Source organism: Bos indicus, chromosome 19 (genome assembly GCF_029378745.1).
Source record: "Bos indicus isolate NIAB-ARS_2022 breed Sahiwal x Tharparkar chromosome 19, NIAB-ARS_B.indTharparkar_mat_pri_1.0, whole genome shotgun sequence".
NCBI classification, from domain to species: Eukaryota; Metazoa; Chordata; class Mammalia; order Artiodactyla; family Bovidae; genus Bos; species Bos indicus.
In genome coordinates this window covers 59,736,414-60,024,771 of record NC_091778.1, presented here as the reverse complement: position 1 = coordinate 60,024,771, position 288,358 = coordinate 59,736,414, and the positions used below count along the sequence as shown (strand labels likewise).

Genomic DNA, 288,358 nt, shown 5'->3' with positions numbered 1-288,358 from the left:
GTGAAGTGTCGACGGGCACGTATCGGAATGAATGAATGAAATGGAGTGGGCGCCCTCCCCCGCTTCCCTTGTCATGTCCTGTGGTTACTGCTCGGTGGGGCAGGCATCTCAGCCCCGGCTGTACCAGGGAACAGGACTCGACAGGTTGGCTGGGCATCAGATTTCAAACTCCACTTTTTCACTTCTCTTCTCAGCACGTAGGTTTGAGAACTGACACCAAGACAGGAAGAGAGAAAGTGGCAGAGGCAGAAGGGGAGATTAAAAGCTGATGGACAGCTCAGAGAAGCTCGAGGGGAGAGGCAGAGTGTGGGCAAGTACAGACCCCAAGAGACTGGATGCAGCTGAGCACACAGGCCGACGGGGTTGCCATGTCAGCGCTTGACCTGGGTGTATCTGCAGCCTTCCACAGGGGAGGGGACATGGGACTCAAAGACACAGACAGAAAGTATCTATCTATGAGAAAAATAAGAAAGAGATAAAAATATAAGTATATAATAATAATATAATTATTAATTAATAACATAATATTAGGATAATAATAAGATAAATATCTATGAGAAAAATGAGAAAGAGATAAAAATATAAGTATATAATAATATAATAATTATTAATAATATAATATTACTATAATAAGATAAATATCTATCTATGAGAAAAATAAGTCTTATCAAAGATGGAAGAATCAATGTTGTTATTGCTGCTGTTTAGTCGTGTCTGACTCTTTGTGACCCCATGTCCTTTGTAGTGCGCCAAAGCTCCCCTGTCCTTCACCACCTCACGGAGTTTGCTCAAACTCATGTCCATTGTGCCAATGATGCCATCCAACCCTCTCATCCTCTGTTACCCCTTTCGTCTATGCATCCAGTCCTTGATGAAAAGTCAGTAGCATTTCCTAAGGTGATGATCTGTATAAACAAGCACCATTATGGAAGTGGGGGGAGTAATTTAAAAAATTAAAAATTGTCTTAAGCTGTGGCAGGAAAGAATAAAGAAAAGGTGCCTTATCAATAATGAGTCTGCTTTTACAAGAGGCCAAATAGTCCAGGAGAGCATCAGAAGAGGGAACTCCATTTACTACCTGGATGAGAGGCTGAGCTGACCCCCAGTGGGGCTCTCTTGAATTCTACATTCCAGGTGCCACGTGTAGGAGACAGCCTCCCAGGAGGCCCTCAATCCTACGGCAAGGTGATGTGAAAAGCCAAAAAGACCTGCTTATCGTCAAGTTCAAGTTGATGATCAAGAAGAGTACACAATTTGGAGTCAGAGACTTAGGTTTCGTTCCTGAATCTCTCACTCACCGTATGACTCTGGGTGAATCCCTGGAATTCTCTCTGAGCCCAGTGTTTCCGTTGTGTATGGCACAAATGTTCATACTCATCACACAATTCTGTTGTCAGCATCATACTTGGAGAACATGAGTAAAAAGCGCTCAGGGCCAGACGTTATTTAAGTGTTGGTATCATTCATCTCAGAGCATCAAGAACCAAGAGGTAAATTAGGGTGTGTGCTCTGACACTCAGTCATGTCTGACTCTTTGCGACCCCCTGGACTGTAGCCCACCAGGCTCCTCTGTCCATGGGATTCTCCAGGCAAGAACACTGGAGTGGGTTGCCATTCCTCCTCCAGGGGATCTTTCTGACTCAGGGATCGAACCCATATCTCCTTGCATTGGCAGGCAGATTCTTTACCACTGAGCCACCTGGGAAGCCTCAGAGGTAAATCCACTAATACTCAAATGGCTAGTTAATAAAATAGCCAAGACCATAACTTAGCTAATGCTTCTTGTTAGTTGAGAACCAATGATGCAAGGGGGTTTATAAATATTATGGTGTGGCGATTTTTTGAGAAGCTTCCTTTTGCCATCTAGATTGTGCTAAGTCACTTCAGTCGTGTCCGACCAACTCTTTGCAACACTACGGGCTGTAGCCATAGGCTGCAGGAGCCAGGCTCCTTCGTCCAGGGGATTTTCCAGGCATGAGTACTGGAGCGGGCTGCCTATGCCCTCCTCTGGGGGATTACCCGACCCAAGGATGGAATTCACATCTCTTACGGACTGAGCCGTGAAAAAACCAACCCCAATGCAATTGCCAAGCCATTTTTTTTCTTCTCATTCATCCTGAGGGTACAGAAAAGGAGTTCTTCCCCCAGAGATCCAGCTACTCAAGGGCCGTGGGAACTTTCAGCTCGGCTGTGAGGACGGGGCACTGGGCAGCCAGGGGAAGGCATGCCAGCATGCTCACAGAAAGTCTATCAAGGACATACAGAACACTTCGGGGCTGCAGGCAAGCTCTGTGGGGTCTAGAAGTGGGGACCACCTCAGAAAGGAAAATGGAACCAGTCATGAGCAAAAGTGCTGTCCTGCAGCTCCTTGTGAGACCGTCTCGTGTGGCCCGCCCGGAACGCCTGGTAAGCTATAAATCCACCCATCGGGTGAGTCTCTGCCACGGGTCCAACCCTGCTGGGAAGCAACACATCCGGCCCTTGACGGCACTCTCATGATTTCTTGGCTGAGAAGTGTTATTTTCAATCAAGAGAGAAAAAAAACACCCTATTATTTTACTCTGGTAATTGACAACAAGTTTCTCATGAGTAATTTTATAGCGCTCAGGGTGTGCCGGGGTTTGACTTCTCTTTACGAGAGCCTCAGACTTGCAGGACAAACACTATTTTGAATGGAATGAAACATACTTCAACCACCCATAGGAATATTGTCAGGCTTTGGTTGAAATACTCTGATTCTCTGCACCACGAAAGGCCCGTTTCAGAGTTTCTTCTCTTAGATTTTACTTTGGGGAAAAGAAAACATCTGAAATTGGGGGTCCTGAAAGATTTTAACTAATGTAACAACTCAAGTTGTTATATCTCAAATCTAGTATGCATATTTTTTTTCTTATGACTCTATATCATGGAAACCAGTGAGTGGTTTCCAAAGTGGAATAGACAGGAAATAGTTCCTCAAAATAGTCTTTGCAAAAGGATGGGGAGTGGTTTCTGTAGTCCAAGATAGTCTCCCACATAAACGCTGCCTATTCAATACACTGCCCTACTCAAACGGTGCAATTCACAATATACATTAATGCAATAAAGTCACTGAGAAGTCCTGCAGGAAGGGAGCCTTGCCCATCACTGTTTTGAACACAGAATTTCCCAAAGTAACTACAATACAGTCTCTCCCTACAGGAAATTACACACACACACACACACACAAACACACATTCTAGCACTTAAAAAAAAAAAACAAAAAAAACTTCTATTTCATATTGGAATACAGCCAATTAACAGTCTTGTGATGGTTTCAGGTGGACAGTGAGGCGACTCAGCCATGCACAAATATGTGTTCATTCTCCCCCAAACTCCCCTCCCATCCAGGCTGCCCCATAACATTGAGCAGAGTTCCCTGTGCTACACAGTAGGACCTTGCTGGTTATCCATTTTAAACATAGCAGTGTGTACATGTCCATCCCAAACTCTCTAATCATCACTTCCCCCTAACCTTTTCCCCACCCAGCAACCATAATCTACCACTGTTTAATTAAACAGATTTGGGGAAACCCTGAGGAAAAAGAGAAGGGAAGAGGTATAGTTGGGGCTCAGGAGTAAACCATATTCTACTTTACTCTGACTTTTGTAATTCAATGACCCAGTTATTCACTAAGCAAGCTCTGTTGAGTAGTCAGTATGGATAATGGGTATGGGTGATGAAAAGATAAATAATATGTGAAGAAACACATAATAAATACAACACTGTCAAAAGAGAAAGTGATCGACTAAAAAAAATCTAATCTAATCTCTTTTATACCTAGACGAGGAAACAGGGATGAAGAGAAATTGAATGACTGGTCTCTAGATACAGAACACCTATGTGTCTTCAGTTAGAAGAGGAACATGGTTCTACAGACAAGTGCTGTGAGCTGAAGGCATCTGCAAATACACTCAGTGAGAGGGTTTCAAACCCTGTGATTTTTGGAGGGGAGGCAGAAATTAGGATTGCATATTTCCAGGAAAGACATCAAGGAAGAAATCTGAGAAGCCAGATGTCCTTCAGCGAGGAGGATGTTAGACACTCAAAACCGGTCTCTGCATCAAGAGGAAGCAGGCCTGCGGGGACCACAGTCAAGGTCACCTGGTACCTCCCAGAACTAGGCTTCGGGAGACACTGCCTTTGTCCTTACACACTGAGGACCCGGTGGATTCACTGTGTGAATTCACAAAAAGGGCTCTTCTTGTTTGGTTTCATTTCCTTTCCCTCCATTGCTTTTAATTGCTTATGACTCAAGTACTGAGTCTCAGTCCAGGGATGTGATTTTTCTTCTCTCCAGCCCTGGGAGAGCTCATTCATTCTTAGAGCGTTAATGATGACCCAAGAACAGATGGCTTTCATGTTTAGAAGTCAAGTTCTGAACTTCTATCCAAGCTCATGCCTCCCTGTACCCTAGATTCCTGTTGGGTATTTGCATTAGTCTCTAGACCTTCCTTCATATTAATACACCCAGACTGTCTTCCCTCAAACTCTGTCCCCCTCCCGGTCTCCCTGTATCCATCAGTAAAATCACTCCTCTGATTCCCTACCCCCTTTCCGTTCTCCTGGGTACTCCATTTGTTGTTGTCGTTTTTAAGTCTTCATTGACTTTGTTACAATATCGTTTCTGTTATATGTTCTGGGTTTTTTTTTCCCCCAAATAAGTAACTGCCTGTTAGGACATGGGTACTGCACACTCTGTACTGGGACCTGGAGTCAGTGTCAACCTCAATGTCAAGCAAGTAGCCTGGCCTTGTTTGACATTGTATAGAAAAGCCTTAAAAGGCTGGCCCCCTAACCCAAGCTGTTCCAGCGGGCAGTTGTCTCAAGCCCCCCGGCCATGGAGTCAAGTCCTCAAACCCCTCTTCAGTTTGCTCCAGTAAGTGTTGTGGTGGCTCGGTGGTCCTTGGGGTCGATAAGAGTCGGCACGACTGAGCGACTTCACTTTCATTTTTCACTTTCATGAGTTGGAGAAGGAAATGGCAACCCACTCCAGTGTTCTTGCCTGGAGAATCCCAGGGACAGGGTAGCCTGGTGGGCTGCCGTCTATGCGGTCGCACGGAGTCGGACACGACTGAAGCGACTTAGCAGCAGCAGCAGCAGCATTGGTAAAGAACCCGCCTGCCGATACAGGAGACTCGGGTTCCATCCCTGGGTCGAGAAGATCCCCTGGAGGAGGAAATGGCAACCCACTCCAGTATTCTTGCCTAGAGAATCCCACAGACAGGGGAGCCTGGTGGGCTACAGTCCATGGGGCTGCAAGAGTCAGACACAACCGAGCGACTGAGCAACAACAGCACCTTCATGTCACCCCTTTGGAGCCCCTGCTGATCCCCGAAGAGTCCTCGCCCGGCACCTGCCTCCCCTGCTCCCCAACCCCGGCCCCAAGGAAGCAAAACCAGGCAAGAGGGCGGTGGGATTACCGCAAATGAAGTCAGGCTAATCCCGGGCAAGGGCCTTTTATCCAGGAAAAGTCTCCATCGAGCCATCATCAGAGCCCTCACAATCTCCTCTTAATAACTCGCATGCCAGAACGCTGCAGAGATTAAACCTTGGAGGAATGCAATGCTCTGCAGCCCAACATGGAGCGCCGGCCGATGCCAGGGGAGGGGGTTGGGTGGAGCGCGAGGCCATGAGGGAGTGAGACAAAAGCCAACACGCTCTGCGATCTTTCCACCGGGAGCCTTTGTTCCGCCAGCACCACGTTATTTGGTGACCTAGACGGGGCATAATAATGCACTTTATCTGTTCCGTTTATGACGTGTGTGTGTGTCATAGGTGTACACGCACATTACTGGCTATAAAATATGTATCGTATGTGTCAGACAGAGAAGAGAGAGTGCAAAGGCCTCTGACTCAGTGAGAATTTGCTTTCTCTTAGGCAAGCTGCACCCTAAATGCAATGAGCATCCCAAGCAGAGAGTTTCTGAGAAGTCACTTCAAGAAGTAGAAATAACTATTTAAAAACTTTTTTTCGGTTTCTTTATGTCCTCAGCATTTTCTTTTTTTATATATTTGGCTGCGCCAGGTGCCAGGTCTTGGCCGCATCATGCGGCATCTTTCTAGTTGCAATGTTTACACTCTCAGTTAAGCCATGTGGGGTCTAGTTCCCTGACCAGCGATCGAACCCAGGCCCCCTGCACTGGGAGCTTGGAGTTTTGGCCACCAGGGAAGTCCCAGAAATAACTTTTTAAAACTAAAAGGAAAAAAACTGTATTAATTCTCAAGCTCCAGAGCCTGGACAAAGAACAAGCAACATGACCTTCCTTGATATTAGTTTATTTTCTGGAAGTTGTGGACAAGAGAAAAATGGGATGAGAAAACAGCTAGATATTGAAGATATTGCAATTTCTTCAATAATATTGAGTCTTACTGAAGAAATTACATGACTGCATGTTCACTTCCTGCTTGCAGACCTACGACACCAAGTCTGCGGATTTTTATATTTTTTGGAAGCTCTTCTTGATTAATGAAATTTTAATGGAGAGGCTTCCATAGTGGAGTCAAAAAAGAAAAAAATTGGGAGGCTTAAAGAAATCTGATTCAAATCTTGCCTTTACCCCTTGGGAGCTGTGTGATCTGGTGTAACTCTCTTTGGCTCTTGGTGAGCTCATTTTTTAAATGGAATAGCAATACCTACCTTGCAAGTTTTGCATAAAGTAAAGGTCCTTTATGACCCAATATGTTACATAGAGCTTTATCATTTCATATTTACAAAGATGAACTAGGGAGTGATTTTGCCTCTAAGATTGTCCTTCCTACCTTCTGCAAAATAGATGGGACAATAGCCACCCCAAGGGAAAAAGAGCTGAAGGAGATTAACTCTCTCTGACTACCTTTGGGAGGCCATCTTAACCCCCTGCAGTGTCCAAGAAGGAAAGACAGTGAATTCTAATTCATCAAGCTGCCCCAGAGGTTCAGAATACATGCTGTATCTTAGTAATATAATTCTCTAAGGAGACAAGATCGACATCAAAATTGGTTAATTTGGACTTCCCTACAGACAGACAGAAAACTAACATCATGGCATCTGGTCCCATCACTTCATGGCAAATAGATGGGGAAACAGTGGAAACAGTGTCAGACTTTATTTTTTGGGGCTTCAAAATCACTGCAGATGGTGATTGCAGCCATGAAATGAAAAGACGCTTACTCTTTGGAAGGAAAGTTATGACCAACCTAGATAGCATATTCAAAAGCAGAGACATTACTTTGCCAACAAAGGTTCGTCTAGTCGAGGCTATGGTTTTTCCAGTGGTCATGTATGGATGTGAGAGTTGGACTATAAAGAAAGCTAAGTGCCAAATAATTGATGCTTTTGAACTGTGGTGTTGGAGAAGACTCTTGAGAGTCCCTTGGACTGCAAGGAGATCCAACCAGTCCATCCTAAAAAAGATCAGTCTTGAATATTCATTGGAAGGACTGATGCTGAAGCTGAAGCTCCAATACTTTGGCCACCTGATTCGAAGAGCCAACTTATTGGAAAAGACCCTGATGTTGGGAAAGATTGAAGGCCGGAGGAGAAGGAGACAGATGGGTGGATGGTTGGATGGCATCACTGACTCAATGGACATGAATTTGAGCAAATTCCAGGAGATAGTGAAGGACAGGGAAGCCTGGCATGCTGCAGTCCGTGGGGTCCCAAAGAGTTGGACACGATTGAATGACTGAACAAGAACAGCAAGAATGACTGGCTATTCCTACTTCTTGCTTTCATATGAAAACTCTGAATCTTAAGCCTGGCACGAACAAGAACCTGCCCTCTTCCCAATGGTAAATACACATTTCCCAGTCTCCTTTGCGCCTGCATGTGGTCACATAACTTAACTGTGGCCCGTGAGATTTAAGTGGAAACTATCCGTCCAATATTCAAATAATGTCCTCAAAGGAAAAACCTGTATCCTTTGCTCCTTCCTCCTTTCTGGCTGGACTGCAGGTTGGAGAGTTTGATGTGGAATGGCTAATCGTTATCTAGGGTGACCGTGGCACTGGAGGTCACACAAGGAAGAAACAGGACAGAGGCAGGCTGGGTCTCCGGGCACCTGGACGAAGAACACCATCCCTGTCCCGGGCTGCCCAGACCAGGTCTTTGAAATAAGAGAGAAGCAAGCCTCTAAGTAGTTTACATCTCTGTTATTTGGGGCTATCCTGTTACTGGCAATGGAACTTGGTTCTAATTAGAACGCAGTCTAATTTGACTTGAGCCAAGTGTTTCTGTGGGTGATCAGTGGCGGAGCAGTTTGGAAAGAAATAGAGATCACGGAGAACTTCTCAAGTCAAGTCAAGGCTTGTGGCACTGGTTCTGTAGGCTTTCCAGGCAGACAAATATAATAAAGTAGGCATTTCCAGAAGAAGAAATACTTTGGCTGGGTGGCATAGAGTGCCCCAGTCTGGAGAGTGGATGAAAGAATTTAAAGCATTTGGGAAATCGTGCCAGTAAGCCAGATGTGAGGCGTTCAGGGCCTCACAGAGGGATGGGCTGTGTGGTCAGGAACCGGGGCTGTAGGTCTAGGGTACAAAGCTGAACATGAGGGTCAGACTACGGAGTGGTCAAAGGTAACGGATCTCTCCTTGGTATGGGCGGTGGGGAGGGCCTGTGGTACCTTGGCAAAAGCAGAGACACCAGAAAGTGAAGGGAGAGTCACAGAGGGACAGAGAGTGTATCTTAGGCTTGTGGGGGTCCTGCCAAGACATCTCAAGGGGTTCAGCTGTCCATGCCTGTAGCTCATTAGAGGAAAAGTCTGAAGATGCAAGTTTAGACAACGGTTGGCATAAAAGATAGAGCTGAAACTGTGACCGCAGATAAAGTTCTTCAAGGAATGTGACATGGAAATGGGACCAAAATCCTAAGTATGAGGATGGAAAAAGGCAGCAGAGAGAGATGGGGTGAGGCAAGGGGGAGGAGATGAACTGGAAAGACTGCCTTAGAGTCGAGGGAAAATGCTTCCATCGACAATGGAATGTAGAAAAGAAAGATGACCCAAGGAGAAAAGATGATGGAATGGAACAACAGAGAGGTGTTATTGACCTTTCAGTGATGGTCAGCAGACAGCTGGGAGCAGAAGCCTCATTTCAGGGGAATTGAAGGGTGAACGTCTTATACGGGAAGGGAGGCACATTTGAGAAACTTGTCTATGAATTGAAAAAAGAAAAAAAATAGCCAAGACATCAGGCTTAAAAGAACAGTGGTGTCAAAGCTCTTTATTGGGAGCAGGCTCCCTGTGTGGGTGAGTTAACTGTAATACAAACTGGGAGGAGTTGCCTCTCTAAGCCTTGAAAGTAGGCCAGTGAAAGAAGAGGAGAAATTAACATCTGTGAAAAATACACAGTGCGGAGCATGGCAGGTAGCAGTTACCCATCAAAGGTCTACTTACCCCTGAATGCCTTTGGATGATTTCCTTTATTTTATCATGTATGTTTAGACCCAGCTAATTGGCCCCTACATGAGACCCTGCACGTGTGGAGATCAGACGAGAGTTTGCTGTAACCCCCTTTCCAACCATTTAAAGAAGCACTCCGCTGCCCCTGTCCCGTGGGGTTCAACAGCTTTTGAGGATCTGTTAGGGAGGAAGGAACCCTCAAAGCGGTGACTCAAACAATTCCTGTCGGTCCACAGCAGCCAAGGAGCAAACAAAAGTATTTGTTGTTGTTGTTCCGACGCTCAGTCATTTCCGACTCTTTGTGATTCCATGAACTGTAGCCCACCAGGCTCCTCTGTCCATGGCATTCTCCAGGCAAGAAAACTGGAGTGGGTTGCCATGGTCTCCTCCAGGCGATCTTTCCAACCCAGGTACTGAACCTGGGTCTCCTGCATCGTCAGGCCGGTTCCTTGTCTCTAGTACCACCTGGGAAGCCCCTCCCTGTCCCGCACTATCTCTATATCGCTCCACTATGCACAGGTATAGGAATGCCAAAGCATAGCCAGACCATGTGCTAAGCCAAAGCAGACTTCCGCTCACCAAATCCATCCCTTGACGTTGATGCCTCAGTGTCCGTCTCACACCTGAGAAACCGGGACTCAGAGGAGTTGAGCCTGTAGTCATCTGCTGCAGAGGTGATCTGTGGCTTCCCAGGTAATCCAGTGGTAAAGAGTCCTCCTGCCAATGCAAGAGATGTGGGTTCAATCCCTGGGTCGGGAGGATGCCCTGGAGGAGGAAGTGGCACCCCACTCCAGTATTCTTGTCTGGGAAATTCCATGGACGGAGGATCCTGGCAGGCTACAGTCCACGGGGTCCCAAAGAGTCAGGTATGACTTGGTGACCGAGCACGCCCCTGCTGCAGAGCTCATGGTGGGGGGTGGGTAGAGCTCATTTGGTGTCTGAAACAGGGGAATTCCACCCTCACTCGATGGGTCTCTTTTGGTTCAGGTGTTCTGAGACCTGGAAATCTACCCAGCACTCCCTCTGCTTCCACGAACATCTTCCCAGGAGATGAGAAGTCAGGTGACCCAGATCCCGGTGAGACAGTCACAGGCCAGCAGTGATACCAGCCTAACTAGGGCCAAGGACGGCCAGACAAAATCCGAGCCTGTCCTCAAGCAGCGAGGGGGTCGGGGGAGGTCAGCGACCCAGGCGCCAGAGCGAGCAGAGCCCCATCTGCCCTTTCATATACAAGCAGAGCAGGGCCAGATCTGTGGGCCAGAGTTTGAATGTCCAAACAGCCTGGCATATCCTGAGCAGTGTTACACCTTCCCCAAGGCCCCCGCAGCCACCAAAGCCACGACTCCATGGAGACAGACACAACTCTGACCTTCGCAGTTCACAGTCATCGTGGGGCCGGCCGGCCCCTGGAAGGGCTCCACCCAACTCAGACACCTCCAAATAGCTATTCTCTAAAGCACGCCCGGGACGGTTACCTCTCTGCGTGAAGTAAGCTCAGAGATGAAAGACCAAGGTGATCATTTGAGTCCGGCTTATGCGTAATTATGCATTCATCAGTCAGAGCTTTAATTACCCGGAGATAAAGGTGCCTTTAACGTTTTGGGGAAAACTGGCTCCAGCAAAATGCACTTCTTTTGTCTACCAGCCAGGGACAACTAACTGTTATCCTGGGAAGGGCTTAGTGGGGAGACTCCAGCCTAAACCATAAAAGGCTCTTGGCCATTAAAGGTGATCCCGCTGAGATGGGCACAGCATTCGTGGGAGATCCTGCATGACCAGGAAGCCCAGAAGAGCTTCCTAGGCAAGGGCACTCCTTGAAAGATGGAAAGCGAGAAACCTCAGGGCCAGAGAGGGAGGCGCAGAAGGAAGAGGGCAGGGAAAACTTAGATCCTTAGGTAAAGCATCATCTCGTGACTTCCTGGCATGAAATGTGGAATCTCAGACTCAAGACCTACTGAATCAGAATTGGTATCTTCTGTGAGCCCCAGTGGTTTCTATGTGCATTCAAGTGTGAGATGCATTGATTTAGGGACTTCATACCCCAAGACAAGGGCTTTTCAGGTGGCTCAGGGGTAAGGAATCCCACTGTAATGCAGGAGATGCAGGAGACATGGGTTTGGCCCCTGGGTCGAGGAGGAAATGGCAACCCACTCCAGCATTCTTGCCAGGAAAATCCCAGGGACAGAGGAGCCTGGTGGGCTGCAGTCGATGGGATCGCAGAGTTGTACACGACTGAGCACGCATACGCACGCATACCCCAGAACAACATGCCTTCTGCTCATTGTTAAAAACAAGTAACTGGTCTTTGCTCTCTATTTATCCATGTGTGTTAAAGAAGAAGGGACTTCCCTAGAGGTCCAGTGGTTAAGACTCCCCCCACCAATGCAGGCAGGGGGTGCGAGTTCAAACCCCGGTCAGGGAGTTAAGATTCCACATGCCTTGGGGCCAAAAAACCAGAACCTAAAACAGAAGCGATATTGTAACATATTCAATAAAGACTTTCAAAATGGTCCACACCAAAAAAAAAAATCTTAAATAAAATAAAGAGAAAAATTGGAGGCAGAAATGTGCAAATGTGTGTGTCTAAGGAGCGCTTTTCTTGTTTAACATCTGGCAGAAGGCAGAGATTTTTCCCTTCCAGTGTTGCTTTCAAAGGTAAACATAATTGAACGGGGGCACACTGAGGGCGGAAGTAAAGACCATAAAACACACACAATGCCAAATTGAAGTGATTAATAAAGCCGAGAGGAGAAGCCTCCCCGGTGCGGTGTGAGATGCGACAGACAGGTCAGGGCAAACCTAGGGAATTGACTTCAGCGCCTCTCGCCTAAGGGCTGGGACAGGCAGCAACAGAGACAAAACCATTTCACAACGTGGAGAAGAGGAAGCTGGCGAGAAAGAAACCTCAAAAGAGGGGGGACGGGGTGAGAAGGGATCATGTAGGGAGAGAGATGCCTTGGGTGGTGAGGTTATCGGTGCGGTGGGATGTTACTGCAGCCTCCAAACTGTGCCCACAGGTCAGATTAACAGACCACAGACGCCAGGCATCCAAGGCTGAGGTTTAAATAATCCGCCCAAGTCCTAAGGTCTGAGGACAGACTTGCCTTCCCACCTGAACACTGCTACTTACTAGAAATGCAAATCGGGAGGAAGTGTAAATTTTCTCATGGATGGATCCTCAACTTCCTCATCTGTGAAATCGGGGTAATTCTACCAACCTCGAAGTAGTAACGATGAAATGGGATAGGGCATGTTAAACATTAAAGACAACATTTGAGAACAGACATTGCAGTGCTCTGTGGTGACCTAAATGGAAAAGAAATACAAAAATCCCCGAGGTCCCCGTCGAAACTCGAGAGGAACCCCAAGCTTCCCGCCGCAACTCGAGAAAAACCAGGAGATTCTCCCCTTAACGTGAGATGAGACCCTTTTCCACTGCAGCGTCTCGAGAGAAATCCCATGTTCCCTCTTGAAACTCCAAAGGGTACTTGACACACTTCATGCAACTCAAGAAGTTTCCCGTGGAGCTGATTCACTTTCCTGCGCAGCAGAAACTAACACAGCTTGCAAAGCATCTGTACTCCAATTAAAAAACAAAACAAAACACATTAACCCAAGACGCAAAGCCACACCCAGTTTCAAGGGTTGGAAAAATAGTACTTCTTGATGGGAGAAGCCATTCTTTTTCTGATTCATGCAAGATATAAATGCATTTATAAACAAAGCCAATCTCTTAGTACAATGCCTGGTACATATCACACTCTCAAAATGATAGCTATTAAACTTTTCATTTTCCCAGCAATATTCCAAGCATTACCAATTTCCCAGAAAATGTCTTCTCTTGGCCCTGACCTTAAACTGTGCTATGAAAGAGTGAGGAGAAATGATTCGATTGCTTTTATTTTTTTTAAGTTTTTTTTTGATGTGGACAATTTTTAAAAGTCTTTATTGGATTTGTTACAATATTGCTTCTGTTTTATATTTTGTGTGTGTGTGTGTGTGTGTGTGTGTTTGGCTGTGAGGCTTGTGGGATCTTGACTCCCCAGCCAGGGACGGAACCCACAGACCCCCCCCCCACTTCACCATTGGAAGGTGAAGTCCTAACCAATGGACTGCAAGGCAAGTCCCTCAGTTGCTTTTATAAGCTCTGTCCTCTGCTCCCTTAGTGCTCTCATTTATTCCATTCATTCCCTCAATAATTGCAATAGCTTATTGTATTAACCAACTCAATGACACTTTGGGCATCAAAGCATCCATCAAGGACTTGCCTGGTGGCTCCGTGGTTAAGAATCCACCTGCCAATGCAGGAGACACAAGTTCGATTCCTAGTCCGGGAAGATCCCACATGCCTTAGAGCGACTAAGCCCTTGCTCCACAACTACTGAGCCTGTGCTCTGGAGCCCAGGAACTGCAACCACTTAGCCCACAGGCCACAAACACTGAAGCCTGTGCAGCTGGGGCCTGTGCTCCGCACCAAGAGAAGCCACTGCAGGGAGAAACCCGAGCTCCGCAATAGAGAAAAGCCTTCTCAGCAATGAAGACCCAGCACAGCCAAAAATAAATAAATTCAAGAAAAGCATCTGTGGAAGGAAAACGAAAATGCACAAAAAACTGGGCAAATGCCTGATATCTTCTCGAACACGTGCACCCGTATTTTCTAGGGCCTGGCTCTCAAGAAGTGCAGGAAGGGATTTGAGCCAACTTCCTGGAGCTTCTGGAAGTAAACCTACATTCTTGTGAATGACTCCGGTAGGCGGCGAGCAGCTCTGCACTCCCTGGGTCCCTGGACCGTTCCTTCCATACTGGGTCCCTCAGACAAGGGGATGAGGTGCTGAGGAAGCCAGACTTGGTCACCCTTGGAGTGGCTTCTTTGCACTACCGTGCAGTCTGCATCCTAGACCAGATCATCTGCTGTACGCATCTGTGTCTTTGGTCCCCTTGATGAGGGCCTGGAAAGGACGCTGAGTGGGAGGTGGGGAGGCTTCGAGAGTGACGCTCAACAGCTGATGAGTCACGGGTGCCTTTGTCAGACACTGTCAACTGACAAAGGACCTTCCAGACGTGCCAGGGTGCAGTCATCAACCTGAGGGTCTGCCTCGCTTAGACTCCTGAGTTCAGCCCAGTGACGCACACACCTTTTTGCTTCGAAGGGCTATTTCAGAAATGGTCTCCTAGAATCGACCCCATGGGCACCACAACTCCTGCCAGGTCATGATTATCTATTACTCCTTTGGAAAACAAGAAATCATCCCCGCTCCCTACTATCTGACTTGTTCCTCTGTTAAAATCCCACTGAATAGTGTCGTTGCTGTTGTTCAGTCACCAAGTCGTGTCTGACTCTTTGCATTCCCTTGGTCCGCAGCCCTCCAATCCCCTCTGTCCTCTGCTACCTCCCAGAACTTGCTCAAATTCATGTTCACTGAGTCGGTGATACTATCTCACCATCTCATCCTCTACCGCCCCCTTCTCCTTCTGCCCTCAATCTTTCCCAGCATCAGGGCCTTTTCCAATGAGTCAGCTCTTCACATCAGGTGGCCAAAGTATTAGAGCTTCAGCTTCAGCGCTACCCAGTGCTAACTCAGGACCTAGCAATGTGACTGACTCATCTCCTGACGATAAATCTCTTCTAGATCCAGAGTGATTTATATGGAAACTTGACTTAAATATTCTACTTCAACTTTCTCAGGGGCATCCATGAGCCATCCATGAAATGCCCCCAACTTTTTGGACCCCAAGGACTGGTTCCATGGAAGACAATTTTTCCATGGACCACAGGTGGGGGATGGTTTGGGGATGATCACATTGCTCATGCTCTTTATTTCTATTATTATTACATCAGTTCCCCCTCAGATGATCAGGCATTAGATCCCAGAGGTTGGGGTTCCTGGCCCTGGAGGATATGGTATTTGCCATCGGCTCCCTCTACTCTGGCTTCTCCTTCCACTAACAGTCTATAAACAACTCTGCACCTGGCCATAAACCACAATCCACTGTTAGCCCCAAAGAAAAAAACAGCAACCAATTGCAAAAATCTTGGCTTCATTTGCAAACCCCTATAGCACTTACTCATATCCAGATTGTTTCATCCTGAGCTTCTCTAATGGGCAAACGGAGGGGGTGGGGGTGAAACAATTCCTCATCAGAGCCACCCGCAGGGAGTACCAGGACTAGTAATCTCCCGGAGGGTCACCAACACGTGTGCCATCTTGGATCCACTGGGTGAGATTATCCCACCTTCGGATAGCTTGCTCAACAAGCCAACCAGCTACTCCATCCCTGGATGCACGGCGCTGAGATTATCCCAAGACAACTTGGTTTTCCAATGGTCTTTTCCAACGTGAAGATAAGAGAGTTCCAGTTTGGTCTCAGAAGCAAAAATAAAACATAAGCGTGCATCCTTAAATGGATGCTTTCAACTTCAAGATGCTTGACGTGTCAGCCACTAATTATAAACATTTCTGCAAACCAGAGTTTTAATTCAGTTCCCGAAAACTCGTCCATCGATTTTTGATATTTTAGAACGTCAGGCTCGGACCAAAGTTCAGAAGCACAGGACGCAGGACGCCGAGTGGTTCATCCGGGGACTTGATGAGAGATGAACGTGGACTTCCCGGCTCAGGGAGCCCCTGTAGTTTTCCCAGCCTCTTTCCACATTCGTCAAATGGGGCCAATAACAGGGGCCTGTCTCGTAAGGAGGTTCGAGGAGTGAGCTAGATAATTCATAGCACATTGAGTCCGACAGACAGTAGCGCTCAATAAATATTAAAAGCAAATAGGAAAAGAGAATGTCTGCCATCCCAAACCTTTTCTCTTCTCTTTCAAGTTAAAATGCCATGGTAATCACCGGGATGGTGTGTTTCCAGGCAGTAATAGAAAACCATCCATCCTAGAGTCATTTTAAATGAAATAGACACTTCATCTCGTTGATACAGATGCAGAAAGAGGTGGGGTGGGCGTGAGAGCAAGGAGCAGGCCGACTTGACCTGGGGGCTGGGAGGAGAGCGAGGGGGGTACCATTTTGGTGGCTATATGGCGATCCCATGAGATTTTCTCAGCGTCTTTTAACTAGTGAGATGCTGATGTTGATGAAAAATGGAAAAAGCGAAGAGGAAAGCATGAATCCCACTAGGCCGCCTCCTCCTTCTGCGTGTTGGCTGCTGAGCCAAATGCATCACAGGCTTCCAATAACTCTGAAATAATAATCAAATTTAAAAGTGAGGAAATCATTGCAACCTGGCTGCCCGCCCAGCTGCTGCTCGGAGGGTGATGAGCTGATTTTTATCTGCGAGTAGATCTCCCCTTTGCCCGGAGAAACGTAGGAACCCCATCCAACTGGAAGACTTTTCTCAGCAGCCTTTGCTTGGACCATGTGCCTTCTTTCCCAGCACAATCCTCCCCACACCCCAGGGAAACTCACCCTTGCCTTTTTTTTTTTTTTTTAATAAACAACGAGATTTGTTCCAGTTTCTTTAAGGATCAAAGTATAAAGAGTCTACTTTTGGCTTCCAAGCCTACGCTGCCAAGATCAGAGTTCTGTGAAAACTGGTTGGAGCCCAGGCAAGGCCAGGGAGAGATAGCACTAGTTCTCCAAGCTAGGAGGGCCCTGGAGGTTCCACACTGACACAGACCTGGAGATGGAAGATGCTCTCCAGACTGCAGTGGGTTTACGCCCTCCCTGCCCATTCTCCTCAAGGTCTCCCACTGTTGGCCTCGGTTACTTCTTCCTGGAAAGTTGCTGACTAAAGACTGAGTAGTCAAAGGGGGTTTGTTATCAGAGATGGCCAAAAAAATGAAAAAAAAAATTGAATGTCTCAAACAAGTAGGGGTCAACATATGTTAAAAGTGGTTATAGAAAATCTTGGGTTCTTAGGAGTCTCTGTGCTACTTGTTGTTCAGTCTCTCAGTTGTGTCTGACTCTTTGCAACCCCACAGACTGCAGCACACCAGGCTCCTCTATCCATAGGGTTCTCCAGGCCAGAACACTGGAGTGGGTTGTCATGCCCTCCTTCAGGGGATCTGCCACTCGTCCTCCTCCTAATGCTTCTTGATCTTGCTTGAGCTCCAAGGCCCCACGATGAGTTTCTCCTCTTGTATCAATTCAGTCGCTCAGTTGTGTCCAATTCTTTGTGACCCCATGGACTGCAGCACGCCAGGCTTCCCTGTCCTTCACCATCTCTCGGAGCTTGCTCAAACTCATGCCCATTGAGTCGGTGATGCCATTCAACAATCTTGTCCTCTGACATCCCCTTCCCGTCCTGTCTTCAGTCTTTCCCAGCATCAGTTCAGTTCAGTTCAGTCTCTCAGTTGTGTCTGACTCTTTGTGACCCCATGGAGAGCAGCACACCAGGCCTTCCTGTCCATCACCAACTCCCAGAGTTCACTCAAACTCATCTCCATTGAGTCGGTGATGCCATCCAACCATCTCATCCTCTGTTGTCCCCTTCTCCTCCTGCCTTCAATCTTTCCCAGCATCAGGGTTTTTTCCAATGAGTCAACTCTTCGCATGAGGTGGTCAAAGTACTGGAGTTTCAGCTTCATCATCAGTCCTTCCAATCAACACCCAGAACTGATCTCCTTTAGGATGGACTGGTTGGATCTCCTTGCAGTCCAAGGGACTCTCAAGAGTCTTCTCCAACATCACAGTTCAAAAGCATCAATTCTTCAGTGCTCAGCTTTCTTTATAGTCCAACTCTCACATCCACATGTGACCACTGGAAAAACCATAGCCTTGACTAGATGGACCTTTGGTGACAAAGTAATGTCTCTGCTTTTGAATATGCTATCTAGGTTCGTCATAACTTTCCTTCCAAGGAGTAAGCATCTTTTAATTTCATGGCTGCAGTCACCATCTGCAGTGATTTTGGAGCCCCAAAAAATAAAGTCTGACACTGTTTCCACTGTTTCCCCATCTATTTGCCATGAAGTGATGGGACCAGATGCCATGATCTTAGTTTTCTGAATGTTGATTTTTAAGCCAACTTTTTCACTCTCCTCTTTCACTTTCATCAAGAGGCTGTTTAGTTCTTCTTCACTTTCTGCCATAAGGGTGGTGTCATCTGCATATCTGAGGTGATTGATATTTCTCCTGGCAATCTTGATTCCAGCTTGTGCTTCTTCCAGTCCAGCGGTTCTCATGATGTACTCTGCATATAAGTTAAATAAGCAGGGTGACAATATACAGCCTTGACGAACTCCTTTTCCTATTTGGAAGCAGTCTGTTGTTCCATGTCCAGTTCTAACTGTTGCTTCCTGACCTACATACAGATTTCTCAAGAGTGTCTCTTATAATGAGTTGGCTCTTTGCATCAGGTGGCCAAAGTATTGGCAATTCAGCTTCAACCTCAGTCCAGTGAATATTCAGGATTGATTTCCTTTAGAATTGACTGGTTTGCTCTCCTTGCAGTCCAAGGGTCTCTTAAGAGTCTTCTCCTACACCACAGTACAAAAGCATCAATTCTTCAGTGCTCAGCCTTCTTTATGGTCCAACTCTCACATCCATACTTTACTACTGGAAAAACCCTAGCTTTGAGTATACTGTGCTCTTTGCTATAGAACCTTCTAAAATACAGGAAAAAAAAAATCTGACAAGGGCATTTGATTCATAAAGAAGAAATGACTTAAGTAACTTTAGAGTCCAAAACAAAGGATGTCCGCACATCCCCAAAATGCTAAGCAGATCTCAAAAGGAGAGGTATGGAAGTGCCAAAGACCTTTGAGTTCTGAATTTTACCCAGACTAAGCCCACTTTTTGTTTGTCTAAGCTATGCGTGTTCAGTTGTTCAGTCATGTTTGACTCTTTGTAACTCTGTGAACTGTAGCCCACCAGATTCCTCTGTCCATGGAATTGTACAGGCAAGAATACTGGGGTGGGTTTCCATTCCTCCTCCAGGAGATCTTCCTGACCCAGGGATTGAACCTCATCTCCTTCATCTCCTGCATTTGCAGGCAGATTCTTTACCACTGACCTGGGATGCCTGTTCTAAGCTATAGGACACAGTATTCTAAGATAACCCAAGGCAGAGAAATCTGGGTAACAGAAAGAAGAAAAGAAGCAATGAACTTTAGAGAGGAATCACCAAGGATTTCCTCCCATGAGCTCCTTGAATGTCTTTAAAAACGTCCCACTGGAAGTGTTCCACACCTACACACTAGGATGTCTAGGTACCTGTCTGTTGCAAAGGTAAGGCTCATATCCACAGAGGCTGTAGTTTTTCAGATGTTTTATCTTTGGAAAAGAATATCCTATAGTTGTCCCAATCAGTGAAAGAGTTTAAATTCTATTACCCATACATTGGGAGGAAGTGCAGAGTGAAGCCTTTGCCCCACCAGTTCCAACTGCAGCTGTGGACCCCTCACCACATGGAAACTGTAGTGCTCAGGGAATCGAGAAAATGAGATTCTCACATTGTGTAGAGACTGCCCACCCATCTTTAGAAGCTGAGCTCCAGAAAGCCCTAAGCTGTGTTTGTGTGTGTATATGCATGTTCACTCACTCGCTCATGTCTAGCTCTTTGCAACCCCATGGACTGTAACCCGCCAGGATCCTCTGTCCATGGGCTTTTCCAGGCCAGAATATTGGAGCGAGTTGCCCTTTCCTTCTCCAGGGGATCTTCCCAACACAGGGGTCGAACCTGTGTTGCATCTCCCACATTGGCAGGCAGAACACCTGGGACACCCTTATCTCTGTATTTACTGGATGAATTTTTTGGCCCGCAGGTAAGCTTGATGCTTCAAGCATGCAACCTCAAGGTCCAAGTCAGAAAAGCAAGAAAATAAAACAGCCAGGGGAGTCCAAGAGACTCGATGCTTTATAAATAAGTTCTTGGAGTTTCTAGTGTCAACCTCTGGAGGGGATGGGGGTGTGAGATTGCTTCCTGCATCAGCTCTGGGCCCCTCTGGGGGAAGCCCATTTTGAGGTTCCAGCGTCCTGGTGGTGTGGGATCCTGGGGCCCTAGGTAGGCAATGGCTCAGATCCTGGCTACATCGTCGAAAGGCCACTTAGGTGTCCCCGGATCCAACCGAGTCATCAGCTCCACCCTCCAGTTATCAGTAAAAGTTGAAGACCCCAGAATGCCTTGGGCTGACGTCTTAGATGAATTTTCACCGGCAATTTCAGAGCCAAATATATCCCTAGGTAAGAGATCTTTTTCAAAAGGAGGGAGTTAATCCAGCTCAACCGCTCTTTACCTTAGGCTAGTGTTAAGAGAGGAAAGAAAAAAGGAAGGAAGGAACCTGTCCCGTATATTCTGGCCTCTGAGCGGGTTTACCCAAACGTTGCCAAGGCGATGTATATGTGAGTCGGTCTTCGCTCTGAGCCACAGTCGCTGACTTGACAGAGAACACCCGTCCAGACTGCACCATCGGGTGGCGGCCAGGGAGCACGGACACTGCAGCGCTCAAGTTCAAACCTGGCGGCTCAGCTCCCTGCAGGAAGTCACGAGCTTTCTGCATTTTGTCTGTTTTTCTCTTGGTGTCCCTCATCCCCCTTTCGTCTGTTCCTCACCCTTGATGGGGAGACAGGAAGACTAGGTTTGTCCAGACACATGAATCCAGTCCTCCCCGCCATTAGAACAGAAAGGGGGCATCGGAGATGCCAGGACGCTCGGGGGAGAAACGTACCTTCTTAGGATGGAAGAGACGCTCATGGTCACCTGGAGAAGGCAGATTTTGTCTCCTGACTCCCATCCAGAGCTTTGCTACCGAAATGACAGTGACCTCACCCAGGATCGCCCAGGAAGCCAACATACTTCATGGAGGAAGCATGGAGCCTGCCCCCCACACAGGGAAGGACAACAGACGTTTGATGAATCAATGAGTGACTGTAAGATGGAGAATATGGATGCATTAATAAGACAGGGAATATAGAGAATACAGATGAATTGATGAGTGACTGTAAGATGGAGAATATGGATGCATTAATAAGACAGGGAATATAGAGAATACAGATGAATCGATGAGTGACTGTAAGATAAGATAGAGAATGGGGAACTCTTTTCTTTATGAGCTTTTCTTTCATCTTTCATTGCTGTGGTTTAGTCACTAAGCCATGTCCAACTCTTTGTGACCCCATGGACTGTGGTCTGCCAGGCTCTTCTGTCCATAGGATTTCCCAGACAAGAACACTGGAGTGGGTTGTCATTTCCTTCTCCAGGCAATCTTCCTGACCCAGGAATTGAACCCAAGTCTCCTGTACTGGCAGGTGGATTCTTGACTCCTGAGCCACCAAGGAAGCCCCTTTACTTTTTATTACCCATATTTTATGACTTCATGTAGAAGCAAAAATATATTGTACAACACTTGATATGAATACAAAGCCTATCCATATTTCATTTCAAAATGATATAATAGATTTTTAAATAAATATGAAAAAGAGCTTGTGTTTTTATATTCTGTGTTTCAGAAAACATAGGAAGATGTAATTCACGAAGAAAAAAAAAAGAGTATGGCAAAATGTATTCTGAATTGAGCCCTTGATGTCCATCTGAATCTTCTGGGAAATGAAGCCCTATAATTATACTTTGTCTAAAAAAATGAAGGTTCATGGATTGCTTCATAATTCCTCTATAATCACAAGCTTTCTTCTTTTTTTAAAGAATGTTTATTTTAAAAAATTTTTATTTTATTGACGTATAGTTGATTTACAAGGTTGTGTTGATTTCTACTGTACAGTAAAGTGATTCAGTTACACATATATACACACATATACCATTTTTCATGTTCTTTTACATTATGGTTTATCACAGGTCTTTGGATATAGTTCCCCGTGCTCTCCAGTAGGACCTTGTTGTTTATCCATCCTATATTATATAATACTTTGCAACTGATGCAGAAAATAGGCAACTCTTCCCAAGGTTTCTGGATTTCAGTGTCTACTCACATCTACAAAATAGCCAACAGCAAGAACTCCTGCATCTCTAAGTGCGCAGCTCACAACCCAGAGCCCAGCTGCTCCCAGGACCCCAGACATAGCTTCCTCTGCTGAGAAGAGGTGCCAGCGCTCCCCTCCACAAGTCGCCCCCATGCCTGTCACAGGAACATCAAGCAGCTGCCGCCCCGAGTGTGTGCTGAGGGTTGAGGCCAGACGGTGATGAAGAGGGCAGCTGTCCGCACAGCTGGGAGTAGACGAGCCGGTGATCCTTACCCATCCTGCCTCGCAGGACCATTTTGGACCAAGGCTATTCATTTATAAAAGTAGCATCTCACCTAAAGACTGTCATACTGGGTGAAGAAACTCAGAAAAAGACGGAGAAATATTGTATTAAATATGACATCCTTTATATGTGAAATCTAAAGACATGATACAAATGAACTCACAAAACAGAAGAGACTCACAGACTTAGGGGACGAACAAGGGGGAAGGGATAGTAGGGAGTTTGGGATGGACATGCGCACACAGCTGTATTTAAAATGGATAACAAAGAAGGACCTGCTGTATAGCCCAGGGAACTCCACTCAGTGTTACATAGCAGCCTGGATGGGAGGGGAGTTTGGGGGAGAATGGATACTAGTGTATGTATGACAGATGGTAAAGAATCTGCCTACAATGCAGGTGACCTGGGTTCGATCCCTGGGTCAAGAAGATCCCCTGGAGAAGAGCATGGCAACCCACTCCAGTGTTCTTGCCTAGAGAATCCCATGGATGGAAGAACCTGCTGGGCTACAATCCATGGGGTTGCAAAGAGTTGGACATGACTGAGTGACTGAGCATGCGCACACACACCCCAAATCCAAATAAAAAGTTTTAAAAAATAAATACATAAATAAAAGTATTATCTCAACTAACCAGTGCCTTCTGTGGCTCCAGGAGAGAACCAGGCTAGTTAAACTTAATGAAGACCAAACCAATGGTGGTGCCCTTATCTTAAATGAAGCCAGTGAGATTAGCCAGTTGCATGCAACTTACAGCTTCACAGAAGACATCGCCAACAACAGCGCTCATCTACGCGTATAAAAGCACTTGAAGAAACACGTAGCATCTGCAGGGAGAGAGGCTGCATGTAGAAACAAACACCCCAAATCACCTTCTCGGGATAAGTTTGCAGCTTCATGGGCTTTTGTAGCCAAGCCCTGCTGGCTGGCAGCTTGGTTTATCTCCTTAGCGGGAACCATGATGCATTTGGCTGGCTCTTGGCTTCCAATCCTACTTGTAATTTGAATCGAGGGTAGATGGTTGGGGTCAGACAGCGAGGAGCCTACAGGCTTAGAGGGGAGCCTCTTTGCTCGGTGTGGCTCCGCAGGGCGCTGAGGTATCTGCAGAGCTCTGCATCCTGTGCTGGGTCCTCTCAAAAGTCAAGGAGAGGACTGGATTCAACTCTGGCTTCAGGAGCTCCCTGGGGCTGAGCACAGCACACACCTAGACCCCCGGGGACGTGCCATTACCAGGGCACCATAAGCTGTCTTATTTAGGCATCAAGGCTAAGATGGACACAGCTGTCACTTGTCCAGAATCCCCAGCGAAAAGTGACTCTGGTGCTCAGCACATAAATATTTGTTGGTTTAAACCAACTTCTACTTCTGGGCTTCCCTGATAGCTCAGTTGGTAAAGAATCTGCCTACAAGCAGGACAGCCCAGTTCAATTCCTGGGTCGGAAGATCTGCTGGGGAACAGATAGGCTACCCACTCCAGTATTCTTGGGCTTCCCCTGTGGCTCAGCTGGTGAAGAATCCGCCTGAAATGCGGGAGACCTGGGTTCGATCCCAGGGTTGGGAAGACCCCCAGGAGAAGGGAAAGGCTACACACTCCAGTATTCTGGCCTGGAGAATTCCATGGACTGTATAGTCCACGGGGTCACAAAGAGTCAGACACGACTGAGCGACTTTCATTTCTACTTCTGCCCCCTTCTCTGGGCTTATCCTGTTGCCAGACCGAAGAGGAAATAAATAGTGGTAAAGGATGAATTAAAAAAAAATGTGATTGACTTTGGCATCTAGAATATAGGGATTTTTAAAGCTGTTTTATGGATTTACCCTGAAATGAGCTAATCCAACCGTCCCCCCACCATGCATGCATCTGGTCTACCCTCCCGCAGCCCTGACCTCAGACCGTGTTGTAATTGCTCAAACAAGTGCCTTCATGACCCTCCCTCTTGCTCCATGCACCCAAATCCTGCTGCGTCTACCTTCTAGGCTTGCCCCAAATCACTTCCCCCTCCCTCTTCCCACTGGCACTGCCGCAACTGAGGTCACCTGGCAGGTCTTCTTGCGCCAATCTCTTCCCAGTGCTGCCGTCCGTGTAACTGCGAGGCGCCCTCCTCATTGCGCCCCTGTCCTGGGCCAAGGGCCTCCCTGGTACTCATCCTGCCTTTAGAATAAATTAAAACCCCTTCGTGTCAGCCCCTGCCTGTTGCAACCCCAATCCAACATTCCATTCTCGCTCCATCTGCCGTCTCACAGCCTACTCACTGATGACGCCAAACTTCTCACTGTTCCCGAAATACATCCATTTTTTTTCCCAGTCGACCAACTTTACCAAATATCCCTTTTATTTGCCAAGCCCCATGTTGGGCACAGGGGTACAGGGCAGGGTTCTCAAAGGTAGCACTGTTGATGTTCGGGGGACACATGTCTTTGTCGTGGGGCCTAGCTCGTGCGTTAGAGGATGGTTAGCTCCATCCTTAGCTTTTACCCACTAGTTGCTGGTAGCAACTTTCCCCAAAGTTGTGACAACCAAAATTGCCTCTGGACACGGCCAAAGGTCCCTGAGGGCAACCTCATCCCCTTTGTGAACCACTGCTCTAGAATAAAACATGCCCCCTGCCCTCCGGGAGCCTGCCCGTGGTTTGTTAGGAGCGATGGGTACCTACAGCGGGTTACATCAGTAAAACCCTGTCAATGCTTGGTGTTCTGAGACCCTCAAGAGGCCATCTTTTCCCACCTTCACCCTGCCCCTTCCACATCCCCTTTAAAGCCCAGCTCTCATGGAGGCTCCCTGCAACTGGTACTCAGAAGTCGCATTGGGGCTCCCTGCGTTTCGATCCCCATGCACTTGACTTACATCTTGCTTAATGCATCATTGATTAGCTCTTCCTCTAGGTCAAGAGTCAGCATACTTTTCCTTGTAAAAGTTAAAAGTAAATATTTTATTTTGGAATGTAGTCTATTACCACCACTCAGTGAGCCATGGTAGGTGAAAGCAGCCACTAACAATAGTAAAGTCATTGGGTGAGTCTGTATTCCAGAAAAGTTTTATTCATAAACAAGATGGTGGTGTGGCTGTGTTCCAATAAAGTTTTATTTATAATAGGAGATGGTGGTATGTCTGTGTTCCAATAAAGTTTTATTTCTAAAACAAGACAGCAGGCTGGATTTGGCCATGCCTAGGACCCCTGCTCTGAGCAGTGAACTCCTTGAGGTCAAAGCCCATGTCTCCTTGACTCTTGTGTCTAGCACCTCACATAGCATCTGGTGCATCTTAGACACTCTTTGAATGATTAATAGATCAATGGATTGATGATAGACATCAAAAGAGTATTCATACAACACATCACTGTAAGATTTCTAGTGCATGCATTAAGGAACTGACCAAAACAATAAAAACAACCTCCATTGTGAATTCAGTAATTAAAGAGCCAAGATGGGTTGAAAGAAGAGATGACCTCCCTTCTCTGGAGCCGGGAGCCGACGTAGGTGTAAGATGGCCAGAGTAAGTACAGGGTGCCCCACCACGTTTGAAATCCACGGGAATAACAAATGAAGTTTGGGCATCAGTATGTCCCATGCAATGTTTGGGATATACTCACATGTAGCCGCTGTTAACGGAGAAGGCAATGGCACCCCACTCCAGTACTCTTGCCTGGAAAATCCCATGGACGGAGGGCCTGGTGGGCTGTAGTCCATGGGGTCGCTAAGAGTCGGACACGACTGAACGACTTCACTTTCACTTTTTTTCACTTTCACACGAAAAAATTATTGATCATACATCTGAAATTCCAACTTAGCTGTTGTTGTTCAGTCACTCAGTCGTGTCCGACTCTTTGCGACCCCATGGACTGCAGCACACCAGGCTTCCCTGTCCTTCACCGTCCCCTGGAGCTTGCTCAAACTCATGTCCATTGAGTCCGTGACGCCATCCAACCATCTCATCCTCTGTCGTCTCCTCCTCCTCCCCGCAATCATTTCTAGTATCAAGGCCTTTTCCAATGAGTCAGCCCTTCTCATCAGGTGGCCAAAGTATTGCAGTTTCAGCTTCAGCATCAGTCCTTCCAGTGAATATTCAGGACTGATTTCCTTTAGGATGGACTGGTTTGGTCTCCTTGCAGTCCAAGGAACTGAACTGAGCGCCCCTTATTTTTCTTTGCACCTTATGTAGGCATCGACTCTTGATGCTGTCTCCTGTTTCCTCCTCGAAGCCTTCCAGTCAGAGAGACGGAAACCTGTCCGACCTGCTGGTCCACCCTCCCACCCACCAGGAAGACGGCCCCCTGTACAACTCATAGCAGCAGCAAGCAGTTCTGTTGGGACTGGAAATTTAATTAACAAAATGCTAACGTGTAATTTGGAGGAGGAGGGAGGGAGGAAAAAAGCGTTATCACAAAGTTAATAAGAGAACTATTTTAATTATGGTATTTAACAAGTTATGACCATGCCGCTGTGTTCTCTGGGGAAGGATTCACATCGTTCAAGAATCTCGGAGCCCAGAAGGGATGGGATGGCGAGTGAGGTGGGAACATCACCATGCTGTGCTTCTCTGTGGCGTATCTTTCAGGGGTCCGGCTCTGGCCTTTAGAAGCCCCCAAGGAGTCGTGTTCTTCTGTCTCATGACTCAGAGAAGAGAGCTAGCTCTCCCCATCCTCCAGGTCACGTTCCAACCCAACAGGGCCTGGGGAGGCACAGAAAGCCCAGCCTTGGTGTGCAAAGCTGCCCTCTGTGCCCACGTGTGCTGGGGAAGAGAGAACTGGGTTTTGTTCAGCACTGGCTCCTCCTCTGTGTCCCCCCGCCTGCTCATCAGCCCAAGTGTGCACCTCTCCGTCCCCTCCCCTAAATACCCCAGACAGAAGCAGAAGCCATGGGCCTGGATGCAGGGAAGAGGGGTGAAGGGGGTGTCTCAGAGCGACGGGGGCCACTGTGACCTGAGCTGTCACAAAGCAGAAAGAGCAGTGGTGGCAGGGTCACAAGACCTTTGCTCACACAGGCTAATCCCCAATCCACCAGCGTCAGGAGAGGGCCCGTCCTCAGTGTGCCGAACAGGGGACCCCACTCCTGCCAGACCTCTGCAGGATGACGCTGGCCCCAGGGACTATAAAGGACATGTGGCCCCCTGGCATGAGACCAGCCAGCCGGGGACGGGACCGGCCTTGGCTCCCCCATCACTGATCCTGTGCCCCATGACTCCCAGGCATTTGTCACAGCAGCTGGAGGGGCCTCTGCGGGGGGAGGGATGGGTGAACAGCTGGGCACTCAGCCTGCGAGGGTGGTGGCAGGGAGCGGAAAGATCAAGCAGGGGCGGGCAGAAGGCACTGCTCCCCAGGAGGTGTGTGCACTTCATGTCACCGAAGGAGGCTCTGAAGTCCCAGACCTGGGAAGTCTGGATCACGGCCCCTGAGCATCCACAGTGTCATCAAGGCAGAGAAGCAGAGATGAGAGAGAGAAAAGACACGTGTGATCTTAGCGGGATGTAACCACACCCCCACAGATAACCCTCCTGAGACAGACTGAATAGATCAAACTGCTGACAGAGTTGTATCCACCCTGACCGCTGAGATCGCCCCTGCCAAGGCTGGTTACGACTTTCCCAACGTTTTCTTTTCCTTCTTCCAGTTCTCATCCTGAATTGCACAAGCCATTGGGGGAGTTGTCCACACTGAGGACAGGGGTGAGCAGTGATGACCCAGGGCCTGAGAGAGGTTGAGGGTGTCTATACAGGAGGACATCGTGACATTGTACGGGAGGCAGGGATCAAGACCATCCCCAAGAAAAAGAAAGGCAAAAAGGCAAAATGGTTGTCTGACAAGACCTTACAAATAGCTGAGAAAAAAGAGAAGCGAAAAGCAAAGCAGAAAAGGAAAGATATACCCATTTGAACACAAAGTTCCAAAGAATAGCAAGGGGAGATGAGAAAACCTTCCTCAGCAATCAGTGCAAAGAAGTAGAAGAAAACAACAGAATGGGAAAGACTAGAGATCTCATCAAGAAAATTAGAGACACCAAGGGAATATTTCATGCAAAGACGAGCACAATAAAGGACAGAAATGGTATGGCCTTAACAGAAGCAGAAGATATTAAGAAGAGGTGGAAAGACTACACAGAAGAACTGTACCAAAAAGATATTCATGACCCAGATAACCAGGATGGTGTGACCCCTCACTTAGAGCCAGACATCCTAGAGTGTGAAGTTAAGTGGACCTTAGGAAGCATCACTACGAACAAAGCTAGTGGACATGATAGAATTCCAGTTGAGCTATTTCAAATCCTAAAAGATGATGCTGTGAAGGTGCTGCACTCAATGTGCCACAAATTTGGAAAACTCAGCAGTGGCCACAGGACTGGAAAAGGTCAGTTTTCATTCCAACCCCTAAGAAAGGCAATGCTAAAGAATGTTCAAACTAGTGCACAATTGCACTCATCTCACACTCTAGCAAAGTAATGCTCAAAATTCTCCAAGCCAGGCTTCAACAGTACATGAGCCGTGAACTTCCAGATGTTCAAGCTGGATTTAGAAAAGGCAGAGGAACCAGAGATCAAATTGCCAACATCCGTTGGATCATCAAAAAAGCAAGAGAGTTCCAGAAAAACATCTATTTCTGCTTTATTGACTATGCCAAAGCCTTTGACTGTGTGGATCACAACAAACTATGGAAAACTCTTAAAGAGATGGGAATATTAGACCACCTGAACTGCCTCCTGAGAAATCTGTATGCAGGCCAGGAAGCAACAGTTAGAACTGGACATGGAACAACAGACTGGTTCCAAATAGGAAAAGGACTATGTCAAGGCTGTATATTGTCACCCTGCTTATTTAACTTATATGCAGAGTACATCATGAGAAACGCTGGGCTGGATGAAACACAAGCTGGAATCAAGATTGCTGGGAGAAATATCAATCACCTCAGATATGCAGATGACACCACCCTTATGGCAGAAAGCAAAGAAGAACTAAAGAACTTCTTGATGAAAGTGAAAGAGGAGAGTGAAAAAATTGGCTTAAAGTTTAACATTCAGAAAACTAAGATCATGGCATCCAGTCCCATCAATTCATGGCAAACAGATGCAGAAACAAGGGAAACAGTGAGAGACTTTATTATGGGGGGCTCCAAAATCACTGCAGATGGTGACTGCAGCCATGGAATTAAAAGACGCTTACTCCTTGGAAGAAAAGCTATGACCAACGTAGGCAGCATATTAAAAAGCAGAGACATTACTTTACCAACAAAGGCCCATCTAGTCAAGGCTATGGTTTATCCAATAGTCATGAATGGATGTGAGAGCTGGACTATAAAGAAAGCTGAATGCTGAAGAATTGATGCTTTTGAACTGTGGTGTTGGAGAAGACTCTTGAGAGTCACTTGGACTTCAAGGAGATCCAACCAGTCCATCCCAAAGGAAATCAACCCTGAATATTCATTGGAAAGACTGATGCTGAAGCTGAAGCTCCAATACTTTGGCCACCTGATGCCAAGAACCAACTCATTGGAAATGACCCTGATGCTGGGAAAGATTGAAGGCAGGAGGAGAAGGGGACGGCAGAGAGTGAGATGGTTGGATGGCATCACCGACTTGATGGGCGCAAGTTTGAGTAGGCTCCGGGAGTTGGTGATAGGGAGGCCTGGGGTGCTGCAGTCCATGGGGTCACAAAGAATTGGACACAACTGAGCGACTGAACTGACACAAGAGGAGAAACTCATCTCATCGTGGGGGCCTTGGAGCTGAAGCAAGATCAAGAAGCATTAGGAGGAGGACGAGTGGCAGTCGCGATAAGATCTGGGTTGTACATGAAGGGATTGATCAAATGGTTAACTGTCATCAAGACAACAGAAGCCAAATTTCTCCCTGTTGGCAAAGAGAGCTACAAGTGCAGAATGGGAGAAAACAAGAATGAACCCTGTGGTGTTGGACTGAAAGTGGAGATGATGAAACGTGTGGTTTTCACTAGATGGAGAGGGATGCAGAAATAAAGAGGGATGTAGATTTGAGTACATACTCTCACGAGTGCTGTGAACTCTTGCACGTGTGTGTGTGTGCACACATCTCCCACTGAGATGGTCTGGGAGAAGCAACACCCTAGAAGTGACGAGGACATTCCCAGACCCGCACACTATTTTCCAATAAAGGGACCCAGGATCCTTGAAGGAATCACCGATTTCAGAGCTGGGCAGGGAAAGTAGGAGGCGAGCGTGGACCACTCTGTTCTGCCATAAATAAAGAAAGTACTCAAAACATAAGGAGGACATCTCAAAAGGGCCTCAAGTCAGCTTGAAGGCGGTCCCACTTGCCAAATCTGAGATCATTTGAGAGACAAAAATTAATGACGGAATGAGCTGTGGGTGCTAAGTCGATTCAGTCATGTCCGACTCTTTGCAACCCCATGGATGTAGCCCGTCAGGCTCCTCTGTCCTTGGGATTCTCCAGCAAGAATACTGGAGTGGGTTGCCATGCCCTTCTCCAGGGGATCTCCCCGATCATCCCCCTCCAGGGGATCTTCCCAGGTGCCACCTGGGAAGCCCATGACAGAACAGCTCATGACTAGGAAAAATGAGAATCCATGAGTCCACCTGACCTACATAAATAATTCCAAAGTGTGGTGGGAAATGGAATGAATAGTTGCTGAGTCTCAAAGTGCCTTCCCACATGAGAAAACATGTTGATTCACCACACAGGGGAAAAAGAGTCACTACGGGATAGGGAGGGCTTCCCAGGTGCTGCACTGGCAAAGAATCCACCTGCCAACGCAGGAGACGCAGATTCAACCCCTGGGTCGGGAAGATCCCCCCGGAGGAGGGCACAGCAACCTGCTCCAGTACTCCTGCCTGGAGAATCCCATGGACAGAGGAGCCTGGCAGGCTACAGTCCATGGGGTCGCAAAGAGTCGGATACAACTGAATTGACTTAGAGGAGATTCAGTGGTTCCTGGAAAGAGATGGTTCTTCCCAGACAACCAGCCCCATATGAGGGTGACACGTTTGAGGAATTGAAATTGAACTCCTTTTTTAAATATTTATTTTTATGTATTCACTTATTTGGCTGTGCTGGGTCTTCGGTGCAGAATGCAGGGTCTTTGATCTTCACCACAGCCTGCGGGTCTAGTGACCTGAGCAGGAGTGGAACCCAGGCCCCTGTATTGGAAGCTCAGAGTCTCAGCTACTGGAGCACCAGGGAAGCCCCAGAACTGAACTTCTTGATCTCCAGGCAACACAGATGTCCTCACATCAAAGTCACAAATGCTCCCCCAACTCTGACCTGAATGCTTATGGAAATCCACGGTCTTGTCTGATGATTGGCTAATAAAACCTCAGAACACACTGATGCTCTCCTGCCCGCCACCACGGCCCCCTCCCTCCCCTACCCCAAGCCCAGCTTAGGTTTCAGAGATGGCAGATCCAGCAGAAAAAGGAACGAGGAAATGCCCAGAGGACCGGGGCAGGTGTCTTTCTGCGTAGAATTCTCCAGGAGAGGAAGAATGTCAGCTATGCTCCTCACTCATGAGCCATAGCAACAGGCAGGTCAGCTAGATGGCTCAGATCACATAACATGGCCCTGGCACCCAGCGCCACGTGGCACCCTGACAAACCAAACACAAAACTGCCAGGCTCATTCTCTGCCACCCGCACTGTGGGGAACTCGGCTCTCACATGCAAAGAGAGAGTTTCAAAGTGGGAGAGGTCAGCCTAGGGGTCCCGGCAGATTTCACAGCATAGCCTTGAGAAACAGGCGGCTGCCATTATTCTCATGAAGTGCTGTTCCATCAAGAGTGTGGTTGTGATCACCCAGCCGAGACGGTGACCTCTCCAAGCTCACATTTAGAGACTGGGTCAACTAGGATCTCTCTGGCCATGCGTTTAGAAAAACAGCCATAGGGGAAAGATGACTGCGAACTGAAGACATTTATGCATAAAGCAAGAGGGATGAAGACAGATGGTCACTTAGTGGGTTAATTTGGCAGTTCAGATGTGTTAGGGCTCTGGGTCACCTCCCTTGAAATTTTCTTCCCTTGTCCTCATGGTCACCAAACGGCTGCTGCAGCTCTGGACATCAAATCCCGTATAGATCACCAATCATCTGCTAAGCACTGTGCAAGGATGAGCCAAACAGTTGGAGATCCCTGATTTCTTCAGACTTATGGTCTATTGTGGGTCCAGAGATGGCCCTGGGTCACGCCCCCCTATGGTGATCCCTGTTCCTTTCATTCTGTTTGCAGAAAACAACTCTGAAAAAACCAATCTGTACTGATATTTTAAAACTCAAAGGTAGTTTAAAAGCTGGAATATCTGGAATTCCTTTTCTCCAGGATTCCCACTTCCCCAATTCCTTAAAGGAATGTTATTAAATACCTTTAAAATGTTAAAACTAGAAAGCAGCTAGCACAGTGCCTAGAACACGGTGAGTGCTTGAAGTAAGTTCCAGTCCTGGTTCTTTTCTTCATATTTGAGGCTCCTGGCCACCGCCTCCCCTGCCCTACTGTCAGGAAAGAGGATCTTCTTGTCGAGCTCTTAACCAAATGGTTTTCTAGTGACGTGATGGACTACGCTCTATAGAAAACCTTCTCTCCAAAAACCCACATGGGCATCTGAACTAATCACTGTTTTCAGAGCATGGGTCCTGGTCATGAAACCCATTCCAGATTAATTTGTACCGAGCAAAAAAGCTGATCCACAGCTTTGGGAAGCATGTCTTAACTAGTTCAACATCTCAGAAGCACATGCCCTGAGAGCAGAAGATGGGTGGATGGACGTCTACGCGGATGGGAATTGAGGATCTTCCCTTAATTGATGTGTTTCTACATTTCAGTTACCTGGCTGCATGCAATCAAACCTAATCTTCCTGACAACTGAATAAAGGAGTTGTGATTTCCTTTTATTTTCATGTAAAGAAACTGGGATTCAGAGGGTTTCGAAGATTTACCTGAGGCCGTACAGCTAATGGTAAAGCCAACATGAAATCCAGGGATCTCAGGACCTGATCCTTTTTCTTTTTTTAAACTAACTTTTAATTTTGTTGTTGCTCAATCACTAAGTTGTATCCGACTTTTTGTGACTCCATAGACTGCTACACAACAGTCTTCCCTGTCCTTCACCATCTCCCGGAGTTTGCTTGAATTCATGTCCAGTGAGTCAGTGATGCCATCCAACTATCTCATTTTCCGTTGCCCCCTTCTCCTCCTGCCCTCAGTCTCTCCCAGCATCAGGATCTTTTCCAATGAGTCACACCTAGGAAGGTGGGACATATATGCATTGATATATCACTTTTTTCTAAGTGGAAGTGGAAAGAGATCCAAGCATATCTATTACTATAATTAAAAATATAGCGATTTGGGATGCTTTGGGTTAAGAGATGGCTTTTTCTGAGCAAAAGGTATTTTTATGGAACCATTACATCTACATAAATAGCAAGAGAGTTGGACGAGAGAAAGAAGAAGTCAATTTGATTCCTCTTGTTGCTGTGCAGGAAAAACACTCCCTCCTGATTTTTATACCTCTCTGCCAAGGTGGAAAATTTCCCTCTAGGTCCCTGTATCAAATCTAAATGCCAAATCTCCGGAGGGCGTGTGAGGAGGAGGCCCATGTTGACCCAGCTTTGCTGCAATAGGTTAAACGCAAAAGTGGGAGCCAAGTGGGGAGGACGGGAGAGATGAAGTGACTGACTGAGGTCAGCACCACAGGGGTGTCATTTTGGGCAAAGCCTTGATGCTCTGGTCGAAGTTTCCACTTCTCTGTACGCTGGAAATAGCCAGCTGTGCCCCTTTGCTGTTAAAAACCAGCACTGGTCCCCCGGCCAGTGGCCGGGCAGAAGTGGGCAAGGAGACGGAACAGAATGAGGACCCTCCCTGCTGGCCCAGGAGACCGTGTTATCAAGAACCCTGACTTCAGAGTCAGGGTGTTATCTTCGCTCAGATGAGGTTGGTTGCTTTGAGTTCTCGGGTCCTTCACTCTCATGCCCTATAGGTCTTTCTCGGACAAACCCTTCAGCCATCCCAGAGGGGGTCCTTGCCCAGTGGACACTAGAGCTTTCTGGCTCCTGGAGCTCCATTTCAGTGTCTTTTCACTATCTTTGCTCTTCACCACCCAACCCACTCTTCTGGCCGCATCCTGGACTTGCCATCGCCCAGAGCAGTCCCCCATCTGTCTGACATTCTAAAGCCTGAGGTCTCTGGCACTACGCCCTATCTTTCCAGCTCTTTGCTCTCTGCCCACTCTCTCACCTCATCATGTTCTCCAAAGCCGGGGCACCTCCCTCTTCTCCCAGTTTTTCACCTCCCTCCTGGTGTCATTTGCTTCCCCGTTAAGCCCATTTGGCTATGGCCACTCTCTGCCAGTAACAAAAGCAACGCTGCTCGTCTTTCCACTTCCAACCCCACTCGTGGACCTGGCCAACCAAAGGTCTGCTTTGGTCCCACTTCCTGACGGCTGGGCAAGGCCAGAGAACTGCTCACAGACCCCGCACGTGGGCAGGAGGACAAAGCCGAGAGCCCATCCTGGCTGAGTCCTTCACGGTGCTCAGCAATTAGCCCATCCCTCATTTTCAGATCAGTCCCATCCCTCGTTCTCCTAGCAACACTGTCAACATTTCAGCCCCTGCTGCCATCTTTCCCAAAAGCGATGACCCCGCTTCTTATTTCATTGGAAAAAAAAAAAATTAACAATCAGCTCTTAACTTCCTCACTCAGAACCTAACCTACCTGTACTGCTACTTGCTTCCTCGCATCTCGAATACAAACCAGACCTTCCTTCCATCGCAGGTGAGTCCACAACTTCACGTACATTTCTTCCATAACCTCCCTCAATGTTTCCCACATTCTTTATTTCTCTCTCTCTCTACTGACTTCACCTCGTAGCCTGTTAACCTACTCAGGTGTTTTCTATCTTAAGAAAGCGCCTATATACACACTATTGATATTATGTACTGACACCATGTAGAAAAAAGAGATAACTAATGAGAACCTATTATTTTGCACACCTGAGCCTAACAGCCAACTAGTTTTTATTAGTAGCAATTATTTATTAATAAAACATAACCCTGAAAGCTAATGTATTGAATATTGATAATGTATCAGGCACTGTATTGGGAACTTCCCATGCGCCATGTCATTTAGCCCTCTGCCTCCCTTTATAAGGAAACAAGGGAGACGAGGACTTGCCCACCTTCCCTCTGACCCCTTCACCCATCCGCAAATACAATCGTGAAGGAAAGCCCGGCCTCCGTGAGCTTTCCCCCACGGCTGCCCCAGGCACCCTTGGCTTCGTCCTAAACGAGGTGCCATCTCAACCATTACGGCATCCCGAACCTTTCCGAAGTGTCCTACCTCTGGCTCTCTGGATGCCACCTCCCAGTATTTGACCTCCGACCCTTGTTAACAGGCGTCCTCTGCTTTGACCTCACCCAGGGCCCTTTCCACCCAGCCCGGGGCCCCCCAACCCTAGCCCCTCACTCAGGCAGAAGCATTGCTTTGACCACGGCAACAAAGGGCTCCTGGGAAGAATCTCAACATGCCTGGACCGTCACCATCAGCTCCCTCCAGTCAGCACCAAAAACGCACGAACGGTGCCAAGCGGGGAAGGAAGGAGAGAGAAGATGCTCGGAGATGGATGGAGACACGTCATGGCCTCTGAGCAGGGCAGTGTGTTTGTTGCCTGGCTATGATGCATCAAACCTGACTCCGGCCCTTCTTCAAAACCAGTCCTCCAAAGATCCAGACGCTGCCCTGGCAGGAAAGGCGGGCCCTCCTTCCGAGTTCCTGGGAACATTAGCTCATCAGCGCCTGCTTGCTCCCCACCATGAGATGAATCCGCTCACAGGAAGCTAAGGGGAGCAGCGGCGCAAACAGAAACTCCAGGCATCTCGGCGGTTAGAACACATCTCCCTCCTGCTGCTCGGATGGTCCCTCTTAGGAAAAACAACCTCAACTGGTTCGGCCTCAGCTTCCCTCCGAGCTTGATTTCAGCTCCCGGTCCTTTCCCCATCCTTCCCACGCCCCCTTCTCCGTTCTCCACGCTGTCCCCCGTCTCCCATTCCTGTGTGCTAGCCCTTGTCCTGGGTTCAACATTCCCAGGGTTGGAAACGCCAGGCAGCGATGCAGGCGCCAACAGGGAAAGTGTGGGCTGGAATCGAGAATGATCTGACCACAGGCCAAGAGCTCCTTTTGGGGAGGAGCGACCCAGATTTCACTAGACGTCTTTGGGTGAAAATTCCACGAAGAGTTTGTGGAAGCATACATTTCAACATTGAAGCTGCCTATATATTCCAGAATCCTTGAAAATGGGTACCTGAACCTGTATTTGTACATTCTACATCTCTGCTGTCACCAGTCTAAGGCGCCTTTGCATACATGACTAAAGGTCTCCATCTCTTGTTCTCGCCTCCCCTCCTTAGTCTCAAATCCAGTAAAAACCCTTGATTTCCCTAAACCTCGTGTTGGTGTCTTTCCTATCGCCTTGGCAGCAAACACCCTGGCTTCATAATAATAACCATTTAGCGCTTTAGCATTGAGCTGTAATTACAGGAATGCACTGGAAGGCTGATGTCAAGTAAGCTTTCCTCCCCCAAGCACATTGGCAAGGGCTCTGGTTGGGTTTTGAGCGAAGACCCTCTCCGGAAGCCTCGCAGGAAAAGGGTCAGCCCCCGCGGAGGGAGGCGAGACGCCGGTGGTCTGCATTTCAAGGCCAGCGCTGAGCCTGCCCGTTCGTGCTGCACACTGCCAGCGAAAAACACAGACCTCTTCCCTCCGAAGCAAAGAATCCTCAGCGTCCTTCAGAATCATGTCTCAAAGAGGACAGAGGCAAAAGAAGCGAGAAAGGCTTCCTTCCTCTTTGGAAGGCTTCGAGCAGGAAGGGCGGAACGGGGCTGGGAAGCAGGAAAGGTCCAGGACTCGGCTGGAAGCAGACCGCCCAGCTTCATGAATTGCTCAGGGGTGGTTCCTGGTGCCGGCTGCTCTGGGTTCCAGCTCAGATTCTGCCCAAGGCCCTTCCAGCCTCAGGGAGAAGGAGGTGACAGGCGCCTCTCTTCTGAGACGTGATGAAAGGTATGAGTCACGAGAAGTGGGCGGGAAGTTAGCCCCAGGGTCAGGGGCCCTGAGCATCGGCAGCTGGATGAAGACGCAGGAAGAGGAGGGGGGAATCCCCACGGGAAAAAAAAAAGTTGTCTCCAGTTGCCTTCCTTCCAGCCCACTCAGATATTTCAGAAGTGTGCCAGACGCAGAGCGGGCAAGCCTGAGAACCAAGGAGCTGTCTGCCGATAAGCACCGAGTAGGGTTACCCTGTGTCTCATGCCAGTCTCCATGAGGGGCTAGCAAAGGAGCCGAGGCAGCCTGGATGGGGATAAGGAGGCTACGGCAATAAGCTGGCTTTGATGTGGCCACACCGCGTCACGTCAGAGTTAGAGGAGATCTTGGAAACCACTGATTTGTGGATAAGCAAACCAAGGCCCAGAGAGGGCATGGGGTTTGTCCAAGACCCACAGCTCCTTAAGTTTCGGCAAGACTTTGCTTGGTCCCCAAGCCAAACACAGAAACGCTGGTACGTGAGCCCAAAGACCAGCTCAAGTGGGGACACTCCCCTCGGAGCAGACCTCCTCCACTTCACCTGGCGGTCACAGGCTGGACACAGGGGACCCTATGACCTTCTCATCCACCTGCCTGTTGTCTTGTCCCAGCTGAGACTCAGCACCTGTTAGTCCTAAGAAATTCAAGTGTGATGGACAGTGTTTCAATCAAATAGCATGAGACATGTGAATCTTCTACTTTTTATTGAAAGAGAAATGGAACCCAGAGCTGATGTAAACATGGTACCTTCTACCTCGAGGTCTTTAAAAACAAGCAATAGGAAAACCATCTGTGATCCATGTAAGCGATAGAACATTATTCTGTGCTAAACGGAAGTGAAGTGCCAAGCCATGGAAAAGATGTGGAGCAACACCCGTTACTAATTGAAAGAAGCCAATCTGAAAAGGCTACACACTGTAGGGTTCTAACTGTACGGCATTCAGGAAAAGGCCCAAGTAGAGACAGTAAAGGATCAGGGGTTGCCAGGGGTTAGGGAGGGGGAAGGAGGGATAGGCAGAGCTCAGAGGATTTTTAGGGCACGGAAAGGCTGAAGGCAGGAGGAGGAGGGGACGGCAGAGGATGAGACGGTCGGATGGCGTCACCAACTCAATGGACATGAGTCTGAGCAAACTCCAGGAGTTGGTGATGGACAGAGAAGCCCAGCATGCTGCAGTCCCTGGGGTCACAAAGAGTCGGACGCGACTGAGCGACTGAACTGAACTGAAATTGTTCTGCATGACACTATAATGGTAGATACACATCATTATACATTTGTCTGAACGCATACGATGTACGTCACCAAGAGCAAACCCTGTTGTGAACGACGACTTTAGGTGATGGCTATGTGTCGATGTAGGTTCATCAGATCAGATCAGTCGCTCAGTCGTGTCCGACTCTTTGCAACCCCATGAATCGCAGCACGCCAGGCCTCCCTGTCCATCACCAACTCCCGGAGTTCACTGAGACTCACGTCCATCGAGTCAGTGATGCCATCCAGCCATCTCATCCTCTGTCGTCCCCTTCTCCTCTTGCCCCCAATCCCTCCCAGCATCAGGGTCTTTTCCAATGAGTCAACTCTTCCCATGAGGTGGCCAAAGTACTGGAGTTTCAGCTTTAGCATCATTCCTTCCAAAGAAATCCCAGAGCTGATCTCCTTTAGAATGGACTGGTTGGATCTCCTTGCAGTCCAAGGGACTCTCAAGAGTCTTCTCCAACACCACAGTTCAAAAGCATCAATTCTTCACTGCTCAGCCTTCTTTACAGTCCAACTCTCACATCCATACATGACCACAGGAAAAACCATAGCCTTGACTAGACGAACCTTTGTTGGCAAAGTAATGTCTCTGCTTTTGAATATGCTATCTAGGTTGGTCATAACTTTCCTTCCAAGGAGTAAGCATCTTTTAATTTCATGGCTGCAGTCACCATCTGCAGTGATTTTGGAGACTCCCAAAATAAAGTCTGACACTGTTTCCACTGTTTTCCCGTCTATTTCCCATGAAGTCATGGGACCGGATGCCATGATCTTCGTTTTCTGAATGTTGAGCTTTAAGCCAACTTTTTCGCTCTCCACTTTCACCTTCATCAAGAGGCTTTTTAGTTCCTTTTCACTTTCTGCCATAAGGGTGGTGTCATCTGCATATCTGAGGTTATTGATATTTCTCCCGGCAATCTTGATTCCAGCTTGTGTTTCTTCCAGTCCAGCACTTCTCATGATGTACTCTGCATATAAGTTAAATAAACAGGGTGACAATATACAGCCTTGACAAACTCCTTTTCCTATTTGGAACCAGTCTGTTGTTCCACGTCCAGTTCTAACTGTTGCTTCCTGACCTGCATACAAATTTCTCAAGAGGCAGATCAGGTGGTCTGGTATTCCCATCTCTTTCAGAATTTTCCATAGTTTATTGTGATCCACACAGTTAAAGGCTTTGGCATAGTCAATAAAGCAGAAATAGATGTTTTTCTGGAACTCTCTTGCTTTTTCCATGATTCAGCAGATGTTGGCAATTTGATCTTTGGTTCCTCTGCCTTTTCTAAAACCAGCTTGAACATCAGAAAGTTCACAGTTCACATGTTGCTGAAGCCTGGCTTGGAGGATTTTGAGCATTACTTTACTAGCGGATGAGATGAGTGCAATTGTGTGGTAGTTTGAGCATTCTTTGGCATTGCCTTTCTTTGGGATTGGAATGAAAACTGACCTTTTCCAGTCCTGTGGCCACTGCTGAGTTTTCCAAATTTGCTGGCATATTGAGTGTAGCACTTTCACAGCATCACCTTTCAGGATTTGGAATAGCTCCACTGGAATTCCATCACCTCCACTAGCTTTGTTCGTAGTGATGCTTCCTAAGGCCCACTTGACTTCACATTCCAGGATGTCTGGCTCTAGGTCAGTGATCACACCATCGTGATTATCTGGGTCGTGAAGATCTTTTTGTACAGTTCTTCTGTGTATTCTTGTCACCTCTTCTTAATATCTTCTGCTTCTGTTAGGTCCATACCATTTCTGTCCTTTATCGAGCCCATCTTTGCATGAAATGTTCCTTTGGTATCTCTGATTTTCTTGAAGAGATCTCTAGTCTTTCCCATTCTGTTGTTTTCCTCTATTTCTTTGCATTGATCACTGAAGAAGGCTTTCTTATCTCTTCTTGCTGTTCTTTGGAACTCTGCATTCAGATGCTTATATCTTTCCTTTTCTCCTTTGCTTTCTGCTTCTCTTCTTTTCACAGCTATTTGTAAGGCCTCCCCAGACAGCCATTTTGCTTTTTTGCATTTCTTTTCCATGGGGATGGTCTTGATCCCTGTCTCCTGTACAATGTCACGAACCTCATTCCACAGCTCATCAGGCACTCTATCTATCAGATCTAGGCCTTTAAATCTATTTCTCACTTCCACTGTATAATCATAAGGGATTTGATTTAGGTCATACCTGAATGGTCTAGTGGTTTTCCCTACTTTCTTCAATTTAATTCTGAATTTGGCAATAAGGAGTTCATGGTCTGAGCCACAGTCAGCTCCTGGTCTTGTTTTTGCTGACTGCATAGAGCTTCTCCATCTTTGGCTGCAAAGAATATAATCAATCTGATTTCGGTGTTGACCATCTGGTGATGTCCATGTGTAGAGCCTTCTTTTGTGTTGTTGGAAGAGGGTGTTTGTTATGACCAGTGCACTTTCTTGGCAAACTCTATTAGTCTTTGCCCTGCTTCATTCTGTATTCCAAAGCCAAATTTGCCTGTTACTTCAGGTGTTTCTTGACTTCCTACTTTTGCATTCCAGTCCCCTATAATGAAAAGGACACCTTTTTGGGGTGTTAGTTCTAAAAGGTCTTGTAGGTCTTCATAGAACTGTTCAACTTCAGCTTCTTCAGCGTTACAGGTTGGGGCATAGACTTGGATTACTGTGATATTGAATGGTTTGCCTTGGAAACAAACAGAGATCATTCTGTCGTTTTTGAGATTGCATCCAAGTACTGCATTTCGGACTCTTTTGTTGACCATGATGGCCACTCCATTGCTTCTGAGGGATTCCTGCCCGCAGTAGTAGATATAATGGTCATCTGAGTTAAATTCACCCATTCCAGTCCATTTGAGTTCGCTGATTCCTAGAATGTCGACGTTCACTCTTGCCATCTCTTGTTTGACCACTTCCAATTTGCCTTGATTCACAGACCTGACATTCCAGATTCCTATGCAATATTGCTCTTTACAGCATCGGACATTACTTCTATCACCAGTCACATCCACAGCTGGGTATTGTTTTTGCTTTGGCTCCATCCCTTAATTCTTTCTGGAGTTATTTCTCCATTGATCTCCACTAGCATATTGGGCACCTACTGACCTGGGGAGTTTCTCTTTCAGTATCCTATCATTTTGCCTTTTCATACTGTTCACAGGGTTCTCAAGGCAAGAATACTGAAGTGGTTTGCCATTCCCTTCTCCAGTGGACCACATTCTGTCAGATCTGTCCACCATGATCCGCCCATCTTGGGTCGCCCCACGAGCATCGCTTAGTTTCATTGAGTTAGACAAGGCTGTGGTGCTAGTGTGATTAGATTGACAAGTTTTCTGTGAGTATGGTTTCAGTGTGTCTGCCCTCTGATGCCCTCTTGCAACACCTACCGTCTTACTTGGGTTTATCTTACCTTGGGCATGGGGTATCTCTTCACGGCTACTCCAGCAAAGTGCAGCCAATGCTCCTTACCTTGGACGAGGGGTATCTCCTCACTGCCGCCCTTCCTGACCTTCAACGTGGGATAGCTCCTCTAGGCCTGCCTGTGCCCGTGCAGCCAAGGCGTGGGGTTGGTCCTCCCGGCCACCGTCCCTGGGGTCGGGCATGGGGTATCTCCTCCCCACCACCGCCCCTGACCTCGGACATGGGGTAACTCCTCTCGTCGCCGCCCCTGACCTCGGACACGGGGTATCTCCTCTCGGCTGCCTCCCCTGACCTCGGACGCGGGGTAACTCCTCTTGGCCGCCGCCCTTCGGGCATGGGGTCCTCCCAGCTTCTGCCCCTGACCTCGGACATGGGGTAGGTTCTTCAGTTTCAACAAAAGTACCACTCTGGCAGGAGATGTGGATACTGCGGGCGGCTATGCATCTGTGGAGGTACAAGGGGTCTTGGGGAAATCTCTGGACCTTCCTCTCAGTTTTGCTATGAACCTAAAATTACTCACAAAAAAATAGTCTTAAAAAAAAAAACTACAGTAGCAAGAATCCAATTCCATTCAACCAACATTTAATTGAGTTGCTAATTTCACAAAAAGAATTTTTTTCTCCCCACTGTTTGCTATTTTCAGGTTTCATGATTTTCTGCTTCCTATTGTATTTTGTGGGAATACCAGGGAAAAGAGCAAGAGGCCTCTGGCTCTAGGAGAGTGTTCTCAAACCGTAGTGCACACGTTTCCACACTCCTCCGGCATTCTCGTTTAAAAAGCAGATTTTTAAACCCTACCTCTGGCCCTCTAACTCAGAACCCCTAAGGGTCAAGCCAGGCTTCCCAGGTGGCTCAGTGTAAAGAATCTATCTGCCAATGCAGGAGACACGGGTTCAATCCCTGGGTCAGAAGATCCCCTGGGGGAGGGCAGGGCAACCCACACTCCAGCATTCTTACTGGAGGATCCCAAGGACAGAGGAGCCTGGTGGGCTACAGTCCAGGAGGCCACAAAAGAGTCAGACACCACTTAGAGACTAAATAACAACACAAAAGGCCGGGGAATGTGCATTTTCACAACTTCTCCAGGTGATCATCATGGATGCTAACCTTCAAAAAGAACTGCCTGCCTGGTACCTGGAGCAGGAAGAAGCCTCTGGGAAGAAGTCTGCCAGCTGGACCTCTGTGGCCTCAGGTTATAATTGAAGATTGATGGGGAAAGACAGGTGAAGAACCACAGACAACAGGCGAAGAGCAGGAGGCGTGGAGCTGACGCTCCCCTCTCGGGAGAGTCTTCAGACCCGACAACACGGCTTCCCTGTGGCTTCCCCCTCCTGCATGTGAGCTTCTGCGTCAGGTTCGTTCATGACCGCCTCCCCAGCCCCTGGCCCAGGATAAATGCTCAACATCGTGGTTGGTGTTTGGTCGCTCAGTAGTGTCCAACTCTTTCATTAAAGGAAAAGAGATCAGATTTGTGACCCCATGGACTGTAGCCCGCCAGGGACCTTGGTCCATGGGCTTCTCCAGGCAAGAATACTGGAGTGGGTTGCCATTTCCTCCTCCAGGGGATCTTCCCAATGTAGGGATTGAACGTGCATCTCCTGCATCGCAGGTAGATTCTTTACCTCTGAGACACCTGGGGAAGCCCAGATCCTCAATACATTAATGCTGAACAGATGAATCAGTCTTGTCCAGGAGAAGAAGCGGTAAAGACACAAGCAAAAGTCTCCCCAAATGATTGAATCTTCCCCTCCATTTAAAGGTGCAGCTCTCCCCGGAGGCCCCACTATGAGGGAGAATGAAGCTTGGACACGATACATCAGCTGCTCCGGAGAATGTGACCCCTTCTGGAAACCAGGACTATTCTGTATCCAGAAGTCTCAGCTTGCTCAGGGTGGTGGTGTGAGCACTGCTCAGTTTCCAGGATACTGAAACTAAAGCTGCTAAACACATAGCGAGGTCTCAGAGGGGAAGAATGGTGGAGGAAAATGTGTCTGATGGGGGCTGAGCCCGGTGAGGCTGCCACACTGGCTTCCCCAACCCCTGCAGCGAGTGGCAGAAATCAAGTGATGCCTGGGGCACATTGGCTCAGTGGGAAAGAATCCACCTGCCAAGAAAGAGCCAGGGGTTCAGTCCCTGGGTGGGGAAGATCCCCTGGAGGAAGACATGACAACCCACTCCAGTGTTCTTGCCTGGAGAATCCCTTGGACAGAGGAGCCTGGAGGGCTACGGTCCATGGGGTCATGGGGTCACAAAGGGTCAGACACGACTGAAAGACTGAGCGTACATGCATGGGGCCTGCAGAAATCTGCTGCTCTCCCCCTAATACCTGCCACTTCCCCACATTTCAGAGTGTTTTTGCCTGCTATCCTCTAAAATAATGCATCTTTGACTTTTTCCTGCTCTTTGAAATCGCAAATGCTCCTGGAATTGCTGTAACCAGATTCACGCTAGGATGCATATTACTTTAGTTTGTTAGGGCTGCTGTGATAAATACCACAGGCTCAGTGGCTGCGCGGCAGGTGGATTCTTTACAGTCTGAGCCACCAGGGAAGCCCTTCCACCACATTCATGTCACTGCGGTGTTTGGAGATGCTGCTTTTTCCCGCTGCGTGTGGCCCTCAGGGAAGATGGGCAGGCTGGCCCCCTCACCCCTGCATAATGCGACTCTGCAGAATTTGGAGGCTGGTCTGCTAACTCCATCTTCCAAAGCCCTCAGTTGCCCTGATAACTTGCTGCCAGATTGAACCTCCTCCGAGCCTAGTGCGCAATGCTGCTTTTGCTCTTGGGGCGCCTTGGAGATATTTCCCAGTGGCGACAAGGGTAAGCGTCCTGTCACCTTTAACACACTCTGACCTCCCACGGCATCAGGCCAACCTGGGCTCTGTTACCTGTTGCGTCACCTACCACCTGCACAGCCTTGGGCGGATGACTTGACCTGTGCCTCAGTTTCCTCCTCTTCAGGGAGGTAGTGGTGACTGTCCGTGTTATCTAACGATTAGACAACGTATGTAAAACATGTGCCTGCGTGAGGAAGGCTGGGCGCTACCCACTGTGCATATGCGTGGCTCCTGCAGCCCTCTGCGTGTACAGATAGCAACAGCTCCCTCACATCTATGCTGTGCCATTATTTGGAGATATTAAAAAGTGTGCGCCTGATGGTGGTCCTGTGATTGAGGGTCCACCTGCCAATACAGGAGACACAGGTTCAATCCCTGCTCCGGTAAGATCCCACATGCCCCGGAGCAACTAACCTGTGAGCCACAACTATTGACGCCCACACGTCAGAGCCTGTGCTCTGCGACAAGGCACTGCAGCGAGAGGCCCCGACACCCCACAAGGAGAGAACACCCCCACGCAGCAACCACGACCCAGAGCGGCCAAAAGCACACACACACAGATGTGCCCAACTGAGCTGCACGCTCGTGGCCGTGATCTGGGTCAGCCTCCTTCCTTGTGCCCTTCTCCATGAAAGCCCCAGATGTTAAGGTTTTATGGTTAAGAATTAAAAGGGAAACATTTCCGTATGCAAGGAAAGTATGATGTGTATTTTCAATTTAAAAACCAGGTATAAGGAATGAAAATTCAGGCTTCCCAGCTGCTCAGTGGTGGAGAGCCTGCCTGCCAATGCAGGAGATGCAGGGGGTGAGGGTTTGATCCCTCAGTCGGGAAGATTCCCCTGGAGGAGGGCATGGCAACCCACTCCAGTATTCTTGCCTGCAGAATTCCATGGACAGAGGAGCCTGCCAGGCTACTGTCCATGGCGTCTCGGGGAGTCGGACATGGCTGAGCAACTGAACCCAGCACACCATGAAAGTCAGGGACCGACCCCACCTCCGTAGTCCGTACTCTCCCTTCAAGCCCCAAACATTCTATTCTGGATAAATCCGTACTGTGAGTCGCTTTAGGGGAAAATCCTCCAGTAAAGATTAGGGGGTCACTGTCCACTGGGGTCATGCGGGATCGTGCCTCAGGACACAAGGACCTAGGGCATCACAGCTTGAAGCCCAGGGCGTGCTGATTTCCACAGCCCCATGCAACCCCGAGCTCCACGTCTTCAGCAAGCAAAGCCAGGCCCTCTGCCCCTGACCAGTGGGGACTTTGGAAACGCTGCACTCAAGAGTGAAGAGTTAGCGCAGCCTCGTGCAGAGGGATTTCTCTGTAATCCACACACGTGTCCCGGGGATCAGGCCCTGGGAGGTGCCGCCGTTCCCCGGGGATGGCTCAGACCCCTGGCCCACAGCCCGCCGAACTCCCCAAGCCCTCTCGCTCAAGTCGACTTCAAATTTAATTAAGAAGAAGAGAGATGTTGTTAATTAAGATGGTCCTCTGCAGGGCCATCACCCGGGAGCAGGGAGAAGAGCGAGGAGATAAACATCTCGTCGTGATGCAGAAGCTGGAAGAGCCTCCCTGAGCCTCACCTGTGAAAACAAGCCTGGATGCCGCAAGCACGCAGGCGCAAAGCGTGGGCTTCGCGGGAGCCGGAGCCCCGCCTGTGGGTAGCGGGGCCACAGAAGCTGCACAGATTGCTCCCCAAACAGTCTCCAGGAGAGGCAGGCCCCCACGGTCCCCAGGACACCAAGAAGGCCCTGCCGGCCGCTCCGTCTCCTCCCCATCTTCTCGGCCAAAAGGCCTGCCAGCAACTCCCCACAAGCTGGTGTGAGTTAGTAACTAAAGTCTGAGAAGGATTTAAAGAGACGATAAGAGAATACAGAGGGACAGATGTCCCGGGCGGTCCAATGGTTAAGACTCTGCGCTTCCACTGCAGGGGGCACAGGTTCGATCCCTGCTTGGGGAACTAAGATCCCACATGCCACGTGGTGTGGCCAAAAAGGAGAGAGAGAGGATAGGAAGAGCTGAGAGAGGAAGATGAAAGGGACCAGCTGCTGCTGCTGCTGCTGCTGCTAAGTCGCACCAGTTGTGTCTGACTCTGTGTGACCCCATAGACAGCAGCCCACCAGGCTCCGCTGTCCCTAGCATTCTTCAGACAAGAACACTGGAGTGGGTTGCCATTTCCTTCTCCAATGCGTGAAAGTGAAAAGTGAAAGTGAAGTCTCTCAGTCGTGTCCTACTCTTAGCGACCCCATGGACTGCAGCCCACCAGGCTCCTCTGTCCATGGGATTTTCCAGGCAAGAGTACTGGAGTGGGGTGCCATTGCCTTCTCTGAAAGGGACCAGACAGTCTGGCAAATCTCTGGAGCTGGAGCCCCTGGGGAAGGCTTACGGTCTTGGTGGATGAGCCAGGTGACTGTTGGGTGTTCCTAAATGTGTGGCTCTCTGGTTCCCAACATCAGAATAGCCCCCCATTCTGGGATGCTTGGGGAAAAAAAATTCATGGGCGCTCGCCTGGATTTAGGAAAAGACCTCCTATGGGGGCCAGGAAATTAGCATTTTAAAACATCCTACAGGAGATTTGGGGGCCACCATGGTGCTTCAGGTCTAAAGAATCCATCTGCCAATGCAGGACACATGGGTTTGATCCCTAGGCCGGGAATATCCCCGGAGAAGGAAATGGTACCACACACACAGGTATTCTATCCTGGGGAATCCCATGGACAGGGGAACCTGGCGGGCTACAGTCCACGGGAATCACAAAACAGTTGGACATGACTTAGCGACTAACCTACAACAACAGGAAATTCTGAGTCCATGCTTTAGAAGGCTGCTGCTGCTGCTGCTAAGTCACTTCAGTCGTGTCCGACTCTGTGTGACCCCATAGACGGCAGCCCACCAGGCTTCCCCGTCCCTGGGATTCTCCAGGCAAGAACACTGGAGTGGGTTGCCATTTCCTCCTCCAATGCATGAAAGTGAAAAGTGAAAGTGAAGTGGCTCAGTTGTGTCTGACTCTTAGAGACCCCATGGACTACAGCCTACCGGGCTCCTCCGTCCATGGGATTTTCCAGGCAAGAGTACTGAAGTGGGGTGCCATTGCTAGGGTAGTCTCAAATAGGGATTAGTAAACTACAGCCCAGGAGCCAAACCTGGCCCTCAGCCCGGATATTAGCTAATGCTCATTTGTTCATCTTTTCACAAAATAACATGATAAGAACTTGCTCTAGACAGGTCCTGTTATAGGTACTGCTGCTGCTGCTAAGTCGCTTCAGTCGTGTCCGACTCTGTGTGACCCCATAGACAGCAGCCCACCAGGCTCCCCCGTCCCTGGGATTCTCCAAGCAAGAACACTGGAGTGGGTTGCCATTTCCTTCTCCAATGCATGAAACTGAAAAGTGAAAGTGAAGTCACTCAGTCGTGTCCAACTCTTAGTGACCCCATGGACTGCAGCCCACCAGGCTCCTCCGTCCATGGGGTTTTCCTAGAAATAAAACATTAAAAAAGAGTTGTAATCTCTGTCTTCATGGAAAATGTGTTCTAAAGAGGGATAGGGAGGAAAACAGTCCCCCCACCAAAAAAAAAAAACAAACAAAACAAGTAAACATATAATATCTTCAGATGATAATACAAGCTATCAAAGAGCAATAAACAGTGCCAGACATCACCCTAACACAAGGACGTGAAGATTGGGTATAACTCAAAAAAGCATGCAGGCGATGGCAATGACCCCTCTAGGGGATGGTGAGGCTGCTTCAAGCCAAGATTCTCTAACTTCCTGGGACTCCAATATAGTTATTTGTGGTTAAAAAAATTGAGCATTCTATCAAGGAAGTTATGCAACACAAAACAAAAATAAAATAAAAACATAAAAACAAACAAACAAACAAAACCCCACATTCTGCCAGAGGTCTGTTTTTTTTTTTTTTCTGGCTTCTCTGCTGAGATGAATATTTATCTGCATGCTCTACAGGGAGGCGGGGGCTTCCGGCACCAGCAGAAGAGGCAGCCAGCTCTCAGCTACAGGGGTGGCGGCCGGGACCCCAAGCCCACCCCTCCAGAGCCCACAGCCTCATCTTCCACATGTAACTCGAGATGCAAGAAAGAGAAACCGAGATCGCGGCAGCTCCGGCCAACCACTATCCCAGGGGGCGTTTTGTAACAGAGGAAGAAGATTTTGAAACAGTTCTCTCTTGTAGCCAGCGAGACATAAATCTCAGTTTCTGGTCAGAGGCTGAGACTCGCTGGCTCTCGGAGTCACTCAGGAGAGACATCCACCGTCTGTGGCCTGAGCCTCCATCTCCACCCTGCCCCGCCAGGGAAATGGTCATCTCCATGCTCCATCCGCCCGGCGCTCAGAGGGCCTTCAAGGAATCAAGAAGCAAATGCTTTACGCTGACTGTGGTTTCTCAGTCGTCACCCTGGGGTGGGGTGTGGGGTTCCTCCACATTACAGTCTTCGTGCAAGTTTCTTTCCTGTGTTTCAATTCTGCTCATCCCCTTGCTGCAACTTGAAAGTATCAGTTCTTTGGCACTCAGTCTTCTTCATGGTCCAACTCTTCAGAGTCCCTTGGGCTGCAAGGAGATCAAACCAGTCAATCCTAAAGGAAATCAACCCTGAATACTCACTGGAAGGACTGATGTTGAAATTCAAATACTGTGACCACCTGATGTGAAGAACTGACTCATTGGAAAAGACCCTGATGCTGGGAAAGATTGAGGGCAGGAGGAGAAGGGGGTGACAGAGGATGAGATGGTTGGATGGCATCACTGACTCAACGGACATGAGTTTGAGCAAACTCTGGGAGATGGTGGAAGACAGGGCAGCCTGGTGTGCTGCAGTCCATGGGGTCATAAATAGCTGGACACAACTCAGGGACTGAACAACAGCAACAACATCCCCTTACAAGCACACACAAACACACACTAGCCATTGGGATCCACTGAGTTGGTGAGAGTTCCTTTAAAACCTTTTGACCTATGCAAAATGGGACTGTTATAATTCCCCTTCGAATCAACCAGACTCCCTCCCCCGAGTCCCCAGACACACACCCAGAGCAACAGAGCATGTTGAGGATACTCAGGAAGCTGTTTGCATTTATTGCTGGAGTTCTAAGGAAACGATAGTGAAAGGGTGGCATCTGTGATATGGGATTCTGCTGTACAAACCGCACCCTGAAGACTTTCTGGAGTCTTCTGTTAACAGCCACCCCACCCTTCCTCAGAGCTCACAGGCCAATAGGAGCAGATGGAGGAGAGGAGTCCTTCCCACGTTGCGCTTGTCGTTCAGTCACTCAGTCGTGTCTGACTTTGTGCAACCCCATGGACGGCTTCCCTGTCCTTCACTATCTCCCAGAGCTTGCTCAAACTCACGTCCATTGAGTCAATGATGCCATCCAACCATCTCATCCTCTATCATCCCCTTCTCCTTCTGCCCTCAATCTTTCCCAGCATCAGGGTCTTTTCCAGTGAGTCGGCTCTTCACATCAGGTAGCCAAAGTATTGGAGCTTCAGCTTCAGCATCAGTCCTTCCAATGAGTATTCAGGGTTGTTTTCCTTTAGGACTGACTGGTTTGATCTCCTTACTGTCCAAGGGACTCTCAAGAGTCTTCTCTAGCACCACAGTTCAAAAGCATTGCTAAGAAGCAATGAAGCAGAAGAGGTCACTCAATACATAATATTCCAAGTACCCACTCTGTCCCCAGATGATGCTAGATACCCAAAATGCAAAAACAAAGAAGCCGTGTTATCTTCATCCTAGAAATTCAGAGTCCATAAGGACAACAGATAAAAGGTATATTTTTTAATGACAATAAAAATCAAACTCCTTTTTTGGACTGTTAAGGCCTTCTATCATCTGACAGCCACTGATTTTTCTGAACACATCATATTGCTTTTGCCTCATTTACTCTACGCCAGCTACACTGGCCTTCTCGATGTTTCATGAACACGCTAAGCATGTTTCTGCTTCAGAGACCTGGCATTTTCTGTTCCCTTTGTCTGGAAGGTTCTTCCTGCAGACGTGTCAATGGCTTGCTCCTGTATTTCTTTCTATTTGCTCTCCTGTGACCCTCCAGGGAGGCTCCTCTGGCCATTCTACCTGAAACAGTCCTGTGGCTTCTCCACCTACTCTCTTCCCTGCTTTCGTTTTCTTCTATGGCACGTATCATGTATGCCTTGAATAGTACAAATTCATTTATTATCCGTCTCCCTCACTAAAAGCAGATCTCAGGTTTCTTTCGTTCCCTGCTAAATGTTCCATGCCTAGCATATAATAAGCATGCAACAGATATTTATTGAATAAGTGAATAAATAAATGCTATCATAAAATCAGAATCTAGCATCATCTATCCAAACCACTCCCAGTCTACCATAGGGATATTCCACTTGAAGCATCACCCTTTCCTGGAAAGTTTCCTCTATGCAGTTTTAAGCATCAAATCTTATTTCCTGGATGACATTTATTGCAAGAACTGGAGATGCCTTTCCCTGGAAAAGAGAAGTTTACAGCAACACACAATGAAATCTCAGACAACTGTTCCAAATCATGTAAACATACAATATGGTGATTTTCTGAAATATTGGCTGCAGAGTTTCAGAAAACTCTTATGCGAGTGCTTTAGCAATAAAGCAAAAGAGAAAATAAAAAGTCAAGATGATGCAGTGGAAGTGGGAGCAGGAACCAGAGCTTCATAGACAGGACCTGGCTGTCTTTATTTTTTTATGTTTAATCTGCATGGTGGGCTTCCTTGGTGGTTCAGATGGTAAAGAATCTGCCTGCAATGCGGGAGATCTGGGTTTGATCCCTGATTCGGGAAGATCCCCTGGAGGAGGAAATGGCAGCCCACTCTAGTATTCTTGCCTGGAGAATCCCATGAACAGAGGGACGTGGTGGGCTACAGTCCATGGGGCCACAAGGAGTCAGACACGACTGAGCGACTAACACACTATCTGTATACCAACTGCTGAGCCCAGAGACCAGAAGAGGGGAAGTTTGCCGAGATGTCACCATCTGTCACCAGGTTACCCCTCCCCCAGCGCCCCCCCCCACTTATTTGCATGAGATAACAGCGGTCATTCAGAAGCCAGGAGGTACCACAGCCAAGGCGTCCCAAAGCAGGAAGTGATACGGGTTAGAGGCAAGCCAGGAGAGCAAAAGGGAACTAATCTGGACCAAGAAGAGACTTAACCAAATGCGAACACTCAATGCAAAACTATTTGCATGCTGCCACTGCACGTGGCGAGCACACAACTCAAAGGCAAAGCTGTTCGCGGGACCAGCCTCGAACCAAAAGCCAGAGTTCCCTGCGTGAGGTTCAAAGGCGGCGGTGAGTATAGATCCACGTGGTTCTGGTTTCTGCGCTCGAGGTTTCTCTCCTGGAAGGGTCTCCTTTCCACGGTGACAGCCAGCAATGCTGTTTTGCTCGGGTCTCTGTGCTTGGCCACAGATGGGCCAGATTTGAGGCTGGGCAGTACTGGCCTTCCCTGTGGACCTTCAGCGAGTGTCTCAGCCCAAGGAGCTGGGTTGGCAGAGAAGGGTGGTGAGTTCTGATCTGCTGGCCTCGGGAGGAGACAACCCCGTGGGCACCTCCGCTTCAGTTTCCAGCCTCTGGAGCCCTGGGACAGTGCGTTTCTCTTATTTAAACCGGGGTCCCCAACCTCTGGGATCATTGCCTGATGGTCTTGGGTGGAGCCGATGCCATAATAACAGAAACAAAGTGCCCAATGAATGTAAGGAGCTTGAATCATCCCCTTTCCCCAGGTCCAAGGAAAAATGGTCTTCCATGAAACAAGTCCCTAGTGCCAAAAAGGTTTGGGGACCACTGCTTTAAGCCCCCAGTGGGTGGTTTGTGGTGATAGCCCCAGGGAGCTAACACCAACATCAGTAGCTTTTACTCCATGACAGGTCTCTGGGAATTGATAGGTGTCCTTGGGCCCGAGCCCTCCCTGACGCCCCGTGGAGGATGTTCATGGAATAACCACTGTGTGGTTTTGAAGGATACTGGGTTCGGCTCATATTCTGCATCCAGGCCTGTGGACACACCCTCCCCCAACCTGGATTTTCACTGCTCACCTTGTCTTAGGTAACATACAAAGGCTCTACATGGATCATCTCATTTTATCCCCACAGGGATGATGGATGGTCCTGTCCTCCCACCCCATTTAATAGAAGAGGAAAGAAGGGTTTCCATTGCTATATGACACTTGTGATAGACGGCTGAGAAAATATGGAATTATATTTAATGTGGCAGCTCCTTCACCACTCCCAGGACCCCCATCCCCATCACCCGCCGGGAACACAGCAGCCAAACCAACAGAGCTTACATGAGCTGATGGACTTACTTGGACATAAGATATGTGGTATTCATTTCATTACTTTCTTTCATTCAGACAGTTCAATATCATATCTGATCTCGGTATTTTATTATGACTTCATATCAACGTCCTTGATCTTGACTTTCATCTCAAGGGCGAGAATCTTCTCTGGTCTCTTTTAATGACTTTTTATTTTCAAAGAATTTTCAATTTACAGAAACGTTGTGACATTGGTATCACGAGTTCCCATACACCCCACTCCAGTTTCCCCTCTTGGGAGCTTCTTATACCCCCATGAACACTTGCCACAATTTATGAACCAGCACCAAGACCTTGCTATTAAATGGGACTGTAGCCCAGACACGACTGGGTGACTTCACTTTCACTTTTCACTTTCATGCATTGGAGAAGGAAATGGCACCCCACTCCAGTGTTCTTGCCTGGAAAATCCCAGGGACGGGGGAGCCTGGTAGGCTGCAGTTCATGAGGTCGCTAAGAGTCGGACACGACTGAGCGACTTCACTTTCACGTTTCACTTTCATGCATTGGAGAAGGAAATGGCACCCCACTCCAGTGTTCTTGCCTGGAAAATCCCAGAGACGGGGGAGCCTGGTAGGCTGCAGTTCATGAGGTCGCTAAGAGTCGGACACGACTGGGTGACTTCACTTTCACGTTTCACTTTCATGCATTGGAGAAGGAAATGGCAACCCACTCAGTGTTCTTGCCTGGAGAGCCCCAGGGATGGCAGAGCCTGGTGGGCTGCCGTCTATGGGGTTGCACAGAGTCGGACACGACTGTAGCGACGCAGCAGCAGCAGCAGCAGTAGCGGTCTGAGACACAGAGGCTTGGGCATCAGGCGTGCACGTTGGACTGGGGCGCTTCCTTCCAAGCCGGCTCAGCTGACAGACAAGGAAATCTGTACCCATGTGCTAGTCCCCGATACACACACGTGCACACATTTATAAATGCTCCTATATGTAGCCATTCACATCCAGATTAAGCTGAACATGAGTTCCCACTATTTCCAGCTCGAATCCACTACCCCATGGACGATTCTATTGCTTATCTGTAAACGTCCTTCCAACAGTGAGAACCCAGTCACCCCCCACCACCCCCTCATCCATGTACTCAACTGCTCATTTCCAGTGGCCGAGTCCTGAAGCATCAGGACCGCTAACCCATCCCCCCACGGGAAACGGAGTACAATTATGTCTACTTTCCCACTGCGTTTAGTCTCAGAGACTCGTTTCCAAGTTACTCGGGGGCACACCTTTTCCTCCCGGGCCCTCCAGGACGTTGTTTCCTATGTTTGTAATCCAGTTAGATTCTTCGGTCACATCCTGCATTCCATCCTGGGATTCCCCCAGTTTCCTAAATAGCTTTTTAAAAAGTGCCTACGTGAAGGTTTGCCTTTGTGCTGTAAAGTTCTATGCTTCTGGCACATGTCTACACCACTACAGTATCAGACACAACCCTTTCCTCGCCCTCAGACGTTCCCTGGGCTTCACACATTCAACTCTCCTCTCTTTCTGAGAAGAACCTCTGATTCTTCTGTGCCACCCATATTTTTGCCTTTTCCAGAATATCATAAAATGAGATCACGCAGTTTTCGTTTTCCAGAATAATCCCTTTTGCTCAGCAAACTTCATTTAAGATTCATCTGCATCTTCGTGTAGCTCGCTAGTTCATTCCCTTTTTGTCATGGGATAGTATTCCACTCTATACTAGAAGGCAATGGCACCCCACTGGAGAAGGCAATGGCACCCCACTCCAGTACTCCTGCCTGGAAAATCTCATGGATGGAGGAGCCTAGTAGGCTGCAGTCCATGGGGTCGCTAAGAGTCGGATACGACTGAGCGAGTTCACTTTCACTTTCATGCATTGGAGAAGGAAATGGCAACCCACTCCAGTGTTCTTGCCTGGAGAATCCCAGGGACGGGGGAGCCTGGTGGGCTGCCATCTATGGGGTCGCACAGAGTCAGACACGACTGAAGTGACTTAGCAGTATTCCACTCTGGGGCTTCCCAGGTGGCTCAGTGCTAAAGCACCTGCCTGCCAATGCAGGAAACTCGGGACTAATCCCTGGGTCAGGAAGATCCCCGAGAGAAGGAAATGGCAACCCGCTCCAGTACTCTTGCCTGGGAAATGCCATGGACAGAGGAGCCTGGTGGGCTGCAGCCCACGGGGTCACAAACGATTGAGCATATGCACACCCATGCAATTTCGCATCGTCTATGGTATCAAATTTTCCTGATCCATTCACCTCTGAAGGCCATCAAAGCTGCTTTCAGTTTGAGGGGATCATAACTAAAGCTACCATTAACATTCATGTGCAGGGCGGAAGTTTTCACATCAGTTTGGTCAATATCCAGGCATGTGACCGCTGGGTTACAGGGAAAGATGGCTTCCCAGCCGGTGCTAGTGCTAAAGATCCCACCTGCTAATGCAGGCAGATGTAAGAGACCTGGGTTCGATCCCTGGGTCAGGAAGATCTCCTGGAGGAGGGCACGGCAACCCACTACAGTATTCCTGCCTGGTTAATCGAATGGACAGAGGCGTCTGGCTGGCTACAATCCATAGTCACATAGAATCAGTCAGGACTGAAGCAACTTAGCAGGCATGCAGGGTCAGACTACGTTTAGCTTTATGAGCATTACTCTGACATTTTTTCTTTGTTGTATTTTTAGCAGTGCTCAGTACTAAGATGGCTGCAGACAAACATCTGATAAATAACTGCACCGTCTTAAGGGTCAGGCTTCACTGCGAATGAAGGAAGAGATGTGCCCAGCACCTCTCCCTTGACTGCCGGAAAACAGCAGTCGGAACACCTCCACACTGAGCCTGACCCCGGGGTCATAGACTGTGCCTTTTCTCTGCACCTAAATTCCTTTCAACTCAGCCATGCCTTGTGGTTTCTGAGATAATACATGTCAGAGGAATAATAATTACTATTAACTGTCCCTTACTGGTTAATTGTGTGGCTCAACTGAAAACCTCCATCTGGTGATTTAATTGCATTCTCACTCACAGGCAGCCATTTCCCTGAATCCAAATAATCCTGCTGCCACATCCCAGAACAGAGAGAAGCCCATTTTTCCAGAAAAAAAAAAATACTATTAAAGAGCCTAGGTTTATTTAGAGACTCTCAGCCTGAGAGTCCCCCTGGTCTGCAAGGAGATCATATCAGGAAATCAAGCCTCCGCTCAGTCTCAGAGGTTAGCAAGGGACACACCTGAGTCCCCTTCGGTTTCATCACCTGCAGGAAAAGCTGGGGGACGGCATCCTCTGTCCTCCTGTGGCTGGAGGGGATTCAGGCCCTGCTGGAGCGGTCTTGCTGTTATTCAGTCACTCAGCTGGGTCCGACTCTTGGCGGCCCCGAGGACTGCAGCTCTCCAGGCTTCCCTGTCCTACAGTCTCTCCCAGAGTTTGCTCAAGCTCAAAGCCATTGAGTGGTTGATGCTATCTAACCATCTCATCCTCTGCCACCTCCTTCTCCTTTGCCTTCAATCTTTCCCAACATCAGAGTCTTTTCCAATGAGTCAGCTCTTCCCATCAGGTGGCCCAAATATCAGAGCTTCAGCTTTAGCATCAGTCCTTCCTATGATGAACATTCAGAGTTGATTTCCTTTAGCACTGACTGCTTTCATCAAACCTTCTGGATCTTCCATAATAGCAAATCTAGTCTTTCTTGTTCAAGACAGCATAGACCCCTCCGTTCAGAGGTGATAAGGGCAAAATCAAGCCCATCATGGGAGTGACAGTATTTGAATTGTTATCTCAAAAGGAAATGAACAGAGCAACATTTGATCTCGTCCGCCAGCTCTGGACACACACGCCCAGGACTTCACAGGAGCCAGCACCCCAGAGAGACAGAGGGCAGAAAATGGAAAGGTGGGCAGGATGAAAGAGCATGGTTTTTACAGCAACGCTTGTCAGAGCAATCCTTTGTGTTTGACCATTCAGGATCAAGACCATCAAGCACCTAGAAGATGAGACTGCTGAAATTCTCGACTGAAAAGCTGAGGGACAGGAGAACTAGAGTGGATGCCTTTGCTTCGTCCTCACAAACAAAAAGCTCCAGCCACCTTGTCTTCCTAACCCTGGAGATTGCTCACCTGAACAACTCCTTGTATTCTTTAAGAGGGGCACATCCCCAATACAGAGTTTGGAACTCAGATCTAAAAATGCGGGAAGGTATGAGACTGATGCAGAAGGGGAGGTGGGGGGACAGAAGGCTTTGTCTGCTTTTCCTTCGCTTTTAAATATTATTGGATGATTTCCTTGAATTTCTAATAAGCAGGTTGGAGTTTAAATTACAAGATCTCTAACAGAGTCAGAATCCAAATGGCTCAGGAGCCAGCGGACAACAATGGCTGTGGCCCACGGGTTTCAGGTTTGCTCTTTGCAGAGACAAAGCTCCCATTGACCGAGCGGCAGAGAGGCGATCTGGGCAAGGAGAGCGAGAGTGCGGAGAGGATTTCCATTACCCCGGTCATCATCCCCAAGGCCAGGGGAGGACGCTGGGGGAAGAAAGCCTAGCCTTACCTGGCCAACGTGTTGCTGAGAAGGACAATTTGGAGAGAGGCATGCAGTTGATATCTGTGGTTCCTCCCGAGCAGGGTGGAGACAGAAGACCAAAATGAGGGGAAAAGGAAACAAGCCCATCTATGCAAGCTCAGGCATTCAGCAAGAATTAAAAAGCACAAACATCAGAGTAGAGAATGGGTTCTTGACAGCAAACTATGCCTGGTTCGTTCTAGAGAAAATAGGTCTTACTGACGGATTCCAGGAGCTGAGGTCCACCCTGCCTTCATTTTGCTCAGGAAGAATTTGCAAAACCCTTTAAGCCATAAAAATTCATTGACTCTGTTCTCTTAGAGGCGGTGTAGCAGAGTGGGTATGAAACCAGGATTTTTAGGGTGAGGGTTTCAATCCTACTGGGAAAATTAATAGTAAATTACATTTAAGCCCCGTGGTTCTCACAGAGCTTTTGTGAACATCTAAACGCAAACATCTGCCAACATCAGCAGTGTTTTCAGCACTTATAAACACCCAACAACTTGTAGCCATTTTCCTTTTTAAATTTTAAAAAAATTTTTAATTGGAATATAATTACTTTACAATACTGTGTTAGTTTCTGCCATATACCAACACAAATCAGCCACAGACATACATGAGTCCTGTCCCTCTCGAACCTCCCTCCCACCTTCCTTCCCATCCCACCCCTCTAGTTTATCACAGAGCACAGGGTTTGAGCTCCCCGCATCATACAGCAAATCCCCACTGGCTATTTATTTTACGTATGGCGATGTATATTTCTCCATGCTCCTCTCTCCATTAGCGCCACCCTCTCCTTCCCCCACCGAGTCCACTGAGTCTGTTCTCTGTGTCCCTGTCTCCCTCACTGCCCTGGTCTCCTTGCACCCTGAGGACAGGGGCTCCGAGCGGCCTCTGACCACTCTTAGGATCATTCTCCATCTGAAGACCTTCAACCGAGTGCTTTCCTGCTGAAGTTTCAACATTTCTCATTTCTTCCCTAGAACAGCTGGTCCCAATCTACTAAATAACCCCTTTGCACACTTGAAGACCATTATTAAGATTCCCCTTGGCCATAAACATATGAAGAAGTGTTTAACATATGAAAAAAATGTTTAACCTCACCAGTAATCAAAGGGATCCAAATCAAAACAACAAAATGCAATTTTTGCCTATCAATTTGGTAACTCTTTTTAATGATAGTACTCAATGCTGGTGAGAGGAGGGTAAGGGGGCAATTTCGTACTTTGCTGGTGGGAGCATAAATTGGTACAATCTTTCTGGAAAGCAATTTGGCAATATGTTATCAAGACCCTGAAAATTGTCCTTACCCTTTAACCCAGCAATTCCACTTCTGGGAATCTATCTCAAGGAAATCATCAAGACCCAGACAAAGCTTTCTGCTCAGTGGAATTTGCTCCAGGGCACAATATTTTGATTTATGAACAACTAGAAACTGCCTAGAAGTTAGTTCATTGGTGCTGAGACACCTACTAAAAAGCTAAGCAAGGTCATGTTCATGAGAACCATTCAAGAACAAGCAAGGTGGTCACCATAAAACAGGAAACGCAAGCACATACAACCGGATAGAAAACCTAAAAACAGTGGGCTTTTAATGACAAAATTACATATATTTTTATATGTAAATAGAAAAAGACCAGATGCAAACGCAGCAAAATATTAACAGTTCTTATTAGAAGGTGATAGAATTATGGGTGCCTTTTATTTTCTTCTTTATAATTTTACAATCAAAAAAAGTTGGGTAAGAACTCTCATGGCCTCATACTTGTTTGCTAAGGAGTTCAGTTCAGCGTGGTCCCAGCCTGCCGTGGCATATTGTCTGGAATCCAAACAATAAACTGTCAAGGGCTGCAGAGTTCTCCTTAAAAGGGCCAGATAGTGAACACATACACTTCACGGGCCGTACAGTCTCTGCCGGCACACACTCACCTCTGCCCTTACACAGCAGAAGCAGCCATAGACCATAGGACAATGAGTGAGCACGCCTGTGTTCCAGTAAATCTTTATTTATAAATTAGGCCGGGTGTCCATTTTAGCCCTTGGCCTTACTGTGATGACGCTCAGACGAGATGGCCTAATTTTCTACCAGACTCCAAAAATCTATAGTTTCAAGCAAACGTGGCTGGGGAGACTTCTAGAAGGGTGTACACGTGCTAAGTCTCTTCAGTCTTGTCCAACCTGATGGACTGTAGCCTGCCAGGCTTTTTTGTCCACGGGATTTCCCAGGCCAAAATACTGGACTGGGCTGCCATTTCCTCCTCCGGGAGATCTTCCTGATCCAGGGATCAAACCCGAGTCTCCTGCAGGTCCTGCGCTGCCGGTGGATTCCTTACAGCTGAGCCACCTGGAGGACCAGGGAAAGTGTTTCTGCATCCCCATCCCACATTAGCCGATCAAGTGGTCCTGAAACTTTTATTCAGAAGCATTCAGCTAGGGGTCACACTTCAGGGGCCTGTTTATCCACTGCGGACGGGCGACCCCTCTTCTGCATCACTTGGTCCCCTCCCATGCTGGTCTTTCTGCACCATTCACTTTAGCCCTTCATGCAGAGGGCAGGAGGAGAAGGGGGCAACAGAGCATGAGATGGTTGGATGGCATCACCGACCCAACGGACTTGAGTCTGACCAAACTCCGGGAGATAGTGAAGGACAGGGAAGTCTGGTTTGCCGCAGTCCATGGGGCTGACTAAGCAACTGAACGACAAGCAGAGGTTAGGGCGGGGTGTAAAGAAAGTGAGAAGTCCTCGAGATGGCAGGAAATGGACTGGGGACTTGACGGAGCTGGAAACGAGTTTGAGATTCCATTCCTCTCCCCTCCTTGTGGCTGCAAGGACGAGAGAGACAGAAGATTCACTGAGTTTGCTGTATCCCAGACAATGCTCAATGGGTGGCAAAGAGATGCTGTTTAATGGGCTCAATTTTACAGAGAGGCCAATCTGACCCTGAGCTGGGCACCCGTACGTAAATGCAGAATGGTAATAGGAAGCTTTGAAGAGTCCCCTCCTCTCTTGGGATCGGAGCCCTCCATCACTCACCTGTATGCACACAGTCCTCACGAGGTGCAGTCAGCATTCCTTCCTACTCCCAGCTCTCTGAAAAGAAAGGGTGGGGGTGGGAGCCGTAATCGTATCCCTCAACAGAGGTGTAAAGTCAGAACAAGGGGCCACATGGGAACGCCTGGCACAGCACAGGTGCTCAGGACACCTCATTCCCTCTTCACTCTTTAGACGAGAAACGGTGCTACCAGCTCTGAGGACGCAGGGAAGGATATGGTTTCCTGGCCCGCCCCCCACCAGGTGCCCAGTCTTCAGGTTATGGACACAGATGACTGCAGCCTTGGGCATCTGTGAATGATCACGCGACATGCTGTTGGAACAGAGAAGAGGGGGAAATTCTTTCTAACCACTAGCGTTAGTGAGGGCTTCCGGGAGGATGTGACATTTGAGCCTTATGGACAGGATGGTGGTGCAGGAGAGGAGTCTGGGAGGGAGAAACATTAGAGCTCAGGCAACAGACAGGGAGGGACAGAACTCCTCGGGAAACGATGAAGCGTTCCCGATGGCTCAACACTCAGGCGCCTAAGAACCCAGAGCAAAGTCAAGACTAAAATACCAAGGAGGCTGGCTCATGGTGATCCGCCATCCGCTGCGCTGAGAAGGGTACCCGTGATTACCATCGGCGGCCCTGAGATTCTGAAACCGGGAACTGACATCCTCAGAAAGTCATCTTCACAGCGTGACCCTGCGTCTCAGTCTGCCCGGGACAGTCCTGTCCTGCAATTATTCCTAGAGCGCCTTTTCATGCCCTAGAGTGTTCCCGTTTGGACACTAAATTACATGGCCACCCCACGTTTCTATCATCTTGCTGTCAGTGGGAGACAGAAAGTGGAACAAAAACAGGCTAGACCCAGACAGACCAGTTCAAAAGCCACCACTCCAAGTATCTGAGTAGTTAATAAGAATTTCCGAAGACAGAGAGCTTGTGGGAATGGATAGAAAGAAACGGATCAAAGACCCACTTTGAAGGCAGATTCAGTAAGACATGGTTTGATGGAGCAGAGAAGGAATGAGAAATAAGGAGAATTCGGTATTCTCCAGGGATATCCCTAGGCACGGGGTCTCTGGATCGTACGGTAGCTCTATTTTAGCTAAGAAGCTCTGTGCTGATGGCCATACTGGCAGTTGCAATTTACAGTCCCATCAGCAGTGCATGAAGGCCCCATTTTCCCCACACTCTCTGCAGCATTGATTGATTGTAGAGTTTTTGATGATGGCCGTTCTGACTGGTGTGAGGTGACACCCCAGTGTTCAATGCAAGGTCATCTACAACAGCCAGAACGTGGAAGCAACCTGAGTGTTCGTAGACAGATGAATGGATGAAGAAGGTGTGCTGCATACATACACAATGGAGTACTACTCAGCCCTACAGAGGATGGGAATTGGTCATCTGTAGAGATGTGGGTGGATCTAGAGTCTATCATACAGAGTGAAGTAAGTCAAAAGAGAAAAACAAATATCATATATTAATGCATATATGTGGAATCCAGGAAAATGATAAAGATGAACCTAGTTCCAGGGCAGGACTAGAGATGCAGACGTAGAGAACTGATGGAGGGGGGAAGAGGAGAGTGGGATCAACTGGGGGATTAGGACTGACATAGACACACTGTCACGTGTAAATAAACAGCTAGTGGGAAGCCGCTGTTTAGCAGGGGGAGCTCAGCTCGGTGCTCTGAGATGACCTAGGGGGTGGGATGGGAGGGTGTGAGGGAGCTCCTAGAGGGAGGGGGTATATGTGTACATATGGCTGATTCACTTTGTTATACAGCAGAAGCTAGCAACATCGTAAAGTAATTATACTCCAATGAAAAGAAAATACATGTAAATAAAGAAGCAATATTTTTTTTTAAAAAAGGCATACAGAATGACTGATATCTGAGTACTAGATATGCTAAATGGGTGGGGTAAAGGAAGAACAGGGGCCGAATGTGAGGATCTGGGGCTGAGGAGAGGTCAGAGGTGGAGACGGGGACTTGGCAGACTCCGGGGAAAATCCTGGCTGCGGAGAGCACGTGTGAGACCACCCAGGGGGAGGGCAGAGCTGACGTCCCTGAGGGCACACGAGGCCCTGCGGCCTAAAGATCGTGACTCAGGAGCAAAAGATGTGAACTGGGGCAGGAGCAGACTCAGGAATGCCCGGGAAGAAGGGAGTGGAGGATGAACCTTTGGACCAACAGCACCAGACGCTTCCGAAGGACTGAGTTGCATGGAGGAGGGCAATTAGGAAGACTTCTGAAGGCTCCACTTCAGCAGAGCACTGGGGGCAGAAGACAAATTGCAGTGGTCTGGGAGGGAGGGGCGAGTCAGAAAGCGGGGTCAGGAAGCGTCGATGAGTCTTGGGACAGTTCCGTCCATGAAAAGACTGTGGTTTGAGGGCAGAGTCCAGAGAAGGAAGCACGTGGGGGAGTTAAGTGGAACCTGAACGTGTGTGAATATCAAGAAGAAGATGCTGGAGAGAAAGGAGTTGGGAGAGTCCAGGGGTGATCGTTTGGAATAAGTCGGGAGCAGATGGCGTGCACGTGAGTGGAGGGGCCAGCCATAGACCAGAGGCAGGACTGCCCACCTTTGCGGAGGCTGGAAGGAAGTGGGGCTGGACCACAGGAAGCTCTTGATGTGGGTGGATGATAAGAGGACAGAGGGAATGACCCTGATGGTGCTGGCGGTCGTGGGGCTGGACCACAGGAAGCTCTTGATGTGAGTGGATGATAAGAGGACAGAGGGAATGACCCTGATGGTGTTGGCGGTCGTGGGGCTGGACCACAGGAAGCTCTTGATGTGGGTGGATGATAAGAGGACAGAGGGAATGACCCTGATGGTGCTGGCGGTCGTGGGGCTGGACCACAGGAAGCTCTTGATGTGGGTGGATGATAAGAGGACAGAGGGAATGACCCTGATGGTGCTGGCGGTCGTGGTAGAAATTGTTGTGCTGGTTTCATTATTCCCAACTGTTAGTCATGATCATTACTCTTCTGTCAACACGGAAGTTCCCTGCCTTTGTTTACGTAACTCCAGCGACAACCCCGTTTTACACGGGAGGTAACAGAGCCAGAAAGGGGTTCAGTAAATGGCCCACCATCCACCATAATAGTGGCAGAGTTCAGATTTAAACTCAGGTCCTCCCGGATGGCATTAGTGGTGAAGAACCCACCTGCCAATGCAGGAGATGCAAGAGATGTAGGTTCTGCCTTTCAGTCGGGAAGATCCCCTGGAGAAGGAAACGGCAACCCACTCCAGTATTCTTGCCTGGAGAATGCCGTGGATGGAGGAGCCTGGCGGGCTACAGTCCATAGGGTCACAAAGAATAGGACACGACGGAGTGTGCATGCACATACATACACACACACACACACACACGCGCGTGATTCCTGATGCATGCACATACACACACACGCGCGTGATTCCTGATGGCGCAGCCAGGCTCCCAGGCCACTTGGAGTCAGTGTAGACCAGTGGCTTGGTCCTCGCAGCAGAGCGGGAGGTGAAGTCATCTTCTACGAATGATGGGGGGTGGACTTGGAGGCCTGAGCGGGGAGGAGAGTTGAAACAGCTGCTGTGAAGAATGCGTAGGGATGGGCCAGGGAAGAGAGAGGGCACAGCCGCCTCCCAGGGGTGCTGACAGCTTCCGGGAGATTCCATCCGGCTCTGACCGCCTGAATTCCCAAGCCCATTTCCTGCCAAGAAGCACCCCCCACCTCGCACACTCTGCTCACTCCTCTTGTTGTTCCGGTCCTCCAGTCCCTGCCTCAAGAGCCATGAGTCACACGGCTCGAGGAGAAAGGGGCGAGGACACTTCCCACTGCTGGAAGACTGGGGGTGATGGCCATGGAATGGCGCTGGGAAGGGAGCTCTCAGAGGTTTCGTGTTAACAGAAACTCCCAGTCTGAAAGGTCTAAGGAAGCAGTGCATACAGTGGGCGATAATGGTTGCACATGGAAGGTTTGGGTGGCGTGGTCCGGTCGCTTAGATCCAGCCCGTGGAGCTGAGTCACAGACCAACTGGCCCAACCACCCTCCTGGTGGGCCAGCAGCTTCTATTCCATTTGTTGGCGCATTCAGCCCATACCACGTCTCTCTACCAGAGACCTACTACGTTTATTTAGCAATCAGGTTTTTGTTGTGTTGTTTTGTTTTTGAAGGGGGAGAGTTCCTGGTGGCTCAGATGGTAAAGAATCTGCCTGCCAATGCAGGAGATGCAAGTTCGATCCCTGGGTCAGAAAAATCCCCCAGAGAAGGGAAGAGCTACCCACTCCAGTACTCTTGCCTGGAAAATCTCATGGACAGAGAAGTCTGACGGGCTACAGTCCACTGGGTCACAGAGTCAGACACCACTGAGCAACTAACACACAACAAGGCAAGCTCCTTCACTGGAGCCCAGAACCTAAATCTTGACCTTTGATTCACCGATCCGACCGCTTTGAAAATAGCAGCAGACCGAAACTCACTGGCCTCCCTATTTGGGGGATGGCCATCGAATTATTAACCAAAAGTGTTGGCCTCAGGGACGCGCCTGAGGACACGGGCTTACTCCTTGCTGGATGTGACCCACAATCTCCAACAGAGCTATTAAGCCATTGGTTGAATTAATAAAATCCATACGGGACCAGAGTCTAGAAGAAGCTGGGCTCCGTTCAAATTTCCATAAAAGCTGCCCGCAAAACCAGAGAGTTGGCGTCCCGTTTTAGGAGCGCACTGGCCTCCTGCCTCTGAATGTCATTTTCAACACATCGGGACTCGGGATAGCAGAGCTGTGGACCGCGAGACTCCAGGGGCTGTAATGAGAACCTTCTCAAGGCTCTCTCTTCCGCGGGGCCAGAAACTCGCCTAGCAAGAGTCATGGCATTTGATGCTTAAACATAGAGAAAAAGCACAGGGAAAATGACCGTTTTCCTTTTCTGTTGGTTTTTAGCTTCATTTTCATGGGAGTATAGTTGCTTTACAATGCTGCGTTAGTTTCTGCTGTACAGCAAATTGGATCAGTCACACATAGACATATAGCCCCTCCCTTTTTCTATATTTTTTAATTGGAGTATGATTGTTTTACAATGTCGTGTTAGTTTCTGCTGTACAACAAAGTAAATGGGGCACAAAAGCATATATCCCCTGCCTCTTGGCCCTCCCACCTATCCCAGCCCCGTGTCTTATGTTCAGGCCAAAAATGAATCATTTGAGGGGCTGCAAACCAGGGAGGGGCTTCCCAGGTGGCTCAGTGGTAAAGGACCTGCCTGCCAATGCAGGAGACTCACGTTCAATCCCTGGGTCGGGAAGATCCCCTGGAGGAGGGCATGGCAGCCCACTCTAGTATTCTTGCCTGGAGAATCCCCTGGACGGAGGGGCCTGCTGGGCACGGTCCATGGAGTCACAAAAGATTTGGGTACGACTGAGCGACTGAAGGACAACAATAAGCCACCGATGCTCTAATTCCTACGTGAGTGGGACCAGTTGTGAGGCTGGGGGTGAGGGAGCGAGAGGGGCAATGCAGTTCTTTCTGGAGAGTTCTGCTGAGTTTGCGAGCATTCAGAATCCGTGGGCGAATGTTTGAGAAGCAGTGGCATGAGTATGCGTACACACACAGGCTCCCGGCTTCTGAAGAGGTGTGTCCCATTCTCCAGCCCAAGTTAACATCAAGCCCGAGCCTCCCCGCAACCCCTGATTTAAAGTGGTTTCTCCTCCCACAGGCAACAGAGTCTCCTGAAAACCCTGGACACGGCCAGCTCTCCAACAGATTACCATCTTTCCCTTAAGTCGCCCTGAAAAGAAGCCCAGGGGCAACAAATCCCTCCCTCTCCCGACCGTTCCAACATTTCTCTAATTAATGCAGGAGAAAATTAATTACAGAGGGATTTTCAAGACCTTGGCATCTAATGACCAGCCGGGCCTCCCCGCCTCCCCGCTGGCTCCCTGCAGCTCCTCATTGGTCCTGCCTCCCTCCCGCCGCCTCGCCCCCTCCCCACCCTTCCCAGAACCCCCGAACAATACTGCAGGCTAATTAGGCAGGGAAAGAGTTTCTTGGCAAAGAGCGCTGAGTGCTAGGTCAGTACCTTGAACAACCCAGAAGAGAAACAAAACAGCATTAAAAGAAAAAAAAAAGAAAGAAAGAAAGAAAAAAGAAAAAAACCTGCTAATCCCAAAGCGCATTTCCGCCAAATATTCTCCTTTTCAAGTGCTTTCTTCCTGGTAAACAAAGTTCTGTCGCTGGCTCCGGAGATTTTAGGACACGGTTGCTTAGTAATATCGGAGAAAACACAGCGTCCCCACCTCAGCTGCATCTTGTTTCTCTTCTCTCTTGCTCACTTCACCGAGAGGCCCTGACATTCCCACATTGCGAGGGACGGCCTGTTTGTAAAGAAGAGCTGGGTTTTCTTTATTTCTTTTTCTTTTTTTTGTGAGGGGGGGGATCTAAATGCTTTCCCAAGCCAAGCTAGGAACAGAGATCGTGTCCTCTAGGTCAGTCTGGCCCGGTAGGACTTTCTGCAACAAAGGGGTGGTTCTACATCTGTGCCATCCAGCATGGTTTGCCATGGATCACGTGGAGACTTTGGGCACTTGAAATGGTGCTCGTGACATCGGGCAACTGGAAGTTAAATGTTGCTGCTGTTGTCATTCAGTCGCTCAGTCGTGTCCGACTCTGCAACCCTGTGGACTGCAGCCCGCCAGGCTTCCCTGTCCTTCACAATCTCCTGGAGTTTGCTCAAACTCATGTCCATTGAGTCGGTGATGCCATCCAACCATCTCATCCTCTGTCATCCCCTTCTCCTCCTGCCTTCAATTCTTCCCAGTATCAGGGTCTTTTCCAGTGAGTCGGGTCTTTGCATCAGGTGGCCAAAATGTGGGAGCTTCATCTTCAGTATCAGTCCTTCCAGTGAATATTCTAAAGAGCCTCTTTGTGAAGGTGAAAGAGGAGAGTAGCAAGTTAAATGTCACTGGACATTATTCGCCGCAGCTTGAAATGGCCCCATGTGGCTCAGGGCCTGGGGCACCACCGGTCCTGACATAGCCCCAGCAGACCCACTGGAGGGACAGCCGTGGCATCTGGGTGGCTCCGTGTCATTAGTGACAAACAGGATGCTTTGGGGTCATGAACACACCTGCTTGCATTTGAATGGAGGCCCATCTTCTCTGTCTGTGGCCTTGGACATCACGGAACTCTCCCGTAATGATGCACGCACACTGCGTGCGCCTCAGGCCGTGTTTGGTCCCGGACCCCAAGTCCCTGGCACATGGGTGGGCCCCTTGGTGAGCCCTTCCACCAGGAGTCCAGAAGGCATGGCCTGCTCTGCGACTGCTCTACTTGGCTTGCATGGCTGCTCTTGGAACCCACGCTCTTCCCCGCCTCCACGTCCCTGCCCACATTTCCCCTCACCCTGCTCTCTCTGCTCCCCTGCGTCAGCTTCAGCCATAAGGCCCTACAGACTCAGCCTGGCCGTCCTCTGCACTGGAAGGTTTTCCCCTCTCCCCTCTTGCCCCTGCCTGTCCTCTCCCTCCGCCTCTCTGCAATATGGCGGCCACGAGCTGCAGGTGGCCGTTCACTGTCTTGGAACTGCGGCTAGGACAAATGAGCAATGGAATCTGTAGTTTTAAACTTTAATTATCAACTAATTTTGTTGTTTAATTGCATGTAACTTTAATTGGTTGAAATGGAAAATGAATTGGCATTTCATTAATTGAAGCTGAAATGGTCACATATGGCATGCTCTCTCTCTCCTTTGCATTTGCATGCGCGCGCGCACACACACATCCTCCAGACATCCCGTAGCTGGTCTGAATGCCATTTGCAACTGTCTCTGTGAACGTCTGCTCCTCTGCACTTACCCAGGATCTTCTCTTCCAGTGGTCTTTTTATAAATCTATCATCCCCACTGGAAAGTGAATCCCTAACGACATAGTCTGGTTTTAGGCTTTTTTTCTTTTTTGATGTGGACCATTTTTAGTCTTTATTGAATTTGTTACAATAATGCTTCTGTTGTTTTTTTTTTTGTATTCTGGTTTTCTTAGCCAAGAGGCATGTGGGATCTTAGTTCCTCGACCAGGGTTCAAACTCATATCCCCTGCATTGGAAGGTGAAGTCTTAACCACTAGACTACCAGGGAAGTACCACAATCTGTGTTTGACTTTGTTTTGTTTGCTTGACAGTGGTGCCCCAACCATCTAGGATGGTGTCAGGCACACAATCCCGTCTCTGTAAGTATTTGTCAGGCAGGAAACAGCAATTATTTATCACAGTTTACATACTGCATCAGGGGTCAGCAAACTACAGCCTTGAGGGCAATTTCAGCCTATTACCTGCATGAATTGACGCTTTTGAACTGTGGTGTTGGAGAAGACTCTTAAGAGTCCCTTGAACTGCAAGGAGATCCAACCAGTCCATCCTAAAGGAAATCAACCCTGAATATTCACTGAAGGACTGATGCTGAAGCTGAAGCTCCAATACTTTGGCCACCTAATGTGAAGAGCTGGAAAAGACCCTGATGCTGGGAAAGACTGAAGGCAGGAGGTGAAGGGGGCGACAGAGGATGAGTTGGTTGGATGGCATCACCAACTCAATGGACACGAATTTGAACAAACTCCAAGATACAGCGGAGGACAGAGGGGCCTGGAGTGCTGCAGTCCGTGAGGCCGCAGGGTAGGACGTGACTTAGAGACTGAACAACAGCAAGCTAGGTAGGGTGCTGTTTTTGTTTAACCTTCAGTTAAATTTTAAATGGTCATAGAATGACCTACATAAGATCCTCCTTTTGCTCCTGACCCGCAAAACCGGGAGGTGTCACATTCGGGCCCTTTAAGAAAAAGTTTGCTGACCTCAGGTCTAGATCCCAACAAGAGCCGCTGATGCGGCTGAGTGTGTCCCTCAGAGAAAAGGAGAAAGGCTGCCAGGGAGAGGGGCTGAGGGAGGGGCCCGAATCTCACACTTGGCATCTCCAACAGAGCTGGGCCCAGGTCTCTGGGTCGATCGGCAGGAGCTGATCCCTAGGACGCAGTCAGGCCTGGGCTTCCTCTGACCTCTCTGACTGACCCCACTGCCTGTGAAGACAAGTGGGAGTTGGAGCGGCAGAAAAAAAAGTCAAACTGAGGCTTCCTTGGCGGGTGTGCGTGCGTGCTCATTCACTCAGTGATGTCTGACTCTGCGACCCCATGGACTGTACCCCGCCAGGCTCCTCTGTCCATGCGATTCTCCAGGCAAGAATATACTGGAGTGGGTTGCCATTCCCTTCTCCAGGGGATCTTCCTGACCCAGGGATCGAACCCGGGTCTCCCGCATTGCAGGCAGATTCTGTACCATCTGGATAACCAGCTGGCAGCAGTGATAAAAAACCCACCTGGCCTGGAGAATCCCATAGACAGAGGAGCCTGGTGGGCTACGGACCCAACTAAGCGACTGACACTTTCTTTACCATTTGAGCCCCCAGGGAGGGGCACTCACTGTGGACTTCCGGGAGAGCTCTGCCTCGCTCGCCCTAAAGCCACAGCAAATGGAAGAGGGGCTTTTCTGGCTTCCGTATTGTGGTTTGGCTTCAGTGAATAGCAGTTTCCACTTAAAGTCAAGCTCCCAGATGCGTTTTTCACAGCCATGGAAAGACCTTCCAGAATCTCGCACCTAACGGCTTAGAGGCAGTCATCCGGCAAGCATGAAAAAATCAGCTCTTCCCTTTTCTGCTAAGATGTGAACTGGAGCTTCTGTGAACCCAGGCAGAGATCGGTTCAGGCCCTAATCACCGTGAGCGACAGAAGCCCCCAAATACAACCCATCTCTGTCTCTCATGCCTTCTTACCCTCCAGCCGCCCTCCCTTTCTTCCAGACCCACAGCTCTGAAACAACATGCCAAACGTCAGGGCATCTGGGAGCGCCCGGAAGGCTCCCTCACTTTCCTGCTCACTTTCCATTCATTCGTCCCAACAGGGAGGAGCAGCGCGCACCCAACGTGCTAAATATTTCCCTGCTGGAGAAGCTATTTTCCTTCTGCTGCTGCTTGGCAGCAAAGAGACAGGAAGTTATTTAGATATATTATCTTCCTCTTCAGAAAGTTTAGAGGAACTTCTCTATTGCAGTTCACACAAACATCCCGCCTGATGGTCATTTAGTCATGCCCCTTCATTAGGTCACCAGTGAAGAATGCTCGGCCTGATTAAACATCATTTGATTTTCCCCACACTTGCTGCCCCAGATCCAAGAAGGAAAAAGACTTTCTCTGGCCTGGTGGTGACCAGCTTAAAGTCCTTGAAAGTCCAACATAAAAGATTCTTCCTTCCCAGGGTTGTTTATGGTTGATACTTTGTATGTCAATGAGCAAGAAGGTGGCTTCTATGAGCTGTTTCTGGCCAGAGAATGCTGTCTCCTTTAAGGGGCATCAAAGGGAATTCTTGGCAGGAGTTAGTAAGAATGCTGTTACCAAAAATGTGATATGGACTCATAGATTAAATTGGGTCATGGAGATGAGTCAAGAGTTGGAACCGGAGACCAGTGTAGACCATAATGGCTAACTGAGGGTGCGTGAGGGCTAAGTCGCTTCAGTCATGTCTGACTCTGTGACCCTATGAACTGTAGCCTGCCAGGCTCCTCTGTCCATGGGGATTCTCCAGCAAGAATACCTGAGTGGGTTGCCATGTCCTCCTCCAGGGGATCTTCCCAACCCGGGGATCAAACCTGCATCTCTTTCGTCTCGTGCGTTGGCAGGTGGGTTCTTTACCACCAGCGCCCCCTGGAAGCCCTGATCCCGCAACTACCGGCTGCTATACTCTAGACATTCTTCCATGTGCTTAACGTGTATTAACTCATTTAAAGCTCAAGCAACTCGAAGAGGTAGCTATTAGGAGGAGATTGGCCCCCAGAGTCAAGTATTTTGCTTAAACTCACAGAAATGGTGAGTGGCAGAGCCAGGATGTGAATCCAGCCCGAGGTAGCCAACAGAATTTTCTGTGACGACAGCCATGTCTCGTATCTCTACTTTTCAGTAAGGTAGCCACTTGCTACATGTTGCTATTTGAGGACTTGAAAACCTCAATATGATGGAGGAATTGAATCTTTCATTTTTTAAAACCATAATATATTTCAATTTCTGTTTAGATTCCCTGGTGGTCCCATAGCTACAACTCTGCTCTCCCATTGCAGGGGGCCCAGGTTCGATCCCTGGTCAGGGAGCTGGGTCTAACATACTGCAGTTAAAAGAGTTCTCACACCACAACCAAGTATCCTGCTTGCCTCTATGAAAACTGAAGACCATATATGCAGCAGCTAAGGCCTGGCATGGTCAAATAAATAAATAAGTATGCTTAAAATATATATAAATAAACCGTCAGATGTGGCTAGTGGCTACCATGTTTTAGGCAGTCTGGCTCCAAAATTCAGACTTCAACATTATAGACTGTCCTGCCTTTTAAATTAAAAAAATAATAATAATAATTTGAGACTATTTATTATGATAATAATTAAAATATAGAGACGGAGTTTAATCAATATCTTCAAAGACAGGAACGCGTGAGAAATTATACTAAATGAAAATGCAAGAGAGAAATGTTTGCTTCAGTTAAAAAGTAGGTGTTCAGGTCAGATGTTTGGGAAAATACCTGTAAAGGAAAGAGGGTGAAATACCAGTGTGGTTTGTCAAGAGAGGAAGTGGTTTCCTTTTGTTTAATCAATAAATTATGCTGAGCTCATGCAATCTGACCTTATTAAGCAGCCGGGCTCGCGCTCTTGGGCCACGCAGTCTAGAAGGAAAGCCAAGTCTATTCCTTCAAACCTGGATCCAGGGTGGATGGTGCCCCTCAAGTCTGTTCATCCTGGTGGAATTCAAGTTAGATGTTTATCAGGAACCACAGGAGTGATTCAGGAAATCTGCCTGGAGGAGGTGGCATTTCAAACAGCTCTTGAAGGAAACAGCTTCTTCGGGGCAGCAGGAAGTTGGGAAGGATGAACACAGCGGCAGACTTGGCATGAACAATAAGCTGTTTTCGGTGACTCTCTTGGAGACTGACGTACAGGGATTAATCAAAAATGACTGCGAAGTTTCTAGCTTGGATAAAAATAGTGGTTCTGGGGGCAGACAGAGAAGCTTTCGGGTTGGAAGGAAACAGTTTGGGGAAAGTATGACTTGGGTTTTGGGCGCGCAGATGCTGAGGTGACAGCTTGTGTAAATCTTGGATTAGTGCTCACTTTTCAAGAGCAATTAAGTGTCCGGTTTAGAGGGAAAGAGGGTGGACCAGAGGTGGTCCAAGATCACCATCATCTCCCTCCGAGCCTGAGAAATTGGGCCGAAGCAGAAAGGAAGAGAAGCCCAGGGGGAGTCACGTCACCGCCCCGCTGGTGACACACGTGGCCCCTGTTTCTCTGCTACGCGGAGTTGACAGGTATCCGGTTACTTCATCTTGGAAGCCACATTCATCTGCCCTTTAGAACATCCTGCCCAATGACCGATTTTTTTAAATAGCTTTTTTCCCCCCTGATTACATTTGTTGTAACTACCCACTGCAGAACACTTGGAAACTTTTTCAAAAACAGAAATAAGGAAATGCAATCACACATAGACACTCAGCGACCCACACATCTATGTGGGTGTGTGTGTATATATATTAATAGTAACAGTTTTCACCCATTTCTAGATGGGTATTTTGAAATACACTTTTAAATTTTTGCAAGAATTTGTATTGGGGTATAGTTGATTTACAATGTGTTAGTTTTGAGTGTGTAGCAAAGTGAATCAGACACACATATATATGCCCATTCTTTCTCAGATTCTCTTCCCATATAGGTTATTACAGAATATTTAAAATACATTGTCAGCCCAGAAAAGTCTGTACAAATAAACAAGAAGACAATATTAGCCAGCTTTTATTGAAGTGCTAGGGTATTCCAGACTTACAGGAAAAACATCCGCCCGTCTCATCACACAGGCACATCTAGAGGAATCTCTTCCTGAAACGAGTCTCTAGACTCTCCCCTTCTTGCCCAGCAGGTATGTCTTTAGCACCTCTTTTCATCATTTGCTTATTTTCCTTGTAACCGTATGACTATAGATTCAGACACTTGTCAGGGACTAAGAGGCAACCTGTGAGGGCCGAGAAGAACCAGCTACAGGGGCCAGGCGTGAAGAGTAAGGACCGCAAGAAGCAAGTAACTCACCAATATTCCAAAATGCAAATCTGGAGTTCCCGACTCAAAGGATGCCTCCGACAAGAAAACTGACATCGAAAAAACCTAAGGGAAGACCGCAAATAGCCGCATGTTAACAGCCCGTGGACAGAGGAGAAATACTCTGGAGTAAAACTGGAGAAGGCCATGGCACCCCACTCCAGCACTCTTGCCTGGAAAGTCCCATGGATGGAGGAGCCTGGTAGGCTGCAATCCATGGGGTTGCTAAGAGTCGGACACGACTGAAGCGACTTAGCATAGCAGAGCATAGAGTCTAGAAGGCAGAGGAGATGGTGAGCCCTGGGGAATCTGCATGTTGTCCTTAAACTGTCCCACGGAGTCAGGGGTTGGAATAGTCCCTAGTGACTATCATCAACATAGACACAGAATGTACAGATAATTGAAACACACACAGACACACACAAACACACACGTACATAGCACATACACAGACACATGAGCACACACAACATACACAAGCACACACATATGCAAATACACATAAGCACACATGCATACACAAACACAAGCACACACATACACAAACACACACAACCATACACAGACCCACACACACACACATACACATAACACAGACACAGACACACAAACACACATAAGCACACACGACAGACACAAACACACACATACGTAGACATACACAAGCATGCACATGTATACACAAACACAAGCACACACATACATAAACACACGTATACACACACAAGCACTCAATCTCATCTAGAGATCCTTCCTTCCTGCCTTAGGCTCCCGGGGATTGACACTAAGGGACAAGCACATCACCCCAGGAACACCAGGGGTGTGGGTGGGTCCTTATCTGGTCCACGTTTTCAGAAACTGCTGGCTCTGAGCAGAACCCGTGGGACGGAGACCTCCTGGTGTACCCCCTCCTGGGGACGAGGGGACCGCCCCTCCTCCGAAGATAACACAGCCGCCCCAGACCGCTGTTGACGCTCTCTCCAAAACCCTCCTAATGAGCTGTCTGGGGGAGGGGTGGTGATGCTCAGCCATATTTTGGCAGCCGCTTGCTTTTGAAAATTCCGCCTCTGTTTTTCGATTTCATAAATGCCATCTGCAATGACCTTTTTCCTCGCTACCACCTTTGATGGCTTCTCATGCGTGAAACATATTTTTGTTCGTTATTTGGTTGTCCACCACCTCCCCTTGCGACCGTCCGGCCCGGGTCTCCCTCTCTGCAGCCTTCACCCCCGTGTCAGACATATAACGAATTACCATTCCTTCAGACAACGAGGTTGAAAACTTGTGGTCTCCAAGGCAACGGGGTATCCTGGGGTGGGGTGCTGGGGGAGGACGGGGGTGGGGGCTGGCCCAGCCAGGAAAGGCTTGGAAGGAAAAGGGGGTGGGCAGGCAGAAGCAGAGATGATATCATTCCTGAAGCCTGGACGCAGCCAATCGGGACCCGGGGATGTGATGTCACCCCCACCCCCACCCCCTTTGAGCCTAGGTAGCCCCACTGAGAATTCTAGACAAGCATTGAACTGAAGTTGTATTGCTGTGAGAGAAAGGGGGTGGGGTGGCCACGGTAGGGGCTGGAGAGCAACCCTCTGGATGGCCCTACCAGACACTAGCCTTCACTCGAGGCAGCCCCATAAAAATGTCATCGGCTTGGGCCCTCCCTGCATGACAACACAATGATTTCTTTGGGGGAGAAGGAAAAAAAAAAGCCAAAGATTTATTTTGCAGCCACACCTCCGCCTCCCTTGGAAGAGAAAAACCAACCAACAACAAGTTGTGAATGAAGTGTCTGCAGGCCGGCTCCCACCAAGCCAGCCTGAGAACTTTCCGAGCAGAGAGAGGGGCAGTCGCTCACAGGGGACGCGCGGGGCGTCCACGGGGAATCTCCCAGGCCCCGGGGCTGGGGTGGTGGGCTGTGTGCTGCAGGCCGGGAGCCTGGTTCTGGGTAGAGCGGCCCAGCCAAGTAGGACTGGCTGCTGAAGGCACTGGGGGCGAGGGAGGCATCTGTCCCCAGACCACGATGGTGTCTGGGCCTTGGTGCCAAGCTCTGGGGAGAGGCAACAAGCTGCAGCTGTAGGGAGAGGGCAGGTTTGTTTGTGTGCCCACCAAAGCATCGGCACCACTGGGCGGGGAGGGGGCGAGCGTGCCTGGCTCCCTCCTGCCAGACTTTTCCCTTGGGCCTGGGAAACAGTGCTGTTTCCCCAAAGTGTCCCCAGGAGACCAGGCCACAGGACGCTGTGTGCAGGGGTTCATGCAAAAGGGCAGGCTCCCCAGCACGGTCTTTCCAGAGTCTTTCTGGACTTGTCCCACGTGGACTCACCTATATCCGCTTTGAGGAAGTAGAAGCAAAGACCTCGTGCCCACTCCTGCCCCCACTGTACAGGTGTGGACATCAAGGCTGAGTGGAGGGAAGGGCGAGCCCACTGGCCAACAGAGTCAGCAGTAGGTCTGGGGCTCCACCCTGCCAACCCCCATTCTTAGTCTCAAGCCTGCGACACACACGCAGCATTTGAAGATGGAAAGTCTGCAATTTCAGCATCACCTGTTCACCACTTTCTTTATTTTTTATTGAGGTGTAGCTGATTTACGATGCCGTGTTAGTTTCTGGCGTACAAAAAAGAGGTCCAGTTATATATTTATACAGTGCAGAGGTCCAGTTTACATGTACACTGCTGTGCTGTGCTGAGTCGCTCAGTCGTGTCTGACTCTAGATAGTCCAAGTTCTATCCCTGGGTGGGGAAGATCCCCTGGAGAGGGAAATGGCAACCCACTCCAGTATTCTTGCCTGGAGAATCCCATGGACAGAGGAGCCTGGCAGGTTGTAGAGCAGAGGGTGGGAAAGAATTGGACACGACTGAAGCAACTTAGCAGGAGTGTGTGTGTATATATATGTGTGTGTGTATAAATACATATATATATGACATCTGGGCCTCAGTGCTAGGCTCCGGGGAGAATATATATATATACATGTATTCTTTTTCAGATCCTTTGCCGTCATAAGTTATTGCACGACAATGGACATAGCTCCCTGTGCCATACACTAGGTCCCTGCTGTTTATTTTATGTATAGTAGTGTGTATACATCAATCCCAACCTCCTGATTTATCACTCTCCACCCTTTCCCCTTGGTAACCATGAGCTTGTTTTCTACATCTGGGACTCTCTGTTTTTGCAAATAGGTTCATTTACACCCTTTTTTTAAGTTTCCACAGAGAACCACTATCATACAATATTCATCTTTCTCTGGCTCACTGTGCTCATTATGACAATCTTTAGGTCCATCCACACCACTGCAAGGGCATTATCTGATTCTTTCGTATGTGCTTATTAGTCGCCCAGTCTTGTCCGAGTCTGTGCGGCCCCATGGACTGTAGCCCACCAGCCTTCTCTGTCCATGGGATTCTCCAGGCAAGAATAGTAGAGTGGGTTGCCATGCCCTCCTCCAGGGCATCTTCTCAACCCAGGGATCGAACCCAGGTCTCACGTATTGCAGGCAGATTCTTTGTCATCTAAGCCACCAGGAAAGCTCAAGAATCCTGGAGTGGGTAGCCTGCCCCTTCTCCAGGGGATCATCCCGACCCAAGAATGGAACCGGGGTCTCGTGCATTGCAGACAGATTCCTTACCATCTGAACTACCAGGGAAGCCCCATTCCTTTGTATGCCTGACTAATTTTTTTATATGGTTTTGTATGAAGAGAGTTTAAATGTTAATAAACATCCGCTTAAAAAACAAAAGTCGTATCAGGGTCCACAGCACCCCCGGACAGACTGATCGGACAGACTGATCGGACGGGGCCAGGGAGAATCCCCTTTCTCCAGTGTTCTCAGAAGGCCACCCGCGTGTCCTTGCGTCTCGTGGTCCCAGCCGCAGTCTCCCAACCAGGAAGCTTTCGGAGAGTATCTGGGAGGAGGAGGCGTTGGGGCAGAGGGCCCGCAGGGGACCCTTCCTGGCAGTTGGTTTCGGCTCCATGCACAGGGCAGGCGGCCTGCTCTTGGGCTCCACGGGCGGCCTGTTCCCATGCACCCTTGGCCTTCTCCCTGCAGGCGATCCAGGGCCTTTCCGGAAATGATTACAATCAGCCACACCAGCCTGAGCGCTGCGGCAGAGCCCTGCCAGGGCCCGAATCACACACTGTCTTTCCATTCTATGAATGAGCAAAACTGTGTGCTTTCTATAAACATCAGCGTACATCACTGGTGGGCATTCCCATCTCAGCCATCACGAGCTGCAGAGGTGGCTTCTTGCCCGAGAGAAGGACCCAGGGGCGCTGCCTCCGTTTCTCCCGGGCCCTGGGGGAACTGGCTGCTGGGCTGTTCCTGGGCTCAGCAGAGAGGGCTCTCACTCAGTGACTCAGCCCCAAAGAGGCACAGCTCACCTCTCCAGGGCCCCCTGGGAAGAGGTCCAGGTAGGCTCAGAGCATCCTTCTAAGCTGTCCACCTCGGAGCTCCAGGTCTCCCAGACCCTTGGCCAGCACAGCGCACACAGAGAGCCACCTGGCCCAGCTGGCTTTTGGAAAGGGCTCTGCACCACTGGCCTTTTGTGTAAAAGCTCCGTGTCCACTTAACTAACAAGTAATCATTAATATTACCCCTGGCCCATGTATCCAACTGTTAAACTGACACGAATGAAATGAGTCTCGGGCACCATGACCAATATTAAAACCCAGCCTGAACTGTTAATTTAAATGGCCCAGGCTGAATTATACATCGTGCTTTGCATTTAACCAGGAAGGAAGGTATTTTATATCAAAATGCACAGACATTTCTTCCACCGTGGCTTTATTATTTCTTTATTATACCTCCCTGCCCCAACTGGATCCAACCAGATCACACTGAAAGGTCCCAGCCTTAATTACTGGCATCACGGTTTTGCCTTCTTGTTGACAAGGGATTCCCAACGGAGGGGAAAATCTAGAGTCGAAAAGCATGCCACACATGTACGTCTGGAATCTGCTGTGATGAGCAGGCTATGGAATGGGGAGGGATACGTTAGCAGTTTGGGATTAACACACACATAGCTACCATACACATGGGCTTCCCAGGTGGCTCAGTGGTAAAAGAATCTGCCTGCCAATGCAGGAGATGCAAGACACTCAGGTTCAATCCCTGGGTCGGGAAGAATCCCTGGAGGAGAACATGGCTACCCACTCCAGTATTCTTGCCTGGGAAATCCCACGGACAAAGGAGCCTGGTGGGCTTCAATCCATGGGGTCGCAAGAGTTGGGCACAAGTTACTCACTGCTATATATAAAATAGGTAGTCAACATATAGCAAAGGGAAGCCTACTAATTACTCTGTATTGACCTATGTGGGAATAGAATCTGAAAAAGAGCAGATATATGTTTATGTATAACTGATTCACTGTGCTCTTCACCCGAAACCAGCACATTGTAAGTCAGCTATACCCCAGTGTCAAATAAAAATTAAATTAAAAATCAGCTTGAGTCTTTGTTGTGATTAAAAATAAATGTGTAGGGGTGGGAGCCCATTTTGGGAGGGGGGGTCTGACTCATCAGGTGTTACTTCCCCATCTTACTTTTTTGAGGCTGGCCTCTGGGAGGCAGGAGAAAGTCAGAATCCAGAAGCAAGTTGGGGAAACGCTGCCAAGGATGGTTGCCCGCTTCTGCCCTTCCTTCTCCCCGAACATCCTGGGGTTGGAGTTCTCCCTTAATTTAGAAGCAAGTGACACATTCATCCCACAGAACACCACTCTCCTGCCAGCCAGCCTCCCTTTCTCCCGGCCCCACCCCTGGCCTCAGGGACATAGCCCATTCTGCACACCCAAGCCAGTCATCAGCCTCCATCATCTCCCCGTGAGTCACAGGCTCGGTGTGGGTGGGCAGCCGCCAGGAGAAACAGAGCTGATGGAGGTAGCCGTGGTTCTCAGGCAGGGCACACGAGGGCCAGACCAGCAGCCCGGGTGGCCGCAGGACCCGGAGGCCCCTCAGTGACAGAGAGTATGCACCCTTGGGTTTAGGCCGCTGTTGGGCATATCCTTCTGAAGACCCGAGAAGCTGGTGCTTCCATAGCCAGAGCTGAGGACGCAGGGTGGGCAGCTGAGAGCCGGGTGGGCACATAGCATCTTCTTGTAACCACCTGCCGAAGACCAGGGGGACAAATGCCAGGGGACAGGTAAGAAGCCACCCAGCCACGGAATGAGTGGAGGCAGCCCGGGATGGAAGAGGGCGCTCACTCTCCAGGCCTTGTAGACACTCCTGCTCCCACCCACCATTGTCCCTCTGGTCTGTGTGGAGCCACCTCCTTTAGGACTAAGGCTCAAGATTCTCCGTGCTTGATTTTTAATTCGCGACATGGTTTTGTTAATAAGATCTGTCACGTATTAGCTGTGTGGCCTTGGGCAAGTCATTTACCCTTTCTGAGCCTCACTTAAGTACGTCAGTGCCATGGGCATGATTAACAATGACACCACTCACACCGAAGGGTAACGTGATGGTCCATATAACGCCCCCTGCACTGTGCCTGTGAGCCTCACTGGCTCAGTCGTGTCCGACTCTTTGCGACCCCGTGGTCTGTAGCCCGCCAGGCTCCTCTGTCCTTGGGATTTCCCAGGCAAGAATCCTGGAGTGGGTTGCCAAGAGCCTGGCAAGTAGTAAATGCTGGACAAACATTTCACCTTCCTTATCCTTCCCACTGGGTGGTCTGAATGTCACCTCTGGAAGGGAGGTGCTCTTTCCTGGGCGCCCGACCTTCCGCCCTCGGCGGCTCCCTGAGCTGGGTTTCCTCTGCCTACACCAGATCCCTCTGGGACCGGGGGACAGGACGGGTGGCAGGAGCTGCCAGCTGCTGGGTGGCCCCCAGGCAAGCTGAGAATCTGCCCCCAGAGCTGGCTCTCAGCAGGCCCATTTCCACCTGGATGTCTGGGCAAGCAGTCCCGGAGGCCACGCCCTCAGGTGTCACCTTCAAGTTCAACGCTCCCCCTTCCTCCCGGCCTTGCCTGGCCTGCTCCCTCGGAAGCTCTCAGACAGCCCCACTGCCTCCGTCAGGCCCTGACTCGTCTGGCTGGCTTGCCTGGGTCCCGAGGCTTATCCAAACATCTTCATGGCTTTTCATAAATTCAATCCGTCCTTATCAGCTGCACCATCAGGAGGAAGGGCAGGAGGGGCTTGTGACTGAAGCGGGGGGAAGACAAGCTCTAATTAGCCTCCCTGCTCTGCGGGGTCACCCGCAGTTCAGTCACTCCGGCTTCACGTGGCCTGGATCACGTCTCATCGTGGGCATCACTGGCGACTGTCCTCTGCCCTCTGCGCACAGGGCTCCCACTCTCCATCTCTCCTCTGGGCCGGAGAGCTGTGAATGGAAGTCGCTGGTCTTGATCCCCTCAGACTGGCACTTTTGTGAAAGCAGATTTGTCACCTCTTCTCAGTTCATGGGCACACCTCTGATCCATGGGTGCCTGTACCAACTGCAATCCCTGGACCCTGACCTCATTCCTTGGAGCTCGCCCACCCTGCAGAGAGCCTCAAAGCACCTGTTATTGGAATGCAGAGTGCTTCAGCCAGTCTTCCCATCCCAACTCCAGGACAACCACCTGAAAAGAGCAGTGGGCTCGGGGAGGGCTCATGGAGACCCTGGATCCCGTCACCACTCAGCTATGAACTTGGGAAGTTTCCTTGTCATTAAAAAAAAAAGTGAGGATGACAATACCTTTCCATTGCTAGGAGCCCTGATTCATAACACATGCAAATATGCTTCCAAATTCTAAACAAATGACACATATTCCTAATTATCCAGTCCACAGGACGTACCAGTAACATATTGCCACAAATAGGCTCAGAGGCTGCTCTTGGTATTTTTGGTCAGTTCTGCCATTCCTGAAAACCAGCTTCTTCCATGCAGACCTTGACTTGAATTGAGCATCTCCCTGGTAGGGTTTGAAACTCAAGGGTCATGTTTCACGGTGTCAGGCACCGCTAGACACTGACTCTTTCTGCACATTTGGTCACTGGAAGGCTGTCTGGGAGACCTAACGTGGGTTCCCAGACCCCTGCCTCAAATTCCCAAGATAAAGAAACCAATTTGTTCAATAATCAGCATTTTTGAGGGCCCTTCTCTTTGTCCAGCTGTGACTGGCTCCCAGAAAATGTCCTTGACGTCTTCATGGCTGCCCAGAAGAATGATGGATGAATGAGACCATGGGACTGATGGTTCAGACTGGAACACTCTTGAATAGTGGATGTGAGCTCTTATTAGTAACTATGCTGGGAAGACCAGTTTAAATTGGAACTGTCTTGGGCAGATGGGGAGTATGGTTACGGATGTTCTAGATCTTGGAGGAGAGGGGAGCGAAGGGAGCTTGTCAAACAGAATCTGAAAAGCAGATGCTGGGACTTCCCTGGTGGTCCAGTGGTTAAGAACCCACCTTGCAATGCAGGGTATGCAGGTTCAATCCCTGGTCTAAGATCCCACATGTCATAGGGCAACTGAGCCTTGAGCTCAACTCCTGAGCCCGCATGCCACATGAAAAGATTCTGCATGATGCAACTAAGACACAACCAAATAAATAAATTTTATTTTCTTTAGGAAAAAAAAAATTAAAAAGCAGATGTCGAAGGGGCTAAATGAATGAATGCTTTGGTCACCGTGTTCTCGGGGAGAAATGGAAACACCGCTTCTCTAACTTGATTCATTCAGGGTCTCCCCAGGGAATGAGTCCTGCACCCCCACACCCAGGGCAGCGCCTGGCACATTAACATGCAGTGCGTGTTGGCCGGCCTGACCTCCAGGGAGAAGGCAGATCTCAGCTAAGAGACACAAGCCTAGATTCCCCACAAGGTCCCAGCCCGAGCATTTATGATTATGATTGTAACTGGCGTGTGTGCGGTAACCAGGCCTTCGGAGCACATTCTCATGCATTTTCCCTTTTGATCTGAAGCAGATAATGCAGAGGGGAGCATGCGTCTGAAAGGCCACCCTGTTGAACAGCACACTGGCTGAGCAAGAACAAAGACCATAAATGAAGAAGGATGTTTGCAGTCTGCTTCCCGCTTGCCAGAAAACAGGAAGCTTCAGCGGCCGGCCCTGCCGAGGTCTCCACCTCTTCCTTACCCTAAAGCTACATGGCCTCAGAGGCTTTCCTTTTATGACTTTTTTTTTTTTTAATGCAGCAAATCTCTTCCAAGATACTTTTTTCCTCTGTCTCACTTGGTTGCACTGAGAAGCAGCTGTGTCTGTTCTGAAGAGTCGGTGGGGGAATAAGGATGGCCGATGGCCACCCCCTTTCCTCTCATGTAGCTCCACTTCCAACCTCTGCAGACCTCACCTGCCACAAGTACCTTCGAGGAGATGTTGTCCCCCGAGGGGAATGCCTGCAGCTGACCCAATCGAAACAGCCGGGCAGACTCCCAGGACGGATGACCTGGAAGAAGTCAGAGTTGTCAGGTGGAGATAGGCTTTCCTGCAGATGACAGGGATTGCGAAACGGCGAGAGCAACTGGTCATGAGGATGGAATTCCATGATTCCAGAAAGGAGCGGAGGAGAGCTCTTTCGCTCACGGAGAAGATCCAGGGATGAGCCAGCTAGGAGCCCTGGGGGCGGGATGTGGCAAGTGTAGGAATGAGAGCGGGCGGTGACACTGGAAACAGCCGGCAAAATGCAGTCCAGACCAGCCTCCCGGCTTTCTAAGCTGCAACCTCAACAGCTCTGAGTCTTTCAGGCTCCTGTTCTTAAAATCTAAACACGATCCCTGAATCAGTCAGCTTCTCCAGAGAAACAGAAGCAATAGGAGAGATAGATACATAGGTGATAGACAGATACATCGACAGATAAATAGAAACAGACATATATACATTCATAGATACATAGATGCATGCATGCATGTATAGATACAACAATAGATACATTGATAGATACATACATTCATACATAGATACACAGATATTAAAATGAGATCTGTCTTAAGGAATCGGCTCATGCAATTTCCATAGGAGCTGACAAGTCTAAAACCCACAGGTCAGACAAGCAGCCTAGACATCAAGTAGGGGTTGAGGCTTTGGTCCTGAGACTGAATTTCTTCTCTGAGAAACCTGTTTTTGCTCGGAAGGCCCTTAGCTGGTGGGATTCGAGCCCACCCACACTGTCAAGACTGATCTGCTTTCCTTACGGTCAAATGACGGTCAGCGTTCACCACATCCGCAAAATACATTTGCAGCAACATCCAGGTTGGTGTTTGATTAAATCCAAGAGCCTGGTCAAAGTGACACGGAAAAGTTTCCATCACAAGGTCACCCCTGAGAAGCTCTAAAGCCATTTTGCAGGCTCTGCCATCATCCCGTATGGGAACACAAAGGTCTGCCCTCAAGTGGCAGCTTGTTGGCGGCAGGGAAGAAGGGTACCATATTCACCTCTAAATCACCAGCCCACTTAGCAGGGGCTAGTGTGAGGAAGTGCCCATCAATGCCTCTTGAGTTGGACTGAATTGAAATGAGTGCTGTAAAAAAATCATGGACCTGAGAATCAGAAGAACTGGGTTCAAGTTCTAATTTTACCATCAGTTGTTGGTGGCCCTGCAGGCAGGTCATTTTTAACTCTCTTCATCATAATAAGATGCAAACACATTGAACAGAATGCTCTTCAACCCCCATCAATGATTGCCCTCTGCAGGTCCTTGAGGACAGGGGTAGATGTGCTCCGAAACCATGGCAGCTGCTACTGCTGCACATCAGCAAATTCAAGAAGTAGATGGATGATCGATAGAGAGATAGAGAGACTCTATAATTAAGTATATCAAGTAGAAAGTAAAAGTATATAAACAGATAAGAGGGGATTTGCCACCCACGGGTTTTAAACTTTGGACCTTCCCCTTTCACTTGTCCATCTTCTCTGCTCCCCAGATTCTCCGGTTTAGCTTACGCCTAAGGAATGTGGAAGCAGAGTTCGGCGAATGCCGTTGCAATATTTAAATTCTTCCCTTTAGCCTTCAGTTATTATGTCACTCGGGGTCTCGGCAGGAAATGCACCGACACACTCAGATTAGGTAACTGAAGGCAAGTTAGTAAAGGGATCAGTTTACAAGGTGTGGGCAGGTGCAGGAAGCGCTGGGGGAGCACCATCCAGAGGGGCCCAGCGGCTGTCAGTGGAGACAGGGGGACGGAGTCGGGAGGGGCTGAGCCCACCCCAGCTCCACCCCGCTTCCTCTTGCCTGTCTTGCACCAAAACCCACCGTGGTCCAGAGCCACCTGGGAGCTAGAGGGGCAGAGAGAGTGTTAATGCAGTTTAGACACTGAACTGTGGTATTGGGGAAGACTAGAGAGTCCCTCGGGCTGCAAAGAGATCAACCCAGTCCATCATAAAGGAAATCAGTCCTGGATATTCACTGGAAGGACTGATGCTGACGCTGAAGCTCCAATACTTTGGCCACCCGATGAGAGGAGTCAACATTGGAAAAGACCCTGATGCTGGGAAAGATTGAGGGCAGGAGGAGAAGGGGGTGGCAGAGGATGAGATGGTTGGATGGCATGACTGACTCAACGAACAAGAGTTTGAGCAAGCTCCAGGAGATGGTGAAGGATGGGGAAGCCTGGTGTGCTGCAGTCCATGGGTCACAAAGAGCTGGACACGACTGAGTGACTGAACAACGACAACAAATACAGCTTGGTATGTGTTAGTACGGTTAGTCCTGGGGCACAAGTGGGGAAGGGGGGTAGGGGGCGAACAGGAGAAACCCACAGGCGTGGTTGTCTATTCTAATGAGGGAAGACTCGGAAAATCCCAATTAGATTTTTAGCTTGGGCATCACACGTCCGTTTGGATGAAGATTATCAATTAGTCTTTCCTTTCCTTTCTGCTCTGTCACTAACTGGTTCTGTGCCATTGGGCACCCCCCACACCCCAGTCTGGGCCCCCTAATTTCTTGAGCTGTCAGATGAAAGTGGGGACCTAATTATTTCTGAGGTGCCTTCTAGCTCTGACTTCCACAACTACTTCCATGACTGTGAGTCTAGACTTCCGTCTGAGCCTTGATTCCCTTCTTATGGCTCGTAACTATTAGGGACAACTCTCAGCTCACTGGCAGTAAGGAAACAGCCCACGCGGATGAACTAGGGTAGGCCGTGCGTCCGTGTGGATCTCCAGGAAACTGTTGCCTCTTCCGGGGCGGCCCAGGAGGCTCAGTGGTAAAGGATCTGCCTGCCAGTGCAGGAGACGCAAGTTGAATCCCTGGTCAAGAAAATTCTCTGGAGAAGGAAATGAAAACCCGCTCTAGTATTCTTGCCTGGGAAATCCCATGGACAGTGGAACATGTTCGGCTACAGTCCATGGGGTCACAACAGAGCGGGGCTTAGTGATTAAACAACAACAACCTTCTCTTCTACTTGGGACAGAGAAGGTGAAACAGCTTTGCCAAAGTAGACCAACCCTGAGCCCTCCCTGCCCGTGCTCCCCACTGGAGCGGCCCAGCACCAGGAGGCGAAAGCCAGACTGCTGATCCACAGCTGGTATTACTGATTCATCACTTCCAGACAAGAGGCAGGTCACCCGGTAAAGGCAGAAACAGGCGATGGAGATCTTCACCTAGTTCAATGCCCCCTTTCGGCTCTACGCCCTGATCAGCCCCCAACCCTCTGAGTCAAAATAAAGACAGTTCGATTCCAAGGAAGGTTGCTAAGAATCCTCATTTCTCAACCACAGACGCATGTACAAGGAATGCAATATGCGGTGTACATTAATCTGTCCCCCGGATGCCATCGAAACAGGAGGATGAGTTCATATACAAGTGACCCCACTGTGGTTTGGTCCTGCCTTTCCGGGCTTAAGGTTCTGAGCTCTCCGCTCTCACAAAGACAGACATTCCTTTGAAATTCCAGCGTCTCCTTTGTCTCCAGAACATACAAGGCTCTTGGCAGTGACCTTGGGCTTCCCTGGTGGCTCAGACAATAAAGAATCTGCCTGCAATGCAGGAGACCTGGGTTTGATCCCTGGGTCGGAAAGATCCCCTGGAGAAGGAAATGGCTACCCACTTCGGTATTCTTGCCTGGAGAATTCCATGGACAGAGGAGCCTGGTGGGCTACAGTTCACAGGGGTGCAAAGAGTTGGACACGACTGAGTGACTAAAAGACTAACACTCTGAACCAAGAGTCCACAGAAGCTGAGACATCATCTAACTTCAGAAGGACACACAACCCCGCTTTAAGTTCCAAAGAAGCTGTACCTGTGATCACAATGGCTTAAAAAAAATCCCTCCCCACTCTCTTTCCTACAGACTTTCAGTTTCAGTACATGGTGAGTTCACTTAAAGGCAAGCTTTTTATCGTGCATTTCCTTCTTAAGTGTTACACTTCTACTGGGTAGACACCCAGAATAATGAGACATGGAGCGGAGCCAATCAGCTGAAGAAATTGATACTGAAAAAGGAAACACGTCCTGCCGGAGAGAGGCTCTCAGGTATGAAATAAGTCTCCAGCAATGCAGGGCATAGCTAGAGATTGAGTCACACTGTGTTAGGTGGGAGCCAAGATGAGGTGCTCAGTCACCCATCTTCCCAGGTATTAGAGCTGAGAAAGAATAGGTAAAATGGTTTGAGGAATTCTTCCCCTGTGTTGACTTGATTTTTGTTTTCAGGTGTTGTTTGAATGTCCTGTGTATTCTCAGCATTAAATATCTAGGACTGCAGTGATGAGAACAGCCCTCTTATCCATGGACTTCCTAGGGGAAAAAAAAAAGGGGGGAACATACAGTAGCTGATCATGGGCTTCCCTGGTGGCTCAGATGGTAAAGAATCTTCTTGCAATGCAGGAGACCTGGGTTCGATCCCTGGGTCGGGAGGATCCCTCAGAGGAAGGCCTGGCTACAGTCCAGAGGGTTGCAAAGAGTCGGACACGACTGAGCGACTAACACTTCCATTTTTGTTGAATCCACTGCATTAGAGAACGGGCAATATGGCAAAAATTCAGCAAGTATTCTTGAGTGTTCTTGAGTGTTCTTGAGTTTCAAAGAAGGCTTTGGAAGGGTACAGCAAATACAACAGGTGCTCCCCACTGGGAGAGAGCCTACCCTGTGCTGGGAGAGCCGAGGGAGCAGACGCCAAGCAGAGAGGCAGGGTCCTGGGAACAAGTAAGGAGGGCTGCCAGGAGTCTCGGAGCAGGAGCTGGAAGCGTGTGGCCCTGGAGGGTCCCTGGGTGGGAACCAGAGACACAGTGACCAGGGTGGATGGACAACCAGGAACCTCCCAGTGTATTGTTGTTGGAGGTCTCCGGGGAATCTGGTATAGACAAATGATACAGAAACACCTCCCAGCCCCAAGGCCCCCTGCCCCATCCTCTGAAATCTGATGTGACTCCAAAGGGTAAGGGCTGGGGGACCTTGAGATGCCCTGGTGGAGTTATAAGAGAACCGAGCTGGAGTTCTGGGATTCCTGAGCTTGTAAAAGGAGAGTCACACCTGCCAGGCATCCCCCAGGGCAAACCCTGCCCTCTCTCTCCTCTCAGCAAACAGAGCTCACACCGTGCCCTCCTTGTTCCAAAAGCCTCCAGGCATCTGCCCCGTGGGCATCTCTGCCACCCAGGAAGATTCCCTCGAGTGCATGCGTGCTGCATCTGGACAGGGGGCTGCCCTGTGGGGCCGGCTCCCTGGGAATCTTGGGCTTCCAGACACCCCATAGATGGACAGCAGCTCCCAGGACGAGCCCATCCCAGCCCGAATCCCTAGCAGAGGAAAATGCCGCAGCAGGAGGGAGGCTCAACCAGGAAAGTACACTCCCCGCCACCCACCCGGGCTCTGGGAACACCGCATCTGAGTTTGTTCGGCCACCCAAGGTGCTGGGCTCTGCCAGACCCGATAACCATTCCAGTCTGACAGGCACCCACGGCCCCCTGGAATGTGCCTTTGGCCCACCTGGTAGCTCTGTTTCCCTTTTCCTCCAAGATCCCCTGGGCTGCTGTTTTCCCCTCATCAGCCTGCCTGCCCCACTCCTCCATCTGACACAGCAGGCTCCAGAGTTGTCACCCAGCCAACCCACAAGAGCCAGTGACAGGACACCCCACCATGGGGATGTTTTCAGCTTTTAAAATCTTGGAAGCGAGACTTCTCTGGCAGCCCAGTGGTTAACACTCCATGCACCCAACGCACGGGCTGTGGGTTCAATCCCTGGTCAGGGAACTAAGATCCTACATTCCACAGGGGTGGCCTTAAAAAAAAAAACAAACTATAAAATAAATGGGGCTTCCCCCGTGACCAGGAGATAAAGAATCTGCCTGCAATGCGGGAGACACAGGAGACGGGGGTTCGATCCCTGGGTCAGGAAGATCCCCTGGAGGAGGGCATGGCAACCTACCCCAGTATTCTTGCCTGGAGAATCCCATGGACTAATGAGCCTGGAGGGCTACAGTTCATGGGGTCGGAAAGAGTCGGACAGGACTGAAGCAATAAAATAAATTAAAAAAAAAAAAAAAACCTTGGAAGTACCACAGGGTGAAAAATTGTTCGAGACATTTTGGACAAGAGTTCTCCACCTCTCCTTCCCCAGGGAGATTTTAGATTCCCTGGTGGTTCGGACAGTAAAGAATCTGCCTGCAATGTGGGGCACCCGGGGTTCGATCCCTGGGTTGAGAGGATCCCCTGGAAAAGGGAATGGCAGCTCAGCCAGTGTTCTTGCTGGAGAATCCCATGGACAGAGGAGCCTGGCAGGTTACAGTCCATGGGGCCCCATAGGGTGAGACACGACTGAGCGCCTTTCACGTTCTCCTTCCCGGAATCATACATTTGTCTTTCCATGATACTGTCTGAGCACCCATGACTCCCTGTTAGGAAACGGGACCTGGCAGCAAGAAGATCTACGAGACCCTTGCTCCTGGGGAAAGTGCATGGTGGCCCACCCCATAGGGCAAACCCAGAGACAAGCCGCCCAGGTCCCCCTTTGAGGAAGGACTCTGCCTGGCCAAAAGGGCAGCCTTAGCCACTAGAGTCTCGAAGGGCCTCTTCAGACTTCAAGCTGAGGTCACGCTCTTCCTGGGGCAGCCCTGGTCAATGGCTGAGCAGGGCGATGGGCAAGGACCAAACAGCAGCCACCCCCAGGGTTCCTCCAACGGGCAGCCTCTGCTCAGGAGCCTCACACGGACTGCAGAGACTTCTTAGACCCTCACGCACCGGTGATCCCTCCTGCCCAAGCCTGCTTCCTCCACTTCCTTCTCTCGGGGTTACCCTCATCACAGCATCTGCTTCCTGGAGAACCCGTCTCCTACTTGCTGCTGCTGCTAAGTTACTTCAGTCATGTCCAACTCTGTGCGACCCCATAGGTGGCAGCCCACCAGGCTCGCCCGTCCCTGGGATTCTCCCGGCAAGAACACTGGAGTGGGTTGCCATTTCCTTCCCCAATGCATGAAAGTGAAAAGTGAAAATGAAGTCGCTCAGTCGTGCCCGACTCTTCTCGACCCCCTGGACTGCAGCCTACCAGGCTCCTCCGTCGACGGGATTTTCCAGGCAAGAGTACTGGAGTGGGGTGCCATTGCCTTCTCCAGTCTCCTACTTGAGGGACATGCAAATCAGGGCGATTGCAGGTCAGGACCTGTGCCGTGGACAGAGCCGGGCTAGAGCACAGGACAAGGCGGGTGCTGTGTCAGGAGCACCACCTTCTCTGAGGAGGTGATGGTAGAGATAAGACAGGGAGCAGCCAGCCACGCTCAGGGGGTCAGGGAACGGAGGCCAGGCAGTGTGGGAGGAAGAAGCGTGTCAGAGGGAGAGAAAGCGGGGACGTGGCTGGAGCACAGGGGTACGCGAGGGGAGCACACGAGTGAAGGACGGGGGAGCACAGTCTCACCCGCAAGCATTCTTGCCCCTCCACAACCAACAGGAATAGATCAGAGGCCAGACAAGAAATTCAGGCAAGGCTCTCCGGGGCCCCTGCTGCGGCAGGAGGGAAGGAGAACAAGTAACAGGTTCCCTCACTCGCTCTCTGAGGTCGGGGTGAGCTGGTGCCTTACAGGGGGTGAGGCCAGGGCAGTGTCCAGGGGTCGGCTTGCAGGGGGGTTTAGGCGGTTGCCTACCTCTCAGTGGTGCTGTGTGCAGGGGGCACGCATGCACGGTAACTTGCTTTCGCTCCCGACCCCCTGCTTTTGCTCCGGGCTCCTCACAAGTGGCATTGGGTGTTTTTGGTCTCCTTTGCCTTCTGGATCCAGACCTTGACAGCCTGAGCATGCACGCAGTCAGCTTTAGTTCCGTGCAGTTTCTGTGTGTTACTGCTTTGTTGCTCGAGGAGAGCTGTGTCCAGGTGCAAGCGCTGCAGCAAAAGGTCCCAGGCCGAGCCTGTCTCAGGAGGGGGCGGGCCGATGGCACCCTGTGCCCCTCTCCTAAGCTGACTCAGAGGATGGCAGCCTTGTGTGTGGCGTGGTCCCCTGGGCAAACCCAGATGCAATGAAGCCACAAAACACGGCAATAAATTGTAACCGAAACAGAACTTGGGATGTATTAGCAAGAGCTGCCTCCCCAGTCTGGGCTGTGCCCAAAATGAGCTGGGTTGGGGCTGGGGGGGCGGAGAAGGACCAGTTCCGGCCACTCAGAAAACCCTAGTGGGAGGCAAGAGAGTGAGGGCCGTGTCGCCCTGCAAGTATCCTCTCGAATTTGTTTTCAGAAGTGAATCACTCAGAAACCTCAGGATGTTATTCACCCCAAGTCACTCGCTCCCCTCCTCAGATGTGAGGATGACTCACTGGTACGTCACTCCTCCCTGAATGAGGGTGGCTTCCCTGGAGCCAAGTGGGGATGGCGGGGAGGGGTGGGATTTCCTGAGACGTGGAAGGCCCCCCCCCAACCTGTATATCTGGGACTCCAGACAGCCTGCCCCCGAGCCAGTGGTTCTCAGCTAGAGGCGGTTTTGTCTCTGGCCCTGTCTGGGGGTATTTTGGTATTTACAATTTGGGGGGCATAGGACTGGCATCTAGTGGGTAGGAGCCCGCTGCTGTTATTCAGCTGCTATATCATGTCCGTCTCTTTGCCACCCCATGGACTGCAGCAGGCCAGGCTCTTCTGTCCTCCACTATCTCCCGGAGTTTGCTCAAATTCTTGTCCATTGAGTCAGCGATGCTATCTAACCATCTCATTCTCTGCCACCCCCTTCTCCTTTTGCCAATCTTTCCCAGCATCAGGGTTTTTTTCCAATGAGTCGGCTCTTGGTATCAGGTGGCCAAAGTGAGCTTCAGCTTCAGCATCAGGCCTTCCAGTGAATATTTAGGGTTGATTTCTATTAGGAGGCACTGGTTGGATCTCCTTGCTGTCCAAGGGACTCTCAAGAGTCTTCTCCAGCACCACAGTTGAAAGCATCAATTCTTCAGTGCTCAGCCTTCTTGATGGTCCAACTCTCACATCCATACGTGGCTACTAGAAAAACCATAGCTTTGACTATACAGACGTTCATCAGCAAAGTGATGTCTCTGCTTTGTAATATGCTGTTGAGATTTATCACAGCCTTCCATCCAAGGAGTAAGCGTCTTTTAATTTCATGGCTGTTAGAAGCCGGGGATGCCGCCCACCATGCTCCAGTGTATAGGAGAGGCATATCCAGGAGCAAGCATTGAGGCAAAGGATCCCCCCAACACACACACAGGGTAATCTGATCCCAGATGCCCGTAGTGTGGTGAGTGAGGACGCCTACCTCCAAGCGGGGTTCTCCAGGGCTCATTCCCAGAACGGCAGCAGCTTGGGATTTACCTGGAAACCTTAGGAAGACAAATCCCTGGGCCCCACCCCAGTTCTTCTGAACTGTCTGATGCCCCAGCTGGTTCCTTCTTTCCGTGACTGCAGAATGAGCCTCAGGCAAGATCCCGTTAAGGAATTGGCAGTGTAGGTCTGGAAAAGGTCACCTCACCACCTTCCCCATCGGGGTCCCGAAATTAGAGCCAATAAAGCTGGAAGCGCTTCTGCCTTCTTCCTGGGTGACACGTGACGGTGTCGGGACACATTTGTGGTGCTCACAGCAGCCGGCGGGTGGAGGCAAGAGATACTGCGAAACATCTGACAACACGCAGGATGCCCCCACCGCAGAGAACGGTCCAGCTCCACACGCCAACACACCAAGTGGAGGTGGAGGAACGCTGCCCTAACCTAGAGCCGAACTGTGCCTCTCCGAACCGAGAGGTGCTTTCAGGCAGGTGCCTTGAGATGAGAGCTTCCGGCTGTCTGATGGGCACAGCCAATGGGGCTTCCTTGGGGTCATGTGACTCTGTAAACATGACCCCCAAAGGCTTGCACTGTCCTACTTATCGTAATTCAAGTACCAGGAAGGAATTGCGGGTCCCGCTCCCCCATCCACTTGCCGGCCATCTCCTAAGCTTGGCTGGGAGGGCCAACCGGGGTGGGGGTTGGGGGGGTGGGTACAGACCCAGCGGGAGGTGGGGGGGATGGGTGAGATGACCCTCCCAAGGGAGGTCCTTTGCAGGCAAGCATTCCTATGATAATAATAACGTGAAATGTGGCAGAGTGCTGCGTTTTAATTAATTCTGGTCCCTTTCAAGACCACAGTTATTATTATAAAAACACCGATAATACCAAACACATGTTGAATGTACACAGCCGGCTGCAGCCCTGGAGACCTGGAGACGTGCGAAGTCATATGTCATCGGGGCTGCTGAGAAATCAGCGGCCCCTCCCCAGTGCCCTCGGAGACCCTGACGCCCTTCTCTGCGGGCCTGCTCACCCCATCTCACCAGCCGAACCCCTTCCCAGCTCGGCCGCTCTCCTCCCCTCACCACTCAGCCCCCCTCCCCGGCTCCCCGAAGAATCCGCTAGGGCCCTCCAGAAATCCCAGTTTAATTATTTCATTGGGAAACATGGGGGGGCAGGAGTTGAGAACAGGCGCATTCTCTCATTTTGGAAGAATGCTCCATTATCTGCCTCTGAGGCGCGTGAAACACCTCTCCAGGCTGTAGGCAGCCCTGAGTTATTACGTGAGACACCCAGGCGCCTGCGCCTGCCTCTTGCCTGGCGTCCCCCGCCCGCCCACCTGCCCACCCTGCTGGTCCGGGGGTGCAGGCACCAGGGCCCCGCTTTCAGGTGAAGCCTGGGAAAGACCAAGAACACCAGGGCAGCAGGGTGTTGTCAAAGCAGGCTGGAACCTGCCTGGTGGCTGCAGCCCCTCTGAGAGCTGGTGCCTGGAAAACATGCCCCAAGCAGAGCACTCAGGCTGGACAGGAGCCTGGAGCCTGTCTGAGTCCATCTGTGCTCTTGTAAGAACCATTTCTCCTGCATCCATGGCCTCCTGCTCATCACTTCTGGTTCCCAAGGGCCTCTTGCCTCCTGAAACAGCTCAAGTCCAAGTCAAGCGGTTAGGAGATCCCTTTGTAGCTAAAATAACTAGAGACTTCGTGACCCACAGGAGAGTTTACCATAGTCTCACTTAACATCCTCTACTTCTTGGGATGACAGAGCAGAGATGGTCAGCCCCATATGAGAAGCGAGAAAAGTGATACCTAAAGAAGAGAAGGGCTTCCCAGGTTGGCTCTAGTGATAAAAAACCCACCTGCCAATGCAGGAGCTGGAAGAAACACAGGTTTTACCCCTGGGTCAGAAAGATCCCCTGAAAGATGGCATGGCAACCCACTCCAGTATTCTTGCCTGGGAAACCCCATGGACCTAGGAGCCTGGTGGGCTACAGCCCCTGGGGTCGCAAAGAGTCGGACACGACTGAGCAACTAGAGAACAACAGTCGTCTCTGCCATATTCCAGGTCAACGTCTTCAACTATGCCCCCGCTGCACATGCCCAGTGATCACTCTTTTTCTCTTCAAATGTGATGCTCAGGATTAAACATACTCCTCTGGGCATGGCCTGCTCAGGCCAGGAGACCCTGTAGCCTCACCTTCGTGGGTCTGGACACCACATGTCCTTGAAGGCAGCCCACCAGGATTTTTAACATTTTTAGCAACAGACACACTGTTGGATCAAATTAGGCTTGTGGTCGACTGAAACCCCCAGATCTCTTTCAAGTGAACTGCTGCCAGCGGAGGGCTCTCTAATCTGGTGCTTGTGCTTCTGAATTTTGAAACCACATGAAATTGAACAGTAACACTTGAAAGTCTTCCATCTTGTTGGGTTTGGCTGAGGATGCGGGTCTGTGGAGCGTGTCAGGGGCCTTAAACCTGGCGTCCACCGTATTGGCCTCACTCCGAGTGTCATTGCAGGACTTTCCTGGCCTTTGGTCAGGTCGCTGATAGAAATTTAGACTCGGATGGAGACCAAGCATGACTACAGTTTGAAACGAGCCAGTAGGTACTTGGGGTGTGGCTGTTGAACCATCTGGGAATCTGCTGAACAAGACTGTTACCCAGCTCACGTTTACTCTTTTAACCAAACAGTGAAGTCAGATGAAACCTCATTTATTTAGAGCTTGCCCTTGGAAAGTATCTAATTTCCCCCCATATATCATTCTTATTGACTTCAATATGCTATAAACTCTAGCTAATTCACAGTCATCGTGAACTTATCTCTTTATAAAAACAGAATTCAAGCTGGAAGTTAGGTGTCCCGAATCCCACGGCTTCCTACATCATCAGGAATATCGTGTCCACCCAGGATACCAAGAGACAACCCAGGCACGTGGCCTTGAAACAGAAACCAGTCCAGCTAACGTGGTGCCAAGTGACCGCGAGTACAGCCTCCGAAATGCCCACATACTTTCCAGCCTGCAGCTTCCCATCCATCAGTACAACTCTCTGCCCGTCCAATCAAAAAGACAAGAACCGTGACTGCCAACTATGCTTGAATAAACCACCTGGAGTCGTTCATGTGTGACTCACATCACGAGAGCGCTCATCACACGCTTGGAGGAGGGTTTGGCGGGGTCTCCCACAACCCTGCCCATCAAGGGCCACCTTCCAAGATCAGACTTGGGGAGGAAGGCTGGTCTGAATGAGAGAAAACCTTCAGTTTTGGGAAGTCAACCGAGACAGGGATGCTGGTATTATTTCCAGCTAGAGCCCATGGTCCAGAAAAGGAAGAGCCAAGAAGAGTTTCTAAGGAATCTGATAAGAACCCTCCCTAATTAACACACTGTTTCCAAGCAGCTGTTTCCAAGGGCTTGGAAAGCTCATTTCCTCTACTAGACCGAAAACTGCCCCCTCTCCATCAACTGTTGTTGGAATCATGAATTCCCTGGACGCAACTTTTTATCATAGAAAGTTTAAAAGTAAATCTAAAACATGATGCAACTATTCTGCATTCTTATGAATGAGATCCCTGATAATTACTTTAAAAAAATCAGGGTTCAGGATGGGGAACACATGTATAATTTTTTTTAATTAAAAAAAAAAATCAGTTTTCAAGATCTTTCTGGAGAATAGGAGAAGTTTACCCAAATTAATTTGGGGGTGGGCAGCTGAGCTATGCACAGTATGTGGGATCTTAGTTCCCTGACCAGGGATTGAACCCAAGCCCCCTGCAATGGAATCATAGAATCCTAACCCCTGGATGGCAAGGGAAGCCCTAGGGTTTTTTTGTTTGTTTTTTAAACTCTAGAATCATGTATCTTTTGTTGATTTGTTTTAATGCTCGGATTTAATTAGGCAGCTTCCTATGTAGGAGTCAGGCACTAGGCTGTGTGCTTCCGTTTATTATCTTAGTTTATCTTGTCAAAACCATCATATGAAACATTGAAAGCAAATTAACCCCATTAACAGATGGAGCTAGTGAGGCTTGGATCGGTCACACAGACAGTGACCCTTAGCCAGGAATCAAACTTAAGCTCTGACTCCGACAAGACTCCCCTTTTTTAAAGCAATAAAGAAGGCTGAGCACAGAAGAACTGATGCTTTCAAATTGTGGTACTATGGAGAAAACTCTTGAGACTCCCTTGGACTGCAAGGAGAACAAACCAGTCAATCCTAAAGGAAATCAACCCTGAATACTCATTGGAAGGACTGATGCTGAAGCTCTAATACTTTGGCTACCTTATGTGAATAGCCAACTCATTGGAAAAGACCCTGATGCTGGCAAAGATTGAAGGCAAAGGGAAAAGCGGGTGGCAGAGGATGAGATGGTTAGAGAGCATCACAGACGCAACAGACATGAATTTGAGCAAATTCCGGGAGACAGTGGGGGACAAGGGAGCCTGGTGTGCTGCAGTCGGTGGGGTTGCAGAGTTGGACACGACTTAGCGACTTAACAAGAACAACAGGCACAGTGACTGAAGCCTCCAGGCTTTTCATGGGGCCATGAAAATATCTGAAAGAAAGGAGTAAGGAAAAAAAAAAAAAAAAAACACTGGCTTCAGAATATAAAAAACTACAAAACTTATCTTTTCCAAATGTTTATAGTTAAGTGTCTACAAAATCACATTGTTAACTGCCCAATGGTGATTTAACTCAATTCTCAAACAGTTATTAATGAATACAATAAAGTTTAAATCACAAGAATGAATCTTATTTTCTGAAATCTCTAAGTTAAAAAAAATCATAAGCTCTCCTCATTCTTTTTATTCCCGTAAAATTTAACGTAATGTGTGGGTGCATTTTTAACTCTCTTGGTAAGATGTAGGGTGGAGTCTCCACACGTAAGAGAGCTTGGGGACTGCTGAGATCTGACACCGTCTGTGGATTTGAGAGTCTTGCCTTGTAATCCCATTGCGACACTACATTTCGTGTCCAAGTTCATACCCCGCAGTCCCTGACGAGGCATAAGCCGGTTGTCACTGCTCATTTCAACACTCATTCACTCATCCACTTCTTCAATAGCTTGGCTTATAGGTTACCATCAAGTCGAATGTATAAAATGATATTTCTTTATAAAATAGTCTAAATTAAGGATTTAAAGTACTGGAAAATTAAGGATTTGGGCTAAGTTGGAGGGCCCTGGGGAGAGAGTTGGATTAAGTGATATTTCAGGATGATGGGGGCAAGCGAAGAACAGTCTGGGAAATGAGCTAAGTCAACTCGTTCAGCAGTAACCTGGCCCCAGTCAAAGGGACCACTTTGCACCTGGGCACATGGACCAAGCTTTTTCCAGAGGGGGGAGCCGGGAGGGTTGACGGCACAGAAAGCTTGCCAAATTCCACATCCACCCATTTTCTGCAGAGAAATCACAAGAGCCCCAACTTTCTGGAGGCAGCATCCAGGCCAGACGTCCGAGGCATTGGTCAGGCTGCCGGGAGACTCTGCCTCTCACGAGGCTTTTGTCTCCATCAGGAGCCAAGACAAACCTGCAAAACCAACTTCTTGATTTACAGAAGGTTCCGGAGACCCCAGGTAGAGGTGATGGTGGGGGAAGTAAGGGGGTGGTGTCAGGGCTGAGCTCTCATGAGCCTGGCCAACCTCTGCTCGGAACAAACAGCAGGAACGCCTGGCACTCTTTTGAGTGTTTTCTTTGGAAGATACTTGTGAACGTCTATCCTCTGACATAGCTGCCGTGCCAGCGCGGGAAGCTACGAGGCAGAACGCTTTCACTGCAATCGACAGGTGAGGTTCAGATCACTGACGCCACTCCCCCAAAGCCACCCAGCGAGGCGGGGCCCCTGGACCCAAGGGTCGTGTTCTGGGGGCTACAGTCAATGGCTACCGCGCACGCTCTGAGTCTCCTAAGAGACAGAGCCAATCGTCCAGGACAGGATACAGAAAACCCAGAAGCAGGGACAAAACCTGGAGACTCAGGCCTGCTGGCCAAGGGCCTCAGATTACCCCAGCTTTTGATTCCAAAATGGTGTTCGTGCGTCTAAGACCCGATAGCTGAAACTAGGCGTCTCGCTTTGGCCCTTGGGAGGAGGAGGCCGGCCGTCCTGGAAGGGGTGGTCTCCCCACACAGCCTGTCCGCCCCTCCCGCTCCCACCCACTGCGTTTCGGTCCTGCTGGGCCTGTGAGCGCAGCCGCCTTCCGGGTAGACTAAACCCATTCTCTCCACGCTTTCGAGACCAGGCATCTGGCCTGCCACATGCTTTCTGCTGCTATGTCAGCTGCTCTTGGCAGCATCTCTTAGAGCAAGACTGCTGTGTGCTCTGCCCACCTGTGAGGCTTCCCACACAGGTAAGAAGTCTCCCAGATACCGACACCCAGGCAGCCCAGCACATGACTCTGCCCACCAAGAAGGAGGTGAACTTCTTGGGGACAACCTGGGTACCTAGTTTATCTCTGAAACCCCTGTCCTGTCCGTCACGGTGACCTCTCCCCCTGACCTCTTCCATTTATCACTACATAGGCATTTGTTGGGTTTCCCAGGTGGCGCTAGTGGTAAAGAACCCACCTACCAATGCAGGAAATGTAAGAGATGCAGGTTCAACCCCTGGATTGGGAAGATTCCCTGGAGGAGGGCATGGCAGCCCACTCCAGTACTCTGGAGAATCCCATGGACAGGGGAGCCTTGTGGGCTACAGTCCACGGCATCACAAAAGAGTTGAACACAATGGAAATGACTTAGTGCGTGTGTGCATGTGCGCGCACACACACGCGTGCACACACACGCACATGCACGCACACGCACGCACATGCACACACACACACATGCACACACACACACAGGGGCATTTGTTGAGCTCCTCTGGAGAGCCAAGGCCTGGGTTACTCACCTGGGATACAGTTTGGACCCAGGGGAAAAGTTGTTTAAACATATGTAATTCAGGGAAGGCTCCCTGGAGGAGGTGATGCTGGAGTTGTTGCCGTTTAGTCACTAAGTCTGTCCGAATCTTTGCCACCCCATGGACTGTAGCCCACCAGGCTCCCCTGTCCAAGGGATTTTCCAGGCAGGACTCCTGGAGTGGGTTGCCATTTCTTTCTCCAGGGGAGCCCCCTGACCCAGGGATCGAATCCGAATCTCCTGCATTGGTAGGCGGATTCTTTACCATCTGAGCCATCAGGGAAGACCCTGATACTACAGTAGAGAATCATTTTGGGCCAGCCCAACCAGCAGAAACTCTCTTCCACATACACAATCTCCTGGGAATACCACCAGGGTCTCCAGGGACCCCGCCCCCAGGCAATAGGTGGTCTGTCCTTTCTCCCCAGTTGCTGGCAAGATTTCTCTAGGACCTGGAAGCCGGGCAGCAGGGCCTGTTTTGCTGAGCGGCTTCCTCATGAAGGCAGTGGGGCGGCCCGAAGGATGACCCTTCAGAAGTGGGCTGCTCAGAACCCGTGGTGGTGGGAGACGAGGGTGCACAGGTAAGCTGCCAGATCCCTGGAGAGGAGGATTCCGATTTGGCTCAGCAACCTTCCCCGGTGATGGCAGAGACCACGGCAGAGACCTCAGCGGTGGCCGTGTTACTCCAGACAACGGGTTTCTCTCCACAATCACGGGAAGCTCAGCTGTGTCTGAGCACAGGGATGAGAGCCACCCCCCAGCCAGCGGCCAGGAACGAGTGACCAGCAGCTCCAAGCTGGAAGCCTGCCCCGTTCTGAGACTAAATGCAGGCCCGCCCGGCTCCTCGCACGGGAGGGGCAGACGCGGCCTGGTCTCAGGGCTCCTGCGGGTCCCGTGGGATGGGATCTGGACCCAGAGGGTCTGGGATAACCACATGGGGGTGGGTGTGTGGGTGCAAAGCACAGAACTGCTTGTGGGCAGGAGGAAGGACATTTTAGAACAATCTCTTCCTTGCCTGTTACATGTGCCAGGGGAAACTGAGGCTCGGAGGCCAAGCAATCTGCTTGCGGTCGACCAGCTCAGGTGGCGGTGTGCAGAGGTTGGAGCCTGGTTCATCCGACTCCGACACCTCTGCTCTCAACCTGCACGATCTTGCCAGAACAGCACCCCGTCTAAGCCACCGGCCCTCTTTCAGATGATAAAGCTTTTCAAACTGCCCTGAGGTCAGCGGGGAGGAGAAGGACCGGTCGCAGGGGTTCAAGAGTCGGGCTCAACGAGGCAATCATTTTGGCTGAGCTGGGGAAGCTTGTGCAGGGTGGGGTGGGCTAGGGGTGGGGGGAGCCCAGGACGGACGCAGCATCCTGTTCGCCAGGCTCTCTTCCCCACCGTTGGCTTGGAACCCAGAGGGACCTCCCAGGGGACCCGGGGGCGTCCACCTGGAGCCCCTGGCCCCGGGTTCCCTCTGCCAAGTCTTGCCAGCCTGCGAAGCCAGGCGGCAACCTCTCCACCACCCTCGGAGGTGGGTGGGAACTCCGGTGCCTGGTTCGGGAGGCCCCTGCAAGCCCTGGTCACGGATCACTGCCCTCAGCCCCGGGATTACAGGGGCTCAGAGCAAGGCCAGCCTGCCTGGTCCGGCCTGCCGCCCTGCTCTGGAACCCGGCCAGCCGCCCTTCCCGGCTCAGCCCCGGCCGCGGGGGCGCCAGGCGGCCCCAAGGAGCTACAGACAGAGAACTGGAGTGAAGTCAGCCTCGACCTTTCCTTCCGGCCGCCACAAAGGGCAGGGCCCCTCAGGGACCGGAGGTGGCCTTTCCCGGAGGGAGGGCAGCTCAGCGTGGCCAGAGTCCCTGGGACAGGCACCCCAGCCCAGCCTGCAGGGGTGTTGGCCTGCTCTGCGGACAGCGTCCCACCCCGGGCTTGTTTAGAGTGAATCACTTGGAAAGAGACCTGAAACTGTATCCTGCCGGAAATCACAGGCCAAGAGCCAGGAAGAAACCAGGTCAAGCTTCATGGATTCAGGCCACCAGGAAGGAAGGCCAAGAGCCAGGGTTTGGGGAGTGTCTTCTCCACGCCGGGCACTCTCTGCAAGTGTGAAATGTCACCCTTCTGGGGAGTTCGGCCTTGACTCCTTTCGCAGATGCATGCTAAGTCGCTTCAGTCGTGTCCGACTCTGCGATGCCATGGACTGTAGCCCGCCAGGCTCCTCTGTCCATGGGGATTCTCCAGCAAGAATACTGCAGTGGGTTGCCATTTCCTCCTCCAGGGGATCTTCCCCACCCAGGGATCCAACTCGCGTCTCCTGAGTCTCCTACATTGCAGGCAGATCCTTTACCACTTGAGCCATAACCCAAAGTCAAACTCCATCCTTCACACCTGAGGCTATCAATACACTGATCTATCTGGTGGTGGCCTCCAGACACCCTCCCCTAAGCCCCAACCCAGGGGCACAGGAGCAGACAACACAGAAACCCCCTCAGGCCACCTCCCTCTGAGAGGCAGGGTAGTAAAGGGTCAAGAGCATACAGCCCAAGTTCAAACCCTGGCTTTGCACGTACAAGCCGTGCAACTTCAGATAAGTGTCTTAACTTCTCTGTGGCTTAATTTCTTCATTTGCAGAATAGCACAATGGAGGGTCTACCCTTAGAGCTTCACCATGATGAGGGGAAATCTTTAACATTGTAAGTGTTCAATAAATTGTAGCTATTATTGTTGTTGTTGTTAATATCAGTATCAACCCAAATCTCAAAGACCCAGTTCCTGTCATCAGCCCTTCCTTCATCACATCCCCTGTCTAAGCCTCAACCAAGAAGCAGGCTTTCTGGCAGGTTGCTGACTGCTCAGGGCAGTCCCGGAGAGGCAGCTGAGTGGAGCAGGAGGGGAGGGCTGGGTGACTGAAAATAAACACATATCAGCAGACCACACACTTCACCTCCACCCCTCCCACTGGGAACAGGGCAGGAGGAAAGCATGCAGATTCCTCATCCCAGTTGAGTCAAGGCTAGCATGTTTCTCTCCTTCAAGAGAGAGGAGGCCACATGACTCTGAAGGTGAGCGTCCCCAGACCATCACCCTGAGCGTCACGTAGTCTCCTGGGTGCGGCCCCACCTGGTACAAATGTGGGGAGCAGCCGGGAGCTGGGAGGTTTGGGTATCATCCCGATGCTGGGAAAGAGTGAGGGCAGGAGGAGAAGAGGGCGACAGGATGAGATGGTTGGATGGCATCACCGACTCAATAAACATGAGTTTCCGAAAGCACAGGGAGATAGTGAAGGACAGGGAAGCCTGGCATGCTGCAGTCCCTGGAGTCGCAAAGAGTCAGACACGACTGAGTGACTAAATAACAACCAGTTAGGAGATTAAGGGTGGGCTCATAAGCCCACAAAGGGGGTCCCACACGCACAGATGCACAAACACTCCTTCACTCACGGGCCTTGACTTTGGGGGAGCCACAGCCCTACTCAACCTTCCCCTCGGGACACAAGACACAGAGCCACTGGGCTTGGGGGACCCTAAAAGGAACAGAAGCCCAGACACAGATTCCTTCCTAGGGTCCTTAGAGACGTGACCTCCTTCACCCACCCCCAGGACCACAGACCCTTTCAGGTGGTGGAAGTCCATTTTCTTTTGAAAGACAAGAGCTTCTTCTCCTTCCTCCTTCTGGTGGGCTTCTGCCAGATTGCGCTGCTGTGACCACCCCATCCAGTATTTAACTGACTGTCATGCCAAGCTTCCCAGGTGGCTCAGTGGTAAAGAATCCTCCTGCCAACACAGGAGACTCAGGTTCAATCTCTGAGTCGGGAAGATCCCCTGGAGGAGGAAATGGCAACCTACTCCAGTACTCTTGCCTGGAGAATCCCATGGACAGAGGAGCCTGGCGGGCTGCAGTCCATGGGGTTCCAAAGAGTCGGACATCACTGAGCGAGCGAGCACGCATGCATACCGGAGGAAGCCTTCCTCTGGGCACCCAAGGGCCACAGTTTCCCTGCTCCTGCTTACCAGCCTCAGACGCCGTGGTCCCTGAGCTATTTTCACCTCTAGTCTGCTTGGCCCTGGCTCTGGGGCTTGCAAGAATTCATTTATTTCCAGCTCTCAAGACTCACCCCCTCCCTTCCACCTCCCCCTCTCACGACACCCTCCACAGCACTGCAAATAATACCTCATTTTATATGGAAAACACTAAAACGGGATCACACCTTTTAAAAGATGTTTCCACCTCGCAGTCTGAAATCAGACATCACCTTTCTCCCATCCTCCACCACCACCACGCTGGCCGCACACACACACACACACACACACACACACACACACACACACCCGTTTTGCTACCAGACTTCCCTAAGCCAGTTTAATTGAAAAGGCATGATTTAGGTTAATTGACAGCAGATGGGTTCGGCTGCAAACTGCAGAGGCGCATTTGCTGAACATGATTTACAGCAACGAGGCAAAACTTTCTCCTTTTTATATCTTTCTTCGAGCTCCACGGCCAAAACAGCTCAGCAGAAATGAGAGGAGAAAAAAAAGTAATTAGTGTTTAATTTTTTAACAATTTTTAACTCCCCTTTTAATTGCTTTACATAAACCTGTCCTAGAATTTTACAGCCTTCAAATCTCTAAGTCTGGTCCTTGTTTCTGGTTTTAATTACCGGGAGGCTTGTCTGGCACATTAAATTAGAAGGAAAAAAAAGAAAGAAAGAAACACACACACACACGCACAATTTCAGAAATATTTTGCTGTTGGACTCCCAGCTGAACATCTAATATTTCAGCGTGCGAACGGGAAAGCTTGGCCCAGGAGGGTTTTGGAAGAAGGCAAGTTGTCCAAGGGCTGCTACAGCAGTATTGCGTCACCTCCTAAACTGTCTTCCCTGTGATTAGGATGGAGAGACCAGTTGCAGACAGCATCAGAGAGTCCACAGTGGCCCCGGGCACCTCAGCCTTGTGCCGATACGTAACTGGCTTCCCAGAGAAGCTGGGCGTGTGCAGATAGATGTCTTAGGCTTTGGGCAGAACTTGGGTTCTTATTTCCAAGCCCTGCCATCAGATCTGCTCATTTTCCAGCCAGCAATCCATCTTGAGCAAGGAACACGGCCTGGAGAAGACAAAGGAGACGGTCCCCAGCATGGGATGAGCAGTCATTCCAGAGAACAGGGAAGCCGGCAGGAATCAGTCTCAGGAGAATTTCCTGGGCTGCTGTGTCCCATCCTGAAGGGAAACGCATAGATCTGGACTGTGCACCTGGCTTTGGATGGAAAGACTCCGGCTGTGGGAGGGCCAGGAGGCTGCCCCAGGGTCTGGACTCTCAATGACCAGCAGAACACTCTTCGGACTCCAATCTTATCTCGTGTCCCCCAGCCTCCATGCGGTGGTTTACATTGAATCCAAGGAAATTTGGATAAAATTTAAAATTCCCTTCCTGTCACATAGCCGCCTTTCAACTACTCCACGACCTCCTGTGGATAACGGCTCGTTAATATCTTGGGCAGTGTAAATACAGGGTATTTCCATCTCTGCAGTTCTGCTGGACAGGGGTGTCCCAGACTCCTGCTATTCAAAGTGTGGGCGGCGTGGGTGTCCCCCCTGGGAGGCAGCTGGAGACATGAGACTTCTGGCTTCCCCAAGACTTGGATTGGAAACTGCGCCATAACGAGACCCCAGGGGTTTTGAACACACATTCAAGGTCACATCCCAGAAGCAGCGTGGCTGACTGGGCCCGGGATGGAGACAGGGTCTGTGGATTTCCTTCCAGGTGTGATCGGAGTGTGCAGGTGTGGGGTGAGGGGAGGCCTTGGCCTAGAACGTCCTCAGGACCCAACCCCGCAGGGCCGAGGCTCCCTGGCTTGTGTTCATTAGCGCGGAGGCCACAGACCCCCTTGGCAGACCCTGCCCAAGCCTGCCCTGGGCTCCTGCAGGACTCCTGCTGGGAGGCGGAGGGCCGCCTGGCGCCGCTGGGCGGGCAGCGCTGTGCATGGAGCCCCGCCAAGGCTGGCTCCCCCACACACGGTCATTACCTCCCGAAAACCCAGGAGTTATTACAATTAAAACACACTTTGCGGGGGGGGGGGGGGGGGGCGGGAGTAGGGGCTGGGGGAGGTCCCTTTAGGAAGGAACACTGGGATTAAAAGAAATTAGAGCGGTTGCCATGGCGACGCAGCCCGCCGGCCCTACCCTGTGATTATTTCAATGGGAACGCGATGCCGGGAGAGACGGCTGGGGCAGGGGTGCCGGGGAGCCCTACCCAGCTGCGCGGGCCGGCTCTACGCTTCCCCTCAGAATGCGATGCCCCAGCCCCCGGAAATTATCCCCAGGCTGACTTCTGCGGCCTTTCCTGTTCTCTGGAACCGCCGCTTATCGCCTGGACCACCGTTCTCCAGGAAGTCCACGCCCCGGGCCTCAATCTGATTTCTTTCGAAACCAGGAAACTCCCAAGAGTTGCCCCCGGCTCTCAGGGCCCTGTGGGTGGCGGAATGACCTGGCCTGGGTCCCTATCAGCTCAAAGCCGGCGATTAGGAGTGCCGTGGAAAACCCGCCCCCCTTGCTCTCGAACCTGAAACCGGAAGCACAGGTGAGCAGCGGAGGCATTGGAGCGACGAGGTGGGTGGGAGTGTCCTGGATGGGGGCCCGAGGTAACTAGGGAGACAGAGATACGTGCCTGGGCCACCTCCAGGTCCCCGCGGAGGATCGTGGGCCTGACAGAAGGGGAGCCTCGTCTGGCAGAGCCACAGGGCCTGGAGAAGAGAAAACAGTAATTAGCTCTCCGCTGGTCTCCTGGGGGAGGCCCACAGGAAGGAGAGGCTGCATGGACACCTCTGAGGGAGAGAAGAGGAAGGCTGGGCTGGGGAGATGGGGAGACGGGGTGATGGGGAGGTGGGGAGATGCGGTGATGGGGAGATGGGGTGATGGGGAGACGGGGTGATGGGGAGGTGGGGTGATGGGGAGGTGGAGTGATGGCTGGTGGGGAGATGGGGAGATGGGAAGATGGGGAGATGGAGAGACGGGGTGATGGGGAGGTGGGGTGATGGGGAGGTGGGGTGATGGGGTGGTGGGGTGATGGGGAGATGGGGTGGTGGGGAGACGGGGTGATGGGGAGGTGGGGTGATGGGGTGGTGGGGAGACGGGGTGATGGGGAGGTGGGGAGACGGGGTGATGGGGAGGTGGGGTGATGGGGAGGTGGGGTGATGGGGAGATGGGGAGACGGGGGTGATGGGGAGACGGGGTGATGGGGTGGTGGGGAGATGGGGTGATGGGGTGGTGGGAAGACCGGGTGGTGGGGAGGTGGGATGATGGGGTGGTGGGGAGATGGGGTGATGGGGAGACGGGGTGATGGGGAGATGGGGTGATGGGGAGACGGGGTGATGGGGTGGTGGGGAGATGGGGTGATGGGGTGGTGGGGAGATGGGGAGATGGGATGATGGGGAGATGGGGAGACGGGGTGATGGGGAGACGGGGTGATGGGGTGGTGGGGAGATGGGATGATGGGGTGATGGGGAGATGGGGAGATGGGGTGGTGGGGTGATGGGGACAGAGTCAGCAAATCCTCATCCTCTCTGGCCTCCTTCCTGTGATGCTCTCCAGGTGGACTCAGGCCACAGGGAAACGGCTAACAACACTAGTCCAGGCAGAGGGGCTTCGGGCGCAGGGAGGTGGTACCCTTCCATCTTGAAGGGTGACCTGCTCCAGGTCAGTGCTCGTCCTCCTCAGGCAATTAGGCCGGAGACTCTCAAGCTGCCGAAGCAACAGGCAGGAGACCCCCTCTCAGAGCACAGTCCTCCCCGGCCCCTCCTTCCCTCGCGAAGGAGACCCTGACCATCACTGCCATCCTCACGTTTGTATCCATACCATCCATGACGCTCCTGCATAAAACGCAAGGCACAGCGTTGACCTCAGCCAGAGACTTGGGGCGTGAACTTGGCAATTCCGTCAGCATCTCCAGCTCACTCTCCTTCTCTGCAAAAACAATATCTAACTGACGGTGTCTTCATGAGGATTTGCAATAATGGACTCCGAATGCCTGGCTCTGTCACAATCAGCCTTCCCAATTTGCCCCACTCTTGGGGGATCTGTTGGGGGGCTTCCCAAGTGGCTTAGCGGAAAAGAATCTGAGAGTTCAATCCCTGGGTCAGGAAGATCCCCTGGAGAAGGAAATGGCAACCCACTCCAGTATTCTTGCCTGGAGAATCCCATGGACAGAGGAGCCTGGTGGGCTACAGTCCATGGGGTCGCAAAGAGCCGGACACAACTGAGCGACTGAGCAGCAACAACAGGGGCCTCTGGGGACACAGAATTTTCCATTTTAAAATCAAGACAGTCCCCAGCAAACTGGAGGACTATTCACCCTTCCAGGCACAAGGCGTGTGTCTTAGGGGCCCTGGTACTATTTGTATGTTGGGTCTTCGCTCGGTTTAAAATTCTTTATATACTGTTTATATGAACACAAAAGTATGTATATGCACATCCACAAATGTATATGTACATATATGCATATGCATTTTCCAAGGAGATGCATTGGGAGGTAATTATTATATTTCGAAAGGAATGTTCACCTGGCAAAATGATAAAAGGCAGCATTCCTCTCTCTGCAGGGTTGGGGCCGGGAAGAGGACTCTAGATGGAAAATTCAGAGAGACTAAACCGGTGGATTAGAAAGCGATGAGCAGTCCGCTTACTTGCTGAGAGGCTTCTATCTCTGGGAGAACCCCTGGCACTTCTGGAAGATTCTTTTGCAGCCAGCATCGCTGCCCTCTTGCTAGGGCGAAGCTGGGCACAGCTGTACCGGGCTCCTTGTGCACTGACAGCCGCCAGCCCTTCGTCTGGGAAAGTGCTGTCAGGATCCCGGGGAGATGGGTGTTCAAAAGGCTCCCGGGAGCCCTCTCCAGCGGGTGGGAGTTCTTAGCTGGCGCTAGTGTTTCATCTCGAGAGCGCTCTGTTTATTTTTCTGCCCTCCCCTCAGTTCAGGGAGTTCAGAGGATGCCCAGGTTTTAGCAACTCCACAAGGACACCAGGTGGGGAGTTCCCACGCAAATCGAAAGCGCCCATATCAGGCCATACTGCCCGCGGGTGTTTTTTTTTTTTTTTTTTTTTGCCACTTAGCTCTTGGAACAATGGGGAAGAGGGGGAAGAAGGGAAACGGTGGGTGAGGGAAGAGGACACAGGGGTCCCGATCCCCTCCCTGCCCACGCCCACCTTGACAACCCAGAGGCCCGGCTCACTAGTACCGGCAGCTCAGCCCTGTGAGGGGTTTGCAGAAGGGGTGGGGGTTCCTGCAGGGCAGGCCATGCTGCAGTCCTGGCTGCCGGCCACTCCCGGGGCCACCAAAACCAGCACCCGGCCCAGCGCTCCAGCGGCAGGGGCCAGCTGGGCCCCGCGGGCGGCACCGAGGACCCCTCATCCCCGCCTCCTCTCTGTCCGCCTGGTGCGCTCAGGGGCCCCCGAAGCCCTGTGGCCACAACTGTGCTCCTGAGCTGCACTCATGTCCGGCCAAGATGCGGAGGAATAGGGGCCCAGCTGAAAACACATCCTGTCCCCTTCAAGGTGAGGCCAAAGCCAGGGCCAGGACTGCCAGCAGGGAGGACGTCAGGAGGTGCTGGAAAGGGAGAACTCGCCTTTCCCCCTGATGGAGCGACCAGAGTCCTGATTTAATGGAAAGAAGGGCGATCACCTCTGAGGTCCCCAGAGCCCCGTTCTCCCCATGATTCTAGCCCCCCAGCCCCCTGGACTAAGGCTGGTACACGGGGGAGCAGCAAATTGTCCACCTGCCCTGTAACACCCAGCAGTGGTGCCAAGGGCTCGGCAATGATGCTGGGTTCTATTAGTTCTGACTGGTATCTGGTGAGAGGCACATCGTGCCCCCATCTCTGAGACTAAGGCTCATTCTTGTTTGGAAAAGAGAATTGAGCTGAAGGATCCACGACCCCTCCCCATACAGCACCATCTCCACCCTACCTCTGTTTCAAGATTTCCTTGATGCGGACCATTTTTAAAGTCTTTATTGAATTTGCCACAGTATTGTTTCTGTTTTTGACTTTTTTGGCCTCGAGACACAGGGATTATCAGCTCCCAGACCAGGGATCAAACCTGCGTCTCCTGCACTGGAAGCTGGAGTCTTAACCACCGGACACCAGGGAAGTCCCCGTCCTACATACTGCCATCCTGATCATCAAACCGCTTTGAACTCTCCCTTTCCTCCCTCTCCTTCTCATCTCTGAGCTCTTACAGGATAAGAGGCGACTTCTCTGTGTGTCTTAGGATCCCATGCACACCAAACTGCTTAGTCGCTCAATTATGTCCGACTCTTTGTGACTTCATGGACTGTAGCCTGCCAGGCTCCTCTGTCCTTGAGATTTCTGAGGCAGAAATACTGGAGTGGGTTGCCACTTCTTCTTCCAAGGGATCTTCCTGATCCAGGGATTGAACCCGTGTCTCCTGTGTCTCCTGCATTGGCAGGCGGATTCGTCACCGGCGGAGCCAACAAGGAAGCCCCAGTCCCGTGTACAACAACGAGCACTAAATAAATGTTTGTGTAGGGCTTCCCTCGTAGCTCAGGTGGTGAAGAATCTGCTTGCAACGCAGACCTGGGTTCAATCCCTGGGTTGGGAAGATCCCCTGGAGAAGGAAATGGCAACCCGCTCCAGTATTCTTGCCTGGAGAATCCCATGGACAGAGAAGCCTGGCCGGCTACGGTCCATGGAGTCGCAAGAGTCGGACATGACTTAGCAACTAAACTACCACCACCAAACGTTTGCAAACCTCAACAGATTCTTTTCAGCTTTCCCACTGTGTCTGTCCCAGGGCAGACACAGTGTATACGGTACCCAGGCCAACGCCCCCAGGAATCCAGGCAGGGTATCCTGCCCTCTTCCTGCCCCTCACCTCTCCTTTTCCACCAATTTTCCCAAAGGAGGCCCTCCTTATACCAATGAACAATGAAAAAAATGCAAAGGAGCGCCAGAGGAAGAAAAATAGTAAAGAGAAAAAAAAAACCTGGGAGAAAAGAAAGAATGCTTGTGATTACATATATGCTAGGAGCATGCATATCTCAGCCCCCGACAGGAACCAAACAGGAAGTCTAGAATCATTACCAAATGCATTTCCCCTGCTTGCCTGGCCCTGGGCCCCCGGGGTCAAGGATGCTCAGGCCTGGAAGCCACTGGAGGGAGGGGTTTTGATGGATTGATTGGCATTTCCCTTCTCTTCCTTCCTCGCTGCTTGAAAGGGCTTCTGGGTGGATGGCTGGCTGGCGGGATGGGACTGAAGCCTCCGCTGGCCCTCAGGAGCAAGGGGGCTCTGGGCTTTTCCACGAAAGCCTCCCAGGGTGTCGCAGGGGAAGGTAGCTGCCAGCTGGCCTCCCTCGCCCCACTCTGCCTGCAGAGAGCCCTGTGACAGCCGTAGCTTTGGGAGTAAAACCGCCCACTCTGAAGAAAGCAGATCAGAAATTTTGGCATCAAAATCTGCTCCAAGGAAGCAAGTTGTAACCCTTGCAGTAAAATGCAGGTCATGCAGTAAATGCAGGGGCCCTCCCCGGTGGCTCAGTGGTAAAGAATCCGCCTGTCAATGAAGGAGACACGGGTTCGATCCCTGATCCAGGAGGATCCCACATTTTGCAGAATAACTAAGCCCGGGCACCACAACCCTTAGAGCCTGTGCTCGAGAGCCCACGAGTCGCAGTGACTGAGTCTATGCACTGTAGCCACTGAAGTCCAAGCACCCTAGGGTCCATGCTTCGAAACAAGAGGTCATTGCAACAAGACGCCCATGCACCGCAATGAAGAGAAGACCCCCCACCACAAGCAGAGAAAGCACAGCAACAAAGACCCAGTGCAACCAAAAATAAATAAAGACATTAAAAAAAAAAAGCAGAGAAAGGGAGCTACAGGGACCGTGAGTTGAAGTTCATCCTCCATGGGCTAGTCCTTCTGCTCAGATCACAGCCAGGACTGTGTCCCAGCTCTGTGCTAGCTGCCTCATCAATCCATCAAAGGTCATTCAACTCTTCCTTGTCAAGGACGGGAGAGTAAACAGTTTCGGCTCTGTAGGCCTCAGGGTCTCTGCTGCAAACGCTGAACTCCGCCGTGACAGCGTAAAAGCCGATGCAGACGATCCACAGATGAAGGCGCAGGGCTGTTTTCCAATAAAACTTGATTTATAAAGACAGGCAGCTGGCCAGATGTGGCACACCCATGGGCTACAGCTTACCAGCTTCTTGGCATAGATCACGAGGACCACAGAGTGACATGACTGTTGAGGAGTATGACCTTTGAAGTCAGGCAGACCTGGTTCATATGTCTGCCCAAGACTTACCGTATTAGCTGAGCTACCTTGGGCCAGTCACTGAACTCAATCAAACTTGATATCCCCATCTGTAAAATAGGATACCGGGACTTCCCTAGGGGTCCGGTAGTTGACACTTTGCCTTCCAATACAGGAGACTGCAGATTTGATCCCTGATCTGCTGCTGCTGCTAAGTAGCTTCAGTCGTGTCTGACTCTGTGCGACCCATAGACGGCAGCCCACCAGGCTTCCCCGTCCCTTGGATTCTCCAGGCAAGAACACTGGAGTGGGTTGCCATTTCCTTCTCCAATGCATGAAAGTGAAAAGTGAAAGTGAAGTCGCTCAGTCGTGTCCGACTCTGAGCGATCCCATAGACTGCAGCCTACGTGGCTCTTCCGTCCATGGGATTTTCCAGGCAAGAGAACTGGAGTGGGGTGCCATTGCCTTCTCCATCGATCCCTGGTTGGGGAGCTAAAATTTCACATGCCTTGGGGTCAATAAAACCAAAACATTAAAAAAAAAGAAACAGAAGCAACACTGTCATGAATTCAATAAAGACTTTGAAAATAGTCCACATTAAAAAAATTCTTTTAAAAAATTAAGTAAATAAAATAGGATATCAATGCCTGCCTCGTTGGTACTGTGATGATGACATGAACAGCAAAAATCACCCGATGCTCACCGCTGGCTGTCAGTCATTCTCATTATGATGGAAAGGGGATGGCTGGGTTCGAAGTCTTTCACGGTTGGAAAAACCTCTGCACACGTGGGTGTCATCACAGCATCCTTCTGTGCAAAAGTTCATTTCCTGAAATTTAATATTCCATGGCGTCCCTTCATGACGTGAAACCAGCGGCTGCACATTAGAATCATCTAAAGAGCCTTTACATGTCACTGCCCGTGCTGCTGCCCAGCCAACTAAGCCAGAATCTCTGGGCGTGAGACTCCGCACCCAGGCATCAGTTTATGTTAAAGCTCCCCAGACGACTCCAGAGTGAAGCCCATGCTGAGCCCCACCAGACTACTCAGAAGCAAAGATCCCGGGCGAGCCTGCTCGTCCTTTCTGCCCAGATGTGGTCCACGCACGGCCAGAATCAGCGTCACCTGGGAGCCCGTGAGAAATGCAGATGCTTAGGCCCCCACCCCCAGACCTGCTGGATCAGACTCGGCATTTTGGCAGAATCTCCAGGGGATTCTGGCGTGCATCCAAGTTTGAGGAAAACCAATCCCTTCCATGGGGGCCCCAACAAACCTGGCTCATTGTCAGAAGCTCTCGAAAAGCTCAAAACATTCCTAGACCTCGTCGGCAACTCACTGAGTCTGAATCACCATGGGTGGCCCAGGGTTTGGTGCTTTCCCCAATATTTTACTTGAAAGTCTTCCGCATACCCACCTAGACACTGTGATTGTCAGGGTTCCACTATGTTTCATCACATATCTATGCATTTATCCATCCATCAACCCATCTTATCTTTTAAACACATGTCAAGGTAAAATGGGCTTCCCTGGTGGTTCACTGGTAAAGAACCTGCCTGCCAATACAGGAGACCTGTGCTCAATCCTTGGGTCAGGAAGATCCCTGGAGGAGGAAATGACTACCTGCTCCAGTATTCTTGCCTGGGAGAATCCCATAGACATAGGAGCCTGGTGGGCTACAGTCCATGGGGTTGCAAAGAGTCGGACACGAGTGAAGCGACTGAACAACAAGGCAAAATGCAGGCCTCAGGCCCCTTCAGCCTTAAATATTTCAGAATGCACATTATATCACTAATTCCAAACAAGGTTTCCTTAATAAGGCTATTCATCTAGGGACAGTCTTTTTCTCTGTTCAGAAAGACTTGGTAAATAGCATTTTTATCCCTTCAAATGTTAAAAAAAAAGGGATGTTTCAGCCTCTTTGGGTGCCATCACTTGCAGTATTAGAGATAATTTCTGTTGTTTGACCTAAGCGCATGGACTGTAGCCCGCCAGGCTCCTCTGTCCATGGGATTCCCTGGTGCTTTCCCCATCAGGCAAAATCCTCCCTCTTTTCAGCAGGCAAGAACACTAGAGTGGGTTGCCATTCCCTTCTCCAGGAGATCTCCCCGACCCAGGAATTGAGCCTGGGTCTCCGGCACTGCAGGCAGATTCTTTTCCGTCTGAGCCACCGGGGAAGCCATAATTCCGCATGGCCCTGTGAATTCCGTCTCCTCTTCCCCTTGTTAGAACAGCAGAAGGCAGCCACTCTCTATTATCTCTACTGGATCTCTTGTATGTAACCATGTCATTCACTGGACAGACCTGTGTCTCCAAAACCTCACCGGTGCTTCCCCCCAGGCGAAACCCCACCTCTTTTCTGCAGTGAGTTTGTGCATAGTGGCAGCGGGCTTCTTCTGCGCTTTGCAGTTCCTAGCAGAGAAGCTGTGGGAGAGGCTCAGAGATAAGACGCTACCTCATGTCACTTCCAGGTTTGGGAGAGCCGTGGACCGGAGAGCAGCGATCTCACGCACCTCTGGGTTTCCTTCCATCTTGGCTTTGTTTTCTTTGACTGTTACTTGCAGAATACAAAACTCCAAACTCTGTTGTTCAGGGCTGATAGGAACCCCCCAAACTCATCAGAGATACGTTTCTGCCAGTTTAATCCGAAAGGGAGGCTGGCCCTGGGACACAAGGCAGGGCTGGTCATTCCGGTCAAACTCAAGAGATTTTAGGCAAGAGGCTCTGCCATTCCCCTTGTTGGCTCAGCGAGTAAAGAACCTGCCTGCAATGCAGGAGGCACAGGAGATGCGGGTTCGATCCCTGAGTTGGGAAGATCCCCTAGAGGAGGGCATGGCAACCCACTCCAGTGTCCTTGCCTGGAGAATCCCCATGGACAGAGGAGCCTGTCGGGCTGCTGTCCATGGGGTCACAAAGAGTCAGACTCGACTGAGCAACTGAGCACATAACAACATAACATCTGCCGTTCCACGAGTGCCCTGGTTCTTTTGAATCTTTCAGAATCCTGGAGGTGGGGCTGCAGTTAGAACCAGTTCAGCCTGCAGCCTCCCGCTCCTCCCCAGGCACTCAGATAAGTCATCAAAACCCTCAGGATAAATTAATAGGAGGGACTGCCCCTAAATCATCATGATTTCCAAATGCTCTTTTCAACAGTCTACAAAAAGGCTGTCCCCGAGTCAGAACACATGCCCCTCCCCAAGTCTTACAGATGAAGATCACTGGGGCTGGAAAGAGGCCACAGCAGCTCAGCAGTTTCACCTACAAACCTAGAAAGGCTGGGCTCTGGGACCCCCACCCTGGCCTGCTTCTCCTCCAGACCACCCACTTTCTGTTTGCAACCCTTTCTCCAACCTTGAAACCTGACACCTTCCTCTGGAGGAGCCACCCATGTTTAAACAAATAAATACCCCAAAGTAGCCACCTCCCTGGTGGGATTCAAATAAACGTCCCAGGAAGGAGTTTGGGGGAGGGGGAAGGTACCTGGGCCTTCTGAGCAGCTCGCCTGCCAGGAAGCATCCTTGTGCCATGGTTTTCTCTGCAAACTTTGGGTCAGTGCTTAGGTCCAACTCTAGCAATGAGACCCTCCCAAATTGGGGAGGGACTCCTTGGGCTGAAGGGGGCTCTGTCAGTCACCTCCTGGGGAACGTGGTGGTTGCTGAAACTGGGGAGGAGCACCAGGGATGGTGGGAGGGCTGCTCAGTCAAAGAGGAAGCACCCCCACCACCACCGCCAAAGCTGTTCAGAGACTCCCTGGAGCTCTGGGTACTCAGTCATAAGCCCCAAAATCTCTCTGCCATTTGGGAGGGGCAGGGATCAGCTCTCCGTGACTCAGAAACACTTAAATAGAACCCCGGCAGTGAGGAGGGGAGGGGTGCGGAGACCCAGCAGAGACCCACAAGTCAGAAATCTCCCTGCTGTGACTCAGGGGAGGAAACCACTGAGCGTCCTTGGTTTCACGGAATGCGGACAGCCGGGAACGGGAATAAAGGCTTGGCGCTGTCACGGGTCGGCTGGTCCGCGGAGTCGGTAATGAAAAGGATTTTCAAGCGTATCCGAGAAATCAGAGGGATGAGGACAACTGCCCGATTGCGGCTTTAAGAGAAACTCCAGGAGTGGAAGCCCCAGCCCCCCCAAAGGAGGGAGGGTGGGCGGAGAGGTTGCCCTCCCACCTCAGGAGCTGGCCCAGTGGGTTCGGGGACTGGGGACCCCAGTGGACGAGATTGTGCTGGAAAGCTGGCCGGCACCACAAGAGCATAAGGAAGAGAGGGGGATGAGGGCAACCACGTTAAAAAATAAACACAAACCCCAAAATAAACACTGTTAATGGAAGTGACTAATCAAGGGTGTGCTGAACTTGGTGGTTCTTGATAAGATACAGGGGGAAATGCACTTGGAAAAAATAACAGATTTCTTTTTCTCCTTTGATAAATAAAGCGATGCAGAGCCGGGAGGTGAGGGTTCACGTTTGTTTCAACCTGGCAGAAAGTCTCTCAGTCGTGTCCGACTCTTTGCGACCGCATGGACTGTATAGTCCCCGTGGACTGAATTCTCCAGGCCAGAATCCTGGAGTGGGTAGCCTTTCCCTTCTCCTGGGGATCTTTCTGACCCAGGAATCAAACCATGGTCTCCTGCATTGCCGGCGGATTCTTTACCAGCTAGCTACCAGGGAAGCCCTTCAATCTGGCAGCGGAGGTTTAAAAAAAAAAAAGTTTCTCGATCTTGACACTATAGACATTTGGGGCTGGATAATCCTTATAAAGGGCTTCTCAGGTGGCACTCATAGTAAAGAATCCACCTGCCAATGCAGGAGACTTAAGAGACTTGAACTGTGGGTTCAATCCCCGGGTTGGGAAGATGCCCTGGAGATGGGCACGGCAACCCACTCCAGTATTCTTGCCTGGAGAATCTCATGGACAGAGGAGCCCGGTGGGCTACAGTCCATAGGATCGCAGAGTCAGACACAACTGAAGCGACTCACGCACACACACACACACACACACACGCATGCACAATCAGGTACAGAACACTGCTGCTTCAAAGTTCTCCAGGAACAGCTGCCGTTCATCTCACAGCTGCCTTGACCCAGAAGGTGAGTGACTCTGGCCCATCGTGCAAAAGAATCCAGCAGAGAAGGGAAGTCGGAGATGCCAACTGGAGCCCAGTGGGCAGAGCCTCCTGCGTTGCTGGGCTCCACGGCAGGGGGCGGGGGACGGAGTCCACCAGGCAGCATTCCTCACCCAAGCAGGTCTTTGCCGCAGTGGGGCTTTCTGTCAAAGGGACTCTGGGACTTAAAATGTCGAGTGCCTAGGTTCGATGCATAAGACAGGGTGCTCAGGGCTGGTGCACTGGGATGACCCTGACGGATGGGATGGGAAGGGAGGTGGAACAGGGGTTCAGGATAGGGAACACATGTATACCCATGACTGATTCATGTCAATGTATGGCAAAAACCACCACAGTATTGTAATTAGCCTCCAATTAAAATAATTAATTTAAAAAATAATAAATTCAATCAGAAAATTCTAGGATGTTGCTCAGAGTGTAGTTTAGACACTCTGACCAATAATCTTTGGGGGGCGCTTCTTGGAAGTTAATGCTTATGCTTAAAAAAAGCACAACATGAAGGGTTTTCTCTTTGCCTTTGGACTTTGGTTTTTGTAACAAGATGTGATTGTCTTGTTACAATGCATGGGACAATCTATGACATACATTCAAATATTGTGGGAAAAAAAATAAAATAAAATGTCGCGTGCCTATCTCACGTTGTAAGAGTGGAAATGGTCTCCCTCTGCGACCTTGCCTCCGTAAGCTCTGCCCAGAGAAGGGCTGCCTGCCAGGCTGGAGGGAAAAGGTGCCGATGAGGAGGAGATGGGGGGCAGGGGCGGGCTGTGGCTGGTGCCTCCTGCCCTGAGTCTCAGCCTTGACCTTTCCCTCCCTCCACCCCCAGTTCTGGAAGCCAGGGCAGAACCAGACTCCTCCCCGCCTGGCTGGGTGCTTTCCTCCTCTGCAATCTGCTTTCCACCAAAAAAAAAGAGAAAAGTGTTCTAAATAGAGCAGAACTGAGGATGGGCTGCAGCCCGGATGAAGTCTTCCCATCCCTGGAGAGCCCAGCAGGCCCCGTGGAGGGCTGGTCCGCCCTCAGCGCCTCTTATTCAAAGCATTCTTGACCCCGGAGCACGCGCGCCCACCCCTGACGGCAGGCACAGCGCTACCATGAATGCATTCTGCTTCTGCAGCATTTTGCCTGCACTGGAGCCCTCCTCCCGTTCCGCAGACACCTTCTCGGGCCTCCTCTCCCTGAGGTACTCTCTAGGGAAGCCCGTTTCAGGTGGAGACCAGAGGCCTGATCCATCACTGCTCACCACCAACTTGCCGAGGGAGGTTGGGTGGCTTAATTGACCCACCAGAACCTCGGAGGTCCCCAGACCAAAGTCCATGAACAAGGACCACAGTCTCTCACTGGGTCAGATTGCCAAATACTAATCTTTTTTTTTTTTAAGTGAGACTCTCCCATTGCTCTTGAGGGGACCTGGGCACCAGCTTGGGGGTGGATCTTCAGACGTTCCTCCTCCTCGATTCTGGAAAAGCCTACTCGAGGCTCGCCTCCACCAGGCACAGGGCCGGCAGCACACTTGGGATCCAGGCTCAGCACGTGGTTCTGCACTTTTCACTCATTATCACGCGTGTCCAGGATCATTCCAGTGCCGACCGGGTTTCATTGATGAGGGTCTCACACCCCCTGGAAGAAGAAGCCTTTCGCCCTCGGAAGACAAGGTGTGAGAAAGTCCACAACCGCCAGAGGGGAAAGGGTCTCGTTTTGCTCTTCACTTTGTCACCAACTCATGACCCAGGTAAAGCCCAGGGCAGGTGACCTGGTGACCCGTCTGGGATGTCTTTGGGAGGAGGTGTAGGGGTGGCCGTCAGGAAGGCCATTTGCAGTCTGGGGGGTTCATGGAGAAGCTGTGGCGGGGGAGCGGCAGACCCCACCTTCCATCTCCAGCCTCTTCCTGATGCCTCCACTGAGTCCAACCTTAAAGACTCCGAAGTCAGAGTCATCCCATGACTTGTCTGTGAGTCAGCACCACTTGGCTCACTCTTCACCGCCACTCTGAATTCAGCACCTCCAAGAACATCAGTTCACGGCGGCAACCCGGCAAAGGCAAGGAATTTGGGAAGTGACATGAACTTAAAAGTGAGGATTCCCCGCACTGACCACCGTCAGCACTGGGCGGGCCTCCCCTCCTCCATCACTGCACAGAAGGAAAACAGGGGGCAGAGGGGAAGGAGGAAGGGGAGGAGTTGCAATCTGTAAATAGGGGGCTCCCCTGGTGGCTCGGGGGTAGACACGGGTTCGATCCTGGTGCAGGAAGATCCCACGTGCTGCAGAGGAGCTGAGCCCGTATGCCATAACGATGGAGCCTGTGCCCTAGAGTCTGGGAGGTGCAGCTCCTGAAGCCCACAGGCCTAGTCCAGGCCTCCGACAAGAGAAGCCACCTCGAGGAGAGGCCCAAATACCATTGCAACATGACAGAAGCCTCCACCCACCGCAACTGCAGAAAAGCCGGCGCGGCCACAGAGACCCAGCACAGCCAAAAATATTTAAATAAAAATTCTTTTTAAAAAAATCGGCAAACAGGGGCCCTTCATAGCACAACGCATTTGTAAACAAGATTAATCATTGTTGGAAGTTGTTTGGTTCTTTTTCCCCCCCAGTGAAATCTATTTCAGAACTGGGGGTGGGCAGGGGAAGGAGTGTTCTCTATATCCTTTCTTACAAGTCTGGTTCAGAGCACTGAAAAAAAAAAAAAATCAAAATGCTGAAACAAGGTGTTTTTTTCCCCTCTGGATGAACTGTTTTACAATAAGCTACCTGCTGGAGTCAGGAAACCTGAGATCAATGGCTTTCGGCTCCCGCAGAAAACTCACACGAAGGCTCTGCTGAAGAGCCTTTACAGAGAGACAGTCACCCGCACACAACCCTTTGTGCACGTTCCAGCTTTTATCTGGAGCCATTTCTCTCCTCTGCTTCACCTCCTTCCCTCCTTCTCCATGGAGAATGGCTTCCATCCCAGGGCAAAACTCCCCCCACAGCCCAGGCCTTCACCTTGTTTGGAGCCAAAAGAGTGATGGAAGAGACGACAGAGGAAGGCTGGGGAGGGGCTGCTCCCTGGGCCCCGAGATGGAGCCCAGTTTCTTTACTATTAGGTGTGTGATGCTCAGAGCGGGGAGAGGTGCCCAAAATCAAAATAAATAGCCAACGGAAACAGGGAGCCCCTCCCTGGGCAGGGTAATTGCTCAGCATGAGCGTTAATCCAAACACATGAGAAAAATGGTTCCTGTTGAAGGACCCGGCAAGGAACACTCCTTACTGGAAAGGAAATGTGTTTACAACATTTTATTTGCTCCTTAGTTTCTAATGCTGCTCTGGCCCCGCGTCCTGTAAACAGACCAGCCTTTCCATTCTCCGGCGGTGCCAGCAGAGCTGAAGATGGAACACATGAGCCGGTGCCAGAAATCTTGGGCGACGGAGGTCTCGTAGCTACAAGAACCCACGCCCAGCAGGAGGGGAGAGCTGAGAGGGGAGCTTGTTGGGCGGCAGTGGAGGAGAAGGGTGTGATTTGAAATCTAGGTGTGAAAATGGAGAAAGGCTGCCTGGATTGTGAGATCAGAACTTTCCTCTCCCTGGGGGGAGAAAGCAACAGAAAGTTTCCGTGAACCCGATATGTCCGTCTGATAGAGTATCCTGCAGAGCTTCCTTGGTTTGTAGAGGCACTCAGCAGGTTTGGGAGAGAACTTGGCCTTGGGGAGAAAAATCTTGACCAGTATTAGGGTCACATGAAGCTCATGTGGTCTTGAGGGGCCCCAGGAAGTGGAATCACTGTCCGAGGGCCAGTATCCAGGGATTATCATCTATGTTCTTCGCTGGAACTCAGTTCTAGACCCTTAAAACAAACCACGTAGCTGAAAGAGCTTGCCAGAGCTGGGGAGATTGTTCACGTTGGGGAAACGCAGACGTTGCGGTGGAGCTCGCAGCTGAAGTCTTTTCCCACACAGATGCAGAGATCTCGTGAGCCCAGAGTTGTGGCAGACAGGTCCCAGCATAGAGCTAAAAGCCCATGTTTATTGAATGCTGTGTCCCTGGCGTCATTCTTTTGCCACACCTGGAATAACTCATCTAAACCCTACGAAGCTGCTCAAAGATGAGGCTAAGATACCCCCCAGAAGTGTCACTGCTAGAGCTCAGGTGGTGCCGTAAGGCAGGAAGCTGGGTTTCTGAATATGTGCATGAAAAAGAGCATCCTGCTTCCACAACTGCCAGCACACATCCTCCTGAGGAATGAACAGGGACGATGCCTTAGACAAAGCAACGGAGATTCCGGGCTGTTTTGTCACAGCAGCCTGCCGTGACTGATACAGTTTGCACAGAGAAACTGTGACACTGTCCTTAGGGCAAGGACCTTACAGGATGTGGTTTAGGGCAAGTCATTCAATCTCCCTCACCTAACTCTCATCACCCATGACAACAAGGTCTTAATACCATCTCACAGCGTTGCTGTGAGATTCACGTGAGAAGCATTGCCAAGAGCTTTCAAACCCTATCGCCCTGTAAGACATTGGGCTGTATTCTTTTCCTTTTTTGGAGTATAATTGCTTTACTCTGTTGTGTTAGTTTCTGAGGTACAATGAACAGTGAATCAGCTATATGTGTGTGTTCTCCCCTCCCTCCTGAGCCTCCCTCCCACCCACCCTGCAAGGTCATCACCCAGGTGAGCTCCCTGGGCTATACAGCAGCTTCCCACTAGCTCTCTCTGTTACACATGGCAGTGTTTATGTCAACGCTACTCCCTCAATTCACCCCACCCTCCCCCTTCCCTCCCTGGGCCCACCTGTCTGTTCTCCATGTCTGCGTGCATTATTTTCTGAACTGCTTGGTTTTGCTTGGCCAAGTGTCTTATCATTTCTTGAACGTTTGATATTGGTCCTGGTGACCAGAGCCCACAGATGACACCCACTTCATCCAAATTCTAACTTTACTCATCTGTGTGAAGAAGAGGGGGTGGTCTTTGAGTTCTTCTCTTCCCCAAAACAGAAACTTCTGCCTCTCTTTCTGCTCCCCGCCCCACAGAAAGGCTGGTTAATCAGATGACAAACGGGAGCAGTGTCTTCTCTCCTTGGGTCTGCTTGCTCTAGAGTGATGTCTCTTTCTCTGCTTTCTGTCCTCCAATGTTAAGCCCCTGGACCTAGGAAGGACCATTCCTCAGGAGTGTGTGCCCTTGGACCTAGGAAGTCCATCCCCTTTAGCAGGGAATCTGGTCACCATTGTCCAACTTCTCTGTTGCTGGAAACATTCATGATGGGATGGAGAGCAGGCAGGCAGCATCATCCACCCAGATTCTCCAGGAGTACTAACCGTGAGTTTATTTGGCGAATGCAATTGATGGTTTTATATGTGTGGTTCTTGTCCAACCAGACTGTAAGATCCTAAAGGCAAAGGACATCCCACATGTCTTGTGCTTTTCTTCCATTTCTCTCCCTATTAGACACAGTGAAATTCTTTAGAAATTCTGATCTAAACTTCTGATTTAAATTTTTTCTCTCCTATCTTAAAAATCACTCTGCATGCATGCTAAGTTGCTGTGGTCGTGTCTGACTCTCTGTGATCCTATGGGCTGTAGCCCACCAGGCTCCTCTGTCCATGGAATTCTCCAGGCAAGAATATTGGAGTGGGTTGCCATGCCCTCCTCCAGGAGATCTTCCTGACCCAGGGATCAAACCTGTGTCTCTTATGTCTCCTGCATTGGCAGCAGGGTTCTTTACCAACAGTGCCACCTGGGAAGCCCCTAAAAATGGCCCTAGCTCTCAGATAACTGGCAAAAAGCAGGCATATTCTATTTCAAGAAGAGATTCTGCAGAAAAACCAACCAATCAAGGAACAAGCACATTTTTTCTGCTGTTCAGGAAACACTTTATTGATTAATAGGCAGTCAAAAAAACAAAAAAACACCAGGCAAGTTTAGTGGGACATACAGTAACAGATCATGAATACGGAAAATCAACTCCACATCTTCCTTGTATACCTACCGGGTAAAAGCCATGAGGCTACGACTCAAGACTTCTGAACTGCAGGTCTCCAGTGACCTTGGCTTTGGCCAGGGACCCCAAAACGCTGATCGCCCTTTCCTTACCATAACACTTTTTGTGTCATTTACTGTGCTTATTCTGAACTTGTTTTAAACTTTTTTTCTCTCAATACTCTGTTTCTCTCATAAAAGCAGAAACTGGGTCACCTCTTACACTTTCAAACTTATTCTTTTTGGGGTCCCTAGCCAATGCCAGATGCTTTAAGAGAATGTGACAGAGTGGGAGGTCACAACCGATTGAGAAGGAATAATAAACCCAGGAAGGCTTCCTAGAGCAGGCAGCATTTGAAACGACCTTTAAGGATGCACAGGATTTCAGTAGCCTGGCTGCCCAACATAGACTCATCCAGGAAGAACTGCCAGAGGATTAAAACTCATGCTGAGTTCAATCAAAAATCACCACTGGAGTGTGAAAGGAGCTTTCCTAATTAAGCAATTCCAGAACATTTCCCAGCTCTTGACCGCATGAGTAGTAGTGGGGAACTGCTATATCCGGGTGGGCTGGGACCAAGTCTTCTCCACGGATGGCTAGCAGGGTGGCCTAGAAAAGGGCCTTGGGCGTCTGACATGGAGCAATGTGCATTGGTATGCTGTACCCCACAGCGGGTGGGTATCAGGGACCACCATCAAGGAGACCTGAGTACCTGGATCTCTACCTGAGTACCTGGATCTTGATCTGGATATCTGGATCTCTACCTGAGTACCTGAATCTCGATCTGGGCACCTGGATCTCTACCTGGGCACCTGGATCTGTACCTGAGTGCCTGGATCTCTGCCTGGGCACCTGGATCTCTACCTGGGCACCTGGCTCTCTGCCTGGGCATGTGGATCTCTGCCTGGATACCTGGAGCTGCAGCGCTTCAGACTGAAGATGTTTCCAGCATAGGGTAAAGAACATGCCAGCTAGTTTGGTTCTGCTGAGGCTCATTCTTGGAAACTGGAGAGACTGGGTGTCTGTCCATCCCCTGGGGACTGGATATCTCCACGGGTTCTTGGCCTTACCCGATCAACAGCAATTGATGACAGACCAGACAAGAAATTCAGGCAAGCTTTGTTCGGGCTCCTGCTACAGCAGTGGGCAATGAAAACAAGTAACAGGCCCCCTTGCTTTTTCCCCAAGTGGAGGGAGCTGGCTCCTTCCACGGGGCGAGGGCAGGAGGCAGGTCCAAGGGTCAGGCAGAGCGGGGCCTGGGTGGGCAAACCTGGGAGGTGCTGTGTGCAGGGGACACGTGCAGGACCCTGCGTTTGCTCTCCACCCCCTGCTTTTGCTCCAGGTGCCTCAGAAGTGGCAGTTGGCTTTTGAGCCTTTCTGTTATGTTACTGTCCAGCATTTGCCCCAGCTGCACATCACAGTCATGTCTAGTCCTCACCGTCTCTGTCTTCTGTTGCTGGAGGAGATGCTGTCTAGGTACAGCAGTGTCCCAGGTCCCAGCCGGCCTCACGTGGAGAGTGACAAGCCCGGTCAGTTCACCGTTGGGCATTTCAGGCCGAAATCACGTGTTCACTGTGAAAAACTTAGAAGCCAGGAGGTCTGTGTCTTTTTTTCCAGTGGTGGTGGTGATGCTTATTTTAATGAGAGGCACGAGCTTCGCCCAACTGCCTGCGACCTGACTTCTGAAGCGCTCAGGGCGGAGGAGGGAGGAGACCCCCCAAGGACCACCTGGCGGGTTTGCAGCCCCGAGCCACGGCCACGGTAAACCCCCTGGGCAGCTGGAGCCCTGAACACAGGCGCCTCACACCCAGGACGACAAGGCTTCCATGCTGTCTTCCCCGCCTCGCTGAAGCCCAGGGCTGAGCTATCGGAGAAGGTGGGAGCTGGGGGGTGGGGGCGAGGGGGCAGGCAAGGAGGAAGGAAAGAAGAAGGAGACGGAAAAAATCCTTTTAAAAAAAGCCTTCGACAGAACCCGATAACCTGGAGTACACGGTGATGGGTGCCGGACGGCATACAAATGCCAAAAGGCAAGTCCCAGGCCGGGCCAACGTAAGGCTCAATATTTGCCTTTCCCTGAGCAAGCTAATAAATCCCCTACAGTTTTAGCCACGCAGAGCTCCCAGTTTTTACTTATTGGTCAAGACGGCAGGCAGGTTTTTCTCTGCCTCCCAGTCACCCCGGGCAAACAGCGGGCCCCCTCCCCCTGGCCTGTCATCAGTCTGTATGTCTATTTGCCTTCTCCTTCGACAAACTCTAGCTCGGTGCACTGACAAGTACAAACGGCTTTGAAGGAGTCGTTGGTAATGGACTTCCTAAGACAGCCCTGTCTCTGGCTGGTGTGGCCGAAGGCAAAGCAAGAGCTACCCGTCAGCCATGGGCTGCGTCAGACAAGGCTTAGAACGGGACACACGGGAGGAGAACTTGGAGGACCATTAAGACCACCCCCTTCCTCTCCCATTTTATTGATGGGAAAAACTGAGACCTGGAGAAAAAGGCTTGAGTGACTTATACATGAGCTTGGAGCAAGCTGAAATCAACCCGGGGACTGCCCTGGAGGTCCAGTCATTAAAACTCTTTGCTTCCATTACAAGAGGTGAGAGTTCAATCCCTGGTCAGGGAACAAAGATCCCACATGCCATGAGATACAACCAAAAAATAAATCATCAGATAGACAAACAACTGCTGGATACTTTTTAAAAACTTAAGGGAAAAGGAAATTAAGGCTAGGACTTGCTTGAGCCAGAGAGAAAAAAAAAAAAGCAAATTTTTTAAGTCATGAACTCTGTCCTTCCATATGGCAACTGTGGATGGCATAGCTAGAAGGGGTTTTGGGGAATGTGTGATGTGACTCCCTCATTTTACATGGAAAGAGCTGAGAAGTGGGACTTCCTGGGACAAAAACTCAGGTCTCCTTGTCTCCCTACTCTCTGCTTTTTTATCAGCGTAAGACACACAGCCGGACCCAGAAATGAGATGCCTTTGGCTCACTATCGGATGAAGAAATTGACACATGTGGATGAAGTACTCCTTGGAATTCTGCTGTCCCCCCTAACGCTGAACATCATCCAACCTTCTCTCCCAGGTCTCTCTCAAGCTGCCAGAAAGGCTGCCTCCCCCACGGCCTGCCCATCCCGCATCCGATGCTGGAAACGGGATTCCCGCACTAGTCGAGGGTAGATCTAGATAACAGCGATGCTCTAGACCACTTCAGGCTCTGGGGATCTGGGATTCGACGTGGATGAGAAGAGAAGAAAAGAGGGAAAAGAGGAAACTTCTGCTTTTGGCACCACAGTGGGACTTCTTCTGGAACCAATGACCACATGTGGGGTATAAAAATGAGGGAAACATCTGAAATGAGTCCTTTTTTTTAAAAAAAAAGAACAATGACACCCCAGGAGCTGGCCAGTGTTCCTTCAACAGCAGTGAAGGCACGGAAATTCAGGACACAGGGAAAGACACACGTGCAGGAGGTTGGGTCTTTATCTCGACAGGTGTGCAGTGACAGAGTCTTTTCCAGATGCTTGCGTGCTCATCTCTACCCTAGTAGGTGATGACCTCCGTACACCCCCGCCCCCCGCCGGGGCCACCAAACAAGATGAGCAGGGTTAGATGAGATGCTTAAGCCTGTCTTTCAGCAGAAGAGATAAAGCCTTGATCCTCTGACAAGAAGCAACAACTTCAGGATGGCATGCGCTCCCGAAAGCCTGGCTTTCACTCACCTGGGAAGAACCTGTAATTTGCCTTCTGGTTGTTCTCACTTGTCGAGAGCACCCCCAAACTGTGGCTGGTGCAACCTCCTTCTCTCTCCCCCGCTACCACTACCAAGTTCCGCTGCCTTATCCCAGATAAAGCCCGTGTCTGGAAAGGGAAGGGAATTGGGGGAGGGGAGTTCCGAGTCTACAGCATCTGAGCTGACCTCGAAGGTTATCCAGGAGACTTCAGACAGAAAGCACACACTTCGGCCCAGTTTACACGCCCCTGATATTTTACGGGACCCTAGAGGTCAAAGGAATGTCAGGAAGTCTTCCAGCCAACTCCTTCACTCTCCAGACAACACCACCCCAAGAGTTTTTAGCTCTTAGTCTGTCTAGCTAAGATGCAGAAATTTTCTTCTTGGCTCTTATTTTATACAAACGTGTGACACACACACACACACACACACACACATCCCACAGTCTATTTTCCATTGTTTCCAGTGGCTGTATTATTTTTGTTTCATCATGAGCTGTTTTGTTCTCAACAGAAAAGGTTCACTTCATCAACAGGACTTGGGTTTTGTGGGGCCCCATCTATGGTCCGGACACACTGGAAAGAAGGGGTCCTCTAGAAACACCATCAACTCTGGCCGCTGGATAGTCTGTAACGAAGCACGGTGTTCTGACGTGGACTCCGACTGCCCCGCTGGGAGCTGATCACGCATCTGTGTCAACAGAAGACGTGTCCGTGTTCTGCTCCTCCAGACGTGCACCTGTGTGCAATCCAAACCGAGAAGGTGAACGTGGGTGACGCCAGCCTTCAGGATCCAGCTCCCTGCGAGGGCCCCTACAACGCCCTAGCATCTTTACAGCCTGAAGAATTTCTGCACAGACCTGCATCATGTTGGAGCCTGTGGGGCCAGACCCCACACACATACAATGAGGACGGATGCTCTTCCAAGGCTGCTTGTACAGCAACATGCAAACACCAGCCTTTTCAGAAGGAGCAAAATGTAAGATCAGTAGACTTATGTGTAGTGAACTTTTTGCTCTATATCCAGCTGAGAAGTGATGGAGTAAAAGAGAACTGCTGAGTCCGAAGGCTCAGCAGACGTGGGAGGTGGCGAGAATGAAAGAATGCAGGAGAAAACCCTCTGGTTTCCGAGGACTGGTGGGGGACGGTCTGAAGACCAGGCACCAGCAGAAGAAGTTATAAGGTCCACGGTCATGGCTTCCCCTTCAGCTGGAGGTGGCCTCCTGTTCACACAGGTCAACACACACAGGATTCCTCAGGCCAAGGTTCTTTGCTTTCTCCTCAAACATCTTCTTAAATCCAGAAGCTCCTTTAGCCTCCAGAAAGCGTGTGTGTGTTAGTCACTCAGTTGCGTCCAACTCTTTGCAACCCCATGGACCTGTAACCTGCCGAGCTCCTCTGTCCATGGGACAAGAATTCTGGAGTGGGTAGCCATTTCCTTCTCCACGGGATCTTCCTGACCCAGGGATCGAACCTGGGTCTCCTATGTTGCAGGCAGATTCTTTACCAACTGAGCCACCAGGTAAGTCCATTCTCCAAAATAAGACTTCTCATTCCAATCCAGAGCACTTGCCTCTTAAGAGAAGGTCCCATCTTAGCTCCTTGGGGTCTTCCTGGTTACACTGAGGTTCCTGGTGGGGACTGTGGGCGAGAGGAACAGTTCTCCACCTGTCCTGCCTCCCAGGCCTGTGGACAAAAAAACAGCAACACAGTGAGACTCTGCATTCTGTCCTTTCAATGGAGGAATTTGAACAACGAACATCACCTTACTGCCTTTAATCCAGAATGTTCTAGTTACTGAATAGAACACTGTTGTTGTTCTTCAGTTGCTCGGTCGTGTCTGGCTCTTTGTGACCCCCAACTACTGTAGCCGCCAGGCTCCTCTGTCCATAGCATTTCCCAGGCAAGAATAATGGAGTGGGTTGCATCTCCTTCTCCAAGGGTATCTTCCCAACCCAGGGATCGAACTCACATCTCCTGCGCTGGCAGGCAGATTCTTTACTGCTGAGCCACCTGGGTGGCCCAACGTTCCTTCAAGCAGTATTTTAGCTAAGGCAGGGAAAAGGCCTGTTTATACTGTTCAAGTTTCCTTTGCAGCTCAGATGGTAAAAAATCCACCTGCCAATGCAGAAGATCCGGGATTGATCCCTGGGTTGGGAAGATGTCCTGGAGAAGGAAATGGCAAACCACTCCAGTATTCTTGCCTGGAGAATTCCATGGAGAATGGAGCCTGGCAGGCTATAGTCCATGGAGTCAGAAACAGTCGGACATGACTAAGTGACTAACACATACTGTTCAAGGAACTCTGTACACTGAATCCCTGTCTCCAGTGTACAGGGATCAAGACCATCCCCATGGAAAAGAAATGCAAAAAAGCAAAATGGCTGTCTGGGGAGGCCTTACAAATAGCTGTGAAAAGAAGAGAAGCAAAAAGCAAAGGAGAAAAGGAAAGATATAAGCATCTGAATGCAGAGTTCCAAAGAATAGCAAGAAGAGATAAGAAAGCCTTCCTCAGCGAACAATGCAAAGAAATAGAGGAAAACAACAGAATGGGAAAGACTAGAGATCTCTTCAAGAAAATTAGAGATACCAAGGGAACATTTCATGCAAAGATGGGCTCAATAAAGGACAGAAATGGTATGGACCTAACAGAAGCAGAAGATATTAAGAAGAGGTGGCAAGAATACACAGAAGAACTGTACAAAAAAGATCTTCATGACCCAGATAATCACGATGGTGTGATCACTGACCTAGAGCCAGACATCCTGGAATGTGAAGTCAAGTAGGCCTTAGAAAACATCACTACAAACAAAGCTAGTGGAGGTGATGGAATTCCAGTTGAGCTATTTCAAATCCTCAAAGATAATGCTGTGAAAGTGCTGCACTCAATATGCCAGCAAATATGGAAAACTCAGCAGTGGCCACAGGACTGGAAAAGGTCAGTGTTCATTCCAATCCCAAAGAAAGGCAATGCCAAAGAATGCTCAAACTACCACACAATTGCACTCATCTCATCCGCTAGTAAAGTAATGCTCAAAATTCTCCAAGCCAGGCTTCAGCAATACATGAACAGTGAACTTCCTGATGTTCAAGCTGGTTTTAGAAAAGGCAGAGGAACCAGAGATCAGATTGCCAACATCCGCTGGATCATGGAAATAGCAAGAGAGTTCCAGAAAAACATCTATTTCTGCTTTATTGACTATGCCAAAGCCTTTGACTGTGTGGATCACAATAAACTGTGGAAAATTCTGAAAGAGATGGGAATACCAGACCACCTGACCTGCCTCTTGAGAAACATATATGCAGGTCAGGAAGCACCAGTTAGAACTGGACATGGAACAACAGACTGCTTCCAAATAGGAAAAGGAGTTCGTCAAGGCTGTATATTGTCACCCTGCTTATTTAACTTATATGCAGAGTACATCATGAGAAGTGCTGGACTGGAAGAAGCACAAGCTGGAATCAAGATTGCTGGGAGAAATATCAGTAACCTCAGATATGCAGATGATGCCACCCTTACGGCAGAAAGAGAAGAAGAACTGAAGAGCCTCTTGATGAAAGTGAAAGAGGAGAGTGAAAAAGTTGGCTTAAAGCTCAACATTTAGAAAACGAAGATCATGGCATCTGGTTCCATCACTTCATGGCAAATGGATGGGGAAACAGTGGAAATAGTGTCAGACTTTATTTTTCTGGGCTCCAAAATCACTGCAGATGGTGACTGCAGCCATGAAATTAAAAGACGCTTACTCCTTCGAAGGAAAGTTATGACCAACCTAGATAGCATATTCAAAAGCAGAGACATTACATTGCCAACAAAGGTCCGTCTAGGCAAGGCTACGGTTTTTCCAGTAGTCATGTGTGGATGTGAGAGTTGGACTGTGAAGAAGGCTGAATGCTGAAGAATTGATGCTTTTGAACTGTGGTGTTGGAGAAGACTCTTGAGAGTCCCTTGGACTGCAAGGAGATCCAACCAGTCCATTCTGAAGGATACCAGTCCTGGGTGTTCACTGGAAGGACTGATGCTGAGGCTGAAACTCCAGTACTTTGGCCACGTCATGCGAAGAGTTGACTCATTGGAAAAGACCCTGATGCTGGGAGGGATTGGGGGCAGGAGGAGAAGGGGACGACAGAGGATGAGATGGCTGGATGGCATCACTGACTCGATGGACGTGAGTCTGGGTAAACTCCGGGAGTTGGTGATGGACAGGGAGGCCTGGCATGCTGCAATTCATGGGGTCGCAAAGTGTCGGACATGACTGAGCGACCAATCTGTACACTGAATCATTGCTGGGAACCCTCACACAAGCCTTACCACTACACCATGGCTGATTTTAAAAACCAAATACAGCTCAGAAGAACAGTTCTGGACAGTTCTGTTTTTCAGCTTGTGAGCCATGGGGGCAGGAGCATGGAGGGGTCAGATCACCCAGTTTTTACAGATGAAGAAACTGAGGCACAGAGGGACCACGCTGCTCCGTACAGGATGACAGGCACCTGGTCCTTAAGCCTGATGGTCACTTCAGCTGGAAGTTCCCCCTGCTTTCACAGGTTGCTGTTCAGTCGCTCAGGTCTCTGACTCTCTGCAACCCCATGGACTGCAGCACACCAGGCTTCCCTGTCCTTCACTGTCTCTCAGAGTTTTCTCAAACTCGTGTCTATTGAGTCCATGATGCCAACCCACCATCTTATCCTCTGTCACCCGCTTCTCAAGAGACCCTCAACAATAAATTAGGAGATGATCCAGAGTGCATAGGGGAGGAAGTGGAAAAATACGATGTAACGCATTTCCCTTCTGCGCTGCAGACTGCAAATGTGTGAAGATGGACTTGGACTTACGCTTTCCTCGCTTCCCACTCCCCCACCTAACTCCCCGTTTCTGAGCCACAAATACACTGAGTACCACGAAATGCCCTCAGGGGACTTCCTCATCTTAAAATTGCCGAGACCCTCCCTGGTGGCTCAGCTGGTAAAGAATCCACCCGCAATGCAGGAGACCCCCCTTTCAATTCCTGGGTCGGGAAGTTCCTCTGGAGAAGGGATAGGCCACCCATTCCAGTATTCATGGGCTTTCCTCGTGGCTCAGCTGATAATGGATCCGCCTGCAATGTGGGAGACCTGGGTTGGATCCCTGGGTTGGGAAGGGATCTTTCCAGGATCAAACCTGGGTGTCCAGCATTGGCAGGGGGATTTTTTTTTTAACCATCTGAGCCACCAGGGAAACTTGAACAGTATAAACAGGCCTTTTCTCCCCCTTAACTAAAATACTGCTTTTAGAAGCAGCATTGGGCTTCCTAGGTGGCTCAGCAGCAAAGAGTCCGTCTGCCAACACAGGAGATGCGAGTTCAATCCCTGGGTCGGGAAGATCCCCTGGAGGAGGGCATGGCAACCCACTGTAGTGTTCTTCCATGGAGAATCCCCCTGGACAGAAGAGCCTGGCGGGCTACAGTCCATGGGGTCGCACAGAGTCGGACATGACTGAGAGTCTAAGCCCACACACAGTCACGAATGCAGATGAATCTGGGCTCCCCCATCTCTGACTCCATCACCGCCAGCCCATGAGAAATCACCTGCAAATCTGCTCGTTCACAAGCACCATGTGGGATGAGATGCTGAGAAGGCAGACAGAAACCAGACAGGCACGCTCCGCTCCTGTGGGCCACAGCAGAGAGGCAACAACTGACACAGCTGAGGCCGGAAGGACCTCAGCATCAGAGGGACATGCATGGACTCTGGGTGCAGGAGGACCAACCGGCCCCTCTGCCCCTCCATGGTCCTGTGAGGTCATGGCTCAGCCTGGCGCGAGGGAGCTCTCCTTCCTGGGTGCTTGTGCTAAACCCCAGGTGGGGATGTGTGGGCTGCGATGAAGCCAGAGAGAGGGGTGCTGAGGTCAGAGATGGCAAGACGTTCCCATAAGTGCCTGGGGGAGGGAGAAGATGCTTCAAGACGTTTGCCTGCAGGAGCACTGTGGAAGGAGAGAGTGTGCAGGCAGGAGTCAGCTCCCCAAAAGCCAGCGCAGCAGCCTTCACAGAGGCACCCTGGGGCTCCAGGCGGCCAAGAGGGAGACCGGAAGTCTCTCCCTTCCGACACTCCCTGGGACCCCGAAACGCCCCCAACAGCCCCAAAGTCCTGCTAAACTTTCTGATTTCCACATTTCCCCTCCTCAGACACCAGCAGCCGTCTGAGCTGAACCGGAGAGGACCAGGGAGAAGGCCTTTCCCCAGGGAGACGCACAGGGCGAGCAAATGAATTGGCAGCTGCCGGTGAATCACTCGGGGACTTCCTTCTCGTCTCCGGGCAACCGCACGCACTCGCACCGGGACATTAAACACAGAGGGGAACGTCGGGAGGCATGCGCAAAACAAAACAAAAAGCCAAACACACCACGGCGCCCCCACCGCCCGACTCATCCTAACCCCACAGACCCAGCCGAGGGGGCTGAGGGTTGGGGACGGGAGGGTGGAAATGAGAGCCTCCACCCAGGGGAGGAGAACGAGGTTAGGACCAGCTCAGCAGAGCCGGACGCACCCTCGCCCCACACCAAACCCTCTGGGTCGAGCGTTCGTATTTGGCCAAAGACACACCTCTGTTAGCCTAGAGAAAGGCACTGGGCCAGCAGATTAGCAGGCACCTGGAGATCTGAAAGATCACTTAGAAACCCAGATGCGGGGGCGGGGTGGGGGGGTTAGGAAGCTGACAGTGGTTGAGACGCCGGTTCGGCTTCCCTGCCTCTCCCCCCAGCATCATTCTCCAGGTAAAGGCAGCTGCTAACTCCAGGGTCGGGTCCCCTCCCCACCTGCCTCCACCCCGCTCCCCACCCCCGCCACCGGCCCGGTTTTTTCCCACTCCTATGTTTTCCTGCCCGTTGCTATGGCCACTAGGAGCTGGTTAGACAGGACTCCAACACGCCGCCTTGCCCTTCAGACCCTGCCTCTCTGAAAACACCCAGGACAGAAGGAGAAAGCATGTTAAGAGTCTACAGGTGGAAAAACCCTGGAGAAAAACTGGGGACTGGGAAAGGAAGAAGAGGGCCCCTGTGAAAGGCTGAATGCGTGTGCATGCAAGCTCAAGTTGTGTCTGACTCTCTGCCACCCCATGGACTGTAGCCCTCCAGGCTCCTCTGTCCTTGGGACTCTCCAGGCAAGAACACTGGAGCGGGTCGCCATGCCCTCCTCCAGGGGATCTTCCCAACCCAGGGATGGAACCCACATCTCTTGCTTCTCCTCCGTTGGCAGCCAACAGGTTCTTTACCACTGTGCCCCCTGGGAAGCCTGACGTGCTGACTATCAGCCCCCATAGATACGTCTTAATACCCCTGCAACCTATGAATGTTGTTACCTTCTATAGCCAAAGAGACTGCGCAGGTGTGAGCAAGTCAAGGATCTTGAGAGGCAGAGATTGTCTTGGATGACTGGGGGAGAGGGGACACGTATACTCCCAAGTGTCCTAATAAGAGGGGAGCGGAGGGGGGTGTGACACAGAAGAAGGAGCAGGAGGTGTCACGACAGAAGCGGGAAGCTGGAGGGAGTGTTTCAAGGCAGGAAGCAGGAGGCAAGGGAAGCAGGAGGTCTCCAGAGGCTAGAAAGGCCAGGAAATGAACCCTTCCCGAGAGCTTCCCAAAGGAAAACAGCCCTGCCGACACCTTGACTTCCACCCAGTGAAAGTGGCCGATGAAAGAGACTGTGGGAGAAGGGAGTGTGGTTTCAAGCCACTGCATCCATGATGACCTTCTTGCACCATATAGGAAACTGAGCTTGTCAATCAGGGCATGCACCGTCTGCTTCCCCACAGACCTAGAGAAGAGGGTTGCTGGCTGCTCTTGGTTGGGGTTGGGGGGCTGGCACTGGGATGAAATCCAAGGCACTGGAGGATGCTCAACTACACCCCTGGCCTCCAGCCTCGAGAAGCCAGGAGCAGCCCCACTCAGTGTGACCACTGAAAACATCTCGGACACTGGCGTGTGTCTGGCATTGGGAGGTGGGGGATGGGGAACGGCAGAATCCCTCCCACAGACAATCACTGCCCCTGAGGTGCAGCCCTTTCTTGACTTCGGCTGCACCTGAGAATCACCTGGCAAGCTTTTCAAAACTCCCATGCCTGGGGCTCGGCCCAGCCTGGGGAAGCTGGCATCGCTTAGGGCGGGACAAGGCAGCAGTTAGAGCCGTGCTGCTGATTCCGATGGGTGGCGGGTGTTGAGAACCGCTGCATGTTGCAAAGGGCCAGAAAGCCCAGAGGAGAGAAGAAGAAGAAGGTAGCGATACACCTGAGTCCCAGCGACAGCCAGGACACAAGACGCCCCGAGGCAGAAACCACACAGGCTTACCAGGGCAGACCTGGGAACGCACATCCCAGCTGCCAGACGGGTGACTGGCTGGCGTGGAATTCCTGGTGGCTGTGTCACCTTGTTTCCCATCGGAACAGGGTGGACGCCTTGCAAGAAGGTGTCTCCCAGGAATAACCACACAAAGCCTCAGCCTCCTCCGCTCATGAAGCCAGCACAAAATGAGCCGGCTCCCACCCAACGCTATAAACATGAACTCACGGGACAAGAAGCACCGTCTCGGTAAAAACGGTGATCCTGCCTGGGGCCGGTTTAGGAGCAGGGAGCCTCCATTCTGCATCCAATTGGTAAACTTCCCAGGCACCGAGACCAGAATCCTCCCACAGGGATGCACTCTGAGCAAGGAGACTTCACGTCTCGAAAGCTGTCCTGATAATAAGCTTGGCTGGCAGTCTCTACCCGGGTCAGAGAGGAAAGGGAGGAGAGAATCTAATGAGAAACCAGCTGCTGAGCAAGAGACAGAGCTGAACAGGTTGATGCTCTGACTTCTTGCAAAGAAGGATGCGGTCACGTGTAAGTTCTCTCTCCTGCTGGGACCGTCTTTTTCCTTCATTATTTCATCCCCAGCCTGCCTGGCCGAAAGGCTGAGCCAAGCATTTCCTTATTTCCTTTGGCCAAAATCGCGAAGTCCAGGATGTCACTGGGGGAAGCAGAGGGGAGGAGGAAGAGGAAGGAAAAAATTTAAAAAGGAGGATGGGAAGGAGGTGAGGTGGGAAAAGAGAGAGGAGTGGAGGACAGAGGAGCAGGGGACAAGGGAGGCTCACAGCTACAGGATGAATAGGTCCCACCCATGTCAGCCCCACCGGGCCCCCCGGATGGGAAGATGGGCGACAGGTATGCGTCGGGCTCTCTTAGCAGGGGCCCCCAACCTGCAGGATCGAATGCCTGATGGTCTGAGGTGGAGCTGATGCAACAAAAAGAGAAATAAAGTGCACAATAACTGCAACGTGCCTGAATCATCCCCAAACCATCCACCCACCCAACCTGGGTCCGTGGAGAAACCGGCCCCTGATGCCAAAACCACTGTCCTACAGGAGAGGCGAACTCCCTGTGGGTCTTTAAGAGGCGAAGGCTCAGGGGGATGGAGCCTCCCAGCTCCTGCTCTTCCCTTCCCCGGGATTCTTCCAGTCCACTTCATGCACCTGCTTGGAACAAAGCGGAGAAATCCAGTCGCCCTGCACCAGGGCTATCAAAGAGGAAAGGAGCTCAGGGGCCTGGTCTGTCCCCAGAGACACTGAACAGATTCCTGGGCAAAGAATCTAGGGCTTTGGGGCTCCCCCTGGCCATTTCCAAGGCTCCCACATTCCCTTCCTACATCCTGCCCTTCCCCACAGAGTCGGAATGCATCTCACTCTTAACTAGAGCAACTGAACTGAACTTAACTAGAACCTCTGGGTTCCCTCCAGCCTATAAACCTCGTGTACTAATGTCCCGACTCTTGCAAACTCGTTGAGAAATAAGCTTTAGGAAGCTTCCAGATGTTCCGCTTGCAGGGCGGTATTTCTCTGCCTCTGTCTCCAGGGGTCCACTCACGAGGCCCAGCAGCCTGCCTGCCCAGGTGAAATCTGAGGGCCAAGAGGCACCGCCCGGGGGTGGGCGGGGAGACGCCATTTCCCGCAGGACCACACTCAACCACCGTGTTCATCTGCTCCACCCTTGCAAAGACACGACCTCCTACACCCCGTGTGTTCTTGCACCACCCCACGCCCCGTTTCTTTCACTCTCCCCGGTGAGCCCTGCATCCCTGGAGTATGATTCATGCTGTGCGAACACCTCCGAGCGACAACAGAGAAGCAAGTCCGCGACTCCCAAACGAGTAAGCTTTGTCCTCTGTGAGCATCCACCGCACCTCTCCCTTTTTAAAACTCTCACTGGACAGCCCCTGTAATGGAGCCCGGGACCCAACAACACGGGGCGGCTCTTCCACGTGAGATGCTAAGTCAACACCGGCAGAGACGTCTTAGGAGCCTGACCGGCCAGAAGAACAAGGGAATGGCGTTCGTGACCTGTCAAGGCCCCTGCGGTGCTGGTGGCCTCTGATCTCTAGGAAGCTAACTGCCAACGGGCAGCCTTGTACACACACAGCCACGCACACACCCTTCCCCACACGCACACCCCCGAGGGATTCTTTGCACAAGGTGACGCGGTGTCCCTTTGATGCTCGCCGGACGTGTTCCCATTGGGCAAAAACCAGACCTCAATAAAACCGGGCATTATCAAGAGGCCGCTGGTGGGCGATTGCGCCCGCCTGTTATCTCCGTGGCCCTGGGCGGGGTGCTCTGTGGTTCTCCACGGAAAAGCATTAACTTCTAGGTGGATCAAAGACCCTTCCGAACCGGCCGACCCGGATCTCTTGTTTATCCACAGGGGATTGTTCCCCAAGATGGACTTTAAGATAACTGGGACCCCAGTCCCAGACTCCTCTGTCCTCTGCTTATCTGTCACCCAGTATGTCCCTCGGGGGCCGCCTAACGGCCAATCACAAGGGCCTTCTGCTCTCCCACTTTTCCAGGTGGCCCATTTAACAACAGAGTAGGGGACTGGCCCTGCTGCAAGCTGGGGACCTGGGGGCAGAGAGACACCTACTTTGGGGGGCAATCTCTCCATGAATCACACCAGGGAGGGGGTGTTCCAGAGAGCAGGGTGTTTCCTACACTCTTTCCTCGAGAGGGAGAGACCGACGGTTCCTAGATGGACAGTTCCCCACACTTGGCCCCTAAAGTCCCTGGTTGGACTCTACCGTCTACCCTGATGTTCAAGCGCCCACGATCCACCTGCGGGAGGACCCAGAGGGACCCCCGAGCCAGTCTGGCTCTGGACCGCCCATCGGCCTGGAGAGGAAGAGCACGTGTGCTTAAGGGCAGCAGGTGTGGCGGCCTGGGTGCCTCCCCGCCGCCTCGGCTCCACGCGGGTCTGGCAGCTGCCTGGGCGGCCAGGTTATTCTTCTTTCCATGCACAGCACCCAGCTCAGTGTGCAGCCCTGACAAGGCACACGGATGAACAGAGGAGGGAACCAACAAGTGAGCTGCCTGCGGGCTGCTCAGTGGCAGGCCTGCACGCTAAGTCGCTTCAGTCACGTCCGACTGTTTCGCGACCCCCGGTGAACTGCAGCCCACCAGGCTCCCCTGTCCATGGGATTCTCCAGGCAAGAACACTGGAGTGGGTTGCCATGCCCTCCTCTACGGGATCTTCCTAACCCGGAGATTGAATGCTGCGTCTCTTACATCTCCTGTGGCGGCAGGCGGGTTCTTTACCACTGGTGCCACCTGGGAAGCCTCGGTCCCACCGACAGGGAGGACTCCAGGAAGCACATAGCCCTGGAGATGCTTCACTTAATGATATGGAGTCAGATCGAGGTTCACTTTCAGAGTCCCAGGCACGCAACCTCCATCCTCTGTAACCCACCTGCAAAGCAGGAATTATACTCAGACCGCCTCCCCGGTAGGGGTGCTATGAGGACTGAGGCTCAAAAAGTAGTGTTTGCCTTTATTACCGTATTTCCCTATAGCATTGTCTCTACGAAGGAATCTAGGGGACTTCCCTGGTGGTCCAGTGGCTAAGACTGTGGTCCCAACGCAGGGGGCCCGGGTTCAATCCCTGGTTGGGGAACTAGATCCCACACGCGGCAACTACAGATTCTGCAGCCCCAACGGAGACTTGGCGCAGCAAAATAAATATCAAAAAAAAAAAAAAAATCCAGGTAGCACGTTTTCAAAGGTGGAAGAAGAAGCACGTGCCTTGGTTATTCCCCTGGTGTGGACCAGATGTGAGAGGCGTCTGAAACGCCAGCTTGATCATCCATCACTGCTTTTCTCCTCCTTTTTTAAATCAATGAAGTCATTTCTGGCATTAAGAGGAACCCTTACCTCTTTCCGTATTCCCTCATTTGCCCCTAAAAGCCTGAGGACTCCATGTGCAGGGAGTTGGCGAGCGAGCCAGGGGTCACAAGCTGCTGATAAGAGCTGTTTCCAGGGGAGCCCCGCAGCGAACACGGCCACAGACAGTCCAGGGGCTGCACGCTTGATCCCAGCCCAGCTGAGACCACTGGGGACCCCAGCGTTGTCATTGTTTAATCGTGAAACGTACAGACACTTGATGGCTCGGTGGTAAAGAATCTGCCTGCAAAGCAGGAGACACAGGAGACTTGTGATCGATCCCTGGGTCGGGAAGATCCCCTGGAGAAGGAAATGGCAACCCACTCCAAGTTTCTTGCCTGGAGAATCCCATGGACAGAGAAGCCTGGCGGGCTACAGTCCATGGGCTCGCAGAGAGTCGGACATGACTGGGCACGCACGCATGGACGGATGAATGTGCAGACACCCTCTGCCTTTAGCTTGCACCTCTTTCCTTGCGTTTCTCAGGCTTTTCACGCGTGTGCCATCTTCCTCAAACCCCTGCCTCATTCCCGTTAGAGACGCCACAGCCTGGAGAGCCAACCCAAGTGGCACGGCTGTCCGCGGACTCTGCCTAGCATGCCCCAGCCCCGGCCCAGCCCGCACAGCGTGTGATGCGGGTGCTGAGGGGATAAGTAAGCGGGGTCTCAGCACCCCACGGCCACGGCAGGCCGAGGCTGCCACCCAAGCCTGCAGCTGGGCTCCAGGAGGGGCTGGGAGGTCAAGCCGCAGGCTCACAGGACAGGCCACCCACACGGCCCCGCCCCGCTCTGGCCCTTGGCCCTGCCTTGGAACAGTCTGCCACATGGCCTCCCTCGGGGAGGCCGAGAGGACGAAGGGCTGAAATCAGGGGCGAGGAAGAGCCCCATCTCCCTCCATGCACCAGAGACCCTTCCTGGGTGGCGGGGCGGGGGCGGCATGTCCCCCCAGCTCCAAGTCTGAGGGCACTGGGCCTGCGATGAGCCGGGGCCTCCCTCTCCTAAAACCCAGATGTGTTTCCAGGGTTTGATGGAACCTGAAAGAACCCTAACCTTCTTCAGTTACTTCACACTTCTCTAATTAAAGATGCAAACTGGATTTTCATGTTTGCAGAGAGAGCTTTGACCGCGAGTGTAGGCAGCGGAGCAAAACAGGAAGGATCTCTTTGGTGTTCTCTCTCTCTGTCTTCCCTCTAAAAGTACAGGGACACAGGGGGAGGGGAGCAAACAGGATCTTGGCAGCCTGGCCTCCAAGCGCCCCTGGAGCTGGCCTGCCTTCTGTTGGAAGCTCTTCTCTTCTTTGCTCCCAGAGACACCAGTCCTCATCCCCGTCAGTTGCGCAGGGGTGGAGGTGGGGGGAGCTGGGTGAGGCTCTGGGAAAGAGAAGAAATGGGCAAAGCCCAGGTCCTCTGGCTTAACTGCCCAGAAGAGAGCCCGAACGCCTCGTCTGGGTGGAAGGCAACGGTCCCAGCTTCCTTGGCACCGTGCGACTCGCCGGAATCCAGAGCCCCAGCTGGCAGAACAAGGGTGGACAGTGGAGCCGGCCGGAGGGGGGCGGTCTGGGCGGGAGCGGGGAGGGCTCAGTGAATCACATAAATTAGAGACAGAAGGGATGTCAGGCCACCTTCACTTCCTTCCTCCCCTAATGGGAATTATCTCATTAGCCCTGAGCTTCCTAGAGGCTAACTTTAAATGATTCCTGTACTGGGGGCTTTCAATCCACAGCCGCGCCACCCGACCCCCCACTCAGTGCCCCCCTTCCCCATCAGATCTGCTCTAGAAGGGCTCTTAAAGGGACAGCAGTCAAAAGACACCGGTTCAACCTATTTAACTCTGAATGCTTTGCTCCAAACATTTCATCCGATGTTAAGTTTTGCCCTTTCAACCTTTACTTCCACTTACAGGAATTTATTATAAGAAAACGGTCATGGAGGGACTGCCCTGGGGGTCCAGTGGTTAATTAAGACTTGGCCTTCCCAATGCAGGGGGTGCGGTTCAATCCCTGGTGGGGGAACTAGGATTCTACACGCCTCACGGCCAGAAAACGACAACATCAAGCAACAGCAGTGATACTGTGACAAATTCAATAAAGACTTTAAAAATGACCCACTTTCAAAAATCTTATTTAAAAAAAAGATAACAGTCATGGACACAGTTTCGTTGTGCTGTGTTAGCGGCTCAGTCGTGTCCGAATCTTTGTGACACCAAGGACTGTAGCCCGCCACGCTCCTGTGTCCATGGGATTCTCCAGGCAAGAATACTGGAGTGGGTTGCCATGCCCTCCTCCAGGGGATCTCCCAGAACCAGGGATTGAACCCGAGTCTCCTGCACTACAGGCGGATTCTTTACCATCTGAGCCACCAGGGAAGCCCCAGGGACATGGTAACAGGTCAATAATGACACAGCGTATGCCCACCTCCCCCAAAAGACAGACATACTGGAATCTCTGGGACCTATAAATGCTACCTTATGTGGCAAAGGAGCCTCTGCAAACGGGATTAAGCTAAGGATGTTAAAAAGGGGACATGGGCTTGGACTACCCGGATGAGTGCTAAACTCAATCACAGGTGTCCTCACGAGGGAGGAGCAGAGGAGCATTTGACTCGATGGGAAGACACGACAGGATCACAGAGGTAAGGGTGGGGTGACGTGGCTGCTGCTCCAGGTGGGCCCACAGCCTCCAAAAGCTGCGAGAGGCCGGGACCATTCCTGGCCCCCACCCCCAACTCCTCCCTGCCCCCAGAGCCTCCTCAAGGAGCCAGCTTTGATGACAACAACCCGAGATTTTAAGACTCATCAACCCAAGAATCCTAAGACTCATTTCAGACTTCTGGCCTCCAGAACTGCAAGAGAATAAATGTGTGTATTAAACAAACAAACAAACACCAAGTTGATGGTAATTCGTTACAGCAGACCCAGGAAACTAGTACAGATATAAATAAAGTTCTTGCTACCAGGATTGTAGGATTGTATGAGGGCTAAGGGTGGTTTGATCCCTTTCTAGGAATGAAGATGGAGGAACTGGAGACAGTTTAGCAGAGAGAGATCAGACAGAGTCAGAGAATCTGTATGCAGGTCAGGAAGCAACAGTTAGAACTGGACATGGAACAACAGACTGGTTCCAAATCGGGAAAGGAGTACGTCAAGGCTGTATATTGTCATCCTGCTTATTTAACTTATGTGCAGAGTACATCATGAGAAACGCTGGGCTGGATGAAGCACAAGCTGGAATTAAGATTGCTGGGAGAAATATCAATAACCTCAGATATGCAGATGACGCCACCCTTACGGCAGAAAGCGAAGAAGAACTGAAGACCCTCTTGATGAAAGTGAAAGAGGAGAGTGAAAAAGTTGGCTTAAACCTCAACTTTTCAGAAAACTAAGATCATGGCAAATAGATGGGGAAACAAGGGCAACAGTGAGAGACTTTATTTTTCTGGGCTCCAAAATCACTGCAGATGGTGACTGAAGCCATGAAATTAAAAGATGCTTGCTCCTTGGAAGGAAAGTTATGACCAACCTAGACAGCATATTGAAAAGCAGAGACATTACTTTGCCAACAAAGGTTCGTCTAGTCAAGGCTATGGTTTTTCCTGTGGTCATGTATGGATGTGAGAGTTGGACTGTGAAGAAAGCTGAGAGCTGAAGAATTGATGCTTTTGAGCTGTGGTGTTGGAGAAGACTCTTGAGAGTCCCTTAGCCTGCAAGGAGAGCCAACCAGTCCATCCTAAAGGAGATCAACCCTGAATATTCATTGGAAGGACTGATACTGAAGCTGAAACTCCAACACTTTGGCCACCTGATGTGAAGAACTGACTCATTGAAAAAGACTCTGATGCTGGGAAAGATTGAAGGCGGGAAGAGAAGGGGACGACAGAGGATGAGATGGTTGGACGGCATCACCCATTCAATGGACGTGAGTTTGGGTAAACTCCGGGAGTTGGTGATGGACAGGGAGGCCTGGCGTGCTGCAATTCATGAGGTCGTAAAGAGTCGGACACGACTGAGCGACTGACCTGGGTATAGCAAAGGCACTAAATGATGCTGACTGCCCTATCAGGAGTGCCCTCTGCAGTCTCGATCCCCAGTCCTCCTTTCAGTGAATGCACTAAATGATGCTGACTGCCCTATCAGGAGTGCCCTCTGCAGTCTCGATCCCCAGTCCTCCTTTCAGTGAATGCACTAAATGATGCTGACTGCCCTATCAGGAGTGCCCTCTGCAGTCTCGATCCCCAGTCCTCCTTTCAGTGAATGCACTAAATGATGCTGACTGCCCCATCAGGAGTGCCCTCTGCAGTCTCGATCCTCAGTCCTCCTTTCAGTGAATGCATGAAACACCACAAAGCAGCGAAACTAAGAACGAGATGATCTGCGTCTTCAACAGCTATTTGCCAAGCACCCCGCTTGCTCACTGAACAGCGTCTGATAATCCTGTGTGCCTCTCCTCTTTGCTGATAAACCAGAACAGCTCATACGGCACCAAACATCAGCACCCCAATGCCCACGTGGCCTGCCACCAGACTCTCTAAATGTGCAGTCGGAAGGTCCCTCGGGGAAAACCTAAGCAGAGAAAGGCAGAGAAGGCAGGGGAGCCTTCTGCAGCAGCCAAGGGCAGGCTGGCTGTTGCGGCTGGAGCCCAGACAAAGCGCGTCCACCGGGCGCTGACTGATGATTGGCTGTGGGAGAGGCCCCAGGGGCTCCTAAGTCACAGGTGGGTGCCTGCAAGTCACCCTCCCAGGGGGGCTCTGGCCTCAGGCCCTGCCTCACCGCGAATCACAGATAGCACCCCAGTGTCTCAACCCCACGCTGGGTGGCCCTCGCCCCACCCATCGCACCCCTGGAGCCTGTCCCATGCTTGGTGATCTCAGCCGGCCTCACACAAACCCTGTCAAGGAGGCGGGACAGGTGTTACGATCCCCACTTTCCAGACGGGGAAACTCTGCTGGAGCTGCTGCATGACTCGCTCAGGGCCACCCAGGGAGTACAAGCCCCAGGGCTCCGTCCACAGCCCAGGGCGACGGTGACCCCAGCCTCCCTGTGTGCCGACCAGGACTTTAGGGCTTTAAAAGTTGCTGCTGTTTAATCGCTCAGTTGTGTCCGACTCTCTGCAAACCCATAGACTGCAGCCCGCCAGGCTCCTCTGTCCATGGGGTTCTCCAGGCAAGAACACTGCAGTGGGTTGCCATTTTCTCCTCCCGGGGATCTTCCCGACCCGGGGATGGAATCCGTGTGGACTGCATGGGCAGGCGGGTTCTTTACCAGACCACCACCTGGAAAGCCCAGGGCTTCACATGAGTGGCACCAGACAGCAAGGGGATGGCTCCTCTGCCTGGGCACTGCTGCTTTTTTGGACGCTGGGAGCACGACTCCCTGAAGTTCCCACCTATTCCCAGTCTATCAATCTCTGTCCTCCGGCTTGAGGGCGGGAGGAGAAGGGCACTGCCTTTGGAGGCGGTGGGGGGAGGCAGGCATGGCTTGTGGCAAGGCAGTGCTGCCCCTAGGAGCATGACGCACACTCTCGGGACCGGGGAGGTGAAGCTGTGCACCGTGTACTTTGCTGGGCACGGAGGAGAGAGAGGCGAGAGCAGAGCTGATCTGAACGCCTCACTGCCTCGCTCGGCTCACAAGCCAGGACACTCCCACAGGCCCCGGAAGCACCCTCTGTTTCCCTAAGCTGTGCCCAGCAGCCTCCGCCAGGGTGGGCTGCTGCAGAGCAGAGCGCAGCAAGAAGAGTCCCCCTCTTCTGGTCACAGGGCAGCCGGGCCCTAGATCAGGGGGCGCCCGGGAGGTGGCAGAGCTCCTCCTCCATGGGGCCCCTGGATGACATCGGCCCGCAGCACCCACAGCCATGCCCAGCAGGCCTGACTGAGCTGGCAACCAGATCCCCTGAGGTGGCAGCCGCAGGCGGGGCGGGGAGGGCCCCGCAGGATGCCCGGATTCGGGCCAATTTCCCGGCCGTGGTTTCCCCTTACCCTGCCTCATCCTCCGTGGAATCTGTACCCCGAGGGGCCCCTCAGGAGAAGCTCTAGGACTAAGAGGTCCACGGCCTCTTCTGCACACGGGGTGAGGCGGGCAAGGAGCCTGAAGCAGGGAGCAGACAGTGTGGGAGCCATGAGCAGTCAGACGGCCCGCAGCAGGTTCCCATGGCACCCTGACTGGCAGCGTGAATAGCTAACCGCGCCCCAGACAGGTGCTGGCGGCCTGGCCTTAGGAGTGCTCGCTCAGAGCACAAGCTGATTCACTTCCCCCTGTCGTCTCCGGCAGAGTGAGTCAGCGGAGCTTCGCACCAGCTCCGCCACCTCGGCCGAGGAACACGCACGCCCGTCTCTCTGTACCACCTGTTTCCCAGGACTGCGGGGCCCCCTGCAGCCAGCCCTCACGGTTTAGGGCAGACAGCGTCCCTGGTACCTAGCCTCCAGCCCTCCCGGTCCCCGCCCCACGCCCAGGACAGCTCAGTGAGTCCAGACCGCGACCCACCAGGAGTCCAGAGGGAGAGCCCGACAGGTGTGCATCCGGGCCCGAGGATGGGTGAGCTGGCGCCACCTTTGACCTTTAACAGCCCTCTGCGACCTTCCCAACCCTCTTTGGAGATAGACTAGAAGTGGAAAATTCCAGAACTGATGAACCAAAGGGCAAAACCGTGAGGCGACGTCAGCTTCCCTCTGGGGAGTAACAGGGACTGAAGGTGTGAAACCGAGTCCCGGGGATGTTGACATGCTTCCTACTTGCTACGTCAAGGGGGAGGCGGCCCTGGCCACCGAGGCCACGATTCTGGAGGCTCCTGTGCTGGCTCTGGAGTAAACCTTTTAGGAAGAATCACCCGGAAAGACATCCGATAACACTCACCCAGGGAAAAGAAACTCATACATCTCTGGGTCATCTTTTTGTCCCCACTCATGTATGGTCTCTCCTACAAAATTTTTTTTTTTGTAATTAAAAAGACAAAGTTAAAGAGGGAAAAGGAAAAATATGAAAATAAAAGACAACAGTTTTTAAAAAAGAAAAGAAAAAAACCTCACTGAAATAGTTTGGGGATTTACATTTTTTTTTTTTCTTTCATTCTCAAAAAGTCCCTCCCACTACCTGGTTTCTAAAACAGACGGTAAACAGAGATGACATCAAATTGGGCAGCGACTGGCTCTCCCGGCCAGGGGCTGTCCGCAGGTGTGAGACTGACAGATTGAGCAAAGATGACACTGTTGCTATCCTTAGAAGATGAGAAGCACGGAGGAGGAGCAAGGAGCCCTGGGTGTGGGGGGAACCCGACACCCCGCACCGCTGGCCTTCTGGGTAAACTCGTTCGTCTAGATGGGGGCCCCCGAAGTGGGGCTCCCTGTTGGGGAGTTTTGTTTACCCCTCACCTCTCAGGTATGGTTAGCTGAATCACGCCCCGAGGGCTCCGAGAGCTCCGGCTGCACGCTGTCTGCGCTCCACGGAGCACTCCGGACTTTCCAAACTGCATCTTGAGATCCGCTGGTTGCCGCCACGGCTTTGGCTTGACCCCTGAAGGGGACGAGGTGCTTTCCCCGCCACACACACGTCCCGCACATCGCAGCTGTGTCCCTGGCCCCGAGCGGACCGAGGCCAGAGGGGAGGGGACAGACTCCACCCCTGGCGGCTGGCTCGGGGGACAGCATGAGTCATGAGGCCTGGCCGGTGACCGCGATGTCCTGGGGTGAAGTGGGAGGCCTGGGGGATGTGGCCCAAGGCAGGGGCCAGAGCCACAGTGACTCAGACTGGGGCCCCCGGGGGAAGTTCCGTCGCTGCATCCTCTGGATGGCTCCTGTCCCCCTGGGTGAGGTCATCCCCAGGGCCGCTCAGAACTGGGACTTGCTTGGTTCTCTGTGAGCGCCTGGCTTCCCTCTCAATTACCGTTACAGCAGGAATTATCATTTTAGCATCCACACCTCTCCGCTACCCGCCACACACACACACACACACACACACACACACACATGATGGATGGACCCAGGCAAACAGCCTGTCCTCCCCCCGCGGCGTCAGATTTTTTCATCTGTAAAAACAGGCCTTTCTCCTGATGATCTCAGGCAGGAGCCTCCAAGGCTCAGAGGTGGTGAGCAGACTGCTCACTGAGAGGAAGTCTGCTAGATCCATGAGAGTGGGTGATATTCTAATATTACTGTTTGTGACTAGTGCTCCACGGACCCGGCCACTGGGCCATCTGCCTTCATCTCCCCGGGCCACTGGGTCTGGAAGTAAAGGAGTCCAGGGTGATGGGTGAGAAAGTGTCTCTAGGGACTTCCCTGGTGGTCCAGTGGTTAAGAATCTGCCTGTGCAGGAAGAGGGACAGAGGTTTGATCCCTGGTCTGGGAAGAGTCCACATGCCGCAGAGCGACTAAGCCCACGGGCCTCCAGGACTGAAGTCCGGGAGCCCTAGACCCGAGCTCTGCAGCAAGAGAAGCCACCAGGATGAGAAGGCCCAGCGTGGCAGCTAGAGAAGAGCCCCGGCTCACGGCAGCTAGAGCAGAGCCCGCACAGCAGGGAAGACCCAGCACAGCCAGAAGACCCAGCACAGCAGCTGCGCCGGGCGGGCTCAGTAGCCGAGGCCCACGGGCTCAGCTGCTCTGCGCCACGGGGAATGTCCCCGGACAGTGGTGGAAGCCAGTGTGCCCTCACTGGCAGGTGGATGCACACCCACTGTGCCCCCAGAGACGTCCTACACCCGCGTTTTTGGGTTTCCTTCCCATTCAGGTCCCCAGAGAGCATGGACCACAGGTCCCCGCGCTCCACGGGAGGCTCTGCTTAGTTACTTCTCTTATCCAGAGTATCAGTACTGTGTGTACTGACGGAGGTCAATCCCAGTCCTGTGATTTCTTCCGTTTCCTTTATTTCTCCTCCGTCACTACTAGTCTCTGCTGCCCAGTCTGCGGCCTGCCCGAGTGACCCACGGGGGCCCCCCCACAGGGATGATGGGGGGTTTGACCCCCGCGCGAAGTCCCAACCCCAACGTGAGGGCCTCTGCTGAGTGAGGCGGGCACAGCTGTTGAGACTGAGCCCCTGGGGGCAGGCTTCGGCTTCTGCTTCTGCCGTGGCTCCCAGCGCCCTCGGGGGGATCGCCCCCCCGCCCCCAGGCTCCCCCCGGCCCGGGCCCCAGCCCCAGGCCCTCAGCCCCGCCTGCAACGGCACTCCTGTCCGCAGACCCCAGGCCGAACCCTGCTTTGGCCTTGATGGAGCTGCTGCTCGCAGACAGCTCTTCCCGCCTCAGTTCCCCCGAGTGTGTGCTCAGACATCAGCTTCTCAGTGAGGCGTCCGCCCTATTCAAGGCCTCGCCCTGCCCTCCCCTCCCCGCCCAGCAGCACACTTGAATGGTCCCTGTTTCTGTTTCTTCCCGCAATGCCATCACCTTCTTCTGTACTAGATAATCTACTTTTACACCTGCTGCTTCTTATAGCCCCTCCCCTGCCCTGCACTGGAAGGCAAGCTTTGTGAGAGCGGGGTGGCGTTCTCTGCCTGGAACAGCCCTACCACACAGCAGACACCCAACAAGGATCTGTTTGATGAATGAATGAGTGAATGAACGAATGAATGAATGAATGAGGGCATCACTGCCATCAGAATAGGGCTGTGCCTCTCATAGAATGAACTGGCATTCAGGCCTGTGGGGGGGCAAGTCACCCAGAGAAGGGAAGGGAGAGGGCTGGCTCAGGCGGAGAGCTCTGTTCTCAAAGGCTGTGCCCACAGTTCACCTGGAAATCCCCTGGAGTCACTCATTAACGCTGCCCGCCCCCACCACCCACACACAGGCTGCCAGTCACCTGAGCCCAGACAGCAGCTAAAGCACAGTTTAAGCCACGGACTCTCCCTCCCAGGCCCGCCCTCCCGCTGGGTAGTCCACACCATGGTCTGAGCACCCCGTCTGAGCAGATCCTACCACGAGCAGCGACAAAGGGGGTGGGATACATGAGACACCCGAGTCCACGCAAACAAGCCCCCCAGGCCCCAGCGGGGGAGGCGGGGCGGCCCGGTAAAGTCCTGGAAGCAAGGCGATGCACCAGCTGTGGGGACCTCCGCGGGCACGGGGTCCTCTGGGCGGGGCATGGGAGACGGCGAGGCACACAGACGGGCATCTGGGGAGAGGGTGGGGGAGCTCAGAGGGGGGTGGCAACGGTTCAGAATTGGAGTGCGTGTGCGTGCTGAGTCACTTCATTTGCGTCCAACTCTTTTCAACCCCATGGACTGTAGCCCGCCAGGCTCCTCTGTCCATGGGACTCTCCAGGCAAGAATCCTGGAGCGGGGTGCCAGGCCCTCCTCCAGGGGATCTCCCCAACCCAGGGATCGAACGCACGTCTCTTACATCTCCTGCACTGGTAGTCGGGTTCTTCACCACTAGGGCTACCCGGGAAGCGGGTGGCTGGGACAATTCACCGTCACTCGGAATAGGGAGAGACCTCCGCGCACGGGGGCTGGCTCTGGCTTCGAATCCTGGCTCCCCTGCTAAGTAACTGGGCAGCCTGGGCACAAAGACGGGGTCTCAGTTTCCTCCCCTGCAGGCGAGGTACAGCATGACTGATCGGCTTGGCTTATAAGAGGTGAGAGGGAGTTCATCTCAGCAAAAGCCGTGACAGTGGAGCCTGGCCTGAATTCATCATGACGACTGTTAGAATTTATCAGCCTGAGTCTCGGGACCTTCTCTGATGGCTCCTGCCTGCCAATCACCACTCGGGGCTGGTACCCAGGCGTGTAGGGATACCCAGGCAACCAGATATGACATGGAAGGAGAAGAAATCCAAAGCCAGGGGGGCTTCGGGGCTGCGGCCATACCTTGATTTCGGGGTGCAGCTCGCCTTTCAACTTGTCCTGCTTTCTTGGTTCAAAGCATCTATGCATCTATTCAGGTCAGCCACAGCCCTCTGATTTCACCTGGAAAAAGAAGGGGAGATTTACACCAGGGAACAGGACCATGACACTCAACTTCAAGCTTCAGACGCATGCCAGGCAGTCTCCCAGGGACACAGGGATTTCTAGGGACTCAATAAAGAATAAAATTGTGTGGAATCAGAACGAAGGGAGAAATCCATTTCCAATCCATCATATATAAGGCAAACTGAAGAAAGCCTTCAAAAGAAATATAGGTTATCAGCATGATAAACCAGACCGAGAATAAACTGAGACACGATGGGTGTGACACAATAGTAACTGTTTTCAAATTACGACGAAATTTATTTTTTCATTTAAATTTATTTATGCTTAATCAGAGGATCATTGCTTTACACTATTGTGTTGGGTTCTGCCATACATCAACACGACCCATCCACAGGTACACATATGTCCCCTCCCTCTTGAACCTCCCTCATACCTCAAACCACCCCCATCCCACCCCTCCAGGCTGTCACGAAGCACCGGGTTTTAAATCCACAGTTGACCTTTTCTACAAAGATAATCTATGGCCACAGTCCTGAGTTGGGGAGCCTTTTGCTCAGAGATTCCTATGATGCTATTTCTGAATTTTCACATGTTCCCATCTTAGGGCATGTCTGGATTGATTGAATGAGATAACACGCAAGGAACACCTAGCCCTGTGCCCGGCCCCTAACGTGCACTCAGTCAATATTAGCTATGCTTTTACTAATTTTACTCCTTTGTGGGTTTCTAGAAACCAAGGCTATTCTGCACCATCCACAGAATTCCTGAGCAAATGGGCACAGTTTTCAGTGTAGTTGCTGTTGCTGCAAAAAAAAATAGATATTTAATCTTTAAATTCGACCCCTGTTCAACTTACTTCAGAAACCAGGAAGAGTAGTATTTCAAAAGGTGTTTAAAAATAATAGCTCCATTCTCAGCTTCCCCATCATTAGGCTCAAAGAAATCACTGGAGATCCTTAGGCTGGCAAATGAAAACAGAGAGAAAAAAGAAACGGGGGGGAAACAATACCATCAGATTTGAAACAGAAAACCTGTAACCTTTGCTCACAAGAGAAAGCGTTGTTTGGGTGGCGTTTCGTTCCTCGCCGGATGCGCACACATCAGAGTGGGGCTTGGATCATTCACTTGTTTCTAGAGTTTCCGAGCCCAAGGGCCAAGCCAGTTCTCTGCAGCTACCGGATCAGGGTCCCTAAGTATTCCAGCACCCCTCCCCAATGCTAGGGACACATGTTTGTTGGGTGGGCTTCCTCTCCACACCCAGGAACTCATCTCAGGACCAACTTCCCAGGCGGTGCAAGTGGCAGAGAACCTCCCTGCCAACGCAGGAGACGCGAGAGAGGTGAGTTCGATCCTTGGGTTCGGAAGATCCCTTGCAGAAGGAAATGGTAACCCCGCAAATGGTAACCCACTCCAGTATTCCTGCCTGAAAACCTCGTGGACAGAGGAGCCTGGTGGGCTATGGTGAGTGGGGTTGCAACTCACAAATGCCAGAAAACTCATTGAAAAGAAGCAAGCAAAACAGCAAGATGGGGCTTCCAAGGTGGCTCACTGGTAATGAATTCCCCTCCAATGCAGGAGCTACAGGAGATGAGGGTTTGAACCCTGGGTCAGGAAGATCCCCTGGAGGAGGAAATGGCAACCCACTCCAGTACTCTTGCCTGGAGAAGCCCATGGACAGAGGAGCCTGGTGGGCTACCGTTCATGGGGTCCCAAAGAGTCAGACACGACTGAGCAACTAGCACAAGCACGCAAGAGCAAGATCCTCCAACTCCAAGCCCAGTGTCCAGAATGGACTCCTGTTCCTGCTATTACTTTATGCAAAGCCACCCTGATGCTTTCAGCTGATTAGGTGGAAAGCATTTGATAAACCCATCAAGCCCAAACCTGGGCGAGTGGAAATGAATCCAGCTGGCCTTCCAGGGGAGATGAGAAATGTCACACAAATGGATCCAAATTTACCCTGCCCCTGCGACATCTCAGTCCAGCCAGGAGCAGACAGTGGGGAAGAGGGCAAGGGGAACCTAGGGGAGGGGGTCTTCTTGAAATCCTACAGTGAAGTGAGGAGGGAACTGAGGGTCCCCAGACACGGCTGCTCACTGAAATCACCATTCCCCGACCCCAGGCAGCTGGAAAATCACACTGCAACCTGGCTCCCATCCCCAGTGGTTCTGATGGGCCCAGATTAAGGTCCTGGCACTGGGATTTTTAAAAAAGGGATTTTGAAGTTCCCAGGAATCTGCCTAAGGCCAACACACCCACTGGGCACAAGTCCAGGTCTCATGACACTTTTTTGGGGGGGGTTACAATTTCTTTTTAAAATCAGAAGGAGTTTTAACAATAATATTAATGCCTATAAAGCAATGAATCCAGCCTGGGTTATAGTCACCCTTTTATGAAGGCATAAAATATCATTATTATTTGATTGACTTTTACAAGTAGGAAGGAGCCCCCATAGATAAAAGTACCTCAGGTCACAAGAATCTTAATTCAGCCCTGAATTTACCTATTTCCTTCCAACTGCCCAACCTGCCAGTCTTTTTTTCCTCCAGATTTAAACCAGTTCTCCGACTGAGGGGTCAGTTTGCTAGTTTTGACTCTGTTGCGAGCATCAGAACCCTACTCTCAAATAGACTTAGAGCAAAAACAACAACAAAGGAGATGGAACTTTTTGCTACACTAAGAAGTCCAGCTGTGTTTGGCTTCAGGCGGTCAACTTGCCAGGTTTCCCTGAGACCCTCTGTTGAATCCCCCTGGACCCCCACCCCAGCCCGAGGACTCTCCCCCAACTGCTGCTCATGGACTTGCCCCCCGACTCGGTTGGTCCCACGCCAGGTGCACTGGGCTTGATTCTCAGCAGAGAGATGCCCCAGTAGCCACCTCCGCCCCTCCTCGTGTGGAAGCAACGCCGCTTGGCAGGGCAGAGCGGCACCTCTGAGGTTCAAGCACTCACCCTCAGCCCCCTAGGGTGTAAGCACCAAGCATCCACCCCACCTGGGCCCAGAGAAGACAGTTATACCATCTGATCTGGTATATCATACCATGAATTTGAGGGTTAGATACAGAGGAAAAATCAACCTAGATCTTTACTGGGATTTGTCTCCAGGTTAGGATTAAAGTTTCCTTACTTATTTCTTTTAATTTTCTTGCTAGTCTTCCCTGGTGGCTCAGATGGTAAAGAATCCACCTGCAATGCAGGAGACCCGGGTTTGATTCTTAGGTGGGCAAGACCCTCTGGAGGAGGAATTGGCAGCCCACTCCAGTATTCCTGCCTGGGAAATCCCATGGACAGAGAAGCCTGGCAGGCTACAGTCCATGGGGCCGCAAAAGAGTCAGACACAAGTGAGTAACTAACACTTTCACTTTCATTTATTTCTTTTAATTTTCTTGCTGCAGGGCGGTGGGGCAGGGGGAGGGGGGTGGTGGAAAGTCCTTTCTCTGCCTGCCACCCCTAGTAAGCCTCTTAGACACCATCGTTATGGTATTTCTATTTGAGAGTGTAAAATAGGACTGTGCTGGTCTCCATTTCACAGGCTGCTCATTGGTACTAAATTAAACCATGTGTTCAATTGCCTAGCCTATTTCCTGGCCTGTAGTAAGCAGTAGCTGTTACTACTATTGTAAAAAAAAAAAAAAAATTACAGAATTGCATAAGTTAAGAAAAGAAAAATCTGGAAAAAGAAAGCAAAGGTTACCAGCTGTCATCTCGAGGTAAGTAAGTTGATGGGTGATTTGTGTCCTCATGTTTGCAGGTCTAAAATGAACAGGCTCTGTTTGGTAGAGAAACAAAATGCCATGGTGTTTAAAAACTAATAAACGTGCAAGGGATATTCATCGTCTTGAATCAGAAATAAAACTATCCCTGCCATTAAAAACAAAAAAAAAGTCAAGACAGAGTTTGCAGAATGGCCTGTGAAATAAAAAACGGATTGGAAACTGGGGGTCAGCGGCTGCCAGCTTGATCCAAAGTTTGGGGCTCAAGGTGCAATTCGGCAAGGGCACCCTTGGGACCCGCACGGCCAGGGTGAGCCCAGAAGTCAGACAGGCCTGGACAGCCAGGGCCTCGGGGTGATCTTAGAAGCAGTCTGAGATTTCCCTGAAGGGTACGGTCAGCGCTGGCCTGGCCCGTGTACCTGACCAGGAGTCCTCGCCCGCTGACAGGCTGCAGCCCCAGGGCTCAGCAGACCTGCTTTGTGGCATTTTCCGAATACCTGCGTTGTCACAGACAGAGGGCTCTCTGACGGCATCAGCGTTTCAGTTCAGGACCTACCACTGCCTGGAGCCTGCTACCCAACCCCAGGCTGCAAACAGAGCCCCGGCTCCACGATGAAGCTTGCAGGGGCCGATCCGGAAGCAAGAGTCCTGCTTCCCTCCGCGCGTCTGGACAAAAGGGAGCGGATGTGGGCCTGAGGCCTGGGATCCTCGTGGACCCCGGTCGGCACTCAGGTCCAGCCAGTTGAATTGCCACCCTTTCCCTTCCTCCTTAAAGATTCCCTGAAACCCTGCACCTAACCTTTTCTCCTAAGCCCGGTGTGCCAGCTGCCTACAGGGCAGGCTGTTCACCGATTGGCAAATCATCTCAAATTCTCGAGGACGAAATGGGACCTCTTCCATCCTCTCAGCCAGGCTCCCCTGGGGAGCTCCTCACTTCAGTGAATTCAGCTTAACTCTCCCCATCACCCAGATGTGCAGCCCTGCCCTGAACCAGTGAAGTTGCTCAGTCGTGTCTGACTCTTTGCGATCCCATGGAGTATAGCCTACCAAGCTCCTCCATCCATGGAATTTTCCAGGCAAGAGTTCTGGAGTGGATTGCCATTTCCTTCTCCAGGGGATCTTCCCGACTCAGGGATTGAACCCAGGTTTCCTGCATTGCAGGCAGATGCTTTACTGTCTGAGCTACCTGCCCCAACGCTGAGTTACTCACTCCACCTCCAGTCGGCTCTTCTGCTAAGGTTGTTCACAGTCTGTCTCTTGTTATCTCCCCATGGCCATGATAACTTCAGGTCCAAAATGTTCCATAATAATAATGTCATTTATGGTCGATTGTGTCCCTGCCCTTCACAGGTGGTATTCCCTCCTCTGGTATATCTTCTCACCTTGTTCACTACCCTTCACCTCGTTCACTATCCCTGGTTCTATTTCTGGGCTGGGAAGCTCCAAGCTCTTTGGTGCCTCGGAGTCTCTGCACCTGCTGTTTCCTTAGTGGAACCACTTCCCTTAACTTCCTATGTCTGTGCCGCTCAGACAGCACATTCTCCAAGAGCACATTCTCCACGATGGCCTTATGACACGGCCACCCAAGTAGTACCTCTCAGCTGCGTCCTTCACGGCACACTTAACCTCATCGGAAATGACTGTGTTTGTTTATCTCACTTCACTTGTGCCCCTGCTGCTAGGTCCTGGAGTGTGGAGAGCCTGTCTGTTTTGTTCTCCATTGTATGAACGGCACACACTGTATGATACGTACGATACGGCTATCGTATCTTTTGGTTGAATAAATGAATGAATATTAGTATCCCCCTACGAAAGATAAGGTAATTGACGTACAGAAAGACTTAACACTTGCCCAAGGTCAGGTGGCTATGAGTAGCTGAGTCAACATTCGTACCAAGCTCCTCCAGCGTGAAGCAGAAAGCAACCTGTTACTCTGCCTTCCACAGTTGCGATAACCCCTACCTGAGCGCCTTGACTTCAGACTTTCCTTTTCCAGTCCACTCTAAAAACTCTCCGGTTTATCATCCTAAAATGCCAGGTAGCTCAGTCAGACTCCACCCAGCTGCTGGCAGTGGTTTCTAACGTCTTCTTTCTATCGCGGAGACCTAGAATCGGAGGCCATCTGCATGCGGGTCCTCTTCTCTCTCCAGCCTTGCTACAGGACTGCTCTGCAGGCAGCTTAGCTAATCTTCGCTGCCCCGCCTACAACACCTCCTCTGTGCTGCCTGTCCCCGAACCTTCTGTCGAAGCCCAGTCCAAGTCTCACCTGACCCTCCAGGTGTCAGCGACGGCTCACACTGGAGCCACAGGACTTCTGCCTGTGCCCCTGAGTGTGTGTGTATCAGCCCCTCAGTCCTGTCCGACTCTCTGCGACCCCATGGACTCTAGCCCACCAGGTTCCTCTGTCCATGGAATTCTCCAAGCAAGAATACGGGAGTGGATTGCCATGCCCTTCTCCAGGGGATCTTCCCGACCCAGGGATCGAACCCACGTCTCTTACGTCTCCCACATTGGCAGGCGGGCTCTTTACCACTAGTGCCGCCTGAGAAGCCCACATACACCCTGAGAAAACCGTAATTCAAAAAGACCCATGTGCCCCAGTGTTCACTGCAGCGCATCTACAACAGCCAGGACACGGAAGCAACCTCGATGTTCATCAACAAACGAATGAATAAAGAAGTCGTAGCACATACACACAAGGGAATACCACTCGACCATTAAGAGGAGAAAGTTTGAGTCAGTTGAAGCGAGGTGGGTGAACACAGAGCCTGTTACACAGAGTGAACTAAGGCAGACAAAGAAAAACAAATATCATATATTAACGCATATATACAGAGCCTAGGAAAATGGGACTGATGAATCTATTTGCAGGGCAGGATTACAGATGCAGACACAGAGAATGGACTTGTCGACACAGTGGTGGAAGGAAAATGTACGATTAAAGAGAGGAGCACTGGGACGCACGCGTTACTGTACGCGAAGCAGAGAGCTAGTGGGAAGCTGCTCACAGCACAGGGCGTTCAGCCCGGCGCTGCGACGACCCTGGGGGGTGGTGTGGGGGCGGGGTGGGAGGGGGGCTCAGGGGGCAGGGACATACGTGTGCTTACGGCTGGCTCACATGGTCATACAGCAGAAACCAGCACAACACTGTCAAGCAACTCTCTTCCAATTTAAAACTTATTTAAAAAATAACCGGAAGCGTTTCCAGCTTTCTCTTTTAAAAATCGCATCTTTGCCTGGAGGGACACCTTCCGAACATGGCGTGTTCTCACCAGTGACACGGAGCTGCAGCGTCCTCGGGCAGGAAGTAAGAAGCTGCCGCGGCCCCGCGCGCACCCAGCCTGCTGAGGACTGACCCGCAGAGGCGTGCGAGGCCCCCCACCCTCCCGCCAGCCTTGGCCCCCGTGTGTCAGTTTCCCCATGTCTGAATGGAAAACAAAATGCTCAACTCAAAAACATTTTTCCAAAGACATTTTAAGGAAAAATGAGATCACAGAAAAGCAGGGAGGTAAGTTTAAATGGTGTGACCCCAAGCAACATTTTTTTTTTTAAAGAATCCCCTTGAGAGGATTGCTCACCAGATTGGGGGTGGGCATATCTGGGGAGACCTGAGTCCCAGAGACCACCTGGGCGGCGGCAGCAACATGTAGACTCACAAGAAACGTCCAGCGACGCCCCGTAAGCCCACACCCTGACTGCAAACGGGCCCACACAGGCCCCGAGGTCCCTGAGGTTTGCGAAAGCGGCTGACAGCCCCCTTGCCAGCCAGGTCAACATTGCACCTCTGCCAGAGATACCAAATTTTCCTTCAACCACCCCAAACCCAGCTCGCCGAGCTATGAATAGTTATTAACATTAACTTGAGGCGTTAATTAAAAAACGTTCAGCCAGGCACATTCTCATACTTTTAAAAAGTCATTTGGGCAATTGCCTTTCCATGCCGCAAACTTTCCAAACGACCGACAGGTTGACATTTCACGGTGCTGTTTGCTTTAATTAAAAAAAAAAAAAAAAAAAAAAAACGGGGAAAGAGTCAGTTCCCCGGTTCACTTTTCAGGTACCTTGATTTACTGATGGGCAAATCCCAACTTAAGAGCTATGCCTTGCGACTGGGGGACAAAGAAGCCCCCACCTCCCAGAGTTGGTGTCTGGGCTGGTCAGGATGGAAGTGGCCAAAGGACCTGATTCGCTTTCTCTCTGTGTCCCCTCCCCAACGCCCAGCCATCAGCTTCCTCTGTTGCTTTTTCAGTAAACTTGAGAGTCAGGGGGCCGCGGGGAAGACCCTTCATGGCTCTCCAAATTCTTTCTTAAAGCAGCAGCTCCCAGAATCAGCTGGGACCATGCGAGTTTGAATCTCACCTCTGTCACATACAATTGGACTTTGGATCTCAGTTTCCTCACTTGTCAGCAGTCAGTACAATAATATTAACAGCACCGCCCTCCAAGGCTGTTGGAGGGTAAATGAATTAACGTTGGTTAAGCACCTCTGACAGCGTCCGGAGCATAGTAAACGTTACTACATGTGATAGTTTAAATGCTCCTTGTGAACAAACTTGGATCCAGGGCCCCCTTGTTAAGCACAAGCAGAGCTGGACCTGTCCTGGCTGGCCGGAGCAGGGAGGCCGGGTCACCCAGCGCCTGCTTCTCGGGGGGGCCCGAGGTCCTTCCAAGGCCCAGCCAGGCCCCAGGGACACGGCTCATTCTGGGAACCGAAGGCGCTTGTCCCCCCACGTGACACACAGCAGCCTGTCCCCATCAGGGAGTGCGTTCTCTCTCCCTCGACGGCTGGACTGAGCACTGCAGGGCCCTCCCCAGGGCCCTGCCGGGTCCCGGGCAGGCAGACGACAGCCAGGATGCACCCTCACCCCCCAGCCCTTCCTCAGGACCATGCCGTGACCAGCCAGCCTGGTGGACGCTGGACAGCAATAGCAGCCACCACACACTCCTGCAGAGAAGGAGAGGCTTTTTAATATAAATTTATTTATTTTAATTGGAGGCTAATTACTTTACAATATTGTGGTGGTTTGTCCCATACATTCACATGAATCCATCACGGGTGTACATGTGTTCCCCATCCTGAACCCTCTTCCCACCTCCCTCCCCATCCCATCCCTCTGGGCCATCCCAGTGCACCAGCCCCGAGCACCCTGTCTCATGCATCGAACCTGGACTGGAGACTCATTTCACATATGATAACATACATGTTTCAATGCCATTCTCCCAAATCATCCCACCCTCGCCCTCTCCCACAGAGTCCAGAAGACTGTTCTATACATCTGTGTCTCTTTTGCTGTGGAGAGGCTTTCTTAACACACAAAAAAAGAAACTCACATAAAGCCTCCCTGCAACCCTATAACAAGAACACACAGCACACAGCAGCCACACCTTATCTAAAGTCACCACACACGCAAGGGCGGGCTGATGTGGACAAAACACCTACTATGCACACTGCAAGGGCAGGCTGATATGGACAGAGCACCTACTATGCACACCCAAGGGTGGGCTGATGTGGACAAAGCACCTACTGTGCACACCACAAGGGCGGGCTGATGTGGACAACGCACCTACTATGCACACCGCAAGGGCGGGCTGATGTGGACAAAGCACCTACTGTATGCTTGTGCTTTTAGACTAGGTGGTAACAACGCCAAACGGGAGAGACAGGACCCCGCTCCCAGAGCAGAAAGCCTAGGGAGAAATAAGACACTGGAAACAGATGATGCTCGCATTTTGTGATACATATTACGTGGTTTTAGTTACTAAGTCGTGTCCGACTTTTGCGATTCTATGGACTGTAGCCTACCAGGCTCCTCTGTCCATGGGATTTCCCAGGCAAGAATACTGGAAAGGGTTGCTGTTTCCTTTTCCAGGGGATCTTCCCAACCCAGCAAACGAACTCTGGTCTCCTGTACTGCAGGCAGATTCTTTACCAAGCGAGCTATGAAGGAATCCCTCATTATATACATGGATATGTTACATATTCTATGTGTATATTATAGATTATATGTTATATGTTACATATAACATATGTAACATGTAACATATGAGAATCCCTTGGACGACAAGGAGATCAAATGAGCCAATCCTAAAGGAAATCAGTCTTGAATATTCATTGGAAGGACTGATGCTGAAGCTGAAGTTCCAGTACTTTGCCACCTGATGCAAAGAGCTGACTCTGGAAAAGTCGGCTTCAGAAAAGACCCTGAGGCTAGGAAAGATTGAAGGCAAAAGGAGAAGGGAGCAACAGAGGATGGGATGATTAGATAGCATCACTAACTCAATGGACATGAGTTTGAGCAAACTCTGGGAGATACTGAAAAACAGGGAGACCTGGAGCGCCACAGTCCAAAAAAAGTTCAAAATTCGGTCGTGTCCGACTCTTTGTGACCCCATGGACTGTAGCCTGCCAGGCTCCTCTGTCCAGACAACAATACTGGAGTGGGTTGCCATTTCCTTCGCCAGGGGATCTTCCCGACCCAGGGATCAAACCCAGGTCTCCCACACTGCAGGAAGACTCTTTACCATCTGAGCCATGAGGGAAGCCCGGTGCAGGCATGGGGTCACAAAGAGGCAGACATGATTTAGTGACCGAAGAACAGCAACAACAAATGTTACATACTGGTGTCTGTGCACACACATGATATGCCCAGCGTGTGCAAGGCGAGAGCACGGCTCCACCTCCCTGGTGGCGAGCAGGTCACCTGGCAGGTGAGTAGAGAACAGCTGCGGTGTCACTTGCCAGAGAGTTTACCTGGCTTAGTGGAAACGAAGACATTCGGCCTCTCCAGGTGTGAATTACAACTTTGCCACTTTTTAGCTGTACCATCTGGGGCACAAGAGGTCTTTAACACTTTTCTGAGCATCAGTGAAGAGAGCGTAGTTCAGAGCCACCTGCAAAGCAGGCAGGCAAAAGGTGATCGATTAACCACCTAGGAGAGAAGGCGAGAATGCGTGGCAGAGGCAACGTTCGAATGAGGCCGCTGGGAGGTGCTTGGCTGAGCCCAGAACCAGAAGAGCAAGCCAGAGGCCCTCATGGGAGCCCGGGGCAGCCCAGCCCCGACTCTGCGTTTCTGCCACTGTATTATTTCCATCAGCAAAATCAGGACAATCTGCATCCTCTTCCTGTCTCTCCGGGATGTCTCGGGACACAGGAGAACCCAGCTGGGAGCTGGGGCGGGCGGGCTGGAGATGGGCCATTTCAGAAGAAAGGCAAGTTGTGAGCAGGAGAGATGATAATTTTCCTTGTGGAAGGCATGTGTGGGCAACAGGGGTGGGTTTCTTCGGGTTTATCACAAAATCCTAACAGAAGAGAGGTTATTTAACCGAGACCAGGAGAAGAATGTGCAGATATTTTAAAATATCAAACGGAATTCCTGAAGCCCCATAATATGACACCTCCTTTGCCAGGCTTGGCTGATGGCAAAGCTGCAAGCTCAGACTCGGGGCCGGACAGATCAGATGGTTGATTAACTTGGCTTTCCGGGTCCCAGGGCGACAGGCCCCTCTCGGGACCTGGAGGTGTGGGGCCCCAGCCTGGCCCCGTGCGTGGTCTGACACCACCGGCTCCTGGGCTGGGTTTGAGGTGTGATTTTAGACAGTTTCTTAAACCTGGAGGTCAGAGGTAAGACGATGATGAACCTCCGTCTCACTCTCCAGGCTTCCGAGGAGACCAGGGACTTGTTGGGACCTGGGCCCCACACCCGCCGGCTGTGGACGGATGTGATGATCCAGGAGGAAAGCTGCGGGGGATGGAGCACAAAACGAGAGAAGACCAGGCCTCCTGCCGCAGGACTCAGAAAGCCCCAGACACAGGGCTAAACAGTCCTCTGAGAGGGCAGACATTCACATCCAAGGCCACGTGTGTAACGGAGCACGGAGCAGACACGTCTGACACCTGGGGGGCTTCCCAGGTGGCACCAGCGGTAAAGAACCCGCCTGCCCATGCAGGAAGCAGCGTAAGAGACGCAGGTTCGATCCCTGGGTCGGGAAGATCCCTGGAGACGGCAATGGCAATCCACTCCAGTATTCTTGCCTGGAGAATCCCACGGATAGAGGAGCCTGGTGGGCCACAGCCTCTAGGGTCGCAAAGAGTCGGACACGACTGAAGCGACTTATCACACAAACATGCACGCACTGACTGCCCGGGGGCTTGCAGTCTGATGCAGAAACTAGACCCAGCCCAACTGCACATTGCACACAAGGCTTGCACGTGTGCACGCGAGCACACACACACACACACAGGCTGTCAAGCCATGCCTTACACCGGAACACGAGTGAGCAAAGTTATCAACTTACGGAGCGGAAGGGTCAAGCCCAGAACCGGGGCAGAGATTAGGGGCGCCTATCGCCTTAGACGTTTCTGAAGAGGTGGGTGGAGTTTCTATTTACGTCGGCACAGGCGTCAGTACAAACTGCAGCACCTCTGGTTTCCAGAAACACTCGGTAAACACTGCAGGCCTTCCGCCTGCCTGTTCAGAGACCCCACAGCTCTCTCACGCTCTTGTAAATTCCCAGTTACGTCTGTACTATTAGCTTGTCCCTAGGAGGGTGGATGCCCCTTGAAGGCCTGGTCCACCCCACTCATCTTTTCACATTGTGGGATTAACGTAAAACCTTCCGGTTCCACCTTAAGAAATCCCGCTTCCCCAAACCTCCTCCTCTGAGGATGGGGACGAAGATACTCCCATAGGTAGGAAGATCTGTGGCTGAACGATTCTGCCACCATCACGTTCCATGTTATTTCCAATGAGTAACGGGCAAAATTTTGCACCATAAGGTCAAGGGACTGTCAAGAGAGAAAAAAATAGGAATCTGGCAACCTCAGTACTAGGCATATACCCAAGGGAATCAGAATTAAAAAAGACACGTGAACCCCAATGTCCATCGAGGCACTATTTACAATACCCAGGGCATGGGAACAGGCTAAATGTCCACCAGCAGATGGATAAAGAAACTGTAGTACTTGTACACAGTTACTCAGCCATAAAAAGGAAAGCATTTGAGTCAGTTCTAATGAAGGGGATGTACAGAGGGGATTTACAGAGGATCTCACTTGGATGTAAGGTTGCTGCAGATGCTGTTGTTGCTGTTCGGTCACGAACTTGTGTTCGACTCCTTGCCACGCCATGGACTGAAGCGCACCAGGCTTCTTTGTCCTTCACTCTGTCCCAGAGTTTGCTCAAATTCATGTCCATTAAGTCGGTGATGCCATCCAACCATGTCATCCTCTGTCGTCCCCTTTTCCTCCTGCCTTCAATCTTTCCCAGCATCAGGGTCTTTTCCAATGAGTCAACTCTTTGCATCAGGTGTCCAAAGTATTGGAGCTTCAGCTTTAGCATCAGTCCTTCCAATGACTATTCAGGGTTGATCTCCTTTAGGATGGACTGGTTGGATCTTGCAGTACATGACTCTCAAGAGTCTTCTCTGACACCACAGTTCAAAAGCATCAGTTCCTCAGTGCTCAGCTTTCTCTATGATCCAGCTCTCACATCCATACATGACTACTGGAAAGACCATAGCTTTGACTAGATGGACCTTTGTCAGCAAAGTGACGTCTCTGCTTTTTAATACACAAACTCATACCTCCTCTTAAGTTAGTTTGCTAGTCTGTCAACTGTATTTTGAATTCCTGAATCTCCTTATGGGGCAGGAAATACAGGCTTACTTGCAGAAGAATTTGTGTTCATCTAGAGATGGGAACAGATGACAAAAAAATACCCAAAAAACAAACAAAACCCTCCACACCATCTGTGTTTATACATATTTTTATATGTTTGCCATGGTTGCATCTTTGCAAATTGCATACAGTTAGGTGTCTGCTCACTGCTTTCTCTTCCCTGGTTATCCACCCTCAGCCAGTCTCCAGGGTGAAATATGGAGGCTCGGCCTTGGAATAAAAAGGAGGACCTGGGTGGAGGCAAAGTCGGGCTTAGAACGTGGGTGGCCCAGCGCAGGTGTCATCAGCTAGACCTCAGAGCCTGTAGGATTCACTCCCCTTCCTGGAGAAAATGCTGTGAGCCTCTCGCACAGACATTGACATCAACTGGGGCTTTCAACCAGAAGGCTCTGGTTATTCAAAGATGCCTGGAGACGTCTCCAAAATTCCCAACTTGTGGGCATCTGAGAATTCATGACCAGATGCAGACTCTCAATCCAAACGCATGCTGTGGTGGTTGATGAAACCCTTCACCCTTTTGAGCCCCTCTGCAGAAAGCGCCAACCTGACATGGTCACAAGATGAGCAGCTTTGCTGGTGACCAGGACCACTTCCCACACTGCCATGAGTATAAGGAACTAGAGATGGACCTTATGCTAACATCACGTCAGAACCCAGACTTTTAGAAACCTCCCAAGAAGCCAGGACATTGCAATTCCATCTTTTTGGTTAAGAAAAAAATGCCCCTGTGATGATTCATCTCTGCTAAAAATGGCAAAGAAACTCATGATCTTGCTGGCATTTTTTCCCCATCTAAAATAAATATACCATAATTCCCCATCTCTGATCACAACTGCAAGTTTGAGAGATCAACAATCAGGTTTGAATGTTAAAAGAAAATCCTTTTCCCCCCTCTTCTCTGCAGGCAGCTAAGTATAAACAAGAGCCAAGAGAGATGCGGGAAGCCAGAGAGGACCAGCGCTGGGCGGCAGCCCTACATGCTCAGCCGTTTGCACCCGTCCTCAGCGCCCATCGTGGGGGTGTTAATTCAGATACTCGTGGGCACCTTGCTGTCGCTGTTCAGTTGCTCAGTTGTGTCTGACTCTTTGTGACCCCATGGACTGCAACCATCTTATCCTCTGTCATCCCCTTCTCCTCCTGCCCTCAATCTTAACCAGCATGAGGGTCTTTTCCAATAAGTCAGTTCTTCACATCAAATGGCCAAAATATTGGAGTTTCAGCTTCAGCATCAGTCCTTCCAATGAACATTCAGGACTGATCTCCTTTAGGATGGGCTCGTTGGATCTCCTTGCAGTCCAAGGGACTCTCAAGAGTCTTCTCCCACACTACAGTTCAAAAGCATCAGTTCTTTGGCGCTCAGCCTTCGTTATGGTCCATAAAGGGCATCAGATGACCTGCTGGGAGCTGGGGTTTCGTCCGTGATAGATCAATCCAGCCTCTGCTTGTCCCACGGGCTTGTATTCCAGGCAGGTTCACAGGACATGAACACAAGTAAACACAAACACTGGATAAATGCATAAATCATAAAGCTTCTAGGAAGAAAAAGGGAAGGATGCTCTGGGAGTGGGATGCAGGAGACAGTGACATGAAGGCACCTCGCAGGTAATGATCTCCAGCCATTCACCTGGAGGGGAGGACTTGAGTTCGCCCCGTGGGCGAAGGCAGGCCACGGTCACCTCTGCCTGCCTACTGGGCTTGCCCGGGGTGGGCCCCAGCTCCAAGACCGCGCTGGGGAGAGCGGTGAAAACAAAGAACAGCTAGGCTTGCGAGAACACAACGCCCCTGAGGACAGAAGTCAGGGGAGCCCTCGTTTTCACAGAACTGCAGACGCAACCTCAAGGCGAGGGCAGAAAGTCAGAGAGCCCTTGAAAAAGCAGTGCCTCCTTGCAGCACTTGCCGCTGAGCCGAGTTCACAATGGGCTGGGAAGGTCCGAGGCAGCAGGATGAGCCTGTCCGTCTCTGGTTCGCCGGGTTCTGGGAAGGCATTGATGAGGGTCTCCGGCATGACCACTCAACTTTTCACCAGGAGCGAAAGGTGCTTAAAACTAACAGATCAATAAATACAGGCTTCCTGATGGCTTGCCTCCTGTGGGGCTAACCTATCCAAGGCAAGACTGGGAAGTCCCTGTGCTGCTCCTTCACCGGGGCTCAAAGTTCTCCCCTCCTCCACCCCACCCATCAGTGGAAAAGTACTGGCATGTCCGTGGCTGAGTTTCTTCCAGGGGTCCCTGCTGGGGCCAGGTCTGTGCCCCCTATAACAGCCCTCCTCCGTGGGGAAGCCCCAGCCCACAGGACTGAGCACTAACTTTCCTCTCTGGCCCGACTGGTTTCACACCCTTGAACAACCCTGCCCGAATAACCAAGCAGTCAAGCGGGGCCAGGAGCCAGGAAATATGCCTTGAAAAGCAGCGAGCACTTCAGCTCCGACCGTTGGCAGCGTGGCTGGGACGCTGCCCAGCGCTGACAAGGAACACGGTGACCCGGGGGTGCGGGAAGTGGGGGGGTGGAGGAGGGGAGGAAAAGCTCCCACGCCCCGTAAAATAACAGCAGATGGTCAAGTGCCCCAGGAACGCACGGTGACCCTGACAGAGGCGCTTCCCAGGGAGACAGAAAGCTCTGGCCAAGCAGGCAGAGGGGGACGCCAGGGCCCTCGGGCTTGTCTTCGGAAGGCGACACAGCTGGCTGGCCGGGTCGCGCCCGGGCTCGGCGGGCAGGCCGAGCTCCCCAACAGTTGCTCAGTGTTCCCCGACCTGGCAGCCCCGAGCTCTTCACCAGCAGCAGGGAGGCTTTCTCCTCCTTGGGGGGCCACGCCCTCCCCAGGCACAGATTCCCTCCAGCCAAGAGTTTCGTCCAAGCCCCTGGGCTCTGACCACAAAAAGTGCCCTTTTCTTTGGCGGGCTCTCACCTCAGACGTGAGGTACCCCAGAGCCAAACCGCCTACTAAAAGGACATCCCCAGAACGCTTCTTTCGAGTCAGAGGGTCTGTGGCTGCGGCCACCAACAACACATCCTTCTCCTCCACCCCCCCACCCCTGCATCCTGGGGCCTCCAGAATGGCTCCCTGGGTCCCTGCTCCCTCTACGCCCCGAGAGCAGAAAGCTAAAGATGCTGCTGGCTCAGGTAGGGGGCTCCTGGCCGACCCAGAGCGAGCCGGGCAGGTCTCCGGTCAGAGCCAAGCTGTCCAACGGGGCTGCACGTCAGCGCCGCTGTACCCACTCCAACATTTCAGTAAAACTGCAAAAAAAAAACAATGGCAACACCCTTCCCCAGGGATTGAGAGGGACAGGGAGTGGGGAGTGGGGTGGGGTGGGGAGACTCCAGCCTCCCCTTGACACACTCCAGTGTGCTCTTGGAAACATTCTACCCGCCTAGTGGGAGAAAAAGACATTCTTCACGGGAGTTTAAAGGATTTTTGTTATTAAAAAAAAAATTTTTTGGGGGGGGGGGGTCATACAGAACCTGGTTGTGAAAGGAAAAGAAAATGCCAGCCCTGTTTGACAGGCATCAGATTTATGACCGTTTTTTAAAGCCTCAAGTACGTCACGAGAATCGGCCCACCCACCGTCCTGCCCCTACTGTAAACACGGCCGGGGCCCCTTCCCGCCCTCGCCCTATCGAATCTGTGGTCCCTCCTCTGAACAGCCCTTGTTCCCTCGCCTTGGCCTCCGCGGGGCTAACACGACGCCTGGCTGTATATATATATGGAGGGTACACCGTGGAACGCTCTGGACTCCATCTCCAAGCCAAACAGGGCTGACCCACGCCTCCACCGTCTGCAGGCAGGCCGCAGATGTTAATAAACACGGCTGGGGTTTACGGTCCGCCCATCGGGTTCTCCATCCATTTTACACCCGACAAGTCAGGAGATCGTTGTGTTTTTTTGTTTTTTTTTCCTCTCTCTCTTCCCTTAACATACTAACTCAGTAAACTGTTGTCAGGCTTGGCGATAAATTTATGAATTTTGGCCTCCAGATGTGGCTGGAAATAAAAGTAAACACAGGGAGTGAGCGGCTGTGTTTCAGGTTTGTGCCTGGTGAAGCTGAGTCTGCAAAAAAATACCAGGCCTGAAAGAGACTCGTTTGCCCTTTTCAACGAGACACCAGGATATCTGAAAGGTAGGGACGCTATTCAGAGCAGGAAAGAGACACCAGTTTTGGAAAATTGGAAAATTTTAGGGTGAGGATTAGAGTGCAGAGATTTGCACCCCTATTCAGTGAAAGTCAAAGTGTTAGTCGATCAGTGGTGTTAAAGTCTGTGCGACCCCATGGACTGTAGCCCGCCAGGCTCCTCTGTCCATGGGATTCTCCAGGCAAGAGTACTGGAGTGGGTTGCCATTCCCTTGTCCAGGGGATCTTCCCAACCCAAGGACTGAACCCAGGTCTCCTGCGTTGCAGCCGGACTCTACTGTCTGAGCCACCAGGGAAGCCCACTCAGAGTCATTCAGAACTGAATTCCTCCCTGGGGCCAGGACACAAACCTGTCGGAAGAAAGTCTTCAGATGAGAAAGAACTGGAAAATAACGCCTTTCATGAGATCTTCCTTCCTAGCACCATTTATCCAGGAAGAACAGAAGACAGGGGAGTGTTCAGAGAAGACGCAAAGGGTCGAGTGCAACCTGACGAGTCTGTCCGTTCCAACCAGGAACCAGTAGTTTCTACTAGACTGATACAGACTGACGTTAAGTCAGAAAGAGAAAAACAAATACCATGTATTAACACATACACGGGGAATCTAGAAAAACAGTACAGATGAACCTATTCCCAGGGCAGGAACAGAGACACAGATGTGGGGAATGGACATGAGAACTTGGAGGGGTGGTGGGAGGAAGGGGAGGGTGAGACGAATTGGGAGATTAGGACCGACATGTATACATTCAGTTCAGTTCAGTTCAGTCGCTCAGTCGTGTCCGACTCTTTGCGACCCCATGGACCACAGTACGTCAGGCCCCGCTGTCCATCACCAACTCCTGGAGTTTACCCAAACTCATGTCCATTGAGTCAGTGATGCCCTCCAACCATCTCATCCTCTGTCGTCCCCTTCTCCTCCTGCCCTCGGTCTTTCCCAGCATCAGGGTCTTTTCAAATGAGTCAGTTCTTCGCATCAGGTGGCCAAAGTACAAACACACACTAGGGTGTGTAAAACAGATAGCCAGTGGGAACCTGCTTCAAGCAGGGGGAGCTCAGCTCGGTGCTCTGTGACGACCTAGATGAGGGGAACGGGGTGGGGAGACCCAAGAGAGGGGGATCCATGTATCCTTACAGCTGATTCACTGTGTTGTGCAGCAGAAACTAACCCAACATCATAAAGCAATTACACTCCAATTTAAAAGGGGTGGGGGAGGGCACTTGAAGGCTTTTCAAATCAGAAATCCAGCTAACCCAACCAGAGTAAGACGAAGGACTGAAAATACCATACGCACCTGGAAAAGGCCGTGTGTTATAACTTGGCATTTCTTATGTTTTCTCTTTAGAAGAAAAGAGACAGAGAGATGGGGCCTGAGGCATAGCATCTGAGTGAAGTGGAAGACCACATGTCTCTTTGGAGTGTGTTTGTTTTAGCAGAGTAATAAAACAAAAAAATTCATAAGGCAAAAGTTTTCTTGGTAACAATTCAGTAGAAATATTTGTGAAGTCATGACCAACTGCACTTTACTAAAGATGCTCCCCTCTGGAAATAGCTTGGCAAGGTGGGGACGATAGGCTGCAGCGTGTATTAACAGGGTGGGCAATGGTTGTTACATCCCCTCTTTGTTCCAGAGTAAAGGCCAGTAACTGACCTCCAAACATCAAGTACCAGAATTACATGTGCCTGAAAACTGGATCCAGGAAGCCACTGGGAATTGAATCTTCAGGGAGAGGTCATTAGCAATACACTAAAAGAAATTCATTCAGGTTTTCCAGCAATGGATTTTATATCTTGTTTTCTTATTTAACTGGGACTCTAAGATGAACCTTTTTTTTTGCCAACAAAGGCCCAACTAGTCAAAACTATGGTTTTTTCCAGTAGTCATGTATGGATGTGAGAGTTGGACTATAAAGAAAGCTGAGCACCGAAGAAGTGATGCTTTTGAACTGTGGTGTTAGAGATGACTTGAGAATCCCTTGGCCTACAAGGAGATCCAACCAGTCCATCGTAAAGGAAATCAGCCCTGAATATTCATTGGAAGGACTGATGCTGAAGCCGAAGCCCCAATACTTTGGCCGTGTGATGCAAAGAACTGACTCATTGGAAAAGACCATTATGTTGGGAAAGATTGAAGGTGGGAGGAGAAAGGGATGACAGGATGAGATGGTTGGATGGCATCACTGACTCAATGGACATGAGTTTGAGTAGACTCTGGGAGTTAGTGATGGACAGGTGTGGCGTGCCACAGTCCTTGGGGTCCCAAAGAGTCAGACACGACTGAACAACTGAACTGTACTGAAGATGAACCTTAAAGAATGTTTTCTCTGGATAAGAAATCACAGGACCATCAAATTATATCCTCGGGAAGACTCATGAAGGCTTTATTATCAATTCTCTGTGGCCATACTTCAAGGTAATCAGGGGCCAAAGGCATGGAGCTAGTTGGCTCAGCTTACAGACCTGTGTGTGCATGCTCAGTCGCTTCACCCACGTCCAACTCTTTCTGACCCCATGGACTGTAGCCCACCAGGCTCCTCAGTCCCTTGGATTCTCCAGGCAAGAATACAGGAGTGGGTTGCCATTTCCTCCTCCAGGGCATCTTACAGACCCAGGGATCAAACCTGCATCTCCTGTGTCTCATGCACTGCAGGCAATTCTTTATTGCTGAGCCACTGGGGAGGACCTTAGAGACCTGAAGGATGCTTTATTTAGCCTGATGTGTGCTTTAACCTTAAAAAAAAAAATAGGTGATAAGATGTAATGATGGGAGTTTTTTTAGGTTATGCGTAAATATCTAGATTTCTGGATGGTCTTGAAAAGTGAGAAGATCCGTCTTCCTCACACCTATATTCCTACACAGGAACAGGTAGTCAGAGTTGAAAAGCTGTCTCTTTAAGGCAGGGGATGGGCTCCCCAGTGTACTGCAATCCACACCATGCCAAAGCACAAGCCGTAATCATTTGAGTTAACTTCCTGGACCCTGTAGGCATCTGAATTCATAATTCCTAGTAAAAAATCATCTCCACTATACAGTTTTTATTTAATCTTTCTCGTGTGAATGTCAACAACGGATGTTGATCCACGAAGCCCTTCTACATACATGTGAGTCACATGGCTTGGTAAAAAGACATTCAAAAATAAGGGAGGACTTAATACCAGCTAAGTGTCACTTATAGATTCCCCAGCTTGAGCCAGCAGAACTTTCAGTGCTGTGACACTCCGAAGTTCTTAACCACAAGATGACTTGAGCAAATGTGTTAGATATTCATAGTGAAAATGAAAGTTGCTCAGTCACGTCTGACTCTTTGCGATCCCATGGACTATACAGTCCATGGAATTTTCCAGGCCAGAATACTGGAGTGGGTTGCCTTTCCCTTCTCCAGGGGATCTTCCCAACCCAGGGATCAAACTCAGGTCTCCCGCATTGTAGGCGGATTCTTTATCATCTGAGCCAACAGGGAAGCCCAAGAATACTGGAGTTGGTAGCCTATCCCTTCTCCAGCGGATCTTCCAGATCCAGGAATCAAACCAGGGTCTCCTGTATCACAGGCGGATTCTTTACCAGCTGAATTATCAGGGAAGCCCAATCAGGAAGCTGCTACTTACTTGAGAGCAGCATGAAAGGACCCAAGAAAGCATCCAACAGAGATAAGACATCTCTCTCTTCTCGCACATTTAAGTTACTGTCACATACAGATCACGGCATTAATGTATTCTGGAGGGACCTAAAACCCAGTAAGTGTGCATTTGTGTAAGGACAGAGGAGCCAGTTTGAAGGAGCTCCCACTGGCAAATCAGGGACATTTTGGTACCAAAATAATTAAAGAAAGTAGTAAACCATTGAATAATTAAGGAATTCAGGAATTGGTGAGTTCAGTGAATTCAGTTCAGTTCAGGTCAGTTGCTCAGTCGTGTCTGACTCTTCGTGACCCCCATGGACTGCAGCACACCAGGCTTCACTGTCCATCCGAACTCCTGGAGTTTACTCAGACTCAAGTCCATCGAGTTGGTGATGCCATCCAGCCATCTCATCCTCTGTGGTCCCCTTCTCCTCCTGCCCTCAATCTTTCCCAGCATCAGGGTCTTTTCAAATGAGTCAGCTCTTCACATCAGGTGGCCACAGTACTGGAGTTTCAGCTTCAACACCAGTCCTTCCAATGAACATTCAGGACTGATCTCCTTTAGGATGGACTGGTTGGATCTCCTTGCAGTCCAAGGGGCTCTCAAGAGTCTTCTCCAACACCACAGTTTAAAAGCATCAATTCTTTGGTGCTCAGCTTTCTTAATAGTCCAACTCTCACATCCATACATGACCACTGGAAAAACCATGGCCTTGACTAGATGGACCTTTGTTGGCAAAGTAATGTCTCTGCTTTTTAATATGCTGTTTAGGTTGGTCATAACTTTCCTTCCAAGGAGTAAGTGTCTTTTAATTTCATGGCTGCAATCACCGTCTGCAGTGATTTTGGAGCCCAGAAAAATAGTCAGCCACTGTTTCCCCATCTATTTGCAGCGAATGGACAGGTATATAAATGGAGAGGAGGGAGGTCTCTCGCCAGCAGTAGAGCACCAGGAACCAAATGATAAATGCTGAGCAAGCACCAGAGTGGCAAGGTTGCTGGCAACCATCATGGTAAAGGCCGGTTCAGGCAAGAATCACCACCGGATGCTAATTCTAGCAGGAATGTCATTGAGGATCTTTGCATGACCTGAAAGTCTCCCTAGTAGACTGTTCACTTGTCATGAGGGAGAAAGAACACAGTAATCACACATGGGAGAACTCAGACTATTCCTTACATGAACCATCGACATTTGCATCACCAGTCGGGACCAGGTGGATGCTGGGTACCTCCAGAGGTGACACAATGAGAAAGACACCGCAGCACCAAGCCAGGATTCCAGCCCGGAGAACGTAACCTCCATCCAATCACGAGGAAACTTCAAACACAACATGAGGACTTCTCCATTCAACAGTGGAGGAGGAGGCAATGGCATCCTTTAGAAGTGTCCACGTCAATCATAACACATTCCCTTAAAGACTGCAGAGTGCGGTGTACACCCCAGAAGTGCCAAGGAATAAAACAGGGTGTTTGGTTTTGAAAAGCCTGCATTACAGGTAGACATTAAGTCATAGTAAGCAGCTAAATGAATGCCAACAGGTAAAGAGATAATGATTTTACCCTAAAACTTTACCCCCAAATTTACAAATGATTTTACCCTGATGAAAATGAGGATACCCACTGCAGAGCAACATCCAGGGCCAAGAGGCCACTGGCCTTCACAGGAATGAACTTGAGGAGTTGGACACTAAAAAGGACACCAAGAGCTGACATGGGGAGAAATCTCAGGGCCAAGAATGCAAGTTTGGGAGTCACTTTTATTAACACAAAGGGTGTGTCGAAAACCACGGCAGTGGGTTGGAATTTATAGAGACCAAGGGCTGAAGTTCATCCATGAACAGAAGGCAGGATGAGAGGGCGTCTGTGGGTGGTCAGCGTGCAGCAGTCAGGAGTGAACACAGGGGGTCAAAACTACGAAGAGACAAGCAGATCTGAAGTGGTCTGGAGGTGCCCACACAGAAGACGTACGAAAGCTGGAGCTGGGATTCCAAGCAGGAAGGATGGGTGCGCGGTTAAAATCAAACGCAGAACTCATAGCAACCCCGAACGCTCTGTGCAAACAAAGAGGCAATGCAGCGGGCACGCCTGAGAAAAGCATTAGGCTAAGAAAGGGCTTTCTCCGTGTCCGTAGAGCGGGTCAGAGACACAATCAGAGAGAAAAGAGGGAGTGATCATTTATGTCCATTTTCTCCATTGCAGTAATGATCCTTTGGGCTCTCAGCTCTGGAGAAAACAATAATCTAGGGCGAGAAGAAAGCCTTGGGAGGAACAGACGGGGAGAAGGCTGCAGCTTCAGTGTCAAGAAGGAACCGAGGACTTCCTCGGCGGTCCAGCGGTTAAGAGTTCACCTGCCAACGCAGGGGACACGGGCTCAATCTCGGGTCCAGGACAGCTGGTCCCATGGGCCACAACTAGCGGGCCTGCGTCCCAGAGCAACAAGGAGAGCCCCTCTCACAGCCAGAGAAAGCCAGCTCGCGGCAACAAAGACCCGGGAGGGCCGAAAATACAACCAAGTAAAAGAAACAAAACCAGCCTTAAAAGAGAAAGAACTGAATGGGGCAAGTTAAGGATGACCCGTGAACAAATCTGACAGGCTGTGCTTCTGAGCACGCTCCCCAACATTTGTGATCTGGGGAAGGAAGGGGTTACAGGGGACGCGGGAGGATGAGCACAGACCTGGGGGTGGGGGGAGGCAGGAAGACCCGCTGGACAGTGGAGAAGGACGAGGCGGAGGCCAGGAGACGCCCCGAGACAGGCATCTGCATCCTGATGGGAGCCCTCTCTCCTGTCTCCATCCCATTCTCTCCGCGAGGAGCATTCACCTGGCTTGGGGAGAAACCATGGTAACAGGAAGCCCGAAGAAATGACTGAAATGCGAGGAGGACACCATGCCACACGGGGCCACACTTCTGTTTTCGGGGAAACCGGATCCTTCAGCAGCAAAGGGCGAGGTGACAAGCGGGCCTCTGCTGACGGTTCCAACAACCGGATACGACCTTTGTGGGACGACCTAGCTGGCTGTGGCCAGGCAGCAGATGGGGATCAACTGCGCCTGGGTTCCCAGTGTCCTCCTCTGGAGCTCCGGCAACGCTGAGCCCCGTGCCGGGATCATCCTCTCCCCCCCGCCAGCTCTTCCCCCGCAACCCCAGCCTGTTCTCACGGTCCCCTTCACATCCGGCAAACGGCAAGCGACCCAAGTTCACGCTGCTCTTGGGTCCTTGCTCTGCATCCTTTGCCCCATCCACACCTGTGGCTCTGTAACTCTGAGATTACCCAGAAGGGTGCTAGGGACTGAACACCGTATCCTCCCCACAAATTCACATGTGGAAACTCCAATCCCCAATCTGCTGGTGTTTGGAGGTGGGGTCCTTTGGAAGGTAGTTATTCCATGAGGGTGGAGCCCTAATGATGGCAGTGTGTGTGTGTGTGTCTGTGTGTGTCTGTGTGTGCGCATGCACACATGTGGGCTAAGGCATGTCCAATTCTTTGTGACCCCATGGACTGTAGCCCACTAGGCTCCCCTGTCCATGGACGCTTCCAGGGAAGGACACGGGAGTGGGCTGCCGTTTCCTCCTCCAGGGCATCTTCCTGACCCCGGGATGGAGCCCGTGCCTCTGGCATCTCCTACACTGGCAGGCGGGTTCATTACCACTGTGCCACCTGGGAAGCACCATAAGGGACTGGGGCCCTTATAAAGAGACAAGAATTACCCACCAAAAACTAGTCTATAAATCCAGGATAAAATAAAGGCCTTCCTACCTTCCGGACAGGAATTTGCTTCTCCCTCCCCCTTGCTCTCCCGCTCTGTCCCTCCTCTCCCCCAAGTCTGCAACGAGGAGACATCTGTCTGTAAACCAAGACCCTGATCGCGCTGGCACTCTGCTCTTGGACTTCTCAGCCTCCAGAACCCTGAGCAATAGATGTTTGTCATCAAAGCCCCTGGTCTGTGATAAACTTTTGTTAGAGCAGCCAGAATGGACAAAGACAAAAGGCAAAGGCTTCAGATGAACACAGGATGGAGCTGGGGACGTCTACTCTGCCACAGACAAGACTTAAAGCAGCCCAGAATGCCCCCTGCCCTACGCTGGGTACACATGCAGATCTCCATGCCACGAAACGTTGGTCCAACCCACACCTGGTGGCATTACCAACACAAACAAAAACACACTCTCACCCCCTTCCTCCAGCTCCGACCTGAAGGATATTTTCTGCCTTGATTTATTGGAGCCTGCGGTGGGCAGGGTTTGAGGGCCAGCATCACAGGACCCCAGGTGGGGCCCACTGGAGCATCTCCCTGAAGTGAAGGGACCTAGAGACCCACGGGGACCCACCGGCAGGACTCCACGTCTCTGGAATCCTGAAGATTTTGCTCCTTTATTTTTTTTAACCCTTGGGAAATGGTATGAGATGGCTGCTGTCACCCTGGTGCTTCTGCGCCCAAACGCATCCTGCTGGTCCTTTGCCCCGACCCCTCCCCGGCTCCCCTCCCGGCCAGGTCCAGAAATGTCTGGGATGAGCGCGGAGGAAATGCCGCGGCGGCCACAGGCACCCACAGCCTGCTCGCGCCCCGGTGGTCCTCGCCGGTGCGGTCACGGCTCACGGCCAGACGTCCGCGGCCCTTACACGTGGGTCCTGCCAACCACAGACGCCTTCAAACGGGGCCCGTGAAAGGGCGCTTCAGCTCCAGGCCCCCTCCTACCGACATCCTGGGAGACACGGTCCGCAAGGAAAATATTTTCTTAAAGTGACTCCCTGGTTTTGGAGGGATTACCTGCCACAGGGGAATTACTAATTTTTTCTTTTTTTTTTTAAGAAAAGCATTGAGTGCCCCTGGAAGAGCAGCCCTCGGAGAGAAGGGAAAAGAAATGTCACCCTCCTCTCTCTCTCTCTCTCTCTCTCTCCAGACCCGCCTGAATTTGAGGTTTGGCTCCAACACGCAGGCGGGGCCGGCCAAGAGAAAGGTGTGGTGCAGGCAAGGCCATGTCCAGGAGTCCGGCAGCCGCCAACTTGAATCCCAACCCGAACCTCACCTAAATCGGAACGCTGTGACCCACTTCATCTCGCTGGGGCTGGTGGCCCGTCCAGTGAGACTCAGGACTCCTGACTCCACTGGGGAGCAGGGAGGTTAGCTCACATGCATAAGGGGCTTTGAAGATGAAAAGGGCCCATGCCTAAAGGAGGCTGCTATTAGTTTAACTACCTGTGAAAAAAGAGAAAAAGATTTGGGGTCTAACAACCAGCTCCCGGCATCTGCAGCGCCCGAGTTACAGGAAACCCATCCTCATAGACAGTAACTCTCAGCTGCTTCTATTTATATGCAGGGCATGGAGACAGTGTTCTCCTAAGCTTGAGATGAGGAACAAGAGGGTACCCAGGTTTGTTTTAGGTGATGGGCAGACATCACAAAAGAACATAAACTCACAGCAGGAGGAGGACACTCTCTTTACCTTCTTATGTCTATTTCTGGTAATTAAAAATATTATTATTATTATTATTTTTTGCCACACTGTGGGGTATGTGGGATCTTAGTTCCCCAACCACAGATGGAACCCATGCCCCCTGCATTGCAAGCATGGTTTTTTAAAAATTATTCATTTTAATTGGAGGCTAATTACTTTACAATAGTGTGGTGGTTTTGGCCATACACTGACATGAATCAGCCACAGGTATACCTGTGTCCCCATCCTGAACCCCCCTCCCAACTCCCTCCCCATCCCATCCCTCTGGGTTGTCCCAGTGCACCGGCTTTGAGTGCCCTGTCTCATGCATCAAATTTGGACTGGTCATCTATTTCACATATGGTAATATACATGTTTCAATGCTATTCTCTCAAACCATCCCACCCTTGCCTTCTCCCACAGAGTCCAAAAGTCTGTTCTTTATCTCTGTGTCTCTTTTGCTCTCTCGCATACAGGGTCATCATTGCCATCTTTCTAAATTCCATATATGTATGTTAATATACTGTATTGGTGTTTTTTTTCTGACTTACTTCACTCTGTATAATAGGCTCCAGTTTCATCCACCTCATTAGGACTGATTCAAATGCATTCTTTTTAATGGCTGAGTGATATTCCATTGTGTATAGGTACCACAGCTTTTTACCCACTCGTCTGCCGATGGGCATCTAGGTTGCTTCCATGCCCTGGCTACTGTAAACAGTGCTGCGATGAGCACTGGGATGCATGTGTCTCTTTCGATTCTGGCTTCCTCGGTGGCGAGCACAGAGTTTTAAATCACTGGACCCCCAGGGAAGTCTTTTACCTTCTCTTTTTTTTCCTGGTTTTAAAAAATATTTATTTACTCATTCGGCCGGGTCAGATCAGAGTTACGGCCACACGGGGTGTTTCCTTGCAGCACGTGGACTCTCTAGCTATGGCTCCCCGGCTTAGCTGCCTTGGGGCATGTGGGATCTCAGCTTCCCGACCGGGGATCGAACCTGCAAAGGGGATTCTTAACCATGGGAGCATGGGGGAGGTCCCTGTGTCTCCTTTTAACCGTACCAATTACCTGAGAGGAGAAGAGCTCCGTCCCATTCTGCTTCAGATGTCTGTGACACTTCCCTTTGTGATAAATAGAGCGATAACCTCTGAACCAGAGGCTGGCAGACAAGAGCATCTACCTGGAATCTATAAACATGGTTTTGATTTCAATGTGCTCATTATTTTTATATTTACTTTGGATGTATGGGAAGGGATCCTGGTTCACTCAATTTCGTTTAAAAATAATGTTTCCTTAAGCCAGATTCTCTCAACCTCAGCCCTCCTGGCATCTCAGGCAGGATCGCTCTTTGCGGTGGGGCCTGCTCTGTGCCCGCCAGGATGCTGAGCAGCACCTCTGGCCTCATCCGCCTGCTCAAGGCTGGGAGCACCTGGCCCTGCCCAGCCCCGCACCTCCCCCAGCAAGTGGGACAGACAGAAATGCCTCCAGACAGGGCTCAGTGTCCCCGGAGGACAACTCCCTCCTCCACTGAGACCTACTGCTTTTATTTATTAAGTTATAAATGATTTTATAAGTGACTGTCAAAGGGGAAAGGGCGGTGGGAAGAGGGATAAATCAGGAGCTTGGGATCAGTGCGCACACGTGGTGCAGCGCTGTGCTGTGCTCCGTGGTGTCTGTCTTGCGACCCCGTGGACTGCAGCGGTCAGGCTCCTCTGTCCATGGGGATTCTCCAGATGAGAATACTGGAGTGGGCTGCCATGCCCTCCTTAAACGCACACTACAATGTACAGAATAGATAACCAGCAAGGATCTACCGTAGCGTACAAGGAGCCATACTCAGTATTATGTAATAAACTACAAAGGAAAAGAATCTGAAAATGCATCATATCAGTTCAGTTCAGTCACTCAGTCGTGTTCGACTCTTTGCGATGAGTCCACTCTTCGCATGAGGTGGCCAAAGTACTGGAGTTTCAGCCTAATATTAGCATCATTCCTTCCAAAGAACACCCAGGGCTGATCTTTAGAATGGACTGGTTGGATCTCCTTGCAGTCCAAGGGACTCTCAAGAGTCTTCTCCAACACCACAGTTCAAAAGCATCAATTCTTCTTCACAGTCCAACTCTCGCATCCATACATCACCACTGGAAAACCATAGCCTTATATATGTATACACGCGCACACACACATATATAGCTGAATTGCTGTGCTGTATACCTAAAACTTACATGATATTGTAAATCAACTATACTTACATAAATTTTTTTAAAAAAGAGAACCACTGCTTTTAACCTTGTTTTATGTCCCTGGATATGTTCCAGTGTCTTCTGGTTTATAGTCTATGGGAACTTGAATTGAATTTGTATCCTACTGGTGTGAAAATTGTATAAATTATTTAAATTTGTGTCTTAACTGGGTGAAAATTGTATAAATCTTAATTATGTTGAGTTGGTTCATAGTGCTTTTCAGGTCTACTATATGCTTCTACTTTTCTGTAAGTTCAATTAATTCTTGAGAATACGATATCAAAACACCAACTAAAGAAATCTCAATTTATTTACTTAAAAATTATTTTAATACATGGTAGAACTATATATAACTTTGTTCTGCATTTTCCAAGTCTCCTATAAATGTGTCATCATACTTTCATAACTTAAGACATAAAAAAGAGAACCGTTGCTTTTACATGGTCAGTTAAAAAAATAATAATAGAATTAAATAGTAAGGGTTGGACTAAAATGGCTCCAGGTTGGGAAAACTGGTAACAGAGCAGCAGTCCATCTGGGCCACGTTTGCTTCAGCAACAGAACCACAGTCTAAGGCCGGAGGGCAGGCAGGCTGTGGACCCAAGAGCGTCATTCCCAAAGGCTCCGATACGGCGGGGGCCTCATTCGTGCTGACAGACGGACGCAAGTTCCACCCATTTCTGAAAGTCACAGGCAGGAGTGCTTAGAAACCATGTCCATTCCAGGCTTTCCCCAGGGGTTGGGGTGGGGGGGTCACGCCCCGCTTATCAGATCTCCAGACTCCACACACACCCGCCTGTCAAGACCGCCCAGAAGCCAGAGCCAGGAGGAGACGGGGGCAGTCAGTGGGAACCGTGGGCCGAGCCACTCAGAAACGTTGTGAGGACCCAGAAAGACTTCACGAGGCCCCTCAGGTCTTTTTTCCAACGCAGCAGCTGAGCTCCAGGGAGCAGGACCCTGTGATGCCTCCCAGGGCAGAGTCCCTCTGCCACAGAAAGGGACCCCTTTCAGCACTAACTTGCTCCCACATGGCACTGGGCAGGGCAATTTGCAGGTTAAAGAAAATGTCACTGCCCACACACCCAAAGTATGAGGCAAAGGCTTATTAATGGGCTGCTTTCAGTGTTCAAAACTCGGCAGCTACGGTGCAATGTAAATGAAATCACGAAAACCTGTGCTGGCAGCCGCCCAACGGGCAGGAAGAAAGCTCACTCCATCACCACCTCCAGCCCAGCGCCCACCACGTGCGGGCAGTGAGCCATGATCACGTCCCCTCGGCACCACCACTGGCTTTCCAAGAGATCTCTTCCTTCCGTCTCTCTCTCCTATCAAGCGTGTTCATTCCTCACCTCCTTCTCCCGAGATCACAAGGAAGCTAAGTGGCCAAACTTCCTGGTTCATCCAGAGTTGAAACTGTCAATTAAATAGACACCAGACCAAAAAAAAAGTCTTCCTGTCGGAGACTTGCTGTCAGCTCTGCCAGAAAAAGTTCTCCATCTCACAAGCCCAGCACCGGGCATCTCAAACAAAGTCCAAATTACAAAAGGGGCTACTGTGGACCATCGGCAGAAAGGAGGTAAGAGACACAAGGATGGAGTGTTCTCAAAGCACTCGAGCCCTATCTTCTGAGATAATAAACCAAAGTAGGATTGTGCGTGAATGCTGTCCCATCCGACTCTTTGCGACCCCATGGACTATAGCCACCAGGCTCCTCTGTCCATGGGATTTCCCAGGGAAGAGTACTGGAGTGCTCAGCCATTCCCTTCTCCAGGGGATCTTCCCAACCCAGGGATTGAACCTGGGTCTCCTGCGTTGCAGGCAGTTTCTTAACTGTGGGAGCCACCAGGGAAGTCCAATTATAGATTCCGAACAAAGCCCAAATAAGCCACACATGTCCCCAAGAGAATCAACGGCCCTGGTGGCAGGTTCACAGCAGGATGGGACGAAGCAGGTTCTGTAATCTGATCAAGGTTGCCTGTCGGCAGTTTTACGCTCCCCTGCGTATCCTAATATAAAAGATAACTTCTTTCCTGGAGGCTCACACGGCTAAGCCCAGTGACGCGAGAAAGATGCTAACTGAAGAGCTGTCCTTTGTGCCAGATGTTGTTGTTATTTGATTCCTCAGTCGTGTCTGACTCTTTGTGACCCCATGGACTGTAGCCCACCAGGCTCCTCTGTCCATGGGATGCTCCAGGCAAGACTCCTGGAGTGGGTTGTCATTTCCTTCTCCAGCAGATCTTCCTGACCCAGGGATCAAACCCGAGTCTCCTGCCTTGCAGGCAGGTTCTTTACCACTGAGCCACCAGGGCTGAGGACAACGCAGGTGTCCATCACCAGAAGAATGGACTGAGAAGGAGCACTGTGTGACATACACGTGGGATCCAGAAAAATGGTTCAGACACTGAGATATGAACACCAAGGGTCAAAAGCATGAATTGGGAGGTTGGGTTTGACATATATACACTGCTGCTGCTAAGTCGCTTCAGTCGTGTCCGACTCTGTGCGACCCCATAGACGGCAGCCCACCAGGCTCCCCCGTCCCTGGGATCCTCCAGGCAAGAACGCTGGAGTGGGTTGCCATTTCCTTCTCCAATGTATGAAAGTGAAAAGTGAAAGCGAAGTCGCTCAGTTGTGTCCGACCCTCAGCGACCCCATGGACTGCAGCCTTCCAGGCTCCTCCATCTATGGGATTTTCCAGGCAAGAGCACTGGAGTGGGGTGCCACTGTCTTCTCTGCTATATATAAAATAGGTAACTAATGAAAACCCACTGTATAGCATAGGGAGTTCTACTCCGTGCTCTGTGATGACCTAAATGGGACCCAGGTGCCTTCTCTCTAGTTACTGAGCTGTGTCCGACTCTTTGTGACCCCACGGACTGTAGCCCATCAGGCTTCTCTGTCCATGTAATTCTCCAGGCAAGAATACTGGAGTGAGTAGCCATTCCCTTCTGCAGGGGATCTTTCTGGGTCTCCTGGATTGCAGCCAGATTCTTTACTGTCTGAACCACCAGGGAAGCCCCCACCTAAATGGGAAGGAAATCCTAAAAAGAGAGGATCTTGTATATGCATGGCAGATTCACTTTGCTGTACAGCAAAAACTTAACACTTAAAACTTAACATTGTAAAGCAACCATGCTGCTGCTAAGTCGCTTCAGTCGTGTCCAACTCTGTGCGACCCCATAGACAAAAGCCCACCAGGCTCCCCTGTCCCTGGGATTCTCCAGGCAAGAACACTGGAGTGGGTTGCCATTTCCTTCTCCAATGCATGAAGTGAAAAGTGAAAGGGAAGTCGCTCAGTCATGTCCAACTCTTAGCGACCCCATGGACTGCAGCCTACCAGGCTCCTCTGTCCATGAGATTTTCCAGGCAAGAGTACTGGAGTGTGGTGCCATTGCCTTCTCCGAAAGCAACCATACTCCAATACAAATTAATAATAATAAAAAGAGTAGCACGGGTCCTCTGCTCCTGCCTAGACCAGGAGCTCCCAAACTTTTTCTGTTGAAGACCAGACAGTGTGCAGTCTCAGAGGGCCAGGGGGTCTCGGTCACAAGCACTCAACGAAGTTGGAAGCAGCCATAGACCACACAATGAATGGGCGGGGCTGAGTCCCAATAAAACTCTATTCACAAAACAAGACGCAGCCAGCTTTGGCCCAAGAGCCACTGTCTGCTGACCACTAGCCTAGAACATTCTTCCCCCAGATACCTCCTGCTGCTGCTGCTGCTAAGTCGCTTCAGTCCTATCTGACTCTGTGACCCATGGACTGTAGCCTGCCAGGCTCCTCTGTCCATGGGATTCTCCAGGCAAGAATACTGGAGTGGGTTGCCATTTCCTCCTCCAGGGGATCTTCCTGACCTGGGGATGGAACCCGCGTCTCCCTGTCTCCTGCGTTGAGAGGTGGATTCTTTACCGCTAGTGCTACCTGCCTGGTTTCTATTCAAACATTCTTCCAAAGAAAACCTCTCCTGGCCACCCAATCACTCCATCCCTTGCTCTCTCTCTCTTTTTTCTCCTCGAATTTATCACTCCTGGGTCTATTTGTATCTCTGCGTATAATCTGCTTTCCCTCCAGTGACGGAGAGCAAAGATTCTTTTCCACTGTGTTCACAACTAGCCCGTGGCATTTAGTAGGCGCCCACTGAATATCTGTGGGGTGAATGACTGGCCGCTGGCTCATCCATCTCTGCATGTCACCCAACAATGCATGTGGCTCATACTTCAGGGCAGAAGAAGACTAAAAGGTCAGCCAGGTTATCAGACAACCTCCGCACCCCAGGGAGGCTGCGTGCAAAACCACCCTACCCAGATCTCTTCCACCCCTCCTCCTTCTTCCAGAATCTCCAGAGAAACCAGATAGCGAAAAGCTTCTTGGTACCAATCCCAGGTCACTGCTTTGAACCACTGCAGAGAAGGCCCCAAGAGCCTACAGCATGTTCTGTTAGAATCTGCCAAACCTTCAGAGCATTCCACAGAGGATGTTAAGAGCGAGAAAAGGGGAAAAGCAACTCCCAGAGCCCACCCTACAGCCCCCAAGCCTAACCCTAACCCCAAGTCCTCTTTGGGAGGCTGAGCAAATACACTTTTTTCTGTAGAAAATTAAATCAGCCTCGACCCATCTAGTTATTGTGGGTCCTTGCTTCCTGACTCCAAACCGGTTTCTCAGTGCTGACATAGTGAAACCTGCCTTCCTAAACCCCCGGGGTTCTCAAGAAGCCCCACACCTCCACCGTGGCAAAGCCCACAAGGCTCTGCAGAGTGGATCACAATCCCAGCCCTCCCCCAGCCCTCGTGATTCAAACCCCAGCTAATCTCCACTTGACACATTGAGGATGGGAGGCTCTGCTTCTCCCTGGGGCGGCGGGGAGGCCAGACAGGACTGCCGGCTGCAGAGCAACGTAACCCCACCAAACCCACGAAGGAACCGAGCTGAAGCTCTTCCCTCCAGGGCAGTCTGATGGCCGGCTGACCCTTCCCCTGTGCCAGCCAGCCTCTGCCTCCTGCTCCTCAGGACCCGTCCTGAAGGAGCTCCTGGCAGCCCCCAGGCTCTGGATGGCTCAGTCTCAATGGAGGTTTGTGGCCGCACTTTCTGTCCAACCGGTTCTGCCTTTTATTTTTGTTTCAGGGGAGGATTATCGCCATGGTAATGTCCAGGTGACAGGGACCGGAGGGGGAAGAAACCCACCTGTATTCAAGCCTTAATCCCTGACAGCAGTTCAGAAAGCAGCAAGCTTGGAAAATGAGAGACTTGGCCAGGGTTTGGTACCCAAGACAGGATAAACTAGAAAACAGCTGAGCCACGGCCTGAAAGGAAACCCGGCCCTCTGCTTCCCACACTCCAGACGCTCTGCAAACTGCCCCCCACGGGGAGCCTGGCTCCACGACGCTCTCGTTTTCAGAAGGAGCGTGGCAGAAAGGAAACAGAAAACAAAGTCTGAGACGAGGGGGAAGAAATCCAGTGCTTCAGGGAATGTTCCACGAGCCAAGGACAGCCACGGCGTGTGGGCGCTGGTCGTTTCCGTGCTGGCTGTGCCCACCGGGTGCCCCCTTCTCTGCCCCTCTGCCCTCCAGGGGGCGAGACAAACAACTCACATCCCTGCCCCTAGGTGTGAGCTCAGCATCCCAGGGACAAACATCCTCTCGCTGCTTCTGAGGAACTGCAGGCCCCCAAGGCACACCTGCTCATCGAGAACAAGAGGAGATGGTGGGGGGTTAGGGGTGTTGCCTGGAAATTCCTACCAACTCGGCTGGGATGGGGGCTTCCCTGGTGGCTCAGACAGTAAAGAATCTGCCTGCAGTGCAGGAGACCCAGGTTCAATCCCTGGGTGAGGAAGATCCCCAGGAGAAGGGAATGGTTCCCCACTTCAGTATTCTTGCTAGAGAATTCCATGGACAGAGGAGTCTGGTGGGCTACAGTCCACAAGATAGCAAAGAGTCAGACACGACTGAGACACACACACACACACATGCACACAGGTTGGGGTGCAGCACCATAGGCGCCCATGTGGGCTACCAGCACATGACACAGGAAACAGCTGGACTCAAGGAGTTTCTAAATATGAAGTTGTAAGCTCAAGTTATTGCTTTCTGGAAGCTTTGCTTTGGTTTAAATACGTAGTGTGTACTAGTGAGGCCTGCAAACCAGTGAGCCCGCAAGCATCATGGATGAGTTGGCTTCCCCAGCCAAGTCTTGCCCCCAGTTCACACGCCACGTGGTTGACCCCCACGCAAACCCCAGCACTGTGGGCTGTGTCTTCACTGGATTCGTAAGGAGGCATGCACTGAATTCCCCCTCTTCTTGGTTCCCTTTCCAGGTGGCACTAGCGTTAAAGAACCAGCTTGTCAAGCAGGGGATATAAGAGATGTGGATTTAATCCCTGGGTCAGGAAGATCCCCTGGAGAAGGGCATGGTCACCCATTCCAGCATTCTTGCCTAGAAAGTCCCATGGACAGAGGAGCCTGGTGGGCTACAGTCCATGGCGTCGCAGAGTTGGACACGAATAGAGCAACTTAGTATGTACATATCCTCAAGAGATGCTCTACCTTAAAGGTTTCCAGTTCTTGTTACCCTGGAAGGTTGGGGAAAGCTACAGGCTTTTCAACAGGAAGGTATCACAGGTGAGCAGAAATAAAGATTTTATGAAAGTATAAAACAGTGTTAATTCAGCAATGACCGGTACCAGTGTGAAGAGAAGGGCTATCTCCTATCTGATTGTTTGGGAGTCAGGTTTGTAAGAGAAAAGGCAGTGGATGGGACTTCCCCGGTGGTCCAGTGACTAAGATTCCGTGCTCCTAATGCTGAGGACCAGGGTTCGGTTCCTGGTCAGGGAACTAGATCCCACATGCTGCAACTAAGACCTGGCTCAGCCAAATAAATGTTTTTTTCAGAAGAGAGAGACAGAAGGTGGTGGAAAGAGAAGCTGCTGTGATGTCTGCTTCTTCTCTTACGAAGCATCCATGCAGAAGAAGGCCTGAGGGACTGACTTATCTAGAAGGTGCCAGGGCTCTAAGGCTGTTGCTGGGAGAAATAAGCAGCTGTCTAGGGCTGGTTGGTCCTTTCTGAAATCAATTAAAGTTTGCCAGCTCCCTCTAACCACACGATTCGAGCATGTGGGCCAATGAGGAGACACCATGGTCAAATCGGGAATGTTTCTTGCAAATCATGGGTTTGGAGCAGGATTTTGCGGAGGGAGAGTCTTTGAGAAAAATGTTGGGACGGCTACAGACAGGCGGGCTCTCTGTCAGAGCCGAGTCCTCCTTGTGATCCTGAAGATGGGGGTCCTCACCAGCCTCCACGGACACAGCGGCTGTTCACTCAGTCGTGTCTGACTCTTTGCAACCCCGTGGACAGAGGAGCCTGGTGAGCTGCAGTCCATGGGGTTCTCCAGGCAAGAACACTGGAGTGGGCTGTCATGCTCTCCTTCAGGGGATCTTCCCAAGCCAGGGATTGAACTCGGGTCGTCAGTAGCTAATGATGAGGTCCCATAATAGGTGAGACAGGTATTTTAAAATGCAAACACACACACGCACGCACACACCACACATACGCACACACAAGAAAGTCAGAGCCCCATCTCCTTAGCCTGGGATTTTTCAGGCTGAGGAGCTGGGTGTTACCCATGGGAACCAGTCCCTGTGAGGCCAATGTGGTTGAAACTCCTCTCCCAGGGACGACGTCACGTCTCCCAGACACTGGCTCCCTTGGGAATGTGTGAGCCACTCCTCCAGAGCCAGGAGCAAAGGCTGGGGGTGATTCATAACCCGTGCTCCCAGCCAGGTCACCCGTGGGCCCGCGGCTTCCGTCCATTCCTCAGGCTCACCTCCGAGCCCATCCCGGGGGGCTGACTCTGGAGCCGAGGCTGCTGCTCCCAGGCTGCCTTCACTCCCAGCCCCCACCGCCCCCAACCCCCGGGATCCTCAAACCGCACAGCACAGCCTGTGACCAGCAGGGGCTGGGAGCTGGGGTGGAGGGCCCAGCAGGCAGAGCAAACGAGGCGAGGGAAAAAGCTCCCTTAGTTGAAAAATTCGAAGCTCAGTTCCACCATCACCTCTTTTATTTCTTAAATTTTTACGAGTTTCCCCCACGTTTATTCCTAATACCCAGTCTGATCGTTATGATCATTACTGAAGTTATCATACTGCTTTGGACCTCGTTACTTAACAGAATGTCTTGAAGAAGCTTCCAGGTCAGCACATAAAGATTTACTTCACTGGGCGTTCGTGTTACTTAAGTATAGTTGATTCACAATATGGTGTTAGTTTCAGGTGTATAGCAAACTGATTCAGTTATACAAATATATTTTCCACTTCTCTTCCTAAAAGATACTGAATATAGTTGTCCTGTGCTATACAGTAAATCCTTGCTGTTTATTTTATACATAGTGGTACACGCGTTCAAAGTCACTTCAGTCCTGTCTGACTCTTTGCAACCCCCATGGACTGTAGCCCACCAGGTTCCTCTGTCCATGGGATTCTCCAGGCAAGAATACTGGAGTGGGTTGCCATACCCTGCTCCAGGGGATTTTCCCGACCCAGGGATCAAACCCAAGTCTCTTGTGTCTCCTGCATCGGCAGGCGGGTTCTTTACCACTAGCACCACCGGTGTGCATTTCTTAATCCTATATCCCTAATTTATCCCTCCCTCCCATTTCATCTCTGGTAAACCTAAGTGTGTTTCTACGTCTGCTCTGTTGCCGTTTAAATCACCAATGACACTTCACTCAGCTTACTCTGCTCACCACAGCCTCTAAGTTTTGCTTTTTCTAGGGTTTGTGATTCTGCACATTCAAGGGTCCTGGCCACCGTAAATCCTTTCTATAACAAGGTGGAACCAGGCAGAATGTAAACAAACAAATACACGTGACAGGTGAAATGAAATGAGCTCCCCAAGCAAGGCTCTGTTTTCACAAGTGGGGTCCACTTGGAAAAAGGGGGAGGGACAGGGGACGGAGGGGTGCTGGGCCTCCCGATAGCTCTGCTGGGCCTCCCGTGCCCCACCCCACCCCAGCTGGTACCGACCCTTTCACCAACCCAGGGGGTTCTCTCCTAAAGGGATTTCAGCACACACCATCTCTGCAAACACCTGGAGCCTGGGGTCTTGAAACTCGGCATTTGTTTCTGAAAAAAATGGCATGGACATCACGTGGAGGATTTCCAAAACTCAGACCCTGTTTCCTGTTCTCTTATTTTAGAATATCACTGCTCTATCGCCTTTTCTGACTGTGAGCGGGCTTTATTCCAATCAGCATTTAAGCCTATAATTTTGGTTCTGGGTGCCTACACTCGCCCTCCCTGCTTCAGAATTAGTCATCTAGAGCAGGGACTGGCAGATTGTCCGTAAAGGGCCAGATAGTAAATATGTTCAGCTCTGTGGGCCGTATGGTTTTTGTCTCAAGGACTTAAGTGTCTCTTGGCAGCGTGAAGTCAGCCTTCGGTGATTTGCAGACAAACGGGCATGGCTAAGTTGCAATAGAATTTTATTTATGAACACTGAAATTTAAATTCATGTTGTTTTCACATGTCAGAAAATGTTACTTAAAAGATAAAAACAAAAAACAAACAACAAACAACTTTTAGTGTGAAAATGATTCTTAGCTCATGAGCTATACCAGAACAGGTGGCAGGTTGGTCTTGGCCAAGGCTGCAGTTTGCTAACCCCTGGTCTAAAATCAAATATTTAAAGGGAAACCCTCTGTGAGTTATTTCTTTTGAAAAGAAATAGAAGAACAGTAAGGCTAACATTATATGCAGAGTAACATATATATAACATTATATGCAGAGTACATCATGAGAGACGCTGGGCTGGAAGAAGCACAAGCTGGAATCAAGATTGCTGGGAGAAATATCAATAACCTCAGATATGCAGATGACACCACCCTTATGGCAGAAAGTGAAGAGGAACTAAGAAGCCTCTTGATGAAAGTGAAAGAGGAGAGTGAAAAAGTTGGCTTCAAGCTCAACATTCAGAAAACTAAGATCATGGCATCTGGTCCCATCACTTCATGGCAAATAGATAGGGAAACAGTGGAAACAGTGTCAGACTTTATTTTTGGGGCTCCAAAATCACTGCTGCTGCTGCTACTGCTGCTAAGTCGCTTCAGTCGTGTCTGACTCTGTGTGACCCCATAGACGGCAGCCCACTAGGCTCCTCTGTCCCTGGGATTCTCTAGGTAAGAATATTGGAGTGGGTTGCCATTTCCTTCTCCAATGCATGAAAGTGAAAAGTGAAAGTGAAGTCTCTCAGTCGTGCCCCAAAATCACTGCAGATGGTGACTGCAGCCATGAAATTAAAAGACGCTTATTCCTTGGAAGGGAAGTTATGACCACCCTAGACAGCATATTCAAAAGCAGAGACATTACTTTGCCAACAAAGGTCCGTCTAGTCAAGGTTATGGTTTTTCCAGTAGTCATGTATGGATGTGAGAGTTGGACTGTGAAGAAAGCTGAGCGCCGAGGAACGGATGCTTTTGAACTGTGGTGTTGGAGAAGACTCTTGAGAGTCCCTTGGACTGAAGGAGATCCAACCAATCCATCCTAAAGGAGATCAGTCCTGGGTGTTCATTGGAAGGACTGATGTTGAGGCTGAAACTCCAATACTTTGGCCACCTCATGCAAAGAGTTGACTCATTGGAAAAGACTGATGCTGGGAGGGATTGCAGGCAGGAGGAGAAGGGGACGACAGAGGATGAGATGGCTGGATGGCATCACCGACTCGATGCACACGAGTTTGGGTAAACTCCGGGAGTTGGCGATGGACAGGGAGGCCTGGCGTGCTGCGATTCATGGGGTCACAAAGAGTCGGACACAACTGAGCGACTGAACTGAACTGAACTGAAGGCCAACATTTATGGAGCACTTACTAAACGGACGAACTGAACATGGAAAACTTCTTCTTCTCATCATAACACATGAGGTCAGTCAAAGTCAAAGTGAAAGTCGCTCAGTCGTGTCCGACTCTTTGAGACCCCATGGCCTATATAGTCTGGAATTCTCCAGGCCAGAATACTGGAGTGGGTAGCCTTTCCCTTCTCCAGGGGATCATCCCAACCCAGGGATCGCGCCCAGGTTTCCCACATTGCAGGTGGATTCTTTACCAGCTGAGCCACAAGGGAAGCCCAAGAATATTGGAGTGGGTAGCCTATCCTTTCTTCAGCAGATCTTCCTGACCCAGGAATTGAACCGGGGTCTCCTGCATTGCAGGCGGATTCTTTACTGACTGAGCCACCAGGGAAGCCCTGATATCCCTGTTTTTATAGATGGGGAGACTGCAGGTTATGAGGAAACCAGAGACATCAAATTCACCCAGCAAGGATCCGAACCCAAGAGCTGGGACTGCAGACACAGACAGAGGACACACATGCTCAGCATCCTCGGACCACACTGTGTATTGAGAAGGAGGTGATGCAAAGCAGTCACCATCCTGATCCAGCTTCATGTGACCAGTTCAGGAAAACCATGCATCCCAGCCCCCACTGAGGAGGGGCCACCATCTCCTTCCTGCACTCTCCTTCTCAAGCATTCTCTCAAGTCAAACAGAGCGTGAAGGGACTCCAAGAAGAGCCCAGCTCGGAGGCGGGAGGATGTACGTTTTATAGCCTGTTAAGTGTCACCTCCTACTGTGGGTCACAGAAAGAAGAGGCGTGGACATGGATGGGCAATTTGCAGAGACTGAACTTCAGCTCCTTAGTTTCAGCTCTGCTGGGTGAACCAGTCACTGGTCCCTGAGGTTCCACCCTGGGCTCCCAAGAAGCAGAGTTCCGCCCACTCACAATCTCTTCTCCCCATGAGAAGCCTCTACCTCCAGCCACTCGGGTCTCCCAAATCTCCCATTTCTACGTTTCTCCCAGCCCCAGCCCTTCCCATGGCCGGCCTCCTCCTTCCAGACTGGATGCAAAAACGGCCCTGGTGTTTCTGCCACCCGCCCCCCAGACGGAAGAGGGGCAGGGAAGAGAGCGGGGTGGCTGCTCTCCATTCCTTCTAGGCTCACTGCCCGATTTCTTTTCCATTCCGGGCACCAAGACACAGCTGGGTAGAAGAACATCCCTTGGCTGCCTCTGGTCCCGCCACACCCGGTGGAAAGCCAAGGATCCCGAATGTCAAACCGACCAGGGCGAGAGAAAGCCTCTGCTGGAGCTGCGCTCTGCCCAGCAGACATGCACACAGGTTCCCTGATCTCTTTGGGGCTTCTGGAGAAGGAGGCCCAGAGCCACCCGCCCTGGAGCTCCAAGAGGCCAAGCAGGCAGGAGGCGCGCGTCTCGTTATGTAAAGCACTTGGCTCCCTCCTCTTTCTCTGCATCCTGCTAGCAATTCTGCATCCGGTTTGGGAATTCCAGGAACATCTGCCATTGTCTCTTGCCCAACCACACATGTGTGAGCCCCAGGGCAGGATCGTGTTCATACCTGCCGCTGTCCTGTCTTTAGCAGTGAACCAGCGGCGAAACACACAAAACCCCCGGCCGGTGGCCACACCTGCAGAATTCCACCTCTCTGCCTCATCCCGCTCCCAGCGAAGGCATGGAGACCAAGGCGCTTTCCAGCAGGGAGGATCAGGATCACAGGGGGCCTGTCTCAGCGGCCGAGGTCCTCTAACCAAACAGACGGCACCTCGTCAGGACTGCGCTCGCCCGGCGTCTCCTTTGCTGTATTAGCGTTTGAGTGGCCAGGTCAGGGGAGGCCGGGTGGGAGCAGGCGAGGTGCAGCTGAGTTCAAGAACCCCAGAAGCACCAGTGGCTTGTGTTGATTCTATATGAAGCACTGCTGATGGCCTCTGATCAGATCAGGCTGGGATGTTTTAGACTGGAGCGCCCAAAATGCAAGAAACAGTCGTCCCTGGAGTCAGCTGGTAAAGAACCCACCAACCATATGTCTCTTTATGCAGGAGACGTAAAGAGATGTGGGTTTACTTCCTGGGTCGGGAAGATCCCCTGGAGGAGGGCACGGCAACCCACCCAGTATTCTTGCCTGGAGAATCCCATGGACAGAGGAATCTGGCGGGCTACAGTCCATGGGGTCGCAAAAGAGTTAGACATGACTTCTTGACTAAATAACAACATCCCCATTCTAAACCCAGTCCTTCACTTCCCACCCGCACGCTCTCGGCTTCCTCTTTGTCCCCCAGCTCACCTGCCTTTCTGTTGCTGTTGTTCAGTCACTAAGTCATGTTCAACTCTCTGTGACCTCATGAACTATAGGGCTCTTCTGTCCTCCACTATTTCTCAGAGCTTGCTCAAACTCATGTCCAGTGAGTCATTGATGCCATCCAGCCATCTCATCCTCTGTCATCCCCTTCTCCTCCCGCCTTCAATCTTTCCCCGCATCAGGGTCTTTTCTAATGAGTCAGCTCTTTGCATCAGGTAGCCAAAGTATTGGAGCTTCAGCATCAGCATCAGTCCTTCCAATGAATATTCAGGACTGATTTCCTTTAGGATTGACTGACTGGATCTCCTTGCAGTCCAAGGGACTCTCAAGAGCCTTCTCCAACACCACACTCAAAAGTATCAATCTTCAGTGCTCAGCCTCCTTTATGGCCCAACTCATCTGCCTCTACTCAGCATAGTTTGCAGGGTCCCCACCTCATCCCCTCTCCTTTGCATCTCCCAGGGCTACACCTTTCCTGGGTGTGGGTGCACATTCCCCAGTCTCCCCCCAGCACAGGGAAGTTGACGGTCCCCAGGCCCCGCTCTACGCTCTGCTCCACCCCTCTGCTTTCTGGGTTCACGTGCTTATTTCCCACCATCAGGCATCCACTCAACTCCAAAGGAAACTAGAGGCCATGCGTACATTTATCCCTAGGATCTGATATCCGATGCAGAGAAGGAAGCCAATCAACGTTTAAGTAAATAAAGCCTCTGGCCTCTCTTCCTAATTTCAGATTCCCCTCTCCAGGAGTCAAGTAGACATCTTCCCAGGAACAACACCCAAGCAATTCCAGAAACTCAGGTAACTCCTCCTGTTGTTATCCATCTTGGCTTATACATACGCCCAGGTCTTAGGATGAGGGAGACTCCCAAGAGATGCAAATTAAATGATTAGGGAAGTAGGGACTCACCTATTAGCTCAGGCTTGGGCTTATATTTGTAACATCAGCTTGGCTGCATCCCACTCTTAATCCCACAAGCACTGTGGGTACTCACATTGTCAACTTCGCCCGCCCCCACCACCCCACCAATGTAGCCTGCTTCATCGCCCCCTCCCCTCCGCCACCGCCGAGGCCCTGTGCCGTCCTTGCTGGTGAACCTCCCACGCACTTTCCACTCCTTGCTCACCTGCCATCTCTCCCTCCCTGACCTGCTGCCAGGGGGCAGGGGAGTAAGGTCAAGTCAAGCCCTAGCTCAAAAGCCGTCCTAGTTCTGCAGACCCCCAGGTCTGCCCTCGTTTTGACCCCACCCATCATCCCTTGGACTTCCCCTTATAGCTCAGTTAGTAAAGAACCTGCCTGCAATGCAGGAGATCTGGGTTTGATTCCTGGATCGGGAAGATCCCCTGGAGAAGGGAATGGCAACCCACTCCAGTATTCTTGCCTGGAGAATTCCATGGACAGAGGAGCCTAGCGGGCTACAGTCCATGGGGTTGCAAGAGTTGGACACAACTTAGCGACTAAACCACCACCACCATCCCTTCCGCTAGTCCTCCAGCCCCACCCCGTCCTGGGAGGTCCTGCCCAGGTCCGCCTCTGGCCCCCCAGGGCTCGCTGCATGCTTCCACCGGAAAGGACCACCTTCCCTCCCTCACCCCAGCTCTGCCAAGAAAGACCTTCGAGGCCTCCTGAGCGACAACTTTCTCCAGCTTCCTCAGACATGCTGCCTGGCACATTCTTCCACCAAAGTGCCCGGGTGCTGGGCCTGCGCTCGCACACTCTGCCTTGTGTTTTGCCATCTCCCTCCCCTTGAAGACAGACACCGGGTCGTACACTTCTGGGCCCAGAAGAAACGCTTCCCACGAGGCAGCTGCTTATACATCAGGAGAGCGTAGGCCGTTTGAGGATGTATAGACGTCCTTTTCCTACTTTTAGGCAGTGATGGCTGGGATGAGCCCTAGATGACTGAACACCCAGGGGGCATCAAGGTTCGCATCTGCTCCCACCAGGGAAGACTCAATTTCCAGAGGGCTGCCCGTGGAGGCCTTCTGAAACAGTAGGAAACCGAGGCGCACCTTCCAGGCTTTCCAACCCCCTTCAGCTGCTGCATTCCCCCATTCCATGTATTTGATCTTCATGTAAGATTTTATTTACACCAAGGGATAAGTGACTACAACTTTTTAAATTACTAATGTACTCCATGAGTTTGAGTAAACTCTGGGAGTTGGTGACGGACAAGGAGGCCTGGCGCACTGCAGTCCACGGGGTCACTAATAGTCAGACACAACTGAGCGACTGAAATGAACTGAACTGAATGTACTCCAACCAGTTCACCTTAAACAATCGTAGAGTAAGGCCCAGAGAGGGGAGGTCACTTACTCAGAATCACACAGCTATCAGGAGGCAGTGACGTGAACAGCAAAAAGTGTTAGTCGCTCAGTCGTGTCCGACTCTTTGAGACCCCACGGACTGTAAGCCCTCCAGGCTCCTCTGTCCATGGGATTCTCTAGGCAAGAATACTGGAGTGGGTTGCCATTCCCTTCTCCAGGGGATCTTCCCAAAGGAGGAATCAAACTCGGGTCTCCTGTATTGCAGGAGGATTCTTTGCCACTTGAACCATTGGGAAGCCCAGAATCATATGAAAGACCCACAATTTAAATACTGGCAATTAAACCATTGTCGCGAAAGGTCTATGCACAAAATAAACACCCATATGCAGGTCTCTGGGGCCCTTCGTTAGTGAACTCCACCACTGAAAAATGCCTTTCTGGTTGAAAGATCAGTTAACAAGGCAAAGAGAAGCAAGGTCTGGGATCCAGAGTTTATAATGAACGTTTGGGTCTGAAAGAAGCCTTCTGGTATAAAATATAACTTCTAAAAGTGAGGCATTTCAAACCACCTACAACTATCCCATACTTGGGCAACCTGATGCGAGGAGCCGACTCATCAGAAAAGACCCTGATGCTGGGAAAGATTGAGGGTGGGAGGAGAAGGGGACGACAGAGGATGAGATGGTTGGATGGCATCACTGATTTAGTGAACATGAACTTGGGCAAACCCCAAGAGACAGTGAAGGACAAGGAAGCCTGGCGTGCTACGGTCCATGGGATCACAAAGAGTCCGACGCAACTCGGCAACTGAACAACAGCAGCAAATATCCCACCCTTGTATCCGCCATGCCCGCACGGCAGCTCAGGCGTTCTGGGGAGAACAGACAGCAGAAACAAACCAGCCATCCCTTTCTAATAAAACTCTGAAAACGCTCTCCTTAAGTAACCGCGGTTCTGATTTGAGAGTAATAACGACGCCAATAAATTAAAGCAAGGAGCCCCGGCGGTTTCCAGCTGGAGGCTGCTCCCTGACGGAAGATCCGAAGATTCAGACAGACCTAAGTAGGAGAAACGACCCCAGTTATCAGGGCCAGCCCATCTCCCACTTCCCTCCGCATCCCGCCCATAAAACACGATGATTTACAGGGGCTCGGGGAGGGATCGCTCACTTCCCCTCTGCAGAATTTATTTCCCTTTAATGGGCTGCCAGGCTCCCCGCTCCCTCTAGTCTCTTCCTCTCCTGGTCGGCTGTCTCTCCGGCCTGCCTTCGCACCCTCTCCTCTTCCAAGGGACAGTCAAGGTCAAGGTGGCAACATGCCACTGGCCAAACACAATGGCTCGAGGAACCAGCAGAAGCAGACAAAGTGGCCTCAGGCTCCAGGCGCTGGCCTGGCAGACGTGGGCTCCCCGAGGCTCCACCTGGCTTTTATTGGGGAAAGAAGCTTATTAAAGTGAATAATCCAGCCTTAGGTGGAAAATCGGAATGTAGCAGAGCTGGCCTTGGTGCAGGGGATGGGAGTCAATCCCCGAAGCGGCACAGGAATGATTTACGGTCCCTGAACACGGCTCCAGGACTAATGGGGACCAGAATCGGTAATTATACAAGCCCTACAATTACTCCAAATCCCTACCCTCTCATGCTCCCACCCACTGGTCTTTTCCAAGAAGCGGCGGCTCTGAACCCTGGAGACCAGAGGTTAAGAAGTGAAGGAAGGTCTTAGAAATTACATACCTGCTGAAGATTCCTACCTTGAGCTATGAGAAGATGTGCTCTGGGGGAGAGCTGAAGAAAATCCCTTGGTGCAATAATGAGACTCCTGACTGTCATACTTCACAAAGTTCCTTCTTTGACATTAGCTCCTTAGATTCCTGCTGCTCTCCTTGGTCAGTGAATGAGGAACCGAGGCTCAGGGAGGTTAGGTGACTTGTCCAGGTCACACAGCCGGCTGGTGACAGACCTTCTTAGTCCAGGTTGAGAATTATTTCTACTTAAATACACCGACCAAAGTTGTTTGGAAGTACACAAAAAACATACATAATATGATATATATTACGGGGCTTCCCCAATGGCTTAGTAATAAAGAAACCATTTGTGAAGACACAGGTTCACATCCTGGGTCAGGAAGATCCCCTGGAGGAAATGGCAACCCACTCCAGTATTCTTGCCTGGAGAATCCCATGGACAGAGAAGCCTGGCAGGCTATGGTCTATGGGGTCGCAGAGTCAGAAACGACTGATGTGAATGAGCAGACATACATACAATACATATTATATATTGTAATATACCATATATATAATGACAATATAACATATATGTATATATAGACACACACACACACATATGCACACACCAGTCAATCCTAAAGGAAATTAACCCGAATACTCATGGGAAGGACTGATGCTGAAGCTCCAATACTTTGGCCACCTGATGCAAAGAGCGGACTCGTTGGAAAAGACTCTGATGCTGGGAAAAACTGAGGGCAAAAAAAGGAGAAGGGAGCGGCAGAGGATGAGATGATTCGATAGCACTACTGACTCAACGGACATGAATCTGAGAAAACTCTGGGAGATGGTGAGGGAAACCCAGCGTGCTGCCGTCCTGGGGTCGCGAAGCATCGGACATTACTGAGCGGCTGAGCAACAGCAACACATGCATATATAACAGTGCAAATATCAACAGCTGAAATAACAGATCTCTGAGGGCCATCTCAGATGACCCCGGGATAGGAACAGCCAAGCACGTCTCCTGCAAAGTCACCTTTTTCTTTCCAACAACAGGAGAGGATTTTGCTCCCCTCGGCATCCCAGAATTCTGTGTTCTCTCTTCCCTTCAGGCCCCAAACGCCTTTTAATCTTCACCACAGCTCTGCAAGGAGAAACACGGGGCAGGAACTGTCAGGCCTGACGGACTCCAGATCACCCATAACTCCGTCGGAAACCTGCGCAAGCTCCCGAGAGGCCCAGGAACCCAGATGGCTCCTCTGCGAGGGGCTTTCTCTGGGTGGGGCCGGAGCAAAGTCAAGGTTAGGCTGTGGTCTTTAGGCCCCAGACTCCCCCAGATGCTCAGAAAGAAGGGTCCCTGGGGACAGAGTCCTTGTGTTTCCACACCTGGACTTAGGATATATCCACCCTGGTAGACAGACGGACACCTGGAGCCACTTGACAGAGTTGGCTGGAAGCGAAATGCATATTTTTGAAGACTCTAGCCCCACGTGAGCTGTGAGACTCTCACAGTTCCACTGATGGTGGACGGGAAGGTAGAATTGAGACCAGGTGGTCAGGCAAAAAGAGTCCAGCCAACATGAGTAGACCTGAAGGTCAAGTCATACCACGGGTTTGACAGACCAGTAGGTTGATCATTCTTCTCTTTTTTCCCTTGTTCTCTTTCCCTACAGGGACTGCCATGCAAATGTTTCTGGCTGCCTCTGGCCCTTCTAAGAGCAATGGGAAGGTGGAGGGCTCACCTTTGCCTAATCTATGCAAAGCATCCTACTTACAGTGTCAGGAAAAGCCGATCCATTATTCTACCTTCAGAGATGCAGCTAATGGATCCCCAGCTGGACTTGACTGGGGTTTTGCTCATAGAGCAGAAGGCTTTGGTGAGAAAGAACTGGGACCTTGCCCAGGGAAGCACCCACTCTCTTAGAAAACTAGAAAAGTTGTGACATTTAGTTTGTGTGGCCGCTCAGCTCTCATCCCCACCTGGCTTGTCCCCGGCCCAGACACCTCCTGGATCCAGGTCTTATTCTCAACTAGCTGCCCACAAAGCCCCAGCAGGTGTGAACGGATCAACACGGTAGTAATTCAGTCATATATATGCACAGGTGTAGCCAACCCCTCCCAGTGCCTTCTGTAAGTCAAAAGAAGGTTCTTTTTAGGTGAAAAGTCTCTAAAATTCAAAGGAAAGATGCTCCAACACAGGGTTTCTCAACCTTGGTGCTCCTGACCTGTTAGGCTGGATAACTCTTTACGGAAGGACGCTGCCCTGTGCCTTGTAGGATGTTGGGTGCGCGCGCGAGCATGCTTGGTGGCTACGTCCTGTCTGACTCTTCGTGACCCATGGTCTGTAGCTGTTCAGGTCTCTGTCTATGGACTTCTCCAGGCAAGAATATTGGGAGTGGCTTGCCATGCCCTCCTCCAGGGGATCTTCCAGACCCAGGGATCGAACCTGCGTCTCTTATGTCTCCTGCGCTGGCAGGCGGGTTCTCTACCACCAGCACCACCTGGGAAGCCCTTACCGTGTTTAAAATTTTGCTTTGCTCTTTTGGGTTTGTTTTCTGGAGTACAGCTGCTTTACAACGCTGCGTTGTTTCCACTGGATCACCAAGTGGATCAGCCAGGTGTACGCACATATCCCCTCCCTCCTGGACTCCCTCTCCCTGCCCCGTCTCACCCAAAGGACACAGCCTGTCTCTCCAAAGTTCTGCTTTCAGCCCTACGTCGTTCACCAGCATGACTGCTTCTCTCTCCCTTCGTCTCTTCTAAGGAAAAGTCTTCTGATACATCTTATTCATGCAGGAGGAAAGAGGGACCCAAGCTGGTTTTTATTTACCTGGGCAAGTGTCTGTCGGGCCCTCGAAATTCTCCTGGAAGCTGGAGTCCAGCTGGACCCTGATTAAGATGCCGAGAAGAGAAAAACGTGGAGGAGAAAGGGGCAGGGGGGTGGGGGGGCAGGCTCCTGATTAATTGAGAAAACGCAGCCATGCCACGTTTGAATAAGACTGCCCGGCGGAATGCAGGCTTTTTTGTGTGCTCATTCGGTTGAAACAAAAGCGAATAGAGTGGACGACAAAGGGGTCAGGGGAGGGGAGCCCAGCAGCCAATGGATTCCTGCGAACAGGCCCTGTCTGGGGAGATGGAAGCACTGCGCTGACAGCCAGTCAAGGGCATTTGCTGATGAAATCTGTCCACCTAAGTCCTTAAGCTCATTTTTTTTATTTCTGTCTACGATGAATAGTTCCCTCCCCCCAAATTTAATCACTTAAACTTCCTCTCTAGGGCAACACTGTCCAGCACAGAAGCACTGGAAATGTGACAAGCGAATTGAAGTGTGCTGCAAGAGGAAAATAAACGCTGGGTTTCCTAGATTTCACATAAAAAAAAGAGTAGGCAGTCTCACTAATGAGGCTTCCCTGGTGGCTCAGATGGTAAAGAATCCGCCTGCAATGCAGGGACATCCAAGTTCAATCCCTGGGTCAGGAAGATCTCCTGGAGAAGGGAATGCCTACCCATTCCAGTACTCTTGCCTGGAGAATCCCATGGGCAGAGAGAGGAGCCTGGCGGGCTACAGTCCATGGGGTCACAAAGAGTCGGACATAACTGAGCAAGTAATGCTTTCACTTTTCACTATCTCACTAATAGATTTTCTTATATCAATTGCATGTTGAAATAAGATTGGGGATACACTGAGTTATATAAAATATATTGTAAAAACCGATTGTATCTGCTTCCTCAGTCTTCTTTTTTTAATGTAATTACTAGAAAGTTTAAAATTACATGTGGACACCTAGATGTCCATCAGCAGATGAATGGATAAGAAAGCTGTGGTACATATACACAATGGAGTGTTACTCAGCCATTAAAAAGAATACATTTGAATCAGTTCTAATGAGGTAGATGAAACTGGAGCCTATTATACAGAGTGAAGTAAACCAGAAAGAAAAACACCAATACAGTATACTAACGCATATATATGGAATTTAGAAAGATGGTAATGACAATCCTGTATGCAAGACAGCAAAAGAGACACAGATGTATAGAACAGTCTTTTGGACTCTATGAGAGAGGGAGAGGGGGAGATGATTTGGGAGAATGGCATTGAAACAAGTATACTATCATATATGAAACGAATCGCCAGTCCAGGTTCGATGCAGGATACAGGATGCTTGGGGCTGGTGCACTGGGGTGACCCAGAGGGATGGTGCAGGGAGTGAGGTGGGAGGGGGGTTCAGGATGGGGAGTACGTGTATACCTGTGGTGGATTTATGCTGATGTATGGCAAAACCAGTACAATATTGTAAAGTAATTAACCTCCAATTAAAATAAATACATGTAAATTAAAAAAAAAAATAAAATTACATGTGGGCTGTGGAGCAGTTTTTAAAGTTTTTTATTTTCCTAAATGGACTTAAAATAATAATAATAAAAAAAACCCCTTCTACTATGTACTTAGAAACTTGCCAGTGCCTAGGAAATAAACTCAGCATGGCAAAGGGGAAAGGTCATTAGTCTGGAAGTCAGGGGATCTGAATCACTGCCCAGAGTCTTCTACCGACCAGCGAGTCTGCTGCCTGTTTTTATAAATAAAGTTTTATTGGAACACACTCCAAAAAAATGGCATCTGCAGCTTGGATTTTATTTCTATGGGATAGTGCTGCTCCAGGTTAATGATTCTGGGTTGCTGGTCTCTTCTTCCGCTCCTACCCTCTGCTCTTCTTTGCAGATCTATCTCAGATTATCTGGATCCTCTTAAAGAGTGTATCAGGACTTCCCTGGTGGTCTAGTGGTTAAGAGTCCACCTGCCAATGCAGAGGACACAGGTTCAGTCTCTGGTCTGGGAAGATTCCACATGCTGTGGAGCAACTAGGTCTGTCTGCCACAGATATTAAGCCCAGGCTTTACAGCCCAGGAACCGCAACAAGAGACACCACTGCACCGAGCAGCCCTCACACGGCAACTGCAGAGTAGCCCCCGCTCGCCACAACTTAAGAAAGCCCATGCACAGCAAAGAAGACCCAGTGCAGCCATAAATAAATGGCCTTAAAAAATAAACAGTGTATCCGTCTCCATTCACTTGCCAAAAGCAGTCAGGGGGTCTTCTGCACCTAAAAGAACAAAGTTCGCATATGTAAGGGGACCCCAGCATGATTCAGAGATAGTCTGACATAGCCCGCAGCCCTTGCTTTAGAGGTGGCGTGAGCTGGCCCCAGGGGCTCTGCCAACCCAGAGACGAGGAACGCGTGCCCCTCCCCGGCCCAGTCGCCATGCTGGATCAATTCCATGCAAGCAGCTGGTGAGGCTCGCCTTTCCCCTCCAACACAGAAGTGGCTTTTCTGGTTCTGCTTAGCTTCCTGGTGACACTCATCCTGCCACCTGTTGTCACTCTTTACATCACAGCTTGCTTTTTCCCCTGCCCTGGATAACACAAGGGTTGTACATCTTTCCATAGAGGAACCTGTGTTTGGGGAGATAGGTTTGGTCCTCCAAGGCAGCCCCTTCTCCCATCCTCCTGTCGAGGGCATCAGTTGGTCAGGTCAGTTCAGTTCAGTCGCTCAGTCGTGTCCGACTCTTTGCGACCCCATGAACCGCAGCACGCCAGGCCTCCCTGTCAGGGCACGTTCAAAAAGAGAGCAAAGGGACACAGTTAAGACAGGCCATTCATCATCCCAACAGACGGCATGGCCTTGGAAGGATCATTTTCCTCCAGAAGGTCTAAGAGCAGCAGTGATCAGAGCACCAGACCGGGAGTTCTCAAGAGGAAGCAACTTTGACCCTGCTTGTGTTCAGCTGCTAAGTCATGCCTGACTCCTTGCAACCCCATGGACTGGAGTCCACCAGGCTCAGCTGTCATGGGATTTCTCAGCCACAAATACTGGAGTGGGTTGCCATTTCCTTTTCCAAGAGCTCTCCCCGACTCAGGGATTTTACTGTCTCCTGCTTGGCAGGCGGATTCTTTGCCACTGAGCCACTGACTCTACCAGGTGGCAGTCGGTAACATTTGAAGACATTTTTGGTTTTCAGAACTGGGGTTGGAGAACATTACTGGGACCTAGTGGGTAGAGGTCAACAGACACCGCTAAACATCTTACAACGCATAGGTCGGTGCCCCACAAAAAAGGCCCCCCAAAGTCAAAGCACTGAGGCTGAGGAACTCTGACCTGGAATATGGACAAGACCAGCCTCCCGCACCACCGCCACCAAGCCACAGCTTGCTCTAATCTCTGGCATCAACGAACATCCATCTTCCCCCAACACCACCTTCCAACAAACACTCCTGGGCGTGGGTCCAGGAAAACCTGAAGGATCAGGGCAAGAAGAACAACTGGGAGAAGAGAAACAGTACAAACACGATTAAATAAATTAGCCCCGCTAATTACCGAGTGTCTAACTTAGCACCTGGAGCAACAGCTGGTGTTGCACTGAGTTGAGCAAACACCATCCCCAACTTGGGCAGGCTCCGGGCACATGGACTTGCTCCTCCCTGCCTCCCTCTGGCAAAAGATCCGACTGAGAAAAGACTAGGCAGTAAAGTCTTAGCAGCAGAGTGCCCACCCTCTGGAGGAGGGTTTCATGCCACGCCACCCCAGACGCACCTGCAGCCCCACCAAAGATGTTCCCAGAAGATTGCTCAACGCAGTCAACGCGCCTCACGGGCTGAGGTCCCAGCTTCCCAAGCTGCTGACTTTTGCAACTTACCCAGTCTGCCACCATGACTCCTGCTGGGCTCTTGCCTGGGAAGCGTCCAAATAGAATATGACTGCCCACCTCTTGGCCTGATGAACCTCTTCCCGACTCTGCTCCTCTGGGCCAAATTGTGTATTCTCAATTTCTCAATCTGGAAGACCTGCTATATATTCTATGAGGCGCCCCCACAAAGACCGGCAGCCTTACAGCTGTGATGTCCCGCCCGGGGAACGTGGTCTAACTAGAAATTGGTGAGCTGAGTACACAACTTCAGGGCACACAGCGGCTCTGATGTATAGCAACTCAGCACCAGACGCCCCTGCCACTCCTGCATCATGCATTGGCACGATGCCCACAGCTGCTCCCCCTGTCTCCATTGAAATGCAGCTGCGTCATAACCATGGGGATGCAGGCAAAGAGCCCCTGGACTCCGCTCAGGGCCCACATTCCATTTTGATTGAAAACCTGCTGTCAGGGGCTTCCCTGGTGGTCCAGTGGTTAAGATGCCGCTCTTCCAATTCAGGGAGGTGTGGGCTCAATCCCTGGTAGAGGAACTAAGATCCCACACACAGTGTGGCACAACCAAAAACTGAGATAAGATAAAATACATAATAAATAAATAAAAATAAAACCTGCTGTCGAAGTGATTCTCCCAGATCGCACTTTACTGGGTTGAATGCCAGTGTACTAAGTCGATTCAGTTGTGTCCGACTCTTTGCGACCCCATGGACTGTAGCCCGCCAGGCTCCTCTGTCCATGGGACTCTCCAGGCAAGAATACTGGAGTGGGTTGCCGTGCCCTCCTCCAGGGGATCTTCCCGACCCAGGGATCAAACCCGCATCTCACAGCACCACCTGGGAACCCACTGGGTTGAATGGTGGCCCCCCAAAGATACGTCCACAACCTAACCCTCAGAATCTTTGAATATGTCCTTATTTGGCAAAAGGGTCTCTGCCGATAAAATTAAGAATCTCAAGATGACATCCTCCTGATTACCCTGGAAGGTACCAAATCCAATCACAGGTTTCCTTACAAGAGACAGAAGAGAAGAGAAACACACAGAGGAACTGGCCACACGAAGATGGAGACAGAGGCTGGGACAGCTCTGTCCAAGCCAAGGACAGCTCACAGCCACCAGAGGCTGGAAGCGGCAAAGGAGGACACTTCTCCAGAGCCTCCAGAGCCTGCTGACACCTTGATTTTGGACGTCTGGTCTCCAGAGCTGGGGGAGAATAAACTCCTGCTTTTTTTGGCCACTTGGTGGCAACTTGGCCAGTTCCAGAAGCCCTAGGGAAACTAATACGCACACATTCAATCCCACTCTCAGCAACAACACTGCCCGTGTATACAGCTCCTTTAGTACAAACCGGGCTTCCCTGGTGGCTCAGATGGTAAAGAATCCACCTGCCAATGCAGGAGATGCAGGTTCAATCCCTAGGTCAGGAAGACCCCCTGGAGAAGGAAATGACAACCCATTCCAGTATTCCTGCCTGGAGAATTCCATGCACACAGCATCCTGGTGGGCTACAGTCCATGGGGTTGCAAATAATCAGGCACGACTGAGCAACTAGCATGAGCATAAACTACAGAACTCCGGACTTGAGTTGTAGACTCATTAAGTCACTTTTTTTTTTTTTTTTTTGGCCATGTCATCTGGTTTGTAGGATCTTAGTTCCCCAACCAGGGATCAAACCCGTGCCCCTACAGTGAAAGCCCAGTGTCCTAACAACTGGACCACCAGGGAATTCCCTAATTCACCTTTGTTAGACATCTACTCTGCCCAAATGTCACCTCCTAGAGTGTTTCCATAACAACTCCATCAAAAACAGTCCTTACTCCAGCTTCACAAATACCTCTGTAGCCTCTAGATCTGCTTCCATTTTTTTCCTACCCCTTTTTGCTTCTCAACATTATACAGTTATTTGTGTGCTTGAATATCATCTGGCTCTACCATTTGAATATATGCTCCTTAAGGGCAGGGGCAGGTTCTGCTTATTTACTGCTAAATGTCCAATTAAGAGAATATTTAGCACATAGGACATTCTCAGAAATATTTGGCTGGATGTATAGAGTCATAATCCTTATCTTCAAAAGTAGAGAGTCCAGAATATTCTATCTTCTAATTCTAATAGAGCATTTTTACAAATAAAAATGTATTCCTACACTCTCCCTTTGGGTTCCCAAGGTCTTTTGCACATATAACAGTAGCTTCAAGTACATCAAGATTTGTCTTTGGAAAAAATGGGAATTTTCTCTGAAGGGAAATTCCTGGGCTCCTGATGGCTGAAGTACATTGCCTAAAATGCCCCTAAATTTTTAGCAAATGACCGGCTTTTTGCATCTCCCATTTCTACACTTCTTTTAAGAAACAGGCGTTGGGATGCACAGTGAGTGATGATTAAGGAAGAGATGGTGACTCAAAACACGGAGGTCACTCCAATCAGCAGACTGAAGCTCCCCTAGGCAGCCAGGGGCTCAGAGTGGATGGTTGCTTGTAATGTTCCCGTACATCTGAGGACATCACGATGCTGTTGTTACAAAGTGAAGATCCGCCTGGACCTGCTCTTTAGGAACTCTGAACCCAAGAACCCTCCACGTAAAGAATTAAACTCTTCGGTCAATTTGTTGCAGTTTAGTCACTAAGTCATGTCTGACTCTGCAACCCCGTGGACTGTAGCCCGCAGGCTCCTCCGTCCATGGGATTTTCCAGGCAAGAATACTGGAGTGGGTTGCCATTTCCTTCTCTAGGGGATCTTCTCCACCCAGAGATCAAACCCACATCTCCTGCACTGCAGGCGGATTCTTTACCATCTGAGCCAGCAGAGAAGCCCCTTTGGTCAGTAGGTAGCTGCATTTCGAGGTCAGCTCAGATGAGAGCAACAAGACCCAGGTAACCGGCAGGCAGAAAGCTCCAGTCTCTCTGGAAGGCATAAATTCACTCTTTCTAGGCTTTAGATCTGCTACTAACATCACAGAGCTTTTTTTGAAAGGCAGGATAATAAGTAAATAGAAGTCTTCAGAGTTTTGATGCGTGTTGGGGGGGTGGTGGCATTAATACGAGTAAAACTTGGAGTAAAGGAGAATTTTAAAGCTTTAAAAACCTTTGACCTTCCAGAGAAAGCCAAAAATATTATTTGCACTTCGTCTGCATTCAGTTGGAATGCTTACAAAACTAGTCAGGACGGAGGCTCTTTCTCCTAATAAGTCTCCACTGAGAGCAGTCCTTCACCGTATTGCGTCCCTGGCCCAAGGACCATGTTGGGAAAGGAGCTCTACCTCAAGAGGCAGAGAAAAGAACAGAACGATCCTAACGTAACAGAATTTGAAAGTTCACGAACACGGCTTCAAATTTATACCACAACCAACTTCTTCTTCAGTTTCTCTTTTTTATTTTATGCTGGAGTATAGTCGATTGACAGTACTGTGTTAAGTTTCAGGTGGATAGCAAAGTGATTCAGTTATACAGACACATGCACCCATTCTTTTTCAGATTCTTCTCCCATGTGGGTTACTACAGAATCCTGAGTAGAGTTCCCCAGGCTATGCAGTAGGTCCTTGTTGACCATCTGTTTTATATATAGCCGTGTGTATATGTTCCCTCCAGCCCCTAATTTAACCCTACCCCACCTTTCCCTTTTGGTTACCATACATGTTATTTCTGAGTCTATGAGTCTGTTTCTGTTAAGTCACTTCACTTGTACCACTTTCTTTTAGATTGCACATATAAATGATATCATATGATATTTGTCTTTATCTGACTTACTTCACTTGGTGTGATCATCTCTAGATCCATCCATGTTGCTGCAAATGCCACTACTTCATGCTTCTTTATGGCTGAGTAATATCCACTGTGGGCTTCCGGGGTGACTCAGTGATAATCTGTCTGCCAAGCGGAAGACTCGGACTCAATCCCTGGGTTGGGAAGATCCCCTGGAGAAGGAAATGGCAACCCACTCCGGTATTCTTGCCTGGAGAATCCCATGGACAGAGGCAGGCTACAGTCTGTGGGGTCACAAAGAGTCGAACCTGACTTAGTGACTGAGCAAGCACGTGATATATAGACCACGTCTTCTTCATCCATTCCTCCGCTGATGGACACTTATCAACAACTTTTAAAAACTACTGCGTGTCAAGTTTTGGTAAAATACGAAAGAAGACTATTCAGATGAAGCTGGATCTTCTTCATACCTTTACAGAAACATACATTCCTCTATAGACTGAATGCAGAAGCAGATCTGAGAATCCAGCCACTTGCAATGAAGCCAGACAAAGTAGAGCTTAGCAAAAATGGGGAAAACACCACTCTTCTCAATTCCTTTTGTTTTGGAAAACACAACTGTATTTCATAAAATATACTAAAGGTTAAAATGCAGTGGGTTTATTATTATTTCTGAATAAATAACTTCTAAGAATTTCTCAGTTTCCATTGCTATCGCAGTCAATACCATAATCAAGACCAAAGTGAAAAACTGCTGAACAATCCAAGACTGTGAAAGAGTCTTGCGACTAAGAAACACCGCTACATAAGAACACTTGACAATTTTGCTAAATAGAAGAAAAATAGGTTGTAAAAGATTGTGGTAAATATCCATGATTTTATTTTCTTCTTTGGGTTTTTCCCTATTTCCAATTTTCTATGAATACACAGGGCATATTGTATTTAACATTCTTACAGATTCAGCAACAGGTAAATCGGTAGACAAATGTTTTAAAAATTATTTCAGGTCTTTTCCCTTCTGGCTTTCACTAGTAAAGCTCTAGACAGCGTCTAGTACACAGTAGGCACTTAGTAGTTCTTCCAAATGGTCTGGAAGAGCTTTTCACACAAGGCCAATGATTAGTTGGCTTAGAATTATCATGTCTTAGGGAGGTTTGTTTACTTTGAATAAAAACAAATAAAAAATACATACATGCATACCTCATACACCAGTGTAGCATTTAACTGACTCCTCTATTTAACACTATTTTCTTCAAGGCAAAGAACAATACTTAGTTAGAGTCTCTCTGGTTTAGGTAAATCCCATGGATCGGAGGAGCCTGGTAGGCTGCAGTCCATGGGGTTGCTAAGAGTCAGACCCGACTGATCGACTTCACTTTCACTTTCATGCATTGGAGAAGGAAATGGCAACCCACTCCAGCGTTCTTGCCTGGAGATCCCAAGTACGGGGGAGCCTCGTGGGCTGCCGTCTATGGGGTCGCACAGAGTCGGACATGACTGAAGTGACTTAGCAGCAGCAACAATTCCTAAAACAAAATGTATTTTCTTCTGGGAAACTGCAGAATGATCAAATTCTCAAAACAACAGTGGTTGTTGATCCTTTCAATTAAAACTTTATAAAAAAATGCCAAGGGAGAGGGACTTCCTTGGCGGTCCAGTGGTTAAGACTCTACACGCCCAATGCAGGGGGCATGGGTTCGATCCCTGGTGAGGGAATTAAGATCCCATAGGCCGCATGGCGTGGATAAAAAAAAAGAAAGAAAGAAAGCAAAAAGTTATGAGTGTGTGGGAATGTCATAAAAGTAAACCCAGGTGTGGTTTAGTTTCAACTTCAAAAAGAAGGTTGAGAATTGAAGCTCAGATTTGTTTTCTTCCACGAACAGAGAAAATAAGCATAAATAGCGATGCTCGCATATCACTGGAAGATGCTAAGAAAAGAATCACTGGGGAAAAAAAAAAACCAAACTTGCCTGGTCATCGGTCACTTGGCTCTTCCTAAGTGGCCCTGAGCAACCAACTCTGAGATTTTTGATTCTGCAGCCATGAAAAGAAGGCCATGGGCATCTACGGAGCAAGGAGAACCAGAGCTCACAAGACCAAGGTGGTTGGTTTCGCAGACTGAAATGGGCACCCTGGATTTCAGGAGCTCCAGAGTCTGGGCCTGGCTCAGAGAAGGAGGTCCTCCCAGACTCCTTCTCTCCTGCTCAGAGACCCACCAGGGGACTAGGTATAAACCCACCCCTGTTGACATGTAAGCAGCCGGGGCATCCAGAGCTGCTTCCTGCAGCACCAGCATCGCGGGCCCTGGGGCCACTTCCCGATCTGTCCCAAGGCGCACAGACCCCTTTTGGGGCTTCCCATGCCCCCTCTCCAGCGGCCCCGGCAGGCCCACACCGCTCCCTTGAGCCACATAACTCACGGGCTTCAGGCCGCCAAGCCAGGATACTGTGGTTCCCAGCCCAAGATCAGCCCCCAGCCCCTCCCTGCTGCCGCCCCCAACACAACCCTGCCCTTCCTCCCCTTCGCCCTTGGTGGGTCCCCACAGGGCAGCTCCAGGGCTGCCACCCTCCAGAACACTCCCCCATCTGGGAGCACACGCAAAGCTGCTTGACATCATACCATGGTCCCCACCTGGGAGCCAAGCTCCGTCTCAATCCATTTGGCGACGAAGCTCTGATGGGCGTGGGAAAAGTACAGAGAACAGAAAGGACACGAGTGTCTGCCTGAGATCCGGTGCTCCCCACCCCACCCCATCCTCTTCCCCCGCAGCACCCCAGCTTCCACTGTCGGAAGGTAAGGTCTTAAGAGGTCACTGAGTCCTACTGTCAAAATAAATGGGAAACGTCTCTCTCTAAAGGGCAATTCCACGGCCACCCTCTTTCCAGATGTACAGGGGCTGCGAGTGCAGGGCCATGGTCACACATTTAACCGGTAACATTAAACACACATCAGAACATGATTGGAAACTGCCCTGGGGCCAACCGGTTCCCTCCCCAGGGGACACACGGTCACCCAACTCCGCACCCAAGTCATCGCCACGCCCTCCTCCAAGCAGCCTGGAAAAGGCGCACGAGAACGCACCACTTGCTGAGTCTTCCGTTTTCCACCACTGGGACCGGGGAGCACACCTTCTCTTTGTGCCCTGGAGTTTATGTTCAGCTTCAGCGAGTGAAGGGAGCTTTTTTTTTTTTTTTAATATAATAAAAAAAGTTATATGACTTTAATTAAATGCACTTATTAAAAGAGTGAAATATTTGGAGAGGCTGTTTTTGCGCTGGAGGCATATTTTCCAGCGTGCTGTAGAGCGTCTGCACCCGTCCGCCCGAGGCAATTTTTAATACACAAATAAATCCGCACCTGACGTGCTGACAGGTTATTATGCAGCGTGGCAGCCAACAAAAGTAAACACAGGGGCAAGTTTTAACCTCTTGCAGTCCCAGCGCTTTCCCCACTGGGCTCAGGTGGACATGACTGCTGGGAAAGCCTTGTCTTCCAGGGTGCGTCTTCCTGTCCTGGAATTTGTTTTCTCCCTGCAAACAGGGGGGCTCCTCTCCCACCGGGCTGCCCAGGGTGTGGCGTGAGGCAGGGGACAGGAGACGACCGAGGGAGGGCACCAAGAGAGGAAGAATGGCCACACGCGGTACTTCCCCGAGCACCCTGCCTTCCTTCCATCCTGTTTATGCTGCGGCCCTGAGCTCCGCGGGCCCATCAGCGAGCTGCCAGGATAACCCTTCCAGCCGGCAGAGCTGGTTCTGCAGATGGCGGACCCGGCCAGACGTCGTTCCCAACTCTGCCCAAAGCGTGAGCATCAGGACAGTTACTAGAGAGCCAAAGGGGTATCGGGAAGTTGCCATCTGTGGGACCGTAAATGATGGAGGTTCAAATCAGCTTCAAGCAAAGGCGTGTACTGAGACTGAATGGCAGAAGTGGCCGTCTCCTGCTCCCCTGGTCAGTGAGGCTTGCAGAGGCCGCTCCTGCAAAGGCGTGCTCTGCAGGGATCAGAGGTGTGGGTGGCACTTGTCTGGCCCATCCAGCGTGGCTCAGCGGATGCATTGATCCTGCAACGCGTGTTTGAGCTGCTGTGCTAGGACCATAGAGTTTAAGACCTGGGCTTCCTCACTGGTCTAATGAATCTTCAGAGGAGAATCAAGGCAGGAGAGGGAGGCCCTCAGAGTCGGGGAGGCCTGAGTCTATCAAGACTGCCTTTCCCATCTAGTACCCAACTACCCTGTGGCTTCCCTGAGAGCTCAGTTGGTAAAGAATCCGCCTGCGATGCAGGAGACCCTGGTTCAATTCCTGAGTCAGGAAGATCCTCTGGAGAAGGGATAGGCTACCCACTCCAGTGTTCTGGCCTGGAGAATTCCATGGACTGTATAGTCCATGGGGTCACACAGTGTCGGACACGACTGAGCGATTTTCACTCCCACCCTGTGGCCGAGATCAGAGCGTGTCTTCTTCGTCTGTAAACAGCAACAGCTATTGTTATTACAATTTATTGACTGTCTGCAGTGCCCTGTGCTTTACTATCTCCAGACTCTCCAGGGTATGGCTCATTAACCCATTTCTCATTCCACTCATGTAACAGTCATCTGTGCTTCCCAGGTGGCTCAGACGGTAAAGAATCTGCCTGCAGTGCTGGAGGCACAGGAGATGCGGGTTCGATCCCTCCGTCAGGAAGGTCCCCTGGGGAAGGAAATGGCAATCCACTCCAGTACTCTTGCCTGGGAAATCCCATGGACAGAGGAGTCTGGTGGGCTCCAGTCCATGGGGTTACACGACTGAGCGCACAAGCACCCCTAATCAGTTCCACCCATGCCTGACTTTGAGCCTGAAGCAGTAATACAAAACAGCCTATGTCCTGAGAAACCCACTCCGGAGAGGTGGGGTAGCAGCAGTGGCAAGAAGGATGGTCAGCGGCTCTGGGCAGCCTCCTGCATCCAGCATCAGGGGTGTCGGCTATGACGGATGTGCTCAGTGGTTAGAATGGACCAATCTGGCAGCAAATGGAACACATTCCTGGTTGCAGAGCCTCCAAATCTGGCTCCCACACCCTCATGGAGATGCTGAGCTAATGCAATCTGCTTTTTAATAAATCTCTTCTCAGCTTAAATTAGCCAGGGGAGACTTCTGTCACTTGCAAACAAGAACTCTGAGAGATACAGGATTCTGCGCAAAAATCCTGGCATGGGCACTGGGGAGTTATAACACTGTATCTCTTAGTCTGAGGTACTGTGTTTTTTGCCTTTATGAATTTTAACTTTGTATGGTGATAAAATATACAACTGAAAAACACACGTCATGAGAGCACACAGCTCACTGAATTTTCACGAAGTAAACACATCTGTGTAACCAGTACTTCACCCCAGGACACAGATCATTACTTCTCCCAGAGCCTTTCTGGGCATCACCACCAATGGAGGGCAACCGCTGTCCTGACTTCTAAGAGCACAGACTAGCTCTGCCCGCTTTTGAACTTTGTGTAGCTACAGTACACAGTGAAGGGTCTTTCTCTGGCCGATGCATCGCTCCCACTTATCTTTCACCAAACACCATGCTGGGGAGATGCATCCACGTTGCAGTGTGTGACGGCAGCTCGCTCATCTTGAGTGCTGTATAGTACTCCAGCGCATGAATCGACCACAGGCTATTTACTCATCCTACTGTGGACAGGCATCTGGGTGCTTTCTAATCTGGGGCTATTTCCAAAAGGGCTGCTATGCACTACTTACGACAGCCAAGACACGGACGTAACCTAAATGTCCATCGATGAACGGATAAAGACGACGAACGCGCAGCCTTTTGACCCAGAAGCAGAGAATCACACATTCCTCCTCTCACCACGGGTCCCAGGACACTGGCAGCCCAGCCCCCATGCCTTCATGGTGTCACCACTCCGCCAGCATCTGAGAGAAGGTTTGGGTGTGGACTGGGATCCTGGGCATGAGAGTTTATGGGGCCAGCGGTATTTAAAGCAGGCCAGGAGGGCCAGGCGTGACAGGGACCAGGTCAGGATGTGTGGAGGGTTGAATACACTGAGAGCCACTATCCAGTCTTAAGGGAACCTGATTACTTGGCTCATTGATTTTTGCCATCTAGGAAGAAACGCCACTGCTGGCAGACTTCCTGACTTATCCAGCGAAGCTGGAAAACTGGATTTCTAAATGAGATATTGCAACTGATAATACCGGCAACTAACTTTAAGAAACCCATAAAAAATGAAATAATGCTACTCGCAGCAACTCGGAGGGACCTAGAGGTGGTCACAAAAGTACAGGAAGTCAGACAGAGAAAGACAAGTACTGTAGGATATCACTTATAGGTGGAATCTAAAATCCGATATAAATCTGTAAAGCAGAAGACTCACAGATGTAGAAGACAAGCCTAGGGTTGCCAGAGGGGAAAGGCAGCTTGGCTCAGGCCTGTGCTCAGTCCTGTCCAACTCTTGGCGACCCCATGGACTGTAGCCCACCAGGATCTTCTGTCCATTGGATTTTCCAGGCGAGAATACTGGAGTGGGTTGCCACTTCCTACTCCAGGGGATCTTCCCGGCCCAGGGAGAGAACCACCATCTCTTGCGTCTCCTGCAATGGCAGGTGGATTCTTTACCACCAGTACCACCTGGGAAAGTTAGATGGAGGGATAAATAAAAGAGTTTGGAATTAACAGATGCACATCACTATATATAAAATAGATAAACCACAAGGACCTACTGTATAGCACAGGGAACTATATTCAATAACGTGTAATAGCCTATCACGGAAAAGAAAATAAGACAGAACAGATATACAAACACCTAGGTATAACTGCACCACATTTCTGTACACAGGAAACACTGTAAATCAACCACACTTCAATAAAAGTAAATTAAGCAAAAAGACATGAACACTGTCCGCCAACAAAACACACCTACATGTCAGACCGGGCCCAAGGCCCATGGGTGGACCATCTCCAATTCAGATGGACTCAGGACTGTACACTCCCAAGAAGAGACCTTCTCTGACCTGAATGAAAAGAACGGACCGACCGTGAGGTCAGGGGAGCAGAGACGAAAGTAAATTCCTTCCCATCACATGGACGGACTCCCTCCTTACACGTGACCCTCGCCGTCACCCTGATCGAGTCTGTGTTACACTTAAAGCCCTAAACATCGTGAACAGCGCGGACAAGGTGCCTCACAGCTGAAGGCGAACAGTGCTTCCTGCTCTTTCCTCGACATCTGGCGACGACGTGTCGTGTAATTATTGGGGGTTGCTACCTCCAGCCCCAGCCCTCGTTTCACATGGAAGAATTCTTTCGCATCAACCACACTGGATAAGATGAAGCACAGCTTGAAAAGCAAGGCATCCACGAATGAGCGCATGAAGGAGAGGACAGCCCCCCTCAGCAAACCAGACCCAGTTCCCACTCAGCCCCTTCCAGGTGCTTTCGTGGCCTGGCCCAGCCAGGCTGGCTGCCACTGCAACGAAGCAAGTGGGCCATGTGACCATTCTTGCTCTGCTGGTTCTCCAACTATTAAGCACAACTACCACCTCCCCTGGGTCAGTGGTAAAGAATCCACCTGCCGATGCAGAAGACCCAGGTTCTATCCCTGGGTCAGGAAGATTCCCCTGGAGAAGGAAATGGCAACCCACTCCAGTACTCTTGCCTGAAGAATCCCATGGACGGAGAGTCCCATGTAGCCTGGTGGGCTACAGTCTGCTGCTGCTGCTGCTGCTAAGTCGCTTCAGTCGTGTCCGACTCTGTGCGACCCCATAGACGGCAGCCCGCCAGGCTCCGCCATCCCTGGGATTCTCCAGGCAAGAACACTGGAGTGGGTTGCCATTTCCTTCTCCAATGCAGGAAAGTGAAAAGTGAAAGTGAAGTCGCTCAGTCGTGTCCGACTCTTAGCGACCCCGTGGACTGCAGCCCACCAGGCTCCTCCATCCATGGGATTTTCCAAGCAAGAGTACTGGAGTGGGGTGCCATTGCCTTCTCTGGGGCTACAGTCTATGGCGTCGCAAAGAGTCAGACACGACTTGGTGACTAAACAACAACCATCTCCCTGTCTCTGCCCTCAGAAAACACAGCTTGCGCACACACACACACACACACACACACACACACGCATTCAGCAATTCTAAGAGTGAACAGGTGGGAACAACCTAGCAACAGACATGGATAGAAATAAATCGGCACTTGCTTTTTCCTGGCTTCACTACCCACCTTCTAGTCCCTCGTTAAGCCAGGCACCTAGTGGACACTCAATAAACACCTGTCCAATGTCCTTTAGCTCCCAAAGCAAATTTGCAAAGTCTCATATGAGCAGTGAGCAAAGAAGCCAACGGCTGCTCCGGACGGACAGGCGGGCTTACCAAGGATATGTAATCCTGCTACACCCCGTGGGCAGGTGAGGGCAGGTGTGACCCCCAGACAAGAAAAGAGAAGGGGAAAGGGGCTGCTGCAGCCTCCTGGGCAAAGAGCAACCAGAGAGGCGAGAGGAAGTGCCTGTCCCAGAGTGGCCACGTGTCATCCAGCAACCATGACGGTTAGTCAATAAATTAACAACCTGAGTGCTCAATGAATATTAGCTCCGTACCGGATGCTACACGTCATGAACTAATGCAACCCTCGCAACAACCCTCCAAGGTTTGACTGGAGAGTCTTTGGAGGATAAATAGACTGCCCAAGGACATCATCCAGTCTCAGAGGTTCTCAGGTCAGGGTTTGCGAAATCATGATGTGAGGACGTCGGGTTTGTCAGTGCATGGGGAGGCAGACGTCATCCCTGCTGAATATCTGCATCGTGTAGGAATTCCCCTGCTTAAACACCGGCAGAATCTCAGCTGAGATACAATTTACTTATTTACTTATTTTTAGCAGTGGTAGAGCCAGGAGCTGGACTGAGTCAACGTTGCCTCCAGACTTTCTCTTCCTAACTCCCCATCCTGCAATTTCAGAGATGTTCTAAATGCCATGTGGACAGCTTCCTTGTGGAACTCCTGAGCACCCTTTGGGCAACATCTTAGAGTAACTTCAGCATGGAGAGAACAGGGGACATGCTTTATTATTACTATTATTATTATCTTGGTAAAGACAGATGGAAGGCAGGAGGAGCAGGGGACAACAGAAGATGAGATGGGTGGATGGCATCACCGACTGGATGGACATGAAGAGTCTGAGCAAGCTTCAGGAGTTGGTGATGGACTGGGAGGCCTGGCCTGCTGCAGTCCCTGGGGTCACAAAGAGTCGAACACAACTGAGTGACTGAACTAAATGATAGATGCATTGCTTCAACAGCCGCGATGTCACAAAAGAGAGAGAATTAATAGAATAAAGCAGGCCATGAGTAGCCCCCCAGTGACTAGTAAGATGATAAATGAACTGCCCGGCGGTCCAGTGGCCGAGACTCTGCACTTCCAACGCAGGGACTGCGGGGTTTGACCCCTGGTCAGGGAACTAAGATCCCACATGCCAGGTGATGCAGCCAAAAAGTTTTGGGGGTTTTTATTTTATTTTTTAAATTTACAATATTGTATTGGTTTTGCCATATATCAACATGAATCCGCCACAGGTATACACGTGTTCCCCATCCTGAACCCTCCTCCCTCCTCCCTCCCCATACCATCCCTCTGGGTCGTCCCAGTGCACCAGCCCCAAGCATCCAGTATCGTGCATCGAACCTGGACTGGCGACTCGTTTCATATATGATATTATACATGTTTCAATGCCATTCTCCCACATCATCCCACCCTCTCCCTCAAAGATGATACACGCCCCAAGATTTGTGTGCTATGGGGGACTCTTTGTGACTGAGGTGTTCGGACAAGCCTTCATGAAGAAAGCAGGACTTCAGTGGGGCTTCAGAAGATGGGACTGATTCCAGCCAGGAGAGAGGAGGAAAGAAGGCCAGTTCAGTGAGCAGACATGAGAACCAGCTTTGGGGCTGAGGGTCAGCGGGAAGACCATACCAGATGAATCACAGACTCTATTTCAGAGCAGAAAGGGGTCACCCTACACAGGATTGAGGATGGACTCCACCGATATCCAAGGGATTCTGACCTATCTTATAGGACGTGGGAGTCCACCACACGTTGTCTGAAGGAATGATTAAAGTGGTCATTTCAGAAGCAACGACTGGACAGGCATGGGAGGGGGTCAGGGGTCAGTTAGAAGTCCTCTCAATAAATCTGGCACGGCTAAGTGCCTCCAGGAACCTACTCTAGAAGGTAGTAGAAACAGAAATAGCTATCGAACCCTGTCAATTCTTCCTAAGTACGCTTTTTAGTGTTCAACTGGATAGGAAACCATGTCAAGGACATGAAAGAAGGGGAAGGGTTGAACTTCACTTCATCTTTTAGAGTCTGATGACCAGAAAAATGATGGCAGAACTGCTTCTAAAAATACTGAGGAAGAGGAGTTCAGTCACAAAGCTAGAAATACAGAAGAGACGGGAAAAGCTAAGGGGGAGTCAGGGGTGTCATTCAGAGACAATCTGGTCTTTCCCACATACTGAACGAGACTCTCCCATCGGCTAGCACTAGGGCCAGCAGCCCCAGCCTCTTGTGCTAATGTCAGGTCGGTGACCCCCTGACAGAACGCAGCTTCTGATCCCACACCCTTGTTTAGTCCGCCTGCGAATGTAGGCCGGCCCAGGGACTTGCTTTAGCCAACAGAATGGAGCAGAAGCAATGCTGTGCTAGTTCCAGGCTTCAGTCTGAAGATTGGGCAGCTGTGTACGCAGTCATGCTAACCTCTCAGAATATCCACTGGAAGGACTGATGCTGAAGCTGAGGCTCCAATACTTTGGCCACCTGATGCGAAGAGCTGACTCATTGGAAAAGACTCTGATGCTGGGAAAGATTGAGGGCAGGAGGAGAAGGGGGTGACAGGGGACGAGATGGCTGGATGCCATCACCGACCCAATGGACATGGATTTGAGCAAATTCTGGGGGATAGTGAAGAACAGGGAGGCCTGGCATTCTGCAGTCCATGGAGTCTCAAAGCTTCGGACACAGCTGAGCACCTGAACTGAACTACCCTATCAGAGGGATGATGTAGAGAGACCATGTGGAGAAAAAGAAGCCTTGAAATGATCAGGAAAAAAAAAAAAAAAGCGAGAGACCCAGTGTCCTGGGACCCCGCTGAGGCCAGCTTCCAGCTGAATGAAACTCCCCAAGCAATTACCATCCAGACCAACAGATGAACCACCCAGCCAAGCCCAGCCCAGATTCCAGAAACACAAACAATAAAACAGTGGCTGTTTTAAGCCACTACGTTTAAAGGTGGTTTGTTATGTAGCTGTTGGTAACTGATTCACCTTTGCAAGGCCATCAGCTTGCCCGAGTGCCCCTCCTGTCCACGCAAAGCTCTGTGTGCAGGCAGGCACAGATGCCTCTCCTTAGTGATGAGAAACCTGGACACACACCGCAGCAGTACCAAACCACTGCCTCCTTCAAGTGATGCTCAGCTTACTGGTACCCGAACTTAGCACAGAGTTGGCACCTAGATATGCATTTACAAAATGAATGCAGAGCAATCAGTCTGATCTTAACAGACTCCAGAAAAGCCTGTCCAAAGGGTACTTATCCCTGCAAACCTTCCCAGGAACTCACAAGCTTCAACATCAGGCAACGGTCCCATGAATCCGACCATAATTCCCAAGGCTCCTGAAGCCCATTTCTTCTTTCCAGGATGGATGGATAACAGACGGTCACTCAGTCAGTGTTCACCAACATACCACCTTCCTCAGCTTCACTCAGCTCTCCTTTCAACAAGAGGGACATTTATTTAGAGCACAGGTTCCATTTTGGTAGGAGAGGGAGATGGTTCAAAGATTGCTTTTGAATCCCATGTGACTACAAAACGGTGTAGAATGTATTCATTTGAAAAGAGTAAGTTCCCCCAATTATTTTCTTCTACCATTTTTATTATATTCTCGTTAATTAAAAAAAAATATGAGTGGTTCATGCTAGTTATTAAAAGCTCATTTACTGCTAATTCATTAAAACAAATAGAAACAGAAATCTTTTAAATTATGAATTGCCATTAGATTTAATAGCAAAAATAAAAAGATTTCAATTTGCAAAAAAAAAAAAAAAGAAAGAAAGACTGAAAGAAAGAAGGCATTTGACTCCAGCAAATTTGATTTTTTTTCAACTTTTTCTGGAGAGGTGCTGCTTTTGTTGTTTTAACAAGAATCTCCCAGGGGTCTTGTTAACATGCAGATTCTGATTCAGCAGGTCTGGGGTGGGGCCTGAGAGTCTGCATTTCCAGCAAGTCCCAAGTGATGCTGACGTGGCTGATCCAAGGACCACACAGCCTGGTTCCCTCATTTGATAGGTGAGGAAGCTGAGGGGCAGAGGAAAGGTCCTTCCACTAACTGCAGGCCCTGGAGCGGACTGCACGCACCTTACAGAAGTGGTAGGCTTACACCAGTGTGGGCCCCTGGGGGTGGCCTTACTCGGCTACAGAAAACCAGCTCTAGAATTGCTGCTCCCCGGCCACTTAAGAAAAGGCTTGCTGCCTTGGAATCAACCCCAAGAACTTACAAAATGCAAATTACCGGGCTTTTCTGCTACAGACTGACTGAGTAGGTCCAGTGTGGGGCTCTGGAAACTGTGTTTTTAAAAGGGCTACTTGGGTGATTTTGATGCACCTCTGGGTTTGGGATTATTCATCTAGAAGACTGGGGAAACAGTGACCCCAAGGAAATAAGACTCAAAATTATTAGCTGGCCAATATTTCATAAGGGGTTTCTGCATTTCAGGCACTGTTCTCACATAAGTCAGTATTAAATGATACAAACTTCACCCCGAATCTATCTGGCAATGATTATCACTCTTCCCATTTTAAAGAAAGCAAAACCAAGGCACAGAGCAGCTGTAGAGCAGCAAAGGTCACACCCCTAGTAAGCCGCTGAGCCCCAAGCAAAACCCAGGTGTTTAGCCTGAGTTCACGTTGTAACAACTGTTTCTCCTCTTACCTACAAGAAAGGTAAGGCTTCCCTGGTGGCTCAAACGGTAAAGGATCTGCCTGCAATGCAGGAGATGCGGCTTTGATCTCTCAGTCGGGAAGATCCCCTGGAGAAAGGAATGGCTACCCACTCCAGTATTCTGGCCTGGAGAGTTCCACAGACAGAGGCGCCTGACGGGCTACAGTCCATGGGGCCGCAACAAGTCAGACACGACTGAGCGACCAACACTTTCATTTCCTCCAAAACTTCTGAGACTTCCCCCAGCAAATCTATGCATCTCCAAAGCTAGGGGACCGTGAGAGCAGAATGTACACTCTGTGACATTCTCCAAAGGACCCCTGTGTCCAGGAAAGACAGAGAGACGGGCATCCTGAGACATGAAGAAGCTGCCAGGGAACTCCCCTGGGGAACTGTGGGCCCAGAGCTCTGCTTTTGGGTACCCCTGAACACCCTGGGCATCTGGTTCAAATGCAGGTTCCCATCCAGCAGGTCTGGGTGGGGCACGAGTCTGCACTTCCAGCTCCCAGAGGGTGCTGACGCGGCATCCCACTTGGCTTGGCCAGGGCCTGGACTGCAGCGCTGGCAGGCTCTGCGCTCGCTCCTACCTCCCCAGACAAGTCTGATTCCAGCTCATCGTCCCCAGGAGAACATCCCTTACACAGATTTCCAGGGGGCTTGGGCCACCGCTTACCTCCCCAGACCTGGAGCTAGTCCACCCCTTACAAGTTTCATCAGAGGCCCTCGGGGAATCCAGACCCTTCTAGAAAAGCACTGACCCCCGTGTCTGTACCCCCGGTCTTTCTCTCCATCTCTCCCGCCCACCGCACCCCTGCCCAGGCCTCCTCCGAAAGCCCTCGTTGTGAAGATGAAGTCCCCCCAAGGGGCACCCCCGCTTTCTGTGGCCCCGAGGTTGCCGGGCACCCACGAAGTGGGGGCAGGGGAGGTGAACAGAGGATAAGCCTAGAGCAAGGAGGCCCCGTGAGGTCTTGTGACCGGCCGGGCCTCCTGGTGCCGCCGAGGTGGCAGTGCCAACACGCAGAGCTGGAATCCTTGGCTGGCCTCCGAAACAAACACCCAATGCGAACACGCCTTGGTGTGTCTCTGAACAGACTGTGTAAATAAGGAGGAGGGGGGAGAAAAAAAAAAACCAACTGGCCACAGATCCCGCTTTCAAACACGTTGAAACAAAATAATCCCTCTCTCTTGCTCACTCCTCCTGCTCACTCTTTTTTTTTTAAATTTCCACTGGTGCCGAGGCCCGGTGGAGCCTGGCTGGCGGCCTGTTAGAGCCTGCAGCCTACCTGTCTTGCATAGGAATGAAGCCTGGACGGGTTACACGATCTGCCCCAGCTCCAGCTCCCGCCCGCGGAGGCCAGGAAACAGAGGAGAAGCTGTTCTCAAAGCTCCGTCGAGAAGGGACCCCCAGAGGACGGACGCGGTGGGGGGGTGGGGGGGGGCCGGGTGGGCAGGGGGCACGGCCGGTGGGCGGGGACCCGGTCCCCTGGCCCGCGGAGTCACGCCCTGCCTCCAAGCAGCAAGCCCCTAAGGCGGGGTGCGGGGGCCACAGAACAGGGCCCAACAGTGAGCAGGAGGGACTCGCTCCAAGCAAGCTCTCTCCAGGGGTTTCTGAACTCCAGGCACACGTGTGAGCAGACGAGGGGGCCGCTTTCTTGTGGTTTTGTTGCTGGTTGTGTATTGGGGTTTTTGAACTTTCGGAGGGCAGGGTGGGGCGGGGGGGTGGGCGGGAAGGGGACTGGGTCCGTGAGTCACTGGCAGACGAGAACCCACCTCCCCCCCCACCCCCTCTCTGCAAGTTCAAACAATTGAGTTGTCTTGCCCAGCTCCGCGCCAAGGTCTCTTACTCAATCTTGGAGCAAAAGGGAGTGATGGAGCGGGAGGCCGGGAGGGGAGTCCAGACGGTTCTCTGCCTCTGACACCCGGCCCAGCTGTTAGAATTTAGGCGCGGTGGAGACAGGAGGCAGCGGGACAGGCGTGGAGGCGGTGAAGCAGCAGCAGAGGCCTGAGGTCCGGAGCCCTGCGAGGCTGCGCCGTGGTGAACTGAGCGCCGAAGACGACTGTGCCCACGCACCATCTCCCTCCGCACATTCTTAGAAGGGGTCAGGGACTCCATCCTTCACCAAGGCTCCTTGCCTGTAGGCATCTCGCGCTGATTATTTACAGTCGCCGTTACCAAGAAGAGGCCAGACTCAGAGCGGGAGCCCCAGCCGCCTGGGGCTGGGCAGGAAGCACAGTCCAAGAGGATCATCAAATCCTTACCAAGCATCCACTGAGATTTTAAAACGCTGGTCTGAAGAGCCTGTCTGAGATTATCCCGGTCTGCAGGCAGGGCCAATGCCACACCCATGGTGGGGTTTATGTTTCCTTTTCAGTTTTTTTTTTTAAGCCCTTACACCTGAATTCCACAATTAAGGAGCGTCCATTGGGTCTGCAGTACCCTCAGGGTGGGGCCCAGAAAAATCAGACGAGATGATCCCAGCTTTTAAGGAATGTATACCTTTCTGGGAGAGACCCAACTTACCCAATGGAGTTTAATGGCTTTGGAGTCCCAGACTGAACAGACCTGCAAACGCAATGATTCTGCAGGCTCTCCCTTCTTGAGTGAGCGCTCTGCACAGGCATGAGGCTCAGGACCTTCTGGGCAGGCTTTCGAATCCCCACAACCGACCACCTTGTGAGGTGGACCCATCACAACCCCATTGCACAGATGAACACGTGGAGGCTCTGGGTCAAGGCCGGGTCACGCAGGTGACAAGCGACAGTGTGCACTCCTTCCCTCAAATCTCTCCCAGCCTGACCTCCTGCCTGCAAGTTTAGCTGCTTTCATTCATCTTTCGCGAACAGACAGAGTACCCCAAGGCAGGAACCACGTCTTTTCTACTTCCAAACTGCCCACAGCCTCCCACTTAGCACTGTAGGAAAAGCAGATCCTTAAGACACTGTTTCTGAATAAATGGATTAAAAAACTTCCAAGAGGGAAAAGGCAACTCTGTGAGAGTTGGACCATAAAGAAGGCTGAGAGCCAAAGAACTGATGCTTTTGAACCGTGGTGCTGGAGAAGATTCTTGAGAGTCCCTTGGACTGCAAGGAGATTCAACCAGTCCATCCTAAAGGAAGTTAGTCCTAAATATTCATTGGATGGACTGATGCTGAAGCTGAAACTCCAATAATTTGGCCACCTGATGTGAAGAGCCAAATCACTGGAAAAGACCCTGATGCTGGGAAAGATTGAGGGCAAAAGGAGAAGGGGGTGACAGAGGGTGAGATGGTTGGATGGCATCATTGACTCAATGGACATGAGTTTGAGCAAATTCTGGGAGACAGTGAAGGACAGGGAAGCCTGGTGTGCTGCAGACAGTGGGAGTCAGACACAACCTAGCAACTGAACAGTAATAATGATGAATGCTGTAGTATTTGGAGGAAAGTGTACCCATGCATGTCACTTACTTTGAAAGCACCAACAAAATGAGACAGAGAGACGCCTGGAAATTAAGCCGGATATATAATAACGCAAGTCCAGCAAGTCAGTAATGAAATCGATGCAGTGGGTATCTGTGGGTGCTCGGTGCATAATTCTTTCAATTTTTACACATATTTGTAATGTTCCATAATAAAATTTGGGAGGGGGATGAAGTGCATCTCAAACAGCTTCATATGAAAAGAACATTGATGTGGTGAGTTTTCAGAGCTATTCACACACACCCACGGTGTGCAGAGTTAGGAGGCTGGAGAGAGCCAAGAAGAAGGCAAAGCACGAGAGGCCCTTGGGCTGCGTTCAGAGGCACCGGACACAGAGATTCGCTCTGGGGTCTGGCTCAGGAGCAGAGTCAGAGCAGCCTGGGTCTGCAGTCAGTTCCTCTGCACAAGACACAATTTCCTGCTCCTAGGATTTGGCACCTCCCGGACTCGAAATACTCTCCCTAAATAGCATTTTGATGAGTTAAGTGTAAATGAATCAGAAACAAATGGATTAAGTTTCTCAGCACATGTACAGGGTTGAAGTGAGAAATTAAAAATAGGAAAGGAAGTGGGGAACGACACGGGACAGGGGAAGGGTCTCCGTTTCAAGCTGTGCATAAAACCACTTTCTGAAAAATAATTGACTGACTCACAGATCTCCATCCCAAGGGCTTCTGGGGCCCTCCTCTTTAAAATTCAAATGACTTTGAAAAATATTTCTCCTCCTGGAAAGCAGAGGGGAGAGGAAAGGCTTTGAAGTTCTCCAAGTCATTTAATTTTTTTTTTCAAAGGTAAAGTAGTACATTTTTAGCCAATGTTAAATAAACATCTTCTTGAATGGATGTTCAAAGCCTCTGAGCCTCTTATGTTGGCATTTTTTGTTTTGTGTTCTGGAAGGTGAGCGAGGATGGTATCTTTTCTTGCCAAATGTTCCAGAATCAGAGAACATCAGACCCAGGAAATTCAGCAGCCCCTATGCTATTACGAAGGAGGGGGAGTTCGGACAGGCTCTAGTGACCTTTCCAGAGAGGGCAGTGGTGGCCCAGCTGGGCTCAGACTGTAAGTGGTCTGGTTTCCAGAAGGGCAGACCATTCGATTCTTTGCAGGAGAGCCACAGGCTCCAACTCTTAAGTAGAGAATCCTGGGGTCACTCTGCCTGGACAGGCAAGTTTACAGAAGTACCTTTAATCAGTCACCACAGGGACAATGGCCACGCCTCCCTCCCCAGGGAGCCGCAGAGATTAGCACTGAAATAAGGTGGGACAAGGACATTGGAAGTCAATGCACCTTTATGAGGGAATCTGGGCTGAGAGGGAGAGGGGAAAAAAAAAAATCACACCTACGAAGGATTTTTTCCAACCAGCCTAATTTAGACACAACATATACAAACGCAACCCGCAAAGATTATCCAGGCACGGAACACGGGACAGTGGGAATGAGACGGGAACAGCAAAATCATGATTCTCAAACACCCGATGTTTGAGTAACAGCCCATAAATTCTTATTAAGTGAACTAACAAATAAATATAATTCACCCTCTCCTCTATCACAGAAGTAGTAATGCTTAGTGTGCAAGTTTTCAGAAAAGGTGCGTTCGGGGTAAGAAACATCAAACAGAAGATTCTCTTAGGGACCGAGACCACCAAGGCACCCACTGTGAGCCACGCAGTATCATTTCAATTAGCTCTTAAAAGTGGACTGGTGAGACCTGGGTCATTAAACCCATTGTACAGGTGTTTTAAAAAATGATCCACAGACAAAGCAAGTAATTCAGCAAGACCACACAGCTGGTAAGAGATGAATTCAAACACAGGCCTCTCTGATTCCAGAGGGACTTCATCCTATGCTTTGTCATCATAGGTGATCTTCCCTGTCTGGCTGCGCCCAGAAGGGAGAACTTAAACCCTAAAGGATCTACAGGAAATCTAAAGGAGAGGGCTTCCCCAGTGGCTCAGGGATAAAGGATCCGCCTGCCAATGCAGGAGACACGGGTTCGATCCCTAGTCCAGGAAGATCCCACTTGCACAGAGCAACTATACCCGGGCGCCAGGCCACTGAAGCCCCTGCTCGCTGCAACTAGAGAAAAGCCAGAATGGCAACAAAGACAGCACAGCCAAAAATAAAACTCAATCAAATAAAAAAGAAATATAATGGCGAGGGAGATAGGCCGTGGGATAAGAACAATGATAACAACAAATTATATTTGTATGCTAATCTCCTTCACCAGAGGGAATGAACTTTATCGATTTTTTTTTTTTAACCCAAAATAACTCTCATTGTAAACTGGAAAACTAAGATCACTTATAATCACAGCACTCAGAGGTAATCTGTTAATCTTTCGCTAAAAATCCTTCCAAAAATTTTAAGTGTTTTCATATGCTTTAAAAAAAAAAAAACTTTTTTATTTTAGAATATTTTTAGATAAACAGAAAAGTTGCCGAGGTCATACAGAGTTCCTGTCTATCCTTGACCCATGAAGGATAAAATGGTATGAACATTTTACATAACCATGGCTATTTGTCAAAATTAAGAAATTAACATCAGTACCTTTCTGTTAAACACAGATTTTATCTGGATCACCCTAGCTTTTTGGCCCACGTCTTTGTTTCGGTTCCAGGACCCAGTCTGGGGTACCACCGTGTAGCACACCGGTATAATTTTTAAACAGATCCTTTTTACTCAACCCTACATCATGAACATACAATATTTCTTTATCAACAGAAGTCTCCGACAGCATTTTCAACAGCTCCCTAGCGCTGGGTGGGATCAGTGAGTGAGACCCTCCATTCAAAGGGCATTTCCATAAGTGTCAGATGGACAAACGTCATTGCTGTGTGCACCTGTCTGAGACAGCATCAGGATAAATTCTGGAAGTGCACCACGAGCAGGTTAAGAGTCTCCATTCATTGGGCCATACTCTCCTGAAAGCCTGAGCCCACCAGCCTCCTCCCAACAGATGAATAATTTTACCTTAGATTCACTTGGGACCAGAAAAGACTGACTCAGTAAACCAACTCTTTCATACTCTAGAGCAGGGGTCCTCAACCTCTGGGATCTAATGCCTGATGATCTGAGGTGGAGCTGATGTAATAATAACAAATATAATGTATTATGATGTAATAATAACCTGATAAGACATAAAGTGCCCAACAAATGCAATGCACTTGAATCCTCAAACCATCCCCCACACAGTCCGTGGAAAAACTGTCTTCCACGAAAGTGGTCCCTGTGCCAAAAACTGGGGGACTGCTACTCTAGAGAGACAGCGGGAAAGAGTCACTGGACTTCCAAGACAATCACCCCCAATCTCAAAACCAGACTGATCCTCTTCAAGAGGCACCCCCAGATCAGACCTTCATTCTCTCCCATTCCCGCTGGCCCTACTCTTTGGGTCTGACACACAGTGAGAGCTTCAGGCTTCAGCGTTTCAGGAACGACTTTCAGGGTTCAGGGGCAACTCCTCCCACCGAGTTCAGTTTCCTTCTCGTCTCTCTGTAGTCTCTCCTGAGACTCCCGGAAGGGCAAGCTCCAAGCAGGCTTGTGCAGTAATGCGTGTACCAGGCAGGACAAAAGGATTTAATAGTCAGCAAAGTTATATGCCTCTTTTTTTTTTTTCAATTCTGCTGCTGAAAGGAACGGGGGGAGGGGGAGAGACTACAAAACTGCTTGCCTGTCTAGAAATGGTTCAGAGTGAGCTTGAACCAGGAACCTGCCCAGCATGACAACCACGGCATGGTCACTCTTCCAAAAGACGCCTGTATTTTATTTGGAGACGCCGTTCTTCAGTGCAAAATACTCTGTTCCTGTGTGCAGGAAAATGCTCTATATTTGAGATGACTGGAGGGAAAAAAAAGGGAGGCAGGGTAGATTTAGAAAAATGAGACCTACCCCATGCTGGGGAATTCTTAAGTGCCATCCTGGGTTGCAAAGAGAAATGCAAAGCAAAAGAAAAAACAAGCTACTGGTCAGAGGGAACACTCTTCCATGCCAAACTCAGCTTGAATTAATACACACCACCACCTCTTAGAGGGGGAAACGCGGCTTTAAAGTAAGAGTCTCTTCTCCAAAGGCAGCTGATTAAAAAACAACAGGAAGTTGAGAAGAGGAGGAGAAAGGGCTGCCCCGTGAGAAGTTTCCTTTGCCCTGATATTTTCGATATTGTCATTCTGGTGAAGGCCACGGCTTCAGGTCAGGAGTGATCAAGTCTCTGAGGCCACGGGTGCCAGGTCCATTCCCAGGAGGACAATGCCCAGGAACTTGGACTTTTTTATCTCCCTGGGGACTCTGTGGTTTGCTCCAGTGGCTGGGAGAACCTACTTCACTTCTGAATTCCACCCAGAAACCTCAGGAGGTTCTGCTCAGGGAAGAGAAAAGTCTAACTGGTTACAGGATACAAGGTCTGCCCAGAGGACATTCCCGTCCCCCTCCTGCCAGGTGGTCCCCTGGCCGTTATGGAGGAGAAGACTTCAGCCAGGGGACAGCATAGAGAATATGAGTCCAAGGAAGGAAAACAAACAAACAAAAAAACAGACTTTAAAACAAAGGAGACACTTTCTCCTGTTTATTGATGAAGTACTGTAGTCACTCAAGAAGGAGTTACTGCACAGAGAACAAAGCCTTAGAAAGCAAAGCACTGGGACTTCCCTGGTGGTCCAGTGGTTAAGACACTGCCTTCAAATTCAGGGGGCGCAAGTTCAGTCCCCGGTCAAGGAACTTAGATCTCACATGCTGCAAGGTGCCGCCAAAATTTTTTTTTTAATTAAAGAAATTTTAAAATGCAAAGCACCGTTGTTCCAGCCTGCATCTTCCAGGGTGAAGCAGCCCATTTCTGCTAATAGAGTCTTTGTAAACCAAATCAGAGATCTCTGAAAGTCAAAGTATTAGCCGCTCAGTTGTATCCAACTCTTTGCGATCCCCTGTAGCTTGCCAGGCTCCTCTGTCCATGCAATTTTCCGGGCAAGAATACTGGAATGGGTTGCCATTTCCTTCTCCATGGAATCTTCCTGCCCCAGGAATCGAACCCAGGTCTCCTGCGTTGCAAGCAGATTCTTTATCTTCTGAGCCAGCAGGGAAACCCGAGAGATCTCTGACATGTAGCCAATTCGACCTATCAAGCTTAAATTACAACTTGAGCCATTATAAGAGCAGACCTTAGGATTTGAATCTTGTGAGGGTGTCAGCGTGTGTTAGATTGTGACGTGGAATCTGTAAAAGTGACCACACTTCCATGAAGCTCGACCAAAGCCCTGAGCTTTCAGCCGTATTCCCTCAGTGTCGCGTCTGTTTCCATCATGAACACTTATGTGTATTCGGGCAGCACACACTTCAACAGAGAGAAGAACTACGGACAGACCTTCATCCTGTAAGCAAAACAGGCTGTGTGTGTGCGTGTGTAAGTCGCTCAGCTGTATCTGATTCTTTGCGACCCCATGGATTTCCCAGGCAAGAATACTGGAGTGAGTTGCCATTCTCTTCTCCAGGGGATATTCCCGACTCAGGAATTGAACCCAGGTCTTCCTGCATTGGCAGTTGGGTTCTTTAACATCTGAGCCACCAGGGAAGCCCAAATAAAACAGGCTGCTGGGCTCAAATAAAACTTGCAGCAAATGAAGCCTGACATGTAGGAATAACCACGGTGTTCCAGCATACGCAAAAGGCATGCTCTTACAGGGGGGACCCAGACTCCACCTCTGAGGGAGAAGGGGACCAGGAAAGCAGAGAGCGTCCTTTAAGACCCTCTAGAGGCTGGGTCACCCACGCCTTAGCCAGGGCGCAAACTCGGGGAGCCTGGATCCAGACACCACCCCGGGCCGTGTCACAGGATAAACAAACCATGTGACTCTTTTCTCAGGGGTTCTGATTCCAGCCAAGGCCAGGTGGACTTCAAACCAGTCCGTCCTAAAGGAAATCAACCCTGAATATTCATTGGAAGGACTGATGCTGAAGCTCTAATACTTTGGCCACCCGAGGTGAAGAGATGATTTATTGGAAAAGACCCTGATGCTGGAAAAGATTGAAGGCAGGAGGAGAAGGGGGCAGCAGAGGATGAGATGGTTGGAGAGCATCACTGACTCAGTGGACATGAGTTTGGGCAAACTCCGGGAGACAGTGAAGGACAGAGAAGCGTGGTGTGCTGCAGTCCATGGGGTCGAAAAGAGTCGGACAGGACCTAGCGACTGAACGGCAACAGAGACGCAGGGCGGATGCTGCAGCATCGTTACGTGTACTGTAAGCAAACACCGGTAAGGACTCGAGAGCGCTTCAGTCCCTTTGGTTTGGGACTAGTTTGTCCCTACCCACTCCAGGCTCCCAGAATAGGACGGTTTAACCCCTGGGTTCCTCTTACCAGTGCTCCTTACTGTGCCCACCTAGAGATGGGCAGCAAGAGGTAGGGAAGGGGAAGGGAAACCACAATATCACTGGACGCCACCCAAGGCTTCAGGCTGCAGCAAACAGATGGCGTAGGCTGGCTGGGGGCTGTGCAGGGCACGGCTGAGCTCTCTGCCAATCTCCAGGATGGAGCTGGACTCAGCCACCCATGTTCAGAGGGCCTTATTCCACATGCACCCAACCGGAGCAGGAGGCTGGGGTCTACCAGATGGCTGAAAGGTGGACACAGGAGTCCTGGGATCATCTGTCCATTCACACATTTAACAATTAAAGAGCCTGTTCTGTGCCAGGTTTTGGAGACAGAATGTGGTCAGAAACCACCCACCTCCCCAGGCCAGTGGATGAGACCAGCATTCACCTGACAGACAGAGGAATGAATCTGCTGCTACAAATTGAAAAGAGCCCCTGGGAGGGTTGAGAACCCAGGTGGACCAGCCTTGCTAACACACGAACTTGTCCTGCAAGGGTAGAGATGAAACCCGAAGACGCAACTGTTGATCGGCTCTTGACTTGCGTTGAGTTCATCCTTCTAAGCTCATGTGCTGTGCTCAGTCCCTCAGTCGTGTCCGACTCTTTGTGACCCCATGGACTGCAGCCTGCCAGGCTCCTCTGTCCATGGGATTCTCCAGGCAAGATACTGGAGTGGGTTGTCATGCTCTCCTCCAGAGGATCGGCCCAACCCAGGGATGGAACCCACATTGCCTGTGTCTCCTGCATTGGCAGGCGGATACTTTACCACTGAGCCACCTGGGAAGCCCCACCCAACGCGTCCCTTCCTCATCTGTACAATGGGTCCATTTCCCTGTGACTCCTCGGACGCTTAAGTATGAAACTGCATTTTTAGGGACTTCATTGAATGACAGCTCTAAGTGATAACCTGTTTCATCAGGAGGACTGCTTAAAATAAAGGGATAGGGCTTAAGTCCACAGAGTTCTCTCTGAGCACTCCCTCCCATAGCAAAGCCACAGGCAGAGGCCAGCCTCCTCTCTTCCCCGGCAGACAGGCCTGGGCTCTTCCCATAGACTCTGACCCTTCGCACACCCTGATCTAGCTCGATTCCAGGGAAAGCCTCCTCTGGTGGCCCAGTCATATCCGACTCTCTGTGACCCCACGAACTGCAGCCCAACAGGCTCCTCTGTCCTCCTCCATCGGAGTGGGTCGACTCCTCTGGCTTCACGACAAGGCTGTGATCCATGAAGGGGGAGAACCCCGCCTTTGATTTCAGTCCGGGGTCTCTTTAAGCAGCCGCTGCCAGCACTGTGGGGGATTCGTGGTGACTCAGCCTTGGCCCCAGAGAAGCTGGAGGCTCTATGGCTCAGCCAGGATGTGGCTCTGAGCCTGTGAGCTGCTGGGAGGAGAGAAAGCTGTTCCCTGGGGCCTCCTGAAGCTCCCTCCCTTTTGTCTGACCAGCCTGTTGGTTCCCCCACCAGCAGCCGCCACCGAGGTGCGTGTCGGCCCAGCTATACCACCATCCTCACCAAGGTGCACGCAGAAATGAGGCTGCATCCCCCCAAGGGCATGAAGGGCAAGAGCATCGCCTGCCTGCCCCCCAGGGGGAATCAAGCCCCGGGGCGGAGAAGACAGAGGGGCTTCCTGCCTCCTCCTCTCTCCTCTCCTTCCTTGAAGGCAGCTTATCTGAGTGTAGAGAACTCTGCTCTGTCCCTCCTTGATGGGAACATGGGCACAGCCAGGGAACCAGGAAGCCCCGGGAGCCCCGCGTGGTTCGCAACTGGCCTATTTCCACTCGTTTCCAAGCAACATGACACAAAATCCCCTGGAACGGGATCCCCGAGCCAGCAAACTGGGAGGCGCCGGGACCACTCTCGCTCACACCCTCCGCATCACAGCGAGTGGGGGCTCGGGCATAAGTGGCGAGCAGATGCGGAGTTCTGCTCAGAGCCCAGGGCCCTGGGAACTCCTTTCAGGGCTGGAGAAGGAAAGGAGGTTCAGTCTCTTGCAGGCGAAAGACAAGGTCACCCAGCTCGCTGCGATGCTCCACAGGCCCGCCCTCCCCGTCTGGATCCTGACTGCACGTCGCTTGGGGTCTTCCGCGCACCCACTTCCAGCCTGGCCAGCCTCAGAGAGCCAGGACAAGGCTGCCTGAGCCCTTCCTGCCAACAGACAACCCGCCTCCTCCAGTTCAGAACTCCTCTCCTTAGCATCCTCCTTAAGAGATTTGGGCAAAGACTTAGCAACTGTTACTCGATTCCCGTGAAAGAAAAAAAGAAAAAAAAATTCCTTCCCTTGTTTTATCCATCCCCTCCAGGACCATGTTTGAAATGACGGCACCTCAAGGGCTAAGTCCATGAGATGTACCTCCCCGGGCGCTCAAGTCTGCAGGCAGATAGAGTCTGAAATCTCGGGGCGAGTTCAGGAAGGGGGCCTTGCACTGAAGATGAAGATCCACTCAACACAAGAAAAGGGTGGGTTTTCCTGTATGTCAACCAGGACTTAGTAAGAATACTACCACGGGTTGCTGTTTCCGTGATCTTCCCAACCCGGTGACCAAAGCTAGGTCTCCTGCATCAGCGGGTGGATTTTCTACCGTCTGAGCCACCAGGGAAGCCCACTTTCATTTTCAAACCTGACTCTAGAAAAATATCTACAGGTTCATCCTCCCTAAAGAAAGAACACACACACACTGTTAGAGGGGAGAAACAGAAGGAAACTAGCATCTCTTTTGCTCCACTGAAGTGGGGTCTTTTTTTTTACTTCAAAGTAAAAGCTCCATCATGCAAGAAACAAAAGTGAGTTGAGTTCCAAGGGCCAAGCAAAGCAATGGACACAACCGTCCAAGGAGCCTGTATGTGGAAGGCGTGACCTGGGTCTGCCCAGCTGCCCTGAGAGGCTTATGGAACACTGGCCAAGGTGGGGAACCCGGCTCTGCGTGGGGAGCCGCCCACACCTCCCTTGTGAAAAAGCACATTTCACTCAGGGCTAGTTGATTTACAATGTTGTGTTAATCTCTGCTCTACAGCAAAATGACTCAGTTGTACTTATCTATACACATTCTCTTTCTCTTTCCATTTATTTTTATATTGAAGTATAGTTGACTGACAACGTGGTACCAATTCTGGTGGCTCAGAGAGTAAAGAATCCACCTGCAATGTGAGAGACCTGGGTTCAGTCCCTGGGTTGGGAAGATCCCCTGGAGAAGGGAATGGATATCCACTCCAATATTCTTGCCTGGAGTAGTCCATGGACAGAGGAGCCTGGTGGGCTACAGTCCTTGGGGTCACAAAGAGATGGACATGACTGAGTGACAAACACAGCACACACCACCGCCACCAACCCCTGCCGCACAGCCAAGGGGCTCAGGTATGCACAGAGACGTTCTTTTCGCCGTACTCTTTTCCATTCCCTTTTATCCCAGATTACTGAATGTCATCCCCTCCGCTACATAGCAGGACCTTGTTGTCCTCTGCAACGGTCTCTCACACCTCATGCACCCCCCAAACCAGCCCTAAACGGAACCCAACATCAGAGGCCCACCAGCCTCTCACAGCCTACTTCACACACTCACATAGTAGGTATTCGGGAAACTTCACCGAATTTCACTAAACCTGCTGCAAATAAAACAAAGCCACGTCCGCCCTAAGCCGAAAGGCCTGGGCCCTCAGGATGCATGTTAACTCTTTCATGCTCTCCAGACCCCACACGTGTCACTCGAGATTAATGAGCACCGTGTCCCCAACGTCCCCAGGGTCAGCCTACTGGAATGGAAACAGGAATGAGCGAGGAACAGCCTCAGAAGGTCAGAAATCCCCAAAATGACGGCGAAACACACAAACAAAAAGCAGAAACGGGAGTCATTTTGTCTGGTAGCTGACTCGGAGAGGAGCGAGGTTTTCTCCTTGTCGCAGAACAAACCGTGATCTGAGTTCGGAGCTTTTCAAACTGAAAGCCAGCAAACGCATCTAATTAAATGATACAGTAAAGCCCTGTGCACTTTCTAGAAGTTGCCAGAATTCTAGAAGGGTGCCCAAGTTGATGTGGAAGGGAGAATGCACTGATTTTTTTTAATCCCAGATCTTATTAACAATGACCCATTACTGTCCACATGCTAAATGCCAGACCCAACACGGTGCTTTACAGTTACCAGCACATCCAATGCTCTTACAGTCCTCACCTAAGGACCCCTGTCATCCCTGTTCTGCAGGAGGAAAAACCGAGAGCTTGCAGTGAGGTGAGGGCAGAGAGAAGATTTAGAGGGCCAGCTGACTCGAAGCGCACAGCCCTAACATTACACGGACTCTCTGATCCAGAGAGGCTCTGCTGCACAGCGTGCGGAGCCCGGGTGGCCGACGAGGAATCGGCTCCAGGACTTGTTCCATTTCTGACCCAAAGGATGGAAGGGCCACAGCACTTGGCAGGATCACGGAGGGGTGGAGGGCTGCCCAGGAGGGCCCCTTCCCCACACAGCCACCCCAGACCCCAGCAGCTCCAGACCCTGAAGCTCCCATGGCTCCTGCCCAGCCCAGCAGGGAGGGAGGCCCGATGGTGTCCATGAACATCCAAACGAGCTCCCCTAGGAGGCAGCGGGAAGTCTCCGTAGCAGCAGGCCAGTGACGGGGAGATCAGAAGCTCAGGTCAAGACTTGAGGACCAGGTTAAGCCTAGCCCAGATGTCCCCAGCAGCTGCCCCATTGTCCTTTGCAGGAGTCCTCACCCTGAGCAGAGAACAAGAGTGAATTCTGGAATCTCACGTCCATCATGCTAAGTACAAGAAGCCGGACGCAATAGGCCACGGAGCACGCGACCGTTGGCGCACAATATCCAGACCTGGCGAATCCAGAGAGATGGGAAGTAGATTCAAGGTTGCCAGGGTCCACGAGGAAGGAGGCAGGGAGGGAGGGTCGTGACTGCTAACGGGTGCGGGGCTTCCTTCCACGGTCCTTCCGGAAGCTTCTGGAACAGACGGTGGTGAAGGCCGCACGACATCGTGAACGTCCTTAAGGCCACTGACCCGTACACTTTAAAATGATCACAAGGGTGCATCTGATGTTATAAGCCTTCTGTCATCGTTATGGGGGAAAAGGGGTGAATCCCTAAAGAACCGCTGAACTCAATCAAGTGTGAGGCCAAAAGCACAGAGCCAGGTCTGAGGCTCTCCGAGGTTTAGAACTGGACGTTCCCCTAAGACCCTCCAGTTTATGAAGTTGCTGTTTAGAGAGAGGGTGGAGTGGGCAGGGAGGGAAGGAAGAGGCAGGGAAGGCAGCCAGGCCCCAGAGCCAGAGAGCTGACCGGCTGAGCTGCAGCCCGGGGAGCCCCTCCCCAGCCCACTGCAGGCTCAGGCAGCCCCAAGACCCCGCAGCCCGCCCCCCACCGCCTCCACCTGGCAGGCGTCGCCACGACTTTCTTGGGGCCGGGAGCCCAGTGTCCTTGGTCCAGATCACAGACCCAACACCAGTTTATCTGCAGTGGGCAAACAGGGCGGCAGCAAGCGGCGGAACTCTGACAATATTTAATGACTCGGGGGTAGGGGTGGCTTTGCAGGATGCAGGAAGGCAGGCAGAAAACTCCAGGGGAAATTCCGTGGGGGGGCAGATAAAAGGGGACCGTAAAGCAATCTTGACAGGTTAACAGACAGGTAATATTCCAACGGTGTTGACTTAACCAGGCTAGCGCTGCATGTGGCCCCGATCAAGCCGGGCGCAAGAGCCTGGGCAGCTGAGGGCTTCACGGAAACAAAGATCCAGTCAGAGAAAACCAAACAACAGCCAGTCAGAGGCTGGCCGCCGGGCCAGCCTCTCCCCCAGCTCGGAAGCCGCCCCGAGATGCTTCCTGGAGACTGACCCGGAGAGAGAGCCTCCAGCAGGACGGACGTGGTGCGGGAGCTGACACCTGGGGACGGCTTCTTGGAAAGGCTGGGGCACGGACGAGGGGAAAATGCCACACATACCACCCCGCCCCCCCCCATGTCAAGGCACGCCAGTTCTGCGAATCCTAGTCCTAGAAAGACGGCCTTGTCGGTTCCACCCGCGGCCCCAGGGCTCCTGGTTCAGGATATAGAGACAGCAAAGAGATTCGTGCCATTGCCAAAATCTGAATCGATCCACCTAGACTCAAACACAGGTTCTGCCATCTCTGTAACACTCAGGGTGGGTTCCTGAACATGTCCAGGCCTCCACTTCCTCATCTGTAAAATGGGACCATAATCCTCACAAGGTGGTTTAACCCATGGGTGGTGGTGGTGGTGGTTTTAGTCTATAAGTCATGTCTAGCTCTTTGCGACTCTGTGGACTGTAGACCCCAGGCTCCTCTGCCCATGGGATTTCCCAGGCAAGAATACTGGAGTGGGTAGTTATTTTCTTTTCCACGGGATCTTCCCCACTAGGGGATTGAACCCATGTCTCCTGCCTTCGCAGGCAGATTCTTTACTGTCTAAGTCCCCAGGGAAGCCCAACAAATGGATTACTTATGATTAATTATGCGTTCATGTAATTGGTATAAATATCAACGCTATTGAGATTTCCGCAGCAGTCCTGTGGTTAAGATTCATTCTATGCTTCCAAGGGGGTGCAGATTCGATCCCTGGTTGAGGAACTAAGATCCCACAAGCTGTGTGGTGCAGTGAGGGGAAAAAAAAAATTGTAAATCAACTGCACATCAATAAATGTTTTTTAAAACGTTTAAATCAATACTGTTGAATATCTACTTAAATAATGAGTGGGAATAAATAAATAACACGAGGGTTGAGGGGAGCACACTGCCGGGGTGATGGTAGGTGCTCAAGACATTTCATTTTCCTTTGACAACTGTCTCTCCCACCCACCTGCCCAGATTCGGGATGGGATCTTCTGAATACAGCCGAACAAGTGACAGACTGGAAGGTGCTTGATTTTTCAAAAGGTACGAAGGCCGTTCTATCCCCACCCACGCTCCCAAAGAACGGGGAGAAGACAGGCGTCCCCGGTGGCTTAGTGGTGAAGAGTCTGCCTGCTGCCGCAGGAGACACTGGTCCAAGAAGATCCCTCACACCTCGAAGCAGCTAAGCCCGTGTGCCCCACAACCCCTGAGCCTGTGCTCCAGAGCCAGGGAGCTGCAGCTACTGAAGCCCATGGGCCCTACAGCCCGGACTCTGCAACAAGAGACCCCACCATGACGAGACGCCCGTGCACCACAGCTGGAGAAGAGCCTGTTCACTGCAGCCAGAGAAGAGCCCTTCAGCAATGAAGACCCAGCACGGTCAAAAATATATAAAGTTATGGGGAAAGACTCTGATGCTGGGAAAGATCGAGGGCAAACGGAGAAGGGGGCAACAGAGGATGAGACGGTCAGATGACATCTCAATGGACATGAGTTTCAGCAAACTCCGGGAGATAGTGAAGGAAGGAAAGCCCCTTGCAGTCCATGGGGTCGCAGAGTCAGACATGACGGAGCGACTGAACAACAAAATTTTAAAAAGAATGGGGACAAAGTTCCTTATGGTGAATAAAAGTGGTGTCACCCTGGCTTAGGTACTAGAGGAAGACACCCAAGCCAGCCCCGCTCTCTGAGACCTTGGCAGACACACTCAGCAAGCTGATACAGTTCCATGTGCCCGAGTTACTCAGAGAAAGTACAAGTTCTCCAAGTCACTGAACCAGCACATAAGGGGTGCCAAGATGCTGACTTCATTTCCTTCAGGGCTCCCTGGCCTCTGTTACAGGACACTATTTAGAGGTTGGATTATATATTTTTAGGTTATTTGGAAAATCATTGTGGCTTTAAATAATAAAATTCTGAGTGACATCTGTCAGCCCCGGTGACCATGAGTCTGCTAAACGGCATTTTCTTCTCTTTTTTTTTTCATTTCTGAAAAGTGCAATGAGGTAAGTGTTACCCAGAGAGGCTTGTAAGAGGCTTCAGGGTTGTGTATTAAACACTCTCTTGAAACAGGTCCCAAGGCGTGTCCTGGAGACCTAGGAACAGGCGTGAGGGAGATAGTGGAGTAGAGGGGAGCCTGGTGAGCTGCAGTCCATGGGGTTGTGAAGAGTCGGACATGACTTAGCGACTGAACAACAAGGACGATGAGACGGATAAATGGGTGTACAGAGAGGAGCACACACTCTGTTACAAAGATCACGGGACTCGGGAGGGGTCAGGAGTTTCATTCAAACCACTGGGAAATACGTTTTACACGTTTCTGGGCTTTGAACCGTCTTTTTTCCTAAAGACCTCTGTGATATAAGAAGGGTAGGATTATTCTCCATATGTGACCGAAAAGAAAACTAAGCAAAGAGATGATGAAGACCCGCCCCCGCCCCTGACCGGAGTCTCAACACGAGTAACAGAAAAGCTGGGGCCAGCACCCAGCTCACCCACCCGCCCTGGTATACTCGATTTCTTGAAACAGTGTTTTGGAGCCAGAGAGTCGGACATGACTGTTGTTCAGTCACTCAGTCGTGTCTGACTCTTTGTGACCCCATAGGCAGGCTCCTCTGTCCTTCACCATCTCCTGGAGATCCTCAAATTCATGTCCCCTGAGTATCCATAATGCTATCCAACCATCTTATTCTCTGCCGTCCCCTTCTCCTCCTGCCTTCAATCCTTCCCAGCATGAGAGTCTTTTCCAACGAGTTGGCTCTTCGCATCAGGTGGCCAAGGTATTAGAGCTTCAGCAGCAGTCCTTCCAATGAACATTCAGGGTTGATTTCCTTTAGGATTGACTGGTTTGCTCTCCTTGTAGTCCAAGGGACTCTCAAGAGTCTTCTCCAGCACCACAGTTTGAAAGCACCAATTCTTCAGCACTCAGTTTTCTTTATGGTCCAACTCTCACATCTGTACATGACTATTGGAAAAACCATAGCTTTGACTAGATTTTGTCAGCAAAGTGACTTAGAGCTTTATATCTCTCCAAAAATACATCTCCCATGTCCCATCCAAAGCCTGCAGACGATCCTAACCGAAGGGACCGGGAAGTGATCCCACGTCCCATCAGCCTTGCCAGCAGCTGGTCCCTAAACCACATCACCGTGTGTGGCCTTTACACCCAGGAAAACACTTGTAATCACATTTCTGGAAATCAACGAGAAGTGGCTTGCCAAAAGAGGGAAGGACCAGACCACACCTCAAAGCTCCCTGTGCAGGCAGCACTGGAAACCAGAAAACACCAAAACCACACCGAGAAATGCCCTGGCAGTACACCCGCTGTCTGACCCGGAACATGGTAGGTGCGCAATATATGCGAAATTAGGAGGACTCTGGGTCCACAATCACCTGCATTTAAAGCTCTATGCTCAGGGGTTGGGAAAGAATTAAACTGGGATTATGGGATTAACCGATGCACAAAACCACACATATCAAATAGGTAAACAAAAAGGTTTACTGTACAGCACATGAAACTATATGCAATATTTTGTAATAAACTATAATGGAAAAGAACTGAAAACAAAGAATATGTGTGTGTGCATGTGTGTGTATGTGACTGAATCATTTTACTATGTACCTGAAACCCATACTATTGTAAATCAACTATACTTCAATTAAAAAAAAAAAATTCTACGCTCCAAATGAGATCATTCTATTGTTGTTCAGTTGCTCAGTCGTGTCTGACTCTTTGCGACCTCATGGACCACAGCACGCCAGGCTTCCCTGTCCTTCACTGTCTCCCAGAGTTTGTTCACTCATGTCCATTGAATTGATGATGTCATCCAACCATCTCATCCTCAGTCATTCCCTTCTCCTCTTGCCGTCAATCTTTCCCAGCATCAGGGTCTTTTCCGACAAGTCAGCTCTTCATAATGGGAAAAACAGCTCTGTGTTCCAGGGGTAACCACAGTTTTCACCCATCTTCTCCCCACCAGGACAAGAAGCAGGAAGGAGATCACTTCAGTAGATTTCTTTTCCAAGTCACAGAGCCCAATCCCCCACCGCTAACACCCCCAACACAAGACATGAGGCAACACGAAGGGCATAAAGTCTCCCCCAACCCCCGACACTCTGTGACCTTGTCTCGGGGGAAAGCTAAAGTCAACTAATTAACCAATCGCTGGGCAGCTCATCAGAAAGCAGGTTTCAGTTCTGGAAACAAACAGACTCACAAAAATCAACGTGGATTGCTACACACGAATTGTTCGAAGTCCAAAAATCTGACACTCTTTCAAGGATGCAGAGGAGAATGAATCAAAAGCCAAGAAGGAAAAAGCAACTGAGGGTAGATAAAGAAAGACCTCTGTGGAACCAGGAGGAAGACTTCCAGAGCGTGACTAGCCGGCCACAGCTGACAACGGGGGCTTTCCCCCCATCCTCTCTCGCGCTGGGCGGGCAGGAGCTCTCCCTAGAGGAATTCATTATCTTCACCTCCTTTCTGCAAAAACCGCTCCAAGAAAAAGAAGACATGTTTAACCAGAGATACAAGCTAGAAAGGGCCGCCGGCTCTTAAAACTTGGGCCATAAATGTGCTCGAGGGTTGGTTTTGCCCTTAAAGGAAAGAAAATTTATGGTTTGTCAGATAAGTAGAAAGGAAAACCCTCAGGATGGAAACCTGGCCAGATAAAAGTCTACAAATGAGTAAAAAGTTTTCTTAAAATACAGTGTCTAAATATTTCAGCCACAAAAAGGTTTTAGGATCCACCGAGCTTCATTTTTAACTCCAACCAAATCTAGCCACATCTCCACAAGAAAATATTCCTTTCTTTCTTTGTTGGATTGGTTTGTCTGCGGGCCGTTCAGCTGGGAGACTGTAAGCCTTGTCTTTTGCCACCTTAACAGTACGATTAACCATAGAATGGCTAAGAGAAGGAGGGAGGGAGCATTACTGACTGAGAGGTGACAAGGCGGTACCTTCCAGAAGGCTGGAAATATTCCATTTCTTGACTCGAATGGTGGTTCCATGGAGGTGTACAGAAAAATTCACTGAGCTGTACATTTAAGATTTGCTTATTTTATTTTTTCTATGCTAAATTAAAAAAAATTTATTGGAGTAGAGTTGATTTACTATTTTTGTTTTTAATTAACTTTTATTGTAGTATAGCTGATTTACAATGTTGTGTTAATTTCAGGTGTACAGCAAAGCGAGTCAGTTATACACACACACACACACACAAAAGGAAAAGTGAAAGTGTTAGTTAGTCGATCAGTCGTGTCTGACTTTTTGCCAACCCAGTGGACTGCAGCCCGCCGGGCTCCTCTGTCCATGGAATTCTCCAAGCGGCACCCCACAGCATGTGTGATGTGAGTTCCCAGATCAGGGGTCGAACCCGTGCCCCCTGTGTTGGAAGCACAGAGTCGTAACCACTGGACCGCGAAGGCCTAGACCCCTCCATTCCTTACTGTTTCTGCTCACAAGGGGTCCCTCCCAGTCTACCTTCCCGGAAGTCTTCACATGGTCTTAGACCCAGACAAACGCTGTCCGTAGGAAGACCTGTGGAGGATTACCAGAGTCTGTCTTTGAGGCCATACTGTATGACTTTGGAGCCTCAAAACCAGGGTTCATCTTTAAAGTCAGCACCAGGAAGACTCACCCACTGGGCCAACAGAAGCCCCCAGAGCCCCAGCAGCCTCCGCCAGCCCCTCCCGCATCTGCTCTTCCTGACTCCACTGCCTAAGCAGAGGCGCCTGCCTCGCTAACGGCAGCAAGCAGAAAGGGCAGCCCTCATGCTTCCCTCTAAGGCATTCATTTGTGGTTTTTATTTATAGTCCTGCACATATTTGTGCATAAATACATATGCCAGCCAGGAAGCATGGGCCCAGGTACACACACACACACGCACACCAGAAAAAGCAACACTTATTTGTACATATGCACATCGCAGTTAAAGATAAGTCTGCTCGCTGCTTCTAGAAGCCGAGAACCTATTAATCGTCACACTTTAGATGCCAGAAACAACCGCAAAAATAAACATTGTCATTTTAATCAACTCTCGCAACCACCCCGAAGAGAGCAGAGTAGGAATTTCAGCAAGTTCTCTCCCTTTGTTCTTTTTTTTTTTTTTTTCTTTTTGGGATGTGGACCATTTTTTAAAATCTATTGAATTTGTCACAATGTTGCTTCTGCTTCATGCTGTGGGTTTTTAGCCATGGGTACGTGGGATCCTAGCTCCCCGACTGGGGATGGAACCTGTACCCTGTGCCTTGGGAGGCAGAGTCTTAACCCCTGGACCGCCAGGGAAGTCCCGTTGCTCTTCATTAATTTAAGAATTTGGAAAATGGAGGGACACTGTCTGGTCTCCAAAACTGGTCCCCAGTGCGGTCTGTCTCAGACAGCATGAAACCATCTCCCTTCGTCTCTCCTCCATCTGCGACTCGGGAACCGGCTGCTTGCAGTTTTGCTGCAATCCACAGAGTGCAGCAATCCACTCAGAGACCCTTTACCCACTTAGAGGTCCTGAAACGCGTTCAGATAATCTCACTGGGGTGGGCATTAAGGACAGAGGAGATAGTCCTAACGACGCGACCCATCAACTGCGGTGAACCAGCAGATAGCTGGACGGACGGGCCAGGAGAGGACCCAGGCTAGATTATTCCTTGCACTTTATTTATTTTTTTTTTTTTTAAAGAAGGCACTTAATTTTTTTAATTAGTTATTTTTTTATCCTTTGGCCGTGCCAAATGCCACGTGGGAATCTTAGTTCCCCAACCAGGGATCGAATCCACGCCCCCTGCGTTGGAAGCGTGGCGTCCTAAGCACCGGACCCCCAGGGAAGTCCCTATTTCTTGTAACTTTAAAATATAAGCACCCCAATCGCTGAAACTTTACAGAAAAAAGGAAAGAATCCAGCCGCTGACGTGAGGCTTTCTGTAACTCTCTCTCTCTCTGCACATTTCTTTCTTTCTTCATTTTGATGCTCATCCAGCACGTCAGCTCCCTGGGCTGTCCCTTCGCGCCCACTCCCATGCATATCTGACAAAAGAATCAGAAGTCCTCTCCTATCTACTCGTAAAGGCACTTGATGAAAAAGCTTCCCGCTGGAGCTATCTGTGAGCCCACGATACAGGAACACAGCCTGCAATAATGTTGCAGGTTGCAGCCCACGGGTTACCCCAAATGGGGAGAAAATTTGTGCTGAGCACACAGAAGCCAACTGGAAGAAATGGATAATATTCTCTGGCTTCAATGACTTGTGCTGGACCCACAGTTTAACAGGGAGGAGAAGCCAGAGACAAACATCTTTAGTAGCTTGTGCCTGAGTTTGGGATGAGAGTCGGTGGGAAACCCAAACTGACTATCGTCTGCAATGTGTCATCTCATGGTGGGACGGGGTCAATGAAGGTGACTTCTAAGAGACTTCTGGGCTGCCAAGACCAAACCCCTAGACCTCCTACAAGTATCAGTTCATGCCTGTGTCTATAATCTCCCAGAAGAGCTTGGACATGAAAGCTTGAAAAGCATTTCACGGAAGAGGATGTCTTCTGCGTCTTGGCTGTATACCCTCTCCTCAGTCTCTTCCTTGTATCTGCCACTCTGGGCTTCCCCCAACCCTCAGCACCCTCCCAATAAAGCCCCCCCACAACGCCAAGATACATGGCTGAATACCCTCCGAGGGGTTTTCAGCCTAAACTCAGAAGTACATAGGGCTTCCCAGGTGGCAAAGTGCTAAAGAATCCACCAATGCAGGAGACACAAGAGGTGCGGGTTCGATCCCTGGGTCAGGTATATCCCCTGGAGTAGGAAATGGCACACTCCAGTATTCTTGCATGGAAAATTCCATGGACAGAGGAGCCTGCTGGGCTATAATCCATGGGTTACTATAGTTAGGTTCAAAGAGTTGGACATAACTGAGCAACTGAGCATGCACACGTGTTCGCACGTGCACACACACACACAGAGTACATAAAAACAGAGGTGTGAAAAAGCAATTTGAAAAACACACTCACTTCTACCATCAGTCACATTGGTTTTTCATCATAATTCCACATCTCCAAAACTCAAATTCCAGCCATCGATTCAATCTGTGCTAAATTCTAATCACTCTAGAAAGGAAACATATCAGCCCAGTTCAAAGCAACATATGATAAGGATACATTGAAAATAATACCCAAAGTTCCACAAAGAGAAATAGTTATGTCAAATTTTCCTTTGGCAACTTATCCATCCCAAAGTTTCTCATCCCATTATCAAGAAATACACTAAGGATGCAAGAGAAGTAGAGAAAACGCTGACAAAGAGGGGAAGGGGAATGACCTTAGTTAACTTATTAGAAAGATAATAAGAGCTAATGTTTTTTCGAGGGCTATTTCCTGGCATGGAGCTATGTATACTTTATTAATAATTTTAAAAACATTTTGTGTGTTTTGGCCACACCAGGCGGCATGTGGGATCTTAGTTCCCTGACCAGGGATTGAACCTGTGTCCCCTGCATTGGAAGACTAGAGTCTTAACCACTGGACCACCAGGGAAGCCTCTGTGTGTGTGAAGTCGCTCAGTCATGTCTGACTCTTTGCGACCCCATGGACTGTAGCCCGCCAGGCTCCTCCGTCCATGGGATTTTCCAGGCAAGAATACTGGAGTGGGTTGCCATTTCCTTCTCCAGGAGATCTTCCGGACCCAGGGATTGAACCCGGGTCTCCGCATTGTAGACAGATGCTTTACCATCTGAGCCACCAGGGAAGCTCAGAGAAGGCCCTAGAGCTGTGCATTTTACATGCACTGTCTCACATTCTCTTTCTCAAAACCTTTGCCTCCCAGTATTATCATTCCTTCCTTGGAGAAGGCAACAGCAACTCACTCCAGTATTCTTGCCTGGAGAATTTCATGGATGGAGGAGCCTGGCGGGCTACAGTCTATGGGGTCACAAACAGTCGGACACGAGTTAGCGACTAAACAACATTACCATTCCTTAGAGAAACTCCATCAAGCCTCTGTGCTTCCATACACGCTGTTCCCTCTGCCTGAGAAGCCCTTCCAGTCTCATCTCCTCCCTGAGACATCCTGTGAACACCTCTTAACCATCACGAGACACTGACTGTCCCTGGGGAAGTCTTCCCTCTATCCCGAGCATTGTTTTCCTAGAAGTCCAGACTCCTGTCCAGCCACTGACCACATGGTCACTGTAATCACTTGTCCCCAAGCCTTGTCTATTCATTACCTGAGCACCATCCTCAAGGGCACTGATCTAAATGGACCTTTGTCTCCTCAGTAGGTCACACAGAGCCAGGCCAACAGTACAAGCTTAACAAATATTTGTAGAATAGAGCAACACATGAATACATTTCTCCCATGAAGATCGACCGATAAGACGATTTCATTAAAAAAAAAAAAAAAAGCATGTATCAAGACTCCTTCCAGGTACAGGTTACCAGTGGAAGACACACCTCCACCCGAGGACAGTCTGTGCAGAGGGTGTCCAGCCTGCAGTTGACTTAAGCAAATGTCTCCACCGTCCATTTGGTCCAAGCAAACAACTACTTTGCTTTCTGCTCTCTCTCACTAAGAATTTTCAGCAAGTATTTTCTTATACGTTTTCTTGGCTGCGCCTGGTATCAGCTGTGGCATGCGGGGTTTAGTTCCCTGACCACGGATTGAACCCAGGCCCCCCCTGCATTGGGAGCTCAGCGTCTTAACCACAGGACCATCAGGGAAGTCCCAGAACGTGTCTCGAAGGATTTCAGGAAGCAGTGGGAGGGTCTGGCCTCACTTTTTTTCATCTAAGGTTTAGGTTGTAAGCCCAGCAGGTCAGCCTGCTTCTCCGCCATCAATCCAAGGAGAAGAACTTCTTCAACTGCATCTCAAGTGGGAGAACCACCTACTGCCCGCAGGAAACCACCCCTGGAGCCGGGTCACGGGGCTGGTAGGAGCGCAGCGGACGTTCAAAGCCAGGACAGCGAGTGCTCCGCGCCCGCTGTGTCCAGAGACGGAGGCCTTCGGGTGTGTGCCACAGCTGTCCCCATGCAGTCAGCAGCTTGTGTCTGCGAGGTCTTTGTTGGAGACGTTTCCTGGAGACCCTCCTGGGGAGGCGGGGACCCCAGAGGGGTCCAACCGCAGCACGCAACAGTCCAGCTGGTTCTTGGACAACCGCCAGACAGGAGATTGAATCTCGGAAGCCGAGCACAGGCACCTCTGTCCTCTCTGCCCCGAGGGCGATCCACCACCCCCGCCCCCGGCCCATCCACTCAGGCGGCCACAGCCAGCTGGGTCAACCACTGGGGAGCCTGACCTGGAGCAGGACCTCCAGAGGACAGAGCAAGGCAGTAATCCGGCTCCTCTGAGCCCTATGTGCGTGCGGGACACCCCAGGGCCCCAGCCAACCTCACTCGGCGGGTAGCTAGGGAGACAGCGAGGGTCAGATTCTCCACTCTGCCCCCAGTGAGCTGTGTGACCTAAGGCAAGTTGCTTCCTTTCTCTAAATATGCTTCTTCGCTCATAAAACGTGTAATACCTACCTTCCGGAACTGTGGAAGGTATCAACACAACCTCTGCAGAACGCCTCCATCTGGGCATAGAATGTGGTCAACAAACACCAGCTTTCTACTATTTACATTATAGTCATGCCCTTGAGTGTTTGACTACAAGCTCCCTGAGGGCAGTCTTTCTCTGTTTCCTAAGAAGCTGCGTTCTCAGCACAGGCCTGATGCAAATAGGGCTGTTTGGAATACGATGCCCTGCCTGTCAGCAGGATGACCCCTTGACAACACACCCCAGTGATGCGCAAGGCCTCTGGGACCTGCAGACAAAAGGCAGAGCCTGGTCCCCTCGTCCACTGAGTCCACCTTCCCCTCGTCACCCATCAGACGGCACCCTCAGCCTCACAGGCGAAATGGTCTGAAGAGGATGGCTGAGCCCTTGCTGACTGGTCCTGCTCTAACCGAAGCTCGTCCACACCCAAGGGCCACCCCTTGCATGGCCTTGTCGGCCTCGCCCCGAGTGTCCGATGAAAGGACTTGATCTTCTTTAAAGGAATCTTCGGAGGCGCGGAGCAAGGAGATGGGCAGGAGTTCCCTGGCCTGGGGAGTCCTGGAAGTCACGCGGACCTTTCACTCTGCCTGTGCCACAGCTTCTAACACCAGTGTGCCTTCCACCTCCAGAGGTGAGATTCTCCACACACATGCAAGTGCACACATGTGTGGACACGACACACACATGGACGTGGCGCATGTGTGCGCACAACACACATGCATGTAACATGCAGTGCACGCACATACATGACATATGCATGTGACAGACTGCATGACACGTGCATGCAGGTGGTACACGACACCCGTGCACATGACATGCACGTGCACAAGTGTACATGATGCACACACGCGTTCATGTACATGACACACTCATGCACACGACACACACATCCTTGGAGGCGCCTCTCTGTTAGTGGCAACGAGACACGACGAGACGGTTACCATGTCTCATGACCACGCTGAGCACGGCCATCACAGACACGCTGCCCCTTTGTTCCAAACGGCAGGGTTGTTGACTGTGCAGTCTCTAAAGCAGAGAATGGGTCCCATGACTTACAGAGGAAGAGATCCCCAAAGCTCTAGGCCAGGAGCAGGAGGAGCTGCCGTCTGACCGGCACACGGGCGGGGTCGCCGGGGGGAAAGGGTGCTCTGGGGGCAGGCGGGCACTGACCACCCAGCCAAGCAGGTCAGAGCCCCGCTCCAGGTCCCGGCTTCTGCTGCAGTGCCTGACATCCGGATGACCTCGGGCAGGGACCACAGCCTCTCTCGGCCTCATCCCCCACCAAGGGGACCACGACAACGCCAGCTCTGGGGTCTTCAGCGAATGAACAGGGGACCATCTCCATCTCCACAGAGCACTCAGCACCACGTCTGGCTCACAGGGAGCAGGGAATAATCACCAGCTTTGAAGACATGACCATCCGCTCTCTCAACTTGCTTTGCCTCCACCCTCCGATGGATGGTTGGGCGTTCGCTCCATCCAGGGCTGAGCAAACCGAAGCTGAGAGCCACTGTGATTCGCCCAGGGGCACAGAGCGGCCTGGGGGCTGCTCAGCGTGCCCGTGGAGGGCCGTCCCCACCGCCCTGTCCAAGGGCCACCTTCCCTGGCCCATCAGGGCTCTGTTCCCTTTGTCCCTGTCCCCCTGCGACTTCTTTCCAGAGTCCTGAGAAACCACATGACCCCTCGTGCCTCTAGGAGGCCGCCAGGGAGTGTGGCAGGAGACCGCAGACGCAGGGAAACTTTTAAAGAGAAAAGAAAAAGAAAAGACCGCTTGCCTTCTCTCAGGGAGGTACCCCGCTGCCCCCAAGGAGAAGGGAGGGCAGCACCCCCTCCTCTTTCTGCCCCTGCCCCCTGCCACTCCAGGTGGGCACATGCTTGCCGAGTCCTGCGCTGGGACCTGGCCTCCCCGGAGCTGCCAGAAGACCTCAGCTCCGGCTGCGCCCCCGTGTCCGCCCCGGAGGGGAGGGGAGTGGGCCTGGGAGGAGCCGCCTGACCCCCACCACTCCCTCCGCATTCATCCCGGGGTCCTCCAAGGGCACAGGGGCCTGATTCCGTGACCCCTGAGCCCCGCCTCTCAGCCCCCAGCCCCCAGGCAGCCTGGGAAACCTCCTGCCTACGTTCAGAGGCCCGGAGGCGCCAGAAGGGAGCTCAGCGCTCAGAGGCTTGGACACCCCACTCTGTTTGTCCCCCGCTGATTGAAAAGGGGTGCTCCCTTTGCAAACGGAAACCAGGCCACCGTGGTCTTTGCAAGGAGTCTCGTCTGCACAATCCTGCCCTCCCTGGAAACTCCAAGCCCTTCACCCTCCTCCAGAGGTCTGAATCACGGCCTCCACAAGAAGTATGCACACAGAAGCCTAGCTGACAGCCGTCTGCATGCAGAACTTCAGAAGTGGACCCACTTCAGTGCGACTGGTTCAGAAGCCGGCTGGCCAAGCAAAAACGTACACGGCATATTAAATTAAAAAGCTCAGCTACATCCACTCAAGTGAATAAACAGATCCTATGTGGGGAGTGGGGCTGGGGTGGGGTCAGACCTGTGCAGTGAACAACAGTAAATCTTGAAACCAAATATCAAAAATATACAAGTCATTTCTAAGTGAAAAATCACGACTGCTTTTTATTTCCTTCTTTGTGCTTCTCAGCACTTTATAAAAGCGCACCGCGGCAGGTTTGGAGTCGGATAAAAAAGTTCATCTTTGAAAAGCCTCCTTTTTTCTTTTTCTTCTCCTACATTCCATCGCCCCCAGCTCGCTTGAACTCGGTGTTCAAACACCTTTCTCCCGGAGCACAAGCCCCAAGAGGGATTTTTTTGGAGAGAGGTTAGAAGCTTGAAAAAAGGAAACAGACCAGCCCTGCCATTTCTCCCTTCAATTCCCAAACGCAAATCAGAGTAAAGATGGAATGAAACTGCATGGCTTCAGGATGCCCCCGGGGCTCGGGGGTAACCGACCTGGTAAACAGCTGTTGATGAGGCCGCACAAACACGGCGCAGGCAAATAAACAGCTGAAAAAAAGACATGTTTTAAGAAGAATCAAATCAGGAGCAGCAAGGGTGCTCTGTAAGGCCAGGCCAAAGAGGGGAAAACAGAGCCCAAGACGCAAGCCTCTTCCGCCGGGGGCTGTCCGTGGGGAGGCCCTGGGCCCCGAGCGGCGGCTTTGTGCGCCCGGGAAGCTGGCCGCCGCGGAGGGAGCGGCGCTGCGCCGCCGCCCTAGGCCGCGCGGGCCGGCCGGGCGCCGGTTCCCGGGCAGGGCGGCGGGGGGCCGCGGCCGCCGGCGGAGCCACAGCTCCATCGCGCGGCCGCTCGGAGGACAGCCGCGCCGCGCTCCGGGAAGCGGTCCAGGGCTCCGCGCCTCCAGCGGTCCCGGGAGGGTCTAGAGCCTGGCCTGAGCCCGCCAAGCTGTCGCTCCCGGGCCCGGGGCAGGAGCCCGCAGACGGACCAGCTGTCCCTGCGAGTACAACCCGGTCCAGCCTGGAACCGGCTGCCCAGGGATGCTCGGCGCTGCCCTTGGATCGGGGACCAGACCCACCTTCTCCTCCTTCGGGGTCTCACTCCACGTGAGAAAGGTCTGCTCTCCAAAAGGAGAGGGGCCCGAGGGAAGGGCAGGTCTGATGGGCAGCAGACTGCCCATCAGATGGACGGACTTCCGGCCGTTCCGGGTTTTTGCGTCAGAAACTCAGCCTCAGGCCTGCGAGCGGGGCTCTGGCACGTGTCATCCCGGGCTTGGGGCGCGGCCCTCAGCCCTGCATGGTCTACAGACCTAGAACTTCTGAAACACAGCCCTCGACTCCAGGCGCCTTCCGGGACAGGATCCCATCCTCAGAAACAAACGGTGGGATGACCCGATTTCCTTCATTGTAGGTGCTGGTGGTGTTCCACTGTGTGGGGGGGCTTGGGGGGGTGGGGGAGGATGTCTTCTTTATCCCTTTATCTGTCGATGGGCATCTAGGTTGTTCCCATGTCCTGGCTATGGTAAACAGTGCTGCAGTGACCGTGGGTGGGCGTGTGTCTTCTTGAATTATGGTTTTTTCAGACAATACGCCCAATAGTAGGATTGAAGTGTTCGTGGCTCAGTCGTGTCTGACCCTTTGCGACCCCACGGGCTGTAGCCCACCAGGCTCCTCTGTCCGTGGGATTCTCCAGGCAAGCATACTGGAGTGGGTAGCCATTCTCTTCGCCAGGGGATCTTCCCAACCCAGGGATTGAACCCGGGTCTCCCACACTGTAGGCAGATTCTTTACCATCTGAGCCCCCAGGGAAGGCAAAGTAACGGGGTTGTTGGGTCCTTTTACGACTGGACTGAGACATCTAGCTGAGAACTCTCTTACTGAGAGCTAAACCCGCCTGTGGTCCTTCCATGAACCTCTCGCTCCTAGTCCATCACTGAGTTCTCCAATCAGTAGATTTTAGGGGTTTGGTTTTTCGCTTTTGCCTTTTTATTGTTGCCCACAATAAAAATTAGAATTGGCAATAATAAAAAGAGACAAATGTTGGGATTATGGGGTCACTAACTGAAGAACACGTGGTCTCCATCGTAGACCACTGAAGGAACCTGACACAGGAGAAAAAAAGTCCTCAGAACACCAGCGGGAATATACATATTAATAAGAGTATTACATGAGCCTCCCTGGTGGCTCAGGGGTAAAGAATCCACCTGCCAATGCAGGAGATGCGGGTTCAATCCCTGGGTCAGGAAAACCCCCTGGAGAAGGGAATAGCTACCCACTCCAGTATTCTTGCCTGGAGAATTCCACAGGAAAACAAAACAAAACAAATCCTTAGAACACCAGCAGGAATATACATATTAATAAGAATATTATATAACAGGAAGCCATAGCAAAGGCACTGAGCAAATCACTTCGTACACATCATCCCCCTGAATCTTTTCAACCACCTTAGAAGATGGGCACTTTTATGATTTCTGTTTTACAGAAAAGGAAAGGGAAGTGCCCAGAGGTTAAATAACTTGCCCAGGTCTGCAGCTGGCAAGTGGCAAAGCCAGGCCTGGATCTCAGAGCCAGGAGCTGTCTCCTGGGCTGACTGCCTCCTCAATCCCATCTTTCAACTCAGCTCCCCCTCCTAAGGACGGATCCAGGTTTTGCTGGGCCTGAAGCTTGGACATTTTTCTGAAGGGAGGGACAGCTTCTTTAAGAAAAACAATGAGGTTATAAATACACGTGAGGGTTTAAATACACAGTCCGGTGCAGGGCGTGGAGGGTCCGTGGAAGTGAGGGGCTGGTGCTTCATTACCTCCGGGGTAGATCCAGCTCTGCTCCCCCACCTCCCCAGCAGCTGCGTTTCCTGAATCGCTGCATCCGCTCCTCCGGGCCACTGCTCCAGCCTCTGCATCTGCCATCCATGCCCAGCATCCTCAAAACTGCTTTGGCTCAAGGTCACCCAATGACAGGGGGCTTCCCGGGTGGCTCAGTGGTAGGGAACCACCTGCCAATGCAGGAGACTGGGGTTCACTCCCTGGGTCAGAAAGATCCCCTGGAGGAGGAAATGGCAACCCACTCCAGTATTCTTGATTGGGAAATTCAATGGACAGAGGAGCCTGGTGGGCTACAGTCCATGGGGTCGCAGAGTCAGACACGACCTAGCGAGTAAAAACATCACCCTATGACACTCCAAGCGCTAAGTACAAAGAGTCCTCTGTAGCCCTGACGTTCCTCGTCCCGGGAACCTGGAGCTCGCTACAGCCTCCCGGCGTCTCTCCTGCCATCCAGCCACACTCTCTCTGTCCCTCGTTGCTGGAACTTCTGTGTCCTGTTTCCAAAACGTCCTGGTGAGCATGGGCAGAGGAACGAGGGTAAACCCAGAGACGAGGGAAACCTGAGGTTCCAGCCCTGGCCCTGGTTAAGAGCTGTGTGGCACCGGCCATCTAGTGGCCCTCCCTGAGCTCACAGTCTCTTCTGCATCGCGGTTGTTGCTCAGTCGCTCAGTCATGTCCGACACTTTGTGTTCCATGGACCACAGCACACCAGGCTCCCCTGTCCTTCGCTATCTCCCGGAGTTTGCTCAAACTCACGTCCATTGAGTCGTTGATGCCATCCAACCATCTCGTCCTCTGTTGCCCCCTTCCCCTCTTGCCTTCAATCTTTCCCAGTATCCAGGACTTTTCCAATGAGTCAGCTGTTCGCATCAGATGACCAAAATACTGGAGTTTCACCTTCGGCATCATTCCTTCCAGTGAATATTCAGGGTTGATTTCCTTTAGGATGGACTGGTTGGATCTCCTTGCAGTCGAAGGGAGTCTCAAAAGCTTTCTCCAACACCACAGTTCAAAAGCATCAGTTCTTGCACACTCTTCTGCATGGTTAGGATTCTGCACCACAGGTGACTCAGAAGGTTAAATGAGATAATACACGCAGTGTGCTTACTAGGAGGCTACATCCTTGGGCTCCCTAATCGCTGAGAGCCATGGTCAGCCCTGAGCTGACCACCTCTGTGGCCTGAGCCCTAGGTGACTATTTCCAGCACTTAACAGAATCAGCTCACCCAGGGGGCCCTCCCAGAAACTCATCTTGTCTAAAAGCACTCCTCCCTAGCGAAAATGTTCAACAACAGAGTGAAAGGTTGTTGTTGAATCACGCGAATACACCAGGATTCTTGGCCCCCGGAGGAGAAGAATTCAATCCGGAGCCAGAGACGAGGCTTGATCGCTCAGAGCTTTTGTGTAATAAAGTTTTATTAAAGTATAAAGGAGATAAAGAAAGCTTCTGACATAGGCATCAGAAGGGGGCAGAAAGAGTACCCCCCTGCTAGTCTTCAGCTGGATGTTATATAGTCACTAGCAGTCTGTTAATGAAAGAAAGGAATGTCTTAAAATTCAGAATGGCACCAGGCCCCTCACCCATAAGATGCATTTTGGGATAATCTTGGCACCAAATGGTTTATCCTGGGCCATAAAATGATTAACTTGAATCTTGAAGAAGGGCAGACCACCATACAAATAGTTTCATTTACATAGATTAGAGGAACAATATCCATACTGGTTTGTCAAGTAGGTTCTGGGCCAAGAGGCAGAACCGACTTGGAGACAGAGTTTGGGGTAAAGGCATAGTACATTAGCATAGCTTAAGACAAACATTTCCATAAGAAAAAGGCATTGGTTATCTCTAGACTCGAGAATAGCTAACTTCAGGCGAAGCCGGGTGTCATTATGGCAACACAATATTTTAAGAGAAACCTCCCTTTAAATTTGTATAAAGAAGGAAAAAATATTGCTAGTTTGTTTCCTCCTGCCGCTTAAGAGAGATAAAAATGTCTGACACTTGCAGGCTATTTCCTCTATTTGGAGACCCCTGGCCTTCCTGCCTGTTACCCTCTCAAGAGGAATGGATAAAGGAGATGTGGTACACGTATGCAGTGGAATATTACTCAGCTATTAAAAAGAATAAAATAATGCCGTGTGCAGCAACATGGGATGGACCCAGAGGTTGTCACGCTGAGTGAAGTAACTCAGACAGAAAGTCAGACAGAGAAGGAGAAATAGCATTTGACATCCCTTATATGCAGAATCTAGAAAGAAATGATACAAATGAACTTATTTACAAAACGCAAACAGACTCCCAGACTTTAGAGCAAGCTCATGGTGACTGAGGGTAGGGAAAGGATTGGGCGGGGGAGGGATGGTTAGGGAGTTTGGGGTCGACATGGACACACTGCCAGATTTTAAACGGATAACCAACAAGGACCTCCCGTATAGCACAGGGAACTCTGCTCAGTGTTGTGTGGCAGCCTGGATGGGAGGGGAGTTTGGGGGAGAGTGGATGCGTGCGTGTGTACGGCTGAGTCCCTTCGCCGTGTGCCTGAAACGATCACAGCGTTGTCCATCCGCTATACCCCAACACAAAGTAAAAAGTTTAAAAGGGCTCGCCCCACCACCCACAAGCCCGCCCCCTCCCTTTCTTCCTGCCAGTTTCTGGGTGGCACCATTGACTATTCGGCATGGATAAGACACCCAGGATCCGTCTTGAATCCACCCTCTGCCGCACCAACGATCTCCGTGGATCCACACCCAGCACCCGCTCAGTCCACACCCTCCTCTCCCGCTCGTGCCCAGGTCCTCGTGGTCTCGCCCTTGGGTCCCTGACCAGTCTCCTAAATGAGGGGCTTCCCCACTGCCCGCAAGCCATCCTCCCAGAAGGCTGAGCACCCTCAAACCATCTCCCACTGGTGGTGCTGTTTCTCTACTTAAAATCCTTTTCCATCAGTATGAAGTTCAACCCAACCACTAAGCCCAGGATCCTCAGGCTCCTGTTGGGCATGTGTTTGCATGTCTCCCCCTGAACTCCCTGAAGGCTTCTCCCCTAAAGGATGTTCTCAGACATCCCAAAGCATCTGCTTTTCCTCTCCCCTCTGTGCTTGTGCACACAGGAGCCCACTACTCGAATGCCCATCCCTTTCTCTGCCAACCACCTTCAGACCCCATTCAAATGTCACCTCCTTTTAGAAGCCTGCCAGGACTCCTTCAAAGATCAGAACCAATTATCTGTGCCTCCTGGATATACCTGGATCACGGCACTATTCAAACCCTACAATAGTAGTATTTATTTCTGTTTCAGAGGCTATGTGGTGAGTTCTTTAAGAGCACCAACATCTTAAAAGACAACAGAGGGCACTGGGCAAGAGGGTGGGTTTTGGAACTGGACACCGACACCCTGGGCACATATCTAGCTCTCTTTATCCCGTCACCACAGCTGGGTGATCTTACATCATTTCTCCAGGCTTCCGTTTTCTTGTCTTGATCATGGGATAAGGATGGGATGTCCCTTAGAGGGGTGGGGACGGGGTGAAAAGGCTTAGAACAGTGCCCGACACAAGAAAATGCTGACCAAGAGAAGTAAAGCATCAGCTCCTATGTAATCTTAAATATTCTGGTAGGGCTTCCCCGGTGGCTCAGCAGTAAAGACTCTGCCTGCAATTCAGGAGATGCAGGAGACACAGGTAGGGAAGATCCTTGGGTAGGGAAGATCCCCTGGAGAAAGAAATGGCAACTCACTCCAGTATTCTTGCCTGAGAAATCCCATGGACAGAGGAGCCTGGCGGGGTACAGTCCATGGGGTCCCAAAGAGTCGGACACAACTGAGTGACTGAGCACATTCAAATCGCGTTGAAAAACTAAAAAGAAACAGCTGAAATTCATTTTAATCATGTTTATTTAATCCAACATATCTCAAATATCATTGTTTCAACATAAAATTAATATTTTAAAATCTTATTCATGAGCGGACTTCCCTGGTCATCCAGTGGTTAAGAAGCTGCCTGCCAATGCAGGGGACGGGCGTTCAATCCCTGGTCTGGGAAGATGCCACAAGCTGAGCAGCAAGGAAGCCCGTGCAGCCCAGCTACTGCAGCCCGAGCTCGGCAACAAGGGAAGCCTCCGCGACGAGAGCAGCCCCGTCCCCACAGACAGACAGAGCCCTGCATGGCAACGAAGACCCAGGGCAGCCAAAAAAGAAGAAAATTACTCGTCAACTTCTCCGTGGCTTTCTCCACACTAAGCCTTTGACACCCAGTGTGCACGCTCTGCTTGAAAAGTGGAAGAAGCATCAGTCGCTCAGTCGTGTCCAACTCTTCACGACCCCATTGACTGTAGCCCACCAGGCTCCTCTGTCCATGGGGTTTCCCAGGCAAGACTACTGGAGTGGGTTGCCATGCATGCCCTTCTCCGGGGTGTCTTCCCGACCCAGGGATCAAACCCGGGTCTCCCACACTGCAAGAAGACTCTTTACCATCTGAGCTGCCAGGGAAGCCCCACGTGCCCCACTGGGAGCACCTCTAAGTGGGTTCACATGAGCCACAGCGGACCTGCCCCAGGCCACGTGCGGCTCCTGGCCGCTATGGGGGGGTAGCATGTTCTGGTGACCCTTCCCCCACCAGAGACAAGGACTCCTGGAAGCGTGTGCCCAGTTTCCTCCGGACCCCACTGCCCTCCGTGCCTTTTCCCTTTCCTGACTTTGCTTTTTCTCCCTCCACTGGAATCAGTCCTGTATCAGTGAGTCTAACCCCACGCTGAGTCCTGGGGGTGAGGGGGGTGCTCTGATCGCACAAACCCCTGAACCCCGAGAGCTCCCTGGATGGGGACTTCTCAGAACAGCACGTTCACCCTGGTCTGCGAGGCTGGACGGTCCCTCCCGCCCAGCTCTCTGCCCTCTGCTTTCCTAACAGAGCCAAATCTCAACCCGCACCCGTCAGACCCAAGAATCCATTGAACTTTTTGAGCTGACCTGAGACAGAGGAGTCCGTTTTTATTCATCTCTGCCTCCCAAGGCCGAGCACAGCCCTCTGGAGGGGAGTTAAATGGTTCCTGAAGGTTAACCCTATGTTCTGTTTATTCTAATTGCCTTTATAGGTGAGGCTGTGATAAGCTACCATAAATTGTTTTAGCCCTGCAGCGTCATAAGCCCGAGCTTTCATTAATTCCTCCTGAAGACACAGGTGTTATTCTTTCCATTTCACCGACGACTCATATATTTTGCCCAAAGTCACTCAGTGAGGACATGCTGCCCCAAACACATTTTATTATGTGGCAGGCGAGAATTGTTCTTATTTTAAAACAAACAGAAGGTGAGCATGCAATGTCCGGGCTGGCTGTGCAGCATTCCGTGAACGCAGGCACCCAGAATACCCTGTTGGTCAAGACTGGCGTGGGCTCCCCACGTGGTTCAGGGTAAGGAATCCACCCGCCACCAAAGCAGGAGACTTGGGAGATGTGGGTTCAATCCCTGTGTTGGGAAGATGCCCTGGAGGAGGGCATGGCAACCCACTTCCAGGATTCTTGCCTGGAGAATCCCATGGACAGAGGAGCCTGGCGGGCTACAGTCCATGGGGTTAGCAAAGAGTCAGACACGACTCAGCGACCGAGCACAGCACAGTGAAATCTTAGCCACAGAAACACAAAAGGGTGTGTGTGTGTGCAGGGGAGGGTTACACCTCCGTGCAAGTGGTCCATAAAGGGTCCCAGGAAGCAGCTCCTCAAAAAGTTGAAACAAATAAGAAAAATGATTTCCCGTGAAGGTCAAACAAGTTAAATCGGTGTCCCATAGGAAGCTGGGATGGATGTCTTCCTCAGCGTTAAGTAACAGCAGGAGCTTTGGTGGCTGCAGAGACAGACACGTTCTCCCATCCCCGCCTCTGCCTTTGTGCAGGATGCGGGCAGGACGGGGGCCCTGACCTTCCCAAAGGCACTGCAGTAAGAGCAGGGCCAGGATTTCCAGGCAGGATGGTGGGGAGGCCGCTGAGCCCGCTACTTGTCCCAAAGAGGCACCGAAGTCCCCAGCCACCGCAAAGGGGCATCGCCAGGGCCTGCCACCGACAGAGCCCCCAAGTCCTAATCCAAGCAAGTAATTGGACCTGCGTGTTATCGTGGGCTTAAAAAAAACACCTAGAACTGAACAGTCAGATTCGTGAGTCAGAGGGGACACTGGTGGCTGCCAGGGGCAGGAGAGGGCAGGGCGATGGGGACTGAGTGTGTAAAGGGGACCCAGCTGCAGTGTTCAGTTCAGTTCAGGTCAGTCGCTCAGTCGTGTCTGACTCTTTGCGACCCCATGAATCGCAGCACGCCAGGCCTCCCTGTCCATCACCAACTCCCGGAGTTCACTCAAACTCATGTCCATCGAGTCAGTGATGCCATCCAGCCATCTCATCCTCTGTCGTCCCCTTCTCCTCCTGCCCCCAATCCCTCCCAGCATCAGAGTCTTTTCCAATGAGTCAACTCTTCTCATGAGGTGGCCAAAGTACTGGAGTTTCAGCTTTAGCATCATTCCTTCCAAAGAACACCCAGGGCTGATCTCCTTTAGGATGGACTGGTTGGATCTCCTTGCAGTCCAAGGGACTCTCAAGCGTCCTCTCCAACACCACAGTTCAAAAGCATCAATTCTTCGGCTGCAGTGTAGGAAGGCGAAAAATCTGGGAGACGGGTGATGGTGAGCGTCGCACACGATGGGGATGTACTTGGTGGAACTGGATGAAGTGTACAGTTAAATATGGTTACAACAGTAAGTTTATATTGTGTGACTCTCACCACAATAAAGAAAAAAAAAAACATTTAAAAAACCTAAAGCTAAAAGAAATGATAGAGGACTATGCACTCAGACCCCAAACCACACCTAGACAATCCCTCTAAACTTGAAAGGAACGATTCCATGATCAAGACAAAGAAAATGGGTTTTCACAGGCACCTGTGAGCCCACGCTGATATAAATACAGGGTTGAACAGATAAATCCATGGGAGAGAAGAAATAAAAGTTCCTTACAGAAGAACTCCAGACACTGTATGTAGGGACTTCGCCCCTGGGAAACTGGCCACCTGATACGAAGAGCCGACTCACTGGAAAAGACCTCGAAGCTGGGAAAGATTGAGGACTGGAGAAGGGGGCCGCAGAGGATGAGATGGTGGGATGGCATCACCGACTCAATGGACATGAACTTGAGCAAACTCTGGCAGACAGCCTGGCGTGCTGCCATCCATGGGGTCGCAAAGAATTGGACACAACTTATTGGCCAAACTGTAACAACAAACTCAGAAATGAGCTGATCCCCTCCTGCTGAGCGCGGGCTGTACCTGGTGACTCTTCCAAGGAACAGAGGAACGAGAAGAGCAGAAATTTACAGTGGAGAAACCCGGCAGCCACCGCATCATCCAAGCGATCGAGGTCAGCGTCATGCTGATATCACAGGCCCCTGACAGGACACCACGAGACCGCTTCACCTCTGTGGTGTTCTTCCCCAAACCCCAGGCTATTATGAGAAAACATCGGACAAAGCCAAAGTGAAGGGCATTCTTCAAAACACAGAACCAGTACTCTCCAAGATCGTCAAGACCAGACAGGACTAAATGGAATGTGGGCTTCCAATTAGATCCCCAACAGGAAGCAGTCATTAGTGAAAAACCTGGTGATGCTCAAGTAAAGCTTGTGGTTCAATACACAGCATTGCAACATGGTAACATCTGAGTTTTGACAACAGGGCTACAGAGGGTTAACAGTGGGAGAAACCAGGCAAGGGTGGGCAGGAACCCTCTGTACTGACTCTGAAACTGATTGGTAAATCCAGAACGATCCCAAAATAAAGAGCTTGTTTTGGAAAGTGTACTTGACATAGCAGGTGGATAACTGGTCCAGACCATCACCCACCCCCGGGAACAACACAGCAGGATGACGTCAGAAAGCTGTGTGCAGTTTCAGTCCACAAGCCCTCACGGAAGGGAGCCCTGTGTGCCAGGGCTTAAAGTGAGAGTCAAGTGAATGTCACTCAGTCGTGTCCGACTCTCTGCGACCCCACGGACTGTGTAGTCCACGGAATTCTCCAGGCCAGAATACTGGAGTGGGTAGCCTCTCCCTTCTCCAGGGGATCTTCCCAGCCCAGGGATCAAAGCCAGGTCTCCTGCATTGCAGGCAGATTCTTTTCCAGCTGAGCCACAAGGGAAGCCCCTGGGGACCAGGGCTGGATTACTTCTAATTCCCAAACCACCCGGAGCAACAGCCTCCCTTCACGTGGGCAACTGGCGATGGGGGAAGTTTAAGCAACCTGACAAAGTCACACAGCATCCAGGTGTGCAACTGATTCTAACCCAAAGCACGGGTTTTCTTCCACGAGTCCCACTGGCCCTTCCCAGACTGGGCCCACGGAAGACCACCACCTCATCCGATCAGAGCCCTGGGTCTCCGCCAGGCGGGTCCTCCATCAGATGCCTTTCAGTCTGGGATGCTGGAATGAGATGCTCTTTTCAGAGCTGATACAGAGAGGAACCGCTAGGTGGCGACAGACCCCAGCGATGTCAAGGAGCGATGCCCGCCAAGGACCACCCCCGGCTCAGACCTCTCTCTGCCTAAGATTCCCAGCACCAGCGTTTGTTGAAAGCCATTCAGGGATCTTTGTCTTGCCAAGATTTGCACAAGCGTAGAAAGGAGTGGTGCCCTCACCCACTGGTATAATTTTGGAGGTCCAGCTGCAAAAATAACCAAAGACTGATTTATTTCTTCCTTGGAAGAAGCTGGTAGACAGCTGTGTGCGCGTGTTAGCTGCTCATCATGTCTGACTCTGTGACCCTGTGGGCTGTAGCCACCAGGCTCTTCTGTCCGTGGGATTTCTCAGGCAAAGATATTGGAGTGGGTTACCATTCCCTTCTGCAGGGTATCTTCCTGACCCAGAGATAGAACACAGGTCTCCTGCATTGCAGGCAGATTCTTTACCGTCTGAGCCACCAGGGGAGCCCTGAGCTACTTATATAGTGGCACACACACACACACACACAGCCAGAGTGGACTTTTAGAGTCACTCTTCAGAGTCAAGGTTAGCAGGACTCTTGACAACCACACTAAGAGTCACCACCATGGAGCACAGACCTAGGTGCTGGTCCATGTCTTTGAAACCTCGAGAGCGCCAGAACCCAACTGCCTGGACTTGAGTCACACCATCGCGCCAACCAGCTCCACCGCTCACTGTATGTGTGACCTCAGGCACCCGGGTTAGCGCTGAGCCTCACCTTCCTGGTCTAACCCTGGCGATGGGCTCACGACCAAGCCCACGAGAGTCACTGTGACAACGACACAGATTAACAGGTGAAAGTCGCTGAAATCAGTGCTTAATAAACGTCTGCCGTTTTTCTTGTCGCTTCTCCCCCTTGAGGGAGTATGTCTGCCCCATCCCTCAACCCTCCAGCCCTCAAGACAATGTCAGTATGTATGTCGATTGCGTGCAGACATGCTTAGCCGTGTCTGACTCCATACGGCCCCCTGGACTGTAGCCTGCTAGTCTCCCCTGTCCGTGGGATTTTCCAGCCAAGAATACTGGGGTGGGTTGCCATTCCCTTCTTCAGGGGATCTTCCCGAGGCAGGGATTGAACCCATGTCTCCTGCACCACAGGCAGTCTCTTCAATGTCTGAGCCACCCAGGGAAGCCCCTGGGGGTTCCAGAGTCCCCCGGGAATCTCTCCTGGTGACGGTAGACAGACAAGGGGGTCTAATGAGACCGATCTAGAAACCTCCAGACCATATCCCTGTTGGGACCACACATTTTATCTTAAAATATATTTTTATCCTGGCTTCATCTTTTTTTCTACCTTTATTACCTATCTTTTTTTAATTTATAAAAACAAAATTTTAAATAAGCTGCTTTAAATCCTCTTGGCGACAAAGCCAGGTTTAAATATGTTTAGCGTTTTGCAAAGGCGAGTGACTTTTTTTAAAGCACTGTCCAAATGCGGTGGAAAGGTAGGCTGGATTTTTTTTGGGGGGGTGGTTTAGCCTCATCTTGAAATCGGTGAATTTGAAGAAGCCCCTGCAATAATGTTACCTGAACACCAGAGGGCACCACAGTCTGGCTGGCCCAGCACTGGCCCGGGGCAGGCTCCAAGGGCGCAAAGAGAGAAGAGAAAGACCCTCTTCAGACCCCAAAACAGTCTGAGCTGCCGGATGCTAACCCTCTTCGGCCTCGCACCTCCAAACCCCCGGGGCAGTCAGGAAGTAGGTGTCGGGGCGTGAGAAAGTGTGAGATGTTAGTCGTTCAGTCATGTCTGACTCCTGCGACCCCACGGACTGTAGCCCACCAGGCTCCTCTGTCCATGCAATTCTCCAGGCAAGAATACAGGAGTGGATTGCCATTTCCTCCTCCAGGGAATCTTCCTGACCCAGGAGTCGAACCTGGGTCTCTTAGATCTCCTACTTTGGCAGACGGGTTCTTTACCACCAGCGCCACCAGGGAAGCCTTGGGGAAAAGAGAGCTGCAAACCCCGGCCACTGGGTCTGCATTTGGGGTAAGCTACTCTGTGTGCTATGAGGATTTAAAAAAAGGTGACGCCTCCGACCCCTGAGTGATGTGACGCACAGCACGTCACTCGCTGTACAGACCACGTCCTCCCCACGGACGCCCGCCTGCACACCGCCCCGTCACAAAGTCACACCCTGCACAGCAGCTCCGGTGACCCACCCTGCAGATGAGCAAAGCGAGCTCCAAACGTGCAAAGCGACTTTCGGAGACCTGGTGTCTGGGCTGGCTGGTGGCCCAGCTCGGGGAAGTCTAACTCAGCCCGGGCGGTTTGCACTTACCCACAGCACCGCCCCAAAGGCAAACATGAGCCTGTTCTCAGGAGTCCTGCCCTCAGTAAACCCGGGTGATGGCTGCAGACAAAGCTCAGGGTGGGTCCCCAGGAGCTTCGCGCAACGCCACCCACGCCGGGGGAGAAGTCGCTGCTCAGGAGTCTGCAGCCCCTTTATCTGCCCCGTGCCTCCCCTCAGCTCTCAGCAACCCTCGTAGCTCCTGCTCTGTTATTACATTACATCTTCCGCCACATCATCGCTCTTAACAGTAAGGCAGGCCCCCAGAGACACACGGGGCAAGGCAGACCTGCCTGTTACCACCCCCACCCCAGCCCTCTCTCATTCACCAGCCAGCAATGTCCGGCCCCAGAGAGACTCGGAAAACACAAGAGAGAGACGAGGACCCTCCACGGAGCCCAGAAGACACCCCGACAGCGCTCCAGCCCAACGGGGATCACGGTGGCTTCTCAGATGGCCGCCCTCCCACCCGGCCCGACTCCCCAGACACCGCTGATGGCCAGACCAACAGGCAGGACTGCCTTGCAAAAGGGCACTGTGGGGGCAGCCACCCACTTTCTTGTAGTTATTTCACATAGGAATCCAAAAAGTGGATTAAATTTTAATACTCTGGCTCCATTTTTCTAGACTTGTTCCCCTTTATCATCCACTAATAAAATTTCATCAGAAAAGACCCTGATGCTGGGGAAGATTGAAGGCAAAAGCAGAAGGGGGTGGCAGAGGATGAGACGGTTAGATGGCATCACCCCTCAATGTACGTGAGTTTGAGCAAACCCCAGGAGACAGTGGAGGACACAGAAGCTGGGCGTGCTGCAGCCTGAGGGGTTGCAAAGAGTCGGGCAAGACTTGGAGACTAAATAACAATAAATATTTCATGTCAAAAACAATTCGAAAGGGAGGGGATATATGTGTATACCTATGGCTGATTCATGCTGAGGCTTGACAGACAATAACAAAATTCTGTAAAGCAATTATCCTTCAATTAAAAAAAAATCTCCTAAAATGGTTTACTGGCAGAGAATGACAACATGTCTTCCCATCAAGAAGATGGATCTGCTGAAATCCACTTAAGCCCCAAACGACGCATCTCCCCTTTGTGAATGCCTCCTTATTGCAGCTGGGAGTGACTGGGCATTCCTGACTGGGCCACACCAGTGGTCCTCAGGGTATACGCTGCCTGGAAATTCTTGGCTACGTCCACAGCCTAAGCCAGTCCGCACTGACAGTCACTCCTAGGAAGCAGCAAGCCCCTCTCAGCCCTGTGTCCCCACCATGCATGAATCAAAATGCTGGGCACCAGGGATCTATCAATAAATGTTGCTTTGGGCAGAGAGTAAGTGAGTGCAAGTCGCTCAGTCGTGTCCGAGTCTTTGCGACCCCATGGACTATACAGTCTGTGGAATTCTCCAGGCCAGAACACTGGAATGGGTAGCCTTTCCCTTCTCCAGGGGATCTTCCCAACCCAGGGATCAAATCTAGGTCTCCTGCACTACGGGAGGATTCTTTACCAGCTGAGCCACAAGGGAAGCCCCATCTGATTTCTGAAATATACTCAGCTGGGCTGGAGATGGGAGAAGAGGGGAGCGAGCCCTTTTCCCAGCTACCACGCACATTGGCATCCACACAGAGGATGAATGGAGGGGGGTCTCAGTGCTGAGCTTCTGGGGGACCTGGAGCCCCTTTCTGGGACCTTCATCTCAGAGTGAGGGGCTCACCTCTGGTAAGCAGTGCCAGGGTCCACGGTATTCTTGCAGGCCCCTCAAAGTGCTCTCATTTCTTTTAAACACAGAAGAAAAAGGAACAGACACTTAGGCTGGAGAAGATGTTTTAATATGTAATATTAATACATTCATATTTATACCAACATCTATGGCTGTTGTTCATTCACTCAGTCATGCCTGACTCTGCGACCCCATGGACTGCAGCACACGGGGCCTCCCTGTCCATCACCAACTCCCGGAGTTTACTCAAACTCATGTCCATTGAGTCGGTGATGCCATCCAACCCTCTCATCCTCTGCCGCCCCCTTCCCCTTTTGCTGTCCATCTTTCCCAGCATCAGGGTTGTAAAATTTCATTTTTTTTTAAGAAGAGGAAAATCACATAGGGAAAGTGCTTGGGACTCATGCAAGGTGGGTGAAGCCTCCTGGGGAGGGCGGGGTCCCGAGCAGGCCAACGTCGGCCCCCTTGGAAGGGGACGGAAGGAAGCCCCCGTCCTGCCCAGGAACGCCGCCCGCTCGGCCCTGAGGGCGGAGGGCAGGACAGGAGGCAACCCCCGCATCAGAACTGTGGGCTCCATGTTGCTCCCCACAGCGGCCTGTCTCCAGGAGGCTCTTCACAAGTGAGATCCACTTGGCTAAAGTCGCCATCCAACCCCAGGGCCAGGGGACGAACGAATGCCAGGTGCGAGGAGACACTGCCGGACTCGGGCACTGGAAGCCGAGGGGGTGAAGCTCGGAGCCGTCCTCCCCCGAGACAAGCCCCACGCCAGGCCACTTGCTGCCCTGCCCTCTTTATTTGAATATTCACCTGACAGAAAACTGCACCATGTGAAGCATTTCCAAGTGTCCCACTCAGAGGCGCCGGACACACTCTGAGCGTCACATCTTGCCTCCTCGGTTTCCGGAGCGTTTCCATCCGAAAAGAAACCCCCGCCCGCCAAGCAGTCACTGCCCTGGCGCCTGCCTCCCCAGCCCAGGCAACCATTCATCTCCCCTCCGCCTGCGTCCACCGGCCTGTCCTGCAGCTTCACGGAAGTGGGGTCACAGCGTGTCGTCATTCTGTCTCCAGGCTTCACTGAGACGTTTTCAGGGCCCACCCATCGGTGGAGCCTCTCCCAGTAAGTACTTCATTCTTTCTACGGCCGCACAACATTCCATTGTATGCTAACTCGTTTTTCTCCTCCTCTTTATAGGCAGGAGAGCACTCAGAAGGCAAAGCAGAAACCTCTAAGATGTTATCAAAGCTCAGTGACAAGCGCGCATCTCAGTAAGAGGTGTGGGTCTTAAAAACAGAGGTTGTTGTTCAGTGAGTCGCTCAGTCGTGTCCAGCTCTTTGCAACACCATGGACTACAGCATGCCAGGCCTCCCTCTCCATCACCAACTCCCGGAGCTTACTCATACCCCATGTCCATCAAGTCGGTGATGCCATCCAGCCATCCCATCCTCTTCATCCCCTTCTCCTCCTGCCTTCAATCTTTCCCAGCATCAGGGTCTTTTCCAATGAGTCAGTTCTTCACATCAGGTGACCAAATATTGGAGCTTCAGCCTCAGCATCAGTTCCTCCAATGAATATTCAGGACTGATCTCCTTTAGGATGGACTGGTTGGATCTCCTTGCAGTCCAAGGGACTCTCAAGAGCCTTCTCTAACACCACAGTTCAAAAGCATCAATTTTTGGCACTCAGCTTTCATGTAGTCCACCTCTCACATCCATACATGACTGCTGGAAAAACCATAGCTTTGACTAGACATATCTTTGTTGGCAAAGTAACATCTGTGCTTTTAAATATGCTCTCTAGGTCGGTCACAGCTTTCCTTCCAAGGAGCAAGCGTCTTTCAGTTTCATGGCTGCAGTCACCATCTGCAGTGATTTTGGAGCCCAAGAAAATAAAGCCTGTCACTGTTTCCACTGTTTCCCCATCTGTTTGCCCTGAAGTGGGGGCATAGAGGAGAAGTGGGCAATGGCATTTCTAAGCCTCAGGATGTGCAAAATCAGAGACACGTACAAACCACATGAACACCCGTTCTCTCTGGCTTCTGCCCTAACGTCCACTCTTCCGTCACATATCCAGGGCCCGCGGAGTACAATTCTGCTTCAGCACTTTGATTAGGGGGTTCGAGAAGAAGCAGGGCTCCCTAGGTGCCGCCAGTGGTAAACAACTCGCCTGCCAAGGCAGGAAACAGGCATCGAGGAAACCTCTGGAGGCTGACGGAAGTGTTCTAAACTGGATTGTGGCGATGATCGCGTAACTCTGCGCGTTTACTCAAAGTCACTGCGTTGTACATTTACAACAGATGGATTTTAAGGTATGTAAAGCAAATCTCGATAAAGCTAGCTTACAAATGAAAAGCTGGTGGTGAGGCAGGCTTCCCTCGTAGCTCAGTTGGTAAAGAATCTTGCCTGCAGGAAACCCAGTTCAATCCCTGGGTTGGGAAGATCCCTTGGAGAAGGAAATGGCAACCCACTCCAGTATCCTTACCTGGAAAATCCCATGGACAGAGGAGCCCAGTGGGCTGCAGTCCGTGGGGTCACAAACAGTCAGGCATGACTGAGCAACTAACACTTCACTTCACAGAGGCAGGCAGGATGGAGGGAACAGAACTGGCCATCAGTCTCCAAGCTGCCACCTGGCATGAGTGGCCCTTACCAAGGATGGCCCTTGTCCCCTAACCTCAGGGACACAGTCCCAGCTGATGGTCAGCCGGGTGGACTCCTGCTTCGAGGTCCAAAAGGCTGAGCCCATTCCCAGCTCTTTGGTCCCAGGCACGCTCCCCAACTTCTCCAAGCCCAGGTTTGTTCACTTGTAAAATGATGCTATAATATTCACTCCTATGTGTAACGTCACCAGAAGGCACAGCTCACAGGCCCTGCAGTGCCACTTCTGGCATTTTTTTCTTTTAATTTAACAGGTTCTCCCTGGTAGTAGCCAATGCAGGAGACAGGAGAGACAGGGGTTCGATCCCTGGGTTGGGCAGATCTGGAGACAAGAATGGCAACCCTCTCCAGAATTCTTGCCTGGGAAAACCTATGGACAGAGGAGCCTGGCGGGCTACACTCCATGCGGTCCCAAAGACTCAGAACTCAGCGACTAAATAGCAACAGAGAGACCTATGCAGCACGCCTGGCGCTGAGGCAGGAGCTTCAGGGAAACAAAAGCAATGGGAAAGGCTATTTTCCTGTTTACTGCCTTTTGAGACGTTTACAGAGCAACTCAAGATAGCTGAGGACAAAACCTCATAACCAGGATCCTAGAAGTCAGTGCTGAAGAGCCCAAGGGTAGAGGGGTGGGTGGTCTGGAGGGGGGATGCTCAGAGGAGCTGGGGGCTGGCAGGAACACCCTGAAGCAGGAGGGCAGAGGAAGGGCTGTCCCTCCTGCCCTGAGGTTGCATTCAATCCAGCTGTGCCTCCTCCCAGCTGCGATGCCCAGCGGACACTCAAGCCCATCAGCAGTCCCTTCCGAGGCTCATGGCAGGGGGAACGAGGCAGCTCGTGTGAAGAAGGCCGTGGGGCCGGGCACACAGCAGGGGCTCAGTGAGCATCAAGAGAACCCTCGAGTCACGGCGAGTGAAGCCGGGCCGTGGACGAGCTGTGAAGGACCCGCCTGGCAGAACCTGGCCTCCGAGAGCCTCCCTTCCTCCCCAGAAACCCCCGACCCCTCAGCTCAGATGCAAAGCCAGGCTGGGCAGCACCTCTTCGGCCCTGGGCTCCTGACGCACCATGAAAGAGGCCCTGACCCTGAACAGCTCACAGCCGTTCCCTTCGGGGAGAGACTGGTCCTCCCGGCACCTGTCTCAGCTGCGCCCCTTCCCAGCCGCATGAGTTTCATAAGTCACGTGTCCTCTCTGTGCCTCAGGGTCCTCATCTGCAAAACAGGGACAGTATGCCTGCTTCACGAGGCCACTGCAGAAATGAGTGTGTACGTGTTATCTGTGTGTGTGTGTCCAAACATGCCTACATGTGTGCGGGCATGCCTACACATGTGTGAACATGCCTGCATGTGTCAACATGTCTACACGTATGTGTGTCCAAACATGCCTACACATGTGTGTGAGCATGCCTACACATGTGTGAACATGCCTGCATGTGTGAACACGTCTACACATATGTGTGTCCGAACATGCCTACATGTGTGTGTGTCCGAACATGCCTATGTGTGTGGGCATGCCTACATGTGTGTGAACATGCCTGCATGTGTGAACATGTCTATACGCACGTGTCCGAACATGCCTACATGTATGTGTGAGCATGCCTACACATGTGTGAACAAGCCTGCATGTCTGAACACGTCTACACGTGTGTGTGTCCGAACATGCCTACATGTGTGTGTCCGAACATGCCTATGTGTATGGGCATGCCTACATGTGTGTGAACATGTCTGCATGTATGAACATGTCTACACGTATGTGTGTCCGAACCTGCCTACATGTATGTGTCCAAACATGCCTAGATGTGTGTGCGTGTGTCTGCATGAACACATCTACATGTGTGAGAACATGGCTACATGTGTGTCCCAACACACCTACACGTGTGTAGACATGCCTGCGTGTATGTATCCAAATACACCTGCATGTATGCATGTGTCAAACATGCCTACGTGTGTGTGTGTGTGTGTGTGTGTGCAGACATGCCTGCGTGTCTGTGTCTGTGCATGGGCGTGTGTGTAGAATGTGAGGAACACAGAATAGCAGCTCTCATTAGCTAACACCGTGAGTGCTTGTCACTAACTCTCAGCGGCAGCCAAGGTCAGACTCGACGCTGCAGGATTCCCATCTCTGACCACGCGTCTCCCCCAGCAGCGGCAGCATGACGGGGCTGCAGCAGGCCCCTGGGAGGCCCAGAGCTGAGTCCAGAACCAGCCGCAGGGTCCTCACCAGCTCCACAGGCCGGCGCCGGCAGCCCAGGCTCACGAGAGCGGACTTCTCGCGGTGGGTCAGGCTGCAGCCGGGGGAAGAGGGACAGGGTCCTCTGTCCTTCTCCTGGGCCAGCCACGCCCTGTGGGGCCCCCCACGCACTCATCACATGAAACGGGCAAATTAATTCTCCCCGGACCGCAGGGACCTCCCTTCTGCCAAAGAGAAAGGGCAGTGGGAAACCACCCGCGGATCCGCAAGCCCGTTGGGCTAAAAACCAAATGACCGCTGGTTAGGAGCCAAGACAAGCCACCGGGTTTGGGGACACACGTCCACGGGGGCGGCAGAGGTGTCAGTGGAGAGATGAAGTCGTGGGGAGCAGGGAGGTGCTCAGAGCAGAGGGCTTGGGGGGGGGTCTCCCCACTGCCTCCCGAGACCGAGGTCTCCATCTGCACCGTGAGGTCAGAGGACCCCACACACACACATCCCGCAGGGCCTCGCCCATCTCCTGGGGGCTTCTCCAGCCAGCCTGAGTAGCAGGTAAAACTGCAGCGTCCCGGGCACCCCTGCATCAAGGCAGACCCCTCTCTCTACCCTCCCTCCCGAAGCCCAGGTCTCTTCTCAGGGGGCAGGGCTGATAAGGAAGCAGTCCCCCCAGATCCGCCCCCGAAGGTGGGGCATCAGGACCAGCCACCCGGACACCTGAATCGAGCGAGGGTCCCCTTCTCGTCGAGCCCCGTCAGGCTCCGGGGAACGAAGCCTCGCTCCTCTCTGTGCCCGAGTCCCCCCGACACACCCTCTCCCTGCGCCCCCGCCCTCGCGGGCCCTGACCTCCCCAAACAAAGGTGCTTTCTTCCCTGCCCCGGGGTCCCCACACTTTCAGCAGACCTGTGCTTGTTTTCCTTCTGCCGGCTCCCATCCTGGCCGCCCTCTGCAGGCATCTCCGTACCCTGGAGACAAGCCCTGCGTTGTCTCAGCAGACCTAATAAATGACAACGCTGCCCACCTCCCGCCACGAACCCTGCTCGCCTGCCCGGCTCCCCCCGTGCTGTCTGAAGTCTCCCTTGTGCTAAGGGCCGCCCTCCCCCAGCCAGGGAACAGGAGGCTTATGTCAGGCGGAGAGAGAGACAGGCCTGTCTAGTGCGGCCACCCCCTCTGCGTGGTACCAGGTGAGGATTCGGTCCAGACAGACGCAGCAGCATCCGTGAACCAGGCCCTTCCTCCCTTCCTCCCACTCAGGCCTGGAATCGAAGGGAAGGCAGCGGACAGAGGGGCGGAAGGCTACTCGGTGGGTTTCCCCAAAACACGCCTTTCATCCACGGGAAGGCAGAGTCGAAGATGAACGGGGCAGGAAGGATTAACCAGTACAGATTTTCCTCCCCGCTGGTCCAGGGGATGGGGTCGGTCAGGTGCCATCAGAGGGGCTGCTGGGGTCCAAAGACAGGTGAGCATCAGCCTGGAGGACTTGGCTGTTTGAAGGCGGGGTTTGCCCGAGGACACGGCTAAGACACGCGTCCCCCCATCCACACACAGACCTACAAACGGACTGCTTCAGAGGCTACAGAACCGTCCCCTGAGCCTCCAGCCTTTGTGCATGCGTGCTCAGTCACTTCAGCCGTGTCCGACTCTTTGCAATCCCATGGACTGCAGCCCACCAGGCTCCTCTGTCCTGGGGATCCTCCAGGCAAGAATCCTGGCGTGGGTTGTCGTGTCCTTCAGGGCATCTTCCCAACCCAGGGGTGGAACCAGTGACCTCCTGCATCCTCTTCGTTGCAGGCGGATTCTTTACCACTGAGCTGCCTGAGAAGCCCCCAGCTTTCATTGGGGGCAAAAGAAAGCAAAAAGGAGACAACAGCCCCCCTCAGACCTCTGCAGCCAACCTCCTGGAGCCCTGACACCATGCTCGGTGAGCCGGTTCACCAACCACCCATCGGGAGAAATCTACCACCCAGGACATGGGCACCTTGACTCCCGAGCTTCACTGACTCTGTCCGCCCTCAGCAGGGTGGATGAGCCAGAGGGCTCTGCACAGGGACCCAGGTGCCTCCTGCCACTGGGCACCCTCAGGCTCGGCTGAGGGGGCATTCCTACCGCCCCCAGACCCCTGCCCACCTCCTCCCGGCCGTGCGCTCCCGGATGGGAAGAAGGGGGGACTGCAGGGTGGAACACAGGCCCTCGGGCTCCCGACTCATACACGCAAGTCCAACCCCAGGGCCCGCCACTCTGCCCCGAGAGGAGGGGGGTCCCAGATTCGGGGCCGAGAGCTGGGTCAGGGCTCCCCTCTCCAAGGCTCTTCCTCGGCCACAGCTCCCACGAGGCTCCCCAGTCCGCTTGTTTGCCACCGCACCCGGGCACCTCCCTCCCAACTCCGACCGAGGGCACCAGCTCTGGCCTGTCTGCCGCTTGACCCCTGGAACTGGTGCCCGTGGGTGCTGAGCACCGCCCCCCTAGGCACACGGTGCCAGGGACACAGGGTAGGCGGTGACACTCGGCTTCACTCCCCGGCACCTGCGGCGGGTCCCAGCACCGCCGGGGAGGGAGCGGACAAGACCACAAGCACAGTCTGGGCAGGGAGGCAAGGGCCGGGAGTGGCCTCGGTTCCCCTAGCTGCCCTCCTCCCGCCCGGGACCCTCCGCCTGGCCTCCAGCTTTGGGCAGAGACTTCAGAAGCAGACACAGCGGGGCCAGAGGCGCCCGGAGGCCCCTGCTGGGCGACGCGGGGGGAGGTGCTTTCCTTCTCTGAGCTGAGCGTGCCGGGTCTGGAGGATGCGGTGAGGACCAAGACATCCACACGCGTGCGGGTGCACAAAGGCCAGTCCAGTGTGGACAGCCCGCCGAGGAAACGTCTCGGTCACAGGACCGAGTGCAAAGCTCGAAACCAGGTACTGCAAAAAGGCTACCCCAGAGAGTAAGGCTTCCCTGGTGGCTCCGCGCTAAAGAATCCGCCTGCAACACAGGAGACCGGAGTTCAATCGGGAAGATCCCCTGGAGAAGCAAATGACAACCCGCTCTAGGATTCTGGCCTGGAGAATCCCCAGGACAGAGGGGCCTGGCGGGCTACAGTCCATGGGGTCACAAAGAGTCGGACAATACTGAGCCACCGAGCAGTTATGCACCAGAGAGTTGCAGCTATGGCCACCTGGGGAGGCAGTGGGTGCCGACCCCCGACACACCCCCCAGACGGGATTCATGCCAACCGAGTGCAAACACCCACACCCACACACACACAAACACACTCCTAGATGGGGCGAGCGTGCACACGCACACAGCCAGGTGGCTAAATGTACCCCAGACGTCTGCCACCCAGAGTCCCTGGTATCGGGCATCTTCTAAACAAACACACGCAGATGGGGCCTGGCCCCCCGCGTGGGTGAGGTGTTTTTATTTTTAATCCAAGTAGGTAAGCGAAAGAAACCAGCAATTTCTCCCTGGCAGATCAAGACAGACTTGCCGAAGAACATCTCAGCAATTTAGAGAGGAGACACGAGGTGATTTCAGCGGAGTTAGAGCCCCACGCGGAGATTCCCCCCAAAATTAAAATGATAAGATGCCAATTCTTAACCCTCCAGCACCAGCCCTGCCCAAGCCCCCTCCCAGGCTCCTCAGTAGCAACCCCCCATCTCCAGCACGAGGTCTCTGCCAGTCTTCCCCCGGGGGCTGGAAATAAAAGGAGTTTTGTCTTCCTCCCCTCGCGGGTCTGAGTGAGCTTATCTGACACTCCAGCGGGCTTTGTAAACCGAGTGTCCCAGGATAAACGCTCCCTTAAGAGTGGCTTGGCCCGGGACAGGGGGACCCTCTCCAGAGGAGAATGGGGAACTTGTTCCAATGGTCTTTTAATACGGAGGGCGGGGTGTCACCGAGGACAGGCCTCCAACAGACTCTCACAGAAGGGTCTCTGTCCCGGGCGACAATAGACAGAATTCTTAAAGACACGGATGCTGTAAGAGGGAAGGATTTTTTTTTTCTTAAGAGGAAGGGAGGGAGGTCAGGGTGGGAAGGGGAGGGGGCGTGGGGTGGACGTCTCACTCCCCAGAACAATCCAGGTTGTAGGAAGACATCTCAGCCTGAGAACGGGGCACAGGCCAGCAGAGCATGGGCCCCACGAGCAGACTTCTACTCGAACCTGTTTGCTTTGCCGGTTCCCCATCTGGGAGCCTCCCAAACCCAGGATGTGAAGCCACCAGCCGGCAGAAAAAAAGCTCGTCTTGTTTTTCCCTACGTGAAGGGCGTCTATTCCATCATCAGTCCTTGGAAGGCAGACTGAGTCCAAACATTCACTCCGGAAAGGGGGAGGCAAGGGTGCCCGAAGGCCCTTAGAGAAACAAAAATCTCTCCATCCACAGGGTAAGGAGGGCCATTTGTTTTTTGAAAATAATATTTTACTGTTTTTTTTTTTTGGCCGCGTCGCATGCAGGGTCTAAAATCCCCAACCAGGGCCTGAACCCTCACCCCCTGCGGTGGAAGCGCAGAGCCTAAACCACTGCACTGTCAGGGAATGCCCCCGTTTACTCTTCGAGTTGTTGATTTTGGTACAAGGTCACCCTAACAGACTTCCAAGGACATCCCAAACTGTCACCGAGGATGTTTCAGAAGATGGCCCCATGAGCCTGTTGTGTGTTTTGATTTCGTTTAAGCTGAACTGAGGGTTTCTCCAACAAGCGAAGCTGCACACGAGCTGGGGTGGTGTGACGGCTGGCAAGGACCGGGGGTCTCTTCTTGCCTGCCTTGCTCAGGTCATCCGCCCACAACAGTGAGGGAAACAAGGGCAAACATCCTCTGGGCTGAAATTAATCAAGGAGCCACTCAGTCCACGTCTAAAGTCCGAAGGGAGGAAACTGAGGACCCAGATGTGACACAAGTTGTCCCCAAACTATAGGCAAGTAAGAGACTGAGACGGGCAGAGCCCAAGGCTCTCGGCCGAGCAACTGTTATGTGGCACAAAGAGGGAGTAAAGTGCTCAGAACCACACCAAGCGAAGACCAGGCATACCGTCTGAAAGCGAGACGCCTGCAGCTGTTTCTCCAACAGAACGTGCTAGGGTCCTCTAGACGGGGTCCAAGGACTCAGCACCCACACACATGGTGTTGGGGTCCCCTAGACAGGGTCCATGGACCCAACACCCACACACACGGTGTTGGGGTCCCCTAGACGGGGTCCATGGACCCAGCATCCACAGTCACAGTGTTGGGGTCCCCTAGATGGGGTCCAAGGACCCAGCACCCACAGACACAGTGTTGGGGTCCCCTATGCGGGGTCCAAGGACCTACCACCCACACACATGGTGATGGGGTCCCCTAGATGGGGTCCAAGGACCCAGCACCCACAGACACAGTGTTGGGGTCCCCTAGGCAGGGTCCATGGACCCAGCACCCACACACCCAGAGCAGCGAGCTGACAGAGCTGCATGAGCCTCGGCCCAGTTGGATTGCTGAGCACACGTGGTCTGTACCAGAGTTGGCATCAGGCCAGGTGCTCTGAGATCAGACAGCACACACATCTGACGTCACTGAAGAAGAAAGATCCATGCATGCGAAACAATAAACACTGCTAGCAGGCAGGATACAGTGTCATGGGGCTACCCTGGTGGCTCAGCAGTAAAGAAGCCGCCTGCCAATGCAGGAGACCCAGGTTCAATCCCTGGGTTGGGAGGATCCCCTGGAGAAGGAAACGGCAACCTCCAACATTCTTGTCTGGAACATCCCATGGACAGAGGAGTCTGGTGGGCTACAGGCCACGGGGTCATGAAAGAGTCGAACACGACTCAGCAGCTAAACAGCATCAACGTGTAATGTTACAGGCTGTCGGAGCCACAGAAGTTCAGGGAAGGGAAGGATGGGAGGAAAAAGACCACACTGCGAAAGCAGAGTTAGCAGCGCCTGGGGGAGTGTGAAGTCTAATCTGGCAATTACTGGACAAGAATATTGGATTCCTGTACCCTCCCAACCACACCGGTTAAAAGGTTCTTTGTGCGACGGACAGAGTACACGGTGGCTGACGGAGCGCAGCTTAGACGGGGCAGTGTTCCGCCTGGTCCTCATCACATTTGATGGTGACGATGGCACAGCATCGCGCGTGCACGCTCAGTCGTTCAGTTGTGCCCAACTCTGCGACCCCGTGGACTGTAGCCCGCCAGGCTCCTCTGTCCATAGGATTCTCCGGGCAAGAATACTGGAGTGGGTTGCCATGCCCTTTTCCAGGGGATCTTCCCGACCCAGGATTGAATCTGAGTCTCTTACTTCTCCTATGTTGGTAGGCAGATTCTTTACCACTGAGGCCACCTGGGCTTCCATCACACTGGGGAGCTCACCTCATTTCCAAGTATAACATCAGAAGGGCATGCCTGGCCGTGAGTCTGCTCTGAAAACTCATCGAGGCTTTGCACTCACGGAGTAAAGCGCACACAGCTCTGTCCCAGTAAATAAAAGCTAGCATCCTCAACACAACGTTTCCATCGAATGCCTTGACGACGCTCCAGTCCCACTCAAACACGTGCACCTACCCTTCCAAGCCTTCTTCATCAAGGAGCCAGGCCCTCCCCACAATCCCCATTCTACGTGCTTACGATTGTGGGAGATGGAAGACATGGCGGTAACCCAACTCGGTAAGCCCTGGGCATCCTCCGTGGGATTTCAGCAACAAAGGGCATGATGCCCATGCCTGCTCCGGACAGGCGCACCTCCTAAGCGAACAGAGTCGGGACCATCTGATGCGAAAACGTGCTGGTCTGAAAACCAAGCGGACCTGCATCTGAATCCTGATCCGTGCTGGCCACTGGGGTGTGCGGTGACTTGTAGCTCTCCAAACCTGATATTACATCTGTAGAGAGGAACGTGAGGACGGCAAAGCAGATGAATTAGAACTAGGGGAACGACCCAGAACGTGGGGAGCAGCTCCTGAGAATTCTTCATCAGGGAAACTCCAGGAGATGAGATGCATCTCAGTGAATTGTTGGTGTTAACCTTCTTCGTGGAGTTCACTGTCGTCTCTGCAGAGGACAGCAAAGTCTATTTCCACCTCTGCTCCTGAAAGGATTCTGGCCTCACCTCCAACAGGAGAAGGAGGAGGAAGCACTGTTTTAGACTTACTGGTGGGTTACTGGGGAGGAAGACATGAAGGGTGATGAGAGCGCTAGAAAAGCTATCAAAACACTATGATTCGTGACTTCTAGCACCTTCCAGAATGTTTCCTCAACATTCATTGGAAGGACTGACGCTGAAGCTGAAGCTCCAACACTGACCACCTGATGCAAAGAGCTGTCTCATTGGAAAAGATCCTGATGCTGGGAAACACTGAGGGCAAAAGGAGAAGGGGACAGCAGAGGATGAGATGGCTGGATGGCATCGCTGATTCAATGGACATGAATTTGAGCAAACTCCAGGCAACAGGAAAGACAGGGGAGCCTGGCGTGCTGCAGTCAAAGAGTCAGACACAACTCAGTGGCTGAACGACAATGTCAAAGCATTTCCCAGAAGCAGCAGGAAGCCAAGCTTGCAACTCCGAGCTGGACAGTCACGTGCCAGCCTGGAAGCAGATTGCTTCTGGCTCTGCCGCTGGCCAGCAAAGTGACTTCGGACAAGTAACTTAAGTCCTGGAAGCCTCCATTTCCTCATCTATTAAATGGGGCAACGCTACATGTGATAGCTAGCAGCTTCCTGGGACATGGATTGCCTTCCCCACACCCTCGGCCATGCACTTCTCCACGCTCCCTGAAAAGGCCCAGCCATATCCCAGCTGAGAGGAAACCATCTATCACCGAGACAATGAGCTTTTCTACCGACAGTGAATGAGGACAGCTAAGAGCAGCTGTCAGGGTGGGAGGGTTTCCTTTAAGAGCTCTACAACTGGTGAGCATGAGTCACAGCTCCTCAAACAATGGCTACCTGTATAAGGAAAACAGGGTCCCCTACCTTTAGCTCAGGCTTCCCTGGTGCTTCAGCAGTAAAGAATCCGCCGGCCAATGCAGGAGACACAAGAGACATGGGTTAGATCCTTGGGTTGGCAAGATCCCCAGAGAAGGAGATGGCAGTCCACTCCAGTATTCTCACCTGGGATAATCCCACAGACAGAAAAGCCTGGTGGGTTACAGTCCAGGGGATTGCAAAGAGTCAGACATGACTGAGTACGTGGGCACACACACACACACACACACACACACACACACCTTGAGCCCAACAGCCTGAAAAGCACAGCTGTGTCTCTTACAAGCAGCCCCCAGAAGTTGGGATACAAGTCAGACCAGGGATGTGCAAACACAGTGGAACCGTCTAAGTTGACTCACTTGGGCAGCTGCCCTAGGGTGAGCCCCTCATTTGGTTAAAACAGGAAGCTCCATCTCCTGCCTGAGTTGCCATACACAAGAGCCCGGCAAGAAGTCTGCAGCTCCCATTGCAGGGCTTCTCATATCAAGCAAGGGACCGCTCTGCCACCACTGCTCAGGAGATGCTCAGAGTTAAGAAAGGAGCTTGTCTTCGCTCTGAAGAAATCTCAGGGAGAGATGCCATTCCATGCACCGGGCTGCTGTTCCAGGAACAAGCGGTGGACACTATGAGGCTGGACTTCCTGGCTCCCTGATGGAGATGATCTCCCATGAAAAAATAGACTCTCAGGTTCAGCAATTCAGAGGTGAGAACTGCGGAGGTTCATTCCTATATCAGTCTCCATGAATGGTCAGGCATGGACTCTCCCAGCTCCTATGTAGCCCAAGGTGAAGAGGACCAATTCCTTGCCCCAGCCACAAACCGCTCTGCTGCATCATCCAGGAGCCCAGCCGTCCACAGTAAACATCCGAGGCCATGTCTCTGCATCCTCCCACCTTGCAGAGTCCCCGCGGCTCTGGGGAAGGAAGGGCCTCCACCCACAGACGCAGGTGCGGGGCGGTGAGCACAGGACGCAATCGGTGCGCTCCCCCTCCCGGCCACGGGACGGGTCCAGGGCTGAGCGCACTTCCGGGGCTGTCCCTCGGGCATCTTCCTTCTTCCTCTGGGTCCGCAGAGGCAGGGGGCCTGCCCAGGCTTCTGCTCTTCCCGCTTCCACGACAGATGAAAAGAACTAGAGAAAAACACAAAGCCAAGGAGATCCCCAAAATCACAACACCCAGACTTCTCAGTTAGGTGGACACCCTCGAGCTCCATGGTCTCAGCCAATTAGAGCTGGTTTCTCTACAGCTGGCAACCAAAATCGAGCCACCTAAAAATACCCTTCTTTGATGGATGAGGAAATTAAAAGATACCTGCTCCTTTCTAGTAGTCATGTAGAGACCTGAGAGTTGGACCATAAAGAAGGCTGAACTCTGAAGAATTGGCTTTCGAACTGTGGTGCTGGAGAAGACTCTTGAGAGTCCCTTGGACTGCAAGGAGATCAAAACAGTCAATCCTAAAGGAAATCAACCCTGAATATTCACTGGAAGGACTGATGCTGAAGCTGAAGCTCTAATACTTTGTCCACCTAATGTGAAGAGCTGATTCATTGCAAACGACCCTGATGCTGGGAAAGATTGAAAGACTGACGGCAAGAGGAGAGGGGGTGACAGAGGATGAAATGGTTGGATCGCATCATCGACTCAGTAGACATGATGCGAGCAAACTCTGGAGACAGTGAAGGACAGGGAGCCTGGTGTGCTGCAGTCCACGGGGTCACAAAGAGTTGGACAGTGCTTAGTCCAGTTGGACAGGGCTTAGTCGGACAGGGCTTACTGAACAACAACCACAGGTGAGGAACGGAATGCAGAGAGTCTCAGCAACGTGTACAAGGTCACACGGGCACTGGTGAGGGGGCGGGACGGGAACCCAGCACTGGGCACGTGCCATGAGCTGTCTCGGAACCAGGGCTTCATCCTGTAAAGCTCCGGGGATGTAAGGACGCTCCTTCAACTCTCTAAGGCCCAGATGTCAGAGATGGGAGTGCCCATATCCAGGGCTGTCAGGACCGAGGGAGACGGGCTGTAGACCACCTGCTCCTGTCTGCCTGAGGCTGGCTTCTCTCTCTTCGCAACATAACACCACAGCCCTAGCAGCCGGCGCTGGCCAGTGGCTCGAACTTTTTGCATCCTTACACGGGGCTGTGGAGGGAAGAGGGAACAGGCAACATCCAACACCAGTTTGGCCAGTGAGCCCAGCCACACCAGCAGCGTCCCCAAGTCAGCATCCTACAGACAGATGCCCAGGGCGACTGGGCAGAGACAGACATCTGGAAAAGAGGAAAGGATCCAGGTTCGTACACAGGGCAGGGGGTCGGGGCAGGGGCCAGGATGAAAGAGAGCGGCGGGAAGCGATGAGTACAGCGGTTCCAGGAAAGGCGGAAAAGCCCAGTGGCCAGGGCGGAACGCGAAGCCGGGGCCGGCTCAGCTCCCTGGTTAACCGCACTCCTGGGGCCCACTTAGGAAATTCAATTAAAATGCCCAAACCTCTACGTTTCCCAACTGGCTTGCCAGTGGCCACGGGCTCCCTTCAACTCAGAGAAACTCCCTCTGCCTGACCGTGGGCAGATACCTAACGAGAAGCCAGAGGAGGCAAGATCACAGGCAAGGGTCATGGGCGGGGGTCACCCAAAGGGGCTTCCCTGGGGTCTCAGATGGGAAACAATCCACCTGCACTGCAGGAGACCTGGGCTGGATCCCTGGGTTGGTAAGTTCCCCTGGAGGAGGGCATGGCAATCCACTCCAGTATTCTGGCCTGGAGAATCCCATGGACAGAGGAGTCTGGTGGGCTGCAGTCCATGGGGTCGCAAAGAGTCGGACACGACTGAGCGACTGAGCTCACACACAGGAAGGCACCTCCCCTCAAAGAAAAGAAAGCCTCCTCCCGGGCTGGGGACAACCCTGCTCTGTCACCCCAGCCACAATAATAACAGCTTTGTTTCTTGCTGTTTAATTTAAAGGAAAAAAAATATTTTTAAATTGCAATGCAAAAAAGAAAAATGAAAAAGAACCACGTTCATGATGGCTCCAGAGACATAAGGTCGCTTTCCACCCAGCACACAGGGGAAAGTGCAGAGGTCAGGAGAGACAAAGGAGCCCAAACCCGGGGGTCACACCCGCGGGGACGCCAGGGGTCAATAAAGCCTCTCAGCACCGGTGCCCCCCCCCCAACCCTACCTTGAGGCCGGACACACGTGGTTTGGGACGTCTGATGACAAACAGGATCAGACAGAGCTTTCAGGGCCCGCTCACAGCTCCGGGGAGAAAACTCCAGACCAGAGGGGGTCATCTGGGCCCAGGTGCTGACCCCAGCCCCACTGGAGTCGCCAGCGGTCAGAGACCTGGCGTCTGACCGCTGGTCGCAAAAGGGCACTTCTAGGCCACATGACCATACAGAAAAGGGGTCCACGAAAGTCATTGCTATTTTCAAAAAAGCCTACGTACGGCAAACTTCATATATAAAATCTGATCCTGCGAGACACGTGGACAGAGAGGATTCACCCCAAAGTCCCCTCAAATCATGAATCCTCTCTCCATCCCCCGCCACCAGCGCTTCCAGAATATTCCCTTGTCACGGGAGTTAGGGGCTGGTCCTCCCAGGTGGGCATCCACCTCATTTGTGCTTTAATACCTTCTTCTGGAAAAGGGGGGTGACACGCCACCACGCTGAAGACGGTACCCAACAGGGCAGTGGCACAAAAGCAGTTGAAAAACTCCAGTGCAAGTAACAGCCCATGTCTCAGGCAACGGCAGCGGGTCCGAGAGCCATTAAAATCAGACCCTAAAAGCCCCCAAGGGCTCAGCAAGTAAAGAACCCTCCTCCAATGCAGGAGACGCAAGAGACGCGGGTTCCATCCCTGGGTCAGGGAGATCCCCTGGAAGAGGAAATGGCCACCCACTCCAGTATTCCCAAAAGACCCCATGGACAGAGGAGCCTGGCAGGCTACAGTCCAAAGGGTGGCAAAGAATTGGACACAACTGAGCCCATCGATATATGAACACATATAGTGGGTCTGAAAGCCACTAGAATTAGAGCCTATAAGAAGCACTTTCCAAGCACCTGGGGGCCTCCCGGACCTGAGGAGACCCAGACTGCAGTCCCTTAGTCACTCGCCCGGACGCGGAGCGTCTGCTTTTACCGACTCCAGAAGGCACCTGGTTTCGGGCCTTCTGTGCAGAAACCTGTACGAACACACCAAATACGGGAGGAGGTGATGATTCACGTCACAGAAAGGGTTCTTTGACAGGAACTTGCCACTTCAGCATTCCTGGAGCTTACAAACTTCCTCCAGGCCCTTCGCACAGCATGTGATCACCCGAGATGCGTTGTGTATAGACGTTTTTCCAGGCTCAAACCGAGTCCGTAGAGTACGGGGGGTTTGCAACAGACCGTCTTTCGCCAATGGCACAGTTCAAAGAACAAGAAATTCACCCAGGACCACCCCCTCCCGTCAAAGGAGGCGAGTGCAGCTCTCCTGTGACGGCGTGGGGACCCAACCAGTTCCGTGTCGAGGGCCGACACTGCCTAGGACGATGCTGCTCAGAAAGAGGAGTAGCAGGGCCTGCCTAGGCTCACAAATACCCCGAGGGGGCTGCCTTCTCAAGGGCATCTTCCCGGCTCCTGGGGAAACTCACGAACCGCAGAGGAGAGGCTGAAGGTCTTACTCCTGAAGCCCAGAACTGCAGTTCTTTACCCTTCACGCAAACGCAGCCCCTTCTGCCTTAACCACGAACGAAGGGCACCCGATTTCAAGACTTCCAGGTCACAACCCGTCCCAGCAAAACCAATTAAGTACATGTGGGCACCACACCAGGTGGAGGTAAGCCAGGGAGACTTCTTGGAAGAGGAGGAAGAGAAGCTTTGCAGCTGGGTACCCTTGAGAGGGAAAAGGCTCAGTTCTGGCTGTAGGTGGCCAAGAAGTCAACCAACTCCATGTTTCTTCAAGTGTCCATCTAGGGCCAGGGAGCTTGTTAAAAACGCACATCTCTGGAGCACCGTCCCCGCCCCCCACACACCGAAACAACCTCTAAAGGTGGGGGAGGGTGGGATGGTTGCTAAGAATAATCTTTTTTTTTTTTTAACCAAATTCGCCAAGCAATTCATTTTTTATGCAAACCACAGGGTGCAGGCCAAGGGGACAATCCCTTGGAGCAGCTGATCTGGGAAGAGCTGGCAGGGAGGGCCCTCGAGGAGTCACGGAGCAGGGGAAGAAGGCGGGTGTAGACAGAGGGCTATTCCAGGACTGTTCGGCTCCAGCATCCCGAAGCCCTCTCCCACTGAGACTTCCTGTTATGATCTTCACTGGAGCTGGCTGGTGAGAGAAAATGTCTGCGCCAGGGCACTGGGGTGGGGTGGGGGAGAGGGGATGACCGTCTTTCCGTTTACAAACTATAATAGGAAGGCTGGGAGCATAAGAAAAATCAAGTCTAGGTGACCCTGACAGTAACCGAGAAACTCCATCTGGACGACAGAAACGTGTCTAGTTGAGAGTTAAGTAACCTCAGAACTTCCTCATCCCAAGCAAACATCACCTCCACTCTACGTGCAGGCAACCAGCCGGGCTGGAGAGGACAGCCCGGGTTTGCGTGTGTATTGTTGGAGGAAGCTCTGGGCTGCGGCAGTCTCTGATGCAGGGAGAAGGAACTCTTTCATGGGGCTCCTCAACTCCACACAAGGGCTCTCTTATGCAAAGACGCTGGGCCAGCTTCCATTCACAGCAGTCGCTTCCAAACACCCCTCCAGGCTGGCTCTGCTCACCCCGAAAGAAGAGGGGGACCCCTCCGCAGCCCAAGACAGCTGGACGAAACCCTCAGTCCACCCCGAGGAACGAGCAGAAGTCCGTGTTCCTTTAACCTGCTCGGATCACCGGGAGACTCTGCCTCACTGGGTTGGTTTGCACACTTAGCAGCAGACACACCTGCTGCTCAGGCAGCGTGAGTCACCCCCAGGCAGTGCACGCCGGACTGCCCGACGGTGGGGGGTTCTGGGCTTGGCGGCGGGCTCTCACGCAACCCAGATGACATCCTCCACCTCCTCCCCACCCCGCAAGACAGGTCAGGACAGATCAGGCTGTAACCCAATTTCTACTGAAACCTCTCTCTCCCAGGGAAGGTCCACAGAGGAAAGAGAGGGTATACGGGGACGCACCAACCACTCGTGATCAAGAGTCCTCTTCCCTCCACACCCTGAAGGGGCTCATCTGCCCTGCCAGCCATAAATAGGGAGGAGAGGGTGAGTTGTCCTGCGGGAGAAGATGGAACAGACTTCTCAATTTTAAACCTCCAGAATAAAGACGGTCTGACGAGATGCATAGCTTTAGCCCGTGAAGCACAGCACTTATGGTCAATGACCCTGTATTGGATACTTGAGGGCCTCCCTGCTCAGTGGTAAAGAATCCACCTGCAATGCAGGAGCCACAGGAGCCGCAGGTTCAACCCCTGGGCCAGGAAGATCCCCTGGAGATGGAAATGGCAACCCACTCCAGTATTCCTGCCTGAAAAATCCCAAGGACTGAGGAGCCTGCTGGGCTACAGTCCATGGGGTCGCAAAGAGGCAGACACAATTGAGTGACTGAGTTTGTGGGCATTGGACATTTGAAAATTTGCTAAGAGGGTAGCTCTTCTGTTAACTGCTTTTGCTGTCAAGAAATGATAAAATAGTAAATAAGAGGGGGGAAGAAACTTTTGGAGGTGATGAGTATGTTTATGGCATGGATTGTGGTGTCAGTTTCACAGTGTATTTATATGACCAAACTCACCGAGTTTCAGACATGAAACACGTATGGCTTTTTGTATGTCAATCATGCCTCAAGTAAGTCGTTTTTAAAGAAGACAGCCTGCTGAATCACTCTCAACGTTCACGTTTTTACATGACAGCACTTTCTGCCACTCAGGATCCTGAAATGGATCATGGGCCAGAAAAAAAGACATTAGTGGGACAATTGGGAAAATGTGAATGAGGCCTAAAGATGGGTTCAAAGTATCCTATTACTATTAATCCCCACGCTGATCATCTCACTGTGGATCTATAAGATGTTAACACACAAGGAAGCTGGGTGAAGGGTATAAGGGAACTCCATGTATTAGTTTTGCAACTTTCCCAAAAATCTAGACTTCTATCAAAATCGAAAGTTGATAATAGACCTTCCCTGGCGGCTCAATGATGAATCCGCCTGCCAATGCAGGGGACACGGGTTCGATCCCTGATCCCAAGAGGATCCCACACGCGTCGGCAAAACTAAGTCCACGCGCCACAACTACTGAGCCTATGCCTAGAGCCCAGGAGCCACAACCACTGAGCCCACACGCCCAGAGCCTGTGCTCCGCAGTGAGAACCCCAGGCACCGTACCTAGAGGGTAGCCCCCACTCACAGCAACTAGAGAAAAGCCTGCCCAGCAACGAAGACCCAGCACAGCCACAGATAAATATAAATAAGCAGGTTTTCTAAACAGTAATAATTTGTAAAAGGACAGCATTTTGAATCCAGCTTCCTCGTAAATCTCAATCTCCGGCATTGCTAAAATAATTTCAATCCCAACCCTGAAGGCAAATTTTAAATTACTCTCACAGCCAGTGCGGATCAATTCTTTGCTTCAGGAAAAACAAAAGGCAACGAAACACGGCATTCACCCAGTGAGCACTGTCTGGGCTCCTACTGTATCCTGGCTCCCAGTTGCGGTATTATCCGCAGGCTAAGCGCTGTAGTCTTCCTCCAAGCCCACCTGGTAAAAGTCCACCAAGAAGGGCACTCCTTTTATTTTAGGCATGACTGATTTAGAGCAAAGAGTGACTTCTGGGAATTTTCCAAAGGAAATAATTCAAAATGTGGACAAATCCTTATGTACAAAAGACATTCACCAATGCATGACTTCAAAGGGTAAAAATTTGGAAATACCTCGGTGTCCAACAATGGGAGAATTGTCACGCAAACTATGATTCAGTGTCTGCAGCGAATACAGTCATTATGTGGGGAAATGTTCAAAAAAAAAGCAAGGCGGGGGATAGAGCGGGAACCAACGTTGTATACATTGCAGGGGTTTCAGCAGTGAGAAAACATGTCAAATTGCCAGCATTACTGTGGGAACTGGGTGTTTCCTGAATTTTGCAATTTTTTTTTTTTTTTTTTGTAGTTTTCTATAAAAGATACAGAAAGGACAGCGGATTACTTTTAAAAATCAGATGGGGATGCAAAGGTGGGCTTCCAGGCCATCAGTGGGACAATTTCAACAGCTCCTCTCCCTGAGAGGGTGGGCAGGACCATAGGGTACACCCTGCACCACGCAGGCAGTACCAGGGACCTGGGTGTGGCCAGAACACTGGCTCCCGGGAGAGGAGCAGAACCAACACATCATCTTTTTTCTTGCAGCGGCGCCTGGTTCTACCACCTTCCCAAGCACGTGCTCACAGGAGGCCCTGGCGCCCAGGGGAGACCTGGACAGCTTCCAAACGTGTTCTATGCAGAGGGGACCACTGGACAGGAAGTGGACCATCACAAACACACTGCAGACAGGGCTGGAGGAGGGAGGGGAAGGAATCGCCCACCTGGGAAAGCATCCCCAGGAAACAGTCTTCAGGAGGCAAGTCACCAGAGTTGAGGGCAAGTGCCAAAGGACAAGGGAAAGGAGGCCCTGTGTTAATCCGTACATCAAGGTGGCCTGGCTCAGTCATTCACTCAACAAACAAGTACTCAGAGCCTACTTGGTGACAAGGCAGGGTGCTGCTCCGAGGCGCCCGCTCAAAAGGAGGAGGAGAGAGGGGAGCTGTGGATGCAGAAGCAGTTTGCTTTCAGTTCAGGACTCAAGACGAAGCCCCCCTCCTGAGGCTGGCGCGGAGAGGGGGCGGGGGGGGGGGGTGGGGACCTCTTCCACTAACAGTCTGCACTGATGGGGGAGGCGGTGGTTAGTAGCATTGGAGGGAATTCCTGACACCTCTCACCCATTCAGTGAACCCCCTGATGGGTGGCGCGGTCCTTGCAGTAAAGCCGCTCTTCGGCGACCAGGACGGGGACCGGAGACATTCCCCACCCCCCACGGGGAGAGGGGAGCCAAGCGCTGCCCCTAGATCGCACTCTGGGTCGCAGGCAAGCAGACGTCGCGAGCTCACCGAGGTAACGGGCCCCGCAGCGCGACGTGCTTAGAAGATAGTAAGCGCCAGGGAGTCGGGCGGGGACCCGGAGGACGCGGACTTCACCCCAGGCCGGGGCCCTGTCCCGCGGGGCGGCCGGTGGCTAGGCGGCATTGGAAGGGCGATAGCCAGGGCGCCCAAGATAGGCGATGACCACCGGGAATCCGCTCCGCCTGGAGGCAAACGATGGCTAAAACGGCCTCTGAGAAGATGTCAATTACAAGAACAAAAATCTCAACCCAGAACCGCAAGACCTTCATAAAGCGACGCAGGGGGTCATATCCTATCCCCTCCTCCCCGAATCGCGGGGAGACTTACCTCCAGGGAAACGACCCGACTATTGGGTAGCACGCACCAATCCACGGATGGAGACGAGGTCGTGGTTCATCAAGCCCGGCAGAGATGCACCAAGTAATCCACGGTAGAGTGCCCGGAGGACCAGTCCCCATTTCCATCCAAGGCCAAAGCGCCGGCCGTCCTGGCCTCGGCGCCGGGGACCCGCGGAGATCGCGCGCAGGTTCGCCGGCCCGGGCTCCCCCAGCTGCGCCCCGCCGATCGCAGCCTGCCTCCCTGCGCTCGGAGAGCACCCAGCTTGGACGCAGCAGCTAGTCTTTCTTCCCTGCTTATCACCAGCGCGACCCCAGGAATCCCCGCCGGGAACCCCTCCGCCAAGCCCGGAAAAGCACCAGGGTCAGAGGCAGTCTGGGCCTCGGGTTTACAGGTGCGCGGGGCCGGGCGGCGTGGGGCGGGCGCCAGGCCGGCAAGAGAGACGCAGGTGAGAAGCGCCGAGGCAGCGCCGCTGCAGGGTACAGATTCTCAGAGTCGCAGTTCCGCGCCCGCGCCACCGCGCGCTCTACCAGTGGCCGGACCATCCGGCCCTTATATAGCGGCGGGGGCCGGGGCAGGGCGGGCGGAGCGCGCGAAGGGGGCGGGGCGGGGCCGAACTGCTTCTCGGGAGATGGAGTTCTGTCTAAAAGCCCCAGATGCTGGGAAAGATTGCAGGCGGGAGGAGAAGGGGACGACAGAGGATAAAATGGTTGGATGGCATCACCGACTCAATGGACATGAGTTTGAACGAGCTCCGGGAGTTGGTGATGGACAGGGAGGCCTGGCATGCTGCAGTCCATGGGGTCGCAAAGAGTCAGACAAGACTGAGCGACTGAACTGAACTGAACTTCCAGCCAAAAAACGCAGAGTACCTTAGGAATGATGGGAGTCCTCCCCTGGGCCTTAACTTCCAAGACCAGGCTGAGATTCCAGCCTCATTGTCAGCTCCCTCTGGTCTAGGCCGGCCTATGTGCATAAAGTGGGACCCGTGTGCAAGCTTAGTCCCCCAGTCATGTGTGACTCCCTCTCACGCTATGGGCTGTAGCATGCCAGGCTCCTCTGTCCATGAGATTCTCCAGGGAAGAATACTGGAGCGGGTTGCCATTTCCTCCTCCAGGGGATCTTGTTGACTCAGGGATTGAATCCGAGTCTTCTACATTGGAAGGCGGATTCTTTCCCACTGAGCCTCCTAGTAAGCCCATAAGGTGGGACATGCCAAGCTAAATTCTGCCCAGGGTGAACCCGTCCAGCCCCACCCTCCACCCCCCAGTAACCCTGGAGTCAGACAAACCTAGCTCGTTGCCACCCTGCTTGCCGTCAGCAAGGTGCTGTGTGACTGTCAGGCTGCAGTTAGTATGTTTGCCTCAGCTTTCTCATCTGCCACAGACAGAGGATATTAACATCTGCTTTCTGGGTTCGATCCCTGGGTTGGGAAGAGTCCCTGGAGAAAAAAATGACTACCCACTCCAGTATTCTGGCCTGGAGAATTCCAAGGACAGAGGAGCCTGGCAGGCTACAGTCCACGGGCTTGCAAAGAGTCGGAGACGACTGAGCGACTTTCCCTTTCATAGGGCTGCAGAGGGAGGTGACCCTACGGGGTAGACTTATCTCCCCATCCGTAACCTTAAGTGATAAACCATTTGCCACCCTGAGGCCCTCCTAGAGTAAACTTTTGGAGCTGCCACTGCCCGTTATTCAGGCTTTGATTTCTGCAGTAGCCTCTCCTTCATTCAACACTTGCATATACTGGGGGGAGGAAAGCAAGAGTCAGGCAGAGGAGGCCAGAGCTATCCCGATAACTGCAGGGACATTAAAGAGACTGCATGGACCGTGGGCAGGGCTTCCTAGGTGGCACAGTGGTAAAGAATCCTCGTGCCAGTGCAGGAGATGCAGGAGACTCGGGCTGGATCCCTAGGTCGGGAAGATCCCCTAGAGCAGGAAATGGCAACCCACCCCAGTATTCCTGCCTGGAAAATCCCATGGATAGAGGAGCCAAGGGGTCCAGAGGGCTGTGTCTGGGCTGATTCTGGAATGAATGGTTAGGAAATAGCTAAACAAAAAGACACTTCTTGGTGGTCTAGTGGTTAAGACTCTGTTCTTCCAATGCAGGGGCCAGGGGTTCGATCCCTGGTTTGGGAAATGAAATCCCACATGCCCTGGGGGCACAGCCAAAAGAATTTTTTTTTTAAGAAAAAAGGAAATAAAAAATAGAGGCTGATATAGAAGTGACTAAGGCAAAGGCTAAGATGTGGGAAATAGGCACATGCAGGGGAGATGGCCAGGAAGGGAAGCAGCGTAGCTACACTCTTCTGCGTGAGGACATCAGCGCAGGTGCGAGACAGCATCTCCAGGTAAGATGCAGCTGCCGGCTCAGCTCCTGTGAGGGCAAGAAGCTGCTTGACCCAGAGCCCACATCTTTCCCTGAGAATGCAGTGCCCTCAGAAAGCCCCAGACACCCAGGTGCGACAGCCCAAGGCTTGGGACCCATCTAAGAACATGCCTTTCTCTTTTTCAAAGAACTCACAAAATCAAATTCGGCATTGCTCAAAGGGATCCCAGCGTGCGAGCGGTGGGGAAATCAGAGCTTGGGACTGGCCCTGGGCTACTCCGAGGATTAGCAGGAAGCCCTACCCTGATTTCGCAAGAAGTTTTGTGATGCAAACCATTTCAAAGCTCTGGTCCAGATCTTCACCTGAGATGCCCTCCCTTCGGTCCTATCTTCTACTCCAGGGAGCAAGTTAGATGAGTGGGAGATTGATTAAACTGTGCTGGGAAAATGTCTCGGCCTCACCCACTCCTCCTACACACCCCCCAGGAAGCAGGAGGCGCACACTGTGTCTGACTCTTTGTGACCCCACAGACTATAGCCCACCAGGCTCCTCTGTCCATGGGATTCTCCAGGCAAGAATACGGAAGTGGGTTGCCATCTCCTTCTCCAGGGGATCTTCCCAACCCAGGGATAGAACCCATGTCTCCTGCACTGGCAGGTGGATTCTTTGCCACTGAGCCATGAGGGGTACAGACATGTACCACACTGGGATGAGTTTTTTCTCTTTCGCTTTGTGCACCGGGAAGCATGCAGCCTTGACTGCCAGTAGCAGTCATTTGCACCCAAGCCAGTGACCAGCCTCAGGATGAAGGCATCCCT

The 288,358-nt window shown here is 51.1% G+C and overlaps 2 long non-coding RNA genes across 2 annotated transcripts; both read right to left on the bottom strand.

The window, feature by feature from the left end:
• Positions 1-58,630: 58,630 nt before the first annotated feature.
• LOC109574592 (uncharacterized) lies at positions 58,631-67,361 on the bottom strand. Its single transcript, XR_002183119.2, has 3 exons — positions 67,109-67,361; positions 60,971-61,027; positions 58,631-60,759 (listed from the first exon to the last, which is right to left on the bottom strand). It is a non-coding gene; the product is annotated as an uncharacterized lncRNA (long non-coding RNA).
• A 55,426-nt stretch (positions 67,362-122,787) lies between these two features.
• LOC109574409 (uncharacterized) lies at positions 122,788-285,750 on the bottom strand. Its single transcript, XR_002183085.2, has 3 exons — positions 285,202-285,750; positions 149,639-149,737; positions 122,788-128,333 (listed from the first exon to the last, which is right to left on the bottom strand). It is a non-coding gene; the product is annotated as an uncharacterized lncRNA (long non-coding RNA).
• Positions 285,751-288,358: the final 2,608 nt, after the last annotated feature.